General features: G+C 44.3%; 1 protein-coding gene across 6 annotated transcripts; it reads right to left on the reverse strand.

The window, feature by feature from the left end:
- Positions 1-20,091: 20,091 nt before the first annotated feature.
- On the reverse strand, positions 20,092-180,914 carry SEMA4D (semaphorin 4D). Of its 6 annotated transcripts, none has more exons than XM_069762237.1 (19): positions 180,548-180,852; positions 138,146-138,203; positions 123,762-124,036; positions 118,038-118,183; positions 111,565-111,627; positions 110,629-110,727; positions 110,329-110,422; positions 106,792-106,908; positions 103,015-103,166; positions 88,928-89,103; positions 88,543-88,699; positions 86,936-87,158; positions 85,145-85,260; positions 84,466-84,638; positions 75,286-75,329; positions 72,773-72,979; positions 24,636-24,839; positions 21,427-21,521; positions 20,092-20,735 (listed from the first exon to the last, which is right to left on the reverse strand). In XM_069762237.1, the coding sequence occupies exons 3-19, from the start codon at positions 123,859-123,861 to the stop codon at positions 20,706-20,708; spliced, it is 2,196 nt and encodes a 731-aa protein (XP_069618338.1). In that variant the 5' UTR covers positions 123,862-124,036; positions 138,146-138,203; positions 180,548-180,852; the 3' UTR covers positions 20,092-20,705. The 6 variants fall into 6 exon arrangements, with proteins under 6 accessions (XP_069618338.1, XP_069618343.1, XP_069618351.1 ...); XM_069762242.1 differs by having other exon boundaries at positions 20,263-20,735; positions 180,667-180,745; XM_069762250.1 differs by lacking the exon at positions 138,146-138,203 and having other exon boundaries at positions 20,263-20,735; positions 180,548-180,742.
- Between the last annotated feature and the right edge of the window lie 107,444 nt (positions 180,915-288,358).

Raw genomic sequence — 288,358 nt, forward strand, 5'->3', positions numbered from 1 at the left:
GGAGCCCCAAACAGCTGCCCCTTATAAACCCTTAATCATGAGCCCCCACCCTAAGTTAACCCCTTATGAATATAGCTACTCCCAATTCAGCAACTCACACCAATTCACACAGGTATTTGTTAAAGGCTTTCCAAATACCTCTTCACTGAATCACAAGTCACACTTACCGCCGTCCACACTTACGCTCAGGCCACACTCAGCTCGCTCACACTCGCTATGCTGAAGATTTAAAGATTTTTTTATTTTTTTTTCTCTCCCTTAACAGCAATCCACCTTGCTGTCCAAATGCACTTCCAAAAAGGACTGGAGTCCCAAACAGCTGCCCCTTATAAACCCTTAATCATGAGCCCCCACCCTAAGTTAACCCCTTATGAATATAGCTACTCCCAATTCAGCAACTCACACCAATTCACACAGGTATTTGTTAAAGGCTTTCCAAATACCTCTTCACTGAATCACAAGTCACACTTACCGCCGTCCACACTTACGCTCAGGCCACACTCAGCTCGCTCACACTCGCTATACTGAAGATTTAAAGATTTTTTTTTTTTCTCTCCCTTAACAGCAATCCACCTTGCTGTCCAAATGCACTTCCAAAAAGCTGTGCGGGCTGTGCTGTATACACCACTGTGTGGGCTGTGCTGGATATACCACTGTGCGGACTGTGCTAGATATACCACTGTGCGGACTGTGCTGGATATACCACTGTGCGGGCTGTGCTGGATATACCACTGTGCGGGCTGTGCTGGATATACCACTGTGCGGGCTGTGCTGGATATACCACTGTGCGGGCTGTGCTGTATATACCACTGTGCGGGCTGTGCTGTATATACCACTGTGCGGGCTGTGCTGTATATACCACTGTGCGGGCTGTGCTGTATATACCACTGTGCGGGCTGTGCTGGATATACTGCTGTGCGGGCTGTGCTGGATATACCACTGTGCGAGCTGTGCTGGATATACTACTGTGCAGGCTGTGCTGTATATACTACTGTGTGGGCTGTGCTGTATATACTACTGTGTGGGCTGTGCTGTATATACTACTGTTTGGGCTGTGCTGTATATACTACTGTGTGGGCTGTGCTGTATACTGCTGTGTGGGCTGTGTTATCTACTATGCGGGCTGTGCTATATACTATGCGGGCTTTGCTATATACTATGGGGAGTATATTATCTTCTATGGGGAGGCCATGTTATATACTATGTGGCTGTGGTATATACTGTTGTGGGGGTATATTATATTCTATGGGGGAGGTTGGGTTATATACTATATTATGGGGAGGTGGGCTGTATTATATTCTATGGGGTTACATTATACTCTGTGGGGTGGCTGCATTATACTCTGTGGGGTGGCTGCATTATACTCTGTGGTTGCCGCATTATATTCTGTAGGGTGGTGGCTACATTATACTATATGTGGGCTGCATTATACTGTATCGAGGACTATGGGGAATATGTTATACTATATGAAGAACTATGGGGTGCATTATACTATGGGAAGTGAATTGTACTACATGGATGACTATGGCGGTGCATTATACTATATGGAGCACTATGAGGAGTGTATTATGCTGTATGGAGGACTATGAGGAGTGTATTATACTATGTGGAGGACTGAGCAGTGTATTTTAATATATGGAGGACTATAGGGAGTGTATTATACTATATGGAGGACTGTGGGGTGTATTTTACTAAACAAGTAAAATGCTGCATATTCAGATTGTTTTTGCCGGAACAAAAATCATTGTTCTCAGCAGCACATTGCCGCTATAAACTGTAGATGTGCTGCTGATAACATGATACTGTATGGGGATCGGTTAGTGATCTGTTAGTGATCGTTCTGTCCCATCATTCTTTCTCAGACGGTGGAAAGAGGCCGGGAAACAAGTGTTGAACAACTTCCGTATTGTCGATCAAACTAGCGGCCTGAACTCAGCGCTTGTAAATACAACCGAAATGCTTTTGTGTGATGTGCAATATGTTAGCATTTTGGGCCCCATTTTAAACTTTGCCTAAGGCCCCACTTTGCCTAAAACCGGCCCTGCCTACAAGTGTACAAAGATATTATACAGTCACCATGTGACAAGGGGGCCTGTGTAACTTCAAATGCCAGGGCTGAATTTTAGTCCCAGTCCGGCCCTGCCTGTGATCCTGTCCCATGATCCTGCCCTATCTGTCTCCATTGTATCCATCTTGCACCATGTGTCTCCATACTGACCCATGAACCTGTCCCGTCTCCATCCTGCCCCATGATCTTGTCCCATCTGTCTCCATCCTACCCCATGATCCTGCCCCATCTGTCTTCATCCTGCCCCTAGTCTCTTTCCTGTCCCGTGTCTCCATCCTGCCCCCTGTGTCTCCATCCTGCCACCTGTGTCTCCATCCTCGGACGCAGGTGCAGTTTCTGCAAGCGGCAGAATCTTGCCGCTGGGGCCCAATGACCAGAAGAGATGGGGCCCGATGCAGGCCCCCTCTGGTCATCGGGCCCCATACACCAGTCAGGGAAGTAATGCCCTGATGGCGGCGCTGCTTCCATCCATTCGAATGGTAGTCTTCAGTTTTCTTCCACGTCTCTCTGGTTTGGCTTTCCATTTTAAAGCATTGGTGATCATTTTAGCTGAGCAACGTATCATTGTCTGCACTTCTTTATAAGTTTTACCCTCTCCAACTTTTTAATCAAAGTATGCTGTTCTTCTGAATAATGACTCGAACGACCCATACTTCTCAAGCTTTCAAGGAGAAATGCATGTACAACATGTACTTGCTTCACCCTTAAATAAGGGCCACCTGATTCACACCTGTTTCTTCACAGAATGATGGACCTCACTAATTCAACTACACACTGCTGTTATTTTGATCACACCAGTTTCAATTAATTATTCTAATACACAGACTTAAAAACATGCAGATCATGAATGCGGAGTCTGGTGGTTTTCTTAAAATTTACTGCACTAACTGATAAATGGTTTGACATGTGGTAATATAATTTATACCAAAAACAGTGATTAATCTAGTTAGTCATATTGGACTGCTATTATTTTGAACACTACTATATACTCTATTATCTTTTGTGTCTTCAGGTTTCTTGGTGGTGTGTGAACATGTTCCTACAGACTTGTTCACTGTGCAAGTAGCCCATGTGTTCCTGTTTCTATATACTGTATCCACACGTAGAATAGAAAGAAATTTTATTAATAAATTCACAACACCATAATCAATAAATAAATAAAATATAAATAAATATAAAAGAAATTAAAAAGATGCCTTGTGTTCACATGTAGATGCAACGGAGGGTATATATTAGACATAAAGTTATTTCTTATAAAATAATCAAGGTGAAAAATGCATATAAGGCCTTCATTGGTCCTGTGGGGACTAATCTAACTGCCTGTATTAGGTAAAGTTACTTCAAGCAGGAAATGTACTAAAAGACTAAAAACCTGCCTAGCAGTATGCTTTTTGCTGCAAGAGTCACAGGTGTGTCAGACCACAGGATCATGCACAGTAACAACTGCCAGTATGGGTGGACAAAGGTAAACTTGAAATCATACAGTAATATAGTACCCCAGTATACTAGTTTGCTACATTAACCCCTTAACCCTCAAGGGTGGTTTGCACGTTAATGACCAGGAAAATTTTTACAATTCTGACCACTGTCCCTTTATGAGGTAATAACTCTGGAACGCTTCCATGGATCCCAGTGATTCTGACAATGTTTTCTTATGGCATATTTTACGTCATGATAGTAAAATTTCTTTGATATGACTTGCGTTTATTTGTGAAAAAAAATGAAGAAAATTTTGCAATTTTCCAACTTTGAATTTTCATGCAATTAAATCACAGAGATATGTCACACAAAATACTTAATAAGTAACATTTCCCACGTCTACTTTACATCAGCACAATTTTGTAACCCAAATTTTTTTTTGTTAGGAAGTAATGAGGGTTAACAATAATTTCTCATTTTTACACCATTTTTTTTTAGGGACCACATCACATTTGAAGTTACTTTGAAGGGTCTATATGATAGAAAATACCCCAAGGTGACACCATTCTAAAAATTGCACCCCTCAAGGTGCTCAAAACCAAATTCAAGAAGTTCTGGTGCTTCACAGGAATTTTTTTTTTTTAAATGAACAGGAAAAAAAATTACTCCAGATCCAAATTTTTTTTATTTTCCCAAGGGTAACAGGAGTAAATGAACTCCAAACGTTAATGTGCAGTTTGTCCTGAGTACGGTGATACCCCATATGTGGGGGTAAACCACTGTTTGGGCACACGTCGGGGCTCGGAAGGGAAGTAGTGACGTTTTGGAATACAGACTTTGATGTAATGGTCTGCGGGCGTTATGTCGTGTTTGGAGAGCTCCTGATGCGCCTAAACAGTGGAAACCCCCAACAAGAGACCCCATTTTGGAAACTAGGCCCCCAAAGAATTTATCTAGATGTAGAAGTTTATAACGTAGAGCCGTAAAAATAAAAAATCATATTTTTTCCACAAAAATGATCTTTTCGTCCCCAAACTTTTATTTTCCCAAGGGTAACAGAAGAAATTGGACCCCAAGAATCATAGAATGGTAGAGTTGGAAAGGACCTCGGGTCACCCGGTCCAACCCCCTGCTCAAAGCAGGATTCAATAAATCATCCCAGACAGATGTCTTTCCAGCCTCTGTTTGAAGACTTGCAATGAAGGAGAGCTCACCACCTCTCATGGCAGCCTGTTCCACTCATTGATCACCCTAATTGTCAAAAAGTTTTTCTAATATCTGATCTGTGTCTCTTCCCATTCAGTTTCATCCCATTGCTTCTCGTCTTTCCTTGTGCAAATGAGAATAAAGATGATCCTTCTACAATGTGACAGCCCTTGAGATATTTGTAGACAGCTATTAAGACTCCTCTCAGTCTTTTTTGCTAAACATTCCTAAATCCTGTAACCGTTCCTCATAGGACATGGTTTGCAGACCGGTCACCATTCTGGTCGCATGCCACAGGTGAGCCGCAAGTATTACACACACAGGATACTGACATCTCCGGTACCGGAAATATCAGGATGTGTGAAAGAGGCATTATAGCTGATATTTATGTTTGGTTGCTGTCACACACTAAAAGATGCTTTTTATTGCAAAAAAGTGTTTTTGCATCATCATAGTTTGAGAGCTATTTTTCCATATTTTAGCCCACAGAGTCATGTGAGGTCTTCTTTTTTGCGAGATGAGTTGGCATTTTCATTGGTACCATTTTCAGGCACATGACTTTTTATCACTTTTTTTTCCTATTTTTGGGAGGCAAAATTAACAAAAACCAGAATTTCATGAATTTCTTTTGTCTGGGGGGGAGTTTATACCGTTCCACGTGTGGTAAAATTGATAAAGCAATTTTATTCTTCGCGTCAGTGCGATTACATCAATACCTCATTTATATCTTTCTTTATGTTTTGGCGATTTTATGCAATAAAAACTTATATAAAAAATTATTATTTTTGCATCCCTTTATTCTAAGAGCTATAACTTTTTATTTTTCCAGTGATGGAGCTGTATGGTGGCTTGAATTTTGCAGAACAAGATGACGTTACCAACGGTACCATGTTTTTTTATATCCGTCTTTTTGATTGCATATTATTCCACTTTTTGTTTGGCCGTATGATGATAAATCATTGTTTTTTTCTTTTTTTTTTCTATGGTGTTCACTAAAGGAGTTAACTACAACCCCAGGCAAAAATTATGGAATCACCGGTCTTGGAGGATGTTCATTGGAGCCTTGTCATGGACCATTTTCTTTAACTTCCACCAAAGATTTTCAATTGGATTGAGATTCGGACTATTTGCAGGCCATGACATTGACCATATGTGCCTTTTTTCAAGGAATGTTTTCACAGTTTTTGCTCTATGGCAGGATGCATTATCATCTTGAAAAATGATTTCATCATCCCCAAACATCCTTTCAATTGATGGGATAAGAAAAGTGTCCAAATATCAACATAAACTTGTGCATTTATTGAAGAAGTAATGACATGCATTCCCATATCATCAATGACTGTGGAAATTTGCATGTTCTCTTCAGGCAGTAAAACAAAAGTTCCAGCATCATCATCTTGCCCAATGCAGATTCGTGATCCATCACTGAATATGACATTCATCCAGTCATCCACAGTCCACGACTACTTTTCCTTAGCCCCTTGTAACCTTGCTTTTTTCTGTTTAGGTGATAATGAAGGCTGTCGTTTAGGTTTTCTGTATGTAAATCCCATTTCCTTTAGGCGGTTTGTTACAGTTCGGTCACAAACGTTGACTCCAGTTTCCACCCATTCGTTCCTCATTTGTTTTGTTGTGCATCTCCTGTTTTGGAGACATAATAATAATTATTATTATAATTTTATTTATATAGCGCCAACATATTCCGCAGCGCTTTACAAATTATAGAGAGGATTTGTGCATACAATAGACATTACAGCATAACAATAATCACTGTTCAAAACAGATACAAAGAGGAGTGAGGGCCCTGCTCGCAAGCTTACAAACTATGAGGAAAAAGGGGAGACACGAGAGGTGGATGGTAACAATTGCTTTCGTTGTTCGGACCAGCCATAGTGTAAGAAATGGGTGTTCATGTAAGGCTGCATTAACCAGTTAGGCTACGTTCACATTTGCGTTCTGCCGGGCTGCGTCGGGCGCAGCCGCGGCGACGCATGCGTCATGCGCCCCTATATTTAACATGGGGGCGCATTGACATGCGTTGCATTGCGTTTTGTGACGCATGCGTCTTTTTTGGCGCACGCGTCTGGGCGCAGAGGACGCAGCAAGTTGCATTTTTTTTGCGTCCAAAATCATGCCAAAAAAGGACGCATGTCGCAAAACAATGCGTTTTGCATGCGTTTTGGTTTGCGTTGTGCATTGCGTCGCCGACGCAGCACCACACAACGCAAATGTGAACGTACCCTTAAACAGCCTAAATATGTAACAGTAAAGACACAGAGGGCTATTATCTGCATAAAGTGTATAACAACATAATGCGAGGAACCTGATTATGGTTTAAGTTTTTTGAATGGGCAACACAGGGATAGTTAGATTAATGCGTTTAGGAGGTAGGCCAGTCTGAACAAATGCGTTTCTGGGGCACGCTTAACACTGTGGGGATTGGGGATTAATCGTTGTCACGATTCACACCGTGACCGTCACCCCTACGTCACAGATCGGGGTGACTTTAGGCCAACAGACGGCTATCACATGTGCAGGGGGGCTTATCTTAGTTATCCCTCCACTGCTACAATGTGATGAAAACACACACAAGGCTATTGACCTCTTAGTTTACAGCAGGGGTTTATTTTAGTTATCCCACTGCTCTTCAATATACCACGAACTGCAGGGATTTATGTATATCCCGTTTTACAGTTCCGCTTGAACTTGCAGCTCTCTGGCGCCCCCTTACCCTCAGGTCAGATTAGGTACTGCACCTAGGGTAATTAGTCGCCAGAAAGGCTGCCTGCTATGTACTGGCTATTGGGCACGCTGCAGCGAGGCGATATAACTACTCCCACTCAGGCAGGAACAATAATTAACAACGCCGCCATCACTACAACGACTTCCAAAGGCACAGAACACGGTATGCTGCCACCAGCCTCGATTAAACGGGCCTGAAGCTTACCCAAAACAGTAGCGTAATTCCCTTCAGAAGGCTTAGGGCAGGGGTGTCAAACTGCATTCCTCGAGGGCTGCAAACAGGTCATGTTTTCAGGATTTCCTTGTACTGCACAGATGATAATTTAATCACCAACTCATTATTTGTGTAGGTGATTAAATTATCACCTGTGCAGTACAAGGAAATCCTGAAAACATGACCTGTTTGCAGCCCTCGAGGAATGCAGTTTGACACCCCTGGCTTAGGGTACGTTTTAGAGCAGGAAGAACGAAACTAGTAATTTAGATATTTTACTCCGAAGATAAGGCGGTGTTTATAAAAAATATTACAAGGATGTTACAAAAGAGACAATTGAAAAAATATGTACAAGCAATTATAAAATAAGATGGAATAAAGAAAAAAGGTAAAACTCAAATGTTCTCAGATCATTGCAGACAAAACCATGCTGGCAGGCAGAGCCCAGATGTCCCAGTGCATAGTACAGCTCCTCAGGCAAAAAATTGCAGGCTGGGTTAAGTGTAGAGACTTATAAACTCCAGCCTCCTGACATCACTAAAGGGCTGGTTAATTATATTTACTGAGGTCAGAGATATTTACATTGCAGACCCTGGAGACAAAAGAAATTCCCGACTGAGAAGGGAGGGACAACAGGTGGCTTTGCAGGATTGGTCACCTGCAGTTTAAAGCCACACCCTGCTCACACACTAGCTTCAAGCTACCCACTGTCTGCCATAGGGCTGGTTTGTTGTATTCAGGGGGGGAAGAGAGAGGGGATTTACAGCTGCCATGTGCTTTCAGGACCATGGTCAGAAGTCCAGAAATTCCTCAGCTATGGCTTTTACATTATCGTGACATACATTATCCTCACAATCGTATTAACCTGGGAAGTGTATTCCAAAGAATTGTCGAAGCACATGAAAAGTCTTGGAGACGGGAGTGGGAGGTTTGATTATTGAGGATGTTAACTTCAGCTCATTAGCAGAACGGAGAGCACGGGTAGGGTGGTAGACTGAGACAAGGGAGGAGATGTAGGGTGGTGCTGAGCCATGGAGTGCTTTGTGGATGAGGGTATTAGTTTTGTACTGGATTCTGGAGTGGATGAGTAACCAGTGTAATGACTGGCACAAGGTAGAGGCATCAGTGTAACGGTTGGTGAGGAAAATGATCCTGGCTGCAGCATTCAGGACAGATTTGAGCGGGGAGAGTTTGTAAGAGGGAGGCCGATTATTAGAGAGTTACAATAGTCCAGACGAGAATGAATGAGTGAAACAGTAAGAGTTTTTGCTGAGTCGAAAGTAAGAAAAAGGCGAATTCTAGAAATGTTTTTGAGATGCAGATAAGAAGAGCAAGCCAGTGATCGGATGTGGGGGGTGAATGAAAGCTCGGAATCAAGTATGACCCCAAGGCAGTGGGCATGTTGTTTGGGAGTCATGGTGGAACCACACAGGAAGATGGCAATGTCAGGAAAAGGTAGGTTAGTAGAGGGAGAGAACACGAGTTCAGTTTTTGACAGATCCAGTTTCAGATAGAGGGAGGACATGATGTTAGAGACAGCGGTAAGACAATCACTGGTGTTTTCTAAAAAGGCAGGCATGATATCAGAAGAAGTGCATAATTTGGTGTCATCAGCATAGAGATGGTACTGGAAACCAAATCTACTGATTGTTTGTCCAATAGGGCCGGTATACAACAAGAAGAGGAGGGGGCCTAGAACTGATCCTTGCGGAATCCCAACAGTAAGGGGAAGGTGAGAGGAGGAACCAGCCAAAGATACAGTGAAGAAGTGGTGAGAGAGATAGGAGAACCAGGAGAGAATGGTGTCCTTGAGGCCGATGGAGAGGAGCATAGTGAGGAGGAGCTGATGATCCACAGTATCGAATGCTGCGGAGAGATCCAAGAGAATTAGCATGGAGTAGTGACCATTAGATTTAGCTGTTAGTAGATCATTAGAGACTTTAGTGAGGGCAGTTTCAGTAGAGTGTAAAGAGCGGAAACCAGATTGTAGAGGGTCGAGAAGAGGGGTATCTGAGAGATAGCGGATAAGACAGGCATTCCAGGAGATTAGAGATGAAGGGAAGATTAGAGACAGGACTATAATTAGCGGCACATTGATTGAGGGATGGTTTTTTAAGTAATGGATGTATGATGGCATGCTTAAATGAGGAGGGAAAGATACCGGAATAGAGAGAAAGGTTGAACATTTGTTAGGTGAGAGGTGACGACCGGGGAAATGGACTGGAGATGTGACAGAATGGGGTCACTGGTGCAAGTGGTCGGGTGAGAAGATTCAAGGAGCCTCATTACTTCTTTTGTAACTGGTTCAAAGTCAGAGAATGAACTAGATGCAATGGGGAGGGAGGACAGTGCATGGTATGAAGGGATTGGGAGATAATTTCCTGTCGGATGTGGTCAGTATTTTCTTTAAAGTAATTGGCCAGATCGTCAGCGTGGAGATCCATGGTTGGGGCCTGCACTCTTGGGTTGAATAGGGAACGAAAAGTGTCAAAGAGACGTTTAGGGTTATTGAACAGTGAGGTGATGAGGGTGTTAAAATAGGTTTGTTTGGAGAGGTGAAGGAAAGAGTTGTATGTTTTAAGCATGAACTTATAATGGATGAAATCTTTAGGTAGATTTCATTTTCTCTACAGATGGTCATCGCACCTGGAGCACCGCTGCAGGAAACGTGTTTGCAGCTTGTGCCACGGATGTCGCCGTCTGTGCCGAGTTGTTCTATGTATAGGAGGTGCAATTTCATCCAAGGCACTTTGCAGGGTTTCATTGTAATGCTTCAGTGCAGAATTGGGACATGAGATGGAGGATATAGGGGCCAATGATGACTGCAAGTTCTTCATCAGTTTCTGGGTGTTAATGGCCTGGATGTTTCTATAAGTGTGGAAAGTGGGGGTGACCTGAGCGGGATGGCAGTTCTTGATAGAGAATGAAAGAAGGTTGTGGTCCAAGAGACGTTAGAGGGGAGTTTGTGAAATCGTCCTCTGAGCAAAGCCGGGAGAAGACCAAGTCGAGGGAGTTTCTGTCTTCATGCGTTGGAGAGTTAGTATGCTGCGAGAGGCCAAAAGAGGAGGTTAGAGATAAAAGGTGAGAAGCAGATGGGGAGAGGGGAAAAGCAATGGGGATGTTGAAATCCCCCATGATGAGGGTGGGGATGTCACAGGAGAGAAAATGTGGAAGCCAGGTGGCAAAGTGATCCAGGAACTGATGGGAGGGGCCCGGAGGACGATACACCACCGCCACTCGCATGGAGAAGGGGATGTAGAGTCTGACCGCATGGACTTCAAAGGAAGGGAAGTGAGGGTACTTGGGGGATAACTTGGAAGGTACATATGGGTGAAAGGAGCAGACAAACGCCTCCACCTACTCTGTTGTCTGATTTTGGGGTATGAGAAAAGTGTAGTCCACTATATGAGAGAGCAGTAGCAACGGTGGTGTCTGACTGCTGGAACCAGGTTTCAGTAAGAGCCAAGAGGTTAAGAGAATTAGAAAGGAAGAAGTCATGGATGAACGTGAGTTTATTACACACGGAGCGATAATTCCAAAGGGCACAATTGAAAGAGGCAGAAGGCATGCATGGGATATTAATAAGGTTAGAGGGGTTTCTTGAGAGTAGCAGTTGGGAGGTTAGACTTGCTATAACATGGGGGCCGGGGTTGGGAGAGATGTCTCCTGTGACTAGGAAGAGGATAGTAAGTGAGCAGATGGTCAAGTGATTTGTGAGAGCATCTCATGTGTTGGATGGTGGGACTGAATGGATCTGCGCTGTTTAGCAATGTGAACAGAGCGTGAGTGCTATACATAGAGGGAAGGACAGCGGTGCCGATATGAATCGTGTGTAAAGAGTTAATGCAAGGGCGGTGAATGTGAGTGAATGCAGCAACTAGGATGTAGATTATACAAATGCATATGGTGAATATTTGTTGTGTTCCGAATGTACAGGGAATAGATTTATTTGTCTTACCTGTCTCATATTGCTTTAAGTTTCTGGTCTTGACGCTTTGATGTCTTCCTGGGTCTACCAGTATGTTTGCCTTTAACAACCTTCCCATGTTGTTTGTATTTGGTCCAGATTTTAGACACAGCTGACTGTGAACAGCCAACATCTTTTGCAACATTGCGTGAGGATTTACCCTCTTTTAGGCCAATTTCACACGTCAGTGGCTCTGGAACGTGAGGTGACAGTTTCCTCACGTACCGGAGCCACTAACACACGTACACATTGAAATCAATGCATCTGTGCCGATGTCATTGATTTTTTGCAGACCGTGTCTCTGTGTGCCAAACACGGAGACATGTCAATGTTCGTGGGAGCACACGGATTACACGGACCCATTAAAGTCAATGGGTCCGTGTAAAACACGTACCGCACACGGACGTTGTCCGTGTGCAGTCCGTGTACCGTGCAGGAGACAGCGCTACAGTAAGCGCTGTCCCCTCCACGTGGTCCTGAAGCCGCCATTCATATCTTCTCTGCAGCAGCGTTTGCTGTAGAGAAGATATGAATAATCCTTTTTTTTTTTGTTTCTCGTGTTTAACATAAAGATCCATGTCCCCACCCACCTCCCACCCCCTGTGCGCCCGCCCACTGTTATTAAAATACTCACCCGGCTCCCTCGCAGTGTCCTGTCCTGGCCGCAGCTTCTCCTGTATCCGGTCAAGTGGGGCCGCCCATTACAGAAATGAATATGCGGCTCCACCCCTATGGGAGGTGGAGCCACATATTCATGACTGTAATCGGCGGCCCCACGTGACCGCTCATACAGTAGAAGGTGCGGCCAGGACAGGAAGCAGCGCCAGCGAGGGAGCTGGGTGAGTATTTTAATAACAGCGGGCGGGCGCACAGGGGGTGGGGACAGGGATCTTTATGTTAAACACGAGAAACAAAAAAAAAAGGGATTATTTATATCTTCTCTACAGCAAACGCTGCTGCAGAGAAGATATGAATGGCGGCTTCAGCACCACGTGGGGGGGACAGCGCTTATCTCGAGCGCTGTCTCCTGCACGGTGCGTGTGGTACCCAGTCGGCACACAGGCGGCACACGTGTGCCACAGAAACGCACAGGCACACGGATAATTCCGGTACCGATTTTTCCGGTACCGGAATTATCTGGACGTGTGAGACTGGCCTTAAGGCCGGCTTCACACTTGCGAGTTTTACGGACGTAAGAGCGCAGAAACTACGTCCGTAAAACTCGCAAAAAATAGGGCACAATTATTCTCTATGCCCCTGCTCCTATCTGCCGTATTTTACTGATCAGTATTATACGGCTTTCTACGGCCGTACAAAATCGCAGCATGCTGCGTTTGTCACCGTACTGCGCAAGAAATACGCCAATGAAAGTCTATGGAAGCGTGAAAAATACGGATTACACACGGACAAGCAGTGTGACTTGCGAGAAATACGCAGCGCTGTTAGAGAGAAAAGCCGGCAATTCAGTGCGGTGTACAGTAAAATCACACTGACAGCTTACAGTCCAATAGGTAGAATAAATGTGTACACATAGAATAGGTATATATATATATATATATATATATATATATATATATATATGTCAGTGAGACACATATATGTATATATATTAATATTTATTCCAGCGCTATACAGCTTGAAAGCCGGTAATTCAATTACCGGCTTTTTCTTTCTCCTTCCTAAACCCGACATGATTTGAGACATGGTTTACATACAGTAAACCATGTCTTCTCTCCATTTTTTTTGCAGATTCCACACTACTAATGTCAGTAGTGTGTATCTGCAAAATTTGGCCGTTCTAGCTCTTAAAATAAAGGGTTAAATGGCGGAAAAAATTGGCGTGGGCTCCCGCGCAATTTTCTCCGCCAGAGTAGTAAAGCCAGTGACTGAGGGCAGATATTAATAGCCTGGAGAGGGTCCATGGTTATTGGCCCCCCCCTGGCTAAAAACACCTGCCCCCAGACACCCCAGAACAGGCACATCTGGAAGATGCGCCTATTCTGGCACTTGGCCACTCTCTTCCCATTCCCGTGTAGCGGTGGGATATGGGGTAATGAAGGGTTAATGCCACCTTGCTATTGTAAGGTGACATTAAGCCTAATTAATAATGGAGAGGCGTCAATTATGACACCTATCCATTATTAATCCAATTGAATGAAAGGGTTAAAAAAAAACACACACACATTAAAAATTATTTTAATGAAATAAAAACAAAGGTTGTTGTAATATTTTATTTTACGCCCAATCCAGTCACTGAAGACCCTCGTTCTGTGAAAGAAAAAACATAATAAACCAACAATATCCTTACCCTCCGCAGATCTGTAACGTCCAACGATGTAAATCCTTCTGAAGGGGTTAAAACATTTTGCAGCAAGGAGTTCCGCTAATGCAGGCTGCTCCTCGCTGCAAAACCCCGGGGAATGAGGCTAAATATAGATCAATGATCTATATTTAGCTTCATTTGCGGTGAGGCGCCCTCTGCTGGCTGTTCCTAGATCGTGGGAACTTTCCTAGAAAGCTCCAGGTCATTACGAGTTCATAGACACCAAATATTTCAAGGTTCTTTTTTATCTAAGTGGTGAAAATTTTTTTCAGAATTTGAAAAAAAAAAATATCGGGCAATTTTCCAATACCGTAGCTTCTCCATTTTTCGTGATCTGGGGTCGGGTGAGGGCTTATTTTTTTGCGTGCCAAGCTGACGTTTTTAGTTATACCACTTTTGTGCAGATACGTTTTTTTCATCGCCCGTTATTGCATTTCAATGCAATGTTGCGACAACCCAAAAAAAAGTAATTTTGGAGTTTTGATTTTTTTTTTCTCCCTACGTCGTTTAGTGATCAGGTTAATCCTTTTTTTATTGATAGATCGAGCAATTCTGAAAGCAGCGATACCAAATATGTGTAGGTTTGATTTTTTTTTCTTTGATTGGAGCAAAAGGGGGGGGGGGGGGGGGTGATTTGAACTTTATATATGTATATATATATATATTATATATATTTTTAAACACTTCTTTTTTTGGGGGGGGGCATGCTTCAATAGCCTCCTTAGGAGGCTAGAAGCATGCACTACACGATCGCCTCTGCTACATAGAGGTGAAGCACACATCGCCTCTATGTAGCAGAAATGCAGCATTGCTATGAGCGCCGACCACAGGGTGGCGCTCAAAGCAATCGACCATCAACAACCATAGAGGTCTCAAGGAGACTTCAGGTTGTTATGGCAATGCACTGATGACCCCCGATCATGTGACGGGGTCAGCGGTGCGAACGCGTGCGGCCGGCGGCGCTTGTTAAATGCCGCTGTTAAGAGTTTGACAGCAGCATTTAACTAGTTAATGGGCGCGGGCGGATCACGGCCACATGTCAGCTGTTTATAACCCCTTGTGAGACCATATGCTGGTGCGGTTGGCCCCGAGTTCCTCCTAATGCAGGACAATGCCAGACCTCATGTGGCTGGAGTGTGTCAGCAGTTCCTGCAAGATGAAGGCATTGAAGCTATGCATTGTATGGAAGTCATAAAGGCACGTGGAGGCCACACACACACACACTACTGAGCATCATTTCCTTGTTTTGAGGCATTTCCACTGAAGTTAGACCAGCCTGTAATTTGATTTTCCACTTTGATTTTTAGTATCGTTCCAAATCCAGGCCTCCATCTGCCTGCAATCATCCATTGATGATTTTTGTGTGATTTTGTTGTTAGCACATTTAACTTTGTACAGAAAAAAGTATTCAATGAGAATATTTCATCCATTCAGATCTAGGATGTGTTATTTGAGTGTTCCCTTTATTTTTGAGCAGTATATATATCACACACACATATATTTTTTTTTCTATGTGTATATACCTATTCTATCTATTCAAATCTGTCAGTGTGATTTTACTGTACATGCACATGATTTGCCGGCTTTTCAAAGGACACCGATGCATAAAAATTGAACAGCACTCGCATGGTCAAACACCGCAATTTTTTTTCTCACACCCATAGGCATGCATTGGCGACAATAGCAGCAAGATGCGATTTTACATGCACGTAGAAAACACTGGAGAAAAAAATATGATGATGTGAGCTGCCCCACAGATTGACACTGGTTCAAGTGCTATACAATGTTTTCTCACATAGCACTCATCCGTATTCTACGGTAGTGTGACGCCGGCCGTAAAATGAGACTCATCACTGTAGCTGCAACCCAGCTGGTGATATCACTGGTTAGGCCGGAGTCACACTAGAGCGTAATACGGACGAGTGCTATGCGATAAAAAAAATCGCATAGCACTCGGACCAATTTTAATCTATGGGGCAGCTCCCATCATCCGTTGTTTTCTCGGCCATCTTATACGTGCGAGGGAAATCACAACATGCTTCGATTTGCACCGTATATCGGCCGAGACTCGCTAATGAATGTGTCTATGGGTGCAAGAAAAAGTACAGCTGAGGTCACTTAGGCTGCGCAGACTCCCCACCTGAGGCCGGTTTCACACGTCAGTGGCTCCGGTACGTGAGGTGACAGTTTCCTCACGTACCGGAGACACTGACTCACGTAGACACATTAAAATCAATGTGTCTCTGCACATGTCAGCGTGTTTTCACGGACCGTGTGTCCGTTTGAAAAACACGGAGACATGTCAGTGTTCGTGGGAGCGCACGTATTACACGGACCCATTAAAGTCAATGGGTCCGTGTAAAACACGTACCGCACACGGATGCTGTCCGTGTGCAGTCCGTGTGCCGTGCAGGAGACAGCACTACAGTAAGCGCTGTCCCCCCAGCGTGGTGCTGAAGCCGCCATTCATTTCTTCTCTCCAGCAAGCTTCGCTGGAGAGAAGATATGAAAAATCTTTTTTTTTTTTTTTGGTGTTTAAAAAAAAAGATCCCTGTCCCCAACCCCCTCCCACCCCCTGTGCGCCCCCCCCGCTGTTAATAAAATACTTACCCGGCTCCCTCCTCTCCTCGCCGCAGCTTCTCCTGTATGAGCGGTCACGCTGCTGGAGAAGAAATGAATGGCGGCTTCAGCACCAGATGCAGGGGACAACGCTTAACTGTAGCAGGCAGGCAGCTTTTCATTCATTCCTCTGTGATTTACAATCAGGGCGGTAGCATTAGCACTGCTCCCGGTTGTAAACTATTTAACCCCTTGAGATGGATTGCAGCATGGGACTTGACTGTACAGCGGACAGGTATGAGATATTGTTTTTGAATTTTCTTTACAGAAGAACGAGGGCTTTGCTTGGATTGAGAGTGTAATAAAGATGTTAAACCTGTGTTTAATTATCTCATTAAAATACTTTATTCTTAATGTGTGTGTGTATGTGTGTGTATTTTTAACCCTTTCATACTATTGGATTAATAATGGAGAGGTGTCTTAATGACACCTCTCCATTATTAACGAGGCTTTATGTCAAATTACAATAACAAGGTGACGTTCACCCTTTATTACCCCATATGCCACCACAACAGGGCAATGGGAAGAGAGAGGCTAAGTCCCGGAATAGGCGCATCTTACAGATGCGCCTTTTCTGGGGTGGCTGGGGGCAGATTTTTTAAAGCCACTGGGGGGGGGGAAGGCAATAACCATGGTCCCTCTCTAGGCTATTAATATCTGCCCTCAGTCACTGGCTTTCCCTCTCTGGCGGAGAAAATTGCGCGGGAGCCCACGCCATTTTTTTCCGTGAATTTATCCTTTAATTTAACACCTACAACTCCAAAATCTTACAGACACACACTACTAACATTATTAGACATATAAAAATCTAACAGATATGCAATGGTTTACTGTATGTAAACCATGTCTCATATACTGTCGGATTCTGTAATGATTTAGCAAAAGCCGTCTCACTGATACAGTATATATATATATATATATATATATATATATATATATATATATATATATATATATATATATATACACAGTACAGACCAAAATTTAGACACACCTTCTCATTTAAAGATTTTTCTGTATTTCCATGACTGAAAACTGTACATTCACACTGAAGGCATCAAAACTATGAATTCACAAATGTGGAATTATATACCGTACTTAACAAAAAAGTGTGAAACAACTGAAATTATGTCATATTCTAGGTTCTTCAAAGTAGCCACCTTTTGCTTTGATGACTGCTGTGCACACTCTTGGCATTCTCTTGATGAGCTTCAAGAGGTAGTCACCAGCCTCAGAAATCACAGGTTAACAGCAGATCAGATTAGAGACCTGGTCAATGCCACACAGAGTTCTAGCAGCAGACATCTCTACAACAACTGTTAAGAGGAGACTTTGTGCAGCAGGCCTTCATGGTAAAATAGCTGCTAGGAAACCACTGCTAAGGACAGGCAACAAGCAGAAGGGACTTGTTTGGGCTAAAGAACACAAGGAATGGACATTAGACCAGTGGAAATCTGTACTTTGGTCTGGTGAGTCCAAATTTGGGATCTTTGGTTCCAACCACCATGTCTTTGTGCGACGCAGAAAAGGTGAACAGATAGACACTACATGCCTGGTTCCCACCGTGAAGCATGGAGGAGGAGGTGTGATGGTGTGGGGGTGCTTTGCTGGTGACACTGTTGGTGATTTATTCAAAATTGAAGGCATACTGAACCAGCATGGCTACCACAGCATCTTGCAGCGGCATGCTATTCCATCCGATTTGCGTTTAGTTGGACCATCATTTATTTTTCAACAGGATAATGACCCCAAACACACCTCCAGGCTGTGTAAGGGCTATTTGTCCAAGAAAGAGTGATGGGGTGCTACGCCAGATGACCTGGCCTCCAGTCACCAGACCTGAACCTAATCGAGATGGTTTGGGGTGAGCTGGACTGCACAGTGAAGGCAAAAAGGCCAACAAGTGCTAAGCATCTCTGGGAACTCCTTCAAGATTGTTGGAAGACCATTTCCGGTGACTACCTCTTGAAGCTCATCAAGAGAATGCCAAGAGTGTGTAAAGCAATCATCAAAGCAAAAGGTGGCTACTTTGAAGAACCTAGAATATAAGACATATTTTCAGTTGTTTCACACTTTTTTGTTAAGTATATAATTCCACATGTGTTAATTCATAGTTTTGATGCCTTCAGTGTGAATTTACAATTTTCATAGTCCTGAAAATACAAAAAAATCTTTAAATGAGAAGAAGGTGTGTCCAACCTTTTGGTCTGTACTATATATATATATATATATATATATATATATATATATATATATATATATATATATATATATATATATATATATATACTGTATATATGTTTTCAAGAATATTTGAGGCCATGGCTCCATTATATGTCCAATTTGCAAGCCAGCGTGAAAATCTCGCCATACGGATGTCACAAGGATACTTTGATGAGAAAAAAAAAAATCACATCCTCGTATTGCACACTGATGACATACAGATCACTGTTCGGGAACATTTCTGCGAATCTCGGCCGTGAAAAACGGACCAATTTGTTATACATTATGTGTGACACCAGCCTTAAAGTGAGAGTTGGCAGAGCGAGCTGCCACACACCTACAGCTCATTTTAAGGCCGGGGTCACATTTGCGAGTGTGTTGGGAGAAACTCACACAAGTCTCTCGCATCAATACCCGGCACTGCCGCCGGCACTCAGACCAAATGCGGCTGCATAGAAATACATGCAGCTAAACGCTCCAGTCCAGAGAGCCGGCGGCAGTGTCGGGTATTGATCCGAGTTTCTCGCATCACACTCGCAAGTGTGACCCCGGCATAACTCTTGCTATCTCAGAATGGATTATCAGCAACAATGATATTCGCATTTTAAGCAAAACGGCTGTATAACTCACATGAGGATTGCAAGCAGTGGTCAGACTGGCCATCTGCTTACTCGACTAGAGTGACAGCATGTACAGTATTTATCTGCTCAGGTTGAGAGAGCCAAAACCTAGTATGAGCATTGCATTGCAATCCTTGTAAGGCTGTGTGCACACGTTGCGTTTTTTTCGCGTTTTTTCCCGATAAAAACGCTATAAAACCACAAAAAAAACGCATACAATAAGCATTCCATCATTTAGAATGAATTCTGCATGTTTTGTGCACATGATGCGGTTTTTTTCCGCGAAAAAAACACATCGCGGTAACTGTAGCATGTTCATTAATTTTGCGTTTTTTTGCGGATTTCCCACTACAAAATGCATTGGGAAGTGTCCGGAAAAAAAACGCAGCAAAAACGCGTCAAAACCGTGGCAAAAACGTGTCAAAACCGCAGCAAAAACGCATGCGGTTTTCTTGCGGATTTCTTGCAGAAAATGTCCGGTTTTTCTCAGGAATTTTCTGCAAGAAATCCTGAACGTGTGCACATAGCCTAAGAGTTATACCGCTGTCTGGCTCTTCCCTAAAGCTGAAAATTTCAGCTTAATGAGCCCTTAATTGCTGCTGTCACTGCTATCTACATCTATAGTTTGATTTCTTTGTCTGTGGATTGGATGAGTTGATACCAACATCTGGTAAGAATTTCATGTAAATAGCACCTTTAGAAATATATTTATTTAGAAAATTGGTGACATGTCCAATACTTATTTTACCCTCTGAATATACTTGACTGTATCATTGCCACCCTGCAAGGACAAACAAGATGTGTCTTTGGCAGAAAAAAATGTCCTAGAAATAATGTACAAAAAAAAAAGATACAGGAATTAGTCAGTTATAAAATCACTTTAATTCCATGGGAATGGTCAAAATATTTTTTCCACTTTGCAAATTAAGTCAGTAACTAGCACTGAATTACCTATACAGGTTTATGTTAGTTACGCAACAATAAAATGAAGTGCAAAGTCTGAATGTTAATCACACACCTGCATATTCTCACAATGCTCAACAATCTACAACCACTTACCCTAAGAATGTAGGATGGAATTTTTTTCTTTATTGTTTCAAACAATGGCAGTATCCTCAAAACACCCAAACTATACTCATGACTATAGTAAAATTAACTGAATAAAACAGAAAATTGCTTTCCAAAATACAGTGACACAATGTGTATAGTCTTCTTCGCGTATCCATAATACATCCATAACTCTGTTCATGAAGGCCTGGCTGCTTATTCCAGGAATTTGTCTTGTTGCATTTTCCCCATTTTGTTTAATTGACTTCTTTCTTGTTGCAGCTCTCCTAAAATAATGGAAAACAGTTTCAGCAAATTCCTGGGTCCAGCTTTATTCAGGTCAAGTGTTATGTCACCAGTCACATGAAGCTTAACCACAGCACATTCTGCAGAGCTGAACAACTTCATAAATGTTGGTGGAATTGTTCTCTACACTTTTACTAAAATAAATAAAAAAAACAAAAACAAAATAAAACTGGAGAACTGAAGTACAACACCCAAAGTGTTGTCAAGAAAAATGAGTTGAGTATGAAAAAAAAAAATCAATCAATCCTATAAGAGGGCTTATCCTTGCTGAAATGCGACATGACTCAAAGTACGACAAATACATAAGGTTTGCACATTTTTAAAACTGTAAAGTCTAAATTTGAAGTGTACAAAAGTTATACAGTATTGAAAAGTGTGCTTTAATGTATTCCAAAAGGCTTATACAAGCAAAAGATTCAATCTGCATGTCCCCAAGACACTATGAGGGACAAAGAAAGCAAATCAGTAAATTACGTGTACCCAGATATAAAGCCACTGAAAAACACAAGTCCTCTGCAGAGTAACAAACCCTTCCTTATACAGAAACAATGATGAGTAAATTATATCACAAAAAAAAAAACAACACACACACACAACACTTGGTCATTTACTTGATAGAAGGCCCAAGCAGTCATAGTTGCTACACAAATAGAGGCATGCAATTAACTATACCCAGGATTTTTTCCAACCCTCCATTATGTTGTTGTGCTCATTAACAGCACTCTTCCATCTTGCTAGTTCATTTGACCACCCGTGGTTTAGTGAACCTAAAGAAATTGGAAAATAGGTTAATAAATATAATGCACCAGTATGGCAGATTCAACATTAGGCATTTGTAGTTTAGGACATGAACCTTTAAAAGAGGTTGTTCCAAGTTTGGAAGGTATCCCCTATCCAATAACTTCCAGATAGTAACATAGTAACATAGTAACATAGTTAGTAAGGCCGAAAAAAGACATTTGTCCATCCAGTTCAGCCTATATTCCATCATAATAAATCCCCAGATCTACGTCCTTCTTCAGAACCTAATAATTGTATGATACAATATTGTTCTGCTCCAGGAAGACATCCAGGCCTCTCTTGAACCCCTCGACTGAGTTCGCCATCACCACCTCCTCAGGCAAGCAATTCCAGATTCTCACTGCCCTAACAGTAAAGAATCCTCTTCTATGTTGGTGGAAAAACCTTCTCTCCTCCAGACGCAAAGAATGCCCCCTTGTGCCCGTCACCTTCCTTGGTATAAACAGATCCTCAGCGAGATATTTGTATTGTCCCCTTATATACTTATACATGGTTATTAGATCGCCCCTCAGTCGTCTTTTTTCTAGACTAAATAATCCTAATTTCGCTAATCTATCTGGGTATTGTAGTTCTCCCATCCCCTTTATTAATTTTGTTGCCCTCCTTTGTACTCTCTCTAGTTCCATTATATCCTTCCTGAGCACCGGTGCCCAAAACTGGACACAGTACTCCATGTGCGGTCTAACTAGGGATTTGTACAGAGGCAGTATAATGCTCTCATCATGTGTATCCAGACCTCTTTTAATGCACCCCATGATCCTGTTTGCCTTGGCAGCTGCTGCCTGGCACTGGCTGCTCCAGGTAAGTTTATCATTAACTAGGATCCCCAAGTCCTTCTCCCTGTCAGATTTACCCAGTGGTTTCCCGTTCAGTGTGTAATGGTGATATTGATTCCCTCTTCCCATGTGTATAACCTTACATTTATCATTGTTAAACCTCATCTGCCACCTTTCAGCCCAAGTTTCCAACTTATCCAGATCCATCTGTAGCAGAATACTATCTTCTCTTGTATTAACTGCTTTACATAGTTTTGTATCATCTGCAAATATCGATATTTTACTGTGTAAACCTTCTACCAGATCATTAATGAATATGTTGAAGAGAACAGGTCCCAATACTGACCCCTGCGGTACCCCACTGGTCACAGCGACCCAGTTAGAGACTATACCATTTATAACCACCCTCTGCTTTCTATCACTAAGCCAGTTACTAACCCATTTACACACATTTTCCCCCAGACCAAGCATTCTCATTTTGTGTACCAACCTCTTGTGCGGCACGGTATCAAACGCTTTGGAAAAATCGAGATATACCACGTCCAATGACTCACCGTGGTCCAGTCTATAGCTTACCTCTTCATAAAAACTGATTAGATTGGTTTGACAGGAGCGATTTCTCATAAACCCATGCTGATATGGAGTTACACAGTTATTCTCATTGAGATAATCCAGAATAACATCCCTCAGAAACCCTTCAAATATTTTACCAACAATAGAGGTTAGACTTACTGGCCTATAATTTCCAGGTTCACTTTTAGAGCCCTTTTTGAATATTGGCACCACATTTGCTATGCGCCAGTCCTGCGGAACAGACCCTGTTGCTATAGAGTCACTAAAAATAAGAAATAATGGTTTATCTATTACATTACTTAGTTCTCTTAGTACTCGTGGGTGTATGCCATCCGGACCCGGAGATTTATCTATTTTAATCTTATTTAGCCGGTTTCGCACCTCTTCTTGGGTTAGATTGGTGACCCTTAATATAGGGTTTTCATTGTTTCTTGGGATTTCACCTAGCATTTCATTTTCCACCGTGAATACCGTGGAGAAGAAGGTGTTTAATATGTTAGCTTTTTCCTCGTCATCTACAACCATTCTTTCCTCACTATTTTTTAAGGGGCCTACATTTTCAGTTTTTATTCTTTTACTATTGATATAGTTGAAGAACAGTTTGGGATTAGTTTTACTCTCCTTAGCAATGTGCTTCTCTGTTTCCTTTTTGGCAGCTTTAATTAGTTTTTTAGATAAAGTATTTTTCTCCCTATAGTTTTTTAGAGCTTCAATGGTGCCATCCTGCTTTAGTAGTGCAAATGCTTTCTTTTTACTGTTAATTGCCTGTCTTACTTCTTTGTTTAGCCACATTGGGTTTTTCCTATTTCTAGTCCTTTTATTCCCACAAGGTATAAACCGCTTACACTGCCTATTTAGGATGTTCTTAAACATTTCCCATTTATGGATGACTAGAAAAACGTCTGCTCAGCCACCCACGGACCTTGAGATCGGGGCTTTGAGGAGCACAGGGTGAATGGAGCAGAGGTCAAGCTTGCACAGCTTCACACCATTCATTCTTAATAGGAATGAATATCACTGGCCTTCCCATTGAGAATGAAAAAGAGCAGGCAGAGGTGCGCATGCTTGACATCTGCTTCAATCACAATCACAAGGGACTCTGCAAAGCACCGTTCTCAAACTTTGGCAAAACCCTTTAAACTTCTCATATATTTTAGCAACAAAGTGCATGCAATACAGTCTTGGTTATTAGAGGTCCACTATGACAACAGAGCCACCTTATAATGTATAATGGTATTTTTAAACCATGTAGCAATGTAAAAAAACAGCTTAAATTGGTCAATTACTGGTGTTACTTAGCAAAACAAAGTTGCAATTTGCAGCCGACACTGCTCAATCATTCATTGAAAAGGCCAGTGGTTTCCGATATATCTTCCTCAGTCTAGAACCTGAGTCTAGGTATGCTAACCGCTGAAAATCAGCACCTACAGATCAATGCATTTGCAGAGATTTGCAGTACACTGGTCTGCAGTACGCCTTGTAGCTGCTGGAATCTTCGGATTTGTAGACATCACGAACACATGACTTTGTGCAGGGCTTACTAATTAGAATAGGCAGGGCTCCAATCTGGCAGACACAAACCACAGACGTGGCCACTGGACCACGGTCTTGCGGATCGATTCACTAATCTCTACTCAGCACTGAGTCACTTATTTTTAGAAAGCTCATTTTCCCCCTTACGCTACATTTTAAATGATGCAGACAACAAAGAACCTGCCATAAGATTTTTACCTGTAGCTCTGATGAACACTTTGGAAGATTTCCGCCCAACTACTGATTCAATTGTACAATGATACTCTGCATCCTTAGAGGCAATATCTCTCACCCAAGTAAGAATGTGCACATTTCCTTCAGCAAGTGGGAGTATAGCTTCCTTAGCACAACTCTCCATTTTTACTCCATCTTTTTCCCAAACAAAATGTACATCTTTTGGACCTAAAGAACAAACAAAGTTCAGATTGAGGTTATAGAACTGCTCACAATCTTTTAGATGCTATGACGGCAACTTTTTTATCCAAATAGTTCAGCATTTATTACACCAACATAGTACTTTATCTGCTTCTTCATGATGTTCTTACAAGCAGGGTCGGACTGGCCCACCGGGACACCTGAGCGTTCTCCAGAGGGCCCCAGGTTCTTGGCAGACTCTTGAGCAAGAAGCAGAGGGGACCTACTGGTTTCAACTGAATGTGCGTGCATCCAAGGACGCACATTCAGTTTAAATGTTTTGCAACACGACCGCAAAAGTTAATGAGGCCGCCGTCATACCAGACACCAGAGACATTTTGTGGCTTACCCTTCTTATGGAGTGTGTCAGTGACTGCCTTCTGGACATCTGTCAAGTCAGCAGTCTTCCCCATGATTGTGGAGCCTACCGAAACAGACTAAGTGACCTTTTAAACTCTTGGGAAGCCTTTACAGGTGTTTTTTGTTAATTATTTTAATTTATTGAGACAATGACTATTGGGTTTTCATTGGCTGTAAGCCATAATCATCAACATTACCGGACATAAACACTTGAAATAGATCACTCTGTTTGTAATGACTCTATATAATATACGAGTTTCACTTTTTGTATTGAAGAACTCAAATAAATTAACATTTTGATGATATTCTAATTTTGTGAGAAGCACTTGTATCCTGTGGAGTCCATGGATCGGTGATAACTTGTTTAAACAAAAGAAGCCTCTTAACGCAAACTGACTTACTTGTACATTCCAGTTGTGGTGTGCGTACAGTAGATGTGCAGAGCCTCCCATGTTTTACAGTCGATGCTCCACTATAACTGGGATAATGGCTAAAATAGCTGTAAGGTGGGCCTCTAGGGTCAATTCCTCCTGTGGGCCCCAGACACTCCAGTACAACCAAGCTTACAAGGCATATAAAGTATAAACAAAGCCAATTTGCATTTTGTAAACTTACTAATGTACCTTTTACACTAAATGCATTAACTCTAGTTATAGGATGGTATCAACTTATCTAAATTTAATTTACCCCTTTACCCCCGAGGGTGGTTTGCACGTTAATGACCAGGCCAATTTTTACAATTCTGACCACTGTCCCTTTATGAGGTAATAACTTTGGAACGCTTCCCGGTGATTCTGAGATAGCTTTTTTTGTGACATTGTATTTCATGACAGAGGTAACATTTCTTTGATATGATTTCTGTTTATTTGTGAAAAAAATTGAAATTTGGCAAACATTTTGAAAATTTCGCAATTTTCCAACTTTGAATTTTCATGCCCTTAAATCACAGACATGTCACACAAAATACTTAAAGAGAATCTTGTCACCTACTTTTTCGTAAATAAACTTCGGCCACCGCCTTTAAGGTACTGTCACACTCAGCAACTTTGCAACGAGAACGACAACGATCTGTGACGTTGCAGCGTCCTGGATAGCGATCTCGTTGTGTTTGACACGCAGCAGCGATCTGGATCCCGCTGTGCCATTGCTGGTCGGAGCTAGAAGTCCAGAACTTTATTTCGTCGTCAGGTCAGCGTGTATCGTCATGTTTGACATCAAAAGCAACTATGCCAGCAATGTTTTACATGGAGCTAACAACCAGCGAGAACGATAAGTGAGTCACCGTTACGTCACTGGATCGCTCCTGCATCGTTCTGGAGTTGCCGGTGTTTGACGTCTCTACAGCGACCTAAACAGCGACGCTGCAGCGATCGGCTTGTTGTCTATATCGCTGCAGCGTCGCTGAGTGTGACGGTACCTTTAGGGGTTTATCTACAGCATTCAGTAATGCTGTAGATAAGCCCCCGATGTATCCTGAAAGAAAACAAGTTAGATTATACTCACCTGGGGGGCGTTCTGGTCGGCGTCACAGGTCTGGCTCCAGGACTTCCCATCTTCATGCGATGACGTCCTCTTCCTTGCTACTTTTGCGGCTCCTGCGCAGGCATAATTCTCTGCCTTGTTGAGGGCAGGGCAAAGTACTGCAGTGCGCAGGGAAAGGTCCGAGAAGCCCAGCGCCTGCGCACTGCAGTACTTTGCTCTGCCCTCAACAAGGCAGATAAAGTACGCCTGTGCAGGAGCCGCGACAGCAAGCAAGGAAGAGGACGTCATCGCATGATGATGGGAGACGCCGGACCCGGACTGTGAAACCCATCAGACCCGGACCGCACCGGACCGCCCCTGGGTGAGTAAAATCGAACTTGTTTTTCTTATGTTTCAGGATACATCGGGGGCTTATCCCCAGCATTACAGAATGCTGTAGATAAGCCCCTAATGGCGGTGGCCGCAGTTTATATATGAAAAAGTAGGTGACAGATTCCCTTAAATGAGTAACATTTCCCACATGTTTATTTTACATCAGCACAATATTGGAACCAAATTTTTTTTTTAGGAAGAGTTAAAAGTTGACCAACGATTTCTCATTTGTACAACACCATTTTTTTTTTTTTTTGCAGGGACCTTATAACATTTGAAGTCATTTTGAAGGGTCTCTATGACCGAAAATACACAAAAGTGACACCATTCTAAAAACTGCACCCCCAAGGTGCTCAAAATCACATTCAAGAAGTTTATTAACCTTTCAGGTGCTTCACAGGAATTTTTGGAATGTGGAAAAAAATGAGCATTTAACTTTTTTTCACAAAGATTTTCTTCAGATCCATTTTTTTTTAATTTCGACAAGGGTAACAAGAAAAAACTCCTTAAAGTGTATACACAAAAGGGATAAAGGGGTACACTGGAGCTGCCTGGACCCTGGGTAATTATTCACACAGTCTTGCTTGTATATATGTATAACTGTTTGTGTTATTATGCACTTGATATTATTTCTATTACCTTGAGCTATGGTGTGCAGAGAAATCTTTTTTTGTTTTTTTGGATTCTCCAATTGAATTTTTTTTATACCTTGTGTGTATACTCTTTAAGGAGTTTCCTAAAACCAAACCCAGCAAAGTCCAGTCTTATTTAAGTGTATTTGTAGTTTCTCATTGCAAGCTGCTGTATTTTCCATACATAATTTTGGACATAATTTACTTATTGGCTCAGTGTTGGCTTGTTTTCCATTTTTGTTCTGTTTGCATCTCCCTTTCTTTTAATTTGTTTTTAATCATGTGTTTCAATAAAATTATTTACTTTTTATATAAAATTTGATTGGAGGACTATAGGTTCTTTCTGATGTCACGGTCCTTCGTGTTTACTCTGTAGGGCACTTATGTTATATTATAAGGTGACATCAAGCCGGCTTAGTAATGGAGAGGCATCAATAAGACACCTATCCATTACTAATCCTATAGTTCTTAACGGGTTAAATAAACACACAGCCAGAATAAAGTATTTTAATGAAATAAAACACCACAGTTTACCATATTTGTTGTTCTGCTAATCCATGCAATGCCCTCGATCTCCTGTAAAAAAAGATAAAAAAAATAAACCAGCAGTATACTCCCTGTTCCCACACACACACATACACGCAGATACACACAGACACGCACATATTCACAGTTCACAGTCTCCGCCCACACTCTTCCTCCTCCCTATCTGCAGCATTTATCGCACGCAACTCCACAGCAAAACCATAGATTTTTACACCTGCAGTTTTGCTGCGGATTTGCCTAACTCAATGGTAGTCAATGGGTGCAGAAACGCTGCAGATCTGCAAAAAGAATGGACATGCTGTGGAACATAAAACCCTGCAAATCCGCGCGTATTTTTCTGCAGCATATGCACAACAATTCTCAATCTCCCATTGACTAACATTGGTGGTGCACTACACTGCGGATTTCATGCAATTCCACGCATCCAAAAACGCTGCGGAAAAGCATCAAAATCCGCAACGTGTGCACATAGCCTAATGCTTCTTTCACACTTCCGTCGGTACGGGGCCTTCACGAAGGGTTGGTGCGACGTACCGACGGAAGTGTTTGCTTTCACACTTCCGTCTGCATTGCCGAGCAGGAAAGATCATGAGAGCGATATTTCCTGCTGGGCATAAGCAGTCTGAAACACTGGATGCGACGTACAGAAAAACGTTCCCTTGAAAGTTTTTCGGTGACAACGGGCCTCCAAAACCCGACGCAACCAGTGCATGACGGACGCGACGTGTGGCCATACATCGCGTCCGTCGGCAATACAAGTCTATGGGAAAATGCATTTCAAAAATCGACGGATTGCGACGTATGCAGATAGACGGAAGTGTGAAAGAGGCCTAAGTGTCTCACGCCTGCTATTCCATGTGTATCTCTCTCCATCACACTCCATGTCTCTCAACATACTACATGTCTCTCTCCTCATCACGCTCCAATTGTCTCACCCCTGCTATTCCATGTGTATCTCTCTCCCCATCACGCTCCAATTGTCTCACCCCTGCTGTTCCATGTGTATCTCTCTCCCCATCACGCTCCATGTGTCTCACACTTGCTATTCCATGTGTATCTCTCTCCACATCACGCTCCATGTGTCTCTCCCCCGCTATTCCATGTATCTGTCTCCCCATCACGCTCCAAGTGTCTCACCCCTGCTATTCCATGTGTATCTCTCTCCCCATCACGCTCCATGTGTATCACCCCTGCTATTCCATGTGTATCTCTCTCCCCATCACGCTCCATGTGTCTCACCCCTGCTATTCCATGTGTATCTCTCTCCCCATCACACTCCATGTCTCACCCCTGCTATTCCATGTGTATCTCTCTCCCCATCACGCTCCATGTGTCTCACCCGTTATTCCATGTGTATCTCTATCCCCATCACGCTCCATGTGTCTCACCCCTGCTGTTCCATGTGTATCTCTCTCCCCATCACGCTCCATGTGTCTCACCCCTGCTATTCCATGTGTATCTCTCTCCCCATCACGCTCCATGTGTATCACCCCTGCTATTCCATGTGTATCTCTCTCCCCATCACGCTCCATGTGTCTCACCCCTGCTATTCCATGTGTATCTCTCTCCCCATCACACTCCATGTCTCACCCCTGCTATTCCATGTGTATCTCTCTCCCCATCACGCTCCATGTGTCTCACCCCTGCTGTTCCATGTGTATCTCTCTCCCCATCACGCTGCATGTCTCACCCACGCTGTTCCATGTGTATCTCTCTCCCCATCACACTCCATGTCTCACCCCTGCTATTCCATGTGTATCTCTCTCCCCATCACACTCCATGTCTCACCCCTGCTATTCCATGTGTATCTCTCTCCCCATCACACTCCATGTCTCACCCCTGCTATTCCATGTGTATCTCTCTCCCCATCACACTCCATGTGTCTCTCCCCTGCTATTCCATGTGTATCTCTCTCCCCATAACACTCCATGTCTCACCCCTGCTATTCCATGTGTATCTCTCTCCCCATCACACTCCATGTCTCACCCCTGCTATTCCATGTGTATCTCTCTCCCCATAACACTCCATGTCTCACCCCTGCTATTCCATGTGTATCTCTCTCCCCATCAAGCTCCATGTGTCTCACCCCTGCTATTACATGTGTATCTCTCTCCCCATAACACTCCATGTCTCACCCCTGCTATTCCATGTGTATCTCTCTCCCCATCACACTCCATGTCTCACCCCTGCTATTCCATTTGTATCTCTCTCCCCATAACACTCCATGTCTCACCCCTGCTATTCCATGTGTATCTCTCTCCCCATCAAGCTCCATGTCTCACCCCTGCTATTACATGTGTATCTCTCTCCCCATCACACTCCATGTGTCTCTCCCCTGCTATTCCATGTGTATCTCTCTCCCCATAACACTCCATGTCTCACCCCTGCTATTCCATGTGTATCTCTCTCCCCATCACACTCCATGTCTCACCCCTGCTATTCCATGTGTATCTCTCTCCCCATAACACTCCATGTCTCACCCCTGCTATTCCATGTGTATCTCTCTCCCCATCAAGCTCCATGTGTCTCACCCCTGCTATTACATGTGTATCTCTCTCCCCATCACGCTCCATGTGTCTCACCCCTGCTATTCCATGTGTATCTCGCTCCCCATCACGCTCCATGTGTCTCACCCGTTATTCCATGTGCATCTCTCTCCCCATCACGCTCCATGTGTCTCACCCCTGCTGTTCCATGTGTATCTCTCTCCCCATCACGCTCCATGTGTCTCACCCCTGCTATTCCATGTGTATCTCGCTCCCCATCACGCTCCATGTGTCTCACCCCTGCTATTCCATGTGTATCTCTCTCCCCATCACGCTCCATGTGTCTCACCCCTTCTATTCCATGTGTATCTCTCTCCATCACGCTCCATGTGTCTCACCCCTGCTGTTCCATGTGTATCTCGCTCCCCATCACGCTCCATGTGTCTCACCCCTGATATTCCATGTGTATCTCTCTCCCCATCACGCTCCATGTGTCTCACCCCTTCTATTCCATGTGTATCTCTCTCCATCACGCTCCATGTGTCTCACCCCTGCTGTTCCATGTGTATCTCGCTCCCCATCACGCTCCATGTGTCTCACCCCTGCTATTCCATGTGTATCTCTCTCCCCATCACGCTCCATGTGTCTCACCCCTGCTATTCCATGTGTATCTCGCTCCCCATCACGCTCCATGTGTCTCACCCGTTATTCCATGTGTATCTCTATCCCCATCACGCTCCATGTGTCTCACCCCTGCTGTTCCATGTGTATCTCTCTCCCCATCACGCTCCATGTGTCTCACCCCTGCTATTCCATGTGTATCTCTCTCCCCTCACACTCCATGTCTCACCCCTGCTATTCCATGTGTATCTCTCTCCCCATCACGGTCCATGTGTCTCACCCCTGCTGTTCCATGTGTATCGCTCTCCCCATCATGCTGCATGTCTCACCCCTGCTGTTCCATGTCTATCTCTCTCCCCATCACGCTCCATGTGTCTCACCCCTGCTATTCCATGTGTATCTCTCTCCCCATCACGGTCCATGTGTCTCACCCCTGCTGTTCCATGTGTATCTCTCTCCCCATCACGCTGCATGTGTCTCACCACTGCTGTTCCATGTGTATCTGTATCTCTCTCCCCATCACGCTCCATGTGTCTCACCCCTGCTATTCCATGTGTATCCCTCTCCCCATCACGCTCCAAGTATCTCACCCCTGCTATTCCATGTGTATCTCTCTCCCCATCACGGTCCATGTGTCTCACCCCTGCTGTTCCATGTGTATCGCTCTCCCCATCATGCTGCATGTCTCACCCCTGCTGTTCCATGTCTATCTCTCTCCCCATCACGCTCCATGTGTCTCACCCCTGCTGTTCCATGTGTATCTCTCTCCCCATCATGCTGCATGTCTCACCCCTGCTATTCCATGTGTATCTCTCTCCCCATCACGCTGCATGTGTCTCACCCCTGCTGTTCCATGTGTATCTGTATCTCTCTCCCCATCACGCTCCATGTGTCTCACCCCTGCTATTCCATGTGTATCTCTCTCCCCATCACGCTCCATGTGTCTCACCCCTGCTATTCCATGTGTATCTCTCTCCCCATCACGCTCCATGTGTCTCACCCCTGCTATTCCGTGTGTATCTCTCTCCCCATCACGCTCCATATGTCTCACCCCTGCTATTCCATGTGTATCTCTCTCCCCATCACGCTCCATGTGTCTCACCCCTGCTGTTCCTTGTGTATCTCTCTCCCCATCACGCTCCATGTGAATCACCCCTGCTATTCCATGTGTATCTCTCTCCCCCATCACGCTCCATGTGTCTCACCCCTGCTATTCCATGTGTATCTCTCTCCCCATCACGCTCCAAGTGACTCACCCCTGCTATTCCATGTGTATCTCTCTCCCCATCACGCTCCATGTGTCTCACCCCTGCTATTCCATGTGTATCTCTCTCCCCATCACACTCCATGTGTCTCTCCCCTGCTATTCCATGTGTTTCTCTCTCCCCATCACGCTCCATGTGTCTCACCCCTGCTATTCCATGTGTATCTCTCTCCCCATCACGCTCCATGTGTCTCTCCCCTGCTATTCCAAGTGTATCTCTCTCCCCATCACACTCCATGTGTCTCTCCCCTGCTATTCCAAGTGTATCTCTTTCCCCATCACGCTCCATGTGTCTCTCCCCCGCTATTCCATGTGTCTCTCTCTCCCCAACACGCTGCATGTGTCTCACCCCTGCTATTCCATGTGTATCTCTCTCCCCATCACGCTCCATGTGTCTCACCCCTGCTATTCCATGTGTATCTCTTTCCCCATCACGCTCCATGTGAATCACCCCTGCTATTCCATGTGTATCTCTCTCCCCATCACGCTCCATGTGTCTCACCCCTGCTGTTCCTTGTGTATCTCTCTCCCCATCACGCTCCATGTGTCTCACCCCTGCTGTTCCTTGTGTATCTCTCTCCCCATCACGCTCCATGTGTCTCACCCCTGCTATTCCATGTGTATCTCTCTCCCCATCACGCTCCATGTGTCTCACCCCTGCTATTCCATGTGTATCTCTTTCCCCATCACGCTCCATGTGAATCACCCCTGCTATTCCATGTGTATCTCTCTCCCCATCACGCTCCATGTGTCTCACCCGTTATTCCATGTGTATCTCTCTCCCCATCACGCTGCATGTGTCTCACCCCTGCTGTTCCATGTGTATTTCTCTCCCCATCACGCTCCATGTCTCACCCCTGCTATTCCAAGTGTATCTCTCTCCCCATCACGCTCCATGTGTCTCACCCCTGCTATTCCATGTGTATCTCTCTCCCCATCACGCTCCAAGTATCTCACCCCTGCTATTACATGTGTATCTCTCTCCCCATCACGGTCCATGTGTCTCACCCCTGCTGTTCCATGTGTATCGCTCTCCCCATCATGCTGCATGTCTCACCCCTGCTGTTCCATGTCTATCTCTCTCCCCATCACGCTCCATGTGTCTCACCCCTGCTATTCCATGTGTATCTCTCTCCCCATCACGGTCCATGTGTCTCTCCCCTGCTATTCCAAGTGTATCTCTCTCCCCATCACGCTCCAAGTGTCTCACCCCTGCTATTCCATGTGTATCTCTCTCCCCATCACGCTGCATGTGTCTCACCCCTGCTCTTCCATGTGTATCTGTATCTCTCTCCCCATCACGCTCCATGTGTCTCACCCCTGCTATTCCATGTGTATCTCTCTCCCCATCACGCTCCAAGTATCTCACCCCTGCTATTCCATGTGTATCTCTCTCCCCATCACGGTCCATGTGTCTCACCCCTGCTGTTCCATGTGTATCGCTCTCCCCATCATGCTGCATGTCTCACCCCTGCTGTTCCATGTCTATCTCTCTCCCCATCACGCTCCATGTGTCTCACCCCTGCTATTCCATGTGTATCTCTCTCCCCATCACGGTCCATGTGTCTCACCCCTGCTGTTCCATGTGTATCTCTCTCCCCATCATGCTGCATGTCTCACCCCTGCTGTTCCATGTGTATCTGTATCTCTCTCCCCATCACGCTCCATGTGTCTCACCCCTGCTATTCCATGTGTATCTCTCTCCCCATCATGCTCCATGTGTCTCACCCCTGCTATTCCATGTGTATCTCTCTCCCCATCACGCTCCATGTGTCTCACCCCTGCTATTCCATGTGTATCTCTCTCCCCATCACGCTGCATGTGTCTCACCCCTGCTGTTCCATGTGTATCTGTATCTCTCTACCCATCACGCTCCATGTGTCTCACCCCTGCTATCCCATGTGTATCTCTCTCCCCATCACGCTCCATGTGTCTCACCCCTGCTATTCCATGTGTATCTCTCTCCCCATTACGCTCCATATGTCTCACCCCTGCTATTCCATGTGTATCTCTCTCCCCATCACGCTCCATGTGTCTCACCCCTGCTGTTCCTTGTGTATCTCTCTCCCCATCACGCTCCAAGTGACTCACCCCTGCTATTCCATGTGTATCTCTCTCCCCATCACGCTCCATGTGTCTCACCCCTGCTATTCCATGTGTATCTCTCTCCCCATCACACTCCAAGTGACTCACCCCTGCTATTCCATGTGTATCTCTCTCCCCATCACGCTCCATATGTCTCACCCCTGCTCTTCCATGTGTATCTCTCTCCCCATCACACTCCATGTGTCTCTCCCCTGCTATTTCATGTGTTTCTCTCTCCGCATCACGCTCCATGTGTCTCACCCCTGCTATTCCATGTGTATCTCTCTCCCCATCACGCTCCATGTGTCTCTCCCCTGCTATTCCAAGTGTATCTCTCTCCCCATCACGCTCCATGTGTCTCTCCCCCGCTATTCCATGTGTCTCTCTCTCCCCAACACGCTGCATGTGTCTCACCCCTGCTGTTCCATGTGTATCTGTATCTCTCCCCATCACGCTCCATGTGTCTCACCCCTGCTATTCCATGTGTATCTCTCTCCCCATCACGCTCCATGTGTCTCACCCCTGCTATTCCATGTGTATCTCTCTCCCCATCACGCTCCATGTGTCTCACCCCTGCTGTTCCTTGTGTATCTCTCTCCCCATCACGCTCCATGTGTCTCACCCCTGCTATTCCATGTGTATGTCTCTCCCCATCACGCTCCAAGTGACTCACCCCTGCTATTCCATGTGTATCTCTCTCCCCATCACGCTCCATGTGTCTCACCCCTGCTATTCCATGTGTATCTCTCTCCCCATCACGCTCCATGTGGCTCACCCCTGCTGTTCCTTGTGTATCTCTCTCCCCATCACGCTCCATGTGTCTCACCCCTGCTATTCCATGTGTATGTCTCTCCCCATCACGCTCCAAGTGACTCACCCCTGCTGTTCCATGTGTATCTCTTTCCCCATCACGCTCCATGTGAATCACCCCTGCTATTCCATGTGTATCTCTCTCCACATCACGCTCCATGTGTCTCACCCGTTATTCCATGTGTATCTCTCTCCCCATCACGCTGCATGTGTCTCACCCCTGCTGTTCCATGTGTATTTCTCTCCCCATCACGCTCCATGTCTCACCCCTGCTATTCCAAGTGTATCTCTCTCCCCATCACGCTGCAAGTATCTCACCCCTGCTATTCCATGTGTATCTCTCTCCCCATCACGCTGCATGTGTCTCACCCCTGCTGTTCCATGTGTATCTGTATCTCTCTCCCCATCACGCTCCATGTGTCTCACCCCTGCTATTCCATGTGTATCTCTCTCCCCATCACGCTCCAAGTATCTCACCCCTGCTATTCCATGTGTATCTCTCTCCCCATCACGGTCCATGTGTCTCACCCCTGCTGTTCCATGTGTATCGCTCTCCCCATCATGCTGCATGTCTCACCCCTGCTGTTCCATGTCTATCTCTCTCCCCATCACGCTCCATGTGTCTCACCCCTGCTATTCCATGTGTATCTCTGTCCCCATCACGGTCCATGTGTCTCACCCCTGCTGTTCCATGTGTATCTCTCTCCCCATCATGCTGCATGTCTCTCCCCTGCTGTTCCATGTGTATCTGTATCTCTCTCCCCATCACGCTCCATGTGTCTCACCCCTGCTATTCCATGTGTATCTCTCTCCCCATCACGCTCCATGTGTCTCACCCCTGCTATTCCATGTGTATCTCTCTGCCCATCACGCTCCATGTGTCTCACCCCTGCTGTTCCATGTGTATTTCTCTCCCCATCACGCTCCATGTGTCTCACCCCTGCTGTTCCATGTGTATCTCTCTCCCCATCACGCTCCATGTGTCTCACCCCTGCTGTTCCTTGTGTATCTCTCTCCCCATCACGCTCCATGTGTCTCACCCCTGCTATTCCATGTGTATGTCTCTCCCCATCACGCTCCAAGTGACTCACCCCTGCTATTCCATGTGTATCTCTCTCCCCATCACGCTCCATGTGTCTCACCCCTGCTATTCCATGTGTATCTCTCTCCCCATCACGCTCCATGTGTCTCACCCCTGCTATTCCATGTGTATCTCTCTCCCCATCACGCTCCATGTGTCTCACCCCTGCTATTCCATGTGTATCTCTCTCCCCATCACGCTCCATGTGTCTCACCCCTGCTATTCCATGTGTATCTCTCTGCCCATCACGCTCCATGTGTCTCACCCCTGCTGTTCCATGTGTATTTCTCTCCCCATCACGCTCCATGTGTCTCACCCCTGCTATTCCATGTGTATCTCTCTCCCCATCACGCTCCATGTGTCTCACCCCTGCTGTTCCTTGTGTATCTCTCTCCCCATCACGCTCCATGTGTCTCACCCCTGCTATTCCATGTGTATGTCTCTCCCCATCACGCTCCAAGTGACTCACCCCTGCTATTCCATGTGTATCTCTCTCCCCATCACGCTCCATGTGTCTCAGCCCTGCTATTCCATGTGTATCTCTCTCCCCATCACGCTCCATGTGTCTCTCCCCTGCTATTCCAAGTGTATCTCTCTCACCATAACGCTCCATGTGTCTCACCCCTGCTATTCCATGTGTATGTCTCTCCCCATCACGCTCCATGTGACTCACCCCTGCTATTCCATGTGTATCTCTCTCCCCATCACGCTCCATGTGTCTCACCCCTGCTATTCCATGTGTATCTCTCTCCCCATCACGGTCCATGTGTCTCACCCCTGCTGTTCCATGTGTATCTGTATCTCTCTCCCCATCACGCTCCATGTGTCTCACCCCTGCTATTCCATGTGTATCTCTCTCCCCATCACGCTCCAAGTATCTCACCCCTGCTGTTCCATGTGTATCTCTCTCCCCATCATGGTCCATGTGTCTCACCCCTGCTGTTCCATGTGTATCGCTCTCCCCATCATGCTGCATGTCTCACCCCTGCTGTTCCATGTCTATCTCTCTCCCCATCACGCTCCATGTGTCTCACCCCTGCTATTCCATGTGTATCTCTCTCCCCATCACGCTCCATGTGTCTCACCCCTGCTATTCCATGTGTATCTCTCTCCCCATCACGCTCCATGTGTCTCACCCCTGCTGTTCCATGTGTATCTCTCTCCCCATCACGCTCCAAGTGTCTCACCCCTGCTATTCCATGTGTATCTCTCTCCCCATCACACTCCAAGTGTTTCACCCCTGCTATTCCATGTGTATCTCTCTCCCCATCACGCTGCATGTGTCTCACCCCTGCTGTTCCATGTGTATCTGTATCTCTCTACCCATCACGCTCCATGTGTCTCACCCCTGCTATTCCATGTGTATCTCTCTCCCCATCACGCTCCATGTGTCTCACCCCTGCTATTCCATGTGTATCTCTCTCCCCATCACGCTCCATGTGTCTCACCCCTGCTGTTCCTTGTGTATCTCTCTCCCCATCACGCTCCATGTGAATCACCCCTGCTATTCCATGTGTATCTCTCTCCCCATCACGCTCCATGTGTCTCACCCCTGCTATTACATGTGTATCTCTCTCCCCATCACGGTCCATGTGTCTCACCCCTGCTATTCCATGTGTATCTCTCTCCCCATCACGCTCCATGTGTCTCACCCCTGCTATTCCATGTGTATCTCTCTCCCCATCACACTCCATGTGTCTCTCCCCTGCTATTCCATGTGTTTCTCTCTCCCCATCACGCTCCATGTGTCTCACCCCTGCTATTCCATGTGTATCTCTCTCCCCATCACGCTCCATGTGTCTCTCCCCTGCTATTCCAAGTGTATCTCTCTCCCCATCACACTCCATGTGTCTCTCCCCTGCTATTCCAAGTGTATCTCTCTCCCCATCACGCTCCATGTGTCTCTCCCCCGCTATTCCATGTGTCTCTCTCCCCAACACGCTGCATGTGTCTCACCCCTGCTGTTCCATGTGTATCTGTATCTCTCTCCCCATCACGCTCCATGTGTCTCACCCCTGCTATTCCATGTGTATCTCTCTCCCCATCACGCTCCATGTGTCTCACCCCTGCTATTCCATGTGTATCTCTCTCCCCATCACGCTCCATGTGTCTCACCCCTGCTATTCCATGTGTATCTCTCTCCCCATCACGCTCCATGTGTCTCACCCCTGCTGTTCCTTGTGTATCTCTCTCCCCATCACGCTCCATGTGTCTCACCCCTGCTATTCCATGTGTATGTCTCTCCCCATCACGCTCCAAGTGACTCACCCCTGCTATTCCATGTGTATCTCTCTCCCCATCACGCTCCATGTGTCTCACCCCTGCTATTCCATGTGTATCTCTCTCCCCATCACGCTCCATGTGTCTCTCCCCTGCTATTCCAAGTGTATCTCTCTCACCATAACGCTCCATGTGTCTCACCCCTGCTATTCCATGTGTATGTCTCTCCCCATCACGCTCCAAGTGACTCACCCCTGCTATTCCATGTGTATCTCTCTCCCCATCACGCTCCATGTGTCTCACCCCTGCTATTCCATGTGTATCTCTCTCCCCATCACGCTCCATGTGTCTCACCCCTGCTATTCCATGTGTATCTCTCTCCCCATCACGCTCCATGTGTCTCACCCCTGCTATTCCATGTGTATCTCTCTCCCCATCACGCTCCATGTGTCTCACCCCTGCTATTCCATGTGTATCTCTCTCCCCATCACGCTCCATGTGTCTCACCCCTGCTATTCCATGTGTATCTCTCTCCCCATCACGCTCCATGTGTCTCACCCCTGCTATTCCATGTGTATCTCTCTGCCCATCACGCTCCATGTGTCTCACCCCTGCTGTTCCATGTGTATTTCTCTCCCCATCACGCTCCATGTGTCTCACCCCTGCTATTCCATGTGTATCTCTCTCCCCATCACGCTCCATGTGTCTCACCCCTGCTGTTCCTTGTGTATCTCTCTCCCCATCACGCTCCATGTGTCTCACCCCTGCTATTCCATGTGTATGTCTCTCCCCATCACGCTCCAAGTGACTCACCCCTGCTATTCCATGTGTATCTCTCTCCCCATCACGCTCCATGTGTCTCAGCCCTGCTATTCCATGTGTATCTCTCTCCCCATCACGCTCCATGTGTCTCTCCCCTGCTATTCCAAGTGTATCTCTCTCACCATAACGCTCCATGTGTCTCACCCCTGCTATTCCATGTGTATGTCTCTCCCCATCACGCTCCATGTGACTCACCCCTGCTATTCCATGTGTATCTCTCTCCCCATCACGCTCCATGTGTCTCACCCCTGCTATTCCATGTGTATCTCTCTCCCCATCACGGTCCATGTGTCTCACCCCTGCTGTTCCATGTGTATCTGTATCTCTCTCCCCATCACGCTCCATGTGTCTCACCCCTGCTATTCCATGTGTATCTCTCTCCCCATTACGCTCCAAGTATCTCACCCCTGCTGTTCCATGTGTATCTCTCTCCCCATCATGGTCCATGTGTCTCACCCCTGCTGTTCCATGTGTATCGCTCTCCCCATCATGCTGCATGTCTCACCCCTGCTGTTCCATGTCTATCTCTCTCCCCATCACGCTCCATGTGTCTCACCCCTGCTATTCCATGTGTATCTCTCTCCCCATCACGCTCCATGTGTCTCACCCCTGCTATTCCATGTGTATCTCTCTCCCCATCACGCTCCATGTGTCTCACCCCTGCTGTTCCATGTGTATCTCTCTCCCCATCACGCTCCAAGTGTCTCACCCCTGCTATTCCATGTGTATCTCTCTCCCCATCACACTCCAAGTGTTTCACCCCTGCTATTCCATGTGTATCTCTCTCCCCATCACGCTGCATGTGTCTCACCCCTGCTGTTCCATGTGTATCTGTATCTCTCTACCCATCACGCTCCATGTGTCTCACCCCTGCTATTCCATGTGTATCTCTCTCCCCATCACGCTCCATGTGTCTCACCCCTGCTATTCCATGTGTATCTCTCTCCCCATCACGCTCCATGTGTCTCACCCCTGCTGTTCCTTGTGTATCTCTCTCCCCATCACGCTCCATGTGAATCACCCCTGCTATTCCATGTGTATCTCTCTCCCCATCACGCTCCATGTGTCTCACCCCTGCTATTACATGTGTATCTCTCTCCCCATCACGGTCCATGTGTCTCACCCCTGCTATTCCATGTGTATCTCTCTCCCCATCACGCTCCATGTGTCTCACCCCTGCTATTCCATGTGTATCTCTCTCCCCATCACACTCCATGTGTCTCTCCCCTGCTATTCCATGTGTTTCTCTCTCCCCATCACGCTCCATGTGTCTCACCCCTGCTATTCCATGTGTATCTCTCTCCCCATCACGCTCCATGTGTCTCTCCCCTGCTATTCCAAGTGTATCTCTCTCCCCATCACACTCCATGTGTCTCTCCCCTGCTATTCCAAGTGTATCTCTCTCCCCATCACGCTCCATGTGTCTCTCCCCCGCTATTCCATGTGTCTCTCTCCCCAACACGCTGCATGTGTCTCACCCCTGCTGTTCCATGTGTATCTGTATCTCTCTCCCCATCACGCTCCATGTGTCTCACCCCTGCTATTCCATGTGTATCTCTCTCCCCATCACGCTCCATGTGTCTCACCCCTGCTATTCCATGTGTATCTCTCTCCCCATCACGCTCCATGTGTCTCACCCCTGCTATTCCATGTGTATCTCTCTCCCCATCACGCTCCATGTGTCTCACCCCTGCTGTTCCTTGTGTATCTCTCTCCCCATCACGCTCCATGTGTCTCACCCCTGCTATTCCATGTGTATGTCTCTCCCCATCACGCTCCAAGTGACTCACCCCTGCTATTCCATGTGTATCTCTCTCCCCATCACGCTCCATGTGTCTCACCCCTGCTATTCCATGTGTATCTCTCTCCCCATCACGCTCCATGTGTCTCTCCCCTGCTATTCCAAGTGTATCTCTCTCACCATAACGCTCCATGTGTCTCACCCCTGCTATTCCATGTGTATGTCTCTCCCCATCACGCTCCAAGTGACTCACCCCTGCTATTCCATGTGTATCTCTCTCCCCATCAAGCTCCAAGTGTCTCACCCCTGGTATTCCATGTGTATCTCTCTCCCCATCACACTCCATGTGTCTCACCCCTGCTATTCCATGTGTATGTCTCTCCCCATCACGCTCCAAGTGACTCACCCCTGCTATTTCATGTGTATCTCTCTCCCCATCAAGCTCCAAGTGTCTCACCCCTGGTATTCCATGTGTATCTCTCTCCCCATCACACTCCATGTGTCTCACCCCTGCTATTCCATGTGTATGTCTTTCCCTATCATGCTCCAAGTGTCTCACTCATCATTCTACATGTCTCGCTCTCTCCCATCAGTCTCTTTCAGCCATACCAATGTATCTCTCCCCTCCCTCCACAATGCCTGGCCATTCACTGCAGACCTGGATCTCCTTGTTATCTTACTGATGGATGAGTCACAGACAGCTCCACTCAGACAATGCTGCTCCATACACACCAAATGTGTTCACTCTTCCTCCAGTCCACTGTGTTCTGCTCCTCTGTAAACAAGCTGTGCTTCTGATGCAGTAACTGCTGGTGATAGTAGGTTACAGGGAAGTCACATACTAAATGGCACTGCCCTGTGATGCTGCTCTTCATTCTGCCCTAGGGATATTAGACCACCCAAAAGGGGAGGGAAATGGTGATGTCAGCAGTTACTGCCCCAATTTTCCAGCTAACAGTAAAGCTGGTAAGTCTCACTATAGCTGCTTGAGGTCTAAAACGGAAAACGCTCCCCTAGTGGTAAATATATATATTTGTAAGAAAATATATATTTTTTTTATATAGAAATGTTTGCAAACAGTGCAAACATTGCATTAATACATTTTATTTACTATTTTAAGCTTAATTTCAGAAAAAAGCAAACTACAAGAAAACTGGTGGCACCTTCTCGTTAAGGACTGATATACAACATTCTATAATGCTATATATAAGCCCCCAACCCGACCTGTAAGAGAAGAAAAATAACTTCTATTATACTCACCCGGGGGCGGTCCGATGGGCATCGCTGGTCTTGGTGTAGCGCCTCCCTTCTTCTTATGATCGCCGCCCTCCTGCTTGCTTCATGTGGATGACGCGTCTCCTTGGCATCGTGCTCCTGCGCAGGTGTACTTATCTATCCTTTTGAAGGCAAAGTATTGCTGTGCTCAGGTGCCAGGGCTCTTTGACCTTTTCCAGCACCTGCGCACTGCAGTACTTTGCTCTGCCCTCAAAAGGGTAGATAAGTACACCTGTGCAGGAGCGCGATGCCAAGGAGACTATGTGGATGATGCAGCGGTGCATCATTCACACAAAGCAAGGAGGGCGGCATCACAAGAAGAAGGGAAGTGCCGGACCAAGACCAGCGACACCCATCTGACCGGACCTCCCCCAGGTGAGTATAATAAACGTTATTTTTCTTCTCTTACAAGTCGGGTTGGGGGCAGATATACAGCATTAGAGAATGCTGGATATCAGCCCTGAAAGGTGATGGATATAACTCATATCGGCCAAACCTGGTGATAGGTTCAACTTTAAAGGGACCCTGTCACCTGAATTTGGCGGGACCGGTTTTTGGTCATATGCGCGGAGTTTTCGGAGTGTTTGATTCACCCTTTCCTTACCCGCTGGCTGCATGCTGGCCGCAATATTGGATTGAAGTTCATTCTCTGTCCTCCGTAGTACACGCCTGCGCAAGACAATCTTGCCTTGCGCATGCGCAGTATGCTTTGCCCAACTGCGGGCAAAGCCGAAAACCATTAGTGCGCATGCGCTGGCGCACTATGTCCCGCAACTATTTCGCTGTGTTCCGGGACATAGTGCAAATGAACTTCAATCCAACATTGCGGCCAGCATGCAGCCAGCGGTTAAGGAAAGGGTGAATCAAACACCCCAAAACTCTGCCAAATTCAGGTGACAGGTTCCCTTTAAAGTGATACCACATTTATATTGCTGCTACTACACAAAAACAACTTCATAGAAAAAATACTGCTTTTGCACCGCTATATACTGAGAGCCATAACTTTATTGTTCTGCTGATGGAGCTGTATGGCGGCTTGCTTTTTGTGGGACAAGATGCCATTTTCAGCTACACCATTTTAATTAACATTCATCTTTTTTTATTCCACTTTTTTCAAGCGGTATGATAGAAAAGTATCGTTTTGTCACTTTTTTTTCTAATTTACATAATTCGTTGAACGGGTTAACTAGAACAACTCAAATAGCTGTACTCTTGTTTTTACATAAATGTATATTACGGGTATAATATTTTTTGTTCTTTATTTTGTGTTTTTTTTTTTTTAAATATTTTTTTCAGTCTTCTTAACTTTTTTACTTAGTCTCACTATGGGACTTTAACTTTCAGTACCCTGATCACTGATCGCATGCATTGCAATACACCAGCCCAGCCTGCTGGACCTAGCTATAGGCAGGGTCTAACAGGTCACGGTACCTGGCACACCAGGTCATTGTTTGACCTCCGGGTGCTATGACAATCATAAGCTCCCCATGATTTCTTCACAGGGGGTGCCGATGAGGGTGAGAGTCGCTATCAATCGCGGCATCCGGAGGGTTAATCAGCCAAGGGCGGTGCGGGCACTGGGCCTGGCTGTTCCCAGTGGAATAATGTCTGTGCCAAGCTCCTGGCGGCGATCATCCAGTGATTGGTCAGTCAGATTGACTGAGCGATTGCAGCAATCAGAGCGCGGGGACTGCTAAAGTGGCTGTGCCGCTTAGCTGTCAGTGACTGCTGTCGGCTTGGAGCTGTCACTGAGTGTTTTCACACAGTGACAGTTTTAATGCATGAAGAACATAGCACGTCATGATGCAGGAACTGACACCTGCTCATGACGTACTATGTCCATCATTGGTTGTTAAGTGATTAACAATCATTACACTGTTTCTAAAACTAGTACAATATTCATAAATAATATTTACTATGGTATTTAAAGGGAATCTGTCAGCAGGTTATTGCTATGTAATCTGAAGACCGCGTGCTGTAGGGATCAAAACACAGATTTCAGCCTATCAAACTCCTGGTTTTGTTTACTTGCAATGATTGTTTTAACACCAGGAGTTTATGATTGCTGGACAAAGTAAAGGTACCGTCACACTCAGCGACGCTGCAGCGATATAGACAACGAGCCGACCTAAACTAGATCGCTGGAGCGTCGCTGTTTAGGTCGCTGTAGAGACGTCAAACACAGCAACTCCAGAACGATGCAGGAGCGATCCAGTGACGTAACGGCGACTCACTTCTCGTTCTCGCTGGTTGTTAGCTCCATGTCAAACAGCCGGAGTGTACAGATCCGACACACATCTAGGGGCCCTATGCTCATTGCTGGCGTCGTTGCTTTTGATGTCAAACATGACGATACATGCCGACCTGGCGACGAAATAAAGTTCTGGACTTCTAGCTCCGACCAGCGATGGCACAGCGGGATCCATATCGCTGCTGCGTGTCAAACACAACGAGATCGCTATCCAGGACGCTGCAACGTCACGGATTGTTGTTGTTCTCTTTGCAAAGTTGCGGAGTGTGACGGTACCTTAACTCATGATCCCAAGTCAGGCTCCCTACCCTCCTGTATTAAACAGTGCACTGTCTATAGACGTATATGGAGAGCCTGTGGACGGGGTTAGTTTCTCAGCTCTGCTTTAGGCTACATCTAAAAACTCTGATGGTGTCAGAACCGCTGCATGCAGTAAACAGAGTGATACATTGTTGGGTTCAGGGTCTCTGTCCCAACATCATGTTCCTCTCAGATGAGTTAGCAAAAACCTGCTGACAGATTTCATTTAAAGAAGTGTCAACTGACGTCCTGCGATCTGTGATAGTTGCTAGCGCCTATCGTGGGCATTTAACCCCTTCAATGCCGCTGTCAATAGCAACAGCGGCATCGATCTGCTTATGGAGGGTGTGGGCTCCCCTTTCCCCCAAATCAGCACAAAGTGATTGCTATCACATTGTACTTGTGGCCCCAGGCTGAATAATGGCTGCAGGGTCACTCAGGTATGGTGTCTGGTTGACAGCTCTAATGCCCTGCAATGCAAAAGCATTGGAAAGTATTAGATCAGCAACCAGACCAGTGAAAGTTCATATCCCATACTAGAACTAAGTAAAAAAAAATATAAAATAGTGAAATGTTTGTAAAAATGTGAAAAAATTGAAAATGTTTTGCAAGCAAAAATGCACTTTTTATTTAACCTGTTTGGCAAACACTGGAAAAAAACAAAATATATATACTGTATATAACTTTTTCGTCAAATTGACACACAAAACATAGAATAAAGAAGTGATTAAAAAAAAAAAAGAGTCACGTACAGCTTTGCATGGCTCCCCAGTCCATGTCCTGGTATGCATGGCTCCCAGTCCCTGTCCTTTTGTGCATGGCTCCCCAGTCCATGTCATTGTATGCATGGCTCCCCAGTCCATGTCCTGGTATGCATGGCTCCCCAGTCCCTGTCCTGATGTGCATGGCTCCCCAGTCCCGGTACTTTTGTGCATGGCTCCCCAGCCCCGGTCATTGTATGCATGGCTCCCCAGTCCCTGTCCTTTTGTGCATGGCTCCCCAGTCCATGTCATTGTATGCATGGCTCCCCAGTCCCTGTCCTGGTATGCATGGCTCCCCAGTCCCTGTCCTTTTGTGCATGGCTCCCCCGTTACGGTCCTTTTGTGCATGGCTCCCCAGTCCCGGTCATTATATGCATGTCTCCCCCCCTGTCCCGTCGTTGTATGCATGGCTCCCCAGTCCCTGTCCTTGTATGCATGGCCTCCCCCCGTCCCGGTCATTGTATGCATGGCTCCCCCGTCCCTGTCCTTGAATGCATGGCTCCCCCGTCCCTGTCCTTGAATGCATGGCTCCCCTGTCCCTGTCTTTGAATGCATGGCTCCCCAGTCTCTGTCCTTGAATGCATGGCTCCCCCATCCCGGTCATAGTATGCATGGCTCCCCCGTCCCGGTCATTGTATGCATGGCTCCCCCGTCCCGGTCATTGTATGCATGGCTCCCCAGTCCCTGTCCTGTTTGTAAAAATGTGAAAAAATTGAAAATGTTTTGCAAGCAAAAATGCACCTTTTATTTAACCTGTTTGGCAAACACTGGAAAAAAACAAAATATATATACTGTATATAACTTTTTCATCAAATTGACACACAAAACATAGAATAAAGAAGTGATAAAAAAAAAAAGTCACATACAGCTTTGCATGGCTCCCCAGTCCATGTCCTGGTATGCATGGCTCCCAGTCCCTGTCCTTTTGTGCATGGCTCCCCAGTCCATGTCATTGTATGCATGGCTCCCCAGTCCATGTCCTGGTACGCATGGCTCCCCAGTCCATGTCCTGGTATGCATGGCTCCCAGTCCCTGTCCTTTTGTGCATGGCTCCCCAGTCCATGTCATTGTATGCATGGCTCCCCAGTCCATGTCCTGGTACGCATGGCTCCCCAGTCCCTGTCCTGGTATGCATGGCTCCCCAGTCCCTGTCCTGGTGTGCATGGCTCCCCAGTCCCAGTACTTTTGTGCATGGCTCCCCAGTCCTGGTCATTGTATGCATGGCTCCCCAGTCCCTGTCCTTTTGTGCATGGCTCCCCAGTCTATGTCATTGTATGCATGGCTCCCCAGTCCATGTCCTGGTACGCATGGCTCCCCAGTCCCTGTCCTGGTATGCATGGCTCCCCAGTCCCTGTCCTGGTGTGCATGGCTCCCCAGTCCCAGTACTTTTGTGCATGGCTCCCCAGTCCTGGTCATTGTATGCATGGCTCCCCAGTCCCTGTCCTTTTGTGCATGGCTCCCCAGTCTATGTCATTGTATGCATGGCTCCCCAGTCCATGTCCTGGTATGCATGGCTCCCCAGTCCCTGTCCTGGTATGCATGGCTCCCCAGTCCCTGTCCTTTTGTGCATGGCTCCCCAGTCCCTGTCCTTTTGTGCATGGCTCCCCAGTCCCGGTCATTATATGTATATATATGTATTATATGTATGGCTCCCCCCCATCCCGTCGTTGTATGCATGGCTCCCCAGTCCCTGTCCTTGTATGCATGGCCTCCCCCCGTCCCGGTCATTGTATGCATGGCTCCCCCGTCCCTGTCCTTGAATGCATGGCTCCCCAGTCCCTGTCCTTGAATGCATGGCTCCCCCGTCCCGGTCATAGTATGCATGGCTCCCCCCGTCCCGGTCATAGTATGCATGGCTCCCCCGTCCCGGTCATTGTATGCATGGCTCCCCCGTCCCGGTCATTGTATGCATGGCTCCCCCGTCCCGGTCATTGTATGCATGGCTCCCCCGTCCCGGTCATTGTATGCATGGCTCCCCAGTCCCTGTCCTTTTGTGCATGGCTCCCCAGTCCATGTCATTGTATGCATGGCTCCCCAGTCCATGTCCTGGTATGCATGGCTCCCCAGTCCATGTCCTGGTATGCATGGCTCCCCAGTCCATGTCCTTTTGTGCATGGCTCCCCAGTCCATGTCCTTTTGTGCATGGCTCCCCAGTCCATGTCACTGTATGCATGGCTCCTGTTATGATCTGGTGGTTTAGGAGCAACATGGGACGAGCTCTAAAGGAAGTGGTACCTGTACTGACCGCAGTCCCTAAGCTCAACACAACACTAGAAGTAGCCGTGGGATGCTCCTGACACTCCCTAGGCACCTCGTCACAGCCTAAGATCTAACTACCCCTAAAGATAGAAACAGGAAAACTATCTTGCCTCAGAGAAAATCCCCAAAGGATAGATAGCCCCCCACAAGTAATGACTGTGAGTGGAGAGGGAAAAGACATACACAGAATGAAACCGGGATGAGCACAGGAGGCCAGTCTAGCTAGATAGATAGGACAGGATGGAATACTGTGCGGTCAGTATAAAAAACTACAAAAAATCCACACAGAGTTTACAAAAATCTCCACACCTGACTAAAGGTGTGGAGGGTAAATCTGCTTCCCAGAGCTTCCAGCTACACTGAATTAATTCATACTGACAAGCTGGACAAACATAGAAAGCACAGAACGGATAAGTCCACAACCAGTGGACAGAAAAGAGCAAGCAAGGACTTAACTTTGCTGAACTGGTCAGGATAACAGGGAAATCCAAAGAGATGTGAATCCAACCAGGAACCATAGACAAGTGGCACAAGCTGAAGGAAAGAGCCAGGCTAAATAGCCGAGCAGAATAGACAATCAGTGGAAGCAGCTGCTGACTGCTAAATCCAAGGAGCAACCATTCCACTTAAAACCACCGGAGGGAGCCCAAGAGCAGAACTCACAAAAGTGCCACTTACAACCACCGGAGGGGGAGCCCAAGAGCGGAATTCACAACAGGCTCCCCAGTCCATGTCCTGGTATGCATGGCTCCCCAGTCCCTGTCCTGGTATACATGGCTCCCCAGTCCCTGTCCTTTTGTGCATGGCTCCCCAGTTCCTGTCCTTTTGTGCATGGCTCCCCAGTCCCTGTCCTTTTGTGCATGGCTCCCCAGTCCCAGTCATTGTATGCATGGCCTCCCCCTGTCCCGGTCATTGTATGCATGGCTCCCCCGTCCCTGTCCTTGAATGCATGGCTCCCCAGTCCCTGTCCTTGTATGCATGGCTCCCCCCGTCCCGGTCATAGTATGCATGGCTCCCCCGTCCCGGTCATTGTATGCATGGCTCCCCAGTCCATGTCATTGTATGCATGGCTCCCCAGTCCATGTCCTGGTATGCATGGCTCCCCAGACCCTGTCCTGGTATGCATGGCTCCCCAGTCCCTGTCCTTTTGTGCATGGCTCCCCAGTCCCGGTCATTGTATGCATGGCTTCACAGTCCCGGTCATTGTATGCATGGCTCCCCCGTCCAGGTCATTGTATGCATGGCTCCCCCGTCCCGGTCATTGTATGCATGGCTCCCCCGTCCCGGTCATTCTATGGATGGCTCCCCAGTCCCTGTATGCATGGCTCCCCAGTCCCTGTCATTGTATGCATGGCTCCCCAGTCCTTGTCCTGGTATTCATGGCTCCCCAGTCCCTGTGCTTGTATGCATGGCTCCCCAGTCCCTGTCATTGTGTGCATGGCTACCCAGTCCCTGTCATTATGTGCATGGCTCCCCAGTCCCTGTCATTGTGTGCATGGCTCCCCAGGTCCCGTCGTTGTATGCATGGCTCCCCCGGTCCCGTCGTTGTATGCATGGCTTCCCAGTCCCTGTCCTGGTGTGCATGGCTCCCCAGTCCCTGTCATTGTATGCATGGCTCCCCAGTCCCTGTCCTGGTATGCATGGTTTTATCCCCTTATCCTTATGTATGATTCCTGTTTAAAAAAAAAAAAAAAAATCCTATTTACCCGCCTGCGCTCCCATGGTGGCACTGCATCTTGTTCAGGCGCCAGCAGCTCTTTCGGCCGAGCGATCATGTGGCCCCGCTCATTATTGTAATGAATATGCACGCCACGCTCATTAGAGGTGTGCATATTCATTACCTTAATGAGCAGTGCCACATGTCCGCTCGTCTGGAAGATCTGCAGTAGTCGGTGGCCGAAACGGAGATGCAATGCCAGCACCAAGGGCACGCCGGTAGGGGAGTATGATGAGTGCTGGACGCCGGCGGTTGTTCACTGTGTGCTATTACAGCAGCGGCACACGCTTTAGCCACAGCCGCCAGCTCCGGCCTCTGTGACCCGCTGCCCTCCCTCCCCCGGCGACTTTCTTGGACTGTGACTCATGGATAAGCCGAGGGGGGCGTTTTCAGCACACACACACACAAAAAAAACACTAAATAACCATGGCATTTTTGTAATTCTACTGATAAGAAGAATATAGTCACCATCAAGATTAGCGCATGGTGAGCAGCATAAAATGGCAAAAATAAATGCAAGGCAATTCCCAAACTGGTTTTTATTTGATGTTTTTCCAATTTAAGAAAAACAAAATACTGTAAACAAATAAAAATGTATATACATCTCTTTACAGTGGGTCCCTATGGTGGACAGATGCTTTTGGATCCATCCTGACAATGCACAGTGATGCACACCTACCTCCTGAGCGTATGCACCCAACAGTGTCCACAAGTGCAGTGGGACTCCACAAATGCTCAGTAAAGAATCAGCGTAGGGTTATATAGACTTATTTACAAATTGCCATGCGGCAAATAGACCCCAACTAAATAATCTGTGATATTAAAATGTAACTTATTTTCAAACTTAATAAATTGTGCTATTTAAAACCAGTGTCTGTATTGGTTATTAAATAGACTTTGTCTTGGTTACTATTAATTTCTATTCTTTTATGGAAACAGTGTTAATAGAATCTTCCCATCTCAGAAGACTTTTAATGATCAATTATTTTCCACAAGCAGTTATGTGACTAAACAGATTGCCAACTGATTTTTAATTATTTGGCACTGACCATGTGGTCAGTCCACTGAGTACTAAATTCTCACATCAAGATTTATTCCCGCTATTAAATACAAATGGCTAATCTGGTTGTCTCCGTTAATGGGAATATCACGTCTGTTAACCCTAGGACACTAACTTCATATTATTTCATTCAGGTAACTCTTTGCATAATGTGGCCGCGGACCACTATTTCTTTTTTTAATATGAGTACCAATAGAGACAAACTACCTTTAACCCCTTCATGACCCAGCCTATTTTGACCTTAAAGACCTTGCCGTTTTTTGCAATTCTGACCAGTGTCCCTTTATGAGGTAATAACTCAGGAACACTTCAACGGATCCTAGCGGTTCTGAGATTGTTTTTTCGTGACATATTGGGCTTCATGTTAGTGGTAAATTTAGGTCAATAAATTCTGCGTTTATTTGTGATAAAAACAGAAATTTGGCGAAAATTTTGAAAATTTCGCAATTTTCACATTTTGAATTTTTATTCTGTTAAACCAGAGAGTTATGTGACACAAAATAGTTAATAAATAACATTTCCCACATGTATACTTTACATCAGCACAATTTTGGAAACAAAATTTTTTTTTGCTAGGAAGTTATAAGGGTTAAAATTTGACCAGCGATTTCTCATTTTTACAACGAAATTTACAAAACCATTTTTTTTAGGGACCACCTCACATTTGAAGTCAGTTTGAGGGGTCTATATGGCTGAAAATACCCAAAAGTGACACCATTCTAAAAACTGCACCCCTCAAGGTGCTCAAAACCACATTCAAGAAGTTTATTAACCCTTCAGGTGCTTCACAGCAGCAGAAGCAACATGGAAGGAAAAAATGAACATTTAACTTTTTAGTCACAAAAATTATCTTATAGCAACAATTTTTTTATTTTCCCAATGGTAAAAGGAGAAACTGAACCACGAAAGTTGTTGTCCAATTTGCCCTGAGTACGCTGATACCTCATATGTGGGGGTAAACCACTGTTTGGGCGCACGGCAGGGCTTGGAAGGAAAGGAGCGCCATTTGACTTTTTGAAAGAAAAATTGGCTCCACTCTTTAGCGGACACCATGTCACGTTTGGAGAACCCCCGTGTGCCTAAAAATTGGAGCTCCCCCACAAGTGACCCCATTTTGGAAACTAGACGCCCCAAGGAACTTATCTAGATGCATAGTGAGCACTTTGAACCCCCAGGTGCTTCACAAATTGATCCGTAAAAATGAAAAAGTACTTTTTTTTCACAAAAAAATTCTTTTAGCCTCAATTTTTTCATTTTCACATGGGCAACAGGATAAAATGGATCCTAAAATTTGTTGGGCAATTTCTCTTGAGTACACCAATACCTCACATGTGGGGGTAAACCACTGTTTGGGCACATGGTAAGGCTCGGAAGGGAAGGCGCGCCATTTGACTTTTTGAATGGAAAATTAGCTCCAATTGTTAGCAGACACCATGTCGCGTTTGGAGAGCCCCTGTGTGCCTAAACATTGGAGCTCCCCCACAAGTGACCCCATTTTGGAGACTAGACCCCCCAAGGAACTTATCTAGATGCATATTGAGCACTTTAAACCCCCAGGTGCTTCACAGAAGTTTATAACGCAGAGCCATGAAAATAAAAAATAATTTTTCTTTCCTCAAAAATGATTTTTTAGCCTGGAATTTCCTATTTTGCCAAGGGTAATAGGAGAAATTGGACCCCAAATCCTGTTGTCCAGTTTGTCCTGAGTACGCTGATACCCCATATGTGGGGGTAAACCACTGTTTGGGCGCACGGCAGGGCTCGGAAGGGAAGGCACGCCATTTGGCGTTTTAAATGGAAAATTAGCTACAATCATTAGCGGACACCATGTCACGTTTGGAGAGCCCCTGTGTGCCTAAACATTGGAGATCCCCCAGAAATGACCCCATTTTGGAAACTAGACCCCCAAAGGAACTAATCTAGATGTGTGGTGAGGACTTTGAACCCCCAAGTGCTTCACAGAAGTCTATATCGCAGAGCCATGAAAAAAAAAAAAAAAAAAAACATTTTCTCAAAAATGATCTTTTAGCCTGCAATTTTTTATTTTCCCAAGGGTAACAGGAGAAATTTGACCCCAATATTTGTTGTCCAGTTTCTCCTGAGTACGGTGATACCCCATATGTGGGGGTAAACTACTGTTTGGGCACATGCTGGGGCTCGGAATTGAAGTAGTGACGTTTTGAAATGCAGACTTTGATGGAATGCTCTGCGGGCGTCACGTTGCGTTTGCACAGCCCCTGGTGTGCCTAAACAGTAGAAACCCCCCACAAGTGACCCCATTTTAGAAACTAGACCCCCCAAGGAACTTATCTAGATATGTGGTGAGCACTTTGAACCCCCAAGTGCTTCACAGACGTTTACAACGCAGAGCCGTGAAAATAAAAAATCATTTTTCTTTCCTCAAAAATGATGTTTTAGCAAGCATTTTTTTATTTTCACAAGGGTAACAGGAGAAATTGGACCCCAGTAATTGTTGCGCAGTTTATCCTGAGTATGCTGGTACCCCATATGTGGGGGTAAACCACTGTTTGGGCACACGTCGGGGCTCGGAATTGAGGGAGCACCATTTGACTTTTTGAATACGAGATTGGCTGGAATCAATGGTGGCGCCATGTTGCGTTTGGAGACCCCTGATGTGCCTAAACAGTGGTAACCCCTCAATTCTACCTCCAACACTAACCCCAACCCTAATCCCAGCTGTAGCCATAACCCTAACCACAACCCTAATTCCAACCCTAACCCTAAGGCTATGTGCCCACGTTGCGGATTCGTGTGAGATTTTTCAGCATCATTTTTGAAAAATCTGCGGGTAAAAGGCACTGCGTTTTACCTGCGGATTTTCCGCGGATTTCACCTGCGGATTCCTATTGAGGAACAGGTGTAAAACGCTGCGGAATCCGCACAAAGAATTGACATGCTGCGGAAAATACAACGCAGCGTTTCCGCGCGGTATTTTCCGCACCATGGGCACAGCGGATTTGGTTTTCCATGGTACTGTAAACCTGATGGCACACTGCTGCGAATCCGCTGCGGATCTGCAGCCAAATCCGCACCGTGTGCACATAGCCTAATTTTAAAGGTATGTGCACACGCTGCGGAAAAAAAAAAAAATTTGCAGCAGTTTCCCATGAGTTTCCAGTTCAATGTAAACCTATGGGAAACAAAAATCGCTGTACACATGCATGTCACTTCTTTCTGCGGATTCCGCAGCGGTTTTACAACTGCTCAAATAGAAAATCGCAGTTGTAAAACCGCAGTGAAATGCGCAGAAAAAACGCGGTAAATCCGCCATAAATCCGCAGCGGTTTAGCACTGCGGATTTATCAAATCCGCAGCGGAAAAATCCGCAGAGGACCAGAATACGTGTGCACATACCAAAACCCTAACCCTAGCCCTACCCCTACTCTAACATTAGTGGGGGAAAAAAAAATTCTTTATTTTTTTTATTGTCCCTACCTATGGGGGTGACAAAGGGGGGGGGGGGGTCATTTATTATTTTTTTTATTTTGATCACTGAGATATAATCTATCTCAGTGATCAAAATGCACTTTGGAACGAATCTGCCGGCCGGCAGATTCGGCGGGCGCACTGCGCATGCGCCCGCCATTTTGGAAGATGGCGGCGCCCAGGGAGAAGACGGACGGACCCCGGCAGGATCGGTAAGTATGATGGGGTGGGGGGGAGCACGGGGGAGGGGGGGGGGATCGGAGCATGGGGGGGTGGTTCGGAGCGCGGGAGGGGTGGAACGGAGCACGGGGGGGTGCATTGGAGCATCGGGGGTGGATCGGACTGCAGGGGGGGGGGGATCGGACTGCAGGGGGGGTGGATCGGAGTGCAGGGGGGGTGGATCGGAGTGCAGGGGGTGGTTGGAGCACGGGGGAGGGTGATTGGAGCACGGGGGAGCGGACAAGAGCACGGGGGGAGCGGCGCACAGGACTGGAGGGGAGCCGGAGCAGTGTACCGGCCAGATCGGAGGGCTGGGGGGGCGATCGGTGGGGTGGGGGCACATTAGTGTTTCCAGCCATGGGCGATGATATTGCAGCATCGGCCATGGCTGGATTGTAATATTTCACCAGTTATAATAGGTGAAATATTACAAATCGCTCTGATTGGCAGTTTCACTTTCAACAGCCAATCAGAGCGATCGTAGCCACGGGGGGGTGTAGCCACCCCCCCTGGGCTAAACTACCACTCCCCCTGTCCCTGCAGATCGGGTGAAATGGGAGTTAACCCTTTCACCCGGCCTGCAGGGACGCGATCTTTCCATGACGCCACATAGGCGTCATGGGTCGGATTGGCACCGACTTTCATGATGCCTACGTGGCGTCATGGGTCGGGAAGGGGTTAAACCATATAACCAGCTGCCTCCCCAACATGTTTCACCATTGCTGGCTTCATCAGGGGGCTGAGGCTCCAATGGCCATTGATTGGGACCTTTCAGCTTATATGAGGTTGGTTTGTGATGTCATAGAGGTCATCCTATGGATGGAATTGACATTTTGGCCAATCCTGAAGCATTAGTAACATAGTTAGTAAGGCTGAAAAAAGACATTTGTCCATCCAGTTCAGCCTATATTCCATCATAATAAATCCCCAGATCTACGTCCTTCTACAGAACCTAATAATTGAATGATACAATATTGTTCTGCTCCAGGAAGACATCCAGGCCTCTCTTGAACCCCTCGACTGAGTTCGCCATCACCACCTCCTCAGGCAAGCAATTCCAGATTCTCACTGCCCTAACAGTAAAGAATCCTCTTCTATGTTGGTGGAAAAACCTTCTCTCCTCCAGACGCAAAGAATGCCCCCTTGTGCCCGTCACCTTCCTTGGTATAAACAGATCCTCAGCGAGATATTTGTATTGTCCCCTTATATACTTATACATGGTTATTAGATCGCCCCTCAGTCGTCTTTTTTCTAGACTAAATAATCCTAATTTCGCTAATCTATCTGGGTATTGTAGTTCTCCCATCCCCTTTATTAATTTTGTTGCCCTCCTTTGTACTCTCTCTAGTTCCATTATATCCTTCCTGAGCACCGGTGCCCAAAACTGGACACAGTACTCCATGTGCAGTCTAACTAGGGATTTGTACAGAGGCAGTATAATGCTCTCATCATGTGTATCCAGACCTCTTTTAATGCACCCCATGATCCTGTTTGCCTTGGCAGCTGCTGCCTGGCACTGGCTGCTCCAGGTAAGTTTATCATTAACTAGGATCCCCAAGTCCTTCTCCCTGTCAGATTTACCCAGTGGTTTCCCGTTCAGTGTGTAATGGTGATATTGATTCCTTCTTCCCATGTGTATAACCTTACATTTATCATTGTTAAACCTCATCTGCCACCTTTCAGCCCAAGTTTCCAACTTATCCAGATCCATCTGTAGCAGAATACTATCTTCTCTTGTATTAACTGCTTTACATAAGTTTTGTATCATCTGCAAATATCGATATTTTACTGTGTAAACCTTCTACCAGATCATTAATGAATATGTTGAAGAGAACAGGTCCCAATACCGACCCCTGCGGTACCCCACTGGTCACAGCGACCCAGTTAGAGACTATACCATTTATAACCACCCTCTGCTTTCTATCACTAAGCCAGTTACTAACCCATTTACACACATTTTCCCCCAGACCAAGCATTCTCATTTTGTGTACCAACCTCTCGTGCGGCACGGTATCAAACGCTTTGGAAAAATCGAGATATACCACGTCCAATGACTCACCGTGGTCCAGCCTATAGCTTAACTCTTCATAAAAACTGATTAGATTGGTCTGACAGGAGCGATTTCTCATAAACCCATGCTGATATGGAGTTAAACAGTTATTCTCATTGAGATAATCCAGAATAACATCCCTCAGAAACCCTTCAAATATTTTACCAACAATAGAGGTTAGACTTACTGGCCTATAATTTCCAGGTTCACTTTTAGAGCCCTTTTTGAATATTGGCACCACATTTGCTATGCGCCAGTCCTGTGGAACAGACCCCGTCGCTATAGAGTCCCTAAAAATAAGAAATAATGGTTTATCTATTACATTACTTAGTTCTCTTAGTACTCGTGGGTGTCTGCCATCCGGACCCGGAGATTTATCTATTTTAATCTTATTTAGCCGGTGTCGCACCTCTTCTTGGGTTAGATTGGTGACCCTTAATATAGCGTTTTCATTGTTTCTTGGGATTTCACCTAGCATTTCATTTTCCACCGTGAGTGATTAGTGATAATTAGGGTTGAGCGAAACGGATCGTTCATTTTCAAAAGTCGCCGACTTTTGGCAAAGTCGGGTTTCATGAAACCCGACCCGATCCCTTTGTGGGGTCGGCCATGCGGTACGCGACTTTCGCGCCAAAGTCGCGTTTCGTATGACGCGCTTGGCGCCATTTTTTTCAGCCAATGAAGGGGCGTGGGCAGAGTGATGACATAGGTCTTAGGGGCGTGGACGCCTATCGCCATGTTGTCGCTTGTGCGCTGTAGCGATTTGCACTGTGTAACACCAGCTTTTCAGTTGAGAGAGAGAGAGAGAGAGAGAGAGAGAGAGAGAGAGAGAGAGGAAAAAAAAATAAAAAAAAAATATCCCATTGGCTTTGCATTGGGTTTCGTGTTTCGGTCGATCCTCGACTTTTCGCCATAATCGGCCGATTTCACTCGACTTTTGAGATAGTCGGGTTTCGCGAAACCCGGCTCGACCCTAAAAAAGTCAAGGTCGCTCAACCCTAGTGATAATCATAGGAACACATCCAGTAGGCGAATAGAAATGTCAATCAAAGTTTTAGTCAATAGATTCTTCTTGGATAAAAAACTCACCCTGCCAATCTAGAGACTACACAGGACCATCCCTCCTCCAATTGCCATCCAGTTGGAACAGCGCATTGTGGACCTTGCTTTAGTTTGGATCACTGCACTGCCGGCTTAGATTCAGCTAATCATGAGCGTGTGGGACCCCAACCAATCTCATATTAAGAGGAGTTGTCAATTGTTAGGTCCTGTCCCGGCACATATCTCCAGAAGCAGAAGCCAAGCACTACATATTGGGCAAAATAGCACATTTGCAATATACACACTGCAATATCAATTGCGCTCTAATTTTTGGAGCATGCTAGTGGGGTCAAAATATTCACTACACCCCTAAACTATTTCCAAGAGTGTAATTTGCAAAATGGGGTCACTTTTTACGGATATCTGCTGTTTCGGAAGCTTAGGGCCTTTGCAAATGGTGCTCAAATACTACTTCAGGAAACTCAGCTCCCTGGAAGCCAAGTGGCACTCTCTCTCTTTTCAGCCATGCCGTACACCCAAACAAAAGTGTATGACCACATATAGGGTATTGCTGCATTTGGAAGATATTGCTTTATAAATGTTTGGGTCCATTAACAGTATTCTTTGTGAAATATAAAATTTGGGGCTAAAACAACATTTTCATGTAGAAAAAAAATATAATAATAATTTTTCATTTTCACCACCCAATGTTTTGAGATTCTGTGAATCACCTGTGGGTTCAATATGCTCACGATACCTCTAGATGAATTCCTTGAAGGGTGTAGTTACCAAAATGGGGTCATGGTGGGGCGTTACTGCTCTAGCAGTACAAGGGCTCTACAAATGCGGCACGGTGCATGCAAACCATACGAGCAAACTCTGCTTCCAAAAACACCACTCCTTTTAGTGAGGTGACCGGGGTTCATTGGCTATGAACTCCGCTTACCTTTCTCACGTCAGCAATACACACTGCAGGAGCGTAATCACACTCTCGTCTCAGTGTGTTTCAGCTGGCGTGGAGAGCAGTCGCATCACCAATGTGACTGCTCTCCTAATCATCTCCACCATCCATCAATTATTGTCGGACAGGTGAGGAATATGGGGTTTTATTATTTTTGGTCTTTGACATGGGCTTCGATGGATTATAGGAATAAAGGTGAACATATCAGGGTTTTGTTGTGTAAAAGAGGGTGTGAGGTTCCATTTCAAATAAAGGACTTTATTCTTGAAGTGTCTTTTTTACAATATTACTATGGGTTTAGCAATGGGGGAGTCTTCTAGACGCCTCTCCATTACCAACCCCTGGGCTTGATGTCAGCTGACAATACAAAGCTGACATCAACCCCAACCCTATTATCCCACTTGTCACGCACCAGGGCAAGAGGAAAAAGCAAGGCTAGTGCTAGAATTGGCGTATTTTACTGATGCGCCATTTCTGGGCTGGCTGAAGGTGGATGTTGGCAGCCTAAGAGGAGGGGGGGACACAATATCCCTGGCCCCTTCTCAGGCTGTTAATATCAGCCCACAGCTGTCTGTTTAGACTTTGATGCTTAGAATTTATAGGGGGACCCTACGTAATTTTTTTCCTGGGGTGCCCCTGTAAACTAACCAGTAAAGTCTAAGCAAACAGCTGTGAGCTGTTATTAATAGCCTGGGAATCTTTGCCAGATTAGTAACATCAGCCCTCTGCTGTGGGCATTCCCTATACTAGTTTTTTAATAATTTTAATATTAATTCTTCATTTTACACACGATGTACACAGTAGATGCTGAATACAACACCCATCCTGTGATCCGTGCAACAAGGCAACAATGGAGACCAGGCAACAATGATGAGAGCAGTCTCAGCAGATGGCACCTGGGAACAGCTAGCTGCTGCTTTTCCTAGATGCCAGTACATGTCACACAGGTACACAGACAGCACACAGATAGCAAACTGATACACGGATGTCACATATGGATGGCACACGGACACAGATCACGCAACTCATCAGTACTGGTTTCTCCTGTACAGAAATCACCAGGATGTGTGACGGAGGCCTCGAAGATTTAGCTGGAAATGCCAAAAGTGCTCAGCATAGAGCGCCGGAAAATGTGATCCACAACGTTATGTACAATGTTCCCAATAAAAGCTTCAACTCAATCCACAAATCAAGCAAGTCCCCACTCAAGTCAGTCATCTTTTAACAGAAATATAAGGGGCTTCACATTCCTTGGTAGTACTGTCAAGGTAAAAATATACGTCTTTATACACTTTTGTACTTTTATATATTCTTATGCTGTGAAACAATAAGTTTTTCCCTTCGCTTGCTAATGCATGTGTAATTGTATTTAAGATGGCTGCCAGTATTCACTTTTGCCTTAGTTTTTGTACTTGCCAAGAATCTACTTTCGTTTCTGAAGCTAAAGTATCGTTTCTGGAGAAATGGAAACTTAACAAGATGTGGACAAAGGAAGATTCATCAGATGATGTCATAGCCAATCAGAGGGACTGAATACTAGATACATTGCTTAAACCCCGCCTAACCCCGCCCTCTGCACACCTTCCCCCAATGGACTATATAATGTTATGTATATGAAATAAAGAGTTCAGTTGCTGTGAGGTTACCACTACGTGTGGAAGCATAAGCAGACTCTGAGTTTGAACCAGCATTGTGTCTGACTCATTCTTCACTTCGGTACCACTGCTTTAAATCTGATTTGGAATGACTGGTGGATGAAGGGTATTGTCGTGATGACCCCGACAATTTGGCGCCCAACGTGGGGCGTGGCCCGCGATCCGAGACCCCCTGGACCCATGCCTGGACATCCGTGGACGACACCCGTAGTGGCTGACCTCGAGGACTGATCACCCTCTAAACACGGTAAGTGGAGATCGCATACTATGTATGTGTCACACTTGCCAGTGTTTCAGCCGTTATTGGTTAGTCTGTGGTCTCCTTGGGTCTGGGGAGTGACCGGTCGAGTGGTGAGACCGAGCGCGATCCCGTGCCACGCTTCGAACCAGCAACTGAGAGACGTCGCACTCTGCGCGTCCTCGTGTACACCACACCTCCTCCACTGGTCATTGTACTCCATTCAACCACCCTACCCGTGACTGTTGCCTAGTAGTGATAGAGTGAAAGATTGAGGAAGTTTGTGGATTGGGGGCGGCTTTGAGAAAGGGATAGGAGACGCAGCCTCTGTGATATTGTACCAACTAGGTAATTAAGACGTCCCGAGAGGGGACCACCTGTTTTTCTGTGGAGGGCTCTCACTAGGAGACCGCCTCCCGACTGGTTAGAATATCGTGGCAGGGTAGACTGTTAATCACCGGTGTTCAGGGGTTAGGGACAGGATATCGAGCGCGAGGCTCTTTATTCATAACACGTCGAGCGCGAGGCTCCGTGTTGTTTTTTGAAGGGAAACCTGTGTTGTTACCGCTGTCAGTGATCCTGGGCTGCAGCAGGGCATAGTATTCTGTGAGTCATGTTGCGTCTCTTATGGCAGAAGAAGTCCGTGCCCCACGAGTTAGATGAGGATGCTGTGGAAGTCAAGACAATAGTAGAGTCACGGGAGGGCAAGAAGGCAGTCAAGAATGTCGAGAGGGTGTACGAGCATGTAGGATTGCCCTCGACAGGGAGATTGCAGCTGTCTACATGGCACCATCTCATAAAGAACGAGCAAAAAGATTGATGGAGAGGAAAGATGAAAGGATGCAGAGCCCGTGTTTGGCTATAAAATACCTCAATCATTAGTTTTTCTAGGGTGTTCTGGCAAATGAGTTGTGTGAAGGTTTTGTAGAAATTAATTGAGTCTGAGAACTGCTGTATTTTGTCACTCTGTGTGGTTTTCCGAGACACCCAATGGGAGGGTGGAGTCAAATAGCTGCGTTATTGTTTTATTTTGTGTTGAGGAATGCTGTAAATTCTTATTTCTGTGTTTAAAGCCGATGGGAGGGGTGAACACCTGCGAGAATTGTTTTTCTGACTTCTCCTCTTTGTGCTGCCGGCCAGAGAAAGGGGGGCCAAAGTTTCCAGAAGAACTTAACCCAGTCTGTATCAGCAGCTGCAGCGATCCTCACTCGCTCTCTAGTCCCCCTCCCCTCGCAGCTTCAAGGACACAACTCGCAGCTCGCTTCCTTATCAGTGGCCCAAGAAGCAGAAGACTTCAGCTCCAGCCCCCCCCTCCCTTACACAAATCAACTCTTACGCTCCAATATTCATTTTAACCCTGTGTCTGGAAATCTCTCTCGCCATGTTGGTTTTCAGACCAAGACAAGACAGATGGATTTGTAAATATTGCGGTCAGACAAACCCAAACTGGAGAAATGCTTGTATAATCTGTGCTGCAACTCGACCTAAGTGAATTACACTGATTCCTGTCCAGATAAGATCACATGTAGTGATGTAGTGATATAAGAAGCTGACACAGGATAGTGGGTAGTGGGGACATTAACTTTGGGAGTAGGCTGACAGTAAGCCTTTTGGGAAGGAGCTGTAGACCAGCATGTCATGTCACCCCCAACCGGTCATCTAGTCACCCCCACCACCAGAGAACCAACCACACCAGGTAGTGTAAGACAGATACAGGAGTATTATCCCTGGAAGCCCTCTGACTAGCTAGCTACGCTAAAATAATTGGCTGACCCGGAGAACAAACCTTTCCCATTATACAGACAAAGACAATATGATGGACGTATAAGTGCACCTGAGCAGACCTAGAGAGTTGGTGAGCCAAGATGATGGTCAGATGGTATTTATGTTATATAACCCCTATGTAGATGAGTATAATGAGATGTATATCTTACATGCCCTTTCCACGGTTATGATGGCCCTGATAGGCCCAGATCCACCCTCAATAATGCCTGTAGAAAAAAAAAAAAAAAAAAGGGGGGATAGTGTTGTTAACCCTGTCAGTTAAAATATTCCTATGTTATGTTGCTTCAGTATGTGGGTAATTTATTATTTTTTGTTTTTTGTTGTGTGCACAGACAGAGCAGGAAGCCATTGTTGCCACTGTTAGTTTTCGCAAGTATCTGGCAGATCTGAACTGTCGGGCTTCGGCCTTGAAATTTCGGTTCTGCCTTGGTCAAGTGATATTTTTGGGTCACTGTCTCCTTCAGGGTGCCAGACACCTCAGAAGAAAGAAAAAAAAAATAGCCGTCAGCTCCCTTCCATTCCCAAAAGATGTGACTGAGCTCCAGCGTTTCCTTGGACTATGTACTTATTGTTGTCAGTGGATACCGGACGCATCCCGCATAATGCTACCTCTCTACAAAGCCCTGAAAGACTGTTCAAGATATGCTGATGATTTTGGCAGATTCCACACAGGATACGCTGTTACTATGGAAGACACTGTAGTGCACGGAGCTGCACTCCCTTCCTCCCTGTCAGCACAAGAAGCAGAATTTCGGGATCTGTCTACTGCATGTGTTCTGGCCAAAGACAGGCGGGCTAATATACACGGACTCACAGTATGCATTTGGTATTGCTCATGATTTCGGAGCTCTATGGACCAATCGAGGATTTGTTACTACCGCCGGGACCCAGTGAAGAATGCTGAAGCTGTTAAACCCTTATGGACTCAATCGAATTACCTACCCAGGTGGCAATTATCAAAGTTAAGGAGCACGGTACTATGGAACAGTCCACAGACTGTTGGTAACGCCTTTGCGGATATGCAAGCAAAAGCTGCTGCTCTTCTGCCCGTTGAACAGACCATACCAGCTATGGTGACCACACGCTCTCAGCGTAAACAGTTACAAGAAACACTGACTCTACAGGAACCTGATGATCTATGCCAGACTGAGGTTTTCTGCCGGACCCCGCAAGACCGCTTAATGATGATGCAGAGAATGTCTCCAAAGGAAGAAGTGAAGCAGTGGAAAGCTGATGGAGCACGTATGGACATGGTCGCTGGAAAAAGGACCAACTTGTGTGTCTCCCTAAGCGGATGTACCCTGCTATTGCCACGTGGGCGCATGGGCCCACACATCGAGGTATCTGTCAGACCTGCAATCCCGGTCAACTTCAATGTGTACCCCCGAGGCATCTTGCTAAGCCCGATTATCCTTTCCAAAGGCTCCAGGTGGACCTCATCACGTTGCCGAAGTCTGGAAGGTATGAATATTGTCTGGTGGTTGTCGACATGTTCTCCAGTTGGCCAGAAGTATTCCCCGTTACCAACGTGACTGCAAAGACCACAGCAAAGAAACTGGTGATGGAAGTTATATGCAGATATGGTGTTCCAGAAGTTGCTGAAAGTGACCAAGGCCCGGACTTTTCTTCTCGTGTGTCAGGAGGTTCTGACAATGCTTGGATCCACTGTAGCCCTCCATACTCTCCACAATCCAGTGGGAAAGTTAAGAGGCTGAACGGCACACTGAAGGGACAATTGACCAAAAATGATGCAGGAGACTACGGCTCCATGGCCAGGGCTCTTACACATTCGTACTACCCCTATTTCAAAACATAGCCTGTCCCCATATGAGATATTGTTTGGTGCTAGGTTCTCAGTTGCAAATTTTCAGTCTCAGTAGTTGTCAGAAGAAACTGACCGTGCTGTTCAATATGTTATTCAGCTTAGTAAAAAATGTTGCTAACACCCATGTTTTAGTTTCTTTTTCCCTTCCAGATTCAACAGAAACCGATATTTGTCACAATTTGAAGCCTGGTGGTTTTATGGTCGTGAAAAGCTATGTCAGTAAAACTTGAAGGAAAGAGTACCTGAATCCACGCTTCACACTGTAAAAGAGACCGGACCAGCGCTTAGTCACAGTGGTGATCGAAGGAAAATGTTGTTGTTGTTGTTTTTGGTCCTAGGGCCAGGGGTCATCCTCGCCCCTACCTCCTCGGCCCCTATTGTAAATAAGAATTCCGGTGCCACTATTCTCTGGGTAAACCTAACGGCCCCGGTAAATATCTGGTGATTTGATTTCTGCAATGTAGTCAAGTGCCCCGAGACTCAGCGGGTGGTAGAGGGAATCATTCAGTATTATATATGTGTTACCAGAGATAACATTTGTGCTGGGAAGATATTTTCATAATGTGTTTAATAGTGGATACTATGGGAATTTAGGCCATATACAGCTCCAGGATATTAGCTTCAGACCAACCAAGGCCCCCGTTACCAGTACAGCTAAACCAGGCCCAGGTGAACGTTTGCAAAATATAGTTAACGAAGTAATCCCCATTCCAGGTCTTAGTTGGCAAGAAGTCTTCTCCATAGAAACACAAACAGCCCCAAGGACAAATTTATGGTTAGAATGGGTAAGATACAATGTCAGATTATGTCCCACTAATTCATGAAGCACCTAAATTAAAGGTCCCAGGAGGGATAACCGTATTAGCTGATAATTATACCTGCTATAATTCCCACGACACTACAGGTACACCAGTAGGGGTCTTCGAGACAGGTTTCTGTAAAGAGAACAGTTCCCTGGATACTGACTTGCTAGCTAATCATACACAGTATATGTACGACATTTATTGGTTATGTGGAGATGGTAAGCTCCGTCCTAGGTTGCCTAATGCCTGGACAGGTCAATGCACCCTTGTTAAACTAGCTGTGCAGTTCAAGATTTTACCTTGGGATCCAGAGACACCTGATGAACATACCCGAAAGAGGATCAGTTCCATATGAGTTATGAAGAAGATCCATTGGTAAATGTCGATGGCATTGGAGTGCCAAGGGGGGTGCCTGACCAATTTAAAGCCCAGAACCAGATCTTTGCTGGCTTTGCTTCTTTAATCCACAAGTGCAGATTAATAAAAATGTTGATTGGATCAATTACATATATTACAGTGAACAAAGGTTTGTCAATTTTACCTGTGATGCTTTCCAGGGTATAGTTGAGGAGTTAGGCCCTAACACAAGAATGACCCTCCAAAACTGACTAGCCCTTGATATGATCTTGGCTGAGAAAGGAGGAGTCTGTGGGATGGTGGGAGAGGAATGTTGTACCTATATCCCTCAGAACTCTGGGGTAAATGGAAAGACCATGATAGCCCTTAAGAAGATAAATGGGTTAGCAGCAGAATTAAAAACTAATGCTGGAATAGACACATCTTTCTTTTCCGGTTGGTTGGGTGGGCTCAAAGGATTCTTTCAACAAGCTTGTCTGGTACTGATTGCCCTTCTTGTAGTTAGATCGATAATCCTCTGTTGTGTTATTCCCCTGTATAAAAAGGTTATCACTGAGGCAACTCCAACTGGCACCTTCCTCAACCAAGAAGTAGACCCATCAGAGTACAATGGCACTGATCCAGGGGAGATCCCCAAGTACGTCCCCCTCAAGAAGATAGACAATACCCTTTACTCTCAGATGTTGCAAAGAGATTTAGTTTAGGGACAGCGGGAGAACTCCATGTGAAGCTAGTGAAGGGTTCAGCTGCCTGGAGGCCTCTCACAAGGGGAGAGCCTCTGAGGTGTCTGGATGAAGAAATCCACCTCCCCTTTCCCCATCACATGGACAGTCTCAAAGGAACTTTCTTTTTAGGGAAAAACTTAGTGTTTAGGGGGGATTGTCAAGGTAAAAATATACGTCTTTATACACTTTTGTACTTTTATATATTCTTATGCTGTGAAACAATAAGTTTTTCCCTTCGCTTGCTAATGCATGTGTAATTGTATTTAAGATGGCTGCCAGTATTCACTTTTGCCTTAGTTTTTGTACTTGCCAAGAATCTACTTTCGTTTCTGAAGCTAAAGTATCGTTTCTGGAGAAATGGAAACTTAACAAGATGTGGACAAAGGAAGATTCATCAGATGATGTCATAGCCAATCAGAGGGACTGAATACTAGATACATTGCTTAAACCCCGCCTAACCCCGCCCTCTGCACACCTTCCCCCAATGGACTATATAATGTTATGTATATGAAATAAAGAGTTCAGTTGCTGTGAGGTTACCACTACGTGTGGAAGCATAAGCAGACTCTGAGTTTGAACCAGCATTGTGTCTGACTCATTCTTCACTTCGGTACCACTGCTTTAAATCTGATTTGGAATGACTGGTGGATGAAGGGTATTGTCGTGACGACCCTGACAGTACAAAGGCTCTAGAAAAGCACTATGGCACCTCGCCTCCAAAACAAATTCAGCAACTTCTGCACTCCCAAATCAAAATGCCCCCCTCCCTTCTGAGACTCAGTGTGCCTATACCACATTTATCATCCACATGTTTGGAATTTCTGTAGCTATGAGAGACCGCCTATTTTATGATGGGTGTTTCCAGAAGCACGAGATGGAGAGAATTTACTGGTCACTACAATGTACTAGTGACTATAACATACAGGGAACTACAATGGCAGTTTGCAATTTTCACTCGGCAACACCCACTATTGCTCGTTTCTGTAAAACACCACACCAGTATATAGATTCCCAAAGGGGTATAATTTCAAAAATGAGATCACTTGAGGGGGGATTCTGCTCTATACCAAAGTAAATTACTCAAGGGCATAAATAGACTAATATAAATCATAAACCTACCCTATCAGGAGGCCCGATATACAGAAAGTGTTCCGATTCTGATATGATGCTATCTGATATCATATCAGAATCGGAACACTTTCTGTACATCGGGCCTCCTGATGAGCCAGAGGGGCGAAACGCGTTGAGGCGGAAGTGGCGGGTGGACATGCATGGATAAGCTCTCCACAGTGCGGCACCCCCTTACATCTCCTCCCTCATTTCTGTCTATCGGCCTAACAGACCACTGCGCTCTGCAAATGACTTTCGATTAACCTCTGCACTAATCCGTACCTCCCACTCCCGACTCCAAGACTTCTCCCGTGCTGCGTCAATCCTCTGGAATGCTCTACCCCAAGATATTAGGACCATCCATAATTTGCATAGTTTTAGGCGCTCGCTCAAAACACATTTGTTCAGAGCGGCCTATCACGTTCACTAATCAAAGTTATGCTATGTTTGTGTGTGTGTAGCCCATTCACTATCCCCATCTATTCCCCACCCCCTGAAGATGGCTGGACCATGATTGTAAATACATCATTGTAAATACACACCTGTACTTTGTATCTCCCCCACCTCATTGTAGATTGTAAGCTCTCACGAGCAGGGTCGTCTTATTTTGCTTTAACTATTGTATTGTTAATGTTGTTACTTATGACTTTTGTGTTTGAAACTGTTAAACTGTAAAGCGCTGCGGAATATGTTGGCGCTATATAAATAAAGATTATTATTATTATTATGAGTACCAATACACTGTTATGTCATGTCTGAATTTGTGCTCATATTCTTAAAGAGCAATTAGGGCATGGTTTGGACTGCAGCAAACCTTTGTCACTAGAAATAGACATGACTTTATGGTACTTGCTTTTCTGAAGGGATAACCATATTTATTATTGAGATTCTTCTTTACGGTGACCCTATTGGTATCAATAAGCGTGATTTACATGCATAACGTTTCCACCATTCGCCGATTGTGTTCATCATTTGGTTTTATTTGCACGCACATTTGGGGATTAGGGTTATCCTTAGATTTGTAGGAGTGATCACTGTATAGACCTAGAGGTGCCCTTTATTCCCTATCCGGGGAGGGTTACGGCTCATGGTATTTTTAGGGCCACTAGGGGTAGCCATCGCTGAGCGGGGGCGCCAATACGTTTTCCATAGGGTGCCAACCCCCGCTGGTAGGAAGGTGACAGCATAGGTACAGTACTAGGGATTCCCCTAATATCCCATGGTTTTGATTGGTTGTTATTTCACGGTGTGTTTTGGTTTTTTTGTGACCTATCCATTGGTTTTATTAATGAATAATAAAAATTGGATTTTATAGGGTAGGTTTATGATTTATATGGGATTCTGCTCTACTAGCACTTAGGAGCTCTGCATACGGAGTCCACAAACTATTGTAGGAAAATCTGCGTTCCAGGACACAAATAGTGCTTTGTCCCTCCTGAGTCTACTATACATATGGGGACTTACTACGTTCAGCAGAAATTGTGGGACAAATATTGGTCCCATTTTAACCCCTTTCTGCCATTGGACGGAATAGTACGTCCGATGGCAGAACCCCAGCTTTGATGCGGGCTCCGGCAGTGAGCCCTCATCAAAGCCGGGACATATGAGCTGTTTTGAACAGCTGCATGTGCCCACAATAGGACTAGGCAGAATTGCAACCAGCCTGTGCCTACTAACTAGCTAAATGCCACTGTCAAACTGACAGCGACATTTAACAAGTGCTTCCGGCCATATGGCCGGAAATTCGCACAACGTTGACCCCCGTCATGTGATCAGGGGTCATCGATGCGTCGACATAACCAGAGGTCTCCAGCAGACCTCTATGTTTGTTGATGCCGGATTGCTGTGAGCGCCACCCAGTGGTCGGCGCTCATAGCAATGCAGTAATTTTGCTACATAGGGGCGAGCTGAGCATCGCTCCTATGTAGCAGAGCTGACCAGGCTATGCCAGCTTCTAGCCTTCCATGGAGGCTATTGAAGGATGGCAAAAGTAACAAAAAAAGGGTTTTAAAAATCTGAGAAAAAAATATAAAAGTTCAAATCACCCCCCTTTCGCCCCATTCAAAATAATTTAAAAAAAATTCAAAAACACAACAGGCGATCAAAAGATTGTATCTGCACTGAAATGGTATAATTAAAAAAGTGAGCTTGGCACGCAAAAAATAAGCCCTCACCCAACCTGAGATCACAAAAAATGGAGACGCTACGGGTATCTGAAAATTGCGCAATTTTATTTATTTATTTTTTTAGCAAAGTTTGGAATTTTTTTTTCACCACTTAGATAAAAAAATAACCTAGATATGTTTGGTGTTTATTAACTCGTAATGACCTGGAGAATCATAATGACAGGTCAGTTTTAGCATTTAGTGAACCTAGCAAAAAAGCCAAACAAAAAACAAGTGTGGGATTGCACTTTTGCAATTTCACGGCACTTGGAATTTTTTCCCGTTTTCTAGTACATGACATGGTAAAACCAATGTCGTTCAAAAGTACAACTCGTCCTCATATGGCCATATTGATGGAAAAATAAAAAAGTTATGGCTCTGGGAAGGACGGGAGCTAAAAATGAAAAGCGTGAATCCGAAAAAAGCTCCGGTCATTAAGGGGTTAACCCATTTCCTAGTGTGAAAATGTAAAATCTGGGGCTAAAACAAAATTTTTTGTGGTAAAAAGGTTATTGTTTCTTCATTGCCCAATGGTATGACATTTTGTGACACCTGTGATATCAATATGATCACTGCACCCACCACAAGATGAATTGATAGTTTGTACAATAGGGTCATTTATACGGAGCTCTGTTGCTCAGGCACCTCAGGGGATCTACCAATGTAACATGGCAACCTCAAACCAGTCTAGCAAAATCTGAACTCCAATAGGACGCTTCTTCCTTTCTGAGCTTTGCACTGTGCCTTAAAAGTAGTTTTTCCCCACATATGGGTTTCAGTGTACTCAGGAGAAATTGCACAACATATTTTAGGTTCCATTTCTCCTGTTACCCTTGTGAAAATAAAAAAAATTGGGGCTAAATGAACATTTTTGTGAGAATTTTTTTTCTACAGCTCTAAGTTCTAAACTTCTGTAAAGCACTTCAAGATGCTCACTACACATCTAGATACATTTCTTGAGGGGTCTAGTTTCCAAAATGGGATCACCACTGTTTAGGCAAATCAGGGGCTCTCCAAACGTGACATTGCATCTGCTAATGATTCCAGCAAATTTTGCATTCAAAAAGTCAAATGGCGCTCCTTCCTTTCCGAGCCCGGCCGTGCACCAAAATAGTTGTTTTCCCCCCACATATAGGGTTATCAGCGTAGTCAGGGGAAGTTGCATAACAAATTTTGGGGTCCATTTCCTACTGCTACACTTGTGAATAATTGTGAAAAAAAGTGTCTAAAAGTAAAATATTTGTGAAAAAAGTAATATTTTTCCCTTCCACACTGTTTCAGTTCCTGAGAAACACCTGAAGGGTTAATAAACTTATTGAATGTGGTTTTGAGCACCTTGAGAGGTGCAGTTTTTGGAATGGTGTCACTTTTGAATATTTTCTGTCATACAGACCCCTCCAAGTCACTTCAAATGTGATGTGGTCCCTAAAAAAAAAAAGTTTTGTAAATTTTGCTGTAAAAATGAGAAAATCGGAAAATTGCTGGGCAACTTAACCTAACTTCCTAAGAAAAAAAAATTATGTTCCAAACATTGTGCTGATGTAAAATGGACACGTGGAAAATATTATTTATTAACTATTTTGTGTGACAGTTTTTATGTCCTTAAGTCAGAGTTAAGTTTGAAAATTGCAAAATTTTATATTTTATCACAAATAAACACAAGTCATAGCGAACAAATTTTACAACTATCACAAAGTACAATATGTCATGAAAAAAGTCTCAGAATCCCTGGGATTTGTTGGAGCGTTCCAGAGGTATTGTCACATAAATTGACACTGGTCAGAATTGTAAAATTTGGCTTGGTGGTGAAGGGGTTAAAGTTAATCAAGGATCTATAGAGTGTGCAGCAAAAACAAGTCCAATCCACCGAGACCCAATCTCACAACTTAAAAAGAGTACTCATTACTAGTGATGAGCGCAAGTGCTTGTTACTGAAGTTTGCCTGGGGTGCTCGGGTATGCGCCGAGTATCACAAGTGACATGTTTGAGTCCCCATCTATTTCAGCTGTTAATAGAGCCATAAAATATGCGGGGATTGCCTGGCAAACACTGGAAATCCCCGCATGTTTGTGGCTGTCTAACCGTCAGAAAACACGTGGTTGCGGGGACTCAAACATGCCATTCGTGCACCCGTGATACTCAGTGCATACCCGATCACCCTTGGCAAACTCAAGTAATAAGCACTTGCACTCATCAGTTCTCATCACCAGTCTGGAGCTGCTCTTTTATTTAAAGAAAACCGTGGACAGCCTCAGACTAGTGATTTTTCTAAATAAAGTTATTGTCAAAAGTGAGCAGAAGGAACCACAATGTATGCTTTTATATACTGGATTGGCCTATAATCATCTTGAAAATAAAGTACATTATAACTCTGATAATACCACGTAGCCTGAAAAGTTAATACTAGAGAATTCCAGTCAGTGACTTTGTATAGCTCAAGGCACAGGATTTCAATGCAAAAACATAATCAGGATCTGACAGGTTGTTAATGAACTTAACATGTGACTAGACGCCTGAAAAAAAAAAAGTCCACGGTGTGCTTCCTGCTTCACTGCATACTTGAAATGTACATTTCATTATTTAAAAGGAAATGGAAAAAATTCTCTACTGTGCATTTTTATAAGCCAGTACTTACTGTTGTCAATCCATCAAGGGTTGTTTAGAATTAGCATTATGGGGGAAAAAAGTATACATTTAACAAGTTATTAATATATAGTATTATTCACAAAGAGAATTGATAGCAATTATGTTAGAGCAATTTTGGAAAATGTTCCTTTTAATATCACTACGATAAAACCTCCCTAATAAAACAGTTTGGGGTGGGGGATGGAGGGGCAGTGTTGCATTTTGTATGATATGACTAAGCATATCATAAATGGCCCTCTGAATTAATAAAGTTAGGGAAATTAATCACAGGAACATTAAATGGAATCTGTCAGCAGGTTTTTGCTAAGGTCAGAGAACCCAATTCCAGGGATGTTTTACATAATAGGCTGTCTGCTACAGTTTCAATGCTACAGTTTCAATGCAATTAGTGTTTTATCACTACAGGACTAGGTTTCAGGTGCAGGCTAGTCAGGATAATCTGTGTAACCCCACCCACCACTGATTGGCAGCTTGCTGACAGTGTACACTGGAAGCGGTGTTTCGGGGTTATACACAGATCAGCATTCTAACCACTGCTACAGGGATTCTATCAAAACTGCACCAAGCCGTCCAGTAAGTGATGCATCACTGGAATCAGGGTCTCTGCTATATAGTGCGTTCAGATTACAGAGCAAAAACCTGCTGACAAATTCCCTATAAGGTAATCCTATCTAAACTTGAATGTGAATATTTTTGGTTAATAACAGACATGACACTCTTTCTTATTGACCATCCCATTTCATACTCACCAGTTCCATGACAAAAGAGGTGGAAAGTTCCATGAACATGAACCAGTTGGCCCTGGTCACTTAGGAAAGGAGGAAGCAATTTAAGTACATCTGTTTCTCTACTAGACAGAACTTCAAGTGGCATGCTGGGTAGAGAAGGATGTAGTTCAGAGGCCATAGAGGACACAAAGGAAGTGACGGAAGGAGGAAAAGGTATGGGAGATGAGGCTGTGTGACAGACAGGGATAGAAGAGAGAAAAGGAGCTAAGAAAATAAAAAGGTAATAAAGAAGTAGAACATGATAGTTCATGCAAAGAGTTAAAAAAAAAATCGACATATGGAGGATGAAAAAGCAGTACCGTGAATGTAAGACAGTCAATGAGTCACAACACTGGCCAATTCTCTTAAAACAATAAAATAATACTTTAATTTTAGGGCTTTCTGAATATACAATTTATACAGAACTGGTATAGAAAAATAGACAATCATTTTTCAGAAATATAAACAACAAGAATCACAGTGTATTCTCCTCTATAGTCTTCTATACAGTATATGGAAATTAGGCCCTAAAAAATATTACCGCTACAATGCTTTCAGAGGCCAGTCTTTTCATTCCAATGCAGCTTTTTAGGTTTCTGCAGTTTTACTCCAGTGTTCTGACTGCTAAAATATATTATTATTAAAAAAGTCTTTACTGAAACAGTTAATTATTTTCCCTCATTGTCCAGACAAGCAATGGCTTGTAGAAGAAGTATAATCCTGCCTCATGGTGTAATTGTGGAGAGCAAGGATTATTTGCAACTTTCTCAAGGTTTATTATTTATGCTGTGGTTCTGGTAAATACTGTGCCGCATTACGTATTATGTTGTATATCTTAAAAGGAAGGACATCAAAAGAATAGAAAAGTTCTTCTCCCTGAGAAAGCAAACTAACTTACAATATACATGTCACAAAACCATAGACAAATTAAAAACAATGAACATATGTACAAAGTTTTTCCTAAATTTACACCTTCAAGTACTAAAAAGAATACATGGGCCTACGTGGGCCCAGCTGAGCAGATCTTTACCAATCTGATAAACAATTAACTTCCAATTTGGAATGACCGTTATAATTCGGCATTGTGCAATAACTGAATAATCAGTCGGCTGTGAATAAGAAAAAACTAAAGGAAACAAAGAAAGGGAATGCAAATGGAAACACAGACCAATGAATCTCAGGGCTTAGATCAGCAATAGAGAGAAGCTGGGCAGTGAAGGGTAAAATAGCCCTATTGCGCATGGCTCAGAATGCTTTATTTCCAAGAAGTCCAACCTTCAATCCCCATCAGAATCGGCATACTTTATTTCACACTTGACATCGAATGGTTGGTCCAGTTCTTTTTCCTCTGTCGTCTCGTCTTCCTTATGTGGGATGTCCCCATTGCCACAGTCTGGCTCCGTTTCATAGCTGATGTCCTGAGGAGCTTTTTTAGTTCCTCCACATTGATTCTCAGGGCACGCTTTCTCCACTAAGGTTTCTTTAACCCCTTGCTCACAGTCTTTTAGGCTGAGAGGAGTCTTCTTCTTGCTATGCAGCATGGCGTCACGGTACTTTAGGCATGTGGCTGGCAGAAATCCCTTGTAGCAATTGTATGTCAACAACAAGATGAAAAGAAAAAAGAACACTATGACCAAGATTATAAGGAGAGAGCAATCATTGGTGTCGGTCAAGAATAGCGCCTTTCCCAGTCCGACATCAGGCATGGTGCTGAAGACCTCCATCAGAGACTCCGTGGGTGTGATTTTGTACTTTCCATGGGTTAGACCGACAAATGTTGTCACTGCTTGAGTTGTTGACATTGTGGTGGTCTTCTCCTTTGAGATTGGATAAAAGCGAGTGGTCTCCATGACTTCTTCCCTAGGTGTTGTAGATTGTGTTGTGCTTGTCAGGCTGAGTGGTGGTGTCATTACAATTTCCAACTCCTGTTTCATGACCACCTGAGAAAACACTTTGTCTGTTACGACCTCTTGAGACCAGCACTGATAAGAGCCTGCATCCAACTCTGTCACATTCAGTATTATTAAAGTACCATGCATTAGATATTTTGGTGGGATTATTTTCAAGGTTTCATTATTGAATGTCCAAAATACTGAGGCCAAATTAGACTTGTAAGAGCATTTCAGCTCCACCGTGCTTCCTGCCTTCACCTTGTACCTCATACTTTCCCGAATTCCTTTATCAGCAGAATCTAAAAAAGTGGGTACATATCAACAACCATTCTCTTAAATGAGTCTACATTACAAAAGCTTTACTTTTACTGCCCTGAAGGACGGTTTTAATTGATTTTAACCTCTACGTTGTTTCCTCAACACAAGCCTCAATCAATAATCATACTAAAAATTTATAGCATACATAAATAACCTAACTAATCATTAATGTATGAATAGACCTCAGCAGACATCTTTAGTGTATTATGAGAAATGGCCAATTGTTCTCAAATCCTCCAAAGATTTTTTTTATAATTCGATAACAGTTAATACCAGAGAACTTACCTGGGCAACGAGACGTGTCTCCATTTAATGCCTGAATCAGTAGCCTACAATACACAACGGGAATCAAGACGAGATTATGGGGACTTTGAAATTCAGTAAATGAGCGATTTATATAAAGAGTTTTGTGACACAAGTAACCCAATTTCCCCAAAAGACTGCACATTAGGGCTCTTTTACACGTCAGTGTGTCCGTTACGTGTGGTGACTGTTAAGAGACACTTGCGCATGTAGACCCATTCAAGTGAATGGGTCTGTGCACATCTCAGTGTTTCCAAGCATCGGGTTATATTCAAGTGATAACAATGACAGCTGTTGGCGGCTGATGGGACTATTACTCCCATCAGCCTACACCTGCTGCCGCTAATAACAGTGTCAGCAGTTGTGGCTGATGGGGGTATTCATCACCCAACGCCTGGGCTATCAATAAATAAAAAATCCAGTGTGGGTTCCCCTGTATTTTCTATAACCGGCCAGGAAAAACTCACAGATGGGGGCTGCAACCCTCAGCTGTCAGCTTCAACAAGGTTGGTTATCAAGAACAGAGGGATCCCTACGCTATTTTTTTGTAATTTCAATGATTTAAAAAAAAAAAAAAAAAAAAATCACAGCTGGGGGCTGATAACCCCTTTACCCCCAAGGGTGGTTTGCACGTTAATGACCGGGCCAATTTTTACAATTCTGACCACTGTCCCTTTATGAGGTTATAACTCTGGAACGCTTCAATGGATCCTGGTGATTCTGACATTGTTTTCTCGTGACATATTGTACTTCATGACAATGGTAAAAATTATTTGATAGTACCTGCGTTTATTTGTGAAAAAAACGGAAATTTGGCGAAAATTATGAAAATTTCGCAATTTTCCAACTTTGAATTTTTATGCAATTAAATCACAGAGATATGTCACACAAAATACTTAATAAGTAACATTTCCCACGTCTACTTTACATCAGCACAATTTTGGAACCAAAATTTTTTTTTGTTAGGGAGTTATAAGGGTTAAAAGTTGACCAGCAATTTCTCATTTCTACAACAACATTTTATTTTAGGGACCACATCTCATTTGAAGTCATTTTGAGGGGTCTATATGATAGAAAATACCCAAGTGTGACACCATTCTAAAAACTACACCCCTCAAGGTGCTCAAAACCATATTCAAGAAGTTTATTAACCCTTCTGGTGCTTCACAGGAATTTTTTGAATGTTTAAATAAAAATGAACATTTAACTTTATTTCACAAAAAATTTAATTCAGCTCCAATTTGTTTTATTTTACCAAGGGTAACAGGAGAAAATGGACCCCAAACATTGTTGTACAATTTGTCCTGAGTATGCCAATACCCCACATGTGGGGGTAAACCACTGTTTGGGCGCATGGCAGAGCTCGGAAGCGAAGGAGTGCCATTTGACTTTTCAATGCAAAATTGACTGGAATTGAGATGGGACGCCATGTTTCGTTTGGAGAGCCCCTGATGTGGCTAAACATTGAAACCCCCCACAAGTGACACCATTTTGGAAAGTAGACCCCCTAAGGAACTTATCTAGAGGTGTGGTGAGCACTTTGACCCAACAAGTGCTTCACAGAAGTTTATAATGTAGAACCGTAAAAATAAAAAATCATATTTTTTCACAAAAATTATCTTTTTGCCCCCAATTTTTTATTTTCCCAAGGGTAAGAGAAGAAATTGGACCCCAAAAGTTGTTGTACAATTTGTCCTGAGTACGCGGATACCCCATATGTGGGGGTAAACCACTGTTTGGGTGGATGGGAGAGCTCGGAAGGGAAGGAGCGCCGTTTGACTTTTCAAAGCAAAATTGACAGGAATTGAGATGGGACGCCATGTTGCGTTTGAAGAGCCACTGATGTGCCTAAACATTGAAACCCCCCACAAATGACACCATTTTGGAAAGTAGACCCCCTAAGGAACTTATCTAGAGGTGTGGTGAGCACTTTGACCCACCAAGTGCTTCACAGAAGTTTATAATGCAGAGCCGTAAAAATAAAACAAAATTTTTTTCCCACAAAAATTATTTTTTTAGCCCCCAGTTTTGTATTTTCCTGAGGGTAACAGGAGAAATTGGACCCCAAAATTTGTTGCCCAATTTGTCCTGAGTGCGATGATACACCATATGTGGGGGGAACCACTGTTTGGGCACATGGGAGGGCTCAGAAGGGAAGGAGTGCCATTTGAATGCAGACTTAGATGGAATGGTCTGCAGGTGTCACATTGCGTTTGCAGAGCCCCTAATGTACCTAAACAGTAGAAAACCCCCACAAGTGACACCATTTTGGAAAGTAGACCCCCTTAGGAACTTATCTAGATGTGTGCTGAGCGCTTTGACCCACCAAGGGCTTCACAGAAGTTTATAATGGAGAGCCGTAAAAATAAAACAAAAATTTTTTCCCACAAAAATTATTTTTTAGCCCCCAGTTTTGTATTTTCCCGAGGGTAAAAGGAGAAATTCGATCCCACAATTTGTTGTCCAATTTGTCCTGAGTGCGCTGATACCCCATATGTGGGGGGGGAACCACTGTTTGGGCGCATGGGAGGGCTCGGAAGGGAAGGAGCTCCATTTGGAATGAGGACTTAGATGGAATGGTCTGCAGGTGTCACATTGCATTTGCAGAGCCCCTAATGTACCTAAACAGTAGAAACCTCCCACAAGTGACACCATTTTGGAAACTAGACCCCCTAAGGAACTCATCTAGATGTGTTGTGATAGCTTTGAACCCCCAAGTGTTTCACTACAGTTTGTAACGCAGAGCCGTGAAAATTAAAAAAAAAAATCTTTGCCCCCAAAATTATTTTTTAGCCCCCAGTTTTGTATTTTCCCGAGGGTAAGAGGAGAAATTCGACCCCAAAAGTTGTTGTCCAATTTGTCCTGAGTACGCCGATACCCCGTATGTTGGGGGAAACCAACGTTTGAGCGCATGGCAGAGCTCGGAAGGGAAGGAGCGCCATTTGGAATGCAGACTTAGATGGAATGGTCTGCAGACGTCACATTGCGTTTGCAGAACCCCTAATGTACCTAAACAGTAGAAACCCCCCACAAGTGACCCCATATTGGAAACTAGACCCCCCAGGGAACTAATCTAGATGTGTTGTGAGAACTTTGAACCCCCAAGTGTTTCACTACAGTTTATAACGCAGAGCCGTGAAAATAAAAAATCTTTTTTTTTTCCCACAAAAAATATGTTTTAGCCCCGAGTTTTGTATTTTCCCAAGGGTAGCAGGAGAAATTGGACCCCAAAAGTTGTTGTCCTATTTGTCCTGAGTACGCTGATACCCCATATGTTGGGGTAAACCCCTGTTTGGGCACACGGGAGAGCTCGGAAGGGAAGAAGCACTGTTTTACTTTTTCAACGCAGAATTGGCTGGAATTGAGATCGGACGCCATGTCGCGTTTGGAGAGCCCCTGATGTGCCTAAACAGTGGAAACCCCCCAATTATAACTGAAACCCTAATCCAAACACATCCCTAACCCTAATCCCAACAATAACCCTAACCACACCTCTAACCCTGACACACCCCTAACCCTAATCCCAACCCTATTCCCAACCGTAAATGTAATCTAAACCCTAACTGTAACTTTAGCCCCAACCCAAACTGTAGCCCTAGCCCTAACCCTAGCCCTAACCCTAATCCTAACCCTAGCCCTAACCCTAGCCCTAACCCTAGCCCTAGCCCTAACCCTAGCCCTAACCCTAGCCCTAACCCTAACCCTAGCCCTAGCCCTAACTCTAACCCTAGCCCTAACTCTAACCCTAGCCCTAATGGGAAAATGGAAATAAATACATTTTTTTAATTTTTCCCTAACTAAGGGGGTGATGAAGGGGGGTTTGATTTACTTTTATAGCGGGTTTTTTAGTGGATTTTTATGATTGGCAGCCGTCACACACTGAAAGACGCTTTTTATTGCAAAAAATATTTTTTGCGTTACCACATTTTGAGAGCTATAATTTTTCTATATTCTGGTCCACAGAGTCATGTGAGGTCTTGTTTTTTGCGGGACGAGTTGATGTTTTTATTGGTAACATTTTCGGGCACGTGACATTTTTTGATCGCTTTTTATTCCGATTTTTGTGAGGCAGAATGACCAAAAACCAGCTATTCATGAATTTCTTTTGGGGGAGGCGTTTATACCGTTCCGCGTTTGGTAAAATTGATGAAGCAGTTTTATTCTTCGGGTCAGTACGATTACAGCGACACCTCATTTATATCATTTTTTTATGTTTTGGCGCTTTTATACGATAAAAACTATTTTATAGAAAAAATAATTATTTTTGCATCGCTTTATTCTCAGGACTATAACTTTTTTATTTTTTTGCTGATGATGCTGTATGGCGGCTCGTTTTTTGCGGGACAAGATGACGTTTTCAGCGGTACCATGGTTAGTTATATCTGTCTTTTTGATCGCGTGTTATTCCACTTTTTGTTCGGCGGTATGATAATAAAGCGTTGTTTTTTGCCTCGTTTTTTTTTTTTTTTTTTCTTACGGTGTTTACTGAAGGGGTTAACTAGTGGGCCAGTTTTATAGGTCGGGCCGTTACGGACGCGGCGATACTAAATATGTGTACTTTTATTGTTTTTTTTTTATTATTTAGATAAAGAAATGTATTTATGGGAATAATATTTTTATTTTTTTTTTCATTATTTTGGAATATTTTTTTTTATTTTTTTTTACACATTTGAAATTTTTTTTTTTACTTTTTTACTTTGTCCCAGGGGGGGACATCACAGATCAGTGATCTGACAGTTTGCACAGCACTCTGTCAGATCACTGATCTGATAGGAGTGCAGGCTGCTTCACAGTGCCTGCTCTGAGCAGGCTCTGTGAAGCCACCTCCCTCCCTGCAGGACCCGGATCCGCGGCCATCTTGGATCCGGGGCTGGAGGGAGCAGGGAGGGAGGTGAGACCCTCGCAGCAACGCGATCACATCGCGTTGCTGCGGGGGGCTCAGGGAAGCCCGCAGGGAGCCCCCTCCCTGTGCGGTGCTTCCCTGTACCGCCGGCACATCGCGATCATCTTTGATCGCGGTGTGCCGGGGGTTAATGTGCCGGGGGCGGTCCGTGACCGCTCCTGGCACATAGTGCCGGATGTCAGCTGCGATAAACAGCTGACACCCGGCCGCGATCGGCGGCGCTCCCCCCGTGAGCGCTGCCGATCGCATATGACGTACTATTGCGTCCTTGGGAAGTAAAGCCCACCCCACATGGACGCAATAGTACGTCTAATGGCAGAAAGGGGTTAAGGGGCCATGGATATTGCCCCCCTCCCCAGCCTAAAAATAGCAGTCTGCAGCCGCCTAGAAAAGATGCAAGTGGGGGGTTCATAGTTGTGGGGTTGATGTCACCTATGTATTGTCCGGTGACATCAATCCCATGGCTTAGTAATAGAGAGGTGTCTTACAGATACCTCTCCATTACTAATCCTATAGTTATCTGGTAAATAAAGACATCAATATAAATTGAAATAAAAATGGAAAAGTGTGTTTTGTTTAATTTAAAATTAACAAACACAAATATGCTCCCCTAACGCCTAAGGCTACTTTCACACTGGCGGTTTTTTTTTTAATAAGTCGCAATGCGTCGTTTAGGGGAAAAAACGCATCCTGCAAAGTTGTTTGAAGGATGCGTTTTTGCCCCATAGAGTTACATAACCGACGCATTGCGACGTATTGACACACGTCGCAACCGTCTTGCGACGGTTGCACCGTGTTGTGGTGGACCTCCAGGAGCAAAAAACGTTAAATGTAACGTTTTTTGCAGCCGACGGACCGCTTTTTTCGACCGCGCATGCGCGGCCGAAACTCCTCCCCCACCTCCCAATGGGGCAGTGGATGCGTTGAAAATCTGCATCCGCTGCACCCGTTGTGCGGCGCAAACAACGCTAGCGTCGGTAACCTTGGTCCGACGCACTGCGACGGGCCGAGCCCGACGCTAGTGTGAAAGTAGCCTAATTCCACTGAATTCCTCGTCTCCTATAATAAAACAAAAATAAAAAACAATATCCATCACCTGTCCGTCGTTCTGTCCCACAAGGAAATCCATGTCTTGGGGATAAATAGTTTTCACCGCTGGTCACTAATGCTGAGAGCTCATTCACCAGTGTTTCGCAGCCTGGACGGCCACAACTTGGCACCGTCCAGGTTGAAAACTATTTATCCCCCAGACATGGATTACAGCGTGAGACAGAACGACGGATAGGTGAGGGATACTGTTGTTTTTTTTAGTTTATTTTAAATAAAAAAAAAGTGTGTTTTGTTTTATTTCAAATAAAATACTTTATGCTGGCTGTGTCTTTATTTACAATACAACTATAGGATTAGTAATGGAGAGGCATCTTATAGACGCCTCTCCATTACTAAGCTGTGGGCTTGATGTCACCTGACAAAACAAAGGTGACATCAACCACAAATATGAACCCCACTTGCCACAGCTACAGGGCAAGTGGGAAGAGCCGGGCAAAGCGCCAGAATTGGCGCATCTAATAGATGCACCTTCTCTCGGACTGCTATTTTTAGGCTGGGGGAAGTCAATATCCATAGCCCCTTACCAGCATGCAAATACCAGCCCCCAGAAATCAGCTTTAGCAAAACTAGTTGTCAAAAATGGAGGGAACCAACATTTTATTACATTTATTTAAATAATAAAAAAAAAAGAAGTGAGGACCACTCTATTCTTGATAACCAGCATCAGTTGAACATAACTTATTATTCTCCTCTGCTCTCGCTGATCACCGGCAGAGCAGGGGAGAATGAAAAGAGCAGTCTTCAGCACCCAGTGCCGGGGAACAGCGCTTACTGTACCATGCTTCACTGGCGACCATGCATGTGGTACTGATGCAGCACACGCATGCCATACGTGTGGCGCAAGTATTACACACACGGACATCTCCAGTACAGTTTTCTCCGGAAATATCAGTATGTGTGAAACCGGCCTTACATAGAGTTGATTTACTGCAATCGATTGTCCTGGGGATAGCCTGAGGCCATGACCAGAATTGAACCCAGCTCTTAACCCATTAGAAGCTGCAGTTCACTGTAAACAGTATGTGAGTAAGCAGATAAAAGAAGGGCGCTCCCTCTGCCACCCGGAGGATAACTTTTCTTAGTCCTCTAAAGGAACTTATTTTTATATATATGTTCTTTGCTTGAAAATAATTCCCATTATACACACACATATACAGTACAGAACAAAAGTTTGGAGACACCTTCTCATTTAAAGATTTTTCTGTATTTTCACGACTATGAAAATTGTAAATTCACACTGAAGGCATCAAAACTATGAATTAACACATGTGGAATTATATACTTAACAAAAAAGTGTGAAACAACTGAAAATATGTCTTATATTCTAGGATCTTCAAAGTAGCCACCTTTTGCTTTGATGACTGCTTTGCACACTCTTGGCATTCTCTTGATGAACTTCAAGAGGTAGTCACCGGAAATGGTTTTCACTTCACAGGTGTGCCCTGTCAGGTTTAATAAGTGGGATTTCTTGCCTTATAAATGGGGTTGGGACCATCAGTTGTGTTGTGCAGAAGTCTGGTGGATACACAGCTGATAGTCCTACTGAATAGACTGTTAGAATTTGTATTATGGCAAGAAAAAAGCTGCTAAGTAAAGAAAAACGAGTGGCCATCATTACTTTAAGAAATGAAGGTCCGTCAGTCTGAAAAATTGGGAAAACTTTGAAAGTGTCCCCAAGTGCAGTTGTAAAAACCATCAATTGCTACAAAGAAACTGGCTCACATGAGGACCGCCCCAGGAAAGGAAGACCAAGAGTCACCTCTGCTTCTGAGGATAAGTTTATCCGAGTCACCAGCCTCAGAAATCGCAGGTTAACAGCAGATCAGATTAGAGACCAGGTCAATGCCACACAGAGTTCTAGCAGCAGACACATCTCTACAACAACTGTAAAGAGGAGACTTTGTGCAGCAGGCCTTCATGGTAAAATAGATGCTAGGAAACCACTGCTAAGGACAGGCAACAAGCAGAAGAGACTTGTTTAGGCTAAAGAACACAAGGAATGGACATTAGACCAGTGGAAATCTGTGCTTTGATCTGAGGAGTCCAAATTTGAGATCTTTGGTTCCAACCACCGTGTCTTTGTGCGATGCAGAAAAGGTGAACAGATGGACTCTACATGTCTGGTTCCCACCGTGAAGGTGTAATGGTGTGGGGGTGCTTTGCTGATGACACTGTTGGGGATTTATTCAATATTGAAGGCATACTGAACCAGCATGGCTACCACAGCATCTAGCAGCGGCATGCTATTCCATCCAGTTTGTGTTTAGTTGGACCATCATTTATTTTTCAACAGGACAATGACCCAAAACACACCTCCAGGCTGTGTAAGGGCTATTTGACCAAGAAGGAGAGTGATGGGGTGCTACGCCAGATGACCTGGCCTCCACAGTCACCAGACCTGAACCCAATCGAGATGGTTTGGGGTGAGCTGGACCGCAGAGTGAAGGCAAAAGGGCCAACAAGTGCTAAGCATCTCTGGGAACTCCTTCAAAATTGTTGGAAGACCATTTCCGGTGACTACCTCTTGAAGCTCATCAAGAGAATGCCAAAAGTGTGCAAAGCAGTCAAAGCAAAAGGTGACTACTTTGAAGAACCTACAATATAAGACATAATTTCAGTTGTTTCACACTTTTTGTTAAGTATATAATTCCACATGTGTTAATTCATAGTTTTGATGCCTTCAGTGTGAATTTACAATTTTCATAGTCATGAAAATACAATAAATAAAAACTTTAAATGAGATGTGTCCAAACTTTTGGTCTGTACTGTATATGTATGTATATATATATATATATATATATATATATATATATATATATATATATATATATATATACATATACATATATTACATACATACATACATGCATTCACACGCACACTTACACACAAATATGCATACTCACGCACATTGAACACCCAAAAGAGAAAACATAATAAACAATGAACATAAAAGCCCGGTGTATCCCCACATGGTACCAATGGTAATGTTAACCTGAAAAAAACAACAATCATTCTATAAGAAAATTTTTTTAAAAGTTGAAAAGTAAATGAACCTCTATTTGATGGTGGTTCAGCCATGGCAATTCTACTGAGAGCTCATTTGTTTTTCAACTTTCTTATGACTATTTTTATGAGCTGTTACATACCTGTCAATGTTATCCTCCTCAAGGATATGAAGACAAGAATTCTTGACTGGATGCCAAGCACAATAAGGATCCCTTGTTAGTATGCACTCTGCACAAGAAGGCAGCTTCTCACAAAAAGCAACAGGAGATTGCACCACCTGAGTGTTGGATCCAGCATAGATGTATCGTTTGCTCTAGATTAAAACAAAAGTAGAAATAATCTGTAAAAATGTTGCAATAGTCTGGAGTGGTTTACCGAACTCTATAGGTGAGCTTTCTAGGCAAGGTTCTGTGACCTGTGAACCTTGTGCAGGGAGGGGAAGGAATAGATCTTTGAACATCACTGTGTAGGTGGAGCATGAGTTATCTACAGTCATGGCTGAAAGTGTTGGCACCCTTGTTCCAGAAAATGAAGTATTTTTCCCAGAAAATTATTGCAATTACACGTTTTGTTATACACATGTTGATGTTTTGTGTGTATTGGAACAATAAAAAACATAAAAAGGCAAATTGGACATAATTTCACATAAAACCCCAAAAATGGGCCGAACAAAATTGTTGGGGTTACCTTTCATTGGAATCCTGCGGTTATGCTCAGATTATTGAAAAATCATCAAAAATTCATAAAAATAACAAAAACTTAATTCAAACCATAGGATATCCTCGATCTTGCTCAAAATAATTAAAAGTAGAGGCTTACCTGTTTGTCTGAGAGTAGTAACTTCTGAACTGACTGATGATCAGGGAATAGGACTATTTCTTCAATAATTCGCATCTCTGTGTCATAGCTAATTGCTTTGTGCAATGTACCTTTATCTACAAAATATATTATTTTTTATAAGTATCTGTATGCATGTAGTAGTTGCCAGAAAATCTTAATGCTTTACTCCATTTCATTGTCTATGGGTCTGTGGAAATACCTAAGCGATTTACTGTACTATGGTTTCTCCGGCAGTCCCACAGACAGTGAGTGGAGCGGACACATCACATGCTGCACCTTCTCTCTATTCAAGAGGCGGATGAAGGGGGTATCATTATTTTGGGAATAACCCTTTAATGTGTAAAGAACAAGACTTAAGATAAAAAATAACTTGGGTCTTAAATTATATGCAGATAAATGTTTTTGTGTACACACATTTTATTTCAGAAATTAAGCTGTTTATTGAACTAAATCATTTTATCATTCCATTGTGCAGTTTTTTGTCCCTTGAATGTCACCAGCAATGTCAACTGTTATGTTTTATTCTGTATATTAGTAATCACAGTAAAGAGAAATACTGTCTATCTGCAGGGTTAGCCATTACCTATGTTAAATTGCTGGCAGCATTTAAAAGGAAGACTAAACCTAGAAATGAATGATAAACCAAACAAGAAATATGGTTGTCCTTATCATTTGTTAAGTCTGCAGTATTTTCAGCAAAATACAGTTTTTTGCAAAACACATGCTTGCAGAAATTCTAGAGCGGACTTACTGACTGGGTCTTCATGGTCCCAGTCTTTATATCTACATGACTACACAACTGCAGCCAGGTATATTTTTGCCTGAAGCAATGCAGCATTTCAGAGACAAACCTTTAAAGGGAATCTGTCAGTAGGATCAAGCCTCCTATGCTGTCTATACGGGCATGTAGGTCATAGGAAGCCGACATCTTGTTACGGCTTAGGTGGGTTGATCTTATTGAGATATTCCCTTTAATATCTGGTTGGAGACATTAGATGAAGACCAGACTTGTCTGGCTCCGCTCTAGTTGGCGCTTCCCAGTGCTGCTGCATGCGACATATCTCGACCATGTGTGAAGATAGTGATAGACCTGTCAATTACCTCTAGTAGCACTGGGAAAAGCCAGCCAGGGTAAGGGTCTGATAAATCTGGTCTTTGGCTATGGTCACTTGTCGGATCTTTAAAGTTTATTTTCTCTGAAAAGCTGGAGCTTTTCAGAGCTATAATATACCTGGCTAAAGTCGTGCAGCCAGACTCTGTCTGATTCATGCTTCCAGTGCTTTTGATAGCATGACTTAGATGACAGGTTCCATTTTGGATTTCATTAAAGAACTGTAAAACAGTGTATTTTTACCATTTTTTTTAAATTCTTTAACAGGTTTAGTAATTAAGAAAAAAATAGTGTGTTTTTCCAGTTTATATGTATTTCTATTCCATAGTCCTGTTCTCGGCACAATAGAAATGTCCGCCGACTCCAACTTATCCAATGACAAGCCACAGTCTGATAAACTGAGCTGACATTTCCTGCCAATAATGGTGTGCTGACAACGGGGCAAGGAAGCACACGCCATGGCGGATTGGGTGAGCTTCGGAACAGGACCAGCAAAGGAGAGGTGTGAGTGAGCATTGATTCCTTTATGTATACTTTTTGGTCAACCGTTTGGCTTGCCATATAGTCTTTTGTTACTGTTAGGTGCCAAGTCTGCTTCCTGTCAATTAGAATTTCATATAGAAAAGTAGAAGAAAAACATTTATAGCAAATCATTTTACCTGTACTAATAAACATGACATCATAGGTGTTGCCGTCCAACGCTTTGACCAGGTCTACAACTATCTGAGTATAGATCACATTCTGATGCACAAGCCTGGGTTTCTTTCCCATAGGAGATACAGAGTCATCCATTAAAGGGTGGTCTTTCACAAATTGCAAAGTCTTGTCTGGTAGGTTTAGTGAGCTAGTGTAATTCATCACCTTAGCTTCATTGTTTATACACTGAAAAAAAGAAATTAAAAGCTCATAATTTAATTTGCAATTCATACATAACTGAAAATCTATTAATAAATGCAGAAGGAGTCCAGAAAATACTAGATTTATTAACATATAACTATAGGATTAGTAATGGATCGGTGTCTTATAGACACCACTCCGTTACTAAGCTGTGGGCTTGATGTCACCTGACAATACAAAGGTGACATCAACCTCACAAATATGAAACCCACTTGCCACCATTACAGGGAAGAGCTGGGCAAAGCGCCAGTATTGGCGCATCTAATAGATGCGCCTTTTCTGGGCAGCTGCGGGCTGCTATTTTTAGGCTGGGGGGCCTATGTCAATGGCCCCTTAACAGCCGGAGAATACCAGCCCCCAGCTGTGAGCTTTAGCAAGGCTGGTTGTCAAAAATGTGGGGGACTTCACGCCAGCTTTTTTTTTTTAATTATTTATTTAAATAATTAAAAAAACAGCTTGGGGACCCCTCTATTCTTGATAACCAACCTTGCTGAAGCTGACAGCTGAGTGTTGCAGCCCCAGGGGTGAGTTTTGCCTGGTTGGTTCAAGAAAATAGGGAGGAACCCACACTGGGATTTTCCATTCATTTATTTCGTTATATTGCAGGCGGCGGCTGAGGAATACTCAGATCATCCTCTCCTGCTGTCACTGTTATTAGCGGCAGCAAGTGTTGGATGATGGGGAGTAAGAGTCCCAAAAGCCCCCAACTGCTGTCATCATTCTGACTATATTATAACTCATCATTCTCTTCTGCTAGCGTCGATCGCCGGCAGAGCAGGGGAGAATAATGAGAGCAGTCTTCAGCACCTGCAGCCGGGGAAAAGCGCTTACTGTAGCGCTTCTTCCCTGGCGGTCGTCCGCATGGTACGAATGCGACACACGGTTGGCACACGTGTGCCGCATATATTACACACACTGACATCTCCGGTACAGATTTTTCCAGTACTGGAAATAAACGGACGTGTGTAACCGGCCTAACACAGGTCTTACCTATGGTCTCCACTAAGGAATAAATGCTGTCAGACCCAAAATGTCTACTTTGTCATTATGTCTATTATTTTATCATTTTTCAGTGTATAATTATTTCTCAAAACAAAAAAAAAAAATACTAGAATTGCTGGTATTTTAATTTTTTTGCATACCCCCATAAAAAGAATTATAAAAGCTGATCGATTGATATATACCCCAAAATAGAGCCATTACAAAATGTAACTCGTGCTGCTAACATATTGTTAGATTATTGGGAAAATAAAAAAGATATAACTCTTGGAATATGGTGATAAAAAAATATATGAATAAACCGGTCAGGTTCACAAGGGTTAAGCAATCAAACATCACAGGATTCTCAGATAGTATGACAGTCACTTACTGCTCCAGGGCGCGGCCTTGGGATATCCCCATTAAACTGAACCCACTTAGTGTTTGCTTGTTCCACAGTGGCGCTGTGCATGAACTTTCCCTTAGTGAAGACATCTTCCACAGCAGATAGACTGTATGAACATACTGCTGAAATGCCAACATTGTTTCTGGAAAAGGATAGATATGAAATAATTGTATAGCTTTTAGAAAACTAACTACTTACAAATAACATGGCATTGCAAAATTGCGCACACGTTAATGAGCTTGTACAGTATCGATCGCTAATAGATGATAGTGTCCCAGTCGTAATACCATTCATAACATATCAACAGATCTGAAAATCTACTTTATGTCGGCAAGGAAGCAAGGTTTTAAGACTTCTCAGATATACTTACAGATCAGAAGTGAACACTCCATAGATGACGGGTTCTTTTAGTGTTGGTGACTTCAGGATAAACACATCATTCACAACATTGAAAATTAAATTATTTTCTTGCGAGTGACAGATTAGTCTGGCTTTCAAAAACGTGGTCCACTTCTTCTGCAGCGTTCGTAGGCCTCCCTGATCACCCTATGACATGAAAGAAGGAGAAAGTATGAAATAGCCGTATGATATAAAGTCTCTGAACAGTCGCAGAAGCAAACAGAAGAATCTGCTGTAACCATTTGTACCTACATCTGTGCTTCTACTGCCCAATTAATTTCATTCATGTAGGCATGTAATATCTTAACATTTCACATTTGAGCATATGCACTGAGGGACCATAATAATACTGACAGTCACAGTGTGTTCTGTAGTGTATAATTTTCAGCAATATATGCCACCTATGGTAGGAGGGCAGCAAGCAGTAGTCTACTAAGGTATATACAGCCGAAAATGATACACGACAGAGTACACAGTCACTCTGTCTGCATTATTATAGACAATGACTCCTTCCGTGCATATATCTGAATTCAGTTTCGCGGAGGTTCGGACATAAGCCCTGACAGAGCCACTGAACAAAGTGGCAAATGCCATGTGATCCCAGCCTTATGTGCTGCCATGCTGTGCCAAAACAATGCACAACATCAATTTGTTAATATGGTCTTGCTCATCAGAAAAGTAGTGAAAAAAATTACACTTGGTGCTTATTAGCTTTCACAAACAAGACTTAGATGGTGACAGTGAGCATTCACAGTCAGGAGGGAAGGTGGAGAGCTGTGTAATTCTAGCCATGGATGAAAACGAGGAAAATGAAAATTTTACATTCACCACTTGTTTCTCACCTTCTTTATGATAGGAGTCTGGAAATAAACTAAGGAATGCTTCTTAAAGGGGTTGTCCAGTCTTTCACTAAAAGTCTGTAGTCACTCTGTGAGAGTGACATGCTGTCAAGATTCTCCAGTACTGCCAGCATGAGCAGGTGGTCACTTTATTGTAAGTGTGCGATTTCTATACTTCTACCAACAAAACCTGACTCATGTCTAGTCGGCAAGTGACTGCACGTATGTGAATTGTCGGTGACCGCACCATCTTGCTGGCAATACCAGAGAATCCTGACAGTGTACTTTGCGCTCTCTGTAAGGATTCTGGGGTCTGCAGTCAAATAGTGACTGCCGACTCATCAGAAGACCGGACAACCCCTTTAAGATCCACAATGATACACACTATTCAGATTGAATTCATTCGGTTCTATACTCATTCTATGTAGGATAAGAAGACATTGACCTTATGTAATGTAGGTTACTGAGATGTTATATGCTTCTCTGCTTACTGATACCCGTAAAAATAACAGATCGGTAATAACGACTAAAGCAACTAAGTATTGAAACGATTTAAAAAAAAACAAGAAAACAGGAAGATGGCATCTGACTACCCTTATAGATGGACAAATTGTATTAACCCCTTAAACCCAAGCAATATCTAGAGAAGAGCAGTGAGAAGACATCATTTCTACAAACACAAGGAATATATTTAGGTTGGGACTGTCCTTTAAGATATAGGAAGTGTAAAGTACATGATCACACTGTTTAGTAATAATGTAATAAATGTGTTTCGCTTGTCCCCCAGTTGTTGCAGCTGGTCTAAAAAACAATGAAACTGCACATAAGTCACCCTCTCCCTGGGTCTAGCTCAGAGTCTCGGCCGCTGCTCCCCATGTTCACTACTGTCTGAAGGGCTGACACATTTGCAGCGCTGGGTGAAGTCAGTGAGAACAGTGGTTCTGCCCATGTTGATGGCACAAGCAGCTCAGGGTTGCTTGAACTCACGATTAGTTGCCGATGTGATGTCAGCACTACAGACAATAACACACATCAAGAGGAGGAGCCAAAAACTGGAAAACCCATTTGAAGGAAAGGTAGCGCATTTGTAGATCATTAATAAATCAATGTAATATAGCATAACATGTTTTTATAACCATGTTTTGAATGCATTTGAAACATATTTGGTGTGTTATAGGAGTTTAAAGGCGGCACTGGGGGCTGACATCTTGCTTTCACAGTAGCAGCACGACACTATAAGTGTCATAATACGGCACCCCATGGTCATAAGAGATAAGACAGATGCCAACCCTATCTGTTGTAATAGAACTGTCACTGCAGTGAACTGGGCAGGACTCTGTGGGCTGCACAATTCACAGTAGTGGGAGTGTCCTGCTGCTATATTCATGGAGCCCTCAGATCTCTTAAAGTAAGCAGTACTGCTTCCAGCAGAACAGATCTTATATTGATGGCTGAGGGGAGTAAATTACAGGAGAAAAGTAAGGGAGGAATAGCAGAGACATCAAGGAGGAATAGTGTAACATTAGCATTATGATAGCAGAAGCTGTCAGCTGCTCTGCAGAAGCTGCTATTCGTCCCTCAGTAAGATAAGGAGCTGTGGGTCTGCAGTGAATGGCCAGACATTGTGGAGGGAGGTGAGAGAATCATGTAATCTGGGTGAGAGACTGATGGGAGAGAGAGACATTAACTGCTGGTGATAGCAGATCACAGGGCAGTCACCCACAAAATGCCACTGCCCTGTGATGCTACTCTTCATTCTGACCCAGGGATAATAGACCACCCAAAAGGGGAGGGAAATGGTGATGTCAGAGGTTACTGCCCCAATTTTTCTGCTAACAGTAAAGCTGGTAAGTCTTACTATAGCTGCTTGAGGTCTACAACTGAAAATGCTAGCCCTAGTGGTAAATATATTTGTAAGAAAATATATAATATTTTTCATATAGAAATGTTTGCAAATAGTGCAAACATTGCATTAATAGATTTTAATTACTATATTATGCTTTATTTCACAAAAAAACTAACTACGAGAAAACTGGTGGCACTTTCCCTTTAAAGCAAGTCTGTATATCAGTAAGACATACAAATATTAACAAAACCTTTTAAATGAAACCCAGTCTAATCATATGCGAGTTCTTCTTTTCCATTGCGTATACTCACCCGCAGTGCAGGTTTACGAAACGGACCTTGTCAATTTCTGTAGCAAATATGCTAGTATCCACCACCGATTTTCCCCAATAGTCTCATTAGACGCTGTAAATCCACATAGTTACAAAAAACATGCTGCGACCAAAACACTACTATTTCTGATCGTTGCCACGTAGTGTAAAGTGTCTGCACATCAGTACTAAATGCATTAACAAAGGGAGCTAGTATTATGTGATAACACGTGAGGAACCGTTATGGGCTTTCCCCCCTAGCCCAGTAAGGCTACTTTCACAGTAGCGTTTTTTTCAATACGTTGCAATGCGTCGTTTAGGGGAAAAAACGCATCCCGTAAAGTTGTCTGCAGGATGCATTTTTGCCCCATAGACTAACATTAGCGACACATTGACACATGTCGCAACCGTCGTGTGACGGTTGAGCCGTGTTGTGGCAGTCCGCCGGGAGCAAAAAACGTTACATGGGGCAGCGGATGCGCTGGAAAAATGCATCCGCTGCCCCGGTTGTGCGGCGCTTTCGCTGCTTGCGTCAGTGCGCCGCAACGTCGCATAGTGACGTGCGGTGCACGACGCAAGTGTGAAAGTAGCCTAAGGCTTCTTTTACACTTACCATGGTTTTTCGTCCCGTTTTTGCTGCCCCAATAGATTTCCATGGGGCCGCGGAACGCCGTTTTTTTTCAATACTTTTGCCATAGTATTGGAAAACCCAAAAATGGCGATTCGCAAGTTTTTTGCGGTCTGTTATTGCAGAAGACCGTTAAAATTGCGGCAATACGGCCGCAATAGACACGGTATGTGTGAAAGAAGCCTAAGTAACACTGTAGATCTTAGCTGAAATGTTTAGCCCACAGTCTGAATTGTAGATTGCTCTCACGAGCAGAGTCGTCTTATTTTGCTTTAATTATTGTATTGTTAACGTTGTTACTTATGACTGTTGCGTTTGAAACTGTTAAACTGTAAAGCGCTGCAGAATATGTTGGCGCTATATAAATAAAGATTATTATTTATTATTATGTCTCTGCCCACAGTCTGATGTCTCTCTGGGCCTCAGGTTGCCATGGAAACAGCAGGATTAGACTTGACAGATTGCAACTATATTCAACAGGGCACAGGCTAAAGACCAGGGCTCCTGGATTTAAAGCATTCCACAAGAATCTCCTGCGCATCAGCATTAAAGGGGTATTCCACGGGATATGCCATGAACGTCTTATTGATCTGATTCCAATTGTTAACTCCTTACCAATGCAGCTTAAAACGGACCTGGGGTGGATCCAAAGAAGAAAATGGAAGTAAGGAGCAAACTAGTTCATGCAGTAAAACACCTTCTATTGAAAGAATAGTTAACAATTTAGCAAAAAATGAGGAGAAGGGTCATGGAGTGATACATGACCAGGAACACATGGGGTCTACAGGCAGTATGCGTCTGCAAAAAAAAAAAAAGGGGGGGGTGAAGGGTATCCATTGGTACAAAATAAACTATAGAGCATAAGAACTGGTAAGACAATGATGAAGTACCGTAATAATATAGTGCTACATTACAGGTGCTCAAATCACAAGGAGGGAATCCTAAGTAAAGGAAAGGCTCTGTAACTCAATCAGCCATCAGTTCACTCTGTACAATACATTGCCAATAAACCCTAGATAGATGGAGATGAAGTGCATCCTGTACAAGCAGACCCTCAGGCTGCAGAGGTAAAATGCACAGTCTAGAGCCCATAGACAAAAGAAGGTAAGGCGCCTGATGGCACGTTTTGCGTTGGCTTCTTCGCTCGTGTGTGTGTGTGGGGGGGGGGGGAAGGTGGTTGTGTGACATATGCTATGATAGGAAGTGCAATTTACTTTTGACCAACCCTTTCCTTAGTTACGTATTTAAAACTGACCTGATATAAGACAATAGCCTCCCCGAACAAATGAAAACAAAACAGTTGTATACTATAGCTGAAACCCTGCTCTCTAGATGCTGCTGTTAATAGGGACTATGGCATCCAGATAGTTAACAGTGTGAGTTCTTGTTCTATAACCCCATCTACACGCTGAGATTGTGATTGTGTGGTCCTGATGTTTGCCATGGCAATTCATGGCCAAATAACAGCTTTAGAGTCTGTCGGCTATAATGCTCTGCTCAGAAGTTACCAACATTTAGGTGGTAAAAACCATATAAATAAAAGGTAACCACCGATCGACCAAACAGCTGCATGACAAGCTCTACCCTCACCTACTGTATCCTCACCCATCCCTTGTAGATTGTGAGCCTTCGCGGGCAGGGTCCTCTCTCCTCCTGTACCAGTTATGACTTGTATTGTTCAAGATTATTGTACCTGTTTTCATTATGTGTACCCCTCCTCACATGTAAAGCGCCATGGAATAAATGGCGCTATAACAATAAATAATAATAATAAAAATAACATTTTCTTTATGGTCATGCCAATTTGCATTAATCCATGAAAAAGCACCTGAAGGGTTAAACTATCTGACAGCAGTTTTGGATATGTTGAGGGGGCTTTTTTTTTTTTATTAAAAAATGAGATCACTTTTTTGGAGGGGGGGAAGGGGTGGTGTGGGTTTCCAACACATAGGTCCGCCATAGTCACTTCAAAACGGAATAGGTCCCTAAAACACAAGTTTTGTAAATTTCCTTGGAAAATTGCTGTTACATTTTAAACCTTCTGACGTCTTGACAAAATAAAAACATTTTTCAGATGGTGCGAATTGTAAAGCAGAGACCTGAGGAAAATGACTCATTTTAGACATTTGTGAATTTTCTGAAATTTGTATAAATATATGCAAAACCAATCTACATAAACTTACCATTACCATAAAAATAAAATGTCAAAATATATCTCAAAATCACTGAGATAAGTTGAAACATTCCAGGGTTATTCACACAGTGACATGTCAAATTAGAAAAATGTGACCTGGTCACTAAGAGGTTATAGTCCAACATCCATCTTCTGGCAGCTGTGAACTGAGAGGGGACAGACTTCTTCTGGAATTCTGAAAACTGCTGAGAGGGGCTTGCTTGTTTTCAGATGGGCGGACGAGAACAGCACATGTGCAGCCACCTCCTCACTTTTACCGCTTGGAAACCCCAGTCCTGAAGACAAGTACGTGTTGCAATAGAGCGTTCTCCCTTTATCACGGTATATTTTGCTCAACAATGACAGACATGTACACCATGAAAAAATTCTTCCATCCATAGAAGACATAGCTATCCATGGCAGTTTGTATTTCTCAGGGCTAGTGGCCGATTTTACTCATCACCTCCACAATACACGCACTGGGGGTCACTGGAAAGCTTGATGACTTGGACGCATCTGTCGCGCTCCTATTTTTACATTAGCCCAGATACACCTTGAGAATGGTCCTGGGTAGAGAGAAACCTTACTTCATTCTCTGGATGCTTTACGGGTGAGGAACAATACACATCCTGTTAGATGAATATATGTTTTATTGCACATTTAGGGCTGGCGATGGCAAAACTGGACAATATCTGCAGTAAGAAATCCTCTGAACCAAAGTAATCCATTTGCCATTTAATGCTACTCTAAAAATTCAAACCTACGTTACCTTCCATTTATCGGGTGCTACTGTATCCATTAGCTTAAAATTAATCACTATAAATGGGTGTCTAAAACAGGCACTCCCTTATAAAAAAAAGAAAGTATTACCAGGAGTAATGAGCATTTCTTCACAAAGCTATACGCATGAGTCTTTAATAGTGGTAATCACCATCCCTCAGTTAGTAGTGGGAAGGGTGGAGTGGCAGTGCCTAAATTACTGTCATTAGGCTAGGTTTCAGTATTGTCACTGCTGCGGAACATGCATGTGAATGCCAATAAAAGTGATCTCCGTGCACAATTGAGGCTGTCAATTCTGAAATATTGGCACCCTTCTGGGTGCCCGAGTGATAGGACCAGGCGGCTGGGCTCATTTCTTGGTTTGAGTGATGACAGCTTAGCATGAATTTCCACCTGTCATCGCCGGTTAAGACAAAACCCAGCCAGTCAGAAGCCTCTTGTAACACTTACGAGAAAATATGTGAAAGTGGAGCTCATACATTTCCAACATAACCTATTCCCCAAACTACGATTAATGTTTGTGGGCTTACTGATATATCCACAGCACTGCTGGCTTGGAATAATATGTATGTATGCATTCTCCATTTTGAGGAGTACAATTAAATTATGCAAGGCCCAACTGCTAGCATCCCTAAAATTTGCTCACAAAATTAATCGTTGCTGTCCTATTACAATATTTGTGCTACTCTATAAAAATTAAACAGTAGCCCATCAAAAAAGGAACCTAAGAATTTATCTATTGTACTAGCTGCATAGAAAATGTGCTTGTTTGTAGGGAGTAATCATAATCAAAAAGCATAGGCATGTTCTGTATGGACAGAAACACTGGTGTACATGTGATGCAGCAAACACTCAATATGCCCCAATAGGCCGTTCAGTGGCCAAAAAAGGAGCATAGCTTGGGCTATGTTCACATTATGTTTTAGCCACATGTCAGTGGTTCTGCAAGAGCTTTGGTCTGATGCCCTGAAAAAAAACAGATTTAGTCACCGAGTTCACCGCAGATCTTTGCAGTGAACTTGAACTGTGGTGAAATCAGTGACTTTCTCAAGGTGCTGAGGTGGCCACGGGCCCGGATGGGATGAGGTCACCGCTGCTCACTGATGCTGCGCACACATCAGCTCATTCATCGGTGGTTCTCAGTCTAGACAGTCGCATCTTGGCACCGTCCAGATTTAAAACTATTTATCCCCAGACATGGAATACAGCATAGGACAGAACGTCAGACACATGAGGGATATTGTTGGTTTTCCATTTTTGCTTTATTACAGGAGACGTTGGTTTCAATGGAAAGGGCGTTAGGCGAGTATAACGGTTTGCCATTTTTAAATAAAAATTGAAAAGTCTGTTTTGCTTTGATTTCAAATAAAAGACTCTTTTCTGGTTGTGTGCTTATTTACCATAAAACTATAGGATTAGTAATGGATAGCTGTCTTAGGGTATGTTCCCAAGGTTAGTAAAAGCTGTAGGTTGGACGCTGCGTACATCCGCAGCATCCAGATATTACAGCACAGTGGATGGGATTTCAGGAAATCCCAACTCCACTTATGCATGCAGTGACGACTCCGGATTCCCTGCGTAAATGGACATGCGACGCATCTTTCCTGACCGCAGCATGTCAATTCATCTTGCAGAGACGCTGACCATGATGCCCACAGATCATTCCATCAAAGTCTGCATTCCAAAACGTCAGTACTTCGCTTCTGAGCCCCGAAGTGTGCCCAAACAGTGGTTTACCCCCACATATGGGGCATCCGTGTACTCAGGACAAACTGGACAACAACTTTTGGGGTCCAATTTCTCTTGTTACTCTTGTGAAAATAAAAAATTACGGGCTAAAAATAATTTTTGAGGAAAGAAAAATTATTTTTTATTTTCACGGCTCTGCGTTATAAACTTCTGTGAAGCACTTGGGGGTTTAAAGTGGTCACTGCACATCTAGATTAGTTTCATGGGAGGTCTAGTTTCCAAAATGGGGTCACATGTGGGGGAGCTCCAACGATTGGAGCTAATTTTTCATTCAAAAAGTCAAATGGCGCTCCTTCCCTTCCGAGCCTTGCTGTGTGCCCAAACAGTGGTTTACCCCCACATGTGAGGTATCAGTGTACTCAGGAGCAATTGCCCAATAAATTTTAGGATCCATTTTATCCTGTTGCCCATGTGGAAATTAACAAATTGAGGCTAAAAGAAATTTGTGAAAAAAACAAAAAGTACTTTTTCATTTTTACGGATCAATTTGTGAAGCACCTGGGGCTTCAAAGTGCTCACTATGCATCTAGATAACTTCCTTGGGGGTCTAGTTTCCAAAATGGGGTCACTTGTGGGGAAGCTCCAATGTTTAGGCACACAGCGGCTCTCCAAACGCGACATGGTGTCCGCTAAAGATTGGAGCCAATTTTTCATTGAAAAAGTCAAGTGGCGCTCCTTCCCTTTCCGAGCCCTGTCGTGCGCCCAAACAGTGGTTCCCCCCACATATGGGGTATCGGCATACTCAGGACAAATTGTACAATAACTTTTGGGGTCCAGTTTCTCTTTTTACCCTTGGGAAAATAAAAAATTGTTGCTAAAAGATAATTTTTGTGACTAAAAAGTTAAATGTTAATTTTTTCCTTCCATGTTGCTTCTGCTGCTGTGAAGCACCTGAAGGGTTAACAAACTTCTTGAATGTGGTTTTGAGCACCTTGAGGGGTGCAGTTTTTAGAATGGTGTCACTTTTGGGTATTTTCAGCCATATAGACCCCTAAAACTGACTTCAAATGTGAGGTGGACCCTAAAAAAAATGGTTTTGTAAATTTTGCTGTAAAAATGAGAAATCGCTGGTCAAATTTTAACCCTTACAACTTCCTAGCAAAAAAAATGTTTTCCCCAAAATTGCGCTGATGTAAAGTAGATATCTGGGTAATGTTATTTATTAACTATTTTGTGTCACATAACTTTCTCGTTTAACAGCATAAAAATTCAAAATTCAAAAATTGCGAAATTTTCAAAATTTTAGCCAAATTTCCATTTTTTTCACAAATAAACGCAAAAGTTATCGACCTAAATTTACCACTAACATGAAGCCCAATATGTCACGAAAAAACAATCTCAGAACCGCTAGGATCCGTTGAAGCGTTCCTGAGTTATCACCTCATAAAGGGACACCTTGCAAAAAACGGCCAGGTCATTAAGGTCAAAATAGGCTGGGTCATGAAGGGGTTAAAGTCCCGGATATACCCTTTAATTTCAGCTTAGCTCTGATTAGGAATGAAGGAAAATACCAGAGACAACCTACAAACCAGTATGGTGACATTTCTGAAAAAAAAGCAGCCATGTTTTGTACTTCTGGGCAAACCCTTTAACCCCCCAAGGGTGGTTTGCACGTTAATGACCAGGCCAATTTTAACAATTCTGACCACTGTCCCTTTATGAGGTTATAACTCCGGATCCGGATCTCTTCAACGGATCCCAGTGATTCCGAACATTGTTTTCTCGTGACATATTGTACTTCATGTCTTTGATATTACCTGCGTTTATTTGGGGGGAAAAAAACGGAAATTTGGTGAAAACTGGTGAAAATACTTAATAAATAACATTTCACACATGTCTACTTTACATCAGCACAATTTTGGAACCAAAATTTTTTTTTGTTAGGGAGTTATAAGGGTTAAAAGTTGACCAGAAATGTCTCATTTTTACAACACCATCACATTTGTAGTCACTTTGAGGGGTCTATACGATAGAAAATACACAAGTGTGACACCATTCTAAAAACTGCCCCCCTCAAGGTGTTCAAAACCACATTCAATAAGTTTATTAACCCTTCAGGTGTTTTACAGGAATTTTTGAAATGCTTAAAAAAATAAAATTAACATTTAACTTTTTTTCATAAAAAAATTACTTTAGCTCAAATTTGTTTTACTTTACCAAGAGTAACAGGATCAATTGGACCCCAAAAGTTGTTGTACAATTTGTTCTGAGTATGCTGATACCCCATATGTGGGGGTAAACCACTGTTTGGACGCATGGCAGAGCTCAGAAGGGAAGGAGCGCCATTTGATATTTCAATGCAAAATTGATTGGAATTGAGATGGGATGCCATGCTGTGTTTGGAGAGCCCCTGATGTGCCTAAACATTGAAACCCCCCAAAAGTGACCCCATTTTGGAAAGTAGACCCCCTAAGGAACTTATCTAGATGTGTGGTGAGCACTTTGAACCCCCACAAGTGTTTCATTGCAGTTTATAACGCAGAGCCGTGAAAATAAAAAAAAAAATTTTCACAAAAATTATTTTTTAGCCCCCCAAATTTTTATTTTTCCAAGGGTAACCAGAGAAATTGGATCCCAAAAGATGTTGTCCAATTTGTCCTGAGCACGCGGAGACCCCATATGTTGGGGTAAACCCCTGTTTTGGCGCACGAGAGAGCTCGGAAGGAGCACTGTTCTACTTTTTCAACGCAGAATTGGCTGGAATGGAGATCGGATGCCATGTCGCGTTTGGAGAGCCCCTGATGTGCCTAAACAGTGGAAACCCCCCAATTAGAACTGAAACTCTAACCCAAACAAACCCCTAACCCTAATCCCAACCATAACCCTAAACACACCCCTAACCCGAACATGCCCCTAACCCTAATTCCAACCACATCCCTAACCCCAACACACCCCTAATCCCAACCATAACTCTAACCACACCCCTAACCCTGACACACCCCTAACCCTAATCCTAACCCTAATCCCAACCGTAAATGTAATCCAAACCCTAGCCCTAACTTTAGCCCCAACCCTAACTGTATCCCCAACCCTAACTGTATCCCCAACCCTAACCCTAACTTTAGCCCCAACCCTAACTTTAGCCCCAACCCTTACCCTAACTGTAGCCCCAAACCTAAGTGTTGCCCCAACCCTAACCCTAACTGTTGCCCCAACCCTAACCTTAACTGTTGCCCCAACCCTAACTGTAGCCCGAACCCTAACTGTAGCCCCAACCCTAACCCTAACTGTAGCCCCAACCCTAACTGTAGCCCTAACCCTAACTGTAGCCTCAACCCTAACCCTAACTTCAGCCCCAACCCTAAATTTAGCCCCAACCCTAAATGGGAAAATGGAAATACATTTTTTAAATTTTATTATTTTTCCCTAACTAAGGGGGTGATGAAGGGGGGTTTGATTTACTTTTATAGCGGATTTTTATGATTGGCAGCCATCACACACTAAAAGACACTTTTTATTGCAAAAAATAGTTTTTGCGTCTCCATATTTTGAGAGCTATAATTTTTCCATATTTTGGTCCACAGAGTCATGTGAGGTCTTGTTTTTTGCGGGAAGAGTTGACGTTTTTATTGGTACCATTTTCGGGAATCGCTTTTTATTCCGATTTTTGTGAGGCAGAATGAACAAAAACCAGCAATTCGTGGATTTATTTTCGGGAAGGGGGCGTTTATACTGTTACACGTTTGATAAAATTGATAAAGCAGTTTTATTCTTCGGGTCAGTACGATTACAGCGATACCTCATTTATATCATTTTATGTTTTGGCGCTTTTATACGATAAAATCTATTTTATATAAAAAATAGTTATTTTTGCATCGCTTTATTTTTTCGCTGATGACGCCGTATGGCGGCTCGGGTTTTGCGGGACTAGATGACGTTTTCAGCGGTACCATGTTTTTTTTATATCCCTCTTTTTGATCGCGTGTTATTCCACTTTTTGTTCGGCAGTATGATAATAAAGCATTGTTTTTTGCCTTTTTACGGTGTTCACTGAAGGGGTTAACTAGTGGGTCAGTTTTATAGGTCGGGTCGTTACGGACGCGGCGATACTAAATATGTGTACTTTTATTGTTTTTTTTTTATTTAGATAAAGGAATGTATTTATTGGTACAATATTCTTTTTTTTTTCTTCTTTATTTAGGATTTATTTTTTAACACGTGTAAAATATATATATATATATATATATATATATATATATATATATATATATATATATATATATATATATATATATTTTTCTCACTTTGTTACATTTCCCCGGGGGGACGGACATCACATTATAGTGTCAATCGCTGATCAGACACTTTGCAGTCCACTGTGTCAGATCAGCGATCACACAGGCACTGAAGGAGGCTTGCAGACGCCTGCTCTGAGCAGGCGCTTGCAAGCCACCTCCCTGCAGGACCCGGAAGGCCCCCGTGGCCATTTTGGATCCGGGCCTGCAGGGAGGAGGAGGTAGGAGACCCTCGGAGCAACGCGATCACATAGAGTTGCTCCAAGGGTCTCAGGGAAGCACGTAGGGAGCCCCCTCCCTGTGCGATGCTTCCCTGTGCCACTGGAACGCTGCGATCATGTTTGATTGCAGTGTGCCGGGGGTTATTGTGCCAGGAGCGGTCCGTGACCACTCCTGGCACACAGTGCCGGATGTAAGCTGCGATAGTCAGCTGACACCCAACCCCGATCGGCCGCTCTCCCTCCGTGAGCGAGGCTGATCGGTGATGACGTACTATCCCGTCGGTGGTCATACGGGCCAATACCACCTCGACAGGATACTACGTCAGATGTCAGAAAGGGGTTAATTTACCTTACAAAGGCAATTTAAAATACCCTTAATGGTAGCAGGTAACAATTTATATTTCTAGTACATCCATGCAATAAAACAGTTTACATGAGGTCATCATGCATTCTGCAACTGACCTTCTCCTTGTTGTGACATAGGATGCGCTATACAAATTTAGGCTATACAACTCTTTTGTATAATATGGGTGAGGATGCATGTTGTAGGCAAGCTGGCCACCTCTCATCCAAGTACACATATTAGTAGAACAGCACTCCAAAGTATTACAGGTCTGCCACATCCGTAGTATTTTTGTTGGCTATGGGATATTTCATTAACTCTGCTTTTGTAATTCTTATTTATCACATGAAATGTTTTGGTTCAAGAGACCCTTCTTTAGGCAGGGTGCATAATGACGTCATGGGGACAATGTTGAAAAGACTCCATTATTAGAACAACCCCTTGTTGATCTAAATGTTTGGAGCCGATAAAATAAAAAAAGCTTATACTCCTCTTTCGTGCTGGCGCCATTCCAGCAATGTTGGCACTCGCACTCCCGGAGCTCTCGTGTGGTTGTAATGACACGTGAGCCTTGCAGCCAATCAGCGCTGGTGTCATTGTCTCCACCTTCGGACAAACTGAACATCCAGAGGAAGTGGGAGAGCAACCGTGGCCCTGACTTCCTGTTAATGTTCAACTTGTCTGAAGGCGGAACAGTGAAGCAAGGCTCACGTGCTATAACAAAAACACAAGAGACCCGGGAACGCGAGTGCCGACACTGCTGGAACAACGTTGGCATGGGAGGAGAGCATAAGCTTTTCTATTTTATTGGGGTCAAGCGTGGGGTATGTGAAGATATCCGTAGTGTTATGGACCCGATAATATGTAGAATGCTAGTGCTTTGTGGCATTGTCATTATATTAGTTTTTGCAAGAAACAATGGCAGTCAACCCACCTTGCAAACTCTGGCAATCCTTGGTATCTGGAGCTTATTGAAAAACTCATACTCTACAGACACTTCAGTGAAGAAGAAATAAACCTTGTCATCATCGCCTTCCGGGTTATTCTCAGGAGCCCTGATAACATCCGCATGCACAAATATGGGTTCTATGAACACATAACATAATCAATTATGAACACTGAACAAAAACTAATTGTAATTTACCACAATAGTCATAACAATGACCTTCACACAAATTGCACACTGCAGAATTCAGAATAGCATCTCCCACAAAATGTAAAATAGTTTTTCTTAAAGGGAACCTGTCACCCCGTTTTTTCAGATTGAGCTATAAATACTGTTAAATAGGGCCTGCGCTGTGCGTTACTATAGTGTATGTAGTGTACCCTGATTCCCCATGTATGCTGAGAAATACATTACCAAAGTCGCCGTTTTCGCCTGTCAATCAGGCTGGTCTGGTGGGCGTGTTCACAGCGCTCTTTTCTTCCCCAGCTTTCCGTTGGTGGCGTAGTGGTGTGCGCATGTCCAAGGTCCGAATTCCCTGCGCCCACGTGAAGACACAGCGCGCGATCTGCGCTGTAATCCCTTGCATCGGTGGGGGCGGCCATCTTCCTGGGGCCGCGCGTGCGCAGATGGAGTGCTCTGCTGCACGGGGCTTCAGGAAAATGGCCGCGGGATGCCGCGCGTGCGCATTAGAGATCGTGGCGGCCATTTTCCCAAAGCCGAGATGCAAACTCGGCTTTGGGAAAATGGCCGCCGTGATCTCTAATGCGCATGCGCGGCATCCCGCGGCCATTTTCCTGAAGCCCCGTGCAGCAGAGCACTCCATCTGCGCACGCGCGGCCCCAGGAAGATGGCCGCCCCCACCGATGCAAGGGATTACAGCGCAGATAGCGCGCTGTGTCTTCACGTGGGCGCAGGGAATTCGGACCTTGGACATGCGCACACCACTACGCCACCAACAGGAAAGCTGGGGAAGAAAATAGCGCTGTGAACACGCCCACCTGACCAGACCAGCCTGATTGACAGGCGAAAACGGCGACTTTGGTAATGTATTTCTCAGCATACATGGGGAATCAGGGTACACTACATACACTATAGTAACGCACAGCGCAGGCCCTATTTAACAGTATTTATAGCTCAATCTGAAAAAACGGGGTGACAGGTTCCCTTTAAAGGGACTGTCAGCAGGATTTTGCTATTTAAACTGAGAGTAATGCAGGGGCAGATACCCTGATTCCAGGGATATGGAGCTTTCTGTAGTATCAAAGCCATTGGCACATGAATACTAGTATAGAAAGCACATATGGGTCATGTGATGAACCCTGGAACTGTGAAACAGTGGAATCCTAAGAGTGAGTAAATTACTTACAATTAGGACTCCCAATATTGGACTACTTCACCCAGGCAACCTCTGAATAGCCACACACAAATCGTAATAACTATTACACGGTCAGAGGTCCAGGAAGCCTGAACTGCTTGCCAGATTACTGATTACATATTTTCCCTGTCTAACAGCATGGCAGCTCTTCAGGAATATATTTCACCTTGTGACTCCCTGCAGCGACATTATTCTGCTCACCATCAGTGATGACAGCTGAATGGTTATGAGTGAGCACTGAAAAGAGGTGGGTAAGAGCAAAGCCTTTAGTTTTGGGGATCATTTGGCACATTAAGTCAGGGAAAGAATACCTGATCACTAGTTATTCCCCATAATCTATTGGGCCCATTTACTGTATGTACTCGTGTATTAGCCGAGGTTTTCAACACACATTTTTTTTGTGCTGAAAAAGACGCCCTCGGCTTATACACAAGTCATTGTCACACAAAGACGGCGCGGGAGCAGCAGGGCACAGAGGCAGGAGCCGGCGGCTGCGGCTAAAGCCTGTGCCGCTGCTAAGGCCTCTGACACTTCCGTCTTTCTTCTCCCGTCACAATCCGTCGAGTTTTGAGAAAACAGGATCCTGCAAATTTTTCTGCAGGATCTTGTTTTTTCTCATAGACTTGTATTAGCGACGGATGGCCATCCGTTTCATCTGTCTTGCACCGGATCCGTCGGCCAAAGAAAACGTTTAGAGGAACGTTTATTCTGCACGTCGGAAAATCGGTCAGCGACGCATCCTGCGCTGCCCTTCGCTGGCTATAATGGAAGCCTATGGGCGCAGGATCTGTCGCTGACTGTGAAAAACAGGATTCCAGCGACGGTTCCCGTTTTTCCACACTGAGCATGCCCGGAAGGATTTTCAATTCTGGGAAAAAGTCTCTCTCTTCCCCGGAAATTTCTCCATTGAAATTCAGGCAACAACACATCCGTCAAAACACTGGATGCGTTGCGCACGTTTTTCAATATTTTCAAGACGTCTGTCGATACGTCACAACAACGCATTACGACGCTACACAGCAGATGGAAGGATAGGGACATACAAGGACAGAGAGCCATGCAGACAAGGACAGGGAGCCATGCATACAAGAACCAGGAATGGGGAGCCATGCAGACAAGGACAGGGAGCCATGCAGACAAGGACAGGGAGCCTTGCATACAAGAACAGGAATGGGGAGCCATACATACAAGGACAGGGACGTGGAGCCATGCATACAAGGACGGGACCGAGGAGAGCCTTGCATACAAGAACAGGAACGGGGAGCCATACATACAAGGACAGGGACTGGAAGGAATGCATACAAGGACAGGGACGGGGAGCCATGCATACAAGAACAAGAATGGGGAGCCATGCATAAAAGAACAGGAATGGGGAGCTATGCATACAAGAACGGGAACAGGGAGCCTTGCATACAAGAACAGGGACGGGGAGGCATGCATACAAGGACAGAGAGCCATGCATACAAGGACGGGACCGAGGAGAGCCTTGCATACAAGAACAGGAACGGGGAGCCATACATACAAGTACAGGGACTGGGAGGAATGCATACAAGGACAGGGACGGGGAGCCATGCATACAAGAACAAGAATGGGGAGCCATGCATACAAGAACAGGAATGGGGAGCCATGCATACAAGAACGGGAACAGGGAGCCTTGCATACAAGAACAGGGACGGGGAGCCTTGCATACAAGAACAGGAAAGGGGAGCCATGCATACAAGGACAGGGACGGGGAGCCATGCATACAAGGACGGGACCGAGGAGAGCCTTGCATACAAGAACAGGAACGGGGAGCCATACATACAAGGACAGGGACTGGGAGGAATGCATACAAGGACAGGGACAGGGAGCCACGCATACAAGGACAGGGACAGGGAGCCACGCATACAAGAACAAGAATGGGGAGCCATGCATACAAGAACAGGAATGGGAAGCCATGCATACAAGAACGGGAACAGGGAGCCTTGCATACAAGAACAGGGACGGGGAGGCATGCATACAAGGACAGGGAGCCTTGCATACAAGAACAGGGACGGGGAGGCATGCATACAAGGACAGAGAGTCATGCATACAAGGACAGGGAGCCATGCATACAAGGATGGAGATGGGGAGCCATGTACACAAGGACAGGGATGAGGGGACAATGCATACCCAGCTTATACTCAAGTCAATATGTTTTCCCAATTTTTCGGGGCAAAATTAGGTGCTTCGGCTCTTATACTCGGGTCGACTTATACACGAGTATATACGGTAATTAGGTTTTGAGCGACTTTGATTATAGATAGATATATAGACAACAATGTCTACTGGCTCTTCTTGCTATGAAAAAAGATGAATAGTGCAAGGGTAATCTGAAAATAATAGATAAAATGACTGAGTTCCTGACTTACCATTAAGCCAAGGTACAGCATACTCTGTCCTTACGTAGCTTAGTTGTTGGGAGTGTCTACATACGATTGGCTCACTTCCAAGGAAGGTAAAGGATGTTCCAGAGTACAAATCTCCATCTTTTCAGAAAAAAAAAATTAAAAAAATGAAATATATTAATTTCTCTTTTCCCAGATATACATTACACATACTGTGGGCGAAAAAAGTATTGAACACATCACCAATTTTCTTAGTAAAATATATTTCCAAAGGGTGCTATTGACATGAAATTCTGACCAGAGATTGGAATCCACCCAATCCACAAAGGCAAAAAAAAAAATCAAAACATAGATGTCTATAAATATAGATGTGTAATGATGAGAAATGACAGGGGAAAAGTATTGAACACGCTTACTGAAATTAATTTAATACTTCGCACAAAAGCCTATGTTGGGGATGAGAGCTTCAAGACGCCTCCTGTGTGGAGAAATTAGTCACATGCATTGCTTAGGTGTGATTTTTGTTCAATTCTTCCACACAAACTTTTCAAATCCTGAAGGTTTTGTGGGCTCCTTTTATGTACTCTGAGCTTTTTGTTCCTTACATAAATTTCCTATTGGATTCAGGTCAGGCGATTGGCTGGGCCATTCTAGCAGCTTTGTTTTCTTTCTCTCAAACCAATTCAGAGTTTCCTTGACTGTGTGTTTGGGATCATTGTCTTGCTGAAATGTCCACCATCGTTTCATCTTCATCATCCTGGTAGATGGCAGAAAATTTTCTTTAAAAAAAAAAAAAAATGTCCTCCCTTCAATTCTATGAAGTTTGCCAGTGAAGTGTGTTGAAAAACAGCCCCACACCATGATGTTCCCACCTCCAAACTTCACTGTTGGTATGCTTTTTTGGGGTGATATGCAGTGCCTTTTTTTACTTTACACATGGTGTGTATTATGGCATCCAAAGAGTTCAATTTTAGTCTCATCTGACCAGACTATATTTTACCAGTATTTCACAGGCTTAAGAATTATACCTGCCAATTCCAGTCTTTCTGCAGCTCTCCACAGGTGGTCCTTGGCTCTTAAGGTACCTTCACACTAAGCGACGCTGCAGCGATACCGACAACGATCCGGATCGCTGCAGCGTCGCTGTTTGGTCGCTGGAGAGCTGTCACACAGACCGCTCTCCATCGACCAACGATGCCGGTAACCAGGGTAAACATCGGGTTACTAAGCGCAGGGCCGCGCTTAGTAACCCGATGTTTACCCTGGTTACCATCGTTAAAGTAAAAAAACAAACACTACATACTTACCTACCGCTGTCTGTCCCCGGCGCTCTGCTTCTCTGGTCTGGCTGTGAGCACAGCGGCCGGAAAGCAGAGCGGTGACGTCACCGCTCTGCTTTCCGGCTGCCCGGCGCTCACAGCCAGACCAGAGAAGCAGAGCGCCGAGGACAGACAGCGGTAGGTAAGTATGTAGTGTTTGTTTTTTTACTTTAACGATGGTAACCAGGGTAAACATCGGGTTACTAAGCGCGGCCCTGCGCTTAGTAACCCGATGTTTACCCTGGTTACCAGCTAAGACATCGCTGAATCGGCGTCACACACACCGATTCAGCGATGTCAGCGGGAGAGCCAGCGACGAAATAAAGTTCTGGCCTTTCTTCCCCGACCAGCGACATCACAGCAGGGGCCTGATCGCTGCTGCGTGTCACACTGGACGATATCGCTAGCGAGGACGCTGCAACGTCACGGATCGCTAGCGATATCGTCTAGTGTGACGGTACCTTTAGACAACTCTTCTGATAATTATTTTCACTCCTCTGGGTGAAACCTTGTGGGGAGCATCTGGTCGTACCCAGTTTATGGTGAAATTATGTTCGTTCCATGACTGGATTATGGCCCCAACTGTGCTCACTGGAATCTTGAATAGTTTAGAAATTCTTCTGTAACTAATGCCATGACTATGTTTTGCAACAATAAGGTTACAAAGGTCTTGTGCTCACTGGTTTCTTGTGTGGCACCTTGGCAATCAGTTGAGCCAGCTGAAATTTTTCACTAAGGGTATGTTCCCACGGTCAGTAAACGCTGCGGGTTGGACGCTGCATACATCCGCAGCAGCTAGATGTTACAGCATATTGGATGGGATTTCAAGAAATCCCATCTCCACTATGCGTGCACCGGCGCCCACGGCTTCCCTGCGGAGACAGACGTGCGGTGCGCCTTTCCAAACCACAGCAAGTCTATTTATCTTGCAGAGACGCTCAATTTCCACAAGATAAATATCATCCGTCCTATTTATAGGATGCGATGAATCCGCACTGTTTAATGAACACATGCGGAATCACCTGCGCTCAAAAGCCGGCAGCGCTTTGGACGGAGTGAACATGTGCTGCATCCAAAGCCCTGCCTAATACTGACTGTGGGGACGTAGCCAAAGTGGCTCACTAAGTGGCAGGATTGCTTTCTAAATACTGATACATTTCAGGTGGTGTCATGATTTTCCATTGCTTTATGCACCTCTGTTTCTTCATGTGTTCAATACTTTTTCAGAGTTTTATTTCTCATTATTACACATAATTTATGGACATCTATGATTTCTTTGCCTGTGTGAATTGGGTTGTTGCAGACATCTGATGAGAATTTAATGTCAATAGCATCTTTAGAAATACATTTACTTTGAAAATTGGTGTTGTGTTCAATACTCATTTTATATGTATGTATACACACAGTTTGTTTTCAAAGCATTGCAACATTAAACAGTACAAACATTAAGGCTGTGTGCACACGATGCAGATTTGGTGCAGAATTTTCTGCATAAAATCTGCACTAAATCTGCATCTCCTGGCAGAATCCGCAGGTGCGTTTTTGATGCGTTTTTTACCAATGGATTTCTAGTATGGAGGGGTGCAGAAACGCTGCAGAACTGCACAAAAGAAGTGACATGCACTTCTTTGAAATCTGCAGCGTTTCTGCGCAGATTTTTCTGCACCATGTGCACAGCTTTTTTTTTTTTCACATTGATTTACATTGTACTGTAAATCACAGTGCGGATCTGCAGCGTTTCTGCTGCAGAAAAATCTGCTGCAGTTCTGCACTAAATCTGCATCGTGTGCACATACCCTAAAAGAGGAAAAAGGGGGTACTGTGCATATATTTTAGAACATACTCATGTCTTTGGAAAAGTAGGAATGTATTGACTTTTCGGTTTATAATACAAACATAATACCAAGTAGTTAATGGTGATACTGCATCCCAATCTTTAGCAACAAACTAGATCCATTAAAACAGGAAGATAAAAAACACAAAAACATTTTAGCATGACCCATTTCCGAAGCACTACCAGAAATAAGAAAAAAAAAAGCACACCACTAAAGAGGACAAAATAAATCCTGCATTTGGCTGAAAGTATGTGTATATCACTAGGCTATTTTTAAAAGCTCTCTCGAGTCACTAAAGAAGAACAAGCATTTGAAACTAATAAATACAGGTATTTTGCCATTTATTTTTTTATATAGCTCATGCACATTATTAGATTAAAGAAGAGATCATATTCATGGCCACTTACCAACCATTACTGAAGTGTAACTTTGTGCAGGGTCAAATGGACACTTTCCTCTTCCATCTTCATTTTTGCCCAAGAGCTTAAACTTATTTAATTCCTATAATGGCATACAAAGCAATTTAGGATAAAATGACCAAAATAATGACCATGTTCCTGTAATAGAATTCTATAGAGAGAAAAAGATGTAGTCTGCATATTAGTTTTACTGCCTCACGATTCCTGGTATATACAGTATCTGCTTCCCGGTAGCAAGCGTACATCTTACTATCCCGTGTAAACAGGTGACAACTTAATAGCACTAACCAGAATGTCGCAGACTGGCTGAAAAGCATTGGTTCCACACACGAACAAAGCACTCTCATTATATGGCTGCAACACACGAATGTAGTTCAGACACTCAGTCTACAAAAGATAGATAGGTATCATTAGGAAACAGTATAGTAGTGAAAAAACCCAAAACAGCACAGGTTAATAAGTAGCCACTTCCACATCTAGTAGCTAGAGCAAATAACATAATACACATGGTAATAAAGGGAGTATAAAAAGTATGTGAGTGCACACTGCCAAATCATAACACTGCGCACGCTGTGATCATTCTCCAGTATCCTCGATGGTTACGTGATCACATGAATGCCATTTGCAAGTGTGCGGTACCGTTTTTATATTTCTGTCAACATAGCTGTATGAGGTTTTATTTTTTTGGTAGACGAGCTGTCGTTTTGAATGACAACATTAATTTTAACATACAAAATACTGAAAAATTGAGAAAAAAAAGTGGAATAAAATAACATCAAAAAAGCCTATTCAAGTGCAACCCAAGAAATTTTAGCAGGTGATCACATCATGGGACACCAATGAAAGCCGATGTGCACATGAGCACCAGCAACCTCTACTTTTAAACATATTTGACAGAGACAGACAACAGCATTCAACTGGTTATCAGCAGTGATCGATCTCAGCTTTGGACACAGATTCAGGCTGTGTACCTCAGCAGGCCCCCACTGTGAAATCTCTACTCCTGTACATCATTTTGCATCAATGGGATAAAAGGTTTAATGTAAAGAGTACATTTTCTATTATATTCTGGCGGGGGGGCAAAAAACTGAAAATTGCATGTTACAACTGTAATGAAAAACAAAAACACCATACAAATGTTTTTAAAAACTTGAAATTCACAGATTTTCTTAACAAGCTTTTAAAATTGTGAGAAGATGCCCTTATAGTTAAAATGCAAAGTACCTGTTTGGATTTACCCTTTCGAAAACACTCGTCCTTTTTCCCTTCTGTAACCTTCCAGTAAGCCTAGGTAGAAATTATGTATGGTTACAAATAAGCCTAACCGTACCCATTCTGTATAGATGTACAGTACATTGAAAAACAGTCTAGAAGTTATAAACATTGCAGCTCAGAGAAAAGTCATGTCTGCTAATGTAACGGTTTTAATCAGTAGTTTCCTGGCTGGCTATCTCTGCTGGGTCTTCGCCTGCTGGTCTGTCACATTTTATTACAGTTTTATTCTACATATTTGCCAAATTATTAAAGCTTTTGAATTTTAAAATTCTGGATTAAAAAGGGATTTAACTATATTTACGGGCAATATGTAGCGCATGCATTCTAGGTTTCCAAGACAAAATGTGTTCTGGAGATCTAAGTGGACAGAACAAACCTAGCATTTGCATCTTCATGGGAACATCAGAACCAATAGCCCGCTTCCTAAAACCCGTCAGCCAAGGCGTCCAACAGAGCACAATAGCTATTCCTCAGATCCTGTCAATGTGCACTTGCTCAGTCAACTTTGGAGTTGCGACTTGTGAAATGTTGTGAGCATGAACATTAACCCCTTAAGCCCCGAGGGTGGTTTGCACGTTAATGACCGGGCCAATTTTTACAATTCTGACCACTGTCCCTTTATGAGGTTATAACTCTGGAACGCTTCAACGGATCTTGGCGATTCTGACATTGTTTTCTCGTGACATATTGTACTTCATTTTAGTAGTAACATTTATTCGATATAACTTGCGTTTATTTGTGAAAAAAACGGAAATTTGGCGAAAATTTAGAAAGTTTCGCAATTTTCCAACTTTAAATTTTTATGCCCTTAAATCACAGAGATATCTCACGCAAAATACTTAATAAGTAACATTTCCCACATGTCTACTTTACATCAGCACAATTTTGGAACCAAAATTTTTTTTTGTTAGGGAGTTATAAGGGTTAAAAGTTGACCAGCAATTTCTCATTTTTACAACACCATTTTTTTTTAGGGACCACATCTCATTTGATGTCATTTTGAGGGGTCTATATGATAGAAAATACCCAAGTGTGAGACCATTCTAAAAACTGCACCCCTCAAGGTGCTCAAAACCACATTCAAGAAGTTTATTAACCCTTCAGGGGTTTCACAGGAATTTTTGGAATGTTTAAATAAGAATGAATATTTAACTTTTTTTCACACAAAATTTATTTCAGCTCCAATTTGTTTTATTTTACCAAGGGTAACAGGATAAAATGGATGCCAAACATTGTTGTACAATCTGTACTGAGTACGCTGATAGCCCATATGTGGGAGTAAACCACTGTTTGGGCGCATGGCAGAGCTCGGAAGGGAAGGAGCGCCATTTGACTTTTAAATGCAAAATTGACAGGAATTGAGATGGGACGCCATGTTGCGTTTGGAGAGCCACTGATGTGCCTAAACATTGAAACCCCCCACAAGTGACACCATTTTGGAAAGTAGACACCCTAAGGAACTTATCTAGATGTGTGGTGACCACTTTGACCCACCAATTGCTTCACAGAAGTTTATAATGCAGAGCCGTAAAAATAAAAAATCATATTTTTTCACAAAAATGATCTTTTCGCCCCCAATTTTTTATTTTCCCAAGAGTAAGAGAAGAAATTGGACCTCAAAAATTGTTGGCCAATTTGTCCTGAGTACGCTGATACCCCATATATGGGTGTAAACCATTGTTTGGGCGTATGGCAGAGCTCGGAAGGGAAGGAGCGCCATTTGACTTTTCAATGCAAAATTGACTGGAATTGAGATGGGACGCCATGTTGCGTTTGGAGAGCCCCTGATGTGCCTAAACATTGGAACCCCTCACAAGTGACACCATTTTGAAAAGTAGACCCCTTAAGGAACTTATCTAGATGTGTGGTGAGCACTTTGACCCAACAAGTGCTTCACAGAAGTTTATAATGCAGAGCCGTAAAAATAAAAAATCTTATTTTTTCACAAAAATGATCTTTTCGCCCCCAATTTTTTATTTTCCCAAGGGTAAGAGAAGAAATTAGACCACAAAAGTTGTTGTGCAATTTGTCCTGAGTGCGACGATACCCCATATGTGGGGGTAAACCACTTTTTGGGTGCATAGCAGAGCTCGGAAGGGAAGGAGCGCCATTTGACTTTTCAATGCAAAATTGACTGGAATTAAGTTAGGACGCCATGTTGGTTTGGAGAGCCCCTGATGTGCCTAAACATTAAAACCCCCCACAAGTGACACCATTTTGGAAACTAGACCCCATAAGGAACTTATCTAGATGTGTTTTGAGAGCTTTGAACCCCCAAATGTTTCACTACAGTTTATAACGCAGAGCCGTTAAAATAATTTTTTTTTTTTTTTTTTCGCAAAAATTATTTTTTAGCCCCCAGTTTTGTATTTTCACAAGGGTAACATAATAAATTGGACCCCAAAAGTTGTTGTCCAATTTGTCCTGAGTACGCTGATACCCCATATGTGGGGGGGAACCACTGTTTGGGCGCATGGCAGAGCTCGGAAGGGAAGGAGCGCCATTTGGAATGCAGACTTAGATGGATTGGTCTGCAGGAGTCACGTTGCATTTGCAGAGCCCCTGATGTACCCAAACAGTACAAACCCCCCACAAGTGACCCCATATTAGAAACTAGACCTCCCAAGGAACTTATCTAGATGTGTTGTGAGAACTTTGAACCCCTAAGTGTTTCACTACAGTTTATAACGCAGAGCCGTGAAAATAAAAATTCTTTTTTTTTTTCACAAAAATGATTTTTTAGCCCCCAGCTTTGTATTTTTACAAGGGTAACAGAATAAATTGGACCCCAAAAGTTGTTGTTCAATTTGTCTTGAGTACGCTGATACCCCGTATGTGGGGGGGAACCACTGTTTGGGCGCATGGCAGAGCTCGGAAGGGAAGGAGCGCCATTTGGAATGCAGACTTAGATGGATTGGTCTGCAGGCGTCACGTTGCATTTGCAGAGCCCCTGATGTACCCAAACAGTAGAAACCACCCACAAGTGACCCCATATTGAAACTAGACCTCCCATGGAACTTATCTAGATGTGTTGTGAAAACTTTGAACCCCCAAGTGTTTCACTACAGTTTACAACGCAGAGCCGTGAAAATAAAAAATCCTTTTTTTTCCCACAAAAATGATTTTTAGCCCCCCAAATTTTTATTTTCCCAAGGATAACAAGAGAACTTGGACCCAAAAAGTTGTTGTCCAATTTGTCTCGAGTACGATGATACCCCATATGTTGGGGTAAACCCCTGTTTGGGCGCACGGGAGAGCTCGGAAGTGAAGGAGCACTGTTTTACTTTTTCAATGCAGAATTGGCTGGAATTGAGATCGGACGCCATGTCGCGTTTGGAGAGCCCCTGATGTGTCTAAACAGTGGAAACCCCCAATTATAACTGAAACCCTAATCCAAACGCACCCCTAACCCTAATCCCAACTGTAACCCTAACCACACACCTAACCCTGACACACCCCTAATTCTAATCCCAACCCTAATCCCAACCGTAAATGTAATACAAACCCTAACCCTAACCCTAGCCCTAACCCTAGCCCTAACCCTAACCCTAATGGGAAAATGGAAATAAATACATTTTTTTTAATTTTATTATTTTTCCCTAAGGCTAGGTTCACATTGCATTAGGGAAATCCGTTTAGCACTAGCGGATTGCGCTAACGCAATGTCTTTTTAGGTGTCGTGTTTAGTGGTCGCGTTAACGTCCCCGCTCTGGAAGATCGGGGATCGGACCTCGGGCGCGCCGCGGACGCTGCAAGCAGCGTCTGAGGCGCGCCACAAAAGAACGGCACCTTGCTAGCGCGAGCCGAAAATGGCACGCTCTAGCGATGCGCTACACCCGAAAATCACATTGCTGTCAATGGTTGTGCTAACGGACCCGTTGCACGGCGTTAATTGTGACATTTTCGCCGTGCAACGCTGTCCGTTAGCGTTAACCCATTAACGCAATGTGAACCTAGCCTAACTAAGGGGGTGATGAAGGGGGGTTTGATTTACTTTTATAGCGAGTTTTTTATATCGGATTTTTATGATTGGCAGCCGTCACACACTAAAAGACGCTTTTTATAGCAAAAAAGTTTTTGTGTCTCCACATTTTGAGACCTATAATTTTTCCATATTTTGGTCCACAGAGTCATGTGAGGTCTTGTTTTTTGCGGGACGAGTTGACGTTTTTATCGGTTACATTTTCGGACATGTGACATTTTTTTATCGCTTTTTATTCCGATTTTTTGTGAGGCAGAATGACCAAAAACCAGCTATTCATGAATTTCTTTTGGGGGAGGCGTTTATACCGTTCCGCGTTTGGTAAAATTGATGAAGCAGTTTTATTCTTCGGGTCAGTACGATTACAGCGATACCTCATTTATATCATTTTTTTTATGTTTTGGCGCTTTTATACGATAAAAGCTATTTTATAGAAAAAATAATTATTTTGGCATCGCTTTATTCTCAGGACTATAACTTTTTTATTTTTTTGGTTATGATGCTATATGGCGGCTCGTTTTTTGCGGGACAAGATGACGTTTTCAGAGGTACCATGGTTATTTATATCCGTCTTTTTGATCGCGTGTTATTCCACTTTTTGTTCAGCGTTATGATAATAAAGCGTTGTTTTTTGGCTCGTTTTTTTTTTTTTTTTTCTTACGGTGTTCACTGAAGGGGTTAACTAGTGGGCCAGTTTTATAGGTCGGGTCGTTACGGACGCGGCGATACTAAATATGTGTACTTTTATTGTTTTTTTTGTTTTTTTTTTATGTAAAGAAATGTATTTATGGGAATAATATTTTTTTTTTTCTGCTTTATTTAGGAATTTTTTTTTTTTTTTTTTTTTTACAAGTGTGGAAATTTTTTTTTTTACTTTTTCACTTTGTCCCAGGGGGGGACATCACAGATCACCGATCTGACAGTGTGCACAGCACTCTGTTAGATCGGTGATCTGACATACAGCCGGGCAGGATTAGAGCTGCAGCTGCAGCCTGATCCTGACCCGGAAGTGCTCCCTGCAGGACCCGGATGCAGCCCGGCGGCCATTTTGGATCCGGGGACTGCAGGGAGAAGACGCTCGGTACACGGTGAGCACATCACCGTGTACCGATCGTCTCAGGGAAGCCCGCAGGGAGCCCTCTCCCTGCGCGATGCTTCCCTGCACCGCCGGCACACCGCGATCATCTTTGATCGCGGTGTGCCGGGGGTTAATGTGCCGGGAGCGGTCCGTGACCGCTCCTGGCACATAGTGCCGGATGTCAGCTGCGATAGGCAGCTGACACCCGGCCGCGATCGGCCGCGCTCCCCCCGTGAGCGCGGCCGATCGCATATGACGTACTATCCCGTCCATGGGAATTAAGTCCCAGGTCACCTGGACGGGATAGTACGTCATATGGGATTAAGGGGTTAAAGGGAACCTGTCACCTGAATTTGGCGGGACCAGTTTTGGGTCATATGGGCGCGGTTTTTGGGTGTTTGATTCACCCTTTCCTTACCCGCTGGCTGCATGCTGGCTGCAATATTGGATTGAACTTCATTCTCTGTCCTCCATAGTACACGCCTGCACAAGGCAAGATTGCTTTGTGCAGGCGTGTACTATGGAGGACAGAAAATGAACTTCAATCCAATATTGCAGCCAGCATGCAGCCAGCGGGTAAGGAAAGGGTGAATCAAACACCCGAAAACTCCGCCCATATGACCCAAAACCAGTCCCGCCAAATTCAGGTGACAGAGTCCCTTTAAGACTATTGAAAAGTAAGACGTCGCTGCACAGGCTGATGATGGTCCCCATGTAAGCAGGGTAGTGATTAGCCATTGTGTGATTGTTTTTTATACCGGCTAAAATATAATAGCTGTCAAAAACACATCTTCCCACATGCACCGGGAATGTGCCAACAATATGCAAACAGCATGGAGACCGAACGATTGTCACGCAACCGATCATTCAACCCAAATAGAGGTCACAAGCGGCAAGTGGCTTGTTCTATCGGCCATCGAGGCTCGTTCAGGCAGGAAACCTAGCTGTATAGGTCAGCCCATACAGTGTACGAGAGATCAGGTTATGGAAAACTGCAGCCTTGCTCCCAGTCATTATTTATGGATCTTTGAATTATTCATTGAAATACTTACTAATCTTTGCCAGATATACAGTGCTGTGCAAATTAATTGGGACAAAGCATTTTTTAAGTAAAATCTTAGTTGGCTACCAGTCAGTGATTCAAACCAGTTTTAATATATAATAAATAAATCTTGGTCAGCTAGCCAGTGGAAAAAGGTAATTTTCAGAATTAGTATGTAACAGTGCATTATAACATTTTATTTTTTTTGCTTTGTCCCAATTAATTTGCACAGCACTGTAAGTAGTCTTCAGCTGTGTGCCTTTTTTTCACCCCAATGAAAACAGATAAGTGTACAAAAAAAAAAAAAAAGAACCACTTACCTCTTGCTGCTTCTCTGATATATTTAGTGAATTCACTGCAAAAATCACTTCACGGGCTCCAATGTACAGAATATCCTTGTTGTCACTTAGTAACAATGATGAATAGTTATATACATCTTGCACTTGAAAACGAGTAAGGCTGATTTCTGCAAAAAAAAAGGTGGAGGGTACAGTAGATGTTAATTACATACAATATATTATACAAGCACACATATACACTTGGTGGAAATAAGTATTTGATCCCTTGCTGATTTTGTAAGTTTGCCCACTGACAAAGACATGAACAGTCTATAATTTTAAGGGTAGTATAATTTTAACCCCTTTACCCCCAAGGGTGGTTTGCACGTCAATGACCAGGCCAATTTTTACAATTCTGACCACTGTCCCTTTATGAGGTTATAACTCCGAAACGCTTCAACGGATCCTGGCGATTCTGACATTTTTTTCTCGTGACATATTGTACTTCATGATAGTGGTAAAATTTCTTTGATAGTACCTGCGTTTATTTGTGAAAAAAAACGGAAATTTGGCGAAAATTTTGAAAATTTCGCAATTTTCAAACTTTGAATTTTTATGCAATTAAATCACAGAGATATGTCACACAAAATACTTAATAAGTAACATTTCCCACATGTCTCCTTTACATCAGCACAATTTTGGAACCAATTTTTTTTTTTGTTAGGGAGTTATAAGGGTTAAAAGTTGACCAGCAATTTCTCATTTTTACAACACCATTTTTTTTTAGGGACCACGTCTCATTTGAAGTCATTTTGAGGGGTCTATATGATAGAAAATGCCCAAGTGTGACACCATTCTAAAAACTGCACTCCTCAAGGTGCTCAAAACCACATTCAAGAAGTTTATTAACCCTTCAGGTGTTTAATAGGAATTTTTGGAATGTTTAAATAAAAATGAACATTTAACTTTTTTACACAAAAAATTTACTTCAGCTCCAATTTGTTTTATTTTACCAAGGGTAACAGGAGAAAAGTTGTTGTCCAATTTGTCCTGAGTACGCTGATACCCCATATGTGGCAGTAAACCACTGTTTGGGCGCATGGGAGAGCTCGGAAGGGAAGGAGCGCCGTTTGACCTTTCAATGCAAAATTGACAGGAATTGAGATGGGACGCCATGTTGCGTTTGGAGAGCCACTGATGTGCCTAAACATTGAAACCCCCCACAAGTGACACCATTTTGGAAAGTAGACCCCCTAGGGAACTTATCTGGATGTGTGGTGAGCACTTTGACCCACCAAGTGCTTCACAGAAGTTTATAATGCAGAGCCATAAAAATAAAACAAAATTTTTTTCCCACAAAAATTATTTTTTAGCCCCTAGTTTTGTATTTTCCCTAGGGTAACAGGAGAAATTGGACCCCAAAAGTTGTTGTCCAATTTGTCCTGAGTACGCTGATACCCCATATGTGGGGGGGAACCACCGTTTGGGCGCATGGGAGGGCTCGGAAGGGAAGGAGCGCCATTTGGAATGCAGACTTAGATGGAATGGTCTGCAGGCGTCACATTGCGTTTGCAGAGCCCCTAATGTACCTAAACAGTAGAAACCCCCCACAAGTGACACCATTTTGGAAAGTAGACCCCCTAAGGAACTCATCTTGATGTGTTGTGAGAGCTTTGAACCCCCAAGTATTTCACTACAGTTTATAACGCAGAGCCATGCAAATAAAAAATATTTTTTTTTCCACAAAAATTATATTTTAGCCCCCAGTTTTGTATTTTTCCAAGGTTAGCAGGAGAAATTGGACCCTAAATGTTGTTGTCCAATTTGTCCTGAGTACGCTGATACCCGATATGTGGGGGGGAACCACCGTTTGGGCGCATGGGAGGGCTCGGAAGGGAAGGAGCATCATTTGGAATGCAGACTTAGATGGATTGGTCTGCAGGCGTCACATTGCGTTTGCAGAGCCCCTAATGTACCTAAACAGTAGAAACCCCCCACAAGTGACCCCATATTGGAAACTAGACCCCTCAATGAACTTATCTAGATGTGTTGTGAGAACTTTGAACCCCCAAGTGTTTCACTACAGTTTATAACGCAGAGCCGTGAAAATAAAAAATCTTTTTGTTTTCCCACAAAAATTATTTTTTAGCCCCCAGTTTTGTATTTTCCCAAGGGTAACAGGAGAAATTGGTCCACAAAAGTTGTTGTCCAGTTTGTCCTGAGTACGCTGATACCCCATATGTTGGGGTAAACCCCTGTTTGGGCATACAGGAGAGCTCGGAAGGGAAGGAGCACTGTTTTACTTTTTCAACGCAGAATTGGCTGGAATTGAGATCGGACGCCATGTCGTGTTTGGAGAGCCCCTGATGTGCCGAAACAGTGGAAACCCCCCAATTATAACTGAAACCCTAATCTAAACACACCCCTAACCCTAATTCCAACGGTAACCCTAACCACACCTCTAACCCTGACACACCCCTAACCCTAATCCCAACCCTATTCCCAACTGTAAATGTAATCTAAACCCTAACCCTAACTTTAGCCCCAACCCTAACTGTAGCCCCAACCCTAACCCTAGCCCTAACCCTAGCCCTAACCCTAGCCCTAGCCCTAACCCTAGCCCTAACCCTAGCCCTAGCCCTAACCCTAGCCCTAACCCTAACCCTAGCCCTAACCCTAGCCCTAACCCTAGCCCTAGCCCTAACCCTAACCCTAGCCATAACCCTAGCCCTAGCCCTAACCCTAACCCTAGCCCTAGCCCTAATGGGAAAATGGAAATAAATACATTTTTTTTTATTTTTCCCTAACTAAGGGGGTGATGAAGGGGGGTTTGATTTACTTTTATAGCGAGTTTTTTAGCGGATTTTTATGATTGGCAGCCGTCACACACTGAAAGACCCTTTTTATTGCAAAAAATATTTTTTGCAATACCACATTTTCAGAGCTATAATTTTTCCATATTTTGGTCCACAGAGTCATGTGAGGTCTTGTTTTTTGCGGGACGAGTTGACGTTTTTATTGAAAACATTTTTGGGCACGTGACATTTTTTGATCGCTTTTTATTCCGATTTTTGTGAGGAAGAATGACCAAAAGCCAGCTATTCATGAATTTCTATTGGGGGAGGCGTTTATACCGTTCCGCGTTTGGTAAAATTGATAAATCAGTTTTATTCTTCGGGTCAGTACGATTACAGCGATACCTCATTTATATCATTTTTTTATGGTTTGGCGCTTTTATACGATAAAAACTATTTTACAGAAAAAATAATTATTTTTGCATCGCTTTATTCTCAGGACTATAACTTTTTTATTTTTTTGCTGATGATGCTGTATGGCGGCTCTTTTTTTGCGGGACAATATGACGCTTTCAGCGGTACCATGGTTATTTATATCTGTCCTTTTGATCGCGTGTTATTCCACTTTTTGTTCGGCGGTATGATAATAAAGCGTTGTTTTTTGCCTCGTTTTTTTTTTTTTTTCTTACGGTGTTTACTGAAGGGGTTAACTAGTGGGACAGTTTTATAGGTCGGGTCGTTACGGACGCGGCGATACTAAATATGTGTACTTTTATTGGTTTTTTTTTATTATTTAGATGAAGAAATGTATTTATGGGAATAATATTTTTTTTTTTTTTCATTATTTTGGAATATTTTTTTTTATTTTTTTTACACATTTGGAAAAATTTTTTTTTACTTTTTTACTTTGTCCCAGGGGGGGACATCACAGATCAGTGATCTGACAGTTTGCACAGCACTCTGTCAGATCACTGATCTGACATGCAGCGCTGCATGCTTCACAGTGCCTGCTCTGAGCAGGCTCTGTGAAGCCACCTCCCTCCCTGCAGGACCCGGATCCGCGGCCATCTTGGATCCGGGGCTGGAGGGAGCAGGGAGGGAGGTGAGACCCTCGCAGCAACGCGATCACATCGCGTTGCTCCGGGGGTCTCAGGGAAGCCCGCAGGGAGCCCCCTCCCTGCGCGGTGCTTCCCTGCACCGCCGGCACATCGCGATCATCTTTGATCGCGGTGTGCCAGGGGTTAATGTGCCGGGGGCGGTCCGTGACCGCTCCTGGCACATAGTGCCGGATGTCAGCTGCGATAAGCAGCTGACACCCGGCCGCGATCCGCCGCGCTCCCCCCGTGAGCGCGGCCGATCGGCTGTGACGTACTATCCCGTCCAGGGTCAGATAAGCCCAGGGCACCTCGACGGGATAGTACGTCTAAGGTCACAGAGGGGTTAACATTGATAGAATATCAAAAATAAAATCCAGAAAATCACATTGCCAAAACGGTTTAAAATCCTGCAGTGCCCACAAGGTCCCCCTGCTGTAGAAGGCACATGTGCAGGCCCGTCTGAAGTTTACAATGAACACATGGATTATGAGTGATTGGGAGAAGGTGCTGTGGTCAGATGAGACAAAAATTGTGGTCTTCGGCATTAACTCAACTCGCCATGTTTGGAGGAAGAGAAATGGTACCTATGACCCAAAAGAACACCGTCCCCGCCGTCAACCATGGAGGTGGAAACACTATGTTTTGGGGATGTTTCTCTGCTAAGGGCACAGAAATACTTCACCGCATCAATGGGAGAATAGATGGAGCCATGCACCGTAAAATCCTGAGTGACAACCTCCTTCCTTCCACCAGGATATTAAAAATGGGTTGTGGCTGGGTCTTCCAGCAAGACAATGACCCAAAACATACAGCCAAGGCAACAAAGCAGTGGCTCAAAAAGAAGCATATTAAGGTCATGGAGTGGCCTAGCCAGTCTCCAGACCTTAATCCCATAGAAAACTTATGGAGGGAGTTGAACCTCCGAGTTGCCAATTGACAACTTCAAAATCTTAATGATTTTGAGATGATCTGCAAAGAGGAGTGGAGCAAAATTCCTCCTGACATGTGCGCAAACCTCATCATCAACTACAAAAACGTCTGACTGCTGTGCTTGCCAACAAGGGTTTTGCGTTTTGCCACTAAATATTAAGTCTTGTTTGCCAGAGGGATCAAATACTTATTTCTCACTGCAAAATGCAAATACATTTATATAATTTATACAATGTTATTTTCAGGATTTCATTTTTGATATTCTATTTCTCAATGTTAAAATTAACCTACCCTCAAAATTATAGACGGTTCATGTCTCTGTCAGTGGGCAAACTTACAAAATCAGCAAGGGATCAAATACTTATTTCCCTCACTGTACATTTCTTTATTGAGTAAATAAAGTGACAGCACATAAAAAAAAACAAAAAAAAACACACTCCAAAGACTCCATTCATGAATTATCAAATTATTTCAGGTTGTGAGATTTTTTTTTTTTATTGCAGTAATGAATAGAGAGACTAATGTAATGAAATATGGGGTCTTCCTGAGTATTATATACTTTGTTGGCATCAATGGAGAAGGCCATGCTGTAACAGGAATGCCTTTAACAAACCTCTTTAATTAGTTGGAGAGAAGGAAATGTGACTCATTGTCAGCCACAGAAATAAAACCCTGAAAATAATTATAAAGTGGGAACAACAAGAGAAAATAACTGCATTCAACATTAATGAAATGTGATGTGTGGAAAGAAGGAGTTAAAAAGGAAGTCTGAAGCTATAATTATTCTTCAGAGTTACTTGAACAGCTGTGCCGGCAGAGAGTTTACCAATCACAGTAGAAATAATATGTTTAAGAGATGTCACAGCACAGAGAAATCAGAGCCGCAAACAACTTATAAGTGTGACTCAAGCAGGGAATTAATCCAAGAGCAAATGGATCTTTACCTGTTTCTTGCCACGTGAGTCTTGGCATTGGCGCAAACGCTTCAGTCCTTAGCACAAGCGCACTCACAAGAGCACTCAGAAAATACATCGCCATCTTCATAGAAATCTTCAAGTGCAAGTGTTGAAAATACAGGTTACACCCCAACGGTTGGAGAGGAGAAGAAGCGACCACCTGATGACTAGTATGGGGCGCCCATTATCGCCAAGTAAAAAGTGCTGTCAGGAGTACGCCACAATGTGACTGCGCTCACACTTCTTCTTCCTTTATGCATCATCTGAAAGAGGAATATAGGAAGTGTGTAGTGATGGCTATAAAAGGACTTCCTACACATTCACATGTACACCACGGAGGGGAAACTGCATGTCTAGCAGGTGCACTATACACTAAATACAGCATACCCTACATTTAGCTCACCGTTCTAGAGATGACAACGTCTACTAGTACAGTTTTTATTAATCTTCACGAAATGCAATATTTTCATTTCTACATTTTTTTTTTCAAAATAATGATTTAAAGGTCAAGGCCACATTTATACACATTAGCTTATTGTTCACTTGCTTCCTAAATACAAAATAAACAGGATTTGAAATAGTCTATTGAAGGGAGCCCCGTCACATCCAGAAACATTACTTGCAGGTGCGGGGGAATCTGCAGCTAAATAGCGTTTAATCCCTGTGCAGCTGGCATACTGGAGCGGCAGCTACAGGAAGAAAATGAAGCTATTCTCTTCCAGTCATCACCGATCACAATACAGTGTAATCACTCCCCGGCACACAGATATTACTGCACACTCTGTATGGTGAGCGGTCACTAGAAACAAGCAATTGGTGGGAGGATAGAACTTCATTTAGCAGCTTGAGTAAGTCAGCTACAGAGGTTAAATAATATCTACCAGCACACTAACCCCATATCTGTCGGTAAATAGCGGTTTCATACGTGACAGGTTCCCTTTAAATATTGCCAATCATTTTGCTGCTGGAAAGATTCTGTGCCAATCCCTTCGGGCATGTTCCCGCTTTGTCTTTTTCAATCTGTCAAAAAATGTCAGTTTTTCAAGTAGTAGACGCTTTAGGAATTGATCCTTTTCTCTGGAATTTTCAGTGTCTCTCTACTGGCATTTTCCAGACATTTTCTTAAATCCATTAAAATGAAGAAAAGGTTAGTGCTTTCACCTTAAAAAAAAAAAAAAAAAAAAAAAAAACGCTCAAAAAGATGCCAGAGCGTATTCCGGCAACATTTTATCCTTCCCATTGGCTTCTATTGTAAAATAAGGAGCAGCCTTCTAGCAGAAAATGCCAGAAGAATATTCATGTTACTTCTTTTAAACTCTTGGCATAGCCTCTTTGATAGCCTGAAGCGTTTAAAGGGAACCTGTGGGCAGGATTGTGCACATTAACCTACAGACAGTGTCAGGTCGGCACCGTTATACTGATTACAATGATATCTGGGTGATGAAATCCGTCTTGTGGCTGGTGTTTAACCCCTTCAAGACCCAGCCTATTTTGACCTTAAAGACCTTGCCGTTTTTTGCAATTCTGACCAGTGTCCCTTTATGAGGTAATAACTCAGGAACGCTTCAACGGATCCTAGCGGTTCTGAGATTGTTTTTTCGTGACATATTGGGCTTCATGTTAGTGGTAAATTTAGGTCAATAAATTCTGCATTTATTTGTGATAAACACGGAAATTTGGCGAAAATTTTGAAAATTTCGCAATTTTCACATTTTGAATTTTTATTCTGTTAAACCAGAGAGATATGTGACACAAAATAGTTAATAAATAACATTTCCCACATGTTTACTTTACATCAGCACAATTTTGGAAACAAAATTTTTTTTTGTTAGGAAGTTATAAGGGTTAAAATTCGACCAGCGATTTGTCATTTTTACAACGAAATTTACAAAACCATTTTTTTTAGGGACCACCTCACATTTGAAGTCAGTTTGAGGGGTCTATATGGCTGAAAATACCCAAAAGTGACACCATTCTAAAAACTGCACCCCTCAAGGTACTCAAAACCACATTCAAGAAGTTTATTAACCCTTCAGGTGCTTCACAGCAGCAGAAGCAACATGGAAGGAAAAAATGAACATTTTACTTTTTAGTCACAAAAATTATCTTTTAGCAACAATTTTTTTATTTTCCCAATGGTAAAAGGAGAAACTGAACCACGAAAGTTGTTGTCCAATTTGTCCTGAGTACGCTTATACCTCATATGTGGGGGTAAACCACTGTTTTGGCGCACGGCAGGGCTTGGAAGGGAAGGAGCGCCATTTGACTTTTTGAATCAAAAATTGGCTCCACTCTTTAGCGGACACCATGTCACGTTTGGAGAGCCCCCGTGTGCCTAAAAATTGGAGCTCCCCCACAAGTGACCCCATTTTGGAAACTAGACGCCCCAAGGAACTTATCTAGATGCATAGTGAGCACTTTGAACCCCCAGGTGCTTCACAAATTGATCCGTAAAAATGAAAAAGTACTTTTTTTTCACAAAAAAATTCTTTTAGCCTCAATTTTTTCATTTTCACATGGGCAACAGGATAAAATGGATCCTAAAATGTGTTGGGCAATTTCTCCTGAGTACACCAATACCTCACATGTGGAGGTAAACCACTGTTTGGGCACATGGTAAGGCTCGGAAGGGAAGGAGCGCCATTTGACTTTTTGAATGAAAAATTATTTCCATCGTTAGCGGACACCATGTCGCGTTTGGATAGCTCCTGTGTGCCTAAACATTGGCGCTCCCCCACAAGTGACGCCATTTTGGAAACTAGACCCCCCCAAGGAACTAATTTAGATGCCTAGTGAGCACTTTAAACCCTCAGGTGCTTCACAAATTGATCTGTAAAAATGAAAAAGTAATTTTTTTTCACAAAAAAATTCTTTTCGCCTCAATTTTTTCATTTTCACATGGGCAGTAGGATAAAATGGATCATAAAATTTGTTGGGCAATTTCTCCCGAGTACGCCGATACCTCATATGTGGGGGTAAACCACTGTTTGGGCACTCGGCAGGGCTCGGAAGAGAAGGCGCGCCATTTGACTTTTTGAATGGAAAATTAGCTCCAATTGTTAGCGGACACCATGTCGCGTTTGGAGAGCCCCTGTGTGCCTAAACATTGGAGCTCCCGCACAAGTGACCCCATTTTGGAAACTAGACCCCCCAAGGAACTTATCTAGATGCATATTGAGCACTTTAAACCCCCAGGTGCTTCACAGAAGTTTATAACGCAGAGCCATGAAAATAAAAAATAATTTTTCTTTCCTCAAAAATGATTTTTTAGCCTGGAATTTCCTATTTTGCCAAGGATAATAGGAGAAATTGGACCCCAAATATTGTTGTCCAGTTTGTCCTGAGTACGCTGATACCCCATATGTGGGGGTAAACCACTGTTTGGGCGCACGGCAGGGCTCGGAAGGGATGGCACGCCATTTGGCTTTTTAAATGGAAAATTAGCTCCAATCATTAGCGGACACCATGTCACGTTTGGAGAGCCCCTGTGTGCCTAAACATTGGAGATCCCCCAGAAATGACACCATTTTAGAAACTAGACCCCCAAAGGAACTAATCTAGATGTGTGGTGAGGACTTTGAACCCCCAAGTGCTTCACAGAAGTTTATAACGCAGAGCCATGAAAATAAAAAAAAAAATTATTTTCTCAAAAATGATCTTTTAGCCTGCAATTTTTTATTTTCCCAAGGGTAACAGGAGAAATTTGACCCCAATATTTGTTGTCCAGTTTCTCCTGAGTACGGTGATACCCCATATGTGGGGGTAAACTACTGTTTGGGCACATGCCGGGGCTTGGAATTGAAGTAGTGACGTTTTGAAATGCAGACTTTGATGGAATGCTCTGCGGGCGTCACGTTGCGTTTGCAGAGCCCCTGATGTGCCTAAACAGTAGAAACCCCCCACAAGTGACCCCATTTTGGAAACTAGACCCTGAAAGGAACTTATCTAGATGTGTGGTGAGCACTTTGAACCCCCAAGTGCTTCATAGAAGTTTATAATGCAGAGCCGTGAAAATAATAAATACGTTTTCTTTACTCAAAAATAATTATTTAGCCCAGAATTTTTTATTTTCCCAAGGGTTACAGGAGAAATTGGACCCCAAAAGTTGTTGTCCAGTTTCTCCTGAGTACGCTGATACCCCATATGTGGGGGTAAACCACTGTTTGGGCACACGTCGGGGCTCAGAAGGGAAGTAGTGACTTTTGAAATGCAGACTTTGATGGAATGGTCTGCGGGTGTCACGTTGCGTTTGCAGAGCCCCTGGTGTGCCTAAACAGTAGAAACCCCCCACAAGTGACCCCATTTTAGAAACTAGACCCCCCAAGGAACTTATCTAGATATGTGGTGAGCACTTTGAACCCCCAAGTGCTTCACAGACGTTTACAACGCAGAGCCGTGAAAATAAAAAATCATTTTTCTTTCCTCAAAAATTATGTTTTAGCAAGCATTTTTTTAGATTCACAAGGGTAACAGGAGAAATTGGACCCCAGTAATTGTTGCGCAGTTTGTCCTGAGTATGCTGGTACCCCATATGTGGGGGTAAACCACTGTTTGGGCACACGTCAGGGCTCGGAAGTGAGGGAGCACCATTTGACTTTTTGAATACGAGATTGGCTGGAATCAATGGTGGCGCCATGTTGCGTTTGGAGACCCCTGATGTGCCTAAACAGTGGTAACCCCTCAATTCTAACTCCAACACTAACCCCAACACACCCCTAACCCTAATCCCAACTGTAGCCATAACCCTAAACACAACCCTAACTGCAACACACCCCTAACCACAACCCTAACCCCAACACACCCCTAACCACAACACTAACCCCAACACACCCCTAACCCTAACCACAACCCTAATTCCAACCCTAACCCTAAGGCTATGTGCCCACGTTGCGGATTCGTGTGAGATATTTCCGCACCATTTTTGAAAAATCTGCGGGTAAAAGGCACTGTGTTTTACCTGCGGATTTTCCGCGGATTTCCAGTGTTTTTTGTGCGGATTTCACCTGCGGATTCCTATTGAGGAACAGGTGTAAAACGCTGCGGAATCCGCACAAAGAATTGACATGCTGCGGAAAATACAACGCAGCGTTCCCGCGCGGTATTTTCCGCACCATGGGCACAGCGGATTTGGTTTTTCATATGTTTACATGGTACTGTAAACCTGATGGAACACTGCTGCGAATCCGCAGCCAAATCCGCACCGTGTGCACATAGCCTAATTCTAAAGGTATGTGCACACGCTGCGGAAAACGCTGCGGATCCGCAGCAGTTTCCCATGAGTGTACAGTTCAATGTAAACCTATGGGAAACAAAAATCGCTGTACACATGCTGCGGAAAAACTGCACGGAAACGCAGCGGTTTACATTCCGCAGCATGTCACTTCTTTGTGCGGATTCCGCAGCGGTTTTACAACTGCTCCAATAGAAAATCGCAATTGTAAAACCGCAGTGAAATGCGCAGAAAAAAACGCGGTAAATCCGCCATAAATCCGCAGCGGTTTAGCACTGCGGATTTATCAAATCCGCAGCGGAAAAATCCGCAGAGGACCAGAATACGTGTGCACATTCCTAACCCTAACCCTAGCCCTAACCCTAACCCCTAACCCTAACCCTAACCCTAACCCTACCCCTAACCCTAGCCCTACCCCTAACCCTACCCCTAACCCTAACCCTACCCCTAACCCTAACCCTATTCTAAGATTAGTGGAAAAAAAAAAATTTCTTTATTTTTTTATTGTCCCTACCTATGGGGGTGACAAAGGGGGGGGGGGGGGTCATTTATTATTTTTTTTATTTTGATCACTGAGATAGATTATATCTCAGTGATCAAAATGCACTTTGGAACGAATCTGCCGGCCGGCAGATTCGGCGGGCGCACTGCACATGCGCCCGCCATTTTGGAAGATGGCGGCGCCCGGGAGAAGACGGACGGGACCACGGCTGGATCGGTAAGTATGATAGGGTGGGGGGGGAGCACGGGGGGGGGGGATCGGAGCACGGGGGGGGGGGGATCGGAGCACGGGGGGGGAATCGGAGCGCGGGAGGGGTGGAACGGAGCGCGGGGAGCGTGGAACGGAGCACGGGGGGGCTGGAATGGAGCACGGGGGGGTGGAACGGAGCACGGGGGGGGGGTGGATCGGAGTGCAGGGGGGGTGATTGGAGCACGGGGGGGTGATTGGAGCACGGGGGGGAGCGGAGCACAGGGCGGAGGGGAGCCGGAGCAGTGTACCGGCCAGATCGGGGGGGTGGGGGGGCGATCGGAGGGGTGGGGTGGGGGCACACTAGTATTTCCAGCCATGGCCGATGATATTTCAGCATCGGCCATGGCTGGATTGTAATATTTCACCCGTTATAATGGGTGAAATATTACAAATCGCTCCGATTGGCAGTTTCACTTTCAACAGCCAATCAGAGCGATCGTAGCCACGAGGGGGTGAAGCCACCCCCCCTGGGCTAAACTACCACTCCCCCTGTCCCTGCAGATCGGGTGAAATGGGAGTTAACCCTTTCACCCGATCTGCAGGGACGCGATCTTTCCATGACGCCGCATAGGCGTCATGGGTCGGAATGGCACCGACTTTCATGACGCCTACGTGGCGTCATGGGTCGGGAAGGGGTTAATCTTTATTTTCAGTTTTGTGTTAATTATATACTCGTGCTATACTATGGCTTCTGAAAGGTCACTAAAGGCCCCGTCACACATAGCGACGCTTAAGCGATCCCGACAACGATACGACCTGTCAGGGATCGTTGCTGCGTCGCTATGTGGTCGCTGGTGAGATGTCACACAGTGAGATCTCCCCAACGACGCAGCAGCGATGCGGCGACCTGTAGCGACCTGTACAACGATGCTATTTCATGACGATTCAATGGGACGTCCTGTAAACGAGGTCGTTGGTAAGGTGTCAAACACAGCGATGTGTGCTACCCAGCGGGACCTCAACGATCAAAAAACTGTCCAGGCCATTCCGACACGACCAGCGATCTCACAGCAGGGGCCTGGTCGCTGCTACGTGTCACACATAGCGAGATCGCTACTGAGGTCGCTGTTGCGTCACAAAACTTGTGACTCAGCAGCGATCTCGTTAGCGATCTCGCTATGTGTGACGAGGGCTTTATCCCTCAACGCCTGCCAAAGGGGATTTAACCCCTTATGCCCCGAGGGTGGTTTGCACGTTAATGACCGGTAAATAATAGAATTGCGGCATACATAATACACACATGGAGCACAAAAATTATAATAGATCAATGCTGATAGTGGCACTAGTGTACCATTTGCGTATGTTAGGACCAAAAAATGGGGACAACTGTATAACAGAAATCCTAACACTCCACAGAGAAACCACAGTCAATAAGTCCCATAAAAGATATACCGTACTTTATTAAAAACATGTTAAAATACCACAACATAAAAGAAAAAGGTACATAAGGAAAAATAAGGCTGGTGAAATAACTGCATAGCAATACCACTAATGCACATAGGGCTAGAGGGTACCCCCCACCGCATCAGCACATCATATATTGTTTGTATAAATCACACATAATATGGATGGGAGTATTTAAACATTACATATATACTGATAACTCCAGGAGGCCGAAAAAAGCCACGTAGGGGATATAATGCAAGTGCACAAGTAAAAATGATTACCCAATACCGGTCATTTATCACAATTATATATACTCCAGAGATATTTACCTGATGTGCACCAACAGTGGGGGAGGGCAATGGGGTGGGCTCTGAGTCCCCCACTGTTGGTGCACAACTTATCTAGATGGGTTTTGAGAACTTCAAACCCCCAAGTGTTTCACTACAGTTTATAACGCAGAGCCGTGAAAATAAAAATTCTTTTTTTTTTTTTTTCACAAAAATTATTTTTTAGCCCCCAGTTTTGTATTTTCACAAGGGTAACAATAAATTGGACCCCAAAAGTTGTTGTACAATTTGTCCTGAGTACGCCGATACCCCATATGTGGGGGTAAACCACTGTTTGGGCGCATGGCAGAGCTCGGAAGGGAAGGAGCGCCATTTGACTTTTCAATGCAAAATTGACTGGAATTGAGATGGTACACCATGTCGCGTTTGGAGAGCCACTGATGTGCCTAAATATTAAAAACCCCCACAAGTGACACCATTTTGGAAAGTAAACCCCCTAAGGAACTTATCTAGATGTGTTTTGAGAACTTTGAACCCCCAAGTGTTTCACTACAGTTTATAACGCAGAGCCGTGAAAATAAAAATTCTTTTTTTTTTTTTTCACAAAAATGATTTTTTAGCCCCCAGTTTTGTATTTTCACAAGGGTAACAGAATAAATTGGACCCCAAAAGTTGTTGTCCAATTTGTCCTGAGTACGCTGATACCCCATATGTGGGGGGGAACCACTGTTTGGATGCATGGCAGAGCTCGGAAAGGAAGGAGCGCTATTTGGAATGCAGACTTAGATGGATTGGTCTGTAGGCGTCACGTTGCATTTGCCGAGCCCCTGATGTACCTAAACAGTAGAAACCCCCCCACAAGTGACCCCATATTGGAAACTAGACCCCCCAAGGAACTTATCTAGATGTGTGGTGAGAACTTTGAACCCCCAAGTGTTTCACTACAGTTTACAACGCAGAGCCGTGAAAATAAAAAAATCTCTTTTTTTTCCCACAAAAATGATTTTTAACCCCCCAAATTTTTATTTTCCCAAGGGTAACAAGAGAACTTGGACCCCAAAAGTTGTTGTCCAATTTGTCCCGAGTACGCTGATACCCCATATGTTGGGGTAAACCCCTGTTTGGGCGCACGGGAGAGCTCGGAAGGGAAGGAGCACTGTTTTACTTTTTCAACGCAGAATTGGCTGGAATTGAGATCGGATGCCATGTCGCGTTTGGAGAGCCCCTGATGTGCCTAAACAGTGGAAACCCCCCCAATTATAACTGAAACCCTAATCCAAACACACCCCTAACCCTAATCTCAACAGTAACCCTAACCACACCCCAAACTCTAATCCAAACCCTAATCCCAACCGTAAATGTAATCCAAACCCTAACTTTAGCCCCAACCCTAACCCTAACTTTAGCTCCAACCCTAACCCTAGCCCCAACGGGAAAATGGAAATAAATGCATTTTTTTTAATTTTATTATTTTACCCTAACTAAGGGGGTGACAAAGGGGGTTTGATTTACTTTTATAGCGTTTTTATAGCGGATTTTTATGATCGGCAGCCGTCACACACTAAAAGACGCTTTTTATAGCAAGAAAAGTTTTTGCGTCTCCACATTTTTCCATATTTTGGTCCACAGAGTCATGTGAGGTCTTGTTTTTTGCGGGACGAGTTGACGTTTTTATTGGTAACATTTTCTGACACGTGACAGTTTTTGATCGCTTTTTATTCCGATTTTTGTGAGGCAGAATGACCAAAAACCAGCTATTCATGAATTTCTTTTGGGGGAGGCGTTTATACCGTTCTGCGTTTGGTAAAATTGATAAAGCAGTTTTATTCTTTGGGTCAGTACGATTACAGCGATACCTCATTTATATCATTCTTTTATGTTTTGGCGCTTTTATACGATAAAAACTATTTTATAGAAAAAATAATTATTTTGGCATCGCTTTATTCTCAGGACTATAACTTTTTTATTTTTTTGCTGATGATGCTGTATGGCGGCTCGTTTTTTGCGGGACAAGATGACGTTTTCAGCGGTACCATGGTTATTTATATCCGTCTTTTTGATCGCGAGTTATTCCACTTTTCGTTCGGCGGTATGATAATAAAGCGTTGTTTATTTGCCTCTTTTTTTTTTTCTTATGGTGTTTACTGAAGGGGTTAACTAGTGGGACAGTTTTATAGGTGGGGTCGTTACGGACGCGGCGATACTAAATATGTGTACTTTTATTGTTTTTTTTTATTTAGATAAAGAAATGTATTTATGGGAATAATTTTTTTTTCTTTCTTTATTTAGGATTTTTTTTTTTTTTTTTTTTACACATGTGGAAATTTTTTTTTTTACTTTTTTACTTTGTCCCAGGGGAGGACATCACAGATCACTGATCTGACAGTTTGCACAGCACTCTATCAGCTTACCAAGCGCCTGCTATAGGAATTAAGTCCCAGGGCACCTTGACGGGATAGTACATCATATGGGATTAAGGGGTTAATATATATATATTAACCCCTTAATCCCATATGATGTACTATCCCGTCAAGGTGCCCTGGGACTTAATTCCCAGTGACGGGATAGTACGTCATATGCGATCGGCCGCGCTCACGGGGGGAGCGCGGCCGAGTGTCAGCTGCCTATCGCAGCTGACATCCGGCACTATGTGCCAGGAGTGGTCACGGACCACCCCCGGCACATCGCGATCAAACATGATCGCGGTGTGTCGGCGGTGCAGGGAAGCATCGCGCAGGGAGGGGGCGCCCTGCGGGCTTCCCTGAGACCCCCGCAGCAACGCGATGTGATCGCGTTGCTGCGAGGGTCTCCTACCTATTTATTATTCATTATGTAAACTAGGGGCAGGTCAGTGAGGGATCAGTGACCTGTCAGCAGTCTGCATTATGAATACCTAATCAGAGCACCAAAAGACCACCCCCCTACAGGCCGTCCCGGAGCACAAGCATAACATTAACACAAAACTGAAAATAAAGATTAAACAACAACCACAAGATGGATTTCATCAACCATGGCATGGTTTTAATCTGAATAGCGGCGCCAACCTGACACTGTCTGTATGTTACTGTGCACAATCCTGCTGACGGGTTTCCTTTAAGGGCCTGAACATATGGACAGCTAGTAGTTCTCTTACACAAATGAATAGTACTGTTCATTTGATAGCTTTGTTAGCAGTTTATTTGCCATTTCTTAAGTGCCGCACACAAAAAAAAAAACGAAAGAAAAAGGTGGTGTTAAAAACATAGCTGGATTTCCTGTGACTTCTGGCAGTGTTAGGGTATGTGTCCATGGGCCGTTTTACATCCGGACTAGCTGCGGATTGAACGCTGCGTGGAGCCGCAGCGTTCAATCCGCAGCGTCCAGATGTTACAGCATAGTGGAGGGGATTTTATGAAATCCCATCTCCACTATGCCTGGTAACACGCATCCGGCGGCCCTGCAATTCCGGACATGCCGCGTGTCTTTTTAGATTGCAGCATGTCCGTTTACCTTGCGGTGACGCTGCACCGCCACAAGGTAAAACACAGGGCTTTATGTGTGGGGTGCGATGATTCCGGATGTGTGCAATGAACACATCCGGCATCATCGTGTCTCCAGAAGGGGGCGGAGCTAGTTTACTGCTCCGTCCAAAGCGCCGGCCATCCTGAACGTGGACAGTGATCCGTATGTCATCTGAGTGCAATGCGAGGATGTGATTTCCTCGCATCTAATAACAGTGTGACATCCCTATGGCATCCGTATGCAATGCGATTTTAACATGAGCTTTTACATACAGCAGTTCTATGTAAATGCTCATGTTAAAAATCGCATTGCATACGGATGCCGTATGGATGTCACACTGATGGTCCGTGTGGTGTGCGATTTTTTTCTCAAACCCATAGACTTGCATTGGCGAATCTCGGCTGAGATACGCTGACAATCGCAGCATGCTGAGATTTCACTCGGATCCTGAATACGGCCGCGAAAACAACGGATAATAGGAGCTGCCCCATAGATTAACATTGGTCCGAGTGCTATGTGATTTTTTATCACATTGCACTCGTCCGTATTACGGTCTAGTGTGACTCCGGCCTTAGAAAGTTTTCATAAACCTGCCCCCAAGTATCCATGAAGCAATGATCTGCCCTCAGAGGACTAGAGGTATAGGACAAAATGTTTGCTAATAAATGTTAATGCCTGTTAGGCTACTTTCACACTAGTCCGTCGGTACGGGCCGTCGCAAACCATCGGCACGACGTACCAACGGACAGTGTGATTGATTGGCACAACGTGGGCAGCAGATGCAGTTTTACAACATATCCGCTGCCCATTGTGAGTTCCGGGGAGGAGAGGGCGGAGTTTCGGCCACACATGCGCGGTCGAAAATGGCAGACCCGACGCACAAAAAAAGTTACATGGAATGTTTTTTGTGCGTTGCGGCCGCCAAAAAAACAACGCATCCGTCGCACGACGGATGCGACGTGTGGCAATACGTCGCAATGCGTCACTAATGCAAGTTTATGGAGAAAAAAACGCATCATGTGGGGAACTTTGCAGGATGCGTTTTTTCTCCAAAACGCCGCATTGCGACGTGCGTCACACGACACTAGTGTGAAAGTAGCCTTAGATTCCTTGGAAACTTTAAATGCGGAGCGGATGGAGGGAGGCGATTAGGAGTCCAGGGCAGGAACATACACAGGAATAAAACTAGTAATTACAGCTTAATGCATGGTTCTAGGAGACAATCATCGCTCCAGGTCTGCAGAAGTGAAACATGTTGTGCTCATTCCAGGGCAGGATAATAGCTGTTGAATGATCCTGCACAATTTCATTTTACTTTCCGTACACTAGAGAATGTGCCAGGGTCTGCTGCTTACCAGCGAGAATGAAATCTGGTACACGCATATTAAACACTAGCTGGGAGAGTTGCTCTTTGTTCGGAATTGCTAAGCAGGTCAACGTCTCACATTTCTCCAGCATCCATTTGGCAGGACATTTATCATTCTCTTTGCAGAACAATTGTACTCTGATACCAACAAGTACCAGAAAACAAAGGTTCGCTAAATCTGGGCTGCCATCTCTCATACAGCCGGTTGCTAGGAAACCTTTCAACTCTGGAGAAGCTTGTTGATGCTCCTCAATTATTAAACTGCCAGCAGTGAAAGAAAATGTGCAAATAAATGCAGCGCTAATTTACTCCAGTGTAGGCATGAAAATATGCTAAGAAGGAGTAAACCTGTACAGAAGGCGAAAGAGACCAAGCCAGTGATGTGGAAACCTCCTGCACTACGGAATGTCAAGTCACCCACGGATAGAGGCATGTTGGCGACTGTGGCTGTGGTGCACCATAAACAGGACAACACGATGGAAGACATGCAGTAATTACTAAGGTTTGCGCTTATTAAAAAAAAATAAACAAAAAACAGACACATGCAAACAATGCTTTTAATAAATGGCGCTATAATAATAAATAATAATACGGCTGTAAAGGACTATTTACACCACTATTTGTTGACCAACGAAGTCTTTCCAATACACTTTTTTTTATTATTCGGTAATTGTAGGATGTGCTGGTAGGGAAATCAGTCACACCAGAAACTAGATCTGCCCATCATCAAAGGAAGCCCAGAGAGACTTGTTATATCACAGTAGACATGTGCCGGTTTTTTTGAACCAACTGTCCATAAATATGTGAGGAAACTGGCATACTATTTAATAAGTGTAATTTAGGTACCCAAGCCAAGAACATGATGCTGTAATGTATGATATAATGCTAAACATGCCATGTATAAAGTGATCAGCACTGGCATGGTCTATGACATCTATTCACCGCTGCCTCCAGTCAAGAGGTGGTGCTGCAGGGGGCACTGCTCACTGTTTCCTCGCATGCCCACTCAACTTTGATCGATAACGCCTCTGGCAAGTCAAGCTATGATGGGCAGGAAAAAGTAAATCAAAGCTTCGTAGGAAGCTATGGGATTGTGGCTAGTCCCCACTGCAGCTGTTTTACAAGTCACTTTTTCCACCATAGGAATGCTAATCTTTTTAACAGGGTACGTTTAGAATTGTATTACCATCATATATATTTGTAGATTGTGAGCCCTCGCGGGCAGGGTCCTCTCTCCTCCTGTACCAGTTGTGACTTGTATTGTTCAAGATTATTGTACCTGTTTTATTATGTATACCCCTCCTCACATGTAAAGCTCCATGGAATAAATGGCGCAATAATAATAACAATATGGTGGCATGTCCCTGGCTTAGGTGTCCTTCAGACAAACCTTCTGAAGTTACAAATTATGGGTGGTGGAAGTCCGAGTCTGGCCGCCAGTCTGTCCGATCAGCAGAACAGGGAGGCACCATTACTTCGCTTGGGACCAGGCACTTGATGGCTTTCCTTCAGGAGCACTGGACACAGAGCTGAACTGGAAATTATGGCTGGAAAACTCACTGTATGCACTGAAGTCAATGTTGCTTAATATGCCTTTTTGATTATATATTTCCTATACTTTTTCTATTGCTGAAAGCAGCTTTGTTGTCGCATTATGCCATATGCACCCGCTAACTGACATGTGCAGAGACGTAATTCACATATGCTAACATTTCTTGATTAGGAAAAAATTAATGTCACAGAGTCACTTGCAGCCATCATATAGAAAATATACAGTGACAGTAAGCCAACGTATTTGTAAAAGAGAATACATTTATTTTCTTACTGGAATTTATTTAAACAAACACAAACCTGCTCCTTCACTTGCACATGTTCACTGTAATTCAGCTCTTAACTCACTTATCTCGACCTGTAACGTGAAAAGAAAACAGAAAAGGCCTCCTGTAAGTGACATGCTATAAAGAACTATGGGGCAGTTTAGGTGCAGATTTATTAAGCATCAGTTAGAAGTGACATTGCCGCGTTACATGCCTTGGGGGGATGCCAAAAAATAATCTTTGCTGGGCACAGAATAGTCAGAGCGGAATGGATACATTGCATGCCTAAAGGGCCTCCTAAATCGCCTCTGTACTTAACAGCTTGTTTTCTTTGATGTAATCCTTTTATGGATAGAAACTATGTCAATGTGCTCAGGTTAATTGAACCCATTACAATTAGTGACGTACTGTGCGCTGCAGCCATACAAATAAAACGAGAAAGACAGATATCCCTTATGCGTATTCAGACTGATTCACAGGTGGCAATTTTTTATGATTTTCAGTGCAATTTTAAAGGAATAAAAATACATTTAGTTTACGACGATCCTAATTAACCAACATAAATGGCACTGTAGAAAAATACTTTGCTAAGTGTTCTGGCGTTCATTTTGGCAAGCTTGTTTTCTTTACACTTATTAGATATTACGGACAATCACGATTTCGATTTTCCTTCATGGAGGTTTAAGAATGGTGACTCATTGTAGAGGCCATGAGCTAATTAGCTCTCCTCTAGATGGAAGAGGTATCTCTAGTACCACCAGATACAGGCAGCGATCCTACAGAGAAATCTCCCCAGTCAATGTCTCACCCAAACAAGCTTTGCAACATGAGCAAGGTTGAATTAAACATCCTCCAAAGCCAGCCTCAACCTACTGTCTCCTTCCCCATAATCCTGTAGAATGTAAGCTCGCAAGGGCTGTATCAGTCTGTCATTGTTAGTTTGTTTACTGTAAGTGATATCTGAAAAGGTACCGTCACACTGAACGATATCGCTAGCGATCCGTGACGTTGCAGCGTCCTGGCTAGCGATATCGTTGTGTTTGACATGCAGCAGCGATCTGGATCCTGCTGTGCCATCGTTGGTCGGCGCAGAAAGTCCAGCACTTTATTTCGTCGCTGGATCTCCCGCAGACATCGCTGAATCGGCGTGTGTGACGCTGATTCAGCGATGTCTTCACTTGTAACCAGGGTAAACATCGGGTTACTAAGCGCAGGGCTGCGCTTAGTAACGCGATGTTTACCCTGGTTACCAGCGTAAACGTAAAAAAAAAAAAAACACTACATACTTACATTCCGGTGTCTGTCCCCCGGCGCTGTGCTTTCCTGCACTGGCTGTGAACTCCGGCCAGCCGTAAAGCACAACGGTGACGTCACCGCTCTGCTTTACGGCTGGCCGGCGCTGACAGTGCAGGAAAGCACAGCGCCGGGGGACAGACACCAGAATGTAAGTATGTAATGTTTGGTTTTTTTACGTTTACCCTGGTTACCCGGGGACCGGCATCGTTGGTCGCTGGAGAGCTGTCTGTGTGACAGCTCTCCAGCGACCAAACAGCGACGCTGCAGCGATCGGGATCATTGTCTAGATCGCTGCAGCGTCGCTAAATGTGACGGTACCTTAACTTGTATGTAACCCCTTCTCATGTAAAGCACCATGGAATCAATGGTGCTATAGAAATAAATAATAATAATAATAATAATTTTAGTCATGTTGAGGGTCACATTGAAGGTTCGGTTTTTGCGAACTATTCTCTCTGGAGCAGACGCTATACTTTCAACAGAGTGGCGCTTTCTAGCTCTAAACAAAAGGTTTTATATCCAACTTTCAATGGAGCTTGTAACAGCTGATCGCCAGGTGTCTGGCCCCCACCATTCTGGTATCAGGTGGATAGGTCATCAATATATTCTGACCAGACAACCCCTTTAAAGGGAACCTGTCACCTGAATTTGGCGGGACTGGTTTTGGGTCATATGGGCGGAGTTTTCGGGTGTTTGATTCACCCTTTCCTTACCCGCTGGCTGCATGCTGGCCGAAATATTGGATTGAACTTCATTCTCTGTCCTCCGTAGAACACGCCTGCGCAAGGCAAGATTGAAGAGTCAGCTATTGAGAATTTCTGGTATAAAATAGCAGTTTTAGGACTAGGACTTTAAGGCTATGTGCACACATCAGGATTTCTTGCAGAAATTTCCTGACAAAAACCCAATGCATTAACTCGCGAGAAAAACACAAAAATCTGCAATATTAATGAACATGCTGCTTTTTTTTACCGCAATGCATTTTTTTTCGTGGAAAAAAAATGCATCATGTCCACAAAAATTGCAGAATGCATTCTAAATGATAGGATGCATATGTATGCGTTTTTATAGCGAATAAACCTGAATGTGTGCACATCCCCTTAATAAAATGGTTGAGTAGCAGATGGCTGCCTCTGCTGGCCAACAGGGCAGGCAATGAGCGGATGCCTCCCACCTGCACTCTATTTGCCATTGCCCTACTGCACAGCAGTGCTGTGTACTCACTACAGACCCCATGCTCAGGGCTCTCCATCCCCGTAAGGACCTTGAGTTTACACATTTTAATTAGAGACTAATGAATCTGAAATTTTGTTCTGCCCATACATTTCTTATACCAGCCATATTTTACTATTCATAAGATAAATGGAGTATGAAAATCGGTATCTGTGAAATACTCCTAACATATAGGGGTTATATGGCTGCCTGCAAGTGACATCAGAGCTATTTCTCAGAGATTGGCTAATATCTAGTTTGTATTAATACCAGAAAACCAAATGAGCAGAGACAATCCAGTGCTAAACTGCATAAATAAACATATACCAGTAACCCTTCCCACGGAAGCTACATTAGGTCAGAAAACTGAATCAATTTAAAAAAAACACAAGAATTCAAAGACTGCTACACAGAATTAGGTCATGGTAGAGCAGAACTGATCGTGTGGTCTAATGCTTTGCTCTGTAGCAATTATCGATCGGTAGAGGCACTGCATAGGTTAAATGGAGGTCTCCTAGCAACCATGCAGCCATGGGTAAAGGTTATATTGATTGATCCTTGCAGAGCAGGAGATGGGCCGAACAAAAGACATGAGATAAGGGGTTATGTGGTTTCCAGAATATGAAACCTATGGCTAGGAATTACAGTATCTCACTTACACAATCCTCATGTGACAGTGCCAGACTAGCTGAAAACTACATATTATCTATCATGTGACAACAATGCCAGTCATCAGAAATACTGACATATGGTCACGGTCATATGCCACGTGCACAGTCGGAAGAAGGTAACCCTATGGTGTTGTACCAAGCAGCCATGGCCTCCTAAGGCACATTACCTCAGTAGTCATAACCACTTTTATATAGGTACAGGTTTTGTTATTATTGAAGTAATAAAAAAAAAGACAGCCAATATTGGTTTTCTAATTTAAACCACATTCTCTAAAAATCTGGCCAATGTCCTTGTAGCCCTTTGTTCTGTATGGCATTATACATCACTCGGCATAGGTACAATACAATAATGCATACACACCATTTCTAGAAATGGCTCCGACCCCATGCCCAGAGAAGCCCACCCAGAACATTAGGATCGGTGTGAAGTCTCAATACTCTAGGTGCTGTCCTATAGTTAGGAGATGAGGCTGGCAGAATGTGCTGGCTCAGTACATGGCACAGCATGATGTGCAGTCAGACATATCTGGAGGCAAGGTGAAAGGAGCAGTGAACAGACCACGCCTGTGAGTGGCAAACCATTACATGTCTGCAGGCACCAATACCACTGTTTTAGGGTCATATATTAGATCATGGAAAACTACTGTAAGCCATCAGCACACAGCTCCACAAACAAACTGCTGCAGCTCCTATAATATGTTTACACTGGAGCCAGAAAGGTTTTATAGCCTCACTGCACTCTCACCTCCTACCTAATAAAGACCTTACTGGTAGATCTGGCATCACATATTGCACACATACACTCAGAAATATATCCACCGGCGATTCACCCAAGTGTCTTTTCAGCACCCATCACTGCTACATTTTTTTTACATCTGACGCCAAGATACACCTCACACTGTAGGACTATATAAGATATCTTGGAGTCTTCCGTTAAAGGTATAGAGATGTGAACACAGCCTTATAGAATAGAGAATGTTAATGTAATGCTTTCATTAGGCTCTCCATTTGTAAGGGATGCAGTATTTGAAAAAAAAAAAAAAAATGCGAGTAAAAACAGATGCACGCTTTGGTTTCCATTTTGCAGCCTACTTGTACTGAATACTTCTAGTGTTCTGGGAATGCACAATATACAAACGGATCCATTAACGGATGACCGTTAAAGTAGTTTTTCAAGAATGTAATAAAATGGCCCATGTCGTATAATTCAAACAGCAACCTGTCCTTTCCACATTTCAGGATGGGCTTCAATCTGAAGAAACACAGCTCCCAAAATCTGTGTCTCAACTGACAGAAACTGTTATGTAAGCACACATACCACTGTGAGCTGAGGTGAAGTGTGTGACAGAAAAAAGAAGTCATTGTCTTGCTGAGCACAAAGGATTTTTTTCTCCAGTCTCTCCATGCTCAGTAAGGCCGGGTTCACATTGCGTTAAACAGCAGCCCGTTCAACACATACGGTAACGGGCTGCTGACGCAAGTGCCGACATTCTCCATCGCACTAGCAGTGACAGACCAGGAAACGCTGTAGCCCGCGTCTCAGGGTCCGTCACTCAATGATGGCACATCGCTAACGCATGCCCATTGTGAGAGTGCGCTAGCGATGCATCCGACATAGGAATTAATGGCGGTGTTGAGGGACTGCGTTACACCACGTTATGCCGCGGTGCAACATAGTCCGTCTAACGGATGCCATTAACGCTATGTGAATCCAGCCTAAGCCGAGGAGATTTATTTATTCTCTTGTCATACACTCCTCCTCAGCTCATAAGGTACATGTGCTTTCTGATCTTTTGACAGTCGAGACACAGGTCTCCGATGCTTTTAAAAGAAAAATGTATCGAATTGCTATTGTTTTTTTGCTGAACATAAAAGTTGTGCAGGTCAATAATGTACAGCAACTGGACAAGAGTCCAATGGAATACATTTTAGGAGGTTTCATGCAAATGAATAAATCCTTGACTGGATCAGTTTAATTCTGTTATTGATCCAAAAATGTGAAATGAAAAGTACTGGATATGTGAATACAACTTTAGAATACAAAGTCAGGGAATCTACATGATGTAAACCTGAATTCAAAAATTAGGCAGAAAATAACATTATAATAATAATTTGTATTTATATAGCGCCAACATATTCCGTAACATTATACAAATACATATTTCTTTATTAATCAGATTAAAAGCATACAACACAAGAATACAGAATATAAAATGGGGAAAAGGTGAAAAAACGAAGAGGGGGGATGGGTGTGCATCAATTGTATAATACATAAAAAAAAATACATAACATTCAAATAACAATCCAATGGCCAAGTTATTAATAGCACAATAGTACCATACAAAAAAAAAAAAAAAAGAGTCTCATTCCATGTGTATAACCATAATGAAGTAAAGAAAGTACACTAAGCAATAATTATTAAATATGAAATAATGAGATAAAACAAAATAACCAAGGTACTGGTAATGAAAAGTAACGTAAATTTGTTAGGAAGGAATACTTTTTTCACTGGCAAAATATTTATTTATGAACTTTAACATATATTTAATATTTATTGCTCAGGCACTTTTTCTACATTTCTCATTGCATTATATTTATTACCGCAAATGTGATTCTCCTGAATGGTGTTGCATTTCATCACCAATACATTGATTACTCTATCCTTATTTGTTATCTAATTTTTTTCATATTTATAAATTATTTTCTCATTGCAGTTTTACTTCATTATTGTTATAACTCTTTTGCATTTTACTATTGTGCTATTAATAACTTGGCCATTGGATTGTTATATGAATGTTAGGTATTTTTTATATATTATACAATTCATGCACACCCATCTCCTCCTCCTTTTTATTTCCTTTCCACCCCTTTCCCCATTTCAGCCAAGACACCATGGCTCCATCACAAGGGACACAAATTTGACATTCTACAGGATGTCAGCTTAGGAGACAACAGCCCCGGCTGAAAGTATACAGATCTGCTGCATTGACCATCACTGACCTATGGATACGTTTGGGGTAGTCAGGATTCGGACCCATCAGTCACCTGAGCCTCATGAATACATTTGGGAAAGCCAGGAATGGGACTCGCTGGTCACCTGGCTCCATGGAGATGTTTGGAGAAGTCAGGTTGTGACCCTCCGGTCACTTGGCCTTGTACCTTAATGGATTGTCAGCTTCCTAAGCTTCTCGTTACCTCCTCTTTTTGTGTGCCATAAGTGGGAAGCTTTGAAGTCACAGCTGATCTTATTCCAGCAAGTCAGCGAAAAGGTGAGACTCTGTAATTTTACACCATCATGAGTATTTTTCTGGGACTGTTCTATGTGTTATTTGCCTGTTTTGTGGTTCAAAAAAAGATTGCCAAACTGTTTTACCCTCACCCTGTGTAGTCTGAGTAGTATTATGCCCACGGAGAGCGGGGATGGTCGGTGGAATGATCCCTGGTCCCTGCGGTTTCGGCTTGCAGACTAGGGTGACCGCTGACCCCCGTGTCTCCACAATAGAGGTTTAGGATGTTTATATTCTGGTATATTTGTAGGCTTTTAATTTTTTTATATATCCTTCTTGTACTTTAAGTTAGTACTTTGTTTGCAAATCTCCATCACTTATCTGTAAGGATTTATGAAATCATAAAAAGAAAAAAAGCAATCAAACCCACACACAGGAAGGACCCAGACAAGTCCGCCTCGGTCAAGGAAGATCAGATGATGTAGGACAAGTGTGGCAAATCTTTCATCAGCATTATAAAAGGAATGCTTTCCATGTCAGTGCAGACACGCTGTGCTCAATCGCTCTGGCGGCTAGGCTTTTAGGCATTTTCTTCCAGCACGTCTCTAAGGCTAAATATAAACATACAAACAAGCAAAAGATACCACAATTAAGCTAAAAAAGAACGTTACAAGCTGCGCTCAGACATGAAATAACTCTCAGCCAAAATAAATTATCCCAACCGTGGCTGCACAGACACCAGCTGTAATGTTTGTCCCAGATACTGACACCTGACAAATCGGCCCAGTTGGATTATTCAACTGACACTTGGGGCGTGTTCACATGCAATGGCCAAAACTGCAGGGAAGTGTAGCTGTATCGCAATCAGCAAGGTTTATATAAGGTAACTACTCAGAGAAAAAGTAGAAAGGCAACTGCACACAAAACAAATTTGCTGTGGATATTCTGAAGACAAGCCCGCAGCACAGTATTGGGTCATTCCATATCAAGTGATTCAAATATGAATATTTTTTTTACCTTACGTCTTTAGATTTTTTTTATTTTTTGTTTTTATGAAGTACAACTTTAGTTAATTACAAATTAAAAGTTTAGAATTTTTTTCTTCATCAGTTAATTTTTTACAGATTTTTAAAGTTTTGAAAAAGCGCGGATTTTGGCCTGGTATGGCTTTACATTTTTTATCATATCTCGGGCTAGAATTAAGATATAGAGGTGGGAGAGGCATCATTTTTCTCAGAACGGTACCAGCTTTCATTTGATATGTCACAAGACTATGTTTCTTTATAATTTGTTTTGGAGAAATCAAATTAAAAATTTTGATGCGCAATTCTGAAAAAAAACGTATGTTTTAAAATTGTGAAAACATGCATGTGTGTTACTTGTGTCCAAGGGACTCAACTTGGGATCTATCAAATTTGTATTTTTTTAAGCCTTGAATCATCTGATTTTATGTTTGTGTGAGTTTCTTCCCTTTTTCTTTTCAAATTACAACTTATTGAATTCAGCTTTTATATGTAACAATAAAGAAACACAAAAAGCAAATACCGAAGTGCCAGAATAAATCCATCTTAATCATCATAACACAACTTGCTCAGCATTTTCAACCTGAATTCTTTGAACAAGCCAAAAGATAAAAGGTGATCACATCCTCAAGTGTAATTTTCCAAATACAGTCTGATCCTAATTATATGTTAAAAACAAGATTAAAAGAACCAATATTTCTACCACCTATTTATACATTAACAATTTTTTTTCTACTATAAGGGCCCCTTTCCACTTGTGAGAAAAACGGACGAGTGCAATCCGATAAAAAAAATCGGATTGCACTCGGACCAATGTTTTTCAATAGGTGACATTCCATTTGCAATTTTTTTCCCAGCCGAAATCGGACTGAGAAAAATCTGTGTCGGCTGAGAAAAAAAAATCGCAGCATGCTGCGTATTGCTGAGATTCTCGGATGAGACTCGCCAATGCAAGTCAATGGGTGCGAGAAAAAAAACGCATGGAATACGGACCATCCGTATTCCATCCGTTTTTTACGGATACCTTACCATTCTGTGGCACAGAACACTGTAAATAGTCCTGTAAATGACTGTATAAAAATAGTTGCAGAGAAAAAAAACGGATTGCATACGGATGTAAAAACGGATGATGCGATTAAAAAATCACATTACACTCGCATGACAATCACACACGTTACATCCGTTTTTTCGGTCCATAAATCGGACCGTTTTTTTCTCACACAAGTGGAAAGGGGCCCTAACACTAAACATGTCATTTCTGAAGTGTTTAAGAAGAATAGTACAGTAGTTAAATCCTCGTTCTATAAAATATGAACTAATCAAACAATAGTAGGTTTTTACACTGGCCTGTTATCATCAATGTGTCCCTGCTAGTGGGTGAAATGTCATCTTGTCCATAAGGGCTCACTAGTAATGGCCGTTTCCTTCTGTGTCAGAGTATGTCCGGCTGTCATAGTGCTCGGCTCCACCTGAGTTAGATCTGATTTTTGTTCACTTTTACAATGTCTGATTTTCTTGGATACACAAAGGACGGCGCTGGACCAGAAAGTGCAGAAAAGTCACTTCTACGTCTTCATTTTCACAATCTTTGGAGAGTCCAGTAGCCGCCAGCGCCGATCATATTCCCAGGTCACATAGCCAGTTGTGTCATCCATTGCCGATCTTGTGCCGCCTTCTACCACTTCATGGTCGTCACTGTCTTTATTTCCACTACATGGGATGACAGTCCGGTATTGCCGAGTCCCTGTGATGGGTTCGGCTTCCTGTAACTGATGTTATAACAAACTCTCCTTCTCTTCGTAGTCCTGGTTTGTACAATACATGAGCTGGATGGTAAGAATATTTTTCTCCCTCCATTTGAGGAGTTTCCTGGGTGATAAGATTTGGTGTGAATACGGTCTGTGGAGGCCCGAGCTGCCGGCCAGTCATCTGCTCTGCGGTCACTGTCCACCCCTGGTCACTCTCAGCCCTAACAAAGCTTCTCCTCTGTTATCTCCTGCTTCTAAGCTGTAACATAATAAAATAATACAGTAATATCTAACAATCATGGATTATTTGGTAAATATAGACCCCACACTGTTAGACCACAGGCTGAACAGATCTAAAAATCAAGATTTTTGAACTGACACTGCAATAGTTTTATTTTTTAAAATATGATCCCATCACGATCCCATCTTGTATTTTGGTACAGATGTGGATAGGAGCATAGCAGGCACATGTGCAGTTTTTGAAATTTTAAAATTAAATGTTTTTTTTCGGAAATGCGTTAGTTTTGCGCTTGCGTTCGCATAGGTAAAATATTGTGACATATCTGGTGAAAGCCTGTACAGTTCTGAGTAGACTGGTGTTTATTTTGTTTCTCTATCTCTTTTCTAGCCTGAGTTATGGGGAGAAATGTAAAGGCAGGCAACACCGAAATTCGCACTTTTTCCGAACTTTGAAAATCAATAAAAAATTTAAAAAAAATATCTAGAATTTTTTCTTCTTCACATTTTGCATTCTCTGACACACTGTTACCAAATAACAAAATCTCAAAAGAATTAAAAATATAGTGGCAAAAATCATTGGTTCACTTGACATGGAATGACCCTATTACAGCAGGAAATTGATGAGATATTAATCATTTACACATAGTTTAAGTGGAAATTGACCATCAGAGTAGGTTTTGACATTTGCAACATGTCTGTTTATGTTATGGATTATTGCAGATTTTTGCCAAGCAGTATAAAGATTTTTCCTATAAAAGCCATTGCCACCATGTTCTCCTGCCTTTTAGTACATTTCGAACAAGCCACTATCTCCCAAGCAGCACCGTATAATAAAATAAAAACTTTTCTGTTGTCCAGGTTTGCATGTCCAGAGCTAACGTGAACTGCACCGAGCGGTTTGAAGGGCATCTTCGGACAATGCCCAGTGTCCCCTCTCTGCCTTGTAACACCACCCCTACAACTTCTATTAATGTACACAACAGGCAGAGAGCCTGCATATGTGTGAGGCTTTTCCAACTGGGTGGATGAAGTAGATGTCATCATCCACGTCCTTCATGGATGGCAGCATACCAAGGCAGAGGGAGAGGGCGCCAAGCACAATCCAGAGACAGCCCTCTTTTGATAACGATAACATACCAAATGTTTGTGTCTAACATATATTATATTACAGTGGGGGAAATAAGTATTTGATCCCTTGCTGATTTTGTAAGTTTGTCCACTGACAAAGACAGGAACAGTCTATAATTTAAGGGGACGTCAATTTTAACATTGAGAGATAGAATATCACAAATAAAATCCAGAAAATCACATTGCATAAATTATATAAATTTTTTTGAATTGTGCAGTGAGAAATAAGTATTTGATTCCCTACCAACCATTAAAGGGAACCTGTCCCCTTCCCCCCAGGCGTTTGTAACTAAAAGAGCCACCTTGTGCAGCACTAATGCTGCATTCTGCGTTAGTGTCAAAATAGTTCCTGGCGCCTGCGCTGTAAGTACGAAGGGCAGCGCAACTGCACATGCCGGGAAAAAAAACTTACAGAGCAGGCGCCAGGAACGATAATGGAGGAAGAGGAGGCGGCTCCCGGCGCGCACAAGCCAGGAGTGACGGCTGTGCTGCGTCTCATTAGAAAGAAAAGTCCCGCCTCCCGAACGGATTCAGGGTATGTGGGGGCAAATTTTATAAGTGTGCAGGCATTTGTAACTAAAGAGCCACCTTGTCAGAATGCAGCATTAGTGCTGCACAAGGTGGCTCTTTTAGTTACAAACGCCTGAGGGGGGTGACAAGTTCCCTTTAAACAAACTGCAAAGGAAAAGTGGGTGAAAATATCAGAAGAGAAGCGCAAGAAGCTTATAGATGGCTACAAGAAACCTTTGGAGGCTGTAATCCATGCCAAAGTATGAATTAATTAGTGGTGCTTTTATTGCTGCCCATGCTGTTTATTCTGTTTCTTCTCTTGAAATTGTAAATGTAAAAGTTGAAAAAACAATGTTTAACTGTTGTATCACTGTAGACCACTAAATAAAATATCCTGAGGATATAACTATGGTACATTACCATTTATTTCTGAAGATATTGTACAGTCTATGAAAAAAAAAAAAAGAAGGCGCACCAATAATGGTGACCAGTACTGTATACATACACACACAGTGTTGGATTCACACTTGCACTGCTAATTACTATGGTACATATGTATATGTGAATTCAAATACTAATATTTCTCTCGTTCAGTTTCTGGGTATTATATTATCTCACTCTAGAGCTTGTACAACTGTATGGCTTACGTCAGAGCGGCCAGTACACTTCATGAGGGGAGCCCTGGGAATACTGACAATCAAGAAATCGTGCCTAGCACATACATTGAAGTGTCAGAAACGCACATAATACTCCAATACACACATGACCACATAACTGGCCAGAAATGTGATTCTTTGAGTCTCCTCTTTCTACTATCGATGTGAATATTTTTCTGCCCAATGATGACAGAAGTATTCTAGGAGTGATACCTTTATTGGCTAACCAGAAAATAATATGTTTGCAAGCTTTCAGAGCACAGTGGATTAGATTATGGTTTTATATCGATTATTGCTCATGTCTCTTGCTTGGCCACTCACTAGCTGACTGATTTATGCAAGAACTTCAAAAGAAATTCCCACAACATGTCTTTTCATAGAACCCATTATCAAGCTTGGAAGAGCAGAGGGAAATGCACTGCCATACAGGTGAGCAGCAACAACAAAGCATGCCATTGTCATTTATCTATCCTCACACTTGCTGTAAATCAGGTCCTGGCATGCAGAATGTTCACATCTTACTTTATATATTTATTACAGACAATCCAACTCATGTAAAGACAGCTCCCAAAATTGGGGTAATTCAGAGGACAGCACACAAAGAGCCTTACTCTAGTGTCGTCATCACTAGAGATGAGCGAATCTGTTCGTGTCCCTCCTCTCCCTGCATGTGTTGTGATAGCCGCGACACATCCACTGCGGCTCGGCAGGAGCGCTCCTGGTAGCCGGGTCCCTCTGCAGCTTATTCGGGGAGCGCTATAGCTTGCCGAATAAGGAGGGACACGACAATAAGGAGGGACACGAACAGATTTGCTCATCTCTAGTCATTACAAAGATGTACCAAAAACTGCATGTTCCCTTCTTCCAATTAGGATTTTGATATCAAATCTCTGCAGGTGAATCTATTTGACATGAATATAAGCACAATTAACACTTCAGTGACCAGGCGCCAAATTTTTCAAATCTGACCAATGTCAATTTATGTGGCAATAATTCTGGAATGTTTTAACATATCTCAGTAATTTTTAGATTGTTTTTTTTTTTTTCATGACACATTATACTATGTTAGTGGTGAATTTAGGTTGATATTTATTAGGGTTTATTTATAAAAATAACAAATTTGATGAAAATTTCTAAAATTCATCAAATTACACCTCTTGATGAATTAATCTAGAGGTGCAGTGATTATTTTGACACCATCGTTGGGTCACAGAATTTTATACCACTGGCAGTGAAGAAAAAAGAATTACATTTTTACCACAAAAATGTTGTTTTAGCCCCAGATTTATCATTTTCACACAAGAAGTAGGTAAAATTGGCACCATAATTTGTCCCACAATTACTGCTGAATATAGAAACACACCATATGTGGCTGTACAGTACTGTTTAGTCATACGGGGAGTCTCCGTAATGATGGATGGAGCGCAGATTCTTCTACAATAGTTTGTGTACTCCATATACAGAGCCCCTAAGAGTTAGAAAGCAGAATTCCCCACCCCCCAATAGACCCCATTTTGGAAATTATACCCCTGCTAAATGTGAACGCTAAAAGGTGGTTTATGCACACTGGGGCTCAGAAGGGAGGGGGCATTTGGATTTGGGAGCGGAGAATTTGATGAATTTCTTTTGGCGGGTGAGGAGCCATTTTGCTTTTCCAGAGCCTTTGTGCTACCAGTAACGTGGAAGTCCCCTATATTTCCATTAACAGATAAAAGACCTGAATGGGGACTTGCTTTTTTGTGGATTGAGTTGAAGCTTTTATTGGGAACATTTTTTTTTTTTTTTTTTTAGTGTTTGGGATCACATTTATCCAGCACTCTACACTGAGCACTTACTTTGGGGTTTCCATCTAAATCTCCGAGTGATGTGACAGATGAAATGAAACCTCCGAGGATTACATTCACTATAATGAGGCAGCAGAGTTACTGTGGACTCAGTCTGACCTCTGTTCAGCGGTGTCCTTACTTCACATTTGAAGTCACTTTGAGGGGTCTACATGAAAGAAGATACCCAAAAGTGACACCAAAAATTGGTGAGTAATTTCTCCTGAGCATGCAGATACCCCATACGAACGAGAAAACCACTGTTTTGGCGCACAGCAGGGCTCGGAAGGGAAGGAGCGCCATTTGACTTTTTGAATGCAAAATTTACTGGAACAATTGGCAGGCGCAATGTCGTGTTTGGAGAGCCCCTGATGTGCCTAAACAGTGGAGACACCCCACAAGTGTCACCATTTTGGAAAATAGACCCCTCAAGGAATGTATTTAGATGCATGGTGATCCCCAGGTGCTTCAAAGAAGTTTATAAAGTTGAGCTGTGAAAATAATAAAATCACCTTTTCCCACAAAAATGTTATTTAGCCCCAAGTTTTCAATTTTTCTAAGGGCTAATAAGATTTTTTTTTTTTTTTTTTTGCAACAAACTGAGGTCAATTTTTTCCCTGAGTGGGCCATTACCCTACATGTAAATCGCAGAAAAAAATTAATTTTTTTTTTTAATTTTTACTATTTTTGCAGGCTATTCGCTTCTACAGCACTGAGCATGATCAGCATGTTTCCTAGCTCTGGTGACTCGGATGTTGTCATGACGACATCCGGTCACCTGGGCAAGGATAAGGATGCCACGGGGTCTCTGATCTAAAGGCAGAGAGGCCGTCAGCCCTCTGCCAGCACCCAGAATGCTGCGATCATGTTCAATCGCGACATTTCGAAGGTTAAAGTGCCGGGAACCGTTAGACCGCTCCTTGCACTTAGTGCTGGGTGTCAGCTATCAGAATCAGATGATGTCTGACGGCGATCGCCTGCACACCACTTGTGTAAGCGGGCGATCGTGCAGATGTAATAATCCGTCCAGATGGGGAGGCCATGCATACTAAGATAGGGATGAGGGGGCCATGCATACCAGGGTAGGGATGAGGGGGCCATGCATACCAAGGTAGGGATGAGGGGGCCATGCATACCAGGGTAGGGATGAGGGGGCCATGCATACCAGGGTAGGGATGAGGGGGCCATGCATACCAGGGTAGGGATGAGGGGGCCATGCATTCCAAGATAGGGATGAGGAGGCCATGCATACCAAGATAGGGATGAGGGGGCCATGCATACCAGGGTAGGAATAAGGGGGCAATGCATACCAGGGTAGGGATAAGGGGGTCATGCATACAGAGATGGGGATGAAGAGGCCATATATTCTCTATCCAGGTATATTAGCACAGAATTGACATTTTTGCGTCAACTTTTATATATATATTTCCTCCTGTAAAACCTAGGAGTGTCTTATGGTCCAGTGCGTCTTTTAGGCTGTGTGCACACGTTGCGTTTTTTTTTTGCGGTTTTCCCCCCCAAAAACGCTATAAAACCACAAAAAAAAGCTTACAATAAGCATCCCATCATTTAGAATGAATTCTGCATGTTTTGTGCACATGATGCATTTTTTTCCGCGAAAAAAACGCATGGCGGTAAAAACCGCAGCATGTTCATTAATTTGGCGGGTTTTTTGCGGATTTCCCACTACAAAATGCATTGGGAAATGTCCGGGAAAAAACGCAGCAAAACCGCATGCAGATTTCTTGCAGAAAATGTCCGGTTTTTCTCAGCGAGAAATCCTGAACGTGTGCAAATAGCCTTAGTCTGAAAAATACAGTAGTTGACCAGACTAAAGGTACCGTCACACTCAGCAACTTTGCAAAGAGAACGACAACAATCCGTGACGTTGCAGCGTCCTGGATAGCGATCTCGTTGTGTTTGACACGCAGCAGCGATCTGGATCCCGCTGTGCCATCGCTGGTCGGAGCTAGAAGTCCAGAACTTTATTTTGTCGCCAGGTCGGCATGCATCGTCATGTTTGACATCAAAAGCAAAGACGCCAGCAACGAGCATAGGGCCCCTAGATGTGTGTCGCATCGGTACACTCCGGCTGTTTGACATGGAGCTAACAACGAGCGAGAACGAGAAGTGAGTCGCCATTACGTCACTGGATCGCTCCTGCATCGTTCTGGAGTTGCTGTGTTTGACGTCTCTACAGCGACCTAAACAGCAACGCTCCAGCGATCTAGTTAAGGTCGGCTCGTTGTCTATATCGCTGCAGCGTCGCTGAGTGTGACGGTACCTTAAAGTACTCAGTAACTTATCTGTACTCAGTCATGGTCCTCCAGTACCCAGTATGGGGTCCTCTCAGTCAGGACATAGCACTGTGACCTGTCACTTCTGACTTCAACAACAGTTTACTATTGGGAAAGTAACAAACATGTAAAATACGAAGTGATCACAATAACATGAACAAAAAGGATTATTCTAAAAATTAAACTGAATGAGCTCAGCACCCTGGGTGAAACACAGCTTTCATAAGAAGAGTCAAATCATTTTTAACAAATTAAATTAAAGAAAAATTATTCTGAGCAAAAAGGGGGAATGGATTATTTAATTCAACTTCAGATGTTACATCTATTAAATTAGGCATTTTCTAGGCGACACAGCTAAGGCAGTCTTTTCTGTAAATTGTTCCCTGAGGGCTATACTTTATTCCCTAATGGGTCCCCGGGGAGCCTCCTAATGACATTCTTTCCATGCGTCACAGGGATCAGAAATAACATCCATGAGAGCATAACATTAGGTTATATTATAGGCAAAACTCTGCCCTTAACTAATCAGCAAATAGATAAGAGATACTTAACATACATCCCAAAAACTAATAAATGGTCAGCCCAAGCTACGTATAGCATATCACTGATATTGCCCACTCCACCACTACAGATCTACTGTATTTGATTGTGGCAAACAACAGTGCTCATTAAAGGGAACCTGTCACCCCGTTTTTTGAGATTGAGCTATAAATACTGTTAAATAGGGCCTGCGCTGTGTGTTCCTATAGTGTATGTAGTGTACCCAGATTCCCCATGTATGCTGAGAAATAACTTACCAAAGTCGCCGTTTTCGCCTGTCAATCAGGCTGGTCAGGTCGGGAGGGCGTGGTGACATCGGTGGTTCTTCCTCAGCTTTACGTTGGTGGCGTAGTGGCGTAGTGGTGAAGACACAGCGCGCGATCTGCGCTGTAATCCCTTGCATCGGTGGGGGCGGCCATCTTCCTGGGGCCGCGCGTGCGCAGATCGAGTGCTCTGCTGCACGGGGCTTCAGGAAAATGGCCGCGGGATGCCGCGCGTGCGCATTAGAGATCGCGGCGGCCATTTTCCCAAAGCCGAGTTTGCATCTCGGCTTTGGGAAAATGGCCGCCGCGATCTCTAATGCGCACGCGCGGCATCCCGCGGCCATTTTCCTGAAGCCCCGTGCAGCAGAGCACTCGATCTGCGCACGCGCGGCCCCAGGAAGATGGCCGCCCCCACCGATGCAAGGGATTACAGCGCAGATCGCGCGCTGCTTGTTCACCACTACGCCACCACGCCACCAACGTAAAGCTGAGGAAGAACCAGCGATGTCACCACGCCCTCCCGACCTGACCAGCCTGATTGACAGGCGAAAACGGCGACTTTGGTAAGTTATTTCTCAGCATACATGGGGAATCGGGGTACACTACATACACTATAGGAACACACAGCGCAGGCCCTATTTAACAGTATTTATAGCTCAATCTCAAAAAACGGGGTGACAGGTTCCCTTTAAAGGGAAGCGCTCATCTCTATACATGAGAAATAATTGAAAAGATTTATGAAACAAACAGAATTCTGGCAAGTGAGAAGAGTCGACATGTCATGTGACAAATGTATTACCGTATTTGTTTTAAGCCTTACTAGACAAGAAGTGTGAATCATGTGCAGATTTATTGACTGTGTGCACGGTTATTTTGGCATAAGGTACGGTAAGCCCAATGAAGCATTCACTTAACTTTTAGAAATGAAAGTGTAATGTGTCCATGACAAGACAGGTACTTTAAACCATTAATATTTGATTGCCTCTCACAGACCAGCTCAGTGAAGGAAACCTGAAGCTAGTAATTAGATTTCACCACCACATGTAAGGGTACCGTCACACTATACGATTTACCTACGATCACGACCAGCGATATGACCTGGCCGTGATCGTAGGTAAATCGTAGTGTGGTCGCTGGGGAGCTGTCACACAGACAGCTCTCCAGCGACCAACGATGCCGAGGTCCCCGGGTAACCAGGGTAAACATCGGGTAACTAAGCGCAGGACCGCGCTTAGTTACCCGATGTTTACCCTGGTTACAAGCGTTAAACTAAAAAAAAAAAACAGCACATACTTACATTCTGGTGTCCGTCAGGTCCCTTGCAGTCTGCTTCCCGCACTCAGTGACTGCCGGCCGTAAAGTGAAAGTGAAAGCACAGCCGCTGTGCTCTGCTTTCACTTTACGGCCGGCAGTCACAGTGCGGGAAGCAGAGACGGCAAGGGACCTGACGGACACCAGAATGTAAGTATGTGCTGTTTGTTTTTTTTTAGTTTAACGCTTGTAACTAGGGTAAACATCGGGTAACTAAGCGCGGTTCTGCGCTTAGTTACCCGATGTTTACCCTGGTTACAAGCGAACGCATCGCTGGATCGCATCGCTAGATCGGTGTCACACACACCGATCTAGCGATGACAGCGGGAGATCCAGCGATGAAAGAAAGTTCTAAACGATCTGCTACGACGTACGATTCTCAGCAGGATCCCTGATCGCTGCTGCGTGTCAGACACAGCGATATCGTAACGATATCGCTGGAACGTCACGAATCGTACCGTCGTAGCGATCGAAATGTTATAGTGTGACGGTACCCTAAGATACACAGGTCTGCAGGGCATCAAATCACTCTAGACTTCATTTTGCAGGCTCAGCACTAAATGAAGAGGTTACCAAATGTCACAAATGCTAATGGTTTTTCTTTTCAGTTTCCATGGATTCTGTATTATCAGAACCCATATCTGCAATCATAACATAACCCTTAGTTTAATCGCCACCAAAATATTTCATTCCACAAAATCGCCATAGGAAATGCTTCAGTCAGCTCAACCTTAGTACGGTATATCATTTCTGTGACTACCAAAATATAAAACGTGGCTTTTGATGTTTTGGTAGCCAGAGATGAATAAACTTGGCTTAAAATGAAGACTGTAACGGAAAAAAAGCCTCATTGAGGCAAATAATTTTATAGAACACACAATGGAAATAGGGAGTATAAGTGCTGGAAAAAAATGGATCTTTATTTAGTATATTATTTAAAAACCATATAAAATATTCAAGATGTCAGAGGCTGCAATGCCATGTGTTAGTCACAGGATACCATACTACATATTATATATCCTGATAATACATTTAAGTAAAGTGTATAGCGTAAAGTGCTGCTAAATAGCATGCACGAAAAGTACAACAAGGGGATATTAAGAAGCCTTACATGGGTAAGAAGGGTATAATGGAGGTACTCCAGCCGCCCAAACACATGTTTCGTGTGATCACTTTCTCAGTAAAACTTGCATTTTATTAATGGAATATTTTCAAACAAACCTCCGTATATATCATTCTGCTCAGCTTCTGAATCTCTATATACCATGTGGTCCACAGTTTGAACTGTGTGTACAACAGTGTTTCTCAAACTCCAATCCTCATGGCCCCCAACAGGTCCTGTTTTCACAGGTGAGAGAACTCCTGATACTTCCATCACCTGTGCAATACTAAGGCTATGTGCACACGTAGCGGATTAGGCTTAGGAATTTCTGGTGCGGATTCTGCCTCTCCTGGCAGAAAACGAACCTGCGTATTTGTCGCATTTTTTGTGTGGTTCCGCAGGGTTTTTTTGTACGTTTTTGCTGCGACTTTCTTACCCCTGCGGTTTTCTATAATGGAATGGGTACAAAAATGCTGCAGATTCACAAAAAAGAAGAGACATGCTACTTCTTTTAAACCGCAGCGTTTCCCCAGCGGATTTTCCGCAAAGTGTGCACAGCATTTTTTTTTTCTCATTGATTTACATTGTACTGTAAATCAATTGCGGATCTGCAGCGTTTCTGCACTGCAAAAAACACTGCGGATCCGCAGAGAATCCGCAACGTGTGCACATACCCTAAGGAAATCCTGAAAACATGGCCTCTGTTGGGGCCATAAGAACTGGAGTTTGGGAAACACTGGTTTACAACATGACAGGTTACCTTTAAACTTACATACTGCTGTTTCAAATCTGCAGCACCAATTTCTGCTTTGGATGTTACACCTAGCATGTCATCAACAATACTGCTCATGTTCTGGCTGGAAAGTGCCCAAAGCAAACCTGAAAACATGTCATTGGTAAAGCATTTATATTTCAGAGACACGTGATTTTTTTTTACATGCATTTTTCAAAATGTGGTTTTAAAACACAAAATTTAAACAAAAACCTGAGTGATTACGGTAGCTTAAACTTGCGTGATGCCAAACAGTACCCGTTATGACACAGCTTCTAAACCCTTTTAAATTATAGTGCTTTAAGAAGCCAAGTCCAGGACCATGTGCCAATTGCCTGCTTACTAAACGCAATAGAAGTGTTGTCTTTTAGGGGCTGTTCAACATCAGGAGTTCAAGAATTTTTTTTTTTGTCATGCTTTTCAAAAATGTAGTGAAATTGCTGTGTTTCACCATGTTTCTGGAAAAACATACAAAGAAAAAAAGCACATCGAGAATACATCATGTGAACACTGTCTAAGGAAAAGTGTTCCAATCATAACTGTACTGCATAAAAAAAATGCAAAAAAGTGTTAAAGGGAATCTGTCACCTCAATTTGCTGCTATAAGCTGTGGTCACCACCATTAGGGGCTTATCTACAGCATTCTGTAATGCTGAAAAAAACCTGAACGATAAGACAAACAAGTTAGATTATACTCACCTGGGGGGGGCGGTCTGGTACGGTCGGTGACGCAGGTCCGGCTCCGGCGCCTCCCATCTTCATGCGATGACGTCCGCCTCCTTGCTTCTGTTGCAGCGCAGGCGTACTTTGTCCTGTTGAGGGCAGAGCAAAGTACTGCAGTGCACAGGCGCCGGGAAAGTCAAAGAGGCCCAGCACCTGGGCACTGCAGTACTTTGCTCTGCCCTCAACAGGACAAAGTACGCCTGCGCTGCAACAGAAGCAAGGAGGCGGACGTCATCGCATGAAGATGGGAGGCGCCGGACTGTGACACCTATCGGACCACACCGGACCGCCCCTGGGTGAGTATAATATAACTTGTTTTTGTGATCTTTCAGGTTACATCGGGGGCTTATCTATAGAATTACAGAATGCTGTTGATAAGCCCCTAATGGCGTTGGCCGCAGCTTATAGCGGCAAAATTAGGTGACAGATTCCCTTTAAATGGATTTCTGAGGGGGGTCTGTCAACACAAAATGATTGCACAGCAGCTTTTATTGGACAAAGCACTAATTCTAATCATACCTATAAAAGGTGGCCGTACATATATGATAGTTGATGGCCGAGCATTTACAGAACGTTCATGAGTCAATAGACTTATTTCTTCTACAACAACAGGGTCTAAGGCCATGTTCACACAGTGCGTTTTTTACCGCGGAACCGCGGCGGTTTTGCCGCTGCGGTTCCGCAGCTGTTTTCCATGCAGGGTACAGTACACTGTACCCTATGGAAAACAGGACACACTGTGCACATGGTCCGGAAATTGTAAAAAAAAAGACGCGCTGAATAGCTCCCGGAAAAAAGAAGGAGCATGTCAATTCTTTTTCCGGAGCCGCAGCGGTTCTGCACCCATAGACCTCCATTGTGAGGTCCAAACCGCAGTAAAACCCGCAGATCAAAAATATATCTGCGGGTTTTACTGCGGTTTGATGTGCAGAACCGCTGCAGCAGGAAGTGCGGGGAGCGGGCGGAAGTGCGTGGGCGGAGTGTGGCTGCCCCCCCCCGTGTTCCGATCCCGCCCCCCCGTGCTCCGATGCCCCCCCCCAGTGCTCTGATGCCCCCCCCGTGCCCTAATCTCCCCCCCTTATACTCACCCGGCGTCCCGGTGTCCGTCCGGCCGTCTTCTCCCTGGGCGCCGCCATCTTGCAAAATGGCGGGCGCATGCGCAGTGCGCCCGCCGAATCTGCCGGCCGGCAGATTCGTTCCAAAGTGCATTTTGATCACTGAGATATAACCTATCTCAGTGATCAAAATAAAAAAATAGTAAATGACACCCCCCCCCTTTGTCACCCCCATAGGTAGGGACAATAAAAAAAATAAAGAATTTTTTTTTTTTTTTCACTAAGGTTAGAATAGGGGTAGGGGTAGGGTTAGGGTTAGGGTTAGGGGTAGGGTTAGGGGTAGGGTTAGGGTTAGGGGTAGGGTTAGGGGTAGGGTTAGGGTTAGGGGTAGGGGTAGGGTTAGGGGTAGGGTTAGGGTTAGGGGTAGGGTTAGGGTTAGGGGTAGGGTTAGGGGTAGGGTTAGGGTATTTTCAGCCATTTTAACCCTAAAAAAATTCCTAGAAAACACACAGACTCTGGCTAGAAAACTGCATCAAAAAAACGCATCAAAAAACGCATCAAAAACGGACCAAAAAAGGACCTGCGTTTTCTGCCAAGAGCTGCAGTTTTTTAAAAAACAGTCAGGAAAAAAAAAGGATGGAAATCCTGAACGTGTGAACATACCCTAACATTAAAATGTAAACTGTGCCATCCTTTTATTGACAGAAGTGTTGCAAAATATTTATTTTTCCATACGTGAAAATCATTTTTTTTTGCATACATGAAAAATCACTTTGGGTATGTGCCCACGATCAGGAATAGCAGTGTTTGGATGCCGCGCATTTGCTTTTACTTTGGATTTATAGAAATCCCACACCCACTGAGCTATTTACTGCGGTGTATACTTACCCGTGGTGTGGGTTTACGAGCTACAGCATGTCAATTTCGGCAGCGGAGACACTAGTCTCCACTGCATAGTTTCCCCCATAGCCGTTCATTGGATACATTAAATCCACATGGTTCACTAAAGGTACCTTCACACATAACGATATTGTTAACGATATCGTTGCTATTTGTGACGTAGCAACGATATAGTTAATGAAATCGTTATGTGTGACAGCGACCAACGATCAGGCCCCTGCTGGGAGATCGTTGGTCGCTGAATAAAGTCCAGAACTTTATTTCGTCGCTGGACTCCTGCTGACATCGCTGGATCGGCGTGTGTGACACCGATCCAGCGATGTCTTCACTGGTAACCAGGGTAAACATCGGGTAACTAAGCGCAGGGCCGCGCTTAGTAACCCGATGTTTACCCTGGATACCATGCTAAAAGTAAAAAAAAAAAACAAACACTAGATACTTACCTAACGCTGTCTGTCCTCCAGCGCTGTGCTCTGCACTCCTCCTGTACTGGCTGTGAGCCGGAAAGCAGAGCGGTAAACTGAGTGGTGCTGTGGATTTGACACTTTATGGACTTTCCGAGCAGTGAGTGAATGAGATTTCTTAAAACATCATCCATCTCATTGAGACTAAAGTGAGGCAGTGAGATTTCAACTCAGGAAAATTCACTGAAGACATGGGGACATTATTTTTCCCTTGTACCTGCGGTTCTAGTAGGAGTCACTTAATCGGAACATTTCTTGACGTATACCTACAGCAGATTTCACATTTGAAACATTTAATTGGCATCTACCCAAATGAATACCATTTTAAGCAAAAAGGGGAAATTTACAAATCTCCTTTTTCACATCACATCAAAACATTACTGTTTGAGTGGACTTTCCTTTCTTTCATAAAGTCACTATGTGTAAGATCACAAAAATTCAGTCTTTCATGTTGCCAAAGAAGCTAACACTTTAAAAGCCTTACTACTCATGACAGAAAACAGCTAATTGAGAGCCAGGAGCACCAGGATTAAACAAGATCAAAAGCATAGACGGGAGTGTCATTTACACGTAGTTCACACAAGTGCACTACAGTAAAACACAGGAAGGAAACTTCTTCAGACCTCAAACCGTGGTACATGAAAGAGGCCGTATTTCTTTCATTATCTGTAGCACGTTGGCGTAATAAAAAAAAGTTCTCACAGTTAATCTGACCATATAATACTGTACAGACACAATAACCAGCTATTTCTGAACATGTGTAACTAACCTGTGTACGAGTCATCATATAACATATCTGACCACAAGCGAAGCTACAGGGCCGCTATATACACTGCAGAAATGTATAATCAGTGCAGTGTGTGTGTAGCTTACTGTACATGTATATAGCTAATAACTAAAACTCCATGTTTATTAACCGCTTCCAAGACTGTAAACAACATCCCCCTGTTGTAGTCTTTCCTTCAGATGGTTAAGAAAAATAAGGGGGACCCCCATGCCATTTTTTTCCTTTATTTATTTGCTAAATACATGGACAGTAAGCTACACACCCACTGCGTTGCACTTTACTGTACGCAGTTGATGAAATGTCGGGATTCCTATGAGATGTGAAAAAAAATTGACCGGCACATGCACGGTCCGTGTGCATTGTGACTTTTTTTTCCTCACGCCCACTGAATTGTATTGATGAGTCTCAGCTGTTTTATGCGGCCATACGCAACATCTGTCATTCTTTTTTCCAGGTGAGGAAAAACTTGCAGATGAATACTGCCTTAACTGAATAACATTTTGGCAAGGGCAATGCAAATTTTTTTCACACATTGGACTCGACGATTTTATGCGCAGACATGAGCACATCCTTACTACGAATTCTGAAAAACAATCTGTCTCTGCTCCAAATCCACATTGCATGCCAATTAACAATGAGATTTATTACATTTTTTTTAATCATAGCTTTTACCCTTTATTCTAAAGCTGGAAAAAAAACTGTGGCGAAAAGCTGCAGCATATTCTGACAAGCTGCGGATGTCAAATCCACAGCACCACTCACTTTATGGACTTTCCGAGCAGCGTGTGAAAGATTTCTTGAAATCTCATCCATGTCATTGAGACTTAGGGTACCGTCACACTATAACATTTCGATCGCTACGACGGTACGATTCGTGACGTTCCAGCGATATCGTTACGATATCGCTGTGTCTGACACGCAGCAGCGATCAGGGATCCTGCTGAGAATCGTACGTCGTAGCAGATCGTTTAGAACTTTCTTTCATCGCTGGATCTCCCGCTGTCATCGCTAGATCGGTGTGTGTGACACCGATCTAGCGATCTAGCGATGCGATCCAGCGATGCATTCGCTTGTAACCAGGGTAAACATCGGGTAACTAAGCGCAGGACCGCGCTTAGTTACCCGATGTTTACCCTGGTTACAAGCGTTAAACTAAAAAAAAAAAAAAACAGCACATACTTACATTCTGGTGTCCGTCAGGTCCCTTGCCGTCTGCTTCCCGCACTGTGACTGCCGGCCGTAAAGTGAAAGCAGAGCACAGCGGCTGTGCTTTCACTTTCACTTTACGGCCGGCAGTCACTGAGTGCGAGAAGCAGACTGCAAGGGACCTGACGGACACCAGAATGTAAGTATGTGCTGTTTGTTTTTTTTCAGTTTAACGCTTGTAACCAGGGTAAACATCGGGTAACTAAGCGCGGTCCTGCGCTTAGTTACCCGATGTTTACCCTGGTTACCCAGGGACCTCGGCATCGTTGGTCGCTGGAGAGCTGTCTGTGTGACAGCTCCCCAGCGACCACACTACGATTTACCTACGATCACGGCCAGGTCATATCGCTGGTCGTGATCGTAGGTAAATCGTATAGTGTGACGGTACCCTAAAGTAGGGCAGTGATATTTCAGCTCAGGAAAATTAACTGAAGACACGGGAACATTTTTTTTCACTGTACCTACAGTTCTGATTGGAGGCACTTAATAGGAAAATTACTTGATGTATACCTACAGTAGATTTCACAGTAGTGGTAACAGTTACCAATAGGTTCCCATTGTAAAAAGAAAACTATACTGCACAACATACATTTGTATTCCTATATGGCTGAAAAACAACACACTCTCCCTAGAATTACAGAATAAGCTGTAAATGCAGAGTCCAATATAGTCTACATCATATGTAGAGTCATTGTTGTACGCAGGTGGCGTTTTCCTATGTTTTAGGGAAAGTTCACATTGAGTTTTCTTTTCAATTCGGGCCAGCTTCAAAATCCTCTAACAATAAACGCAGTGTGAGCATACAGCTATCTTGTGTTTTCCTGTATGCATATTGACAATACACTGTAAAAATATACATATAAAAATATATTCAAGACTCTGAAGTACAAGAGTAAAGACATTATATGAAAATATAAAATTCACAAATGCAGAAAGACAGAAGACTTGGCGACATCACAGATTCCTGACAGCACCTGTTCGGTGTTACTTCAGAAAACACAGACAACATGTAGTTCCGAGCCTCTAAGTGTATGTGCCCACGGTCAGGATTCGGCAACACTTTGGACGCAGCACATGTCCGCTGGCTGGCGTCTCTGCAAGAAAAAATTGACATGCTGCGGTCTGGAAAGACGCGCCCCATGTCTGTCTCAGCATGCATAGTGGAGATGGGATTTCTTGAAATCCCATCCACTATGCTGTAACATCTGGACACTGCGGAAGTACGCTGCGCCCAACCCGCAGCGTTTACTGACCGTGGGAACATACTCTAACAAAGGTGTATTGGGCACCTGTGCTGTTCCACATCTTTGCACAGCACAACTTGAAATTCATGTTAATTATCTCCCCAGCCTTAAAACAAAAAACGTTACACTTCGTTATAGCTGAAAATCACCCAGAACAATCCGCATGTGTCAGAGTGCTATACAAAATCAGCATGTGGCTGTACAGACAGGGATAGAACTACTTCTCAGATCCAGCATCACTCTGTGCACAATCCCTCAAGAGCAACAAAATATTACTACATGGACTCAAGGGAAAGACTGTACTGGAACTAATATGTGAAGAAGCAATTGTTCTCTGACAAAATGGGCCCAAAAGGGGTTGTGCTTGGTTGGGTTTTTTTGGTAAAGGGTTGCAGCAGTGGGAAAAAATAAAATTCAGCTGTACCTCCTTAGGTCCTGTGCCTCAATGATGTCAAGACTACAGTGCACATGACCACTACAGCCAATCAAGTGGCACAATGACTCTGCCAAGGAAGACCTCACAAGCCATTAAGCCCAGTATGTCCCCTGCAGTGTAATTGGATTTGTTATTTTCTATAGCTGCAACCCTGGAGGGGAAAAAAAGTAAGAAATGTTATTTAGGACGACCCCTTTAAGGCTATATGAAGTCTGTATGTTTTTCAATGCTTGCCTAGATTTCTAAAAGCCATCACATAGATACATTGGTGAAAAGAGGGAAAAATAAGTACCGTAAAAGTGCAGTGTTCTAAGGAAAAATATATCCTTGTACTCTAAGGGGCACCTTAAAGGGTATCTAGTACAGCACCTCAACGAGTGAGGTCCACAGCATAAATTGACAGGCTGCAGAGCTCATTCCACAGTGCCAAGTACTCCATATAATATATCCATATCCACCTGCTACGATTGAAAGGCATGTGACAAGTGGAGAATGTGAGCACTTGTCCCATTTTTGGAGTTAAATTACAACCAGAGCAAAGCCATTGCATTCTGCACGATATAATGGGAGTCACCCAGGACAAACAGTCCTGACAAGTTTACAATGGCAGAGGCCCAAAATGCTTCTACAGGACATCGAACAGGTGTGGGGCAGCTATTGCCAACCTCATTTCACTAGGAAAGCACAAAAAAAGAATCTGGAAATAATCCAGACATACACCTATAATGGGAAAATGATTTATCTGCCCACAGTGTTTAACAATCAGACAAGATTACAGTAAATATGTTTCCCCACTAATCAGCATATGTACAGTGTGGCTGTTTATTACTGTGCCAGCTAGAAAACTAAAGGCCCCTTCACATTTAGCGACGCTGCAGCGATACCGACAACGATCCGGATCGCTGCAGCGTCGCTGTTTGGTCACTGGAGAGCTGTCACACAGACCGCTCTCCAGCGACCAACGATGCCGGTAACCAGGGTAAACATCGGGTAACTAAGCGCAGGGCCGCGCTTAGTAACCCGATGTTTACTCTGGTTACCATGCTAAAAGTAAAAAAAAAAAACAAACACTAGATACTTACCTACCGCTGTCTGTCCTCCAGCGCTGCGCTCTGCTTCTCTGCTCTCCTCCTGTACTGTCTGGGAGCCGGAAAGCAGAGCGGTGACGTCACCGCTCTGCTTTCCGGCTCACAGCCAGTACAGGAGGAGAGCAGAGCACAGCGCTGGAGGACAGACGACTGTAGGTAAGTATCTAGTGTTTGTTTTTTTTACTTTTAGCATGGTAACCAGGGTAAACATCGGGTTACTAAGCGCGGCCCTGCGCTTAGTTACCCGATGTTTACCCTGGTTACCAGTGAACACATCGCTGGATCGGTGTCACACACGCCGATCCAGCGATGTCTCCAGGGAGTCCAGCGACGAAATAAAGTTCTGGACTTTATTCAGCGACCAACGATCTCCCAGCAGGGGCCTGATCGTTGGTCGCTGTCACACAGAACGATTTCATTAACGATATCGTTGCTACGTCACAAATAGCAACGATATCGTTAACAATATCGTTATGTGTGAAGGTACCTTTAGATGCTCCACAGCAATGTCATCAACATGCTACATTTTGTGGATTTCATCTCAAAGGAGCAGTGACAAGTGAGACCTGGTGCAGGTTTTCTAAGGCTGTGTGCACACGATGCGGATTTAGTGCGGATCCGCAGCGTTTTTTTTCCACGCAGAAATGCTGCAGATCCGCAAAGTGATTTACAGTACAATGTAAATAAATAGAAAAAAAAAGCTCCGCTATTGGTGCCGAAAAATCCACATGAAAAATGCTGCAGCTCAAAAGAAGTAGCAAGCATGTCACTTATTTTGTGCAGATCTGCAGCGTTTCTGAACCATTCCATTATAGAAATCCGCAGTGGTAAAAAAATGCATGAAATCCGCACAAAATCCACAACAAAAACACACAAAATCCGCATAAAAAACGTGTCAAATCTGCACCTTAGTTTTCTGCCAGATGCGGATTTTGTGCATAAAATTCTGCACCCCAATCCGCAACATGTGCACAAGGCCTTAGGCTGCTTTCACACATCAGGTTTTTTCTTTCAGGCACAATCCGGCAGTTTCAGGTACAATCCGGATCCGTTTTTATCTTACGCCGGATCCGTTTTTTACCCATACAGTTGTATTAGCGCCGGATTGTGCCTGAAGGACATGCGTTTCATGCCAGATCCGTCCCTTCAGGCTTTTTTGCCGGACACAAAAAACGTCTCCTGCAACGTTTTTTGTGTCCGGCAAAAAAGCCTGAATGGACGGATCCGGCAATAAACGCATGGAACGGATGTGTGACTGAACGTATCCGGCGACTGAATCCGTTTTTTATACATTGAGCATGCCCAGAAGCTTTGTTTTTGTTTCTGGCATGGAATCTCTCTCTCTCACCCATGCGCAGTACAGAGAGCCGGATCCAGCTAAAAAACGGATCCAGTGCATCAGTTTTTCACAATTTACACCGGATCCATTTTTTTTGCAAATTTGCCGGATTTAGCCTGAAACCAAAAACCGGATGTGTGAAAGCAGCCTTAGTCTGCTTTCGCACATCAGTTTTTTGCCATTGAGTCACAATCCCTCGAATGTTGAAAAAAACGGATCCGTCGCAGAGTTTTTTTTCACTGAATCCGACTAGCTAATCCAGCTATTGGATCCTAAAAAAATCAGAGCATGCTCAGATTAAAAAAAAAGTAATCCATCACCGGATTCCGTCATTTGACGGATCCAGTGCCATAGGCTTCCATTCTAGCAAACGACGGATGTCGACGGATGCGTTGCAGTCCGTTTTTTCGACGGACACAAAAAACGTTACTATGTCCGTTTTCTCCGGCTGCCGGATAAACAATTTTCGACGGATCCGGCGAACGACAGATGAAACGTGGGGCCATCCGTGGCAATCCGTCGCCAATACAAGTCTATGAGAAAAAACAGATCCGGAGGCAACATTCGCCGGATTTTTATTTTTGAAAATTCGCCGTATTGAGACTGACAGCAAAGAACTGATGTGTGAAAGGGGCCTAAAAGTTTTTAGTATATATCCCAAGTCATGAATGTTTTAATAAATAGGTCAAAGGAGACTCAAATCTGTCCTCAAATTTTCCCTTTGAATGTTGTATGTTAAAGTGGTTTTCCAATGAACAAAGCTAATTTTAATTACGGTAAATATGAAAAAAGTAATAAATAAAAGATCTATTTAATTGAACAAATAAAAGTCAGACATTACTTTTCAACCATGCTTCCACAGAATTTAAAAAAAAATAAAACTCATGAACTAGGCCTGGACAGAAATGATGGTACCTCCGAAAACAATTGAAAATAATGTGATAAAAGGGACATGTTAAATCAAGGTGTGTCCACTAACAAACATCACAGGTGTCTACAATCTTAGAATCAGTGAGTAGACCTGTATATAGGGCTATCCACAAAAAAGGAGAGAAAAAAAAAAAAGGTGATGGCACCACTTTGCAGCAAAGTCTGATAATCACATATGTGGCACACATGCGTCAACTATACCATTGACCCGTAGAAGCGCTGTTGAGCGCGAAACGGCCGTCGTCAGCACTGGCTCACACACTTCATCTCTTCTCCTGATCATGATGTTTTAAAACGTTGAAATAAAGCAACATTTTTAAGGATCGGTGAGTGCTATCCGTTTTTTCTGCATAGGGAGACATGGTGTGTATCACACTCAACATGGACCAGATGAAGCAAAGGAAAGAGTTGTCTCAGGAGATTAGAAAGAAAACTGTAGACAAACATGTTAAAGGTAAAAGTTATAAGACCATCTCCAAGCAGCTTGATGTTCCTGTGACTACAGTTGCACATATTATTCAGAAATTTAAGATCCATGGGACTGCAGCCAACCTCCCTGGACGTGGCCGCAGGAGGAAAATTGGTAACAAATTAAAGAGACGGATAATACAAATTGTAACAAAAGAGCCCAAAAAACTTCTAAAACAGATTAAAGGCGAACTTCAAGCTCAAGGAACATCAGTGTCAGATCGCACCATCCGTCGTTGTATGAGCCAAAGTGGACTTCATGGGAGACTAATAAGGAGGACACCATTGTTGAAAAAACAATCATAAAAAAGCCAGACTGGAATTTACCAAACTACATATTGACAAGCCACAAAGCTTCTGGGAGAATGTCTTATGGACAGATGAGACAAAAATGCAACTTTTTGGCAAGACATCAGCTTTATGCTCACAGATGGAAAAATGAAGCATATCAAGAAAAGAACACTGTCCCTACTGTGAAACATGGGGGAGGCTCTGTTATGTTCTGGGGCTGCTTTCAAAAACTGTGTGGAAAAATCCGCACATGAATCCGCAGTGTGTGCACATAGCCTAAACCCTTCATGTGCTTCCCAGGAACTGAAGCAATGTGGAAGGAAAAAAAAATGAACATTTTTCACAAAAAAAATGTACTTTAGACCCAAATTTTTGTATTTTCACAAGGGTTAACAGGAGAAAATGGACCCCAAAATTTGTTGTACAATTTCTCCTGAATACGCCGATACCCTATTTTTGAAGGAAATCTACTGTTTGGGCACACAGCAGAGATTGGAAGGGAAGGAGCGCCATTTGACTTCTTGAATGTAAAATTTGCTGGAATAAGTAGCGGATGCCATGTCACGTTTGGAGAGCCCCTGATGTGCCTGAACAGTGGAAACCCCCCACAAGTGACCCCATTTTGGGTGCCACACCCCTCAAGGATTTTATCCGGGGGTATAGTGAGCCTTTTGAACCCACAGGTACCACACAGAATTTGATAACATTATGTCATTATATTGAATATGTCATCATTAGTGTTGAGCGCAAGTGCTTGCTAATCCGGTTTACATTTTGTGCTCCATTATTCATCGAATACCGACATGCTCGAGTCCCTGCCCTGCATGTTTTGCAGCTGTTAAGACACCCCCCAAAAAAAACTGGGGATCCGTGATAATCTGTGCATACCAGAGCACCTGATGCAAACTCGAGTAGCGAGAACTTGCGCTCAACACTAGCTGTCTTAGCGTCAGGTTTTTTTTTTTCACTTTTGGAAAAGAAAAAAATTCTAACCCCAACCCGAACTGCAAAGAATGGAACACTAACCCTAACCCCCAACTGCAACGAATGAAGATGATTTTTTTTTATCATAATTTTTATCTAACTAAGGCAGTGACAAAGGGGGATTTACTCTTTTTTTATTTTGATCACTGTGATAGGGTCTAATCACAGTGATCAAATAGAACCAATAGGAAAAATGTCCTATTGTTGACCGGTACCGGAAGATCTCAGCGGGCGCACTGCGCATGCCATTTTTTTTCCAGGAAGAGGACACTGGACAATATCAGAAGTGCCCAGGGATGGCAGAGGTACCGGGGTATCTCGGGGGCCATCGTTTCTCTCTCCTCTGAGGGAATAAATACCCTTAGGCCGGGGTCACACTTGCGAGTGCAATGCAAAAAACTTGCACGAGTCTCTCGCAACAATACCTGGCACTCTGGACGGAGCGTGCGGCTGCATGTATTTTTAAGATTATTTCAACACAGAAACTTTTTTTTTTTTTTTTTTAGCATATCCAATTGAAGAAATTATTATCCCAAAATCTATTGATTAAAATGTACTTTGTGGGAAAACCCCTATAAGTTTTTTTTTTTTTTTACAGCCTCGATGTGGCCCAGGGAGCTTTTATAAAATTGTGTTACAGACATTTATCATGAATATATTCCTTCGCTCAAGTCAAAAGTAATGTTTCTCATGGAGAATGTGATAAGAACAATGCTTTTAGTTAAGGTACCGTCACATTAAGCGACGCTGCAGCGATATAGACAACGATGCCAATCGCTGCAGCGTCGCTGTTTAGTCTTTGTGTGGTCGTTGGAGAGCTGTCACACAGACAGCTCTCCAGCGACCAACGATGCCGAAGTCCCCGGGTAACCAGGGTAAACATCGAGTTACTAAGCGCAGGGCCGCGCTTAGTAACCCGATGTTTACCCTGGTTACCATTGTAAATGTAAAAAAAAGAAAAAAACACTACATACTTACATTCCGGTGTCTGTCGCGTACCCCGGCGTCAGCTTCCCTGCACTGTGTAAGCGCCGGCCATAAAGCAGAGCGGTGACGTCACCGCTGTGCTCTGCTTTACGGCCGGCCGGCGCTGACACAGTGCAGGGAAGCTGACGCCGGGGGACGCGACAGACACCGGAATGTAAGTATGTAGTGTTTTTTTTTTTACATTTACAATGGTAACCAGGGTAAATATCGGGTTACTAAGCACGGCCCTGCACTTAGTAACCTGATGTTTACCCTGGTTACAAGTGAACACATCGCTGGATCGGCGTCACACACGCCGATTCAGCGATGTCAGCGGGTGATCCAGCGACGAAATAAAGTTCTGGCCTTCTAGCTCCGACCAGCGATGTCACAGCAGGATCCTGATCTCTGCTGCGTGTCAAACAACGATATCGCTATCCAGGACGCTGCAACGTCACGGATCGCTATCGTTATCGTTCTAAAGTTGCTCAGTGTGAAGGTACCTTTACTCAGGCTGGTGACTGTGAAGTGCCAGAGTATCAGGCTATGTGCACACGTAGCGGATTAGGCTTAGGAATTTCTGGTGCAGATTCTGCCTCTCCTGGCAGAAAACGCAGCTGCGGATTTGTTGCGTTTTTGCTGCATTTTTTACCCCTGCGGTTTTCTATAATGGAATGGGTACAAAAACGCTGCAGATTCACAAAAAATAAGTGACGTGCTACTTCTTTTAAACCACAGCATTTTTTTTCTCATTGATTTACATTGTACTGTAAATCATTTGCGGATCTGCAGAATTTCTGCACTGCAAAAAACGCTGCGGATCCGCAGAGAATCCACGTGTGCACATAACCTTAATGTCTTTAGTTTCAGTCACAGAAATAAACTTTAAGGGTTCATACAAACGACTGTATTTTAGATCCGAGCGCGATCCAGCAAAACATCGGAACGCACCTGGACCACTGTTATTCTATGTGGCCACGCACATGTCCAAATGTTTCCCTGCACAAAGTCACAAAAAAAAAAAAAAAAAAAAAAAAAAAAAAATCGGACTGCTTGCGAATTACATCCAAGTGCGGTGCTATTTTCAAGGACTGACAGAATGGAGATGAGACATTTTTCCCCCCATCTTCTCCTCATCCAAGAGAGTCAGTGCACACTGTAGAGTGTGATCAGCTAATTGGCTCGATTCTCCCATGACCCTAGCTTTAAAGGAAATTTGACACCCTTTTGAGTTAATATTAGCATACAGGTTGTATAATGCTGAAACTAGTTATACCTGTATGCCTCCTTGATTATGCATTTTTCAATAAAAGTCATCTTTTATATCTTCGATCTTTCCAGGCTATGGGGCGTATGCTGCCCGGAAGATAAGACTGCCTCAGGTCTTCATTATGAAAGCTAAGGCGCTGGACAGTCACTGTAACTTCCGGTCTCTGTGATCTCCAGCGCAGTGAAGATGAATTACCCACAGTGCAGAGGAGCGACGGCAGGCAGAATGCGAAGGCACCGGATCTCCGGCCGCACACATCACGTGAAAGGGACGTCTGAAGAGAAGGGGAGGAGAAGTCTTGCATAATAAAGACTGAAAGCAGTCTTATCTTCAGGGCAGCCTACGCCTCCTACCCTTGTAGATCAAAGCTATAAAAGAGGGCATCATCAAGGATGCATACAGGTATGCTTAATTTTGCCTGTATATAACCTGTATGCATGTATTAATAACTCAAAAAGCTCAAAAGGGTGAGAGATTCCCTTTAAGAGTCCGGCTGGGTGCATGATCCCTTAGGAAGGACATTTGGTGTGAAATTTAAGCATGGATATCTAAACTGAAATTTGCAGCGTTTCTGCATTTAACCCCTTTACCCCCAAGGGTGGTTTGCACGTTAATGACCGGGCCATTTTTTACAATTCTGACCACTGTCCCTTTATGAGGTTATAACTCTGGAACGCTTCAACGGATCCCAGTGATTCTGACACTGTTTTCTCGTGACATATTGTACTTCATGATAGTGGTAACATTTCTTTGATATTACCTGCGTTTATTTGTAAAAAAAAAGGAAATGTGGCGAAAATGTTGAAAATTTCGCAATTTTCCAACTTTGAATTTTTATGCAATTAAATCACAGAGATATGTCACACAAAACACTTAATAAGTAACATTTCCCACATGTCTACTTTACATCAGCACAATTTTGGAACCAACATTTTTTTTGTTAGGGAGTTATAAGGGTTAAAAGTTGACCAGCAATTTCTCATTTTTACAACACCATTTTTTTTTTTAGGGACCACATCTCATTTGAAGTCATTTTGAGGGGTCTATATGATAGAAAATACCCAAGTGTGACACCATTCTAAAAACTGCACCCCTCAAGGTGCTCAAAACCACATTCAAGAAGTTTATTACCCCTTCAGGTGTTTCACAGGAATTTTTGGAATGTTTAAATAAAAATTAACATTTAACTTTTTTTTTCACAAAAAATTTACTTCAGCTCCAATTTGTTTTATTTTACCAAGGGTAACAGGAGAAAATGGACCCCAAAAGTTGTTGTACAATTTGTCCTGAGTACGCTGATACCCTATATGTGGGGGTAAACCACTGTTTGGGCGCATGGGAGAGCTCGGAAGCGAAGGAGCGCCATTTGACTTTTCAATGCAAAATTGACAGGAATTGAGATGGGACGCCATGTTGCGTTTGGAGAGCCACTGATGTGCCTAAACATTGAAACCCCCCACAAGTGACACCATTTTGGAAAGTAGACCCCCTAAGGAACTCATCTAGATGTGTTGTGAGAGCTTTGAACCCCCAAGTGTTTCACTACAGTTTATAACGCAGAGCCGTGCAAATAAAAAATATTTTTTTTTTTCCACAAAAATTATTTTTTAACCCCCAGTTTTGTATTTTTCCAAGGGTGTTATGATTAGGTGGCCTTGGAGCAGCATGAAAACCTTCACTGGAGTAAGTGGTAACTATACTGACCGCAAACCCTAATCTTATCAGTAGCCGTGGGGTGTGCCTAACAAAACCTAGACACCTCGACACAGCCGGAGGACTAAATACCCCTAAAGATGGAAATAGGAAACCTATCTTGCCTCAGAGTAGTCCCCCAAAGGATAGGCAGCCCCCCACAAATAATGACTGTGAGTTGGAGACGAAAAGACACACGCAGACAGAAAACAGGCTTAGCAAAGGAGGCCAATTCTAGCTAAACAGAAAAGGACAGGACAGGATACTAAGCGATCAGCATAAAAATACTACAAAAATATCCACAGCAGAAAATACAAAACTCCACCACCTAACTAAAGATGTGGAGAGTATATCTGCAACTCCAGAGAATCCAACCAGACTGAGAAAAACAACTGACACAGTCTAAGCTGGACAAATAGAAACAAAAGATCAGCACTGAAAATAAGCACACAGCATATGTGCTTCAGAAAAAGAAACAGACACTTATCTTTGCTGAACTGGCAGTTAAGCAGGAGAGGCCAGGCAGAGATCCAATACTTCCAAAGAAACATTGACAACTGGCAAGGGCTAGTGAATCCTGCACACTTAAATATCCCAGTCAGAACAGCAATTAGCAGATACACCTGGCCAGGACTGTGACTCAGAGACAACTGCATTCCCATCTACAACCACTGGAGGGAACCCAAGAGCAGAATTCACAACACAAGGGTAACAGGAGAAATTGGACCCTAAATGTTGTTGTCCAATTTGTCCTGAGTACGCTGATACCCGATATGTGGGGGGGAACCACCATTTGAGCGCATGGCAGAGCTTGGAAGGGAAGGAGCATCATTTGGAATGCAGACTTAGATGGATTGGTCTGCAGGCGTCACGTTGCATTTGCAGAGCCCCTGATGTACCTAAATAGTAGAAACCCCCCACAAGTGACCCCATATTGGAAACTAGACCCCCCAAGGAACTTATCTAGATGTGTTGTGAGAACTTTGAACCCCCAAGTGTTTCACTACAGTTTATAACGCAGAGCCGTGAAAATAAAAAATCCTTTTTTCCCACAAAAATTATTTTTTAGCCCCCAGTTTTGTATTTTCCTAAGAGTAACAGGAGAAATTGGACCCCAAAAGTTGTTGTCCAATTTGTCCTGAGTACGCTGATACCCCATATGTTGGGGTAAACACCTGTTTGGGCACATGGGAGAGCTCGGAAGTTAAGGAGCACTGTTTTACTTTTTCAACGCAGAATTGGCTGGAATTGAGATCGGACGCCATGTCACGTTTGGAGAGCCGCTGATGTGCCTAAACAGTGGAAACCCCCCAATTATAACTTAAACCCTAATCCAAACACACCACTAACCCTAATCCCAAGGGTAACCCTAACCACACCTCTTAGGCTACGTTCACATTTGCGGCTTTGGACGCAGCGGCGTCGCAAAACAACGCACGCGTCATGCTTCCCTATCTTTAACATTGGGGACGCATGTGCGTTCGTTTTCATGCGTTTCGGTGCGTTTTGCGACGCATGCGTCCTTTCGACGCACCTGGCAGTGCGCTGCAAACGCAACATGTTGCATTTTTTCTGCGTCCAAAATTTTTAAAAAACGCTTGCGTCGCACTTGCGTTGTATTTGCGTTGTCGAAGCTTCAAAACCTCCATTGAAGTGTATTGGCAACGCAGAAGACGCAAGTACTTGCGTTGTTGTGCGTTGTAGGACGCACGCGTTCTTTACTTTAAAAAAAAAAATGAAAAGACCCTATATAGTAAAAAAGGGTTGAACGCATGCGTCAAAAATGCACGCGTTCTACTTGCGTCTTTCGTGCGTCGTGCGTTGCGTCCACGACGCTGCGTCCAAAGCCGCAAATGTGAACGTAGCCTAACCCAGACACACCCCTAACCCTAATCCGAACCCTATTCCCAACTGTAAATGTAATCCAAACCCTAACCCTAACTTTAGCCCCAACCATAACTGTAGCCTTAACCCTAGCCCCAACCCTAGCCCTAACCCTAGCCCCAACCCTAACCCTAATGGGAAAATGGAAATAAATTTTTTAATTTTTCCCTAACTAAGGTGGTGATGAAGGGGGGTTTGATTTACTTTTATAGCGGGTTATTTAGCAGATTTTTATGATTGGCAGCCGTCACACACTGAAAGACGCTTTTTATTGCAAAAAATATTTTTTGCGTTACCACATTTCGAGAGCTACAATTTTTCCATATTTGGGTCCACAGAGTCATGTGAGGTCTTGTTTTTGCGGGACGAGTTGACGTTTTTATTGGTAACATTTCCTGGAAAGCTCCCAGGCTCGAGGTCATATGAGGACAACCAGCAGAGGGCGCATCACCGCGAATGAAGGTAACTACAGGTCATTGACCTACATTACCTTCATTCCCCGGGGTTTTACAAGCACGAGCAGCGCTGCATTAGCAGAGCTCCTGCCTGTAAAATATTTTAACCCCTTCAGATGGATTTACATCGTGGGACGTTACAGATCGGAAGGTATGTATATTGTTGGTTTATTATGTTTCCTTTGTTACAGAGCGAGGGTCTTCAGGTGGATTGAGAGAACAATAAAATATTCAAACAAACTGTGTTCATTTCATTAAAATAATTTTTAATAATGTGTGTTTTTTTAACCATTTCATGCTATTGGATTAATAATGGATAGGTGTCAAAATTGACGCTTCTCCATTATTAATCTGGCTTAATGTCACCTTACAATAGCAAAGTGACATTAACCCTTCATTACCCCATATCCCACCGCTACATGGGAATGGGAAGAGAGTGGCCAAATGCCAGAATAGGTGCATCTTCCAGATGTGCCTTTTCTGGGGTGGCTGGAGGCAGATGTTTTTAGCCAGGGGGGGGGGTCAAAAACCGTGGACCCTCATCAGGCTATTAATATCTGCCCTCAGTCACTGGCTTTACTACTCTGGCGGAGAAAATTGCGCGGGAGCCCACGACAATTTTTTCCACCATTTAACCCTTAAATTTAATAGCTAGAGCACCCAAATTTTGCACATACACACTACTAACATTAGTAGTGTGGAATATGCAAACAAAATGGGGATATGAGATGGTTTACTGTATGTAAACCATGTCTCATATGTCGGGTTTAGGAAGGAGATAGCAAAAGCCAGCAATTGAATTACCGGCTTTAAAGCTATCTAGCGCTGTATGAAATATATACATATACACACACATATATGTGTCTCAATGACATATATATATATATATACACACCTATTCTATGTGTACACATTTATTCTACCTATTCTATTGTAAGCTGTCAGTGTGATTTTACTGTACACCGCGCTGAATTGCCGGCTTTTCTCTCTAACACCGCTGCGTATTTCTTGCAAGTCACACTGCTGGTTCGTGTGTAATCCGTATTTTTCTGGCCCCCATAGACTTTCATTGGCGGCTTTTTGCGCAATACGGTGACAAACGCAGCATGCTGCGATTTTCTACGGCCGTAGAAGACCGTATAATACGGATCAGTAAAATACAGCTGATAGGAGCAGGGGCATAGAGAAGCATTGTACCGTATGCAATCCGTATTTTCAGCACCCCTCTAACGTCCGTAAAACACGGTAGTGTGACGCCGGCCTAACACTCTCGCACCCCCTCCAATCTATTCTAAACTCTGCTGCCCGACTAATCCACCTGTCCCCCCGCTATTCCCCGGCCTCTCCCCTCTGTCAATCCCTTCACTGGCTCCCCATTGCCCAGAGACTCCAGTACAAAACCCTAACCATGACATACAAAGCCATCCACAACCTGTCTCCTCCATACATCTGTGACCTCGTCTCCCGGTACTTTCCTACACGCAACCTCCGATCCTCACAAGATCTCCTTCTCTACTCCCCACAATCGTATAAAAGATTTATCTCGCGTATCACCCCTACTCTGGAACCCTCTACTACAACACAACAGACTCCCGCCTACCATCGAAATCTTCAAATAGAACCTGAAGACCTACCTCTTCCGACAAGCCTACAATCTGCAGTAACCACCGATCGACCAAACCGCTGCATGACCAGCTCTATCCTCACCTACTGTATTCTCACCCATCCCTTGTAGATTGTGAGCCCTCGCGGGCAGGGTCCTCACGCCTCCTGTACCAGTTATGACTTGTATTGTTTAAGACTATTGTACTTGTTTTTATAATGTATACCCTTCCTCACATGTAAAGCGCCATGGAATAAATGGCGCTATAACAATAAATAATAATAATAATAATAATATTTGGGTGATGAAATCCGTCTTGTGGTTGTTGTTTAATCTTTAATCTCAGTTTTTAGTTAATGATATGCTCGTGGTCCGGGGCAGCCTGTGGGGGTCTTCATGTGGTGCTCGCTCTGGTTAGGTATTCACCAGTATGGCTTCTGACAGGTCACTGATCCCTCTCTGACCCGCCCACTGGTTTACATAATGAATATCATATATATTTTAAAAAAATAAGATACCCTTCTGCACCATGATTGTATCCATATTGTGCATATCTATAAATTCCTTTAAAAAAAAAAGTTTGAAAATGGAGCCGGCCGTGACTGCGCGGTAGCATCTATCGGTACTATGCAAAGGCAGTACCATCTTGATAGAGAAAAGAAAATTGCCTCTTCCAAGATGGTGCAACCAGGGAAGTAGCATCTATCTGATCGCTGATGGATGGTACTGTGCAGGCGGCTTCATTTTCAAGCCGATTTTTGACCACTTTGGATTTGACATGTGGTTAATCCTAGCCCTAAAAAGGACCTGTCCCCTCTCCTGACATGTCTGGTTTAGTAAATAAAGTGTTGTTTTCTATATCTTTGGGTTGTGCTGTTCTTTTGTTATCACTCATGGAGATCTGTGAATAAATTGACAACTTGGTATTTCTATTTGGAGGTGTATCCCTGCACACCGACACTATCCAATCAGTGTAAATCTTGTAGAAAACTTGGCACTCAGGTAAATGTTGTGAGCAGATTATTTTGTGCAGGCAATGCAAAAACAAAGAAACGTTTGGGTCCTACAAAGACCTTCATCAGACAGATTGCAGTGTGTACAGGGTTACAGGCAGAAACAAACTCTCAGGGTATGCAGCAGTGTGTGGCGTTTTACTGTCCAATCAGTGATGACGGTATCAGACACAGGGACATACACCTACAACAAGTCACACATTTCAGGGAGGAATAACAGAGGATCAGCAAAACATGGAGTTATGAGGAAACATGCCCCAGAATTGTTATTTTCCCAAAATACACACGGGACATAAAACAGATGTGTCAGCAGTCGTGATCAAAGCTCCTTAACTAGATACAGTTCCAAATTAGTACTCATCTAAAAACGCCTGTCACCAATTATGACGTGTGTGTGTGTGTGTGTGTGTGTGTGTGTGTGTGTGTGTGTGTGTGTGTGTGTGTGTGTGTGTGTGTGTGTGTGTGTGTGTGTGTGTGTGTGTGTGTGTGTCATTGGTGAGGATCCGACACCACCACCGATGCGAATAATAAATGATTGGGGCAGGTATCGGACCCCTACTCACCCAATACCATGTCAGGATGATTGGACATACAGTGCAGACCAAAAGTTTGGACACACCTTCTCATTTAAAGATTTTTCTGTATTTTCATGACTATGAAAATTGTACATTCACACTGAAGGCATCAAAACAATGAATTAACACATGTGGAATTATATACTTAACAAAAAAGTATGAAACAACTGAAAATATGTCTTATACTCTAGGTTCTTCAAAGAAGCCACCTTTTGCTTTGATGACTGCTTTGCACACTCTTGGCATTCTCTTGATGAGCTTCAAGAGGTAGTCACCGGGAATGGTCTTCCAACAATCTTGAAGGAGTTCCCAGAGATGCTTAGCACTTGTTGGCCACTTTTTTTTTTTGTTTCACACTTTTTTGTTAAGTATATAATTACACATGTGTTAATTCATAGTTTTGATGCCTTCAGTGTGAATGTACACTTTTCATAGTCATGAAAATACAGAAAAATCTTGAAACGAGAAGGCGTGTCCAAACTTTTGGTCTGTCCTGTATATCAATGACGCATAGTCCTGACAAGTTCGGTGATTAGGGCTCCGATACCCAATCAGCTGTTATTATCTCTGATAGAAAGCATATGTAAGCAATGAATGGCTATCAGATGATTGGCGGGGGCGTCGGAGCCTCAGCAATGTGATGTTGACCGATGACCTAACCTTAGGGCACCAATATTATATGCCCCGAGAACCCCTTTACTGCTGGCATAACAGAAAAAAAGAAGCTTTAAGCACCCATGTTTGGCACACTAATTAGTTGCCAGGCGCCCACTGAGGGTGACACTTCGGAGACGGCTACGAGCCCTTGTGCTAGTCGTACGGTGGGCACCCAGGCAGTTAAGCAATGTGCCGCCCTCGTAGATACTGGACAGTACTAGTTCTGGTCAGGGCCAGCCTATGCCGGGAGGTAGCCCACTCTGCTGCAGCCATTAATCCATTAACCAATTAGCGGCCAGAGCCAGGAAGATCAGCATATAGCGGTGGAATTAGATTGCCACCCCAAGACCCAGGCTGCGCCCAACTTTCCCCAGTGCCCTCACAATGGGCAGCAGGGAGCTTAGTTATCAGCTGGGAGCCCTGTGGCCACACTGGCTCGTTTAAAATGAAGGGAGGGTCGTCAGAACAATGGTCCACAAGCGTGTAACACGTGGAAAGAGTGTCCGCTAGTGTTGTCTGCTATCACACGGTACACGACGCTCGGTACACGGCCCCCTCACACACACACACACGGCCGGCGCTAATTACCTCAGGAGAGAAACCTGTCCAGTCACGTGACTCCGGCGTTATCAGGAGGCGCACAGCGGCCACCTGCAGGGGCAATGCGCCCGGCGCTAACGGCTGAGGCGGCCACACGAGCCTCCTACCTGCTCCGGTACAGGCGGTCCCCGCGGCTGCAGTATGGCGGAGTAGTCACCGGGCGCAGAGCTCATCACCAGCAGCACTGGGGAAGGAGGGGGCTGTCACACGGAGGAGGGGGAGGGAGGTAATGGGAGGAGGGAACGCTCCGCAGTCCTATACTATCCGGCTGGAATGCCGTCCCGCGGGATAGCAGGGCTCATCTATGGAACCACTGCTGGCAATCAAATCCAGCCAGCGCTAACCGGCCCGCAGCAACCAATCAGCTCGCCGCTTCTATCTTCTAATTAGCTGCTGCTAGGTGAGAGCCGAAATCTCATTGGTTGCTATAGGACACATGCTGGTGAATCTTTGCTGATGGGGGTCCTCAGAGCAGGGATCTAGAATCTCCCTATTCATGTCTATGGGGAATCCACCTCGCTGTTCGTTTGAAGAGGCTTTGTAGGTTGCCTGGTGGGGAAATACCAGCCCATGTCACTTCTCTACAGCCCGATCACTACCAAGAAGTCGGCTGCAGTCACACATTTAGTATTTGGTCAGTATTTTACCTCAGTATTTGTAAGCCAAAACCAGGAGTGGGACAATCAGAGGAAAAGTATAATAGAAACATATGCACCACTTCTGTATTTATCACCCACTCCTGGTTTTGGCTTACAAATACTGAGGTAAAATACTGACCAAATACTGAGCGTGTGACGGCAGCCTTAGAAGAGGGGGAAGAAACGAAAAAAAATAAACAAAAAAACCCGCTTTTCCTGCTGCGGTTTCTGCTGCTTTGTCTGCGGTGTGATCACGGCCAGAGGCTGCCGCTCCTTTGTTCTCCGCTTTGTTTCTCTGTTGTTTTGGGAACGGAGAGCTGAAATTCATATGGAAACCAGATCAGCTCCAAGCTGGATCCAGAGGGACTCTGGAGCAGAATTGGGCCAGTTCGGTTCCAGTTTTGTGTCTAGATGGAACCAAAACCTGGTAAAATGGACACAAATCTGACTAGTCCCCGGGCCTCCAGCTTCACTTTGGGTCCTTCTTGTATCGGATCCATTTTCCACACAAATTTCTTAATTGTTTCAAAACCATAAGGGCTTATTCACATGCTGCGTTCTTCCACAGTGAAAACACAGAGTTTTACCGTCCAAGCAAAGTGAATAAGATTTCTGAAATCTCGCGCTGCTTGTTTTCATCGTTGACGTCAGCAGCGTGTCAATTCTTTCTGTCTTTGCAGCATTTTTCATCAATTCAAATGACTGAGCAAAACTAAAAGTAAAAAAAGTATTATTATTTATTGTTAGCGCCATTGATTCCATGGCGCTTTACATGTGAGGAGGGGTATACATAATAAAAACAGGTACAATAATCTTGAACAATACAAGTCACAACTGGTACAGGAGGAGAGAGGACCCTGCCCGCGAGGGCTCACAATCTACAAGGGATGGGTGAGGATACAGTAGGTAGGGTAGAGCTGGTCGTGCAGCGGTTCGGTCAATCAGGTGGTTACTGCAGGTTGTCGGAAGAGGTGGGTCTTCAGGTTCTTTTTGAAGGTTTCGATGGTAGGTGAGAGTCTGATATGTTGTGGTAGAGAGTTCCAGAGTAGGGGGGATGCACGAGAGAAATCTTGTATGCGATTGTGGGAAGAGGAGATAAGAGGGGAGTATAGAAGGAGATCTTGTGAGGATCGGAGGTTGCGTGTAGGTAAGTATCGGGAGACGAGGTCACAGATGTATGGTGGAGACAGGTTGTGGATGGTTAGGCTTTTGTACTGGAGTCTCTGGGCAATGGGGAGCCAGTGAAGGGATTGACAGAGGGGAGAAGCCAGGGATTAGCGGGGGGACAGCTATTTTATGCAGCTTTTTTCCTGCCAACACTGTTTTTGACAGGGCTCTGGAGTCGGAAAGCCAAACCTCCGACTCAGACTCCTCAATTTCAATGACACGGACTCCGAGACTCCACGACTCCGACTCCACAGCCCTGGTTTTTGATGTTGTAAATAAAAAATATGTGCACATACTCTAAGGGTATGTGCACACGTATCTGTGGGGGCTGCGGATTTGATAAATCCGCAGTGCAAAACCGCTGCGGTTTTTCCTGCGGATTTATCGCGGATTCCGCTGCGGGTTTACACCTGCAGTTTTCTATTGGAGCAGGTGTAAACCTGCAGCGGAATGTAAACCGCTGCATTTCCACGCGTTTTTTTCCGCAGCATGTGCACTGCTGATTTCGTTTCCCATAGGTTTACATTATATTGTAAACGCATGGGAAACCACTGCAGATCCGCAGCAAAATCCGCAGCGTGTGCACATACCCTAAAGGTGCTTTTATATTGCGTTGTCTCCCCGTCGGGTCATGAGTCCGAAATCCACCGCCAAACATGGCGGGGCCATAGACTGTAAGGCCACATTCACACCTTCAGTATTTGGTCAGTACTTTACCTCAGTATTTGTAAGAGAAAACCAGGGGTGGAACAACCAGAGGAAAAGTATAATAGAAACACATCACCACTTCTGTATTTATCACCCACTCCTGGTTTTGGCTTACAGATAACTGAGGTAAAATACTGATCGTGTGCACGTGGCCTAATGGTGACGACAGAGCAAACATCTGCTCTGCCGTGTGTCATTTTCTGGAGTGTAGGCCTACAGGAGTCAGATGCTAGGCGCAGTCTACTACTTCTGCGTGTCCTCCTGTGGGCCTGCACTCCCAAAAATTATGCACGGTGAGCACACGTTCTCTCTGCTCTCACCATTACAGTCTATGGCCCCATAAGCGCATGCGGCCGGACCTTGTTTTGGGGGAATTTTGGACGTTTGTCCTGACTGGGACATTGGCTTCTTTCACATTGCGTTGTAATTGGTTGATTTGATGGGGGAGTTGTCACTTTGGGGTAAAATAGGTTTGTTTTTTTTGCCAAAAAATTTTCCTGTCAAATGTTTGTTTAGTCTTTTGGTGCTTGTTTTTGTTCCACGGAAAATTGCTGAAAAAAATGAAAACGATATTCAGTTTCGCTGAATACACATTAGATGCGATAAATCTGCATAGTTCTAAGGGTAAGTTCACGCAGGACTAAAAGGGATCGCGCTAGCGCAGATGCCCGATCTGCGCTAGCGAGAACGGACCCAAAAACGCTGCAGACAGCGTTCGAGGTCCGTCAGAAAATAACGGAAAATCGCTACGGACCCAAAAACGCTGCAGACAGCGTTCGAGGTCCGTCAGAAAATAACGGAAAATCGCTAACGCATGCCAAAAATGGCATGCGTTAGGGATGCGTTACATACATTGGGGTCAATGGGTGCGCTAACGGATCCAATACATTGCGTTAGTGGCGCTATGTAACGGATTCCGACAGCGGACACCCACGAACGCAATGTGAACCTAGCCTAATACAAGTTCCTATGTGGCAACAATACGCTGCGTTCAAAATGCTACAATATCTGATCGTGGGCACGTACCTTTTAGTGTTTTTATTTTAACGGGGGGCAAACGTTCAGAGTGAGAAGGAGTTGTCCTAGTAGTGGACAGCCTCTTAGTTTTTAAAATTAAATTGTTAGACATTAACAACTTTTCTAATGTAATTCAATTAAATATTCCCTGTTGTTTCCTCTGTTCTCTTACTGTATATTTTTTTTTTTACTTGCATTCATTGGTGTTAAGTTTGAGTCTCCCACCCTGCACTAGGTATACTCAAGTGGAACGTGGTCACTACCACTGATGATTCCTTTTCATGGCCTAGGCTTAGTCTCTGCTATACTGAGCGTGCGCTGCTAGTGTGGTCGTCACAGTGGTATTGCTTTCTTCTCGGGGAGAGTGATGCTACATTTGGAGGCAAAGAAGGATAACTGCATCCAGGTACCACAAACATGCAACACTTCACACTCCAGGCCACAAGGGGGAGCTTCTGCTCTTATTTACTAGGTCACTCCCCACATATATATATAACTGGTGGTCTGTAGGGAAAGTCAGTCAGTTCCAGACAGAAGATGGTTGCTGGCTGAGCTCCGCTCAGCTAGTTCCAGACAGCAGTCTGAGGAGGACAGAAGGTCCACGGAGCTGTGCATGCCCTAAGAGCTGCAGCTCCCAGAAAGAGACATTGAAAGCTGAATTGTTTGCAGCGAGCGTGCAGGAGAGGAAGCACAGGAGAGGATACCAGAAGGGGACCAGCCCCAAGCAGGCTGCCTCCTTCTGAGGCGCAGAAATGCCGGTAGTCGGAACACCGAGGTTGTGAGGACCTCCTACGCCTTACATCAAAGACCGGCAGGACAGCTAATTGCATGTTACCTGTCCGCACCTACACCCAGGAGGCATGGTGACACCCATAGAGTCGGGTCATCTAAGGCTACTTTCACTCATCAGGTTTTTGTTTTCAGGCTAAATCCGGCTAATGTTTAAAAAAACGGATCCGACCTAAATTGTGAAAAACTGATGCGCCGGATCCATTTTTTAAGCTGGATCCGGTCCTCTTCAATGCACATGGATTTTTTTGAGAGAGAGACCAGAACGGCAAACCTGCATGATTTGTATGGAAATGCATTGGAAACCGGATCCAGCTGCTGTATTCATGGTCTATGTGCGTTTTTTTCTGCCGGACAAAAAACGTTGCAGTGGACGTTTTCTCCTTCCGCCGGAAACGACTACTTGGACGGATCTGGAAAAAAACGGATGAAACGTCTGGCCATCAGGCACAATCCGTTGCTAATACTACTCTATGGGGAAAAAAACGGATCCAGCGTAAAAAAATTGCCGGATTGTGCCTGAAACAAAAAACCTGATGTGTGAAAGCAGCCTAAGAGATCCTATAAACAGGCTCAAGTCACCAGTCATACGGGTTTTGTCCCCTATCCTATCCGGGGGACAGAGAGAGAGATAACATCTGTGAGGACATTATGTGAAGCCATAGGCAGTAAGGGACTACACCACCATGGCGCTAGAGGAAGGCTTTTATTCTGCACCTGGACAAGGGGACTCTGGACTTGCCTCCAAACCAGCCGAACTCTGCCTGCCCTGTGATCTGGTGCCCTGGACTGTGGCTGCCTGAAGTCTTGAGTAAAGGTAAGAGACTGCAACCTTGTGTCCTCGTTCTTTTCCGTGCTACTCACCATTCACCATCTATACACCGGGAAGCCCTGGGGATATACTTCACCTGTGGGAAGGTATACCATCTAGCTGCCATAACATCACCCCAGCGGACCCCTTAAAGCAGCATCCGTCACCCTGACCGAATACCACAGGTGGCGTCACGAACATAAACTTTATCCCTTTAAATACCTTTCCCTTTTACACGGACGTCCCAGGGCCACGGACCGGGTCAGCCACCATGACATCCCCCTGTGAACCGCAGGACCCGGTACCGAGTACACCATAGCCCTGACGGGGTGCTCCACTAGTCTATTACGATTCATGCTCAGTATGTGCTGCCTGTTAACCACACTATTATTTTCATTGCCTTGACAATGCATTAAGAAAAGTGACAAGCCGGCTAGAAAAAATTCCCCCACCTCCTAAAAGAAAATAAATAATAAAAAAATCCTGTTATTGCCTCATTCAGAAAAGTCCAAGCTATCAAAATATAAAACTAGTTAACACGATAAACACTGCAATGACAAAAAAAAATCATAACGCCGTAATTGCATTTTTTCAGTCACTATGCTTCCCTAAAATAATGCAATAAAATGTATTCAAAATTGTACCAATGAAAATGCCAACTTACCATGCATAAAAGCAAGCTCTCCACTGCCGAAAAATTAAGACAGTTACGGGCTTGGAAAGTGGCAAAAGAAACCAACATTTTTTTACTTGTATATTTTATCTAAAGTGAAAAAAAAAGAAGTTTGATATCTCCATAATCATTATGACATGCAGAATCTCACTACTAGGTCATTTTTAGGTTTTGTCAAAACAAAACCTAAAAACAATTGCAGAATCGCATATTTGTCACCATTTCACCGCTTATAGTTTCACCATATAATAAATTGTGTCATGCAAAATTACAACTGGAAGAAAAAATGAAAGTGCAAAAATGGAAACGTCCGGTCCTGAAGGGGTTAATACGAAATCCTAATCAGAAAATGTTTACAGGGGTAATGTATGCAAGGAGTAATCTATTCTTGGAAATTCTAGTGCAGGGAGGGTCGAAAAGAAGAGAGAACGAGAAATATTTTGTCAGTCCTGCTGGAAATGATGAAAGGGGAAGTGTTGCATGAAAAAACCTAGGAAAGAACTTGTCATTATGGGGCAAGTGTACAGTGTGACCTGTCAGGGTCTCCAACTACATCAGCTCTAAGAGAACCATTACTCTCTGCTCCCCCCCCATAAGATCTGATCATTGAGTTCCATTGTTCCCAAACCAGAAAAATGAAAAGACCCTCTAGTATACCAACCAAATTCCCCATTTGTCCAACCTACCAGTGACACGTGACTATAGCTATAACATGTGACTCAAGAACAGTTGACATATTTCCATTCACACATTGCTTATTTTCTTCTTGTTTTACAGTGGGTGAAGAGCCTTCTAAAGAAAGTCCTAATAGCGAGAGACACCGGGACCTCAAAGAACCGTACCAGCGTTTAGTTTTTTTTATTGCACCACTGGAGTGGTGCTTTAAATGTAATTCCCCTTGCCCTTGTCTGATACTTGCCTTCCAGTGTTTTGATCTGTTTTTCGCCGCCATTCCCATCAGTCTCCGGCGAAGAGTGACCTACTTGCAGCTCCAGTGTTTCATGGAGCGGCGCGGAGGTCACTTTTCAATACAAGTCTATGAGAGCCTTATTCTAGCTCTCATACACTTGTATTGAGCTCTTGTAACAGCTTGTGACTTCCAGCTACTCAGAATTTATGGACACAATATGGCGCCGAGGGACCAGAGTGATGCCGAAAAACGGTGAAGACGCCGGAGGGTGAGTATATAACCGGGACAAGGGGCTTAAATTTAGCCCGGGATTACACTTGCGAGAAACTCTCACAACTCTCGCATCTCAATACCCGGCACTACATCCGGCACTCGGACCGGAGTGCTCAGCTGCATAGAAATACATGCAGCCGCACGCTCCGGTGCCGAGTGCCAGCGGCAGTGCCGCGTATTGAGATGCGAGACTCGTGTTAGTTTCTCGCAAGTGTGATCCCGGCCATAAAGTACAACTTCAGTGCTGAAAAACAAAACGCTGGAGTGGTTCTTTAAATGATGGTGAGGGCACACTTAGCTAATTTAAATGAATTTAAATCTCCAGATCCAGATTAATTACATCCTAGAATACTGACAGAGCAGAGGAAATTGCAGAACCGTTAGCCAGAATCTTAGAAAATTCATGGAGAACAGAAGTCCCAAAAGATTGGAGAAGGGCAAATGTTGTCCCTAGCTTCAAAAAAGGAAAGAAGATCGAGCCAGGAAATTGCAGGCTAGCGAGCCTTACTTCTCTACCGGGAAAGATATTTGAACAAATTGCCGTACTGATTTGCCCTGTTGAGGACAGTGCGCCGGGAAAGGCCTCTCTGACCTTTTCCGACACCTGCGCACTGCAGTACTTTGCTCTGCAAAGAAGAAGCTGCTTGCCATTTTGGAGGTGGTAGTCGGACCCCTTACCTCTTGGTCACCTGCACAAGTTGCACCCATGGTAGGCTGTCCATGACTCTTCTGTAGCTTAGCACATTGACACATCTATCAAAGTCTGTATCAAATAAAGCAGATTGATGTAATATTATTTCTATTTGACCGCTGTGATCTGATCTCGGGCACTGTAGTGACTGGAAACTCATATACAGTAGGTAATTGTATGATGGATTCAAGTTTAATTCTTACAACTGCATTGAAAATCTGACAAGTGCAGGAAACAGAACTGTTCAGTGAGATAATAAGTAATGAATTAGGAAATGGAAGCAATTACAGTAAGCCATTAACTCTTTAAAAGACCTGGCTATTTTTGTTCTTCAGGCCGAGCAAATCGTTTCCGCAGGTAATTACATTTTTATTTTTCATTAAAGGGAACCTCACCAGAAAAAACGCTATTGACTTGCAGACATGGGGTTAATCTGCAGGTAAAGGCGTTACTAACCTGCCTGATGCCCACATGTAGCCGAATATTGTGGGGAGAAAATGAACTTTATTCTCCCCCGGCAGCGTTCTGGTTTCAGGCACTGGGACAGAGCCAGCGCGGGTTCAGTCACCGCTGAGTATACACAGCGACTACTGTAACTGCGCCCACTACCCTGACTGACACTGGCTCTGCACTGGGGCCAGCTGTCCGTCAGTGGTGCGGTTACAGCCATCCCGTGACTGAAACCAGAACGCGTGCTGCATCAGCACTAAATAGTCTAAGTTGGTGAAGTGAGAAAAATGTAGCCATAAATTAAACTTATGGGATCAAATAACTACAAATTAGCATATGCACATGTATTCACCCCTTTTGCTACAAAACCTCAAAATTTGTGGAGAAGCAATTACCTTCATATGTCACATGCTTAGGCTGGTTTCACATTTGCATTGGGCAAAGCTGCGGAGGGCTGCGTACTGCCTCCGTTAAGCCCCGCCCACTGCCGCTCCTCCATTCAGCTCCGCCTACATGTGCATGCATCCTACGTACCTATCTTTAACATTTGTTAGCCAGGCCATGTGGATGTTTGTGGATGTGTCCACATGCGTCGTTTTGACACCCCCACTGACCGAAACAAAGTGCAACTTGTTGCGTTCGACGCAGTTCATCGCAGCATCAAAACGACGCATGCTGACGCATCCGCATACATCTGCATGGCTTGCATACCCAATGTTAAAGATAGGTACGCTGGACGCATGTACATGTAGGCGGAGCTGAATGGAAGAGGTGCGGCAGTGGGCAGGGCTTAACTGAGGAAGTTGCAGCCCTCCACAGCTCTGCCCAATGCAAATGTGAAACTAGCCTTAGTGAAAGGAAGTGTCACATTGTCTGTCAGTATCTAATATATAATTGCCTAGAATACTACTTCCTGCAATTTGTGCCAACTTCCGTGGCTTTGTCCGGAGCTAATGTCCGGAGCTAATGTCCGGAGATAAGTGACGTCAACAGTGTCCAGTGTCTGATTGGTTGCCGCCTGCTGCGAGCGACCAATCAGAAACGTGCCGTACTGTGACACACTCCGCCCGCCATTTTAGTGTGATTTTTGAATTTTTAGCTCACAGCAAGTTTCTACTGCGTGGAGGCGGGCCCAGTGACGTTGCTCTTCAAGCTCCTGCCGAATTTCGTCAAAAAAATGATAATACCATTTACCAAAACTATATATATTTAGTTGTGAAGTGGTTCAGTGACATTTTCACACCAATTTTGAACTTTTGTTTGGTGTTTTCTCCATATACTGCCTATTATTTTTGTTCTTTCTTACTATTATTTATTATTTGTATTATTCTTACATTTGAATAAAGTATATATGGATTCTAGACTCCCGATTCTTTAGAATCGGGCTGCCATCTAGTCTACTATATAATTGTCTAAGGGTCACTTCCGTCTTTCCTTCTTTCTGTCACGGATATTCGTTGGTCGCAGCCTCTGTCTGTCATGGAAATCCAAGTCGCTGATTGGTCGTGGCAAAATGCCCACTACCATTGCCACAACCAATCAGCGACGGGTGCAGTCTGGCAGCAACATGGCCGCTCCTTCCTCCCCACAGTCAGTGCCCACTCCGTACTCCTCTCCAGTCAGCCCTCACACAGGGTTAATGGCAGCGCTAATGGACCGCGTTATGCAGTGGTGTAATGCACCCCATTAACGCTGCTATTAACCCTGTGTGACCGCGACGTCATCACAGGTCCTGCGAGAAAGACCTGCCATGACGTCACGGTCATGTGACCGTGACGTCATCACAGGTCCTGCGCCCATACCAACCCTGGGACCGGAAGTTGCCACGTGCACCGCACACAGGGCCAGGACTCCAACGGAGGGTGAGTATACGTTTATTTTTTATTTTAAGTCTGTATACTACATGGCTCTGTGCTGTATACTCCGTCGCTGTGCAATATACTATGTGGCTGGGCAATATACTAAGTGGCTGGGCAATATACTACGTGACTGGGCAATATACTACGTGGCTGGGCAATATACTACGTGACTGGGCAATATACTACGTGGCTGGGCAATATACTACGTGGCTGGGCAATATACTACGTGACTGGGCAATATACTACGTGGCTGGGCAATATACTACGTGGCTGGGCAACATACTACGTGGCTGGGCAATATACTACGTGGCTGGGCAATATACTACGTGGCTGGGCAATATACTACGTGGCTGGGCAATATACTACGTGGACATGCATATTCTAGAATACCCGATGCGTTAGAATCGGGCCACCATCTAGTATACAGATATTTTTTGAAAGGCCAAAGAGGCTACAACACCATTAAGCAAGAGGCACCACTAATCAAACAACACCATGAAGACCAAGGAGATCTCCAAACAAGTCAGGGACAAAGTTGTTGTCAAGTACAAGACAGGGTTGGTTAGAAAAAAAAAATATCCCAATCAAATCCTTTATCATCAAATGGAAAGAACATGGTACCTCAAAAAACCTGCCAAGAGAGGACGGCCCACCAAAACTGTGAGCCCGGGCAAGGAGGACATTAATCAGAGAGGCAGCACAAAGACCAAGGTAATCCTGAAGGAGCTGCAGCGTTTACAAGCAGAGACTGAAGTATCCGTCCACACGATCACAATAAGCCATAGTCTTTACTTACAAAAACTGTTAGGCTGGGTTCCCATTGCGTTATGGGACCGCGTTTAACGGACAGCGTTGCACGGCGAAATTAACGCCGTGCAACGCGTCCGTTAACGCGCCCATTGAAGGCAATGGGAACGCGCTTCACTAGCGCGTGCCATGTTCGGCACGCGCTAGCGACGCGCCGGTGATCCCTGGCGCGCCGCGGACGCTGCTTGCAGCGTCCGAGGCGCGCCCGCGGTCCGTTCCCCGCTCTCGCAGATCGGGGATCTGCGAGAGCAGGGACGTTACCCCGACCGCAGCCCCATAGAAAACATTGCATTAGCGCAATGCGCTAGCGCTAAACGGATTGCACTAACGCAATGTGACCCTAGCCTAAGGCTTGTTTTGAGTTTGCCAAAATACATCTGGGAGACTCCCCAAATGTATGGAGGAAGGTGGTGTGGTCAGATGAGAACAAAGTTGAATTTGTCCACCAAGGTAAATGCTTTGTCTGGCGCCAAACCAACGCAGCTTATGACCACAAGAAGACCAATGTTTTGGAGTGGCCTAGTCAAAGCCCAGACCTTTATCCAATTGAGAATCTGTGGTCAGACTGTTCACCAGAGGAAACCATCTAACTTGAAGGAGCTGGAGCGGTTTTCCCTTCAGGAATGGTCAAAAATCTCAGCGGCAAGATGTGGAAAGCTCATATACAGCTCTGGCAAAAATTAAGAGAGACCACTGCCCAGTTTTATAAAAATCACCATCTCTACATGTCTGACAGCCATTCCATTCCAGTGTCAGTTGAATTCCAACCAGAGTACACCTCATTCTACTTGATGTACTTCTTATTAGGTAATCACCTGAACCAAATCTTATTTAATGAAGGAAAGCATAAAAAACTCTGCTGTGGTGTTCACAATCCTCTTGCAATAGGAAAAGCTGGATTTGCAAAACAAGTGTTAGGACTGGCGGAACGCACCAAGAAAGATGATGTGGATGCGTTCGCAGTCCGGGGTCCACCTTTGCAGGTAAAACCCGCTGCTAGTAAATGGCTGACTATATGGCGGTACTCAAAAGTATACACACGTGGGTTAACCTCACCCAGTGTGAAGAAAGCGATCCTGTTAGCGTCACAGGACCGCGGTACCACACTTAGAGCGCGAGCAAGTAGTCAGCGAACTAAATCCCAGCTGGGATAGAAGTCCGATTAGACCCTTGCTGGCACAACACCGAAACTAGGTGTATAAAGAACCTTATAATAATATGAGCACAAGAGTGCGTGCTATGCCGCACTGACGGACGCCACTAACCACCCAGACTTGGGAATGGAAAGCGCAAGGCAAGCGCACGGCGCCGTACAGGCGGACACAGCAAAAGGACGCTATGAAGTGTGTATCGTGCAGATGGTTAGTCGGGCGCTAGAGAGCTACCATCATCCGCGAGCAGACAACAACTCTAGGGAGGGATACTTAGGAGCTTTCATCCTACGACATACATCCATCTACACACACCACATAAGAATATACTAGCGCATGGCCGTGCGGTCATGCGCAGTTTATATAGTTGCAGCACAGGAAGTGGCCACAGAAACTTTGCCCTTCCAAGACCTGCCAAGAGGACCAATGGAACGTGCTGCAGAGCCTGAGCACATGACCCTCGATCTCCAACGGGAGATCCTGCCCTGGGCATGCTCAGTGTGCGCAGACAAGGACTTAGTCCCAGAGAAGTCCGCTTGCCGCTGACCAGCACTGGCTTTAATGGCAGGGGCTGAAGAAGCAGCAGTAACTCTCTGTACAGAGTGAGACCGAGCAAGATGCTGGGACTGTCGTCCTTGCTGAGCAGACTCCACTGCGGCTGGACAAGAATGGGAGACCGCAGCGGAGACGGCTCGAGATTCCCCCCGTGCAGAAGCGTGAACTCGAGACCTAACATGGCCCCCCCTCCTTGGTCCTCGCTACGCTCGAAGGCAGCAATGAGCTGTGGGGCCTGAATGTTTTCAGCAGGCTCCCATGACCTATCCTCTGGGCCATAACCCTTCCAATCCACCAGATAGAACTTTTTGCCGCGTACCACCTTGCAACCCAAAACAGCGTTCACCTCATAGTCGTCCGTAGACGAACCCGATGTCCCGGCAGATGACTCGGAAAACCGGGACATGTATACGGGCTTCAAGAGGGACACATGAAAGGTGTCGGTGATACCCAAGCGTGGAGGAAGAGCCAAACGGTAGACCACAGGATTAACCTGTTCGAGAACCTTGAAGGGACCCAAGTAGCGAGGAGCAAACTTAGTGGACTCAACTCGCAGCCTGATGTTACGGGCGGAGAGCCACACCAAGTCGCCAGGAGCAAAGGTCGGAGCGGGGCGCCGATGAACATCGGCGGAGGACCTCATTCTCTCCTTGGAGGCCCGAATGGCATCCTGCGTGCGGTCCCAAATATCCCGTGCCTCCACAGCCCAGTCTGCCACCCTGGAGTCAGCAGAAGACACAGGCATGGGCACAGGAACACGCGGATGCTGGCCGTAATTTAGGAGGAATGGAGTCTGACCGGTGGAGTCGGCTACGGCATTGTTAAGTGCAAACTCTGCCCACGGTAGCAAGGATGCCCAGTCATCCTGCCTGGCAGAAACAAAATGTCGTAAATATGTGACCAAGGTCTGGTTGGCCCTCTCTACCAACCCATTCGTCTCGGGATGATATGCCGAAGAGAGATTCAACTCAATACTGAGTAGACGACAAAGCTCTCTCCAGAATCGAGACGCAAACTGGGGACCCCGGTCACTAACAATTTTGTCTGGCATACCGTGTAGGCGAAAGATATGCTTGATGAATAGAACAGCCAACGCCCGTGCAGAAGGTAGCCGTGGAAGAGGCACCAGGTGCACCATTTTGGAAAAATGATCGGTGATCACCCAGATAATGGTGCAATTACGAGACTTGGGTAAGCCCACCACAAAGTCCATCCCGACCATCTCCCAGGGCCTGTCTGCCACCGGCAGAGGGTAAAGCAACCCAGCAGGCGTTTGCCGAGGAGTCTTGTTCTTGGCGCAAGAGACACACGCCCGAACATACTCTGCGACATCACGAGCCATATGCGGCCACCAGTATGTCCTCGCCAGTAACTCAGATGTCCTTTTGGTACCAAAATGTCCACCCACCCTGGACGAGTGTGCCCAAGAGAGAACCTCCGGTCGCAAACTGGATGGAACAAAAGTCTTGCCCGGGGGCACAGACTCTAACGAAACCGGGTCCACAGTTCTCAAGCTCTCGGTGGGGACAATAAGCCGAGGCTCCTCCTCCTCCTCCGCAGAAGACACAACGGAGCGAGAGAGAGCGTCGGCCCGTATGTTCTTCTCCCCAGAAAGAAAATGGAGAGTGAAATGAAACCGGGAGAAGAATAAGGACCATCTGGCCTGGCGAGAATTCAACCGCTGGGCTGTCTGCAGGTACACCAAATTTTTATGGTCTGTGAAGACTTGGAAGGGAAAACGTGCTCCTTCCAAGAGGTGTCTCCACTCCGAGAAAGCCAACTTCATGGCTAGCAACTCCCTATCCCCGATGGAATAATTCCTCTCTGCTGGTGAGAAGGTCTTGGAGAAAAAGAAGCAAGGGTGCTTCCGACCTTGAGCATCCTTTTGGAAGAGGACTGCTCCAGCACCAACAGAAGAGGCATCCACCTCCATGATAAATGGCTTATCAACATCGGGGCGATGTAGAATGGGAGCGCTAGCGAAGTGCGACTTTATAGAGATAAAGGCCTTGGAGACCTCCTCAGACCACAATTTGGGATTCGCCCCCTTCTTGGTAAGGGCAACCAAGGGAGTAACCAAAGTTGAGAAGTGCGGAATGAACTGGCGATAATAATTAATGAACCCCATAAAGCGCTGCACCGCTTTAAGAGAATGGGGTTCCTGCCAGTCCATCACAGCCTGTAGTTTGGCAGGATCCATAGCCAATCCCTGGGCAGAGATGATGTAGCCTAGGAAAGGTAAGGACTCCTGCTCAAACATACACTTCTCCAACTTGGCATAGAGGGAGTTTGCCCGTAGGAGGTCGAAGACTTTGCAAACATCTCTCCGGTGGGAGTCAATATCTGGAGAGTAGATGAGAATATCATCCAGATAGACTACGACCGAGGTGGAAAGCATATCCCGGAAGATATCATTCACAAAGTCTTGGAAAACGGCTGGGGCATTACAGAGCCCGAAGGGCATCACCAGATATTCATAGTGCCCATCCCTGGTATTAAAGGCCGTTTTCCATTCGTCCCCCTCATGGATGCGAATCAGGTTGTAAGCACCCCGCAGATCTAATTTAGTAAATACCCTTGCTCCCCGGAGCCTATCGAATAGCTCAGATATCAAAGGCAAGGGATATTTATTCTTAACGGTGATGGCGTTAAGACCCCTGTAGTCTATGCATGGACGCAATTCCCACTCTTCTTCTGCACGAAGAAGAACCCTGCCCCGGCAGGAGACACTGACTTCCTAATGAATCCTCTTGCCAGATTTTCCTGGACGTACTGTGACATTGCCTCCGTCTCCGGGAGAGATAGCGGATAGACTCGACCCCGAGGAGGCTCAGCACCAGGCAAGAGGTCAATAGGACAGTCATAGGGGCGATGGGGCGGAAGAATCTCCGCCGCCTTTTTGGAGAACACGTCTGCATTAGACCAATACTGCTTGGGGAGAGAGGATAGATCTGCGGGTACCTCTGTTGTAGCAACCTGAACGCACTCCCTCTGACACCTACCCCCACAAGATTCACCCCATCCCAGAATTCTGCCTGAGGACCACTCGATATGAGGAGAGTGGTACCGTAGCCAAGGTATTCCCAACAGGACCTCGTCAATTCCTTCCGGAATGGCGAGCAGAGATATAATCTCCTGATGAGATGGCGACATGGACAGAGTAAAAGGGATGGTCTGGTGTGTTATCTGTGAGGGCAGTGTCGACCCATTCACCACTCGTACCGTTACTGGTTGAGCTAGCATAACCAGGGGTATTGCATGACGTTGGGCGAAGGCAGAAGACATAAAATTGCCCTCCGCCCCAGAATCCACGCAGAGCTCTACCGAGTGGGAGAATGAGCCAATAGTAATTGTCCCCTTAAAGGACAATTTAGAGGCAAACGTCGCCGTGTCTAGTGTACCTCCACCTACTACCACTAGACGCTGACGTTTCCTCGACCGCTGGGAACATCTGGTGGCTAGATGTCCTGACTGCTGGCAAACATGACAGACCTTGGGTGCACAAGCGGTCCGGGACTTAGATCCCGCTTGTGACACTCCCCTGGTCTCAAGTGACTCAGAAACCAGGACCGGAGATTCCAGAGGTTTGGCGAAGGTAGGAGCCAGCCGAAACCTCTGCCTACACTGGGCTCGCTCTAACCTCCGCTCGTTAAAACGAAGGTCAATTCGAGTGGAGACAGTTATTAACTCCTCCAGTGTGGCAGGAATCTCCCTAGTGGCCAGAGCGTCCTTTACGTGGTCAGCCAGACCCCTCCAAAATATGGGGATAAGGGCTTTATCCGACCAATCCAGCTCGGATGCTAAAGTGCGGAATTGGACGGCAAAATGACTGACCAAGGACTGACCCTGAGTTAATGCCAGCAGTTGAAGCACAGTATCATGGGTGACTTGAGGTCCAGAAAAGACCTGTTTCAGAGTGCACAGAAACAGAGGAGCACTCTGCACCACATGATCGCCACGCTCCCATAGCGGCGTAGCCCATTCCAACGCCCTGCCCGACAAGAGAGAGACTATAAATCCCACCTTAGCCCGCTCTGTGGGAAAACGTGCAGCCAGGAGCTCGAGGTGAATAGAGCACTGACTCACGAATCCCCTACAAGATTTGCTATCACCAGAAAATTTTTCTGGCAGCGGGAGGCGAGAAAATGTCGGAACAGGGGTGGCGATGGACATATTTGCTGCAGCCACGCTGGCAGCCTGTACAGCAACTGCGGTGAGATCCACAGCTGAGGTTGCGCTCTCGAGAGCCGCCAACCTACCCTGCAGCTGCTGGATATACCGCAGAGATTGCTGTTTGTCCGCCATTACTAGCCAGACCCTGGCGCTAGTATAATGTTAGGACTGGCGGAACGCACCAAGAAAGATGATGTGGATGCGTTCGCAGTCCGGGGTCCACCTTTGCAGGTAAAACCCGCTGCTAGTAAATGGCTGACTATATGGCGGTACTCAAAAGTATACACACGTGGGTTAACCTCACCCAGTGTGAAGAAAGCGATCCTGTTAGCGTCACAGGACCGCGGTACCACACTTAGAGCGCGAGCAAGTAGTCAGCGAACTAAATCCCAGCTGGGATAGAAGTCCGATTAGACCCTTGCTGGCACAACACCGAAACTAGGTGTATAAAGAACCTTATAATAATATGAGCACAAGAGTGCGTGCTATGCCGCACTGACGGACGCCACTAACCACCCAGACTTGGGAATGGAAAGCGCAAGGCAAGCGCACGGCGCCGTACAGGCGGACACAGCAAAAGGACGCTGTGAAGTGTGTATCATGCAGATGGTTAGTCGGGCGCTAGAGAGCTACCATCATCCGCGAGCAGACAACAACTCTAGGGAGGGATACTTAGGGGCTTTCATCCTACGACATACATCCATCTACACACACACCACATAAGAATATACTAGCGCATGGCCGTGCGGTCATGCGCAGTTTATATAGTTGCAGCACAGGAAGTGGCCACAGAAACTTTGCCCTTCCAAGACCTGCCAAGAGGACCAATGGAACGTGCTGCAGGGCCTGAGCACATGACCCTCGATCTCCAACGGAGATCCTGCCCTGGGCATGCTCAGTGTGCGCAGACAAGGACTTAGTCCCAGAGAAGTCCGCTCGCCGCTGACCAGCACTGGCTTTAATGGCAGGGGCTGAAGAAGCAGCAGTAACTCTCTGTACAGAGTGAGACCGAGCAAGACGCTGGGACCGTCGTCCTTGCTGAGCAGACTCCACTGCGGCTGGACAAGAATGGGAGACCGCAGCGGAGACGGCTCGAGATTCCCCCCGTGCAGAAGCGGGAACTTGAGACCTAACAACAAGTGCTAGGAATATCCCAAAAGTAATAGGAATGAAAAAATAACTTTTAACCATGCCAAAGGAGTTGAAAAGAAAAGTCTTGAGTGAGGAAAAGAAGGGCTTAATTCTGGCTTTACTAGCAGAAGGATACAGTGAGAGTCATGTTGCCGCCATCCTTAAAATTTCTAAGATGGCAGTCCATTACAACAAGGTCAAGCAGCAATATTGGGGACAACAAAGCTATAGACAGCCAGAGGATGAAAATGACTCTCCACTGACCGGGATAATCGTCATCTTATTCGAATGTCACTCAGCAACTGCAGGATGACATCAAGTGACCTACAAAAGACTGGCAAATGGCAGCTGGGGTGAAGTGCACGGCAAGAACAGTTCGTAACAGGCTCCTAGAGGCAGGACTTAAGTCATGTAAAGCTAGAAATAAGCCTTTCATCAATGAGAAGCAAAGGAGAGGCAGGCTGAAGTTTGCCAAAGGCTATAAGAATTGGACCATAGAGGACTGGAGTAAGGTAATCTTCTCTGATTAGTCTAATTTTCAGCTTTGCCCAACACCTGGTCGTGTAATGGTTAGACGGAGACCTGGAGAGGTGTACAAGCCGCAATGTCTTGCACCCACTGTGAAATTTGGTGGAGGATCGGTGATGATATGGGGATACTTCAGCAAGGCTGGAATTGGGCAGGTTAATCTCTGCGAAGGATGTATGAATCAAGCCGCATACAAGGTTATCCTGGAAAACAGTTTATTCATTCTGCTTAGGGTACCGTCACACTATAACATTTCGATCGCTACGACGGTACGATTCGTGACGTTCCAGCGATATCGTTACGATATCGCTGTGTCTGACACGCAGCAGCGATCAGGGATCCTGCTGAGAATCGTACGTCGTAGCAGATCGTATGGAACTTTCTTTCATCTCTGGATCTCCCGCTGTCATCGCTAGATCGGTGTGTGTGACACCGATCTAGCGATCTAGCGATGCGATCCAGCGATGCGTTCGCTTGTAACCAGGGTAAACATCGGGTAACTAAGCGCAGGACCGCGCTTAGTTACCCGATGTTTACCCTGGTTACAAGCGTTAAACTAAAAAAAAAAACAGCACATACTTACATTCTGGTGTCCGTCAGGTCCCTTGCCGCCTCTGCTTCCCGCACTGTGACTGCCGGCCGTAAAGTGAAAGCAGAGCACAGCGGCTGTGCTTTCACTTTCACTTTACGGCCGGCAGTCACTGAGCTGAGTGCGGGAAGCAGACTGCAAGGGACCTGACGGACACCAGAATGTAAGTATGTGCTGTTTGTTTTTTTTTAGTTTAACGCTTGTAACCAGGGTAAACATCGGGTAACTAAGCGCGGTCCTGCGCTTTGTTACCCGATGTTTACCCTGGTTACCCAGGGACCTCGGCATCGTTGGTCGCTGGAGAGCTGTCTGTGTGACAGCTCCCCAGCGACCACACTACGATTTACCTACGATCACGGCCAGGTCATATCGCTGGTCGTGATCGTAGGTAAATCGTATAGTGTGACGGTACCCTAAGGCAATGTTCCCCAACTCTCAAGACTGGTTTTTCCAGCAGGACAATGAGCCATGCCACACAGCAAGGTCAATCAAAGTGTGGATGATGGACCACCACATCAAATCCCTGTCATGGCCAGCCCATTATCCAGACCTGAACCTCATTGAAAGCCTCTGGAATGTAATCAAGAGGAAGATGGATAGTCACAAGCCATCAACAAAGAAGAACTGCTTAAATTGTTGTACCAGGAGTGGCATAAGGTCACCCAAAAGCCGTGTGACAGACTGGTGGAAAGCATGCCAAGACGCATAAAAGCTGTGGTTAAAAATCATGGTTATTCCACAAAATATTGATTTCTGAACTCTTCCTGAGTTATAACATTAGTGTTGTTGTTTCTAAATGATTATTAACTTGTTTTCTTTGCATTATGTGATGTCTGCAAGCAATGCATTTTTTTTATTTTGACCATTTCTCATTTTCAGAAAAAAAATACAAAATGTATTGCTTGGAAATTTGGTGACATGTTGTGAGAAGTTTATAGAATAAAAGAGCAATTTACATTTTTCTCAAAAATATACCTTTAAAGAGAAAAATCAGACAAAATGAAAATTTTGCAGTGGTCTCTTAATTTTTGCCAGAGCTGTAGATTTATCCAAAGCAACTTGCAGCTGTTTGCTTTCAATTAAAAAGAAAACTGAATGTTCACAGTTGTAGCCATGTTCTTACATGAACTGATGCAAACCTTCAAAAAAAAAAACTGTGAAATTCCAGGTTGTGAGGTAGAAAAACACAAAAAATGCCAAGGGAGTGAATATTTTCGAAATCCACTGATACCATTTCATTAAAAAAAATCTGTCTAACGAAACTAACTTTTAGGGGGATTTTTCACATTGCCAATTTACTGTGTTTCGTTTTATCGATTATTCCGCCTGTAACCCTTTCTTTCCTAATTCTATGCTTATTTTTGTTGTTTTCTATCTGTCACAGTAATTTTATCCATGTGACTTCTGTGCTTTATCTCAGATTACCAAGAAGCAGCAGATTATTTTTCCGCATGGTATTAGGGATATCACATGTTCATATCTAGTATGATTATAGGAACTGAGAGAATGCAGCTAGCAAAGTAATAACACATTGAGGAGGTTTTTTATAGCTTGACTGGAAGGAAAACATCACAATTAGTGTCATGAGCTTTGAAACTTGATAGTTTCTGAAAGTTTCGAATTTTTGGACAAAAGTCTTGTTATACTGTACATCCAATATGACCAAACTGAGAATTGGTCTGCTTACTATTTACCCATCTTTAGCTCACCTATCTATTCATTTACATTCCATTATATTTTAAAGGACAAATGTAACCCGAAAATAGACCAATGTTTAAATCAGGATTTTATGTTTAACTAGATGGTGGCCCGATTCTAACACATTGGGTATTCTAGAATATGTATGTATGTTTGTATATAGCAGCCACATAGTATATAGCACAGGCCACGTACTAAATAGTATATAATACAGCCCACGCAGTATATAACATTGCCCACGTAGTATATAGCAGCCACTTAGTACATAACACTGCCCACGCAGTATATAACATTGCCCACGTAGTATATAGCAGCCATGTAGTATATAACACTGCCCACGCAGTATATAACATTGCCCACGTAGTATATAGCATCCACGTAATATATAGCACTGCCCACGCAGTATATAACACTGCCCACGTAGTATATAGCACAGCCCACTCAGTATATAACACAGGCCACGCAGTATATAACGCTGCCCACGTAATATACAGCACAGCCCACACAGTATATAACACAGCCCACGTAATATATAGCACAGCCCACGCAGTATATAACACAGGCCACATAGTATATAACACAGCCCAAGCAGTATCTAACACTGGCCACGTAGTATGTAGCAGCCACGCAGTATACAGTTGTGGCCAAAAGTATTGACACCCCTGCAATTCTGTCAGATAATACTCAGTTTCTTCCTGAAAATGATTGCAAGCACAAATTATTTGGTATTATTATCTTCATTTAATTTGTCTTAAATGAAAAAACACAAAAAGGATTGTCCTGAAGCCAAATTGTATATAATTCCACACCAAACATAAAAAAGGGGGTGGACAAAAGTATTGGCGCTGTTCGAAAAATCATGTGATGCTTCTCTAATTTGTGTAATTAACAGCACCTGTACCTTACCTGTGGCACCTAACAGGTGTTGGCAATAACTAAATCACACTTGCAGCCAGTTGACATGCATTAAAGTTGACTCAACCTCTGTCCTGTGTCCTTGTGTGTACCACATTGAGCATGGAGAAAAGAAAGAAGACCAAAGAACTGTCTGAGGACTTGAGAAACCAAATTGTGAGGAAGCATGAGCAATCTCAAGGCTACAAGTCCATCTCCAAAGACCTGAATGTTCCTGTGTCTACCGTGTGCAGTGTCATCAAGAAGTTTAAAGCCCATGGCACTGTGGCTAACCTCCCTAGATGTGGACGGAAAAGAAAAATTGACAAGAGATTTCAACGCAAGATTGTGCGGATGTTGGATAAAGAACCTCGACTAACATCCAAACAAGTTCAAGCTGCCCTGCAGTCCGAGGGTACAACAGTGTCAACCCGTACTATCTGTCGGCGTCTGAATGAAAAGGGACTGTATGGTAGGAGACCCAGGAAGACCCCACTTCTTACCCTGAGACATAAAAAAGCCAGGCTGGAGTTTGCCAAAACTTACCTGAAAAAGCCTAAAACATTTTGGAAGAATGTTCTCTGGTCAGATGAGACAAAAGTAGAGCTTTTTGGGCAAAGGCATCAACATAGAGTTTACAGGAGAAAAAAAGAGGCATTCAAAGAAAAGAACATGGTCCCTACAGTCAAACATGGCGGAGGTTCCCTGATGTTTTGGGGTTGCTTTGCTGCCTCTGGCACTAGACTGCTTGACCGTGTGCATGGCATTATGAAGTCTGAAGACTACCAACAAATTTTGCAGCATAATGTAGGGCCCAGTGTGAGAAAGCTGGGTCTCCCTCAGAGGTCACGGGTCTTCCAGCAGGACAATGACCCAAAACACACTTCAAAAAGCACTAGAAAATGGTTTGAGAGAAAGCACTGGAGACTTCTAAGGTGGCCAGCAATGAGTCCAGACCTGAATCCCATAGAACACCTGTGGAGAAATCTAAAAATGGCAGTTTGGAGAAGGCACCCTTCAAATATCAGGGACTTGGAGCAGTTTGCCAAAGAAGAATGGTCTAAAACTCCATCAGAGCATTGTGAGAAACTAATTGATGGTTACCGGAAGTGGTTGGTCGCAGTTATTTTGGCTAAAGGTTGTGCAACCAAGTATTAGGCTGAGGGTGCCAATACTTTTGTCTGGCCCATTTTTGGAGTTTTGTGTGAAATTTGTGTTTGCAATCATTTTCAGGAAGAAACTGAGTATTATCTGACAGAATTGCAGGGGTGTCAATACTTTTGGTCACAACTGTATAACACAGCCCACGTAGTATATAGCAGTGTGGGCATCATATCCCTGTTAAAAAAAAAAAAAAAAAATAGTTATATACTCACCCTCCGTTGTCCAGCGAAACTGTGTCGATGCGCGCGCGGCTGCCACCATCTTCCGTTCCCAGGATGCATTGTGAAATTACCCAGATGACGTAGCGGTCTTGCGAGACCACTAAGTCTTCTGGGTAATTTCGCAATGCATCTCTGGGAACGGAAGCTGGCGGCAGCCGCGCGTACCTTGGCGGACGACGGAAGGTGAGCATAGCAGGTTTTTTGTTTTTTTATTATTTTTAACCCCTTCCCGACCTTTGACGCCACGTAGGCGTCATGAAAGTCGGTGCCAATCCGACCCATGACGCCTATGTGGCGTCATGGAAAGATCGCGTCCCTGCAGATCGGGTGAAAGGGTTAACTCCAATTTCACCCGATCTGCAGTGACAGGGGGAGTGGTAGTTTAGCCCAGGGGGGGTGGTTTCACCCCCCCGTGGCTACGATCGCTCTGATTGGCTGTTGAAAGTGAAACTGCCAATCAGAGCGATTTGTAATATTTCACCTATTATAACTGGTGAAATATTACAATCCAGCCATGGCCGATGCTGCAATATCATCGGCCATGGCTGGAAATACTAATGTGCCCCCAGCCCTCCGATCTGTCCAGTACACTGCTCCGGCTCCCCTCCGTCCTGTGCTCCGCTCCCCCCGTGCTTTTGTCCGCTCCCCCCGTGCTCCAATCACCCTCCCCGTGCTCCAATCACCCCCCCTGCACTCCGATCCATCCTCCGTGCTCCGTTACACCCCCCGTGCTCCGTTACACCCCCCGGTGCTCAGTTCCACCCCTCCCGCACTCCGATCCACCCCCCCATGCTCCGATCCCCCCCCCCCCCCCGTGCTCCACCCCACCCCATCATACTTACCGATCCTGCCGGGGTCCGTCCTTCTTCTCCCCGGGCGCCGCCATCTTCCAAAATGGCGGGCGCAGGTGCAGTGCGCCCGCCGAATCTGCCGGCCGGCAGATTCGTTCCAAAGTGCATTTTGATCACTGAGATAGATTATATCTCGGTGATCAAAATAAAAAAAACAATAAATGACCCCCTCCCCTTTGTCACCCCCATAGGTAGGGACAATAAAAAAATAAAGAATTTTTTTTTTCCACTAATGTTAGAATAGGGTTAGGGTTAGGGGTAGGGTTAGGGGTAGGGTTAGGGCTAGGGGTAGGGTTAGGGCTAGGGTTAGGGTTTCGGTATGTGCACACGTATTCTGGTCCTCTGCGGATTTTTCCGCTGCGGATTTGATAAATCCGCAGTGCTAAACCGCTGCGGATTTAAGGCGGATTTACCGCATTTTTTCTGCGCATTTCACTGCGGTTTTACAACTGCGATTTTCTATTTGAGCAGTTGTAAAACCGCTGCGGAATCCGCACAAAGAAGTGACATGCTGCGGAATGTAAACCGCTGCGTTTCCGTGCAGTTTTTCCGCAGCATGTGTACAGCGATTTTTGTTTCCCATAGGTTTACATTGAACTGTAAACTCATGGGAAACTGCTGCGGATCCGCAGCGTTTTCCGCAGCGTGTGCACATACCTTTAGAATTAGGCCATGTGCACACGGTGCGGATTTGGCTGCGGATCCGCAGCAGTGTTCCATCAGGTTTACAGTACCATGTAAACATATGGAAAACCAAATCCGCTGTGCCCATGGTGCGGAAAATACCACGCGGAAACGGTGCGTTGTATTTTCCACAGCAGGTCAATTCTTTGTGCGGATTCCGCAGCGTTTTACACCTGTTCCTCAATAGGAAACCGCAGGTGAAATCCGCACAAAAAACACTGGAAATCCGCGGAAAATCCGCAGGTAAAACGCAGTGCCTTTTACCCGTGGATTTTTAAAAAATGATGCTGAAAAATCTCACACGAATCTGCAACGTGGGCACATAGCCTTACGGTTAGGGTTGGAATTAGGGTTGTGGTTAGGGTTGTGATTAGGGTTATGGCTACAGTTCGGATTAGAGTTAAGGGTGTGGGGGGGTTAGTGTTGGAGGTAGAATTGAGGGGTTACCACTGTTTAGGCACATCAGGGGTCTCCAAACGCAACATGGCGCCACCATTGATTCCAGCCAATCTCGTATTCAAAAAGTCAAATGGTGCTCCCTCACTTCCGAGCCCCGACGTGTGCCCAAACAGTGGTTTACCCCCACATATGGGGTACCAGCATACTCAGGACAAACTGCGCAACAATTACTGGGGTCCAATTTCTCCTGTTACCCTTGTGAAAATAAAAAAATGCTTGCTAAAACATCATTTTTGAGGAAGGAAAAATGATTTTTTATTTTCACGGCTCTCAATGTGCTCACCACATATCTAGATAAGTTCCTTGGGGGGGGGTCTAGTTTCTAAAATGGGGTCACTTGTGGGGGGTTTCTACTGTTTAGGCACACCAGGGGCTCTGCAAACGCAACGTGACGCCCGCAGACCATTCCATCAAAGTCTGCATTTCAAAAGTCACTACTTCCCTTCTGAGCCCCGACGTGTGCCCAAACAGTGGTTTACCTCCACAAATGGGGTATCAGCGTACTCAGGAGAAACTGGACAACAACTTTTGGGGTCCAATTTCTCCTGTAACCCTTGGGAAAATAAAAAATTCTGGGCTAAATAATTATTTTTGAGGAAAGAAAACGTATTTATTATTTTCACAGCTCTGCATTATAAACTTCTATGAAGCACTTGGGGGTTCAAAGTGCTCACCACACATCTAGATAAGTTCCTTTCGGGGTCTAATTTCCAAAATGGGTTCACTTGTGGGGGGGTTTCTACTGTTTAGCCACATCAGGGGCTCTGCAAACGCAACGTGACGCCCGCAGAGCATTCCATCAAAGTCTGCATTTCAAAACGTCACTACTTCAATTCCGAGCCCCGGCATGTGCCCAAACAGTAGTTTACCCCCACATATGGGGTATCACCGTACTCAGGAGAAACTGGACAACAAATATTGGGGTCAAATTTCTCCTGTTACCCTTGGGAAAATTAAAAAATTCTGGGCTAAATAATTATTTTTGAAGAAAGAAAATGTATTTATTATTTTCACGGCTCGGCATTATAAACTTCTGTGAAGCACTTGGGGGTTCAAAGTGCTCACCACACATCTAGATAAGTTCCTTTCGGGGTCTAGTTTCCAAAATGGGGTCACTTGTGGGGGGTTTCTACTGTTAAGCCACATCAGGGGCTCTGCAAACGCAACGTGACGCCCACAGAGCATTCCATCAAAGTCTGCATTTCAAAACGTCACTACTTCACTTCCGAGCCCCGGCATGTGCCCAAACAGTAGTTTACCCCCACATATGGGGTATCACCGTACTCAGGAGAAACTGGACAACAAACATTGGGGTCAAATTTCTCCTGTTACCCTTGGGAAAACTAAAAAATTCTGGGCTAAATAATTATTTTTGAAGAAAGAAAACGTATTTATTATTTTCACGGCTCTGCATTATAAACTTCTATGAAGCACTTGGGGGTTCAAAGTGCTCACCACACATCTAGATAAGTTCCTTTCGGGGTCTAGTTTCCAAAATGGGGTCACTTGTGGGGGGTTTCTACTGTTAAGCCACATCAGGGGCTCTGCAAACGCAACGTGACGCCCACAGAGCATTCCATCAAAGTCTGCATTTCAAAACGTCACTACTTCACTTCTGAGCCCCGGCATGTGCCCAAACAGTGGTTTACCCCCACATATGGGGTATCACCGTACTCAGGAGAAACTGGACAACAACTTTTGGGGTCAAATTTCTCCTGTTACCCTTGGGAAAATAAAAAATTGCAGGCTAAAAGATCATTTTTGAGAAAATAATTTTTTATTTTTATTTTCATGGCTCTGCGTTATATTCTTCTGTGAAGCACTTGGGGGTTCAAAGTCCTCACCACACATCTAGATTAGTTCCGTTGGTGGACTAGTTTCCAAAATGGGGTCATTTCTGGGGGATCTCCAATGTTTAGTCACACAGGGGCTCTCCAAACGTGACATGGTGTCCGCTAATGATTGTAGCTAATTTTCCATTTAAAAAGCCAAATGGCGTGCCTTCCCTTCCGAGCCCTGCCGTGCGCCCAAACAGTGGTTTACCCCCACATATGGGGTATCAGCGTACTCAGGACAAACTGGACAACAACATTTGGGGTCCAATTTCTCCTATTACCCTTGGCAAAATAGGAAATTCCAGGCTAAAAAATCATTTTTGAGGAAAGAAAAATTATTTTTTATTTTCATGGCTCTGCGTTATAAACTTCTGTGAAGCACCTGGGGGTTTAAAGTGCTCAATATGCATCTAGATAAGTTCCTTGGGGGGTCTAGTTTCCAAAATGGGGTCACTTGTGGGGGATCTCCAATGTTTAGGCACACAGGGGCTCTCCAAACGCGACATGGTGTCCGCTAACAATTGGAGCCAATTTTCCATTCAAAAAGTCAAATGGCGCGCCTTCCCTTCCGAGCCCTGCCGAGTGCCCAAACAGTGGTTTACCCCCACATATGAGGTATCGGCGTACTCGGGAGAAATTGCCCAACAAATTTTATGATCCATTTTATCCTATTGCCCATGTGAAAATGAAAAAATTGAGGCGAAAATAATTTTTTTGTGAAAAAAAAGTACTTTTTCATTTTTACAGATCAATTTGTGAAGCACCTGAGGGTTTAAAGTGCTCACTAGGCATCTAAATAAGTTCCTTGGGGGTTTAGTTTCCAAAATGGGGTCACTTGTGGGGGAGCGCCAATGTTTAGGCACACAGGAGCTCTCCAAACGCGACATGGTGTCCGCTAACGATGGAGATAATTTTTCATTCAAAAAGTCAAATGGCGCTCCTTCCCTTCCGAGCCTTACCATGTGCCCAAACAGTGGTTTACCCCCACATATGAGGTATCAGTGTACTCAGGAGAAATTGCCCAACAAATTTTAGGATCCATTTTATCCTGTTGCCCATGTGAAAATGAAAAAATTGAGGCTAAAAGAATTTTTTTGTGAAAAAAGTACTTTTTCATTTTTATGGATCAATTTGTGAAGCACCTGGGGGTTCAATGTGCTCACTATGCATCTAGATAAGTTCCTTGGGGGGGTCCAGTTTCCAAAATGGGGTCACTTGTGGGGGAACTCCAATTTTTAGGCACACAGGGGCTCTCCAAACGTGACATGGTGTGCGCTAAAGAGTGGAGCCAATTTTTGATTCAAAAAGTCAAATGGCGCTCCTTCCCTTCCAAGCCCTGCCGTGCGCCCAAACAGTGGTTTACCCCCACATATGAGGTATCAGCGTACTCAGGACAAATTGGACAACAACTTTCGTGGTTCAGTTTCTCCTTTTACCATTGGGAAAATAAAAAAATTGTTGCTAAAAGATAATATTTGTGACTAAAACGTTAAATGTTCATTTTTTCCTTCGATGTTGCTTCTGCTGCTGTGAAGCACCTGAAGGGTTAATAAACTTCTGGAATGTGGTTTTGAGAACCTTGAGGGGTGCAGTTTTTAGAATGGTGTCACTTTTGGGTATTTTCAGCCATATAGACCCCTCAAACTGACTTCAAATGTGAGGTGGTCCCTAAAAAAAATGGTTTTGTAAATTTCGTTGTAAAAATGACAAATCGCTGGTCAAATTTTAACCCTTATAACTTCCTAGCAAAAAAAAATTTTGTTTCCAAAATTGTGCTGATGTAAAGTAAACATGTGGGAAATGTTATTTATTAACTATTCTGTGTCACATATCTCTCTGGTTGAACAGAATAAAAATTCAAAATGTGAAAATTGCGAAATTTTCAAAATTTTCGCCAAATTTCCGTTTTTATCACAAATAAACGCAGAATTTATTGACCTAAATTTACCACTAACATGAAGCCCAATATGTCACGAAAAAACAGTCTCATAACCGCTAGGATCCGTTGAAACGTTCCTGAGTTATTACCTCATAAAGGGACACTGGTCAGAATTGCAAAAAACGGCAAGGTCTTTACGGTCAAAATAGGCTGGGTCATGAAGGGGTTAACATTAGATCTTTTTACTATTGATGCTGCATAGGCAGCAGAAATAGTAAAAAATTGGACACACAGGGTTAATAGCAGCGTAAACGGAGTGAGTTACCCGCGGCATAACGCGGTCTGTTAACACTGTCATTAACCCTGTGTGAGCACTGAGTGGAAGGGAGTATGGCGCGTGCTCCAGGCATTGACTGGACGGGAGTAGGGAGGGACTAATTCTCGGCCGGACTGTGCCCGTCGCTGATTGTTCGCGGCAGCCAGGACAGGCAGCTGGCGAGACCAATCAGGGACATGGAATTTCCGGGACAGACAGGCAGAAAGACAGACAGACAGACGGAAGTACCCCTTAGACAATTATATAGTAGATGTCTTTTTTTTTTAATGAAATTGAAAAAAAAAGTTATAAAAATGCTTTAAAAATGTATTTGACTTAAAAATCTGATTTAAACATTAGGCTGATTCTGTGCACAGATTCCCTTTAAAGGGAATCTGTCACCAGCTTTATGCCACCTAATCTGAGACTGACATAATATTGAATAAGAGACCCTGATTCCAGCAATGTGCTATATCACATGACTGCTTGCTGTAGTTTATAACAGTTTTATCAGCAGGAGATTATCATTAAAGGACTCCCCATTCATGAGCTCTGTATAATCTTGCTCCCACCACTGATTGGTAGGTTTCTGCAATCAGTGGTGTGGGTGGGGTTATACAGAGCTCAGTATTTAGAGAACTGGTAGATCTGTATCAGATAAAACAGGATTTTTATCATAACTGCAGCAAGCAGCACGGTAACTAATACAGGGTCTCTGTCCCTACATCATGCTGGTGGCAGACTTACTGAAATCGTGGCTTTGAGTGGACACATTGGGGGAAGACTTAAGAAAACTGTCCACAAGAATAACTGTTTTTGTTACCCATAGCAACCAATTACAGAAAAGCTTTTGTTTTACCAAAAAATGAAAGCTGAACTGTGATTGATGGGTATGATTTACAAAGAGTTGTGATAAATGTGACTCCTAGTGCACCCCGGCTGGTTATGTCTGGCCTGCAGAGCTACGGACTGGTCAGCCTGCCCATGCTCAGAGCTATCCACCCCCTTAAGCACCCACAATGGGTGTCAGACCTGCGCCATGGAGGAGTGTGCCCTGTCTGATTGCTCCCATTTTCTGCTATATGTAGATGGCTGGGTGCATGTGCTCTGCGTATCTGGAGAACAGAAAGCACCATAATGCACTGTAGGGAGACGGTGAGCCGGCAGAGGCTGTGTGCTGCTGTGGCCATCCGTGTGGATCTTATTTTGCTGCTTAGGCCTCTTTCACACTTCTGTCTTTTGGCGTCAGTTTGAATCTGCCGTTTTCGTCAAATAGCGGATCCGCCATTTTTTTTGCGGATCCGCTATTTTCCCATAGACTTGCATTAGCGACGGATTGTCGTCCATTCCATCCGCCATGTGACGGATCCGTCGAAATTTGGCGGACGTCGTCTAGACATTGACGGACATTGCAACGTTTTTTGTCTGCGCCGAAATGGCGGTTCGCGACGGATCCGTCGCATCCGCCATTTCATAGAATGGCCGCCTATGGGCGATGGATCCGTCGCGACCGTCATTTGGCGGATCCGTCGCCCCAATCCGCTTTTTTGATTGAGCATGCTCCAAAAAGTACATACTTTTCCCAGATACACGGATGCGTCAAAAAAACGGATCCGTTAGAACCGTTTCCTCAACAATTTTGACGGATCCGTCACAATGTCGGAGCAGACTGACGCCAAACAACTGAAGTGTGAAAGAAGCTTTAGAAGGTTAATTGTAACTGCCTATTATGAAAACTGGAACAGACTTTGAAGGCGCTATATAGATTGTCATGGCAGGCGTCAGCACCCACCACACCCGGGCAAGTGCTGGGGCCCTGAGCAGGCGAGGGGGCCAACTTGCCGTCGGGGACATTGGCACGCTATGGGGGCCCAGTGCGAGTGCCCACGAGTGGGCCCATTCCCCGCTCGCTCAGGGCACCGGCACCTACAATACTTACCTCTCCCTGTTCCTGTCCTGCGGCGTCTTCCACGTTTCCAGACTGTGACTTTTCTGGTCAGAGGATGCGATGATGTCACTATAGCGCGCTGTCTGCTCTGAACAGTCACAGTGCAGAGAGCCTGAAGACAGCAACACTGAGGAGTACGTCTATGAAAAGAGAAGGGAAGTTCAAAACCAAAGGTAAGACTAAAATATTTTAATAATAATAAGTTAAAATTAAAGATCAATGGTGTACATAAGGGGATTAAAGAAGGCAGAGTGAGCTCCAAACAACAAACACAATGATAAATAATTAGTAATAGCAATCACATACAACATCAAGAAAAACAATATACCTCAAGTAGATCAGATCAAAATATGCTGTGATCTCTAAGTATATGTTGACCACAGGTGCAACAGCAGGCTCTGGATTGTAAGATACCAGTATAATAAAGGAATCTCTACCCAAGAAATTACTAGTACTAAAGTGCAAGTGCATCACCTATAGACATATCCAAATGCATAATAGCTAAGGAGTAACGGGAGGAAAATGACCTGCTAGGGCTGGAGATAATTTATATATGGCTCATAGCCATTGTCAATAATAAAGTGTTCAAGTATAAAGGCAATAACGCCATGCTGCCTGTTACCTGCGTGGTAGGAGTTGCTGATTTTGAAATCCCAGAGTTCCTATTAGAATAAATGGAGAGGTGGTGCGCATGATCGACCTCTGCTCCATTCAGGCCTAGTTCAGTTCTTAGGATCGGTGAGGGCCAAGGCAATCGGACCCCCCAGTGATCGGAACATTTTCCCCTAACCTTTGAGAACTCCACTTTAAGTTTAGCAAGATACATTTACACTACACCACCCCCACCCCTTCCATATATTTTCTCCTGAATTAAACGGATTGTTCACTATTGGACAATCTCATACTAGTGGGCCCGGCCCAGGGTACTGAAAAGCTAAAAAAAGAAGATACCCTTGGACTGGTGCTGCTCCTCCATATGCAGCACGGTGTCTCCCACAGGTGCCCCTAGGTTCACCATTGTTTCATCCATTCAGAAGAATTGTGACTGTTGCAGTGCTAAAGTAATGTCCCCGCTGGAGGGTGCTGCCAGGAGACCACAGGGCTGAGGACAGAAAAGCAGTGTTGGTCCAGGAGGGGATTATAGCTGCTTTTTTCCTTCACCTTCCTCGACCCGGGTGCTGTTATTACTGTTATTATGCAAATTATTAATGAACAAGATTATCATTACTCTTGCTACTCTGAGGCAGTGACGGCTATTATGTGCGAAGGATGCTATGTATCCCCCAGGATGCCAATGGAGGCGTATTGAGACCGTTGGAGTGCATTGCAGTCACAGGCATAGCTGTGGTTGGAATACAGAATAAAAGTAAGTGTGGTCTTCGACAAGCTATTAAGGCAGATTTAAGAAAACCCAGCATGGGCTTTTATTTTTGGAGTGAACTTCAGGATGGTAGTCGGGCAGATAGCTCCCTCCAGGCCGGGTCTTACAAGTGGCTCATGGCCACAGATTCCGTTTGAAAATCCTGCAGTAAAGGGTTGGGTGTGTCATTGGTTTGCAAGTGGCAGAGCAGATGGCTCTGCAGCGTCCAGCCTGTGTGAGGTAACACAGAGCCACGAGCAGCGAACGCCTGGCCTGGCACCCCTGAGTGTGACACGGTGGTGCAGTCGTCCACGGCAACCGGTCTCGGATATGGACTGTGTTGAAGCCCTCGCTGATATCGGGAGGATACCGTGTGCTTTTTGTTGTTTGTGAGTTTTTGGACATTAAGCACGTTTGCTTTGAACTTTCCTGGGACACTGCCTAATTACTGCACGGTGTGAACACCGCTGTACTACACTACTAAAACAAAAATGAGAGAATAACTTTAGGCAAAATGTCTAAACCGCACAGACAAACATTTTCAGAGGCAAGTAGATTAAAAAGAAGAAATAATGGCTTCCTGCCATTCAGTTCTTGGCTTTCTGCATAGTACTGCTAAAGTGTGAAAATACAAAAGAAACATTGACAGATGGCTGCTAGCAGACCGGAGGGTAACCATGGACAGCACTGAGAAGTCATTTCCGATTTACTCCTCTTAAGGTCACATTATTTATCCAACATTAAAAAATGATAGATTTGGGCCAAACAATTAAAGTGAACTTGGCATGTTGAACATAGCGTCGGAACTGTGGGTGGCATTGTGTACAGCAAGAGAAGCGGAGTAGGCCGATATATAGTTTTATGGGAAAATATTCAGCGCATCTCAATGATAACATGATGGATCGACGTAAATTCCTATTAAAGCTATGCTTAGGAGTGCAGTGGGCAGTTTCATCAATAACTGACAGCCTTTCTTGTGCAAGTATTATTATTATTTATTATTATAGCGCCATATATTCCATGGCGCTTTACATGTGAGGAGGGGTATACATAATAAAAACAAGTACAATAATCTTAAACAATACAAGTCATAACCGGTACAGGAGGAGAGAGGACCCTGCCCGCGAGGGCTCACAATTTACAAGAATGCATCAATAAGTTGGATTGAATCTTTTCCTTTAAAAACTATATTTTAGCTTGCTCAACATTTACTTCTATATTACCTGCTGCCCACAGATCAAACTACGTTTCCGGTTTTTAAATGACATCCACCAGCAGAATCAGCCCTCCTAAGCCGTCTATATGGACATGCAGGCCATAGGAAGCTGAATAAAATGATACCTTGATATCTGCAATCTAATGTCTTAGTCCCCAGAAATCAACATTTCTCTTAAGAAGTTAATGAGCCATAACTGTTAAGATCTATGGGCAGGACATAGATCTTCCTGAGAATCTGCCTTCAGAGCTTATTCTATATGAAAGGGGTGTTACCTATGTGAGACATGTAATGACTGACAGTCTGCTCTCCTGATCTATATGTTTCATACTGTTCACCTTTTATTTAAAATAAGCTCTGGAGGCAGGTCTTTGAACAAATGCACTACAGGATGCAGCCAGCCCATATAGCAAAGATGTTGCAAAACACAGGTGCAAAATACTAAATAGACAGCCACTCACCACCTACCCGTTCATGGAGAGGGTGCCCCTTTTTCTGCTGTATTTTTGAATTTTTGGAGGATTTTTAGTCCTCTTTTGTGGCTTTGCTATTAGTTTAGTGATAGGACTCGCAAGTGTGAGGACCCTTGACGTTGGGTTGCGAGTTTGCATATCTTGGCCAAAATATCGACCAATACCTCACATATTTATATGTATTTTGCGCACTTTAGTTTTCAGGGTGCAGCCAAGCCCAACATTTTGGATCTTGTATACAGGGGTGTTCACATGGGATGCATTGAGAGAGTGCTGGCCAGCCCACCTAATTGATTAGTAGGGGCGTGACTAATAGGCTGAGAACCAGACACTATGCAGACTCTATTGTGCAAATGTATGCTAAGCAGTCACCCCCTCCATGAACTGGTAGGTTGTGAGTGGCTGTCTATTTAGTTTTGCAACATTTTTGCTACATGGGTTGGCTGCATCCTGTAGTGCATTTGTTCAAATGTAAGGTAAGGCTACTTTCACACATCAGGATTTTGCCGTCATGCCGATTCCGGCGTCGCGCCGCACCGATCAATCCGACGTAAAATGTGGAAAACTAATTAAATGGATCCGGTTTTCCGCCAGATCCGACTAGCGGAACCGGCGAAAAACTGGATCCGTTTTTTGACGGATCCGTGGCTCTGTGGCTGGCAGGCTTTGTTGCTGGCTGTCTTGCTGGCTGGTAATGAGTTAGGGCCTCACTGGCATTGTTTATATATGTTTCCTGGGGGCCGGCCAATTGGTACTGAGCATGCTCAGATTAAAAAAATGTTTCCTGGTGGCCGGATCCATCTTTTTCCAGATCCGGCGCATTCCAGCGACCATAGACTTGCACTGAAGCAAAAAGCCGGAAGCGCCGGATCCGGAATGGAAATTTTCAGCGGATCCGGAAAAAAACGGAAGGAATGGTGGGCCATGCGGTGCTATCCGGCGCTAATACAAGTCAATGAGAAAAAAAACGAATCCGGCTTTTGATTTAGCCGGTTCCAGTTTTTCAAAAAAGAGCCGGATTAGGCCGGAGATAAAAAACCTGATGTGTGAAAGTAGCCTAAGCAGTGCTGCCCCTTTTCTGCTGTATTTTTGGAGGATTTTCAGTCCTCTTTTGTGGCTTTGCTATAAGTTTAACAGGAAAAGTGGACCCCACAGTTTATTACCCACTTTCTTATCAGCGTGGAGTTGCCCCGCATGTAGTCTAAAAGTTCTGTTTGGACAAACAGCAGGGCTCCAAATGGAAAGGGCACAATGTGAATTTTGGAACACAAATTGGCTGTATTTGGAACAGATTGTCATATTTCCAGAGCCTGTGTGGTTCAAGAGCAGCAGAAACCACCCCATAAATGTCTTTTTGTAAATTACATCCTCTAAAGTATTTATCTATGAACGTAGTGAGTAGTTTAATGCCACCATTTTTTATGCAGTTGATGCAACACAAGTTTGAAAATTTACAGTTTGCATTTTTCACTGTCACTTTTATGATTCTTTTTTGTACTGTTCTGAGGAACACACCTCATATTTGATTGCCCTAGTTTTTCAGTGTTCAGAAATGCATCTAATATGGCCCCAATGTGAGTAAACCAGTTGTCTTGCAATTGCATATATTGTAGCAGGAAGAATAAACTGTACTGGAATGAAGGACAAAATGTGGAGGAAAATGCAGCCAACTATGTGGCAAAGCGGAGTTTGTTCCAAAGATGAAAACACCATCAGGGCTAGAATGACAGAGACTTTCACAACTTCCATTTAGCTCCATAAATCGCTATTTGAGGGATGGATATGCCAATAGACGTGGTACAGCATAGCAGGCTCCCGCCCGCCAAGGAAGGAACCGCTATGTACATAAAACACCCAATCCCTTACAGAATCCTGATAGTATTGTCTGGCACAGGAGGTTCAACAAGAACCAAACAGTAAAGCCCATAGTGTATAAGAATGGGACATCCTCATAATTAAAGATCCTCCAATAAAATGATCATGCCCGTATCACCAATATAAATAATATAGAAGTGATATAAATGAAAACAACATTTTTGTGTAGCAAGACATAGCGGTAAAAACAAACTAATGGCCAAAAATGTTTATGTGAGTAACAAAGTCCTTGAATAAATTTTCAGATGACCTGACTTTTCAAGAACATATGAGGGGTTCTCCATTCTGGAGTGTATAGATGTGGGCGCTTGGATGAGAATTTGTCTGAATAAGGCTACTTTCACACTTGCGTTTTTCAGCTTCCATCACAATCCGTCGTTTTTTGAGAATGCAGGATCCTGCATTTTCCCATAGACTTGTATTAGCGACGGATTGTGACGGATAGCCATCCGTCGCGTCCGTCGTGCACTGGATGTGTCGTGTTTTGGCGGACCGTCGGCATGAAAAAACGTTCAATGTAACGTTTTTTCGTACATCGAATCCGCCATTTCCTACCGCGCATGCTCGGCCGGAACTCCGCCCCCTCCTCCCCGGGACTTTACAATGTGCAGTGGATATGTTGAAAAACTGCATCCGCTGCCCACGTTGTGCCAAATTTTCACAACGTGCGTCGGTACATCGCGCCGACGCTTAGCGACGGACCCGTACCGACGCAAGTGTGAAAGTAGCCTAATAGTTTGGTATGTGATGATCAAGTCCTGGAATTAATTGTGAAATGGGGTAAAATGTCCAATAAAAATTCCTCTCTACTGAGGCCTACTAAACTGAAAATATAAATTATTTAAAAAAAAAAACAAAAAAAACGCTACCACATAATTTGATCTTCTTTATGTCAAATTAATAATGTGAAGTTGTTTGGTAGATTTCAAAACAGGGGGTGACACAAGGGCCTGGTTCGGATTGGCACATTGGGCAATAATATTGTGAATCGTTCCTTCTACCGTGCTTCCTACAAACCCGGCATCTTTTTTGGGGATGATTTTGGGTGGGAGTGGCAGTGACAAGGTGATTATAATGTGGCTCTCATAGTCTCTAGACATCCCCTGACTTGAAGCCTGCCTCCTGTGCCATTGAGTCAAATAGGAGACACTTGACAGCGGAAAAAAACGCAGCATGTTCATTAATTTTGTCGAATTTCAGCGATTTTGCCACTATATAATTGTATTGGGACGCTCCGGAGAAAAACGTCAAAAAAACAAGAAAAAAACACCAAAAAATGCGAGCGGATTTCCTGTGAAAGGAGTCCGGTTTTGATCAGGAAAATTCTGCAAACATTCTGCTACGTGGGCACATAGCCTAGTCTAATACTAACCATAACTGCAAAGAATGAAAGAAACAACAAAAAATATGTAATCTGACAAGGGGGATGACACAGAGGTGGGGGTGTGATCAAGGGGGTGATTGGGATATTGGGCAATGGTTTACAGAAACCGAGCTAGAAATGTGGGGTTTTTTTACTTTTTTTCTGTGACAGGACAGCACTTGGACTTAGTGATTCTTTTTTCGCTTCCAAAACAACTACAAGAAAAGAAGAGAGAGGCATAGCCCAAGTGCTGCCAAATTTACTAATATTGGGGCTTTTGATCACTACGATAGAGTCTATTCCCGATCGCCATTTTAAAACAGCAATGAAGGAATAATGCCCTTTAATGACCGCCATTTTAATTCGTATCAGACTGAAGTTTGAGAAACACTGGTTTAAAAGGACCATCTCATAAAGAGAATTCAGATACGGGATGAGCTGTCTCAGGATTGGCAGCAGGCAGATGTCAGTACACAACTGTATGCAGAGTGAGGCAAAGGCTTTTGGAGGCTGGCCTGGCATCAATAAATGCAGCAAAGAAGCCTCTTCTCTACAAGAAAAACATCAATGACACTGACAATTAGCAGCAAGTACAGATATTGGACTGCAAAGGGTAATGGTGTGAAGTTATTTTATCTGATAAAGCCCCTTGAGACTGTTTAGGATATCTGGAAGATTGTTCAAAGAAGAAAAGGTGAACACTACCAAAAGTCCCAATGGTATAGCAACAATATAGTACAGTGCCTTGCGAAAGTGTTTGGCTCCCTGGAACTTTTCAACTATTTCCCACATATCATGCTTCAAACATAAAGATACCAAATGTAAATTTTTGGTGAAGAATCATCAACAAGTGGAACACAATTGTGAAGTTGAATGAAATGTATTGGTTAATTTAAATTTTTGTGGAAATTCAAAAATTGAAAAGTGGGGCATGCAATATTATTCGGCTCCTTACAAATAAACAAGCCACCTGGGAGACACATCAAACATGTGGAAGAAGGTGCACTAGTCAGATGAAACCAAAATCAAACATTTTATTATTATTATTATTATTTATTGTTATAGCGCCATTTATTCCATGGAGCTTTACATGTGTGGAGGGGTATACATAATAAAAACAAGTACAATAATCTTAGACAATACAAGTCATAACTGGTACAGGAGGAGAGAGGACCCTGCCCGCGAAGGCTCACAATCTACAAGGGATGGGTGAGGATACAGTAGGCAAGGATAGAGGATTTTGGCAACAATGCCAAATGATATGTTTGGCAAAAGGCAACACAGCTCATCAACCTGAACACACCATCCCCACTGTCAAACATGGTGGTGGCAGCATCATGGTTTGGGCTTGCTTTTCTTCAGCAGGGACAGGGAAGATGGTTAAAATTGATGGGAAGATGGATGGAGCCAAATACAGGACCATTCTTGAAGAAAACCTGTTGGAGTCTGCAAAAGACCTGAGACTCGATGGAGATTTGTCTTCCAACAAGACAATGATCCCAAACATAAAGCAAAATCTACAATGGAATGGTTCACAAATAAACGTATGCAGGTGTTAGAATCGCCAAGTCAAAGTCCAGACCTCAATCCAATCGAGAATCTGTGGAAAGAGCTGAAAACTGCTGTTCACAAACGATCTCCATCAAACCTCACTGAGCTCGAGCTGTTTGCCAAGGAAGAATGGGCAAGAATTTCAGTCTCTCGATGTACAAAACTGATAGAGACATACCCAAGCGACATGCAGCTGTAATTGCAACAAAAGTTGGCACAACAAAGTATTAAGTTAAAGGGCCGAATAATATTTGGAAAGAGGAAAAATAAGCCAGCTCACCCGTGATGCATAAGCCAATCTTCGGGAGCACGGACCCGCTGTGTCCAGGCGTGTAAAGTAAAAAAAAGAAGAAATGTCCAGCTTCACCGATCATGACATGATTAAGGGAGCTTAGTCTCCAGAAACGTGTTGAGATTCCTACCTATATGGTTCGTGCTGAAGTCTGTATCCTCCATGTTTAAAGTTTGTGAATAAAGAAAACTCTTTTTTACGGATTCGGTGAAGCTGGACATTTCTTCTTTTTTTGCCGAATAATATTGCACGCCCCACTTTTCAGTTTTTGAATTTCCACAAAAATGTAAAATAACCAATAAATTTCGTTCATCTTCACAATTGTGTTCCACTTGTTGTTGATTCTTCACCAAAAATTTACATTTGGTATCTTTGTTTGAAGCATGATATGTGGGAAAAGGTTGAAAAGTTCCAGGGAGCCGAATACTTTTGCAAGGCGATGTATCTATAGATAGATAATACCAAGCCCGATGTTTAGTAATAAACATAATAAAATGGTACATAAAGAGTTAAATAAAGACACACACACCCACAAAATCTGCGTTAGGCCGGGGTCACACTTGCGAGAAACTCGCACGAGTCTCGTACCTCAGTAACCGACACTGCCGCTGGCACTCGGACTGGAGCCTTGAGCTGCATAGAAATACATGCAGCCGCACACTCTGGTCCTGAGTACCGGTAGCAGTGCCGGGTATTGAGGTGCGAGACCTGTGTGAGTTTCTCACAAGTGTGACCCCGGCCTTAAACGCAATATCTGTTTAATTTCAATTTTTTTTAAAAAATGGCGTGGGCTCACACGCAATTTTCTGTGCCAGAGAGGTAAAGACAGCAACTGGGGGGCAAGGTTTATAGCCTAGGAAGGGGGTAATACCCATGGATCTTCCCAGGCTATGAATCTCAGCCCCAGCTGTATATTTAGACTTTACTGGCTATTAAAATTACTGCTTAGTGTTCTGTGCGTGTTATTTGTTCAGTACTAGTACCTCTGGTTCTGCTAGCCTTAGTTTCTGTTTTCTATTGGTTTCTGCAGCCTTCTCTGTGTTTTCTACTAGGGGGTGACCTGTTTTTGCACCCAGTCTTTAATTGTTTTAGGGAACCCCTTCACCTTATCTATAGGTCTTCGCTTGAGATTATCCTAGGATCGTCGGTGGGTCTATTTGCAAGGAATGGGTCACCCATTCCACCGTGGGGTTTCAGCCTAGTCATAGTGCAGGGTCAGTTTTCCCCCTTCTACCTTAGTCCTGTGTCGCAGATCCATAACAGAAAGGGTTAAATAAACACACAGCCAGAATATAGTATTTTAATGAAATAAAGCACTAAACACATTTTTCCCATATTTATTGTACTGCTAATTCCTGCAACGCCCTCTATCTCCTGCAAAAAATAAAATAATAAACCAACATAAATACTCCCTGTTCCGACGTAGTCCACTTAATAACGAGTGTCCCATGATGATCTCCCCTATAGAGCTGCCACATCAGGAGATGTTGCTGCTCTATAGGCCTCCCACAATGCACTGACAGGAGGTAATGGCTCCTGCAGTGCATCACTGAAGAGGCTACCTGAGTTCAGGCTCTCACTTTACGGCAACGCTGAGTGAGAATTTTCTCACGCCAGTGTTGCCGGTGATAGCATGAATGAACTCAGGTGACCTCTCTCCCGGTGGCGAAGGGATACACCGCTGAGGATTACCTCCGCACAATTCATCGCCCGAGGCCCTGTAGAACGGTGGCATCTCCTGATGTCACTGTTCTACACCGGAGATCGTCGTGGGACACTTGTTATTACATGGATTATGGTGGAACAAGGAGTATACTGTTGGTTTATTATTTTATTTTTGTTATAGGAGATCGAGGGCATCGGGTACTAGGTGATTGGTGAGTATGTATTGCATGTTGCATGTTTTTTTAGTATTGAACACATGCATCTTCTGATGGGACTGCTGTCCCATCATCGGCAATGCTGTCACTGTCATATGTAACAGCATTCATAGCCGGATGGGAGCAGTAATCCCATCAGACGATGCCGTGCTACACAGACCCACATACACCCAGGGACACACGCACACACACAGAGACACGCACACATACAAAGACACACAGACCCGCACACACACAGGGACACACGCACACACACAGAGACACACACAGACCCGCACACACACATACACTCAGACCCCCACAGACAGACACACACACAGTATCTGCCCACACTCTGCCTACACACTTTTCCTCCTCCTGATCTGCAGAGTTTCTCGCACGCAACTCCGCAGCAAAATTGCAGATCTTTTTAAACCTTCGGTTTTGCTGCGGATTTGACTGTATCAATGGAAGTCAATGGGTGCAGAAACGCTTCAGATCCATAAAAAGAATTGCCATGCCGTAGAAAATAAAACGCTGGAAATCCGTGTGTTTTTTTCTGCAGCATGTGCACACCAATTCTCAATTTCCCATTGACTTACATTGCTTGTGCACTACACTATGGATTTGATGCAATTCCGCATGTCCAAAAACATTGCGGAAACACATTGAAATCCACAACGTGTGCACATAACCTTAAGGTGTTTTTACATAAACTGATAATCGGGAACAAGCATTCCTAAGAACAGTAGTTTCATAATTATTAGCTTGTCTAAACATGCTGCCAATCACCCAACAAATTAGCAAATTTTCATCCAATGGGTGAAATGATTTTTAACCTCACTTGAAAATCATCATTCTTGGCAGTAAATTGTCCTGTGTAAACAAGATGTGCTGCCATGAACAATGATATTTCATGCACACAAAATGATCGTATTACCAATCACTCTGTGTGCATGGAGGTGCAGTTAGCATGTCTAAACAAGCTATTAACCCCTTTACCCCCAAGGGTGGTTTGCATGTTATGGACCGGGCCAATTTTTACAATTCTGACCACTGTCCCTTTATGAGGTTATAACTCTGGAACGCTTCAACGGATCCCGGTGATTCTGACATTGTTTTCTCGTGACATATTGTACTTCATGATAGTGGTAACATTTCTTTGATATTACCTGCGTTTATTTGTGAAAAAAACGGAAATATGGCAAAAATTTTGAAAATTTCGCAATTTTCCAAATTTGAATTTTTATGCAATTAAATCACAGAGATATGTCACACAAAATACTTAATAAGTAACATTTCCCACATGTCTACTTTACATCAGCACAATTTTGGAACCAATTTTTTTTTTTGTTAGGGAGTTATAAGGGTTAAAAGTTGACCAGCAATTTCTCATTTTTACAACACCATTTTATTTTAGGGACCACATCTCATTTGAAGTCATTTTGAGGGGTCTATATGATAGAAAATACCCAAGTGTGACACCATTCTAAAAACTGCACCCCTCAAGGTTCTCAAAACCACATTCAGGAAGTTTATTAACCCTTCAGGTGTTTCACAGGAATTTTTGGAATGTTTAAATAAAAATTAACATTTAACTTTTTTTCACAAAAAATTTACTTCAGCTCCAATTTGTTTTATTTTATCAAGGGTTACAGGAGAAAATGGACCCCAAACCTTGTTGTACAATTTGTCCTGAGTACGCCAATATCCCATAAAAGGAGGTAAACCACTGTTTGGGCGCATGACAGATCTTGGAAGCGAAGGAGCGCCATTTGACTTTTTAATGCAAAATTGACTAGAATTGAGATGGGACGCCATGTTGCGTTTGGAGAGCCCCTGATGTGCCTAAACATTGAAACCCCCCACAAGTGACACCATTTTGGAAAGTAGACCCCCTAAGGAACTTATCTAGAGGTGTGGTGAGCACTTTGACCCACCAAGTGCTTCACAGAAGTTTATAATGCAGAACCGTAAAAATAAAAAATAATTTTTTTTCACAAAAATTATTTTTTCGCCCCCAATTTTTTATTTTCCCAATGGTAAGAGAAGAAATTGGAACCAAAAAGTTGTTGCACAATTTGTCCTGAGTACGCTGATACCCCATATATGGGGGTAAACCACTGTTTGGGCGCATGGGAGAGCTCGGAAGGGAAGGAGCGCCGTTTGACCTTTCAATGCAAAATTGACAGGAATTGAGATGGGACGCCATGTTGCGTTTGAAGAGCCACTGATGTGCCTAAACATTGCAACCCCGCACAAGTGACACCATTTTGGAAAGTAGACTCCCTAAGGAACTTATCTAGAGGTGTGGTGAGCACTTTGACCCACCAAGTGCTTCACAGAAGTTTATAATGCAGAGCCGTAAAAATAAAACAAAAATTTTTTCCCACAAAAATTATTTTTTAGTCCCCAGTTTTGTATTTTCCCAAGGGTAAGAGAAGAAATTGGAACCAAAAAGTTGTTGCACAATTTGTCCTGAGTACGCTGATACCCCATATATGGGGGTAAACCACTGTTTGGGCGCATGGGAGAGCTCGGAAGGGAAGGAGCGCCGTTTGACCTTTCAATGCAAAATTGACAGGAATTGAGATGGGACGCCATGTTGCGTTTGAGGAGCCACTGATGTGCCTAAACATTGCAACCCCGCACAAGTGACACCATTTTGGAAAGTAGACTCCCTAAGGAACTTATCTAGAGGTGTGGTGAGCACTTTGACCCACCAAGTGCTTCACAGAAGTTTATAATGCAGAGCCGTAAAAATAAAACAAAAATTTTTTCCCACAAAAATTATTTTTTAGTCCCCAGTTTTGTATTTTCCCAAGGGTAACAGGAGAAATTGGACCCCAAAAGTTGTTGTGCAATTTGTCCTGACTGCGCTGATACCCCATATGTGGGGGGGAACCACCGTTTGGGCGCATGGGAGGGCTCGGAAGGGAAGGAGCGCCATTTGGAATACAGACTTAGATGGAATGGTCTGCAGGCGTCACATTGCGTTAGCAGAGCCCCTAATGTACCTAAACAGTAGAAACCCCCCACAAGTGACCCCATATTGGAAACTAGACCCCCCAAGGAACTTATCTAGATGTGTTGTGAGAACTTTGAGCCCCCAAGTGTTTCACTACAGTTTCTAACGCAGAGCCGTGAAAAAAAAAAAATTCCCCCCAAAATTATTTTTTAGCCCCCAGTTTTGTATTTTCTCGAGGGTAACAGGAGAAATTGGACCCCAAAAGTTGTTGTCCAATTTGTCCTGAGTGCGCTGATGCCCCATATGTGGGGGGGATCCACCGTTTGGGCGCATGGGAGGGCTCGGAAGGGAAGGAGTGCCATTTGGAATGCAGACTTAGATGGAATGGTCTGCAGGCGTCACATTGCGTTAGCAGAGCCCCTAATGTACCTAAACAGTAGAAACCCCCCACAAGTGACCCCATATTGGAAACTAGACCCCCCCACGAACTTATCTAGATGTGTTGTGTGAACTTTGAGCCCCCAAGTGTTTCACTACAGTTTATAACGCCAAGCCGTGAAAATAAAAAATCTTTTTTTCCCACAAAAATTATTTTTTAGCCCCCAGTTTTGTATTTTCCCAAGGGTAACAGGAGAAATTGGACCCCAAAAGTTGTTGTCCAATTTGTCCTGAGTACGCTGATACCCCATATGTGGGGGTAAACCACTGTTTGGCCATACGGGAGAGCTCGGAAGGGAAGGAGCACTGTTTTACTTTTTCAACGCAGAATTGGCTGGAATTGAGATCGGACGCCATGTCGCGTTTGGAGAGCCCCTGATGTGTCTAAACAGTGGAAACCCCCAAATTATAACTGAAACCCTAATCCAAACACACCCCTAACCCTAATTCCAACGGTAACCCTAACCACACCTCTAACCCAGACACACCCCTAACCCTAATCCCAACCCTATTCCCAACCGCAAATGTAATCCAAACCCTAACTTTAGCCCCAGCCCTAACTGTAGCCTTAACCCTAACTGTAGCCTTAACCCTAGCCTTAACCCTAGCCCTAACCCTAGCCCTAACCCTAGCCCTAACCCTAACCCTAGCCCTAGCCCTAACCCTAGCCCTAACCCTAGCCCTAACCCTAGCCCTAACCCTAGCCCTAACCCTAACCCTAGCCCTAACCCTAGCCCTAACCCTAACCCTAGCCCTAACCCTAATGGGAAAATGGAAATAAATACATTTTTTTAATTTTTTTTTTATTTTTCCCTAACTAAGGGGGTGATGAAGGGGGGTTTGATTTACTTTTATAGCGGGTTTTTTAGCGGATTTTTATTATTGGCAGCCGTCACACACTGAAAGACGCTTTTTATTGCAAAAATATTTTTTGCGTTACCACATTTTGAGAGCTATAATTTTTCCATATTTTGGTCCACATAATCATGTGAGGTCTTGTTTTTTGCGGGACGAGTTGACGTTTTTACTGGTAACATTTTCGGGCACATGACATTTTTTGATCGCTTTTTATTCCAATTTTTGTGAGGCAGAATTACCAAAAACCAGCTATTCATGAATTTCTTTTGGGGGAGGCGTTTATACCGTTCCGCGTTTGGTAAAATTGATAAAGCAGTTTTATTCTTCGGGTCAGTACGATTACAGCGACACCTCATTTGTATAATTTTTTTAATGTTTTGGTGCTTTTATACGACAAAATCTATTTTATAGAAAAAATAATTATTTTTGCATCGCTTTATTCTGAGGACTATAACTTTTATTTTTTTGCTGATGTTGCTGTATGGCGGCTCGTTTTTTGCGGGACAAGATGACGCTTTCAGCGGTACCATGGTTATTTATATCTGTCTTTTTGATCGCGTGTTATTCCACTTTTTGTTCGGCGGTATGATAATAAAGCATTGTTTTTTGTCTCGTTTTTTTTTTTTTTTTTTTTCTTACGGTGTTTACTGAAGGGGTTAACTAGTGGGACAGTTTTATAGGTCGGGTCGTTACGGACGCGGCGATACTAAATATGTGTACTTTTATTGTTTGTTTTTTTTTATTTAGATAAAGAAATGTATTTATGGGAATAATATATATATTTTTTTTCATTATTTAGGATTTTTTTTTTTTACACACTTGTAAAAAATTTTTTTTAACTTTTTTACTTTGTCCCAGGGGGGGACAATACAGATCGGTGATCTGCCAGTTTGCACAGCACTCTGACAGATCACCGATCTGTCTGAGAGCAGTGCAGCGTTACCAAGTGCCTGCTCTGAGCAGGCACTTGGTAAGCCACCTCCCTCCCTGCAGGACCCGGATCCGCGGCCATCTTGGATCCGGGACTTTCTGTAGGGAGGGAGGTAGGAGACCCCCGGAGCAACGCGATCACATCGCGTTGCTGCGGGGGTCTCAGGGAAGCCCGCAGGGAGCCCCCTCCCTGCGCGATGCTTCCCTGCACCGCCGGCACATCGCGATCATGCTTGATCGCGGTGTGCCGGGGGTTAATGTGCCAGGGGCGGTCCGTGACCGCTCCTGGCACATAGTGCCGGATGTCAGCTGCGATAAGCAGCTGACACCCGGCCGCGATCGGCCGCGCTCCCCCCGTGAGCGCGGCCGATCGCCTATGACGTACTATTCCGTCTGTGGGAAATAAAGCCCACCCCACATGGACGGAATAGTACGTCTAATGGCAGAAAGGGGTAAAAGAACCCCCTGATCGGTTTACAGTGCTATGAAAAAATGTGGACACCCCTGTTTAACCCCTTTACCCCCAAGGGTGGTTTGCACGTTAATGACCAGGCCAATTTTTACAATTCTGACCACTGTCCCTTTATGAGGTTATAACTCTGAAACGCTTCAACAGATCCTGGTGATTCTGACATTGTTTTCTCGTGACATATTGTACTTCATGATAGTGGTAAAATTTCTTTGATAGTACCTGCGTTTATTTGTGAAAAAAACGGAAATTTGGCGAAAATTTTGAAAATTTCGCAATTTTCAAACTTTGAATATTTATGCAATTAAATCACAGAGATATGTCACACAAAATACTTAATAAGTAACATTTCCCACATGTCTCCTTTACATCAGCATAATTTTGGAACCAATTTTTTTTTTTGTTAGGGAGTTATAAGGGTTAAAAGTTGACCAGCAATTTCTCATTTTTACAACACCATTTTTTTTTAGGGACCACGTCTCATTTGAAGTCATTTTGAGGGGTCTATATGATAGAAAATGCCCAAGTGTGACACCATTCTAAAAACTGCACCCCTCAAGGTGCTCAAAACCACATTCAAGAAGTTTATTAACCCTTCAGGTGTTTAATAGGAATTTTTGGAATGTTTAAATAAAAATGAACATTTAACTTTTTTACACAAAAAATTTACTTCAGCTCCAATTTGTTTTATTTTACCAAGGGTAACAGGAGAAATTGGACCCAAAAAGTTGTTGTCCAATTTGTCCTGAGTACGCTGATACCCCATATGTGGCAGTAAACCACTGTTTGGGCGCATGGGAGAGCTCGGAAGGGAAGGAGCGCTATTTGACTTTTCAATGCAAAATTGACAGGAATTGAGATGGGACGCCATGTTGCGTTTGGAGAGCCACTGATGTGCCTAAACATTGAAACCCCCCACAAGTGACACCATTTTGGAAAGTAGACCCCCTAAGGAACTTATCTGGATGTGTGGTGAGCACTTTGACCCATCAAGTCTTTCACAGAAGTTTATAATGCAGAACCGTAAAAATAAAAAATCATATTTTTTCACAAAAATTATATTTTTGCCCCCAATTTTTTATTTTTCCAAGGGTAAGAGAAGAAATTGGACCTTAAAAGTTGTTGTCCAATTTGTCCTGAGTACGCTGATACCCCATATGTGGCAGTAAACCACTGTTTGGGCGCATGGGAGAGCTCGGAAGGGAAGGAGCGCAGTTTGACTTTTCAATGCAAACTTGACAGAAATTGAGATGGGACGCCATGTTGCGTTTGGAGAGCCACTGATGTGCCTAAACATTGAAACCCCCCACAAGTGACACCATTTTGGAAAGTAGACCCCCTAAGGAACTTATCTAGAGGTGTGGTGAGCACTTTGACCCACCAAGTGCTTCACAGAAGTTTATAATGCAGAACCGTAAAAATAAAAAATCATATTTTTTCACAAAAATTATATTTTTGCCCCCAATTTTTTATTTTTCCAAGGGTAAGAGAAGAAATTGGACCTCAAAAGTTGTTGTCCAATTTGTCCCGAGTATGCTGATACCCCATATGTGGCAGTAAACCACTGTTTGGGCGCATGGGAGAGCTCGGAAGGGAAGGAGCGCCGTTTGACTTTTCAATGCAAAATTGACAGGAATTGAGATGGGACGCCATGTTGCGTTTGGAGAGCCACTGATGTGCCTAAACATTGAAACCCCCCACAAGTGACACCATTTTGGAAAGTAGACCCCCTAAGGAACTTATCTGGATGTGTGGTGAGCACTTTGACCCACCAAGGGCTTCACAGAAGTTTATAATGCAGAGCCATAAAAATAAAACAAAATTTTTTTCCCACAAAAATTATTTTTTAGCCCCCAGTTTTGTATTTTCCCTAGGGTAACAGGAGAAATTGGACCCCAAAAGTTGTTGTCCAATTTGTCCTGAGTACGCTGATACCCCATATGTGGGGGGGAACCACCGTTTGGGCGCATGGGAGGGTTCGGAAGGGAAGGAGCGCCATTTGGAATGCAGACTTAGATGGAATGGTCTGCAGGCGTCACATTGCGTTTGCAGAGCCCCTAATGTACCTAAACAGTAGAAACCCCCCACAAGTGACACCATTTTGGAAAGTAGACCCCCTAAGGAACTCATCTTGATGTGTTGTGAGAGCTTTGAACCCCCAAGTATTTCACTACAGTTTATAACGCAGAGCCATGCAAATAAAAAATATTTTTTTTTCCACAAAAATTATATTTTAGCCCCCAGTTTTGTATTTTTCCAAGGTTAGCAGGAGAAATTGGACCCTAAATGTTGTTGTCCAATTTGTCCTGAGTACGCTGATACCCGATATGTGGGGGGGAACCACCGTTTGGGCGCATGGGAGGGCTCGGAAGGGAAGGAGCATCATTTGGAATGCAGACTTAGATGGATTGGTCTGCAGGCGTCACATTGCGTTTGCAGAGCCCCTAATGTACCTAAACAGTAGAAACCCCCCACAAGTGACCCCATATTGGAAACTAGACCCCTCAATGAACTTATCTAGATGTGTTGTGAGAACTTTGAACCCCCAAGTGTTTCACTACAGTTTATAACGCAGAGCCGTGAAAATAAAAAATCTTTTTGTTTTCCCACAAAAATTATTTTTTAGCCCCCAGTTTTGTATTTTCCCAAGGGTAACAGGAGAAATTGGTCCACAAAAGTTGTTGTCCAATTTGTCCTGAGTACGCTGATACCCCATATGTTGGGGTAAACCCCTGTTTGGGCACACAGGAGAGCTCGGAAGGGAAGGAGCACTGTTTTACTTTTTCAACGCAGAATTGGCTGGAATTGAGATCGGACGCCATGTCGTGTTTGGAGAGCCCCTGATGTGCCGAAACAGTGGAAACCCCCCAATTATAACTGAAACCCTAATCTAAACACACCCCTAACCCTAATTCCAACGGTAACCCTAACCACACCTCTAACCCTGACACACCCCTAACCCTAATCCCAACCCTATTCCCAACTGTAAATGTAATCTAAACCCTAACCCTAACTTTAGCCCCAACCCTAACTGTAGCACCAACCCTAACCCTAACCCTAGCCCTAACCCTAGCCCTAACCCTAGCCCTAACCCTAACCCTAACCCTAGCCCTAACCCTAGCCCTAACCCTAGCCCTAACCCTAGCCCTAGCCCTAACCCTAGCCCTAACCCTAGCCCTAGCCCTAACCCTAGCCCTAACCCTAGCCCTAACCCTAACCCTAGCCCTAGCCCTAACCCTAGCCCTAACCCTAGCCCTAACCCTAGCCCTAGCCCTAACCCTAGCCCTAACCCTAGCCCTAATGGGAAAATGGAAATAAATACATTTTTTTTTATTTTTCCCTAACTAAGGGGGTGATGAAGGGGGGTTTGATTTACTTTTATAGCGAGTTTTTTAGCGGATTTTTATGATTGGCAGCCGTCACACACTGAAAGACCCTTTTTATTGCAAAAAATATTTTTTGCAATACCACATTTTGAGAGCTATAATTTTTCCATATTTTGGTCCACAGAGTCATGTGAGGTCTTGTTTTTTGCGGGACGAGTTGACGTTTTTATTGAAAACATTTTTGGGCACGTGACATTTTTTTATCGCTTTTTATTCCGATTTTTGTGAGGAAGAATGACCAAAAGCCAGCTATTCATGAATTTCTATTGGGGGAGGCGTTTATACCGTTCCGCGTTTGGTAAAATTGATAAATCAGTTTTATTCTTCGGGTCAGTACGATTACAGCGATACCTCATTTATATCATTTTTTTATGGTTTGGTGCTTTTATACGATAAAAACTATTTTACAGAAAAAATAATTATTTTTGCATCGCTTTATTCTCAGGACTATAACTTTTTTATTTTTTTGCTGATGATGCTGTATGGCGGCTTGTTTTTTGCGGGACAATATGACGCTTTCAGCAGTACCATGGTTATTTATATCTGTCCTTTTGATCGCGTGTTATTCCACTTTTTGTTCGGCGGTATGATAATAAAGCGTTGTTTTTTGCCTCGTTTTTTTTTTTTTTTTTCTTACGGTGTTTACTGAAGGGGTTAACTAGTGGGACAGTTTTATAGGTCGGGTCGTTACGGACGCGGCGATACTAAATATGTGTACTTTTATTGGTTTTTTTTTTTTATTTAGATGAAGAAATGTATTTATGGGAATAATATTTTTTTTTTTTTTTCATTATTTTGGAATATTTTTTTTTATTTTTTTTACACATTTGGAAAATTTTTTTTTTACTTTTTTACTTTGTCCCAGGGGGGGACATCACAGATCAGTGATCTGACAGTTTGCACAGCACTCTGTCAGATCACTGATCTGATAGGAGTGCAGGCTGCTTCACAGTGCCTGCTCTGAGCAGGCTCTGTGAAGCCACCTCCCTCCCTGCAGGACCCGGATCCGCGGCCATCTTGGATCCGGGGCTCGAGCAGGGAGGGAGGTGAGGAGACCCTCGCAGCAACGCGATCACATCGCGTTGCTGCGGGGGGCTCAGGGAAGCCCGCAGGGAGCCCCCTCCCTGCGCGGTGCTTCCCTGCACCGCCGGCACATCGCGATCATCTTTGATCGCGGTGTGCCAGGGGTTAATGTGCCGGGGGCGGTCCGTGACCGCTCCTGGCACATAGTGCCGGATGTCAGCTGCGATAAGCAGCTGACACCCGGCCGCGATCGGCCGCGCTCCCCCCGTGAGCGCGGCCGATCGGCTATGACGTACTATCCCGTCCAGGGTCAGATAAGCCCAGGGCACCTCGACGGGATAGTACGTCTAAGGTCACAGAGGGGTTAAAATGTTATTGTGAACAGTTAAGCAAGTTGAAGATGAAATGATCTCTAAAAGGCCTAAAGGTAAGATCACACATTTAGTTTGTATTTTAGGGAAAAAAAAATAGGCAGATGCAAAAGTTTGGGAACTCTGCAGGGTTAGTATCTAACACTCCACAGAGAAAAACAGTCAATAAGTCCCATAAAAAATACTTTATTAAATATATGTTAAAATACCACAACATGCAAGGAAAAGGTACACAGGAAAAAATGGGGCTGGTGAAAAAACTGTATAACAATACCACTAATGCACATAGGGCTAGAGGGTACCCCCCACCGAATCAGCACATCATATATTGTTGGTATAAACCACACAGAGTGGATGAAAGCATTTAAACAATGTACATGATCGGTAACTCACAGAGGCCGAAAAGACAATAAAGGGAATATAGTGCAAGTGCACAAATAGAATGTGGTTGCTGAATAGCGGCCATATACCACGGTTACACATGCTACAAAGATGTTACCTGATGTGCGCCAACAGTGGGGGACCCTGAGCCCACCCCGACGCGTGTTTCGGAGCACAGCAAGGCTCCTTCCTCAGGGGGTGTGCCGGATAGGTGCCAGCAGCATCTTTATATGTGGCCGTTCGGGAACTCACCCTCAGCGCATAACGCACCGCCCGCCTGTACTGCCAGCCAGAGCGCCGCTGCCATCCGGAACCAGAAACACGCGGGCCCCACGTGATCCGGCGCCACATGACAGCGGACGCCGGCAATGACAGACCGCAGGCGGGCGCCTGCGCAAAGATGAATCACAGACGCCATTAATGTTAAGGGCAAAGGAAAGGGCACAACTAACCATAAAGAAAAAACGATAGCAATGTTATCTCCCAGTCAAATCGAGCGTTACAGCCCAGCCAGCGTCTCATCAGGTGTGATAAAACAATACAGTCATAAATTCACAAGGACAAATATGTCCAATATAGGAATACCCAAACACCCGAAGGCACACTAGCTGGCAGCGGAACGTCTCATAGCTGGATACATACAGATGACGTATAAACACAACAAATAATGAAGAAAAAAATAGACATGAATGAAATATATATGGAAAACACATATACCGGTAAATACAGAAAGAACAAAAAATAAAAAATAATATAAAATAAAAATACGACAAATGACACAAAAAATAATAACAGTACAAAGAATGTATGGGCGGATCAAAAGAATACCTATATACAACACATAAACAACATACAAGAAGTATATACAAAAACTGTATACATATATACCAAACATATATAAACAAAATAGTACAAGATCACAATGAAAAAAAATATATATATATGACAATACATAACAAACAACCATATACAGGCGAATCATACGACCCACCCAAACCCAACATGATAGTCCATACACCCAAAGTAAAAAAACAAAAATTGCCCCTAACAAAGCAGAAACATTGAATAGCCCGTAACATTGATAACTGAAATCGTACCCAGAACAATACATAAATAATGAGACCAAACAGGAGACGACATTTGACGAAGCTGATGGGCGTATCAATACGACATTCCAAGTATCCTCGATAGTCCAAAATCAGCAAAGTATAACGTACACCTACCTAAAGCAAACAAAATGATAAAACATAAGTAAAAGCAATGTGTATGCTAACAGTAAATTCCACTATTGTGCCAGGTACATATGATCACAAGAATGGAGCAAATGAAATATTCTCATTTAGTCCATGAGGGTGGATTGTCCGCAATGTCCAAATCCACTTGGACTCAAGCTGCGCTAGACGTTTTGAGAGATTCCCCCCCTAATGTTAATCTGTAGCAGGTCAATACCACGTACTCTTAATAATTTATCATTGCAATGATGGAATTCCCAGAAATGTCGCGGCAAGGTCTTAAGGGTGGATGCGTCTGTACAGGAGGCTGCCGCGATAATACCCAGTACGTGTTCCCGAATACGGACTTTAAGTTGCCGTGTGGTCAACCCAACATAAATCAGACCACACGGACAGGTGGCATAATAGATCACGTATCGGGAAACACAGGAAATACGTTGTCTGATGCTAAATTGTTTCGTGCCATCCGAGTTGGTAAAGGAGGCACATCTTTCAACATTAGGGCACCCGACACATCTACCGCACGGAGCGCATCCACCCCCCGGCCGCGCCGCATCTAGGAAAGTAGGTACAACCTAACCAACGTAGTGACTGCGTGTCAATTGATCACGGAGGTTTCTCGCACGTCTAAACGTAATAGATGGATTGTCAGGAAGGAATTTAACAATGATTGGATCGGCCTTCAGAATGGACCAAGCATTCTTAACAGCTGTACGCAACCTCTCATGTTGGGGATTGTATAAGGTAATAAATCTTGCCACGTTGTTAGCATTTGATTTTTTAGGGACTCTCCCATAAAGCAAGTTATTACGGTCGGAGTATTTGGCGCGGTGGTATGCCTTCTTCACGCTACGACCACTATATCCCCTAGACAAGAAACGTTGTTTCAACTCCTCCGCCCGAACCTCAAAGTCAATGTCGCTTGAACAAATCCGGCGAAGGCGGAGGAATTGACCAACCGGTATAGCCTGAACCATATGGCGCGGATGGCACGACAACGCGTGAAGCAAGGTATTAGTTGCCGTTTGTTTTTGGTAGATGTCCATCTGAATAAGGCCGGATCCATCCTTGTAGATAGTAACATCGAGAAAATCAATTTTCTCGGCATCCCACACCGGGGTTAGACGAATGTTCAGATCGTTACTGTTAAGTGAGGATATAAATTGCGCAAGGTCGACGGCGGTGCCCTGCCAGACAAAGAAGATGTCATCGATATAGCGCGTCCACAAAAAGACGCGGTCTATTGACCCCTGTTTGTCTGACAGGAAGAGATCCCTCTCCCATAGCCCCAGGAACAAATTAGCGTAGGATGGCGCAAAGGCCGCACCCATCGCTGTGCCCTGGAGCTGTAGGTAGAAGGATCCCTTGAACACAAAAAAATTGTGTGAGGGTGAACTCAAGAAGCTCCAGGATGAGGTCCCTCATAGGTGTAGCTAGTGTGGATGTGTTGAGAAAAAAATCGAACAGCACGTAAACCATCACTGTGGCGGATATTTGTGTAGACGGACTCAACATCAACTGAAGCCAAAAGAGTGTCACCCTCTAAGCACAGGCCGTCGACCTTGCGCAACAAATCCCCAGTGTCTTTAAGAAAGGAGGGAAGATTCAGTACAAGAGGTTGGAGGTAGTAGTCAATCCACTTATTGACTTGCTCCAGGAAATTCCCCCTCCCAGACACGATTGGACGGCCGGGTGGCGACCTAATGTCCTTGTGAATCTTGGGTAGGAGGTATAGCGTAGGGATCGTAGGTTCCCTGACAGTTAGCGACAAAGCCAAATCCTTGGTGGCAATGTCGTTGTCCAATGCAATCTTTAAGATGGATTCCAATTTTGCACTGAAGGCAGAGAGAGGGTTGTATGTCAGCTTTTTATAATATACAGCGTTGCTCAATTGGCGAAACGCCTCCCTCTCATACATTATCTTGGGCCATACAACGACATTGCCACCTTTATCGGCCGGCTTCAGCACTACGTCAGGGAGATCTTGAAGATATCTGAGGCGAATCCTTTCTTCTTTCGGTAAATTATCACCCCCCCCCCCCCAAATTTAGGAATCTTCATTATTTGTTGTGTTTGTACGTCATCTGTATGTATCCAGCTATGAGACGTTCCGCTGCCAGCTAGTGTGCCCTCGGGTGTTTGGGTATTCCTATATTGGACATATTTGTCCTTGTGAATTTATGACTGTATTGTTTTATCACACCTGATGAGACGCTGGCTGGGCGGTAACGCTCGATTTGACTGGGAGATGACATTGCTATCGTTTTTTCTTTATGGTTAGTTGTGCCCTTTCCTTTGCCCTTAACATTAATGGTGTCTGTGATTCATCTTTGCGCAGGCGCCCGCCTGCGGTCTGTCATTGCCGACGTCCGCTGTCATGTGGCGCCAGATCACGTGAGGCCCACGTGTTTCCGGTTCCTGATGGCAGCGGCGCTCTGGCTGGCGGTACAGGCAGGCGGTGCGTTATGCGCTGAGGGTGAGTTCCGGAACGGTCATATATAAAGATGCTGCTGGCACCTATCCGGCACACCCCCTGAGGAAGGAGCCTTGCTGTGCTCCGAAACACGCGTCGGGGTGGGCTCAGGGTCCCCCACTGTTGGCGCACATCAGGTAACATCTTTGTAGCATGTGTAACAGTGGTATATGGCCGCTATTCAGCAACCACATTCTATTTGTGCACTTGCACTATATTCCCTTTATTGTCTTTTCGGCCTCTGTGAGTTACAGATCATGTACATTGTTTAAATGCTTTCATCCACTCTGTGTGGTTTATACCAACAATATATGATGTGCTGATGCAGTGGGTGGTACCCTATAGCCCTATGTGCATTAGTGGGACAGTTTTTTCACCAGCCCCATTTTTTCCTGTGTACCTTTTCCGTGCATGTTGTGGTATTTTAACATATATTTAATAAAGTATTTTTTATGGGACTTATTGACTGTTTTTCTCTATGGAGTGTTAGGATTTCTGTTATACAGTTGACTCTATTCTTTTGGTCCTAATATACGCACATGGTACACTAGTGTTAGTATTAGTGTTGACCTATTATAATCTATATGCCCCATGTGTGTAATATGCATGCCACAATTTTATTATTATTAGGGTTAGTATCTAGTAGCACCCCCTATTGCAAGTATCACAGCTTGTAAGCGTTTTTTGTAGCCAGCCAAGAGTCTTTCAATTTTTGTTTGAAGGATTTTCATCCATTCTTTCTTGAAAAATTCTTCCAGTTCTGTGATTCCTGGGTCGTCTTGCATGCACTGTGATTTTGAGGTGTAGCCACAGACTGTCAATGATATTCAGAACAGGGGACTGTGAGGGCCATTAGAAAACCTTCAGCTTGCGCCTTTTGAGGTCTATTATGGATTTTGACGGGTGTTTAGGATCAGTATCCCCTTGTAGAAGCCATCCTCTTTTCAACTTCAGATTTTTTACAGATGATGTTATGTTTGCATCAAGAATTTGTTGAAATTTAATTTAATTAATTCTTCTTTCTACCCGTTAAATGTTCTCCGTGCCATTGGCTAGGACACAACCCCAAAGCATGAATGATCCCCCCTATGCTTAATGGTTGGCGAAATGTTCTTTTCCTGAAATTCTGTGCCTTTTTTTCTCCACACATACTTTTGATCATTGTGGCTGAATAGTTTTATTTTAACCTCATCAGTTCACAGGACTAGTTTCCCAGATGTATCAGGCTTGTTTAGATGTTCTTTTGCATACTTTTGACTCAAAATGATGAAGACGCAGGAGAGTTTTTCTTCTGATGGGTCTTCTATGATGGCCATATTTGTGCAGGTGTCTCTGAATAGTATAACAATGTACCACAACTCCAGAGTCTGCTAAATCTTTATGAAGGTCTTTTGTAGTCAGGGGGGGAGGGGGTTCTAATTTGCCTCTCTAGCAATCTATGAGCAGCTCTCACTAAAATTTAGCTTGGTCTTCCAAACATTATCTTGACCTCCACTCTTCCTGTTAACTGCCATTTCTTAATTACATTTTGAACTGAGGAAACGGCAATCTGAAACTTTGCTATTTTCTTATAGTCTTCTCCTGCTTTGTGGGACTCCACCATTTTCATTTTCAGAGTGCTAGGCAGTTGTTTAGAAGAATGCATGGCTCCTGTTTTTTGGCATAAGGTTAGAGTAGGCTGAGTTTTTATAAAGATAGGAGATTTTCAAGACCCGGCCTTTCATAACTATGACAATGAACAAGCCATAACCCGAACAGGCTAGTTAAGGTCCGAAACCTTGGTCAACGTTATCTGAGCTCACAAATCTCCAAGGGTGCTCAAACCTTTGCATTTGCCAATTTTCCATTTTGTAACGTCACCTTTAACTTTAGGCCTTTTAGAGATCATTTCAACTTGCTTAACTGTTCACAATAACAGTAATTTTGACCAAGTGTGCCCAAACATTTACATGCCACTGTACATGTAGTCGAGATTGATCGTCATTTAACAGCCACAGATCAGTTATTGTAAATGCATCCTATTACACAAGCAAATTCATATGTCATGCAACTTAGCAATTGTTCTGTGTGCATAGAGTAGCATTGCGCATGGCAAAAACACAGGATTATGTGCTTTCAGGAACGATGATTTTTAAGCAAGCTGAAAACTCATTTCACCCAACTGAACAAGTATTTTGATTGGCAGCCTGTTTAGACACTATGATAATTGGGAAATGAGCGTTCCTGGGAATGCATGCTCTTTATCCTTCAAGGTAAGTGCAGTTTAAGTGGTGACATTGGTTGGAGATACCCTTCTTTTGATCAGTGGCTTGTGTAAAAGAAATCTGTCAGAAGGAAATAGATTTAGAAGAATCAGAACAATGCAAGCTAAGAGTATACCCATCACACCAAGACAGTATTGCATCCTCTAAGATGAAATAAGAAAGGCGATAGCAGGGGGTAGCAGGCATCACGTCATCAATAGATGTAGGAAACCTTCTGATGAAAGGTAGAATGTCATTCTAACATTTGGAAGGATGTTGAAAAATTCTCAAATGAAGTGAGGAAGTGAGTGCAGAGAGGCACAGGAACAAACTAAGATGGATTTCAAAACATCTAGGAAGTGGCTGCACTTCATAAGTTGTGGGAAGTCCAGTCTATGAGCATAATGATGCCCTGCAAAACTATGGTGTTTTATATTCAACCTCCTTCCTGTTAAATTCTATTTTCAATCATTAAATGGGTTGCCTTAAGTTCTTAAAGGGAATTTCTCACCAGGTTTTTGCAACCACATTTCAGAGCAGCACAATATAGACAGAGACTCTGATTACAACCAAGTATCATATACTGGGCTGCTTTCTGCAGTTTTGCTAAAATTACTGTTTTCTCTGCTGCAGATCTACCAGTTCTCTGAATGCGGAGCCCTGTATAACCCCGCCCACAACAGTGATTTACATCTTTCTGTGTACACTGTGCATAGGCATAAAATGACAAATCGTGGTCAAACTACATGGGAGCAGTGTTTTGAATTCTGTTGTCGGGCTCCCTCCTGTGGTCATGAATGGTACTTCGGCTGGTTCTGTCCATGGACTTCCTCTGGTGGGTGTTTCTGAGTTTCCTTCCACAGGTGACGAGGTATATTCGTTAGCTGGCTGATCTATTTAACTCCACTTAGATCTTTGCTCCATGCCACCTGTCAATGTTCCAGTATTGGTCTTGTTCACTCCTGGATCGTTCTTGTGACCTGTCTTCCCAGCAGAAGCTAAGTTCCAGCTTGTATTTCTTTTGTTTGCTATTTTTCTGTCCAGCTTGCTATTTTTATTGTTCGCTTGCTTGCTGGAAGATCTGGGACGCAGAGGGAGCGCCTCCGCACTGTGAGTCGGTGCGGAGGGTCTTTTTGCGCCCTCTGCGTGGTCTTTTTGTAGGTTTTTGTGCTGACCGCAAAGTAACCTTTCCTATCCTCGGTCTGTTCAGTAAGTCGGGCCTCACTTTGCTAAATCTATTTCATCTCTGTGTTTGTATTTTCATCTTTACTCACAGTCATTATATGTGGGGGGCTGCCTTTTCCTTTGGGGAATTTCTCTGAGGCAAGGTAGGCTTTATTTTTCTATCTTCAGGGCTAGCTAGTTCCTTAGGCTGTGCCGAGTTGCATAGAGAGCGTTAGGCGCAATCCACGGCTATTTCTAGTGTGTTTGATAGGATTAGGGATTGCGGTCAGCAGAGTTTCCACGTCCCAGAGCTCGTCCTTTATTATCAGTAACTATCAGGTCATTCCGTGTGCTCTTAACCACCAGGTCCATTATTGTCCTGACCACCAGGTCATAACAGTACAGGTGGCCCAAAGTCCTAATGCATCTCAATAGAGGGATAAGAGAAGTTCTAAGACCATTTTTTTTTCTTTGCAGTGTGTTTTGTCTCTCTTTTGCCCTTTACCTCTGGGTGGTTCAGGACACTGGTGTAAACATGGACATTCAAGGTCTGTCCTCTTGGATGGATAATCTCACTACAAGGGTACAAAACATTCAAGATTGTGTGGTTCAGAATCTGATGTCAGAACCTAGGATTCCAATTCCTGATTTGTTTTTTGGTGATAGATCTAAGTTCTTGAATTTCAAAAATAATTGTAAATTGTTTCTTGCCTTGAAACCTCGCTCCTCAGGTGACCCTGTTCAACAAGTAAAGATCATTATCTCTTTGTTACGTGGTGACCCTCAAGACTGGGCATTTTCCCTTGCACCAGGAGATCCGGCATTGCGTGATGTTGATGCGTTTTTCCTGGCGCTTGGATTGCTTTATGATGAACCTAATTCAGTGGATCAGGCAGAGAAAATCCTGCTGGCTCTGTGTCAGGGTCAGGATGAAGCGGAGATATATTGTCAGAAGTTTAGAAAGTGGTCTGTGCTCACTCAGTGGAATGAATGTGCCCTGGCAGCAATCTTCAGAAAGGGTCTCTCTGAAGCCCTTAAGGATGTCATGGTGGGATTTCCCATGCCTGCTGGTCTGAATGAGTCTATGTCTTAGGCCATTCAGATCGATCGACGCTTGCGTGAGCGTAAAGCTGTGCACCATTTGGCGGTACTATCTGAGCATGGGCCTGAGCCTATGCAATGTGATAGGACTTTGACAAGAGCTGAACGGCAAGAACACAGACGTAGGAATAGGCTATGTTTTTACTGTGGTGATTCCACTCATGCTATCTCCGATTGTCCTAAGCGCACTAAGCGGTTCGCTAGGTCTGCCACCATTGGTACGGTACAGTCTAAATTTCTATTGTCTGTTACTCTGATTTGCTCTTTGTCATCCTATTCTGTTATGGCATTTGTGGATTCAGGCGCTGCCCTGAATTTGATGGACTTGGAGTATGCTAGGCGCTGTGGTTTTTTCTTGGAGCCCTTGCAGTATCCTATTCCATTGAGAGGAATTGATGCTACGCCTTTGGCCAAGAATAAGCCTCAGTACTGGACCCAATTGACCATGTGTATGGCTCCTGCACATCAGGAGGATATCCGCTTTCTGGTGTTGCATAATCTGCATGATGTGGTTGTTTTGGGGTTGCCATGGCTACAGGTTCATAATCCAGTATTGGACTGGAAATCTATGTCTGTGTCCAGCTGGGGTTGCCAGGGGGTACATGGTGATGTTCCATTTTTGTCTATTTCGTCTTCCACTCCTTCTGAAGTTCCAGAGTTTTTGTCGGATTATCGGGATGTATTTGATGAGCCCAAAGCCAGTGCCCTACCTCCTCATGGGGATTGCGATTGTGCAATTAATTTGATTCCTGGTAGTAAGTTTCCTAAGGGCCGATTGTTCAATTTATCTGTGCCAGAACACGCCGCTATGCGGAGTTATATAAAGGAATCCTTGGAGAAAGGCCATATTCGCCCGTCGTCATCACCGTTAGGAGCAGGGTTCTTTTTTGTGGCCAAGAAGGATGGTTCTTTGAGGCCTTGTATTGATTACCGCCTTCTTAATAAAATTACAGTCAAATTTCAGTATCCTTTGCCGTTGCTGTCTGACTTCTTTGCTCGTATTAAAGGGGCTAGTTGGTTCACCAAGATAGATCTTCGAGGGGCGTATAATCTTGTGCGTATTAAACAAGGCGATGAATGGAAAACAGCATTTAATACGCCCGAGGGCCATTTTGAGTACCTGGTTATGCCATTCGGGCTTTCCAATGCTCCATCAGTATTTCAGTCCTTTATGCATGACATCTTCTGAGAGTACCTGGATAAATTCCTGATTGTGTATTTGGATGATATTTTGGTCTTTTCGAAAGATTGGGAGTCTCATGTGAAGCAGGTCAGAATGGTGTTCCAGGTCCTTCGTGGGAATTCCTTGTTTGTGAAGGGGTCAAAGTGTCTCTTTGGAGTTCAGAAGGTTTCATTTTTGGGGTTCATTTTTCCCCTTCTACTATCGAGATGGACCCTGTTAAAGTCCAGGCCATTTACGATTGGACTCAGCCGACATCTGTGAAAAGCCTGCAAAAGTTCCTGGGCTTTGCTAATTTTTATCGGCGCTTCATCGCTAATTTTTCTACTGTTGCTAAACCATTGACTGATTTGACCAAGGAGGGTGCTGATGTGGTCAATTGGTCTTCTGCAGCTGTAGAGGCTTTTCAGGAGTTGAAGCGTCGTTTTTCTTCTGCCCCTGTGTTGTGCCAGCCAGATGTTTCGCTCCCGTTTCAGGTTGAGGTTGATGCTTCTGAGATTGGAGCAGGGGCTGTTTTGTCGCAAAGAAGTTCTGATGGCTCGGTGATGAAGCCATGTGCTTTCTTTTCTAGAAAGTTTTCGCCTGCTGAGCGTAATTATGATGTTGGTAATCGTGAGTTGTTGGCCATGAAGTGGGCATTCGAGGAGTGGCGTCATTGGCTTGAAGGAGCCAAGCATCGCGTGGTGGTCTTGACAGATCACAAGAATTTGACTTATCTTGAGTCTGCCAAACGGTGGAATCCGAGACAGACTCGATGGTCGTTATTTTTCTCCCGTTTTGATTTTGTGGTTTCGTACCTTCCGGGCTCTAAGAATGTGAAGGCTGATGCCCTGTCAAGGAGTTTTGTGCCTGACTCTCCAGGTGATCCTGAGCCGGCGGGTATTCTCAAAGAGGGGGTAATTTTGTCTGCCATCTCCCCTGATTTGCGGCGGGTGCTGCAAAAATTTCAGGCTGATAGACCTGACCGTTGCCCAGCGGAGAAACTGTTTGTCCCTGATAGATGGACTAGTAGAGTTATCTCTGAGATTCATTGTTCAGTGTTGGCTGGGCATCCTGGAATCTTTGGTACCAGAGATTTGGTGGCTAGATCCTTTTGGTGGCCGTCTTTGTCACGGGATGTGCGTTCTTTTGTGCAGTCCTGTGGGACTTGTGCTCGGGCTAAGCCCTGCTGTTCTCGTGCCAGTGGGTTGCTTTTGCCCTTGCCGGTCCCGAAGAGGCCCTGGACGCATATTTCTATGGATTTTATTTTGGATCTCCCCGTCTCTCAAAAGATGTCGGTCATTTGGGTGGTTTGTGATCGCTTTTCTAAGATGGTCCATTTGGTACCTTTGTCTAAATTGCCTTCCTCCTCTGATTTGGTGCCATTATTTTTCCAGCATGTGGTTCGTTTACATGGTATCCCGGAGAACATCGTTTCTGACAGAGGTTCCCAGTTTGTTTCGAGGTTTTGGCGATCCTTTTGTGCTAGGATGGGCATTGATTTGTCTTTTTCCTTGGCTTTTCATCCTCAGACAAATGGCCAAACCGAACGAACTAATCAAACTTTGGAAACATATCTGAATTGCTTTGTTTCTGCTGATCAGGATGATTGGGTGTCCTTTTTGCCGTTGGCTGAGTTCGCCCTTAATAATCGAGCCAGCTCGGCTACTTTGGTTTCGCCGTTTTTCTGCAATTCTGGTTTCCATCCTCGTTTCTCTTCAGGGCAGGTTGAGTCTTCGGACTGTCCTGGTGTAGATACTGTGGTGGATAGGTTGCAGTAGATTTGGACTCATGTGGTGGACAATTTGACATTGTCCCAGGAGAAGGCTCAACGTTTCGCTAACCGCCGGCGCTGTGTGGGTCCCCGACTTCGTGTTGGGGATTTGGTTTGGTTGTCGTCTCGTTATGTTCCTATGAAGGTTTCCTCTCCTAAGTTTAAGCCTCGTTTCATTGGTCCGTATAAGATTTCTGAGGTTATCAATCCTGTGTCATTTCGTTTGGCCCTTCCTGCTTCTTTTGCCATCCATAATGTGTTCCATAGGTCGTTATTGCGGAGATACGTGGTGCCTGTGGTTCCATCCGTTGATCCTCCTGCCCCGGTGTTGGTTGAGGGGGAGTTGGAGTATGTGGTGGAGAAGATTTTGGATTCTCGTGTTTCGAGACGGAAACTCCAGTACCTGGTCAAGTGGAAGGGTTATGGTCAGGAAGATAATTCCTGGGTTTTTGCCTCTGATGTTCATGCTGCCGATCTGGTTCGTGCCTTTCATTTGACTCATCCTGGTCGGCCTGGGGGCTCTGGTGAGGGTTCGGTGACCCCTCCTCAAGGGGGGGTACTGTTGTGAATTCTGCTGTCGGGCTCCCTCCTGTGGTCATGAATGGTACTTCGGCTGGTTCTGTCCATGGACTTCCTCTGGTGGGTGTTTCTGAGTTTCCTTCCACAGGTGACGAGGTTTATTCGTTAGCTGGCTGATCTATTTAACTCCACTTAGATCTTTGCTCCATGCCACCTGTCAATGTTCCAGTATTGGTCTTGTTCAATCCTGGATCGTTCTTGTGACCTGTCTTCCCAGCAGAAGCTAAGTTCCAGCTTGTATTTCTTTTGTTTGCTATTTTTCTGTCCAGCTTGCTATTTTTATTGTTCTCTTGCTTGCTGGAAGCTCTGGGATGCAGAGGGAGCGCCTCCGCACCGTGAGTCGGTGCGGAGGGTCTTTTTGCGCCCTCTGCGTGGTCTTTTTGTAGGTTTTTGTGCTGACCGCAAAGTAACCTTTCCTATCCTCGGTCTGTTCAGTAAGTCGGGCCTCACTTTGCTAAATCTATTTCATCTCTGTGTTTGTATTTTCATCTTTACTCACAGTCATTATATGTGGGGGGCTGCCTTTTCCTTTGGGGAATTTCTCTGAGGCAAGGTAGGCTTTATTTTTCTATCTTCAGGGCTAGCTAGTTCCTTAGGCTGTGCCGAGTTGTATAGGGAGCGTTAGGCGCAATCCACGGCTATTTCTAGTGTGTTTGATAGGATTAGGGATTGCGGTCAGCAGAGTTTCCACGTCCCAGAGCTCGTCCTTTATTATCAGTAACTATCAGGTCATTCCGTGTGCTCTTAACCACCAGGTCCATTATTGTCCTGACCACCAGGTCATAACATACTAGCACTCTAGTGATAATCTGCTGATAAAGCAATGAGTTTATGAAAACTACATTAAACAGACCCGTTAGAGATAAATTGCTGGAATCACGGTCTCTGCCCCTACATTATGCTGCTCTTAGGTTAGAAAAAAACAAAGACAGAAACATAATGATTAAATACCCTGCAGTGAATAAATAAATATCATAGTGCATGAAAATAATATATGGTATGGCCACAAGTGGGCCCAGTCCTTCTCATCCCTTATCCACATGCATGTCACTTGACAAATGGTAAGGTTTTTAATATTAGAGTTAGGACTCTATTACCCAATTACGGTCACCGTGAAGTGGTGGGATGGCTTTTGCATTTTTTTTAAATCAAAAAATATGTTAACTAAGTGCAACATATAATTTTCATGCACTGTGCTATTTATTTATTTACTGCAGGGTATTTAACCCCCTAGTGACGGAGCCAATTTGCAACTTAATGACCAGGCAAATTCTGACCACTGTCACTTTATGAGGTTATAACTCTCGAACACTTTAACGGATCCCGCTGATTCTGAGACTGGTTTTTTCCTGACACATTGTACTTCATGTTAGTGGTAAAATTTATTTGATGCAACTTGCGTTTATTTATGAAAAAAATAAAATATGGTGAAAATGTTTAAAATTTAGCAATTTTCAAACTTTGAATTTTTATGCCCTTAAATCAGAAAGATATTTCACAAAAAATCTTAATAAATAACATTTCCCACATGCCCTCTTTACATCAGCACAATTTTGGAAATAATGTTTTTTTGTTAGGAAGTTATAAGGGTTAAAAGCTGACCAGCGATTTCTCATTTTTACAACACTTTTTTTTAGGGACCACATCACGTTTGAAGTCACTTTGAGGAGTCTATATGATAGAAAATACCCAAGTGTGACACCATTCTAAAAACTGCACCCCTCAAGGTGCTCAAAACCACATTCAAGAAGTTTATTAACCCTTTACGTGATTCACCGGAACAGAAGCAATGTGGAAGGAAACATTTTATATCAGAACCAGTTTTTTTTTATTTTCACAAATGTAAAAAGAGAAAATGAACCACAAAAATTGTTGTGCAATTTCTTCTGAATACACCGATACCCCATGTGTGGGGGTAAACCACTGTTTGGGTGCACAGCAGAGCTCGGAAGGGAAGGAGCGCCATTTGACTTTTTCAATGCAGAATTGTCTGGAGTTGAGATCAGACGCCATGTCGCGTTTGGAGAGCCCCTGATGTGTCTAGTGTGAAAACCCCCCACAAATGACCCCATTTTGGAAACTAGACCCCCTTTTGGAAACTAGACCCCCAAGGAACTTATCTAGATGTGTGGTGAGCACTTTGAACCCCCAAGTGTTTCACTAAAGTTTATAACGCAGAGCCGTGAAAATAAAAAAAATCATATTTTTCCCCCAAAATGATATTTTCACCGAGAATTTTTTATTTTCCCAAGGGTAACAGGAGAAAGTTGTTGTGCAATTTGTCCTAAATATGCCAATACCCCATATGTGAGGGGAAACCACTGTTTGGGCGCACGGCAGAGCTCAGAAGGGAAGGAGCACTGTTTGACTTTTTCAACGCTGAATTGAGATCGGACGCCATGTCGTGTTTGGAGAGCCCCTGATGTGCCTAAACACTGGAAACGCCCCACAAGTGACACCATTTTGGAAACTAGAGCCCCCAAGGAACATATTTAGATGTGTGGTGACCATTTTGCACCCCCATGTGCTTCACAGAAGTTTATAATGTAGAGCCGTGAAAATAAAAAATCATATTTTTTCCACAAAAATGATCTTTTCACCCCCAATTGTTTTCCATGGGTAACAGGAGACATTAGATGAACAAAGTTGTTGTGCAACTTGTCCTGAATACGCTGATACCCCATATGTTGGGTAAACCATTGTTTGGGCGCATTTTCAATGTAGAATTGGCTGGAATTGAGATCGGATGCCATGTCGCGTTTGGAGAGCCCCTGATGTGCCTAAACACTAGAAACCCGCCACAAGTGACACCATTTTATAAACTAGAGCCCCCAAGGAACTTATTTAGATGTATGGTGAGCACTTTGAGCCCCGAAGTGCTTCACAGAAGTTTATAACATAGAGCCTAATCCTAACCCTAATCCCAATCCTAACCCTAATCCCAACCCTAACCCTAATCCCAACCCTCAACGTAATCCCAACCGTAAACGTAATCAAAACCCTAACCTTAACCCCAGCTCTAGCCCCAACCCTAACCCTAACTTTAGCCCCAACCCTAACCATAACTTTAGCCCAACTCTAACGCTAATGGAAAAATGAAAATAAATATATATTTTTTTCATTATTTTTTCCTATCTAAGGGGGTGATAAAGGGGGTTCATTTACTTCTTTTTTTATTTTGATCACTGTGAGGGTCTGTAAAAAGAACCAATAGGAAAAAATCTCCTATTGTTACCGGGAGCCAGCCGGCAAATCTCGGCGGGCGCACTACGCATGCGCCTGCCATTTTCTTACCAGAAGAAGATGCCAGCAACCGTGGGGGGAAGCAGTAGGACCTGTGATTTTACGGATGGCGGTACATGAATTGACGGCTTTCATTCTAATATATATATGTGTGTTTTTTGAAGAATATTTCGTGACTGGCTGGAGCTTCTGTGATCCTGATTTGAATCCTGCATTATACTCACCCAAGAGGGTTCCTTTGGCTGCTGCTATGTTCCCCTGGATACCTGGAGGCGCCCGGCTTCAGAGGAGGTGTTCGGTGCAGCTCTGGCTGGGTGAGCACCAGGGAAGCCAGGACGGTGGACGGGCCTTGAAGGAGATGGTGGCCATTTTACCTGCTGCGTGCACTGGCGGTGAAGGACGTGGAGCAGCGGCACGCGGCTCAAGGGGAGTTAGCTGGTAGCAGGCGAAGCTCCTGGAGGTACGACGGGGGGACCGCGTGGTGTGAGCCCTGAGAAACGGACCCTGCTCTCCCCCCATCCTCAATACGGTATAGTGCCTGATAGTTCCAGTGTCTGTTCCCAAATGGATGTATCTCCCTCCGCTCCCACCATTCAAAGTGTAACTGCGGACACTGTGGTGCCTGGTGGGTGGTTGACCTGCCGAGCACCACACAAAGATTGAGATATAGATAAATTCACCGCATACAAACATTGTTTGGAGGAGGACCCTATATCTCTTGATAAACATTGAGCTTTACTTATCTCGGCTTCGTCCCCCTGACTTGCACCTCCCCCCAGGGTAATAAGTGCAGCAGCTGCAATAAATCCTTGGTGCCACACGCTTCTTCCCCTGTAAGGATCTTCTGTAGGCTGTGTAGATATTTACACAGACTTATTTGCTCTGCAACACATTGCTGCATTAACTAAATAGTGACTGTATTTAATTATAGTGCAACAGTGCCTGGACCTTATTTCACAAAACATTAACTATGCATCGTCCAAGAACTTCGGGTGCAAAGAAAAGTTGAGAAAATATGCACGACCTGACCCCCTGATAACCTGTGGTCGAATAAAGATAATTCACCTAGGGTCAATGTTGAGTAGAGCCATAAGATCAAATACTTAATTAACCTCAAGACGTAAGAGATTGAGAGAAGCAACCCATAACGTGTATTGTTTAACCTTACAAGCTTTCTTAGATCAAAAGTGAGACCCTAAAGATGGCTGCCATTTCCTGTCTCAGCACACCATGTGCTGATATCCAAGATGACCAGTGGGACACTAAAGATGGCTGCCATTTCCTGTCTCAGCATACCATGTGGCTGCCTGGCTGGTATCCAAGATGACGCCCACCCTGATGACCTCATGGATCCACCCACAATGACGCCCACCTTGATGACCTCATGAACCAACCCACCCTGATGACCTCATGGATCCTCCCATGGACTTGCTCATTGCCTAACCTACTAACCAATGGAATGCATCCGATCACTCCTATTTTAAAGCTAACCGAACCCCCTTACAGGGGATATATAACCATGTGTCTTGACTGAATAAAGTCCCTTTTTCCCTTGGAGCTGAGCCATAGATTGATCATGGAGAGTTTACATATGACTGTGTGTTGTTATATGTTTATTTCTTTGGTGCGCACCTGATCAATATCCATTAGGCCAGGAGTAGGCAACTTAAGTGAACTGAACATTTTATTATAATTTGTTCAACCTAACAGCCAAGACTACTAGTCAGCCAAAAAAAAACGTGCTTCTGATAGTGAGGAGGATGGAGATTGGGAGGATTTAACTTTGAAACAAGCGTCCGAGCAGTTAATGCAGGCTATATCACTAACCAGGACATCCTTAACTGGGAAAATAGAGGAGGTGCACTCTGAGGTGGGGCGCCTGCGACAGGACATGTAATCTTTGAGGGGCCGCATTACGGAGGTGGAGTCCCGGGTATCTCGCCTGGAAGACAACTCTGTGCCCATGGAAACTAAATTGACAAAAGTGGCTGGCTCTATAAATGCCTGGAAGCAAAAGGCGGACGACCTGGAAAATAGACTACGTCGGAATAATATCCGCATTATTGGGCTCCCAGAACGCTCAGAGGTTCAGCAACCGGAAGAATTCCTGGAGAGTTTGCTTAAAGATACTTTGGGAGATGAATTCTCCTCTACCTTCTCTGTGGAAAGGGCTCACAGAGTACCAACAAAACCTCTTCCCCCAGGTGCCCCACCAAGACCCTTTTTGGCGCGCCTTTTGAATTGCAGGGATAGAGATGCAGTGCTCTGCAAGGCAAGACAAAAAAGCCCCATAAAATTTAATAATGCCACTATATCAATATTCCCGGATTTCTCTATGGAATTGCACAAACAACGTGTCCAATTCATGGAGATAAAGAAACAACTCAGGGAAAACAACATTTTATATTCACTGATTTATCCAGCCCGTCTCAAGATTATTTACAAGGGTTCTTCCTCTTTCTTTATGACCCCAGCAGAAGCCGAAGATTGGATGCGATCTCATGTGGGAGCGAATGGGGGGGGAATCCTAAATTACCTGCCGTCTTTACATATAGATACTCCAGAAATGGAACTCTTGCACTGGGTTTTTTTCTCCTTTTATTTTTCTTCCATTTTAATGATAAGAGCTCTTTCCGCCAAAGTCCAATAAAACGACTATACCGGACTCTGCTTTCAGAGATGGTACCCTCTTTTTTTTCGGACAGCGATAGGAGCAAGAAACTTTGCTCCCTCTTGAAGCGTATTTTGCTTTATCTTGTTTTAGTATTGTTATTAATTGGTTATATAGGAACTGCTGCCATGTTTTTTTCCATTGTATACCAGAAATGTGATTGGCGTGACAATATGTATTATTTGTGGATGAGGAGGTATGGCATCTGATCTTACATGTTTGACCTGGAATGTGAGAGGTCTTGGATCACCCCGAAAGAGAGTTAAAGTATTTTTTCAAATAAGACATCACCATCCTCATATTGTAAGTAACCCTAGTTGAAACACACTTGACTAGAGACACGGCCCGCTATCTACAAAAACCGTGTGTACAATGGTCTGTACATACATTCCATACTAGTTATTCTGGGGGGTCTCTTTATTAATTCATAGGGATGTTAGATAGGAGGTTGGGGAGGTACGGGGGGATCCTGAGGGCCGGTTTATTTTTGTACATGCGTGGATTAACTTGAAAGACTATGTTATAATTTGTATATACAACCCCCTCCTGCTAATATGTCCATCATAAAAAAGGCACAGAGTTTTGCTCTGAATTATCCGGATGCATATATCTTATGCATGGGAGACTTCAATTTGGTTATGGACGAGGACCTTGATAGACTCAGGCTGGATGGCGAGGTTTTGGGGGTGACTCCCTCTCATTCTCTTTTGTCCACATTCATGGAGGGTAGTGGGTGGCTACATCTGAGGAGAATACGTTATCCGGATGTAAAAGAATACACCTGCCACTCATCCATTAGACGCACCCTATCCCGCTTGGATTATATTTTTGGCTCTAGTAACTTGGCGATGTGGGTGGGGGAGATAGAACATGGAAACAGGGGCATTTCAGACCATAGCCTGGTAATACTTAAGCTCTACTTTGGTCAGACAAGACCAAATGCGGTCTGGAAACGAAATCCATTCTGGCTCAAGCTGATAGGCCCTAATGATAGAACTATAGACCAACTAGACTGTTTCATAACATCTGACCGGGAGCCACAGAATATAAATATGTTTTGGGATGCTCTTAAGGCATACTTGAGAGAATGCTTGACCTCTACAATTTCCTACATTAAACGTATGACCTCACGGGAAGATGATGAGATGGAGAGATGACTGAGAGACTCAGAAGAGGCCTATATTACTAGCCAAACCAGCGAGAATAGAGCTGAATGGTTACTTTCCCATAGATTATATACTCTTTAAACTCTTTTTTACTCGACAAGCATACTTTGAGTTGGGGAATCAATCGAGTAAACTGTTAGCATTCATGGTACGACAACACAATACATCTAATACTATACTTAAAATCCGGAAACCAGATGGTGCAATAGTGACTTCCACAAATGATATTCTTCAATGCTTTCAGGAATATTATAAAGAGCTGTATCGCTCTCAGGGGGACCTTGATAAACCAGGTTGTTTAGACTATTTATCAGACATTGAGTTCCCTACGTTGAGCCCTACACAACAAGCTTTTCTAGAAGCAGATTTCAATCTGGAAGAGATTAATGCGGCTATAGCGGATATGGCTTCTGGAAATGCACCAGGCCCAGACGGGTTCAACATAGAAATGTTTAGACAATACCGGGATATTTTAGCACCGTGTCTTTTGTAGGTGTTTCAAGGGATTTGGAGGGGAGGTTCTTTGCCAGACTCCTATTATGAAGCAAATATTATAGTTTTAAAAAAGGAAGGTAAGGACCCCTGGAATGTGGATCATATCACCCTATCTCATTGGTAAATGTAGATTATAAAATTTTCACTAAAATATTAGCCACTAGGTTAAATATGGTAATACTAGACATAATACACCCAGACCAGACCGGATTCATGCCAGGTAAAAATACATCCATTAATATTAGGAGGGTCCAGTTGGTTGCCCAATATAGCTCACTGGTATTGGAGAATAGATGGGCTTTGGCCTCGCTGGACGCGGCCAAGGCGTTCGACTCCCTTGAATGGCCCTTCCTGTCCGCATGTTTACAGAGATATCGATTTGGCCCCAAATTTAAAAAATGGATCAATGCAATATATATGAAACCTAAAGCCCGGATAATTATTAATAGCTCCATGTCAGAGACATTCTCCCTGAATAGGGGAACCCGACAGGGTTGCCCCCTTTCACCGGCCCTTTTTGCTCTCGCGATTGAAGCACTAGCAATATGTATGAGATCCACTCCATCCATTAAAGGTATTGAGATAGCAGACCGCTTGGAGGTTATTGGCTTATACGCCGATGCTATGGTAATATTCATGGATAACGTAGAGGAGAGACTGCCGCATGTGATCAACACCATAAATAGATTTAGTAAATGCTTGGGATTGTATATAAATTGGGACAAATCTGCCTTGATGACTCTCTCCCATGTTTCAGCAGATCATCTTAAAGAGTTATCCTTATTGCCAGTGGTGTCCCATTTTAAATATTTAGGGATAATTATACCCAAATACATTAGATTTGACCTACAATTTAATGTCCTCCCGTTATTGGATCTAGTCAAGCATAAATTTGCGGTGTGGAGTAAATTACACTAGTCTGTTTCTTGTCGCATAAATCTGATCAAGAAGATATTACTTCCGAAGCTCAATTATTCCCTTCAGCACAGTGCAGTTCCTGTTCCAAGACCCTTTTTTCAAATCTAAATTTGTTAATCTCATCCTTTATATGGGGGAAAGCCAGGCCTAAACTTAAATTATCTACTTTACATAGATCCAAGCAAATGGGAGGTATGGCGCTACCTGACTTTTTCATGTATTATTTGGCCAGACAACTTAGGGCTCTGGATAAGTGGATGCCTCGGGGTCATTTACCAAACTCGGAGAGTCATCTGGCCCAAGCTGCGAAGCTTAATTGCCCGTTAGGCTTTTTAGAAATTGATCGACCCAACACCTCTAAATTATTACCGCTTCTCCACTTAGCGAGATTGGTTTGGAAGCAGGTGAAAAGGACCATTCATTTTGAAGGCATTATAGCCAAAATACCATTATGGAATAATATGTACTTCCCGGAGCTACTGAACCACCCATCCACTCAATTCTGGACCTCATGCGGTGTTGTTTTCAATAATAATTTGTATGAGCAATGCGTCTTAATGTCTTTCGAACAGTTCCAGACTAAGTATGATATCCCGAGGCCCCAATTCTTCCGTTATCTGCAACTCAGATCAGCAATACAATCGTACATGCGCAGAGTAAATACCGTGCTAACAATATCATCCCTTCCATTAATAGGGATCCTTAAATCACAGGGGCCCCGGGGTCTTATATCCACATTGTACACTCATATGCTGTCCGTAAGTGCGGACTCGGCGGTATTGCCGGTTAAGGAGAAATGGAAACTCCTAGTTCCTGATCTTCAAGATGAGGACTGGGAGACAATTCTTGAATCCCCATCTAGGGTGTCCTCTTCGGCCAACAATAAGATGATCCAGCTATATATAATACATCAATCATATAGAACCCCGTCACGACTATTTAAAATGGGTTTGACTAACTCGTCAGAATGTCTGAGATGCCATATAGGGGAAGCAGATTTTTAACATATGGTCTGGGAATGTCCAGTTATTCAATCCTTTTGGAGTGAGGTGACATCGTTACTAACCTCCCTTGTACGTATCCCCTTTCCTTTGAACCAATTAATATGTTTATTCGGGGTGCTGGAAGAAGAGACATGGGGGCACCATGTTCAAATTTTTTTTTCTATGAGAAACACTTTTTCTGGCAAGGAAAATAATAGCTTTGCGCTGGATGGAAAACAATCGCCCATCCCTTGGGGCCTGGATGGATCTGGTGAATTCAGTTATACCTTATGAACGCACATTATACCAGAATAGCGGTTGCATGGGAAAATTTGATAAGATCTGGGATATATGGAACTCATCATACCTCACCATGTCATCACGGGACAGATAGCCTTGCCTCATAATAATAATCTTTATTTTTTATATAGCGCTAACATATTCCGCAGCGCTTTACAGTTTGCACACATTATCATCACTGTCCCCGATCGGGCTCACAATCTAGAATTCCTATCAGTATGTATTTGGAATGTGGGAGGAAACCGGAGTGCCCGGAGGAAACCCACGCAAACACGGAGAGAACATACAAACTCTTTGCAGATGTTGTCCTGGGTGGGATTAGAACCCAGGACCCCAGCGCTGCAAGGCAGTAGTGCTAACCACTGCGCCACCGTGCTGCCCTCATAATAAATGGTAGAATTCTACATTGGTTCGCGCCTCGTTTCAACATTTAAACACAATTAAAATGGAATTGGTTTTGGCAGCAAGACAGTTTTAGAGTTTTATTACAGGTCCGTGGATATACTGTATTACTTTAAGTTTTCTGAGACTGGGTCTACAGTATGTACCAAGATATGTGCTGATATGACTTGTGCTATACATTTGTACTGGCTTGGTTGCAAGCAACATGTATGTCTTATTGTTCTTTGTTCTTTTGATGTTTAATAAATGAATTTAAAAAAAGAAAATCATGTGTAAATGACAGAGAATTTCTCTATGTAAAAGCTCATGTTAAAATCACATTGCAATCGGATAGCAATCACACTGCATTTGGATGTAAATCGGATTGTAGTGGCATGATACTCACATTACACAACTCTCGACAGTGAGGATCGGACCTTTTTTTATACGTTTAGTCAGTGGCGTAGGAAGGGGGGTGCGGGGGGGGCGGTCCGCCCCGGGCGGCACAATGCTGGGGGCGGCCGGCGCTGCAGGAGAAGAAAATAATAAAAAAAAAAAAAGACGCCCCTTTAAATCTTCGGGCGGCGCCGTCCGCCGCCACGACCAGGGCCAGCTCCCCCCACCCCCGGGTCCCGCCCCCGCCCCCGCCCCCGCCCCCCGCTCTATACTCACCTCTCCTGGTTCCTGCGGCGCCGGCAGCTGCAGTGTCCTCTGACTCTGCGACGTCTCAGAGCAGAGGGCGCGATGACGTCATCACTGTGCGCGCCGCTCTGCCTCTCTGTCCTGAGCGTCGCAGAGCCGGAGAGACGCTGACTGCACCGGACCTGCGCTGGGAACGGGAGAGGTGAGGATTTTACTTTTTTTTTTTTTTCTTTATTTCTGACTGTCTGGGGCTGGGGCAATGCTGGAGACCATGGGGCAGAATGCTGGACACACTGGGGCAATACAGGAGACTATGGGGCAGATTGCTGGACACACTGGGGCAATACTGGAGACCATGGGGCAGAATGCTGGACACACTGGGGCAATACTGGAGACCATGGGGCAGAATGCTGGACACACTGGGGCAATACAGGAGACTATGGGGCAGATTGCTGGACACACTGGGGCAATACTGGAGACCATGGGGCAGAATGCTGGACACACTGGGGCAATACTGGAGACCATGGGGCAGAATGCTGGACACACTGGGGCAATACTGGAGACCATGGGGCAGAATGCTGGACACACTGGGGCAGTACAGGAGACTATGGGGCAGAATGCTGGACACTCTGAATACTGGAGACCATGGGGCAGATCTCAGGACACATTGAGGCAATGCTGGAGACCCTGGGGCAGACTTCTGGACATACTGGGGCAATACTGGAGACCATGGGGCAGATTGCTGGACACACCGGGGCAATACTGGAGACCATGGGGCAGAATGCTGGACACACTGGGGCAATACAGGAGACCATGGGGCAGATTGCTGGACACACTGGGGCAATACTGGAGACCATGGGGCAGAATGCTGGACACACTGGGGCAGTACAGGAGACTATGGGGCAGAATGCTGGACACACTGGGGCAATACTGGAGACCCTGGGGCAGATTGCTGGACACACTGGGGCAATACTGGAGACCCTGGGGCAGATTTCTGGACACATTGAGGCAATGCTGGAGACCCTGGGGCAGACTTCTGGACACACTGGGGCAATGCTGGACACTGGGGCAGATTGCTGGACACACTGGGGGTAATATACTGGACACACTGGGGCAATGCTGGACACTGGGGGTAATATGCTGGACACACTGGGGCAGACTGCTGGACACACTGGGGAAAGGCTGGACACTGGGGCAGATTGCTGGACACACTGAGGGCAGATTGCTGGACACACTGGGGGTAATATGCTGGACATACTGGGGCAGATTGCTGGACACACTGGGGGTAATATGCTGGACACACTGGGGCAGATTGCTGGACAACATGGGGGTAATATGCTGGACACACTGGGGCAGATTGCTGGACAACATGGGGGTAATATGCTGGACACACTGGGGGCAGGACTTGAGGCATGGGCAGAATGTAGATACGGGGCATGATTGGAGACACGGGGCAGGATTGGATCATGGGGCAGGACGGATACGATGGAGGCTGGTGGGGCAGGATGGGGAGATCATATGGGGTAGAATGGATACTCATGAGGGCAGGATACGACAACATATGGCTGGAGCCAGGAATGAGATAAACGGGGCCAGGGTGGGGAATATTATTACTATAGGGGATAATTAAGGGATATTGTTACTGCAGTGATGTATTTATTTTATTTTTTGAGTATACTGTTTTAAATGGGGGGGCGGTCCTGTTACTGTGCAGAGTGACACTATATCACCTTTTTTTCTTCATGTGGTGTAATGTAGAAGTTGTGAAAAATTAAGTAATGTGTTCTGCAAGCGGAGCTCGAGATAACTGTGTTATTTCCTGCAGAAACGAGTCCTGGCTGGAAGGAATGATGGCGGTCTGTGCTGGATAAAAGATGAAGGACTTCACCTAGAGACGTCACTGGTGAGTCAGTGTTACCTATACACTGACACTATACACTGTATACTATATAGAGGTCCTGTGTATAATGTCACCAGTGATCTCTGTATTACCTCTACACAGACACTGCATACTAAGTACAGATCTCCTGTGAATACTGGCACTTATGGTGATAGTATTGTGGTTTTTTTTTTATTACTGATCAGTATTGTAGTATTCAGTCACTATGTGGTGGTAATATGTGGTCTGGAAATGGTGCGGTGGTATTTGTCCCTTGTATGTAGTATTATTCGGTCACTATGTGGCCTGGTCATGGTGTGGTGATATTAAGTCACAGGTGTGGCATGTGGGGGTGACACCATTAGGCCCAGTTTAAGTTCTACAAAACAGGAAAACCATTTTTGGTAACCTTTGTGTGTATTGAGCTGGGGGGGGGGGGGGATGGGGGGGGGGGGGGCGCCAAACTCGGGAACAGCCCCGGGCGGCAAAAGCTCTAGCTACGCCTCTGCGTTTAGTGTGACTCCAGCCTTACCCTTGCTCTATATTGTGAAATGAATGGTGTTTTTCCAAAACTACTTTGTGAGTCCTTATCTAGGTTTGTGAAACATTTAAAAAAAATGATGGCTATTTAAAAAAGGGGAGAAGAAAATACAAAATGGAAAAGTAAAAATTATCTGCATCCTTAATAGGTTAATAGCATCAGTGGATCAGAGCAGTTCCCTTTAAATACAATGTTTCCTGTAATTCTGTTGTGTGCAGATTTTATCTCTGTCTAGTGCAGATGAACACATATGAATGCCATCCATGTGGGCCCCTGGCATGTTTATGCGTGTAAGGCATGCTAGATAGCGATATTATGGATGGCAGATTGAGAAACCATGGAACATTCCACAGCTATAGAGATAAGAAAATACTAATAAATTTAAAAACGTAATAAACCACCAATGACAGATCTGTGATCCAGTTAATACTTCTGTAATATATGATTTCTTAAGAATGCAGGTTTGATTTCTGCTAAATTTAGCATGGTGCTCCTGAGGTTGAATACAGAACAGGACAATGTGACGTATATAGATGTGTAGCATAACTGATAGATACACTTTTACATTAGTTATCGTATGGCAACTGTCTATTAGATCAGTGCTACTTGTTGCTGTGTCTGCTCAGCAGGGCCGGACTGGCCATCGTGCAGTTCTGGCGAATGCCAGAAGGGCCGGTGGCAGTGTTGGCCACTCGCCAGTGCCGACTCCCCCCCCGACTCCTCTCCCACCGCCAACGACTCACCCCCCCCAGTGTCGCCGCATTCAACAGTTGAATGCAATGATGGAGTAGAGAGCGTCTGCTGACGCTCCCTCTCCCATCATTCCCCGCTCTGCCTGGCGCTGACACTGCGGGTGCGCGATGACGTCATATCATCGCGCACCTGCTGTGTGACCGGGCAGACTGCAGCTGCTGAGACCGGAGCCAGGAGCAGCGCTGGGCACGAGGAGAGGTGAGTGTTTTTTTTTTTTTTTTTAAATATATCACTGAGTGATAACTGGATTGTGGGGCTATTGGGGGGGCTGCATTACATTCTATGGGGGCTGTGCTGCATTACATTCTATGGGGGCCTGCTGCATTACATTCTATGGGGGCTGTGCTGCATTACATTCTATGGGGGCCAGCTGCATTACATTCTATGGGGGCTGGCTGCATTACATTCTATGGGGGCTGTGCTGTATTACATTCTATGAGGGCTGGCTGCATTACATTCTATGGGGGCTGTGCTGCATTACATTCTATGGGGGCTGTGCTGTATTACATTCTATGGGGGCCAGCTGCATTACATTCTATGGGGGCCGGCTGCATTATATTCTATGGGGGCCGGCTGCATTACATTCTATGGGGGCTGTGCTGCATTACATTCTATGGGGACTGTGCTGTATTACATTCTATGGGGGCTGTGCTGTATTACATTCTATGGGGGCTGTGCTGCATTACATTCTATGGGGGGCTGTGCTGTATTACATTCTATGGGGGCTGTGCTGCATTACATTCTATGGGTACTGGATGCATTACATTCTATGGGGCTGTGCTGTATTACATTCTATGGGGGCCGGCTGCATTACATTCTATGGGTACTGGCTGCATTACATTCTATGGGGGCCGGCTGCATTACATTCTATGGGGGCTGTGCTGCATTACATTCTATGGGGACTGTGCTGTATTACATTCTATGGGGGCTGTGCTGCATTACATTCTTTGGGGGCTGGCTGCATTACATTCTATGGGGGCTGTGCTGCATTACATTCTTTGGGGGCTGGCTGCATTACATTCTATGGGGGCTGTGCTGCATTACATTCTATGGGAGCTGTGCTGTATTACATTCTATGGGGGCTGTGCTGTATTACATTCTATGGGAGCTGGCTGCATTACATTCTATGGGGGCTGTGCTGCATTACATTCTATGGGGGCTGGCTGCATTACATCTCTATGGGGCTGTGCTGCATTATATTCTATGGGGACTGTGCTGTATTACATTCTATGGGGGCTGTGCTGTATTATATTCTATGGGGGCTGTGCTGTATTACATTCTATGGGGGCTGTGCTGTATTACATTCTATGGGGGCTGTGTTGTATTACATTCTATGGGTGGCTGGCTGCATTACATTCTATGGGGGCTTTGCTGCATTACATTCTATGGGAGCTATGCTGCATTACATTCTATGGGGGATGGCTGCATTACATTCTATGGGGGAGGGCTGTATTAGATTCTATGGGGTGCTGTATTATATTCTATGGAGGGACTACATTATATTCTATAGGGGGCTGCATTATGGTCTATGAGGGGGCTACCATATGTTATATATGCAGGGGCTGCATTATACTATATGAGGGGGCTGCATTATACTCTGGGGTGGCATCATTATACTATATGTGGGCTGCATTATACTGTATCGAGGACTATGTGGAATACATTATACTATATGAAGAACTATGGGGTGCATTATACTATGGGAAGTGAATTGTACTAAATGGATGATAATGGTGGGACATTATACTATATGGAGCACTATGAGGAATGTATTATACTATTTGGAGGACTGAGGAGTGTATTATACTATATGGAGGAATTGCAGTGTATTTTAATATATGGAGGTCTATGAGGAGTGTATTATACTATATGGAGGACTATGTAGAGTGAATAATACTATATGGAGGACTAATGTTATGCGAGGCAATTCAGTATCACAATGGACATGGAGGTCAGAGCACATACAGTGATCTGACAATAACCCAAAATAATAGAACGAGCTCTGAGACGTGGGAACTCTGCAGACCGCAATCCCTGATCCTCTCCAAACACAACTAGAGGCAGCCGTGGATTGCGCCTAACGCTACCTATGCAACTCGGCACAGCCTGAGAAACTAACTAGCCTGAAGATAGAAAAAATAAGCCTACCTTGCCTCAGAGAAATACCCCAAAGGAAAAGGCAGCCCCCCACATATAATGACTGTGAGTAAGATGAAAAGACAAACGTAGGGATGAAATAGATTCAGCAAAGTGAGGCCCGATATTCTAGACAGAACGAGGATAGGAAAGATAACTTTGCGGTCTACACAAAACCCTAAAGAAAACCACGCAAAGGGGCAAAAAGACCCTCCGTACCGAACTAACGGCACGGAGGTACACCCTTTGCGTCCCAGAGCTTCCAGCAAAACAAATAGACAAGCTGGACAGAAAAAATAGCAACAAATAGCAAAGAAGCACTTAGCTATGCAGAGCAGCAGGCCACAGGAATGATCCAGAGAAACACAAGTCCAACACTGGAACATTGACAGGAAGCATGAATCAAAGCATTAGGTGGGGTTAAGTAGAGAAGCACCTAACGACCTCACCAGATCACCTGAGGAAGGAAACTCAGAAGCAGCAGTACCAGTTTCCTCCACAAACGGAAGCTCCCAGAGAGAATCAGCCGAAGTACCACTTGTGACCACAGGAGGGAGCTCCGCCACAGAATTCACAACAGACTAAGGAGTGGATTATACTATATGGAGGACTGAGGTGCACATTATAATATATGGAGGACTATGGGGTGTATTATACTAAACAAGCAAAATGCTGCCTATTCATCGAGTGATTGGTTGTTTATGTGGGAACAGAAATCCTTGTTCTCAGCAGCACATCGCCAGTGTAAACTGTAGTTGTGCTGCTGATAACATGATACTGTATAGGGACAGATTTTTCTAATTGTGATTGTTCTGTCCCCATCATTCTTTCTCAGTTGGTGTAAAGAGGCCGGGAAACAAGCGAACGACTTCAGTATTGTCGATCACACTCGTTTAGTGGCCTGAGATCAGCTCATGTAAATACAGCAGAAATGCTTCGCAGTAAGACCAGGCAAGGATGATGACAGTTGTAGTTAGCACCAGGCGCCTGGGAATAGCGCTAACTCTACTGCTTTTCCCAGCCGCCAGAGCATTTATTTCTGGTATGTGTAAGGATTTTTAGGGTTGATGTCAGCTGCGTAATGTCAGCTGCAATCAATCCCTGGTGTACGTAATGGAGAGGTATCTATCAGACACCCCCACTTCTAGCCCAGACCTGGCGAGACCCAGGGACTCTGAAGAGCCGTGACGGTAGTAACAATACCGCTTATCACAGTCGCCGAGCTCAGCGCAAGACCCGGAATATCTGAATAGCGCTGACGTTACTGATGTCACCGCTCTTCAGAGTCATCGGGTCTCGTGCTGCGCAGCGGAACCAAAAGTGGCTGTAGGCAAAGTTTATGGAGTATCAGAATGAGGTTCCATAGCCTTTGGTCGTCTCATCCCTTCATTATCTACGAGATCCAGTTATGTAGGTAAAGTAGCGGCTTTTCTTGGTACTGCAACTAAAAGCCATAAATAGGACTGAGCTGTAATGCTGGATACAGCTATGATTATATGTTATATAGTCGTGTTACACTCCCCTCACTTCTTGTAACCTACAAGTGTACAAAGATATTATACAGTCCCAGTCCGGCCCTGCTGCTCAGTATACCCCATGTTCCCCTGTGTCCTCAGAAATTCTGTGTAATGTTACTAATGATGGTACAATATGCATACTAACCGTCTGACTTTATAAGAAACAGGGCATTATGTTTTCACTATAGGGATCAAGTTCCTTCTATGACAGCTTGGACCACCATTAGGCAGAGCAGAGGCAGCCTATCACTGGTGCAACCTTTGCAGCCATACAGGGGACCAAGAGATAAGGTGCCCACCTTCAGAATTGTGTATAATGATGAGCTATTGGATTGCAAAGGGTCCTTATACTGCTCTTGCACAGTATCTGTCTTCGTCCGCTCATAGGATACAGAGTACAGGTGCTTCTCACAAAATTAGAATAGCATCAAAAAGTTAATTTATTTCAGTTCTTCAATACAAAAAGTGAAACTCATATATTATATAGAGTAATTACAAACAGAGCGATCTACTTCAAGTATTTATTTCTGTTTATGTTGATGATTAGGGCTTACAGTCAATGAAAACCCAAAAGTCATTATATCAGTAAATTAGAATAATTAACAAAAAACACCTGTAAAGGCTTCATAAGCATTTAAAAAGGTCCCTTAGTCTGTTTCAGTAGGCTCCACAATCTTGGGGAAGACTGCTGACTTGACAGATGTCCAGAAGGCAGTCATTGACACACTCCACAAGGAGGTAAGCGACACACAGATGTATCCAGGACATGGGCTACAAGTATCGCATTCCTTGTGTCAAGCCACTCATGACCAATAGACAACGCCAGAAGCGTCTTACCTGGGCCACGGATAAAAAGAACTGGACTGTTGCTCAGTGGTCCAAGGTGTTGTTTTCCGATGAAAGTATCTTTTGCATTTCATTTGGAAATCAAGGTCCTAAAGTCTGGAGGAAGAGTGGAGAAGCACAAAGTCTAACCTACTTGAGGTCTAGTGGGAAGTTTCCACAATCAGTGATGGTTTGGGGAGCCATGCTGGAGTAGGTCCACTGTGTTTTATCAAGACCAAAGTCAGCACAGCCATCTACCAGGAAATTTTATAGCGCTTCATGCTTCCCTCTGCCGACAAGCGTTTTGGAGATGGCCAAAAGTACCAATACCTGGCTTAAAAACAACAGTATCACTGTGCTTGATTGGCCAGCAAACTCACCTGACCTTAAAGAATTTATGGGGTATTGTCAAGAGAAAGATGAGAGACACCAGACCCCACAATGCAGATGAGCTGAAGGCTGCTATGAAAGCAACCTTCACGTTAGGCTTTACGTAAGCCATCCTCTCCTACAGCTGGGTGACATGCTCTATCACACTTCGGTGTGGTGTGACCTTGGCTTCCCAGGTTTCTTTGGTGATATCCAGGAGCCCTAGCCAGAAGCTTTAACGGCGAGAACCCCGTGGAGGCTTGTGGAACTTCTCTAATGGAGAAAAGCAAAAATGGGGGCAGATAGTCCCAGTCTCGACCGTCCTTCTCAACGACCCTCTTGAGCATGACCTTCAAGGTCTTGTTGAAGCGCTCCACCAGTCCATCGGTCTGCAGATGGTACACGGAGGTTCGCAGCTGAGCGATCTGGAGGACTCTACACCGCATCACCTTGCTCATAAAATGGCGTTCCCTGATCCGTCAATATTTCCTTGGGCAAGCTGGTCCTGGCAAAGATGTATACCAGCTCCCGGGCAATACTCTTAGCTGACGAGTTCCTCAGTGGCACTGCTTTGAGGTATTGGGTCGCATAATTCATCACAACCAAGATGTATTGGTGGCCGCGTGCCGACTTAACAAGAGGCCCACCACCTCCATAGGGATTATCTCAAGGGAATTTCTATCACCGGCAATGGCACTAAGGGACTTCTGAAGTGAGACACAAGGGCACTTATCTGGCAAGTGGGGCAAGACTTACCATAACTTAGAATATCACGGTAACAACCTGTACTATTCTCTCCTGGGTTTTCTCTACCCCTAGGTGACCACCCAGGATATGTTTATGGGCCATATCTAGAACCCTCCATCGGTGCCATAGGCGGACATACCGCCGGTTCAACCGGAGGCAGGGCGGCTAATAATGAGAGCAATCAGGACTGGTTATCCGGCTCCGTGGGCCCCTGGCCAGATTGCCCTCTTGTGCGGCGGGCAGGGAGCAATCCCTGCAGCTCCGCTGCCTCCAAGAGAAAATGGCAGCGGAGTGGAGCTGCAGGGAATGGATGCTTCCTGCCCGCGCTTCCTGTCTCACACAGCAGCGGCTGCATGAAATCATCATTCGGCGCCGCAACTGTGCAAGACAGGAAGCTGCCAGCGTGCAGTTTCATGATAGGATACCATGCGCAGAGGTGAGACATCTTCTGTCTTCTTCACAGCTGCTCCTCCTCCCGGCTCGTCCTGCCTGGCACCTTCTCCCTGCACTGACTGCACACACTTCCAGCCTGTGCAGAACGGCGTCTGCACACTCATGGCTGGAAGGAAGCTGCAGCTGTGTGCAGGACCTCAATCACCCCCTGAACAGAAGGTAAAGAATGGTCCTAATGTGATGGGTTGTTTAGCAGAGTAAAGAGAGGAGGCAGGGGCTGCAGTCAGAGACTAGAAGCAGTGATTTACTGACTGTGACCCCCGGAGCTTTGTATTGTCTGGTCAGTGCAGGATTCTTATCCACAGACAGCACCAACCAGAGTGCTCAGAGCTCAGGAGCACAGTCACTAAATCACTAGGTCTATTCTTTGATAGGACCCACACTCCAGTCATCACTGCTGTAACAAATCCAGGCTGGGACTGACCCCTGAGCCCATCCCCCAGTGAAGACTTTATTCACATATACTGTATCTGTTGCATCAAACACACAGGTACAATACATAGACACATATAAGAGTACTAGATGGTGGCCCGATTCTAACGCATCGGGTATTCTAGAATATGTATGTCCTCGTAGTATATTGCCCAGCCACGTAGTATATTGTCCAGCCACGTAGTATATTTTGGCGGGCCTTTTGTGCTAGGCTGGGCATTGATTTGTCGTTTTCTTCTGCATTTCATCCTCAGACAAATGGCCAGACCGAGCGAACTAATCAGACTTTGGAGACTTATTTGAGATGCTTTGTGTCTGCTGATCAGGATGATTGGGTGGCCTTCTTGCCATTGGCCGAGTTTGCCCTTAATAATTGGGCTAGTTCGGCTACTTTCGTTTCGCCTTTCTTTTGTAATTTTGGTTTTCATCCTCATTTTTCTTCTGGGCAGGTTGAGCCTTCTGACTGTCCTGGTGTGGATTCTGTGGTTGACAGGTTGCAGCAGATTTGGGCTCATGTGGTGGACAATTTGGTGCTGTCTCAGGAGGAGGCTCAACGTTTTGCTAATCGTCGTCAGTGTGTTGGTTCCCGGCTTCGGGTTAGGGATCTGGTCTGGTTGTCTTCCCGTCATGTTCCTATGAAGGTTTCTTCCCCTAAGTTTAACCCCTTTACCCCCAAGGGTGGTTTGCACGTTAATGACCAGGCCAATTTTTACAATTCTGACCACTGTCCCTTTATGAGGTTATAACTCCGAAACGCTTCAACGGATCCTGGTGATTCTGACATTGTTTTCTCGTGACATATTGTACTTCATGATAGTGGTAAAATTTATTTGATATTACCTGCGTTTATTTGTGAAAAAAACGGAAATTTGGCAAAAATTTTGAAAATTTCGCAATTTTCAAACTTTGAATTTTTATGCAATTAAATCACAGAGATATGTCACACAAAATACTTAATAAGTAACATTTCCCACATGTCTCCTTTACATCAGCATAATTTTGGAACCAATTTTTTTTTTGTTAGGGAGTTATAAGGGTTAAAAGTTGACCAGCAATTTCTCATTTTTACAACACCATTTTTTTTTAGGGACCACGTCTCATTTGAAGTCATTTTGAGGGGTCTATATGATAGAAAATGCCCAAGTGTGACACCATTCTAAAAACTGCACCCCTCAAGGTGCTCAAAACCACATTCAAGAAGTTTATTAACCCTTCACGTGTTTAATAGGAATTTTTGGAATGTTTAAATAAAAATGAACATTTAACTTTTTTACACAAAAAATTTACTTCAGCTCCAATTTGTTTTATTTTACCAAGGGTAACAGGAGAAATTGGACCCAAAAAGTTGTTGTCCAATTTGTCCTGAGTACGCTGATACCCCATATGTGGCAGTAAACCACTGTTTGGGCGCATGGGAGAGCTCGGAAGGGAAGGAGCGCTATTTGACTTTTCAATGCAAAATTGACAAGAATTGAGATGGGACGCCATGTTGCGTTTGGAGAGCCACTGATGTGCCTAAACATTGAAACCCCCCACAAGTGACACCATTTTGGAAAGTAGACCCCCTAAGGAACTTATCTGGATGTGTGGTGAGCACTTTGACCCACCAAGTGCTTCACAGAAGTTTATAATGCAGAACCGTAAAAATAAAAAATCATATTTTTTCACAAAAATTATATTTTTGCCCCCAATTTTGTATTTTTCCAAGGGTAAGAGAAGAAATTGGACCCCAAAAGTTGTTGTCCAATTTGTCCTGAGTACGCTGATACCTCATATGTGGCAGTAAACCACTGTTTGGGCGCATGGGAGAGCTCGGAAGGGAAGGAGCGCAGTTTGACTTTTCAATGCAAAATTGACAGAAATTGAGATGGGACGCCATGTTGCGTTTGGAGAGCCACTGATGTGCCTAAACATTGAAACCCCCCACAAGTGACACCATTTTGGAAAGTAGACCCCCTAAGGAACTTATCTGGATGTGTGGTGAGCACTTTGACCCACCAAGTGCTTCACAGAAGTTTATAATGCAGAACCGTAAAAATAAAAAATCATATTTTTTCACAAAAATTATATTTTTGCCCCCAATTTTTTATTTTTCCAAGGGTAAGAGAAGAAATTGGACCTCAAAAGTTGTTGTCCAATTTGTCCTGAGTACGCTGATACCTCATATGTGGCAGTAAACCACTGTTTGGGCGCATGGGAGAGCTCGGAAGGGAAGGAGCGCAGTTTGACTTTTCAATGCAAAATTGACAGGAATTGAGATGGGACGCCATGTTGCGTTTGGAGAGCCACTGATGTGCCTAAACATTGAAACCCCCCACAAGTGACACCATTTTGGAAAGTAGACCCCCTAAGGAACTTATCTGGATGTGTGGTGAGCACTTTGACCCACCAAGGGCTTCACAGAAGTTTATAATGCAGAGCCATAAAAATAAAACAAAATTTTTTTCCCACAAAAATTATTTTTTAGCCCCCAGTTTTGTATTTTCCCTAGGGTAACAGGAGAAATTGGACCCCAAAAGTTGTTGTCCAATTTGTCCTGAGTACGCTGATACCCCATATGTGGGGGGGAACCACCGTTTGGGCGCATGGGAGGGCTCGGAAGGGAAGGAGCGCCATTTGGAATGCAGACTTAGATGGAATGGTCTGCAGGCGTCACATTGCGTTTGCAGAGCCCCTAATGTACCTAAACAGTAGAAACCCCCCACAAGTGACACCATTTTGGAAAGTAGACCCCCTAAGGAACTCATCTTGATGTGTTGTGAGAGCTTTGAACCCCCAAGTATTTCACTACAGTTTATAACGCAGAGCCATGCAAATAAAAAATATTTTTTTTTCCACAAAAATTATATTTTAGCCCCCAGTTTTGTATTTTTCCAAGGTTAGCAGGAGAAATTGGACCCTAAATGTTGTTGTCCAATTTGTCCTGAGTACGCTGATACCCGATATGTGGGGGGGAACCACCGTTTGGGCGCATGGGAGGGCTCGGAAGGGAAGGAGCATCATTTGGAATGCAGACTTAGATGGATTGGTCTGCAGGCGTCACATTGCGTTTGCAGAGCCCCTAATGTACCTAAACAGTAGAAACCCCCCACAAGTGACCCCATATTGGAAACTAGACACCTCAATGAACTTATCTAGATGTGTTGTGAGAACTTTGAACCCCCAAGTGTTTCACTACAGTTTATAACGCAGAGCCGTGAAAATAAAAAATCTTTTTGTTTTCCCACAAAAATTATTTTTTAGCCCCCAGTTTTGTATTTTCCCAAGGGTAACAGGAGAAATTGGTCCACAAAAGTTGTTGTCCAATTTGTCCTGAGTACGCTGATACCCCATATGTTGGGGTAAACCCCTGTTTGGGCACACAGGAGAGCTCGGAAGGGAAGGAGCACTGTTTTACTTTTTCAACGCAGAATTGGCTGGAATTGAGATCGGACGCCATGTCGTGTTTGGAGAGCCCCTGATGTGCCGAAACAGTGGAAACCCCCCAATTATAACTGAAACCCTAATCTAAACACACCCCTAACCCTAATTCCAACGGTAACCCTAACCACACCTCTAACCCTGACACACCCCTAACCCTAATCCCAACCCTATTCCCAACTGTAAATGTAATCTAAACCCTAACCCTAACTTTAGCCCCAACCCTAACTGTAGCCCCAACCCTAACCCTAACCCTAGCCCTAACCCTAGCCCTAACCCTAGCCCTAACCCTAACCCTAGCCCTAACCCTAGCCCTAACCCTAGCCCTAACCCTAACCCTAACCCTAGCCCTAACCCTAGCCCTAACCCTAGCCCTAACCCTAACCCTAACCCTAGCCCTAACCCTAGCCCTAACCCTAGCCCTAACCCTAGCCCTAACCCTAGCCCTAGCCCTAACCCTAGCCCTAACCCTAGCCCTAACCCTAGCCCTAGCCCTAACCCTAGCCCTAACCCTAGCCCTAATGGGAAAATGGAAATAAATACATTTTTTTTTATTTTTCCCTAACTAAGGGGGTGATGAAGGGGGGTTTGATTTACTTTTATAGCGAGTTTTTTAGCGGATTTTTATGATTGGCAGCCGTCACACACTGAAAGACCCTTTTTATTGCAAAAAATATTTTTTGCAATACCACATTTTGAGAGCTATAATTTTTCCATATTTTGGTCCACAGAGTCATGTGAGGTCTTGTTTTTTGCGGGACGAGTTGACGTTTTTATTGAAAACATTTTTGGGCACGTGACATTTTTTTATCGCTTTTTATTCCGATTTTTGTGAGGAAGAATGACCAAAAGCCAGCTATTCATGAATTTCTATTGGGGGAGGCGTTTATACCGTTCTGCGTTTGGTAAAATTGATAAATCAGTTTTATTCTTCGGGTCAGTACGATTACAGCGATACCTCATTTATATCATTTTTTTATGGTTTGGTGCTTTTATACGATAAAAACTATTTTACAGAAAAAATAATTATTTTTGCATCGCTTTATTCTCAGGACTATAACTTTTTTATTTTTTTGCTGATGATGCTGTATGGCGGCTCTTTTTTTGCGGGACAATATGACGCTTTCAGCGGTACCATGGTTATTTATATCTGTCCTTTTGATCGCGTGTTATTCCACTTTTTGTTCGGCGGTATGATAATAAAGCGTTGTTTTTTGCCTCGTTTTTTTTTTTTTTTTCTTACGGTGTTTACTGAAGGGGTTAACTAGTGGGACAGTTTTATAGGTCGGGTCGTTACGGACGCGGCGATACTAAATATGTGTACTTTTATTGTTTTTTTTTTTTTATTTAGATGAAGAAATGTATTTATGGGAATAATATTTTTTTTTTTTTCATTATTTTGGAATATTTTTTTTTATTTTTTTTACACATTTGGAAATTTTTTTTTTTACTTTTTTACTTTGTCCCAGGGGGGGACATCACAGATCAGTGATCTGACAGTTTGCACAGCACTCTGTCAGATCACTGATCTGACATGCAGCGCTGCAGGCTTCACAGTGCCTGCTCTAAGCAGGCTCTGTGAAGCCACCTCCCTCCCTGCAGGACCCGGATCCGCGGCCATCTTGGATCCGGGGCTCGAGCAGGGAGGGAGGTGAGGAGACCCTCGCAGCAACGCGATCACATCGCGTTGCTGCGGGGGGCTCAGGGAAGCCCGCAGGGAGCCCCCTCCCTGCGCGGTGCTTCCCTGCACCGCCGGCACATCGCGATCATCTTTGATCGCGGTGTGCCAGGGGTTAATGTGCCGGGGGCGGTCCGTGACCGCTCCTGGCACATAGTGCCGGATGTCAGCTGCGATAAGCAGCTGACACCCGGCCGTGATCGGCCGCGCTCCCCCCGTGAGCGCGGCCGATCGGCTATGACGTACTATCCCGTCCAGGGTCAGATAAGCCCAGGGCACCTCGACGGGATAGTACGTCTAAGGTCACAGAGGGGTTAAGCCTCGGTTTATTGGTCCTTATAGGATTTCTGGGATTATTAATCCGGTGTCTTTTCGATTGGCGCTTCCGGCCTCTTTTGCTATCCATAATGTCTTCCATAGATCTTTGTTGCGGAAATATGTGGTGCCCGTTGTTCCCTCTGTTGATCCTCCGGCCCCTGTGTTGGTTGATGGGGAGTTGGAGTATGTGGTTGAGAAGATTTTGGATTCTCGTTTTTCGAGGCGGAGGCTTCAGTACTTTGTCAAATGGAAGGGTTATGGCCAGGAGGATAATTCTTGGGTTTTTGCCTCTGATGTCCATGCTGCTGATTTGGTTCGTGCCTTTCATCTGGCTCGTCCTGATCGGCCTGGGGGCTCTGGTGAGGGTTCGGTGACCCCTCCTCAAGGGGAGGGTACTGTTGTGAATTCTGCTTTTGGGCTTCCTCCGGTGGTTGTAGGTGGTAATGCAGTTGTCTCTGGGCTGCAGTCCTGGACAGGTGTATCTGCTGATTGCAGTTCTGACTGGGGTATTTAGGTTTGCAGAACTCATTAGTCCTTGCCAGTTGTCCATGGTTGTTGGGAGGTTTTAGACCTCTGTCTGGTTCCTCCTGCCTTGCTGCCAAATCAGCAAAGATAAGTGTCTGGTTTTGTTTCTGTGGCACACAGGCTGTGTGCTTGATAATTCAGTGCTATTCATTTGTTTTTTCTTGTCCAGCTTAGATTGTGTCAGTATTTTCTCAGTCTTGTTGGATTCTCAGGAGTTGCAGATATACGTTCCATGTCTTTAGTTAGATGGTGGAATTTTTTGTATTATCTGCTGTGGATATTTTTGGAAGGGTTTTAATACTGACCGCTTAGTATTCTGTCCTATCCTTTCCTTTTTAGCTAGAGTGGCCTCTTTTGCTAAATCCTGTTTTCTGCCTGTGTGTGTCTTTCCTCTCCTTCTCACAGTCAATATTTGTGGGGGGCTGCCTATCCTTTGGGGTTCTGCTCTGAGGCAAGGTAGAATTCCTATTTCCATCTATAGGGGTATTTAGTCCTCTGGCTGTGTCGAGGTGTCTAGGGTTTGTTAGGCACACCCCACGGCTACTTCTAGTTGCGGTGTCAGTTCAGGATTTGCGGTCAGTACAGGTTCCACCTACTCCAGAAAAAGTTTCATGCGGCTCCAAGGTCAACGGATCATAACAGCTATCGCTGGGTTTACAGTCCACCCCGCAGACCAGGTAAGTGCAGCGCCCCAGAGATCTGGTCATTGCAGTAACGTCGCTCTGCCACTAAGGGGAGTGATGGTACGTCTGATGGCACTAAAGGAGTTCTTCTGACCAGGTATCACCAGCACACATTACACTTCACACTCCGGCCACTAGGTGGAGCAAAAGGTTTTATTTATTAGGCCACTCCTCACACTGGTAAAACTAGGGGTTGGATAGGAAGTTAGTCAGAAGCTGACTGGGTTGGATTCAGGGAACATCCCGTGGCAGGGGGTGTTGCAGGGAGAAGATTCAGGGGGGTCCCTGCCAGGCGTGGGAACCTGGCCGGTACCTAGCGATAAGAACAGAATGTTACGGAACAGCGCCTGCACTACCCGCGGCGGTATCCTAAGAAAGAGACACGAAGCGAAGGATATTGTGGACAGTGAGAAACGAGATCAAGCACAAAGGAGAGCCAGTAGGAGTCGTGCCCGGAGAACGGCAACATCCTACTGAGGTGCGTAGCCGTGGCCGGAACACCGAGGAAGTAACTGACTCTATGCCTTACTTCAAACTCCACAGGACAGTTAATTATAGGTTGGCTGTCTACCTTACATCACCTAAGCAGACATAGGGGCAACGCGTGGAGAGGGGCGTCTCTAGAGTCCCGGAAGAACTCCGAGCCTACCCGTCAAACGGGTGCGTCCTAGCCATAACATGCCTGGGGGACGGAGAACTAGAAAGAACTGGAACGAATTAGAACGAACGAGAATAGAAGTTGTGAGGACTATCCCGAATGCTCAGCAGGGAAGCACTACAACACACAAGCGCTAGTGGTAGGCAACAATTTCCACCTGTAAAGGGAACTCTGGATGTGCCTTTGGACCGGCCAGTCTCAGACAGCCCTGTTAAATGTGCTCTGGATTGAGGATCCTGAATTCTTCAGTAAAGAGGTAAAGAGACTGCAACCTTGTGTCCTCGTTATTGTCTGCACCCCACACCATCACCATCCATCATACTGGGAAGCCCTGGGGACATACTTCACCTGTGGGAAGGTATACCATCTAGCTGCCATCACATCACCCCAGTGGACCCCAAGCAGCGTCGGTCACCCTGACTGAATACCACAGGTGGCGTCACTAAACCTTGACAGACTCGTATCACCTTTCATTGGACGCCCCTTAGCACGGTCACGGACCGGGGCCAGCCACCGTGACATCCCCAGAACTGAGCCAGCAGAGGACCGGTACTGAGTCACCCACGGCCCGGCATCTGGGGGCGCTCCATAAGTATAATACAAGCACCGTCTGCTGAGACTGCAGTCCACTAGTTCAGGGAGTATATTGAACCGGGCGGCTACATGCCCGGGATTGTGACACCACCAACATCTCACTCTTAGAGGTCCCCTCAGCAGGATTGAGTCGTCCCCCCGTTGTGGGCCTAGCCTCCCTCTTTGGTGATCCCGACCCCTTTTGGGTATCCCAGTAGAGGGACGTAATAAAGTCTGGTCTCCCCAGGGATTTCTCCACCAACTGGTACCTCTCAACCAGTCCAACCAAATCGTTTGTATTGGCCTTGGTAAGGAATGAATCTGTCTATCACCAACTGCTCTACCACCTGGGCCAGAGTGGATGACTCTGGCTGCAGCCACTTTTGGACCAGGGGAAGCAAGTCGAACATCTGTAAACGGGGTGGTTTATCACCAGCATATCACCAACGGTGGACTCATTGAGCCCTTACAGACATTGTCACCCCCAGGCGTGCCAGTATCTCAGTTTTTAACTTCTCATACTCCTTGGCATCCTGTAGGGCTAAGTCATAATATGCCTTCTGGGGGTCCCCCGTCAGATATGGCACCAGTACTTCTGCCCACTGCTCCAGTGGAAGTCTCTCCCATTCAGCCACCTGCTCAAAAACTGTCAAGAAGGCTTCCACATCATCCCCCTGAGCCATTTTCTGCATAGTTCACCTTACCGTCATCCGGGCGTATACATCACCTTCCGGAGATGAAGCGGAGACCGCCGGCCTTACCCGAACTGCCTCTGCGAGGAGCTCCATTTGTTGCGTTAGCTCCTCCTGCCGCTGTCGCTGCTGCTGAAATTGCAGAAGCTGCTACTTCCTGTTGTGCTAACTGTGCCTGCTGACTGGTGAGCTGGTGTTGCAGCGCTTGTATGAGATGTTTCACCAGCTCCTCCATGTTGTCGGACTTCTTGTGCTGGATGGCAGATTTCACCCAGGAAATGCAGTTGTGCACAGCCTCTATACGGGTGCCTGGATCGCTGCCTGCACTCAAACCACCACGGGTGAGGGGTTGCCTCGCTCTGCTGCTTCCTCAGGTAGACGCAGGAACACTTTGGTGGTAAAACACCCGCTGGTTTATTAAAGTCCGCATAGATCAAGGCAGGCATCAGAAAACAAAACCAGAGCCTTCCTGGCTTAATGGAAAAAACAAACAAAACAAAGTTCAACAGAGTCCTTTCTTCAGATTCCAATCTGCAGACATAACACACTGTCCTCAGCTCCTCCTTAGAGCTACATAGGAGTGCCTCCTCGCCCAAGACATAACCCAGACTGAACCACAGGTACTAGTCATGTGATCATGACTTCACTGCAGGTCCTCATACACCTGCAGGTCCTGCAGGGAAAAGGCAATACGGTGAGCAACCTCCCACCCGCACCATGTGTGTTCACATAAAACCAGCCCATTAAAATCTGTACCGGCCTCTCAGCACCTAGTGTGCTGGAAACACAAACGCATTCTGATTTCACATCACTGACCTCTGCATGCGCAGTGACAAGTACCTCCCTTCCTCCACAAAGCCAGTGACTCTGTCACACTATACAGGTCTGGCAAAATTTAAGAGGCCACTGCAAAATGTTCAGTTTGTCTGATTTTTCTCTTTCTAGGTATATTTTTGAATAAAATGTAAATAGTTATTTTATTGTATAAACTTCTGACAACATGTCTCCGAATTTCCAAGCAATAAATTTTGTATTTTTTTTTCTCTGACAAAGAAAAATGGTCAAAATAAAAAAAAGCTTTCAGACCTCAAATAATGCAAAGAAAACAAGTTCATAATCATTTAGAAACAACAATACTAACGTTTTAACTCAGGAAGAGTTCAGAAATCAATATTGTGTGGAATAACCATGATTTTTAATCACAGATTTCATGTGACTTGGCATGCTTTCCACCAGTCTTTCACACTGCTCCTGGTGCAAAAATGTAAGCAGATCTTCTTTGTTTGATGGCTTGTGACTATCCATCATCCTCTTGATTACATTCCAGAGGTTTTCAATGGGGTTCAGGTCTGGAGATTGGGCTGCCCATGACAGGGTTTTGATGTGGTGGTCTCTTAATTTTTGCCAGAGCTGTATACAGCATTCTAGAATGCTGTCACATAGGGTTTACAGGTTCAGGTCCTACTTTATGTGGGAAAAAACTGGTGACAGGTTCCTTTTAATAAAGAAGATTTACAGTATAAAACATAGAACAATACTACAAATATATGACAAAAGGCAGAAAACAGGAAAATTATTTCTAAGTGTTCCTTCCCCATGTTACGTAGTAAGAAAAATTGTGACCTTACACATTAAATCTAGCTAGATATAGTAACTTATACAGTCATGGCCAAAAGTATTGACACCCCTGCAATTCTGTCAGATAATACTCATTTTCTTCCTGAAAATGATTGCAAACACAAATTATTTGGTATTATTATCTTCATTTCATTTGTCTTAAATGAAAAAACACAAAAAGAATTGTCCCAAAGCCAAATTGGATATAATTCCACACCAAACATAAAAAAGGGGTGGACAAAAGTATTGGCACTGTATGAAAAATCATGTGATGCTTCTCTAATTTGTGTAATTAACAGCACCTGTAACTTACCTGTGGCACCTAACAGGTGTTGGCAATAACTAAATCACACTTGCAGCCAGTTGACATGGATTAAAGTTGACTCAACCTCTGTCCTGTGTCCTTGTGTGTACCACATTGAGCATGGAGAAAAGAAAGAAAACCAAAGAACTGTCTGAGGACTTGAGAAACCAAATTGTGAGGAAGCATGAGCAATCTCAAGGCTACAAGTCCATCTCCAAAGACCTGAATGTTCCTGTGTCTACCGTGCGCAGTGTCATCAAGAAGTTTAAAGCCCATGGCACTGTGGCTAACCTCCCTAGATGTGGACGGAAAAGAAAAATTGACAAAGAGATTTCAACGCAAGATTGTGCAGATGTTGGATAAAGAACCTCGACTAACATCCAAACAAGTTCAAGCTGCCCTGCAGTTCGAGGGTACAACAGTGTCAACCTGTACTATCTGTCGGCGTCTGAATGAAAAGGGACTGTATGGTAGGAGACCCAGGAAGACCCCACTTCTTAAGGTACCTTCACACTCAGCGACGCTGCAGCGATACCGACAACGATGTCGATCGCTGCAGCGTCGCTGTTTGGTCGCTGGAGAGCTGTCACACAGACAGCTCTCCAGCGACCAACGATCCCGAGGTCCTCGGGTAACCAGGGTAAACATCGGGTTACTAAGCGCAGGGCCGCGCTTAGCAGCCCGATGTTTACCCTGGTTACCAGTGTAAAAGTAAAAAAAACAAACACTACATACTTACCCGAGACATAAAAAAGCCAGGCTGGAGTTTGCCAAAACTTACCTAAAAAAGCCTAAAACGTTTTGGAAGAATGTTCTCTGGTCAGATGAGACAAAAGTAGAGCTTTTTGAGCAAAGGCATCAACATAGAGTTTACAGGAGAAAAAAAGAGGCATTCAAAGAAAAGAACACGGTCCCTACAGTCAAACATGGCGGAGGTTCCCTGATGTTTTGGGGTTGCTTTGCTGCCTCTGGCACTGGAATGCTTGACCGTGTGCATGGCATTATGAAGTCTGAAGACTACCAACAAAATTTGCAGCATAATGTAGAGCCCAGTGTGAGAAAGCTGGGTCTCCCTCAGAGGTCAGGGGTCTTCCAGCAGGACAATGACCAAAAACACACTTCAAAAAGCACTAGAAAATGGTTTGAGAGAAAGCACTGGAGACTTCTAAGGTGGTCAACAATGAGTCCACACCTGAATACCATAGAACACCTGTGGAGAGATCTAAAAATGGCAGTTTGGAGAAGGCACCCTTCAACTATCAGGGACCTGGAGCAGTTTGCCAAAGAAGAATGGTCTAAAATTCCAGCAGAGCATTGTAAGAAAGTCATTGATGATTACCGGAAGCAGTTGGTCGCAGTTATTTTGGCTAAAGGTTGTGCAAAAAAGTATTATGCTGAGGGTGCCAATACTTTTGTCTGGCCCATTTTTAGAGTTTTGTGTGAAATTATCAATGTTTTGCTTTTTTGCTTCATTCTCTTTTGTTTTTTTCATTTAAGACAAATTAAATGAAGATAATAATACCAAATAATTTGTGTTTGCAATCATTTTCAGGAAGAAAATTAGTATTATCTGATAGAATTGCAGGGGTGTCAATACATTTGACCATGACTGTATGTAGCAAATATTGAGTCTGACCATGATCTGGTAACGCATCAGATGATCCAGGTTAACATTGATTTTATGCAAGTACTGTAGTTGTAAGGTCTGTGTGCGCACCTTAGCATACAACAGTACTAAGACTAGAGTATTATTATGCCAAGATACGTTTGCAAACTTTTCGAACTATTCACAGTGCTTGCATAAAATCAAAGCACAACTGTGCATGTGTAAGGAACACAAATGCCATACAGAGCAGTCCTCTAAGCTCGAGGGCAAAAATGACACAAACTATTTTACACAGTTAACTGTATCCTTCAGCTTTAGAACACCCCTTTTAGGGTTTGAAAGCACAAAACTGCTGCAAAGGGTGAAATGTGCACCTTGGCCTGACCTTCTTCACAACTAGATCCGCTGTGAAGCTCACTATGGTATTTCTGCTGTGGGAGGTCCGCAGTTGAAACGCCATACAAGAATATACCCTAGAGTTGGATTTATACACATCTTGGCCCGGGCTTATTTTAAAGTATTGACCAAATATGCATAATAATAATAATAATCTTTATTTATATAGCGCCAACATATTCCACAGCGCTTTACAGTTTAACAGTTTCAAACACAACAGTCATAAGTAACAACGTTAACAATACAATAATTAAAGCAAAATAAGACGACCCTGCTCGTGAGAGCAATCTACAATGAGGTGGGGGAGATACAAAGCACAGGTGTGTATTTACAATGATGTATTTACAATGATGGTCCAGCCATCTTCAGGGGGTGGGGGATAAATGGAGAAAGTGAATGGGCTACACACACACAAACATAACATGACTTTGATTAGGGAACGTGATAGGCTGCTCTGAACAAATGTGTTTTGAGCGAGCGCCTAAAACTATGCAAATTGTGGATGGTCCTAATTTCTTGGGGTAAAGTATTCCAGAGGATTGGCACAGTACGGGAGAAGTCTTGGAGTCGGGAGTGGGAGGTACGGATTAGTGCAGAGGTTAGTCGAAAGTCATTTGCAGAGCGCAGAGATCGGCTAGGCCGATAGACAGAAATGAGGGAGGAGACGTAAGGGGGCGCCGCACTGTGGAGAGCTTTGTGGGTGAGAACAAGTACTTTGAACTGGATTCTATAATGAATGGGCAGCCAGTGTAATGACTGACGAAGAGCGGACGCGTCCGAGTAACGATTAGCCAGATGGACAAACCTGGCTGCTAAATTAAGGATAGACTGGAGAGGGGAAAGTCGAGTGAGGGGGAGGCCAATTAGTAGAGCATTACAGTAGTCCAGGAGGGAGTGGATCAGGGCGACAGTGAGGGTTTTTGTTGTTTCCAAGGTGAGAAAAGGGCGGATTCTAGAGATGTTCTTTAGGTGTAAGCGGCATGAGCGGGCAAGAGATTGTATATGGGAGGTGAAGGAGAGATCGGAGTTAAACCCAGACAGCGCACCTGCTGCCGTGGTGTTATGATGGTGCCACCCACGGAGAGGGAAATGTCAGATTTAGGGAGGTTAGTAGATCTCGGGAGCAGAAGAAGTTCAGTTTTGGAGAGGTTGAGTTTCAGATAGAGAGCGGACATGATGTTGGAGACTGCGGACAGACAGTCAGTGGCATTCTGTAGTACAGCGGGGGTAAGGTCAGGGGATGATGTATATAGTTGTGTGTCATCAGCATAAAGATGATACTGAAAGCCAAATCTGCTGATGATCTGTCCAATTGGGGCCATGTACTTATGCATAATGTATAAGTGTACAGTGTTTTTTTACTGGTTTTGTAACAATTTTGGGCTCAGGTGTTTCTTTCAGAAGTCACCAAGCCTAAGGTATGGGGTATTCTTACTGGCATTTTTCCTATACGCTCAACTGTAAGACTTGAAAAGCATAAAATATGCTTGAAAAGAAAAAAGAAAGAAAGAAAAATCTGAGGCCTTTTTTAAAACATACGAATGGCAGTCCCAAATTTTTCTAAATATTACCTATAAACAAAACTGCTCAGAAGAGCCCAAAAGACCCCCGAGCAAGCCCGGCTGTCTAGCAAAAGTTGGCTTAAAATTCCAGGTTGTGAGATCCGGTATGTAAAAGGGATGCCAGAACCCTTTGCAGCCCGTCTCACGGTGAATGAGCGAGATCTTGCTGTTTGTACTAAGCCAGCGCTGCTTTGTACTTTGCTAAACTGTTATCGAATGGTAACATCATTACAGCGGTTACCGTCCGTTAGATGCTTAGCAAAGTGTGAGGAGGGGTCATGGAGGTTTGTGGGACCCCGCTCTGCATGCCAGGATTCCACAACCTGGAACTTCTGGCCTAACTTTTGCTAGGAAGCCAGACCTTTTCAGAGGCCATTAGAGTTTACTTCTGAGCACTTTGGTTAAATGGTGTTATTTAGAAAAAAAAAGCTACAAATTACTGTAGCTCTAAATACTGAGATTGTTTTCTTTACTTTACGGAATTATGGAGTCAGCTATTTGTACTTTTTTGCTAATGCAATAGGTATACGTATGTGACAAATAACTGGTCATAATTAATAGTAGTTTTTGGTAGTGAGCAATTCAAATCTTAAGTAAAATTTTTGGGAATATCTCTTAATTTTTATGGAATTAACTCTTTTATTTAGTATTCTCAACATCACTGTGAGTCTCTGTGGTTGAACTCCCAGCATTATGAAAATGATTCCCTATCTTTAGTCCCCCATAGTTCCAGATTATACTTTGTGGAGACCACTAGGCTGTCGAAATCTCTGGGCCTCAACATTTTACTACAAAGCCTCCAGATTTCAGGGGTTCAAAAGTAATTGGACAAATTAACTTTACCATAAATAAATTGTTAATTTTTAATACTTTGTAGAGAATCCTTTACAGGCAATTACTTCCTGATGTCTGGAAGCCATGGACATCTCCAAACGCTGAGTTTCCTCCTTTGTGATACTTTCCCAGGCCTTTACTGCAGCTGAGTTCTGTTGTGGCTTGTTTTGTGGGTCTTTCTGCCTTGTTTTCTCTTAAGCATGTGAAATACAAGCTCAATGGGGTAAAGATCTGGTGATTGACTTAGTTATTGCAGAATATTTCACTTCTTTGCATTGAAAACTCCTGGGTTGACACTGCGGTATGTTTTGGGTAATCGTCATCTGTACTGTGAAGTGTCGTCCAATGAACCTTGCTGTATTTGGTGGAATCTGAGCAGAAAGTATTGCCTTGTACACTTCAGAAATTATCCGGCTGCTTCTGTCTTCAGTAACATTATCTATAAACCCAGCGCCATGGAAGCCATGCATGACCATGCCATTGCACTGCCGCCACCATATATTATTTTTTGCCAGTCATGTATCATGCTATTTACTATGTCTATTTTTTATTTCAAATTCAAAAGTTTTAATTTACATTTTTGACATACAGAAAGAGAAAACAGAAAACTTATTCACGACATCGAGGCCACAGATAAACTCGGTGCCCTATCTAAAGGTATCTTCACACTCAGCGACGCTGCAGCGATACCGACAACGATGTCGATCGCTGCAGCGTCGCTGTTTGGTCGCTGGAGAGCTGTCACACAGACCGCTCTCCAGCGACCAACGATCCCGAGGTCCCCGGGTAACCAGGGTAAACATCGGGTTACTAAGCGCAGGGCCGCGCTTAGTAACCCGATGTTTACCCTGGTTACCAGCGTAAAAGTAAAAAAAACCAAACACTACATACTTACCTACCGCTGTCTGTCCCCGGCGCTCTGCTTCTCTGCACTCCTCCTGCACTGGCTGTGAGCACAGCGGCCGGAAAGCAGAGCGGTGACGTCACCGCTGTGCTTTCCGGCTGACCGACGCAGGGAGTCCAGCGACGAAATAAAGTTCTGGACTTTCCTCAGCGACCAACGATCTCCCAGCAGGGGCCTGATCGTTGGTCGCTGTCACACAGAACGATTTCCTTAACGATATCGTTGCTACGTCACAAAAAGCAACGATATCGTTAACGATATCGTTATGTGTGAAGTACCTTTAGTCTTACCTCTAAAGTACAAATGTATAACAGTTCTCGATTCACAGTTCAGTATTTTAGGATCTGATAGCCATAAGATCATAGTAGGACTGACAGGGGAGTTGTAGGGATTCAGTGTGGGAATACATTAACGGACAAGAGTAGAAAGATGCAGAGCCGGATAGACTGGAGAGCACACAGAAGACACTAGTGAAGGGGTCAACAGCGGATACTACATTTAACTAGATGGGTATTTCCTGAAGGAACTACAGATAGTACTTTGGAATGGTGCCCGGGCTGCCCCTGCAAGACTTTCACATTTGGGTGCCCCTCAGGCGCTGGTTTGGTTTGCGGGGTCACTCTGGGTCCGATTTGGTGGGCGGGGTCACTCTGGGTCCGATTTGGTAGGCGGGGTCACTCTGGGTCTGATTTGGTGGGCGGGGTCACTCTGGGTCCGATTTGGTGGGCGGGGTCACTCTGGGTCAGATTTGGTGGGTGGGGTCACTCTGGGTCCGATTTGGTGGGCGGGGTCACTCGGGGTCCGATTTGGTGGGCGGGGTCACTCGGGGTCCGATTTGGTGGGCGGGGTCACTCGGGGTCCGATTTGGTGGGCGGGGCCACTCGGGGTCCGGTGTGGTGGGCGGAGCCCCTCGGCCTCCGATTTGGTGGGCGGGGGCCCTCGGCCTCCGATTTGGTGGGCGGGACCCCTCGGCCTCTGATTTGGTGGGCGGGACCCCTCGGCCTCTGATTTGGTGGGCAGGACCCCTCGGCCTCCGATTTGGTGGGCTAGACCCCTCGGCCTCCGATTTGGTGGGTGGGACCCCTCGGCCTCCGATTTGGTGGGCGGGACCCGTCGGCCCCCGATTTGGTGGGCGGGGCCCTCGGCCTCCGATTTGGTGGACGGGGCCCCTCGGCCTCCGATTTGGTGGGCGGGGCCACTCGGCCTCCGATTTGGTGGGCGGGGCCCCTTGGCCTCCGATTTGGTGGGCGGAGCCCCTCGGCCTCCGATTTGGTGGGCGGGGCCCCACGGCCTCCGATTTGGTGGGCGGGGCCCCTCAGCCTCCGATTTGGTGGGCGGGGTCTGTTGTGAATTCTGTGGCAGAGTTCACTCCTGTGGTCACAAGTGGTACTTCGGTTTGTGGAGGAAAGTGGTACTGCAGCTTCTGAGTTTCCTCCCTCAGGTGATCTGGTGAGCTCGTTAGCTTCTTCTCTACTTAACTCCACCTGATGCTTTGATCTATGCTTCCTGTCAATGTTTCAGTGTGGGACTTGTTTTTTCCCTGGATCATTCCTGTGGCCTGCTGCTCTGCAAACTAAGTTTTGCTTATGTTATTTTGTTGCTATTTTTCTGTCCAGCTTGCTTTATTGGTTTTTCTCGCCTGCTGGAAGCTCTGAGACGCAGAGGGACCACCTCCGTACCGTCACCGCTCTGCTTTCCGGCCGCTGTGCTCACAGCCAGAGCAGAGAAGCACAGCGCTGGGGACAGACAGCGGTAGGTAAGTATGTAGCGTTTGTTTTTTTTACTTTAACGATGGTAACCAGGGTAAACATCGGGTTACTAAGCGCGGCCCTGCGCTTAGTTTCCCGATGTTTACCCTGGTTACCAGCGAAGACATCGCTGAATCGGTGTCACACACGCCGATTCAGCGATGTCAGCGGGAGAGCCAGCGACGAAACAAAGTTCTGGACTTTCTTCCCCGACCAGCGACAGCACAGCAGGGGCCTGATCGCTGCTGCCTGTCACACTGGACGATATCGCTAGCGAGGACGCTGCAACGTCACGGATCGCTAGCGATATCGTCTAGTGTGACGGTACCTTTATCTGTCCAAAGAATGCTTTTCCAGAACTGGACTGGCTTCTTTAGATGTTTTTGGCAAAGTCTAATCAAACTTTTATATTTTTAAGGTCAGTAATTATTTGCACCTTGTGGTGAACACCCTGTATTTGCTCTCATGAAGTCTGCAATCATTTACCACTGTTGTCTTCCTTGGATGTCCAGGCCTTTTTGAGTTCTCAAGCTCATCAGTACGCTCTTTTTGTGTATTGTGATGCAGTGATAGGACCATACGCAGTGAAACGGCAGTGACCCAAGCAAGTTCAAATAAAACGTTCCTTTATTGTGTTACTTCACACAGTCTATTAGCAATACACAGTAAACGGCTTCTTCATCCAGACCAATGGAACCGGCTTTAGTTTGCAGTCCCTACACAGGCCAGACTTCCCTATGCCCAGTTTCCCTGTGGCAACCGCACGCCGTTACCAAGTCTCTTTACTCACGCCATGCACCACATGCTATCCTCCGGATTGCAGCCTGGCAAACACAAGACAGCCCGAGACGCAGGGTGTCAGTCTCTTTGGTTCCTTTTGCCCCTGGGTTGCTCCACACAGAAAGAGCTCTGCAGACAACTGCTCTGTCTGCTTCCCAGACCAACACTGACACACCTACTCCCTCTACTAAAGAGCTTTTTAATCAGTCACTGCTTCACCATTTACTCATTTATTTTTTCTTTTCCTTTTTTCTTTCCAGTGATCTACTTTCTCTAACAGGTTTGATGGGATCTGGGAAAATATCTACCCACTATGAAAACAAGAAGAAAGGAAGATCTTATAGACTGTATACTACATCTCGTTTTTTCGGTATCAGGGTGGTAGAATTACTCGCGCCCTAGTTGTGCTAAAAGTCTAGAGAGGTCTAGAGACCTATAAATGCAATAGGCAGTATTTTATGCTTCCCCTCACCTCCCTGGTATGTTTACTCGGGATAACACAAAAAGTGATGTGGGGTTATGGAGTGCTCTAGTCCAAAAAGGATAAGGACCAATACACTGTGGTGTACCCCATCTTTATGGGTTTACTATTATAATAGTGGTATCATAGATTAATAGAAATTAGACACAGGATCAAGGTCATCATAAATAAGTTGATAGTGCTAAGAGACTATGCCCCTGTTTGCTACAAACTAAAACATCTGTAAGTAAAAACCTGTATCTGTTAGTAACCGTATTGCACAGGAGCACAATGAAGTAGTTTATATATTTCTTGTTTGTACTTTTGGGGTGGGATCCAAAACTGGAGCTTCCAGTGCGTATACGCAAGTTTTGTTTTCATGTCAATTTGGGGCAAGATGGAGGTTTGCCGTCGGACCCAAAAGCGCCAGCGCTTATGTAGGGATATAATATGGTGTTCTACTGTGCGAGCGCACTGGGTGCCTAATCAAGGTACCCAGTGGGCTAGCACAGGTGTGACTATGCAGTGGTAAAGGGGAAGGCTACAGGCTGGCCGTTGGGCCCACTCGGCCTGCGCATACATAGGGATTGAGCGCAATGATCTGCCTGTGTAAGAGCACAATCAAGAGGTAGGTTCCGTTTCTGCACTTCCAGAAAGTACCTAGTGCGCAGACGCAGGTTTTCTCTATGTGTCAGCAGGTGGCAAGATACAGGCTTGCTGCCGGACTTGTCGGCGCCTGCGCATATGCAGCGATGAGGCGCAATGATCCATTGCGCAGGCGCAACAAACCACGCACCTATACTTCCGGTTTATGACATCACACGCCGAAGCTGCGCTTGCTTCCGGCTTCTCACACCTGAGACCCAGGTAAACAAAATTGAAATGGTTTAAATAGCGCGGATACCATACAAGGAACATACTCACCTTGAGAAAGACACCTCTGTGTGTCGGAATGCGTGGGCTTCCACACTCCTCCATATACTGGCTGCACCGCTGCTCTAAGGGACCAGGGGGCGACTGCAAAGTGACTGTAGAGGACTGTTTGGGGATAAGTATACGTTTTTTTCTCCCACTAAGTTGCTCTGGGCTAACCAATTCTGCACTCCGCACAGATACTATTGATTCAGAATTTAGGTGGTGCCTATATGAACATCTCTGGAGATTTAATCCTGGTCATAGTAATAAACTTTATCATCTAGATATATGCACATTTGCCTTGTTTAAAATCTGTGGGCACAAGTGAATACTCACTGCAATATACCGGATTTAGCCCCTCTCACTACATCCAGGACCACCAGTCCAGAGGCCCCATGATATAGACAATATTGGTATATGATATCTCAATGCAGCATTATTGGAAGTTATAAATCGGTGCAAGATTTTGTAATGCCAGAATATATGTTTATATAAAGTAAATGTATTTCACATGTAATGGTGGTTTTTGTAATAATGGAGTTATTTACTCGTTGGAGTAATTTTAATTGTTTTTAAATTGTGTGCAGCATTTCCTTGTAGAAATAAAATTTGATACTTTATTGCAACAAAAATTCTTTTGTGGAGTTCCAACCTTGGTGGGCATGTGCTTTTTTCTTTCTTTCTTGAAACTTTGAGGTACATAATACATGCCCGGTAGTGAACCCATTTGACTTATATGTGTTATTTTGGATGGTGCCCACTGAACCAGGTGTTTTTTTGCTTCACCATTCTAATCACAGCCACACCTGTGACTGCCATACGCCCTCATGGCCACACTACATACCCGTGCACATTCTGGAGAGCACAAACAGTGCCCCGTAGCTGTAACAGGGGTCACTTCCTCACAGTATATAAGACTGTACAAAAGTTTTACACAGGAGTAGAAGAAATGAAGCAAAGTAAGAATGTTTTAAAAAATAAAAGTGTCAGTAGTTTACTTTTATCAATTAGCAAAATGGAAAATGAACTAACAAAACATAAATCTAAATCAAATAAATATTTGTTGAAACTCCCCTTTGCCTTCAAAACAGCCACAAAGCATCAATCTTCTAGTTACACTTGCACACAGTTTTTGAAGGAGCTCAGCAGGGAGTTTGTTCCAAACATCTTGGAGAACTAACCACAGATCTACTGTGGATGCAGGCTTGTGCAAATCCTTTTGTTTCATCATGTGACCCCACACCAACTCAATGATGTTGAGATGTGTGGGGAATATATCATTACTTTTTGTTCTTTGCACTGACAATGCTTCTTTAAGACATTATCTGTATGTTAGGGTCAATTGTCTTGCTGCAGAATAAATTTAGTACAAATCATTCTCCCCTCTGCACTGGGACTGCAATAATTTGTGTTTGGCTGTATATTTCAGCATTGAGAACACCATTAATCTCAATTAAATACCGAACTCTAATTATTGAAATGCAGTGCACAACTTGCAAGCAATCTCCTCCATGCTTTACTGTTGCATGTTAACAATTATTATTGTACTATTATGTAATGAATACCCATACATCTCACCACCTGTGCACTTGACCTGATCACATCCCACTTCATCCCAAACCTCACCAGTCTTCATCCCAACTCTAACCCATCTCTTCAACCTATCAATAACAACAGGTGTTTTCCCCTCGTGCGTCAAACAGGCATCAATCACACCTATCCTCAAAAAGTCCTCTCTTGACCCATCCTCTGTATCTAGCTATCGCCTAATATCACTTCTCCCCTTTGCCTCAAAACTACTGGAACAACACGTCCATTTCGAACTGTCCTCCCATCTCTCTTCCTGCTCCCTCTTCGACCGCTTACAATCTTGCTTCCGGCCACATCACTCTACTGAAACTACTCTTACTAAAGTCAACAATGACCTGCTGACTGCCAAAGCCAAGCGACACTACTCTGTCCTCCTTCTCCTGGACCTGTCCTCTGCCTTTGACAAGTGGACCACTCCTTATTACTACAGACTGTTTCATCTCTTGGCATCACAGACTTAGCCCTATCTTAGATCGCATCATACCTAAACGACCAGACATTCAGTGTCTCACACATCACCTCTTCACCTCGCCACCTATCTGTCGGAGTCCCGCAAGGTTCAGTCCTAGTGCCCTTTCTCTTCTCCATTTACACCTTTGGACTGGTGACAGTTCATAGAATCTCACGGCTTGCAGTATCACCTCTATGCTGATGACACACAGATCTACCTCTCTGGACCAGATATCACCTCCCTACTAACCAAAATTCAACAATGTCTGTCCGCTATTTTATTCTTCTTCTCTGCTAGATTTCTAAAACTTAATATGGATAAAACAGAATTCATCATCTTTCCCCCATCTCACTTGACTCACTCTCCCCAGTCCCACAAGCTCGCTGCCTCTGTATAATCCTTGACTCTGATCTCTCCTTCAAACCACATATTTAAGGCCTTTCCCCCTCCTGCCAACTTCAACTCAATAACATCTCCTGGATCCGTACATTCCTCAACCTAGAATCTGCAAAAACTCTAGTGCATGCCCTCATCATCTCCCGTCTTGAATACTGCAACCTCTTGCTCTGTGGCCTCCCCTCTAACACTCTTGCACCCCTGCAATCTATCTTAAACTCAGCTGCCTAACTAATCCACCTATCTCCCTGATATTCCCCGACTTCTCCCCTCTGTCAATCCCTTCACTGGCTCCTCATTACCCAGAGGCTCCAGTTCAAAACCCTAACCATGGCATACAAAGCCATGCATACAACCTGTCTACACCATACATCTGTGACCTAGTCTCCCGATACGTGCATACACGCAACCTCCGATCCTCACAAGATCTCCTTCTCGACTCCCCTCTTATCTCTTCTTCCCACAATCGCATACAAGATTTCTCCCGCGCATCCCCCCTCCTCTGGAACTCTCTAGCCCAACATATCAGACTCTCGCCTACTGTGGAAACCTTCAAAACCTTCCAGTCACAGGGATGGCGCCGGCATGACTTCATTCACCGTTCAATGTATAGAGAGTGGTGGCTGTAACTTTGCCCTCGGAACTGACTGACGGCCAACTCCACTGCCGAGCCTGCGGTCAGTCAGGCTTGTGTTCTTGGGTAGGAGCAAGGAGAGCTAGCTATCCTCCGAATGATCACTTGGCCGACAGTTATCTAATGTGCATGGCTAGTTTTAGCCTTTGATTTTGAACGTCTTGACATGAGTTGTAGATTCTCAACAGCTAGTAAGCTATAAATTGTAGGCCACTAACTTAGGGTATGAATGATAATGAAGTACTGTAAAGCCAGATAGAAAGTATCTTAAAGATGTATACTGCTGGAGGATAAAACCGAATGGATGCCTGCCAGTACTTGCGGGATCAGATTTCTCCTCCTTGTCTTGCCAACAATGGTCTTGCTTAAGACTGTTCTATAATATGTGAAAGAAAGAGCGACGTGTGAAGAACAGAGCTTTCTTAAGAATCTATGGGAATATTTTGACAAACAGAGCGAGCATAGAACGGCCACTGAGCGAGTGATTGAGCTGAAATAAAGACCAAGCCAAATACATAGAGATGGAAACAAAGCACTCTCTAGGAAATCATTGGTTATATGTGTTCTCAAGCTTTTCATTTTGTGCGTCTTATACTATTTTAGGGTGCAACGCATGTTAAAGAAATCTAATAGAACGGCACAGGTGTTTCTGCAGCTTCCAGTCTGCCTTAGTAAAGAATGAGCCTAGAATTCTCACCAATGGAAAAGCACAAGCAGCAAAAGATCTTTAACGATTAAACAATAGTGACATATCACATTGACGATTGAACATTGCCCAGAATGGCCCACAGCAGGGAAAACAGCCATGCTGCCACCACCCATATTGTATTCGGCAAGCTCGAATAATATGTTCGAGTCCCCGCACCTGAATGCAGGGTTGCCAGCAGGAATTTCGGGGCCCCATACTGGCAAAATTTTGGGGCCCCCTTGAGACTCCACCCAGGCTCCACCCCTCTGCCTCCACCCTTCGAACCTTCCATAGTCCCTCCGTCCACTCATAGAAAAATTCCACATCTGCATCACAACCTCACCAATCACACATTATCAGTTCCCATCTAGCACCAGATCATATACACAGACAGCAGCTTTTGTTTTGGCTAAAAGATTTTTTTAAAGCTGCCACCACGACTAGGTAGACTCCTTTGATCGGTCCCTACTCTACTATAACCTATTAAGTATTTGTTCAAATATCCAATA

This window comes from Ranitomeya imitator, chromosome 1 (assembly GCF_032444005.1).
Source record: "Ranitomeya imitator isolate aRanImi1 chromosome 1, aRanImi1.pri, whole genome shotgun sequence".
Taxonomy (NCBI): Eukaryota; Metazoa; Chordata; class Amphibia; order Anura; family Dendrobatidae; genus Ranitomeya; species Ranitomeya imitator.

Coding starts and splice junctions, on each gene's coding strand:
- SEMA4D (XM_069762230.1), bottom strand. CDS start 123,861: ATGAAGATGGCGATGTATTTTCTGAGTGCTCTTGTGAGTGCGCTTGTG. Junction 89,104..103,014: donor GGATTGCCAGAGTTTGCAAG/GTGGGTTGACTG, acceptor TTCATGTCATAG/GGTGATCAGGGAGGCCTACG. Junction 85,261..86,935: donor TGTCATGTTTATTAGTACAG/GTAAAATGATTT, acceptor TATATTTTGTAG/ATAAAGGTACATTGCACAAA.